Source organism: Cololabis saira, chromosome 14, assembly GCF_033807715.1.
Source record: "Cololabis saira isolate AMF1-May2022 chromosome 14, fColSai1.1, whole genome shotgun sequence".
Classification (NCBI taxonomy): domain Eukaryota; kingdom Metazoa; phylum Chordata; class Actinopteri; order Beloniformes; family Belonidae; genus Cololabis; species Cololabis saira.
In genome coordinates this window covers 14,814,539-15,061,649 of record NC_084600.1, presented here as the reverse complement: position 1 = coordinate 15,061,649, position 247,111 = coordinate 14,814,539, and the positions used below count along the sequence as shown (strand labels likewise).

The window sequence follows — 247,111 nt, the reverse complement described above, 5'->3', positions numbered from 1 at the left end:
CTTCTTTCCCGCTCCTCTGCTGGAAAATGCTGTTGTTAAGCCAAGAGCACACGTGTGGTTTGGCTTGAGTGCGAAGTTCATTGCCTGTACACCCCTCCCTCCCCCTAATAAAGACGATCACAGAGTTTATCACCATCATAGGCGATAATCCACCCGTCACCTCTGACTTCAGATGTCAATAGTAGCTTGAAATAATGCCATGCTTTTTTTTAAGGTCCAAATTGATTTACTGTCAGAATAAAGATCTTGTTAAAAGAAAAAGAAGAAATTAGATTTTATTTGTCTTTATTTTCAAAACCGATTGTTTTCTTTCCGTTGAGCTACATGTCTTTTGTATCTACAGTTAGATTAGCATGAATAAACACCTTTGCTCCCTGTCCAGCTTAGCTGAGATAAACTTCGTCATTCATTGACAGACATGGATTTGGTTTCAGATCCTTCTCTGTTCGCCGAAAGGGAGATCATGTTGACTCGGAGATTAATCAATGGAGAGGTTTGTTCTAGGTTGTCAGGACCTGACCGCAGTAGCCAGCTGATCCTGCCACACTCCCTCAAAGCTACAAAATGGTTTTCAGCACAGATCTAATGTGAGGGCGTCATCGGGGGACCCTTTATGGTGCGTCTGAATGAATTATAGAGAGACAGAGTGAGAGGAGGGAAAAGGGAGGAGGGAAAGAGGAAGAGGGGGAGAGAGAGGGAGTGGGAGGAGAGGCAGGGAAGCACGTGCTTACCCGAGCTGACCAAGAATAAAATGCATATACAGAAGATGAATCTGGAGGAGTGAAGTTACTGCCGGACAAGCTGCGTTGGCTCTTTATCAGCTATTGGCCGCGTTCAGATGATCTTTGGACTCCCAGATTGAGCAATGTGGCAAGAGACTGGCAGCTCTAAAACATCAGTCGAGGACAAAGGCAGGACAGAGGAAAAGACTCAGACTGAAGAGAGAGTGTGAGGAGGGGAAAAGCAGCATCTCAAACACGTTAAACCTCTTTCAAAGCTCTTGGAGGGAAAATGGGGATCAGAACTTTTCTTTCCAAGGTTTCGGGAAGGAGGAGTGTGATGGATCTGGGAGGACAGGAGGGGTAAAGGACAGGGGTCTGCTCAAGAGTAATGGTGGTGACAGCCAGGGCAAAGGGACAAGCATTCATGTGAGACACGGAGGAATAAACGACAAAGGAAGAGGAATTGAGGCTTTCAGGCAGGCGCCAAACTGGCCGTCAGAATGGGTGTGAAGAGAAAGGCGGCTGCTGCTATCTTGGTCTTGCTGCTGCTGCTGGGCACCCTGTGGCTGCGTGAGTATTTCCCTGTGGATGTGTGTGTGAGGGCTTGGTTTTGGTCCTGCCTTATGAATCCATGTAATCTCCGTTGTTTGGAATGCACCCGCTCCAGGTCAGGAATGTGTCACATGGTTGCAGCTCCAAGTACGGTGCTCCCGCCAAAGATTTCTTATTCCTCCTTTTTTTTTTTTTTATATTTTGAACATTTTAACATTTCGGCTTGTGATCTGACATTTCTTTCCTGTATTTATATATTCTACATGGGTTTTTTAATTTTATACACCCATTTTTCCTTTCAAGTAATAATGTTTAGGCTGTTGTCAGTTTGGAAAAGAAGCGCTCTTTTCCCTTCCCTCAAAGATCCTGCTCCATGGACAGGTATAACTTAGGAAAAACTCATTTTTGTAACTTAAAAATAACCTAGAAATTGCATAAATTTACCTACAAACAAACAACAATTAGTTTGAACAAAAGTTTGAAGTAATAATTTAGAAAGATGTTCTGACTGAGACCACGTGGTCTCGTTAGCATGATGCAGGACTGCTCCTGTTATTCAGATGAAAGGTTCAGCAGCCACATCTGCTTTCTCATAATCTCCCACTTAGGAAACATACTCCACCGGGGCAAGACGTCAATCAATCCATTCAGTTTATGGTCAAAATGGTAGCGTTTCCTTCACTGGCTACATGTTTGAGTTGAAACGAAGGAGTTTGATGGTTCAGCAGCTGTTCTGCAGGAGCAGGACCCCAGAGGGTCACCTAAAGGTTCCCAGATCTCCATGGCTCCGTTAGCTGATGATTTAGTGACTGAGGGGAAACAGTTGCTGTATTGATCTTAAATTAGTTTTTTCTCTCTCTCTCTCTATTTATGAGGTCCTACAGTATCAGCTGGTCCCTGTGTGGACTGAGGACCTTTGAGGGAGTGTTGAGGGGTCCCAGATACAGCTGCTGTCTTTTTGGGTTTCACTTCAACAGCTGAAGGAATGCTCTTTTTGTTTAGTTAAAAAAACTATATACAATTCCACTTTATCAAAAATGAGATACCTTGATATGAATTTAAAGATAAACTGCACATCGATTTCACGACTGAATTCTTGCTTGATTTCCTCACGGTGTATGGGTGGATCTTTTGGTGGTACAATAAGGACCATAAAGTTTTACAGCCTCCTACAGATCCCAGCAACTTAGACACATGATGTGTAACCTTTCCAATTAGTGTTAATGGATTTTCTTGGTCACAGGGTTGAAAACACGTGAGGAAGATTAAAACTCACCATCATGTTGTCAGATTGATGCTATTTCCCCCCCTAAGAATGCATCTCTGTGTATAGATGCAGTATAGTATAGTCTATGTATGAAAACAGATGTTCAGCCTGTCTGTGGCCAGTTAATAAATCCATAAAATGGCATTTCCTCACTAATGACTTAACATGAAATAAAGGATGTGACTTCTGTTATTTATTATAAAGATGTACCAAAAAAACTAAATTTGAAAGCTGTGTAGCCGTTGAACCTACAGGAAGGTCACCTGATCTGAAGGTTTGCTCTCAAATTCAAAAATATAAAATCATTGTTTGCGGTTCCAACTGGAGCATGTTTAGATCACTTGACGTTTTTAATGTTATCCTTTTTTTTCCCATTTCTTTTCTTTTTGGGGGGGTGCACACATCAGCAGACAAACACAGCTGGAGGCTAGCTGCTGAACACACTTGAAAAAGGCACTTGAAGCAGCTTTAATAGACTAACAACTGACAGCATAAACCACACCCCTCCATCAACACCCAGTTACAAATACATGATGAAGAAAAGTGATAAAATAAATAACTTGAGATGAAATAATCCTAGGACTGTGTGATTTAAACAAGAACAGAATGTCATTTCTTGATGGTTTCCAAATTATTTAGAATCTGAAATAAATAGAAAAGAATAAGACACATTTACTTTAATCTGAAAAACATGATTGTTTTGGGTTTTTTTTTTTTTTTTTTTTTTTTCAAATAATGTATTTTGGTTTGCTCAGACATGCTTGGAGAGGGTTTTAGATTAGATTAGATCTTTATTTTCATTGTTAAATAACAAGGAAATAAATAGATAAATACTATAGTATATAAAACATTTACACACAATATAAAATAAAACAAATAGCTGATTAAAACCAATAAAAATTAAAAAAAAAAATAGCCTACACATGCACGCAATCCTTCATATCAGTTTATAGTTTGTTTTTGAGTAGATTGAGTTTTTTCACAGCTGTGGGATAAAAACTGTCTCTGTTTGTTCCTGTTTTTGGTTGCTCTACCTGAGGGCAACAGTGCAAACAGAGAGTCCAGGGTGAGAAGTGACCTCTGTCATCTGTTTTGCCTTGTTAGTACAGTGGTCGCTGTTGTTTTGTTGAGGTGTGTAACCCTGTGAATCATCGCCTCTTCTTCTAACAACACTAAAAGTTTCTGGGAACAGAGGAGAAAGAATTCAAAATGAGCCTGTTTTAATCTATTTCAGTTTAACAGGGAAATTCAATCATGAGTGATTTACCGCACTCTGGATTCATTTCAGTTGAACACAGTGGGGTTTTAAAAGACTTGTAAATGGCAAAGTCATTGTGATCTATCAATAATCTAATAATATGTATTCCAGCCAAAACCTGCACGATTTCCTCTTGTTCATGCTTGTAATGTCTGCTTGCAGAGGGAGGTTTGGATTACCCCTGGGATTCGTGCATAAAAGGCTATAATCAGATAAATCAGGTAAGACCACGAGCGGTTTATGTAGAAATTATTGCCCCGCTTGCACATTACAAGGCCGAATTTGTGAAGCAGATGGGGAGAGAATGAATAAATCTAATCAGCTTTCTTCCACTCTTTGTCCCTTGTTGATTGCCCACTTGTGCCCCCCCCCCCATCCTGCCTCCGTCCCCCCTCTATCAGATCCAGCAGCAGCCTAACAGCAGTGAGGCAGACGCGTCTGAGCTTCCTCCCGTCCCCACGAGGTGCCCCGGCCAGACCTTCCAGGTGTCGGTGCTGCTCTCCCACCTGCTCGCCGCTTCCACCCCCCCATCTGATGTGGTGCTGCAGCCCTATTTGTCCAGCTGGGACGAGCTTGTGAAGTAAGGCCCTCTGAAAAAGCAGCAGTGCAGTGAGAGATATGCACTTTTTTTTTTCTTTTAACACCTACCAGAGACATTGCAGTCGTTGATGGTTTGAGGCTCACTCTGGCCCCTGTACGTTGATTCATCCTATACTGTGTTACTGTTCCAGGTTCATGGAAGCTCTAGGCCCAATGGTGGGGCTCATATCCTCGGAAATAAAATCTAAGACCTCTATAATCCGCCAACTGGCCCTGTTGTCTGACAAGAATCCCGAAGCAGAAGTTGGCGCCGACGAACTCTCAGTAAACTCTCTCAACACACAGACTGGGGATAAGAGGGATTCTGGGGCTTCACAGCAAACCGGCGCGTACCACTCGCTGCGCTCTATGATCAGGGTGGAAGTGAGCCGAGGCCTGGTGGACTTCAAGCGCCAGACGGAGTCTGGGTGCCGGACTATCCTGCGGCTGCACCGGGCGCTGCTCTGGCTGAAGCTCTTCCTGCAGAAGCTGGCCGAGATTCCTCCGGGCGGCCGCTTCAGGAGCCCCTCGGAGCTGTGCCGCGAGGCCTACCAGAACACCCTTGCCGTGCACCACACCTGGTTCGTCCGCAGGGCCGCCGAGATGGCCTTCATCGCCATGCCGGAGCGGAGCTTCTTCTTCAGGCTGGTGTGTGCGCAGAACCAGGAGGTGCTGAGCATCCTGCTGAACAGAGTGGTCAAGGCCATCGGGGTGGTGTATGACAGAACTCAGGAAGTCCTGGAAGAAAACGGCATGCTGGACCTGCCATAGCGGACGTGACGCTGCATATGCCACATCTGGAGCCACCACGTCTCGCCACAAATGAGTTTCAAATCTACCAAGGGTAGACACCAAACACGAAGTGACCAAGTTTCCAAACAAACATATTTTTTTCAAGCGTCTACTATCCAAAGTGCTGCGTCACCAATGACTAAGACTAGGAGTCAGTTTTATCCTGACATTCCTTCAGCCTCTCCTCTCCTTAGAGGTTGTTAAAGCAGCTGATAATATATTTAAAATGTTGATTATGTAAGCCTGCAGTGACGACTGCATGCACCTGTACTGTGACCCATGATGCAGGGGCGGCAGCGATATGCTGCAACAGATGTGTCCGCTAATGCCTCACTGTGATTAATAATATTTTGCCTTCCAGATTTAAAAAATTAGCTGCTTGTTTAAAAGCAGTTCATGCTCTATGATTTAGCATGCTACCTCCAGAGGCCTTAAAACGACCACAGGACCAATCAATCCTGGTTAAAGAAGCATTACACAATAACCTACGTGTTCTGAACAAAGGACGATATGGTGCTGACCACCAACTGTAATGTGGAGTCTTCATTTGTCGGTCTTAACTATTTTTTAAAGGTTTTGTATCATGTTCAAAATGATTAAATATTTGCTTGGATATAAACAAGAAAGATCCAGATTTCTTATTGATTGAAGACAGTCTGGTCCAGTGATGTGATGACATGATTTTAAAAGTCACTGAACTGCTGTAATCTACTTCAACATCTAGCCCAGGCTGCCAAGCTGTGCTGCTGACTAATCTTTATTCTCCTGACATCACGGTCGGTGTAATCTGCTCGGTGCAGCACTTTTACCTCAACTCACTTTGCAGGCTGTGGATTTTCTTTTTCATTGGAATTAAGAAACAAGCCTCAAACACAGAGCATTTCTTTAACCTGATAAAGTCTCAGTGTTATTGTTAAAATACTTGAAATAGCCTTTCAGTGAAAAGGAACAATCAGCTGTATAATATTTAGGGTCTTAATATGTACATATAGAGATATATCTATATATATATATACACACATAAATAATAGCATGCAAATATCAGTCACTTCATGAAAGTATTTTAAACCTACAGTTCCCATTAATGCTATCTAATCCTTTCTCTCCGCCTTTCCCTGCATTGCTCTTCTTCTTTCTGCGGATGAGAGAGAATAGAGGAAAGATCAAGTCAGAGCTTGAAGACACAGATTGTGTTAGTGACAGGATCAGGGAGAAGGTGAATGAGCGGACGCAAGACTTCACCATCAATCTCGTCAAGTCGTGGCTCCGAAACAGTCGCAAAGCAACACCTGGGGGTCAGTGTTAACAATTATTAACAATTACCTGTTAGTTAATCAAGCCGCTCCATGAACTTTGAAGGCATGCACTTCATCTTTAAGCTGTTTAAAAATGAAGTGCAGATATGTTTCCTGGTTCCCTTCACGTGCTGTTATCTAATCGTGTAGACGGCTGGAAGCTCGACCTCCTTGAAGGCATGGTCCCGGGTCGTGTGGAAGGCCAAACACCGTTTTCCACTGGTAATTCTGGCCGGGAGGCTTCTGGTGAATGGGATTACCCACTATATCCGTCGGAAGCCACTTCTCACACCGGCTGTTTCTTTTTCTGTCTATTGCAGGAACCTCGTTTTGAATCATAAGGAGCCGCGACGGCTTTGTCGTCACCCTGTTAGTAAAATCAGAGCTTGTCAGTGAGCAATAAATCCATCTGTCATCTAATGACATAAACCAGACTCTAAAGTAAGAGCAATAGAGAGGTCGATGCAAACTGAAGTTTGAGTTCCCTTAAATTATATTTATTAATTTCTCTATCTGGGTTTGCAGTAAACATGAGCAAAAATATACATACAGTTACAGCAAAAGATCCACAACATTTTCATTGATTTGGGCAACTCTTTGAGCAAATTTCACAAATTTTATGTTTTTACAATCCTTTCAAAACAATCTTAAGCATCAGTGCAGTTGAACATTGGGAGGATAAGTGCAAGAAATGAGGTGTTTTGCCTGTTTTTCCCCCTATTTTGAGACATGAAGAGGTGACTCTTCTGCATTTGTAAGGAGCAGCTTTGTCAGTTTGAAAGTGCTCGGAGGGTTACGTCCTACTAGGACTTTGATTGCAAGCTTTAAAAGCTCATTTTTAAAAATGCAAAACAGATTCAGATGATGGTAAAAACTTGAAAATAAAAAGAAAACTCTTTTACCTTCCAGTGAAATAGATTCAGAACATCTATAGATAGCTTTCACAGTACAATCCAGCTAATACATTCTCTCCTCTTTACAATAAAAATAGTATTTTATAAACAACGCAATTATTTCTAAATTGTCTTAATGCAATCGCTGTAATGGTCCTTGGTTCTTCCTCTTTGCTTTTGAGGATACTTTAATTACAACCTTTTGAGTGAACAATCATACACCGACAAAGGGAATAAATATATTGCTCTTTGAGGACATTTCCAAATGTTAACAGACAAATAAAGGGAAATGACAGAAACTAATGCGGCTCTGGGGAGCAACACTATCTGTCCACCAGGAGGCACTGATATCTTGTACTGAAGCATATTCTTTTTTGTGCGTTTGTTGTGTAACGCAGGAGTTTAAAATTCACCAACATGAATCCTATTGATGAATTAAAACCTGCCACTGAGGATTTGTTAGTGCAGTGCACACGAATATGTTTGAAACTGTCATGAAGATCTTTGGTTAAGACAGCAATCTTCAAGCACACATGGATAACATGACAATGCTGAATGAGACACTGGAGCCAAACATTTGATCAGAAGTGTAGCGTTTGGAGGAATGTGGTTGGAAAAGGACTGGAAGAATGATGAGAATGATGAGAATGACGCTTTAGAGGAACAGAGCAGGCGTTTCATGCGAGGAGAAGGACGAGGAAGAGCGACAAAGTAGGGTAAAGAAGTTCAGCGTGCCCGCTCGGGATTAGTAGAACAGATTAAGAGATTACAGTGAAATTAAGCAAGTGTTGCTAAAGGCCAGAGGAGAAAATGCCCGTGAACTGGTTAGTGGAGTCACAAAAGTGAATAATAATAATAATAATAATAATAAAAAAGAGAACTCTCTGAATGAGGCCCAGATTAAGATTAGATAATCGCATTACATCTCTTGTCTTTCTTTTATTCTCTATCAAATCAGGGTCGGATAATGTCGTCCCATTTGGACCACTGACTGTGAGGAAGATGCCGAACCGGCAGCAATTAAGCTGTGGAGTCCAGTCAGACCTCTGCTTGACATGCACGGTCGCTGCAGCGCGGCGTCGGGAGCGCGCTGAGCGGCTTTGGCTCTGCAGCGGTGCCAAATCTCCAAGTGTGACGCCACAGCTCCTCTAACCGACCTATGCAGGTGTGTTATTAAAAGATAAAGTCAAAAGAAACGCATCCGTCCTTGCACCATCTTAAATGTATGCGAGGTTTACAGTTTCAGCACCAAACTCAGCAAACTCCGTCATGTATGACTGAGTATGAACGATATCGGTCGTGTTGCCGTTGCGATGATGGTTTTTCTTCATACTAATCCGACAAAAAAGAGAGTGCCAATAAAGTAGATCTCCAGTTTTTTGTCTTTTCATGCCAACCCTAGTTATGCATATTTAGTCACACTGAGGTAAACTACAGGACAAATACTTTAAAGGCTGAAAAATGACCATGAGCGAATCATAGGAAACCCAAAACAAAATTTATACATGATCCTTTTCCAAAATTGTCAATATATTTATTAAACCAACTTGGATTAATAAAAGAAGAAGAAGAAGAAAACGAAGAAGAATGAAAAGAAGATGAAGAAGAAGCACACTTCCAGTGCCAAACATAAAAAAATATGACAATGGCATCTATTTTTATACAAACAAAATAGATGCAAAACACACACAAAAAAGCAACTCTAAATGTTCATGTTAAAATTAATTTAAAAAACTTAGACACAACAGAACAACTTTGGATTTCACTGTAGGAATAAACACACAGACACACTAATGTAAACTAAAGGTTCAATTTTGCTGTCCTCACATGACATTCAGATAGTGGATGACAAATAAAACTGTGGTTTCAGAGCCAAAATGCTAAAGATCTGTTTATCTTGCAAGGAACTAAAGTCTTGGTTGTTAAAAAAAAAAAGAAGTATCTATCTTCTATATCTGATCAATAATCATCTGGTCTTGCTGCAACCGTTCACAGAAACCGAAGTATTAATCTGTGTTACCAGCTGCTCTCAGATTAAACAACCGGTGTTGAGATTAAATTACCCCAAAATAATTACTATTTAATAAGAGTCATCTGATGAATGGACACAGTCATTCATAATGTATGCCAATTTATGAATATTGCACATTGCATGCAACTTCCCGACCTACAATATGAAATGGGAGCTGAAAATGGAGCACACACACAGAGAAAGACACAAACACCCTGGTATTCATTTCTTTTCTTCACCTCTATCGATTACTCTCCATATGTTGGAGATCTTACTCTCTCCTATTTTTTTAACTAACAACCTCAACAGTGCATGAAGGTTAAAGATTACAGTGTGGTCCCTCCTGGTGGCCAGTTGTTTAACTTCACCTTCTTTCAAACTGAGCAGAGGTGGGACGTTGCAGGCCTCCTGCCATCATAGCACACTTAGGACAATACATACATGCAAATGGCTTCATCTCTGCATCCATCCATCAAGACTTATGCAATGTTGGATTATTCTTTCAAGTGCAACGAAATAGACATACTGATATAAGGTTATGATGCTGTATAAATACTGTAGATATACACATGTAGTATTGTAATCTGTGTATATTCATATATAGAGGGACACTCCATAAGGAGGCAGCAGGAAGTGAGCAGCAATACCTTGATAATGTTGCTGATCCTTGCAAAAATGTTGAAAACACATCCTTTATATCCTCTAGTTTGTCATGCAGTATAAATAGATGTCACCTCAAATTAATTTACAGCAGAGAATTTGTCTGATTGCTCACAGACAGAAACAATGACAGGATTACCACCCTTTTATTTTAGCCTCCTCTCGCCCCACAACTGGAAAAACAATTCCCACCCCAAAGACATTTCGAGGGGGGTTGTAAACAAATCCCACAAAGGGTGTGAATGCTGTGATTTTTTTCTGTGTATGTGCACGGTTGCAGAGAATGAAGTAAGGAGTGTTCAGCGGTAAACCTATTTGTTGGTGTTGATCCTCAGCTTAAAAGAAACCTTCCCAGCGTACTTGTCCCTTTCACTTCCAATGGGAATGTTGTTGGCGTTGATCTTGCACTCGATGTTGACATCTTCGTTGACGGTAATGTTGAGGAACTTGACGGCAACCAGAGGCTGAGAGTAGTTCACCTGCAAGAACAGATGCGAGCGATGCAGATTTACTTCGCCTGGGAAACATGTCACAGACTCGCTACAAATGTAAAGAAGTTACTGAAGCTACGGGCAACTATTACTCTTATCAATTTCAACATTTCCTCTGTGCCTGAATTGAACTTACCTGAGCTTTCTTGCCATAGTAAGGGTAGTACATTAGGTTAAAAGTGCCATTTGGAGGGAAGTAGAGCATCTCTCCGATTTTGTCAGCGTCTTCTTTCTGAGGGGTTAAAACAACTCCATCTGTTATACTGCACCTTCATTAGTATCCATCTCTTCTCAGAATCAAATTTCCCCAAAATACAAACCATCTGCTACAGCAAAGTACACAAATGATAACCGCAACACACAAAATAAACAAATAAAAACAAAAAAAATGCAGAAATGTACATCTCATCTACATGTTTATACTGTGCTACATTTAATCCTACTTCTAACTATTATCTAAACTCTCCAAAATGCAACTCTATCCTTCTCTTACCCATTCATCTTTGCCAACTCTGTATTTCTTAGATGAGGTAAATTTAATGGATGCAACGGAGAAAGGAAGACACCAGCAGAGTAGACAGTGAATGACAGAGTAGCGTGCAGCACAGGTGGAATGGTTGAAACGAGACAAACATGAGCATGAAAGAAGATGGAGGAAAGCAATAAGTGGCATGTTGCTCACGAGAGTGAGGCACGCTAGTTAAAAAAGGGCTGCAACCCAAACTGTTAATCCTTTCATTGTGAATCGCAAAAAGAGATTACCTTTGGGCCACAGGTGACGGACGGAGCCTGTCCATCCTTTCCTGGCAGCATCCCAATCACCTGGTGAAAACGAGACACCGTTTATTTTTCAGTTTTCAAAGGGAGAGAAATAAGAACAAACGCCGCTATGAGCTGTAGTTGAAGTCGCTTTAGCAGCTGCTGTTTTATCATTGACTCTTTGCTGCACAGGGACCTTTTTCTGAATTTCTAGGCAAGTTTCATGATCTCAGTCACTCCATGTCTCCATAGCAACACCATCCCTCTCCCTTCCCTCATTTCTTTTCATACCCGATTCATCTTGATGATGATGCATGGCTTGCCGTCCTGGTATCCATAGTAACGGTCTATGAGTCCAGAGCAATCTTGAAGAACGGTACGGCTGAACTGACATGAGCGTTTCGGGTTGTTCTTCACATCGCCGCTGTCTCTCTGCTCGAAATACTTGTCTGGGACGCACTCGTCGTTTTTCTGGGTCTGGACGGATTCATTGTATGCTGTAGAGGACAGGAGAGTGGGGGTGGGGGGGTTAGACGGTTCCTAAGGGCTTATGGCTCAACTGCAACCTTGTTGCACTGCAACCTCCTACTCACCTACGGGAAAGGAATTATCTCTTTTTATGTCAAAATAATTAATTCTGGATCAAAGCAATAAGCCTTTTGAGCCACCGCAGGGGATGACCGGAGCAGACTTACGTGACAGGAACTTGTCCAGAGCCTGAGCGTACAGGTCCCAGCTCTCAGTGTTCTGGATGTTGTAAATAATGTCGTAGCTTTCCTCTGCATGAGGTCTAATCACCATGCCTGAGGATGACAGGGAAGACAGCCGGAGCGTCAGAGCACCTTTCACACACTGCGACACACAGTTTGAATCTGCAGCATACCCACCTGGTGTGGTGAGCCTGTCCTGCCAGGTTGGCTTGTGTTCATCCAGCGTCTGCATCATGACGTACATGGTGAGCGCAAAGAAACCAGCAAGGAAGATGTAGAAAACCAAATAGAAGAGAAGGATGAGACCTGAAAGAGAAGAGAGATGTGTGTTACTACAAATGTCCATTATACCTGCAATAGGTTCAAATGTGACATACATATTACCATATTTCACATTACCCATTAATGGGAATCATAGCTGTATTAATGGATCATGGCTACAGTGTACAATATATTTTTAAGGTGTATTAATGCAACTTAAATTGACCAATGGCGGGTTAATGATGCATTGTATATTTTGAAAACCTTATAGAAACTAATTTATCTCACAAATGTACATAGTGCACAGGTAGATAGTTACCTTATTGGCCACCTAATAAGCTGTCCCTGCAAAACGTAGGACGTTTTTCCCTTCATATGATGTTTTATACTTGATATCATTTTAAATGATGTTGTCACCCACAAATACAGGTGAGGTTGGTTTCTGTAACTCAAAGATAAAGCTTCCCTTTTTATGCATTCAGAAGTGATGCATGTGCCCTGAAAGCACCAAATGAACAGTTTCGACCAGTTCTTTGGTGTCATATGATTAATTAATGCAGACGCAGACTCAAGTTCAGCTTTCAAGCTATCTTTTTTTCTCTAAATATTTCTTGTATTCACACTCTTATACTTCACAGCTCGTCTGCCGAGCTGGGGGATGTGCATCCCTGTGAAAGGCTTTGGGAAAAAGCATGAAAGCTATATTAGATTAACATCTAAGGCACTTCAGTCTACTTCAAAACATTTGTATTGCGCAGACTCACATTATGTGTGAATAATTTTACTCATAGAGTGATGCTGTAATGGGTTTATGGCAGTGAAGTATTGGTGATTTGTCTGTGAAGTGACTGTTTGATCAAATTTAAAAAGGGCCTTCATTTCATTTGCAGCATCTGCCTATCTGTCTCTCTCTCACATGAATTAATGTCTTTTTGAAGCTGAAAATCCATTGCACTTCATGGTCTGAAACTGATTTATTGTGTCAGTGGATGGGGAAAACATAAACTGTGTATTAGTACTTACATTTTTCACCTAATATTATGCTAATTCACATCATTAAGAAGGGTTTGTGGCCCATTCCCCAGCTTGGAAGAAGGTTGGTATAAACAAGGTTGAATAGATAGATTGACAGATGGGGGATTTAGGAATGAGAAGAACAGTGGGACCACCAGGACACCCAACCATAGAATCAGGAAACTGTAGCATCAGATCGATAATGGTAAATGGAAGAGAAACCATCGCTGAGCTGAAAAATAATAACTAAACCAGTCAACCACTAATCCAAAAAAGCAAAATTTCCTCCTTAGGCTCTTCAGGTTATTTTGAGGCTGCTCTTTCCAATCTTCCCAGAGAGCAGGAAAACACAAATAGCATTTTTCTATGATGCATCAACACCTGAGGCCAGTGTTCAGAAGCAGCCGAGTGCCCTGACTCTGCGCCTCTGCTGGAAGGCCCCCAGTGTGGTGCTCCATCAGCAGGCTCAGTGTTGCAGCTGCCTCCCTACACAGCATCATTTGCAGGATCCATATCAAAATGTCAAGGGGAAGCTGATCCGAGGGGAGCAATTACAGAGCCGTCTTAATGATTTATAGCTTGTGTGTGTGTGTGTGTGTGTGTGTGTGTGTGTGTGTGTGTGTGTGTGTGTGTGTGTTTCATCCAATTGTTCCTAGAAATATTCATGCCTCAGTTCAAATGTAGCACAGGTCAGGAGAGATGCCAGTGAGCACTCCAATATTGGCATGTAAAGGACTCAGAGCGAGTTATCAAATATCTGGACCATGGATCATGGATCGTGGACGAGTGAAAGACATTTAAGGAAAGCTGTTATAGTACTAAGTGGTAAAGTGCCTTCCCGTGTCACCCAGGGGGGAAGTTGTGTTAAGCTAAAATGTGACACCACTCAGGGGAGGCTGGGTCTACACATGTGCACACAGGATCGGGTGTGCAGGCAGGGTGGCGTTTCCCCCTCGTAAAGAGGGTCTTGGGTTTACAGTTTTCCCTCTTGGTCCACTCTGATGATGGACATTGAAGCATCGATCCTTCAGCCTAGTTTTGTTTGCTGACGGCAGTTGAAAGCGAGGAATGAAAGGACCGGTTGCGATGGTTCAGCATCCTCGCCCCTCTTCAGTGTAAATGGCAGGAGGGTTCTCTATTCTTCCAGAATTAAGTGGAAAGACATGATGATTAATTGCTTTTCAACATGGTGATCAAAAAGACCTCTGAACACAAAATGAAAAGGTCTGGAGAGAGAATGGGCAGATCTGAGGTATCTATTGTACCTTTCAGTTTTAGTATCGTAATTATACTACATGCTAGACCCTTTAAAGTTATTTTTTAAGTTGCATTTTTGCAAAGAAGAAGGAGGTGCTGAACAGTTAATTAGTTTTAAATAAGCTACAGGTTCAAACATGTTTTATTATTTTGGTGATAGCATGTGTCATCAAAACCTTTCAAGACTATTTCCATATGATTGCAGGTCTTTACAAAAAGCAAAACACAAAAGGATGAGTGGAGTGTTTCATCCTCAGAGGCGTTTGATCAAATGCTCTGAAGCAATGTTACAAAGCATAAACCACACACGTGTGAACGTCGAACTAAAGAGTGTAAATTATGAACAACAACAAAAAACATCCTTTAAATGCTTAGAATTCAAAATGACACTAATGTCATTTAGTAGAGTGTGACCTTACAGTATGAGCAGTATCACGACCTTGTTCATAGAGGGCTGCTAGGAAATACCAAGTTTAGCAGACCTGCGTGTAGTAGCCAACTGCAGAAATAGCCTAATTAGCAGGCCTTAGAGAGCGCAGCTTAAAAAAGGCCACCAGACCTCAGAGCACTTGGGCCGACTTGAGCTGGATTAAGTTTACACTCTGGCAGGATTCCAAGAGAGGAAGCCACAATCAATGACTCTCAACTCTGCTCCATTGATGGAATAAAAAATATTATGGCAAGTGAAACCACTTTTTCTACATGAGTCCAGCCCAAAGCAATAACTTTAAAATATAGACGATGCTTCAATTGAAAAGATTAAAAATAACCATAGTTTCTCAAAGTGTTTCCTTTGACTAAACGTCCTTAAATGATACCTTCCTCATCAGCCAATGAAGTCATTAGATTAGGAATAAATCCCTCACTGATTTACACGCACTGGGAGGGGCCGGGTTGGAGGTGATACAAATAGCATTTGGCCCTCGGCTTTACCCAGATTAAAATGTTCCAATGTCATTAGAACACAGCCATATGCGCCATGTCATTTCATGAATCTGTTTTACAGTTGCAGGGTCTCAGGAGTGGTGGGTTGCTGAGCAGCCTATCAGAGCCTGCAAAAGGGATAACCCAAAAACAAATGACATCATGTAAGGCGCACATTTGACAGACAAAACAATTCCTGTGCAACATTAGGAAGACATTTTGTGGCTTATCTGCTGCTGAATTCAGTGCTACAGCACTTTCTCAACCGTAAAACGATGATAAGACACTTTGCAACAGTGTGGAACCTGTTTCAGTAGAGCCGCTGTAATCTGGCTAATTCAAATGTAAAATAATGTCACAGTTAGCTTTCACACCCATAACCGGCGCAATGCGCAAGGAAAAGCATCGGAGGGGCATGAACTATTAAAGAAACCTTGTCGGAATGGAAAAATGTGCCGGCTTCCAGGGGAAGTGTGCCGCAGTCAGATTTCAGCACCAGACTGAGGTGGACAGCGACACCTCATCACCTGAACACTGACAGAGGGAAAAATAAAATCACATTTCTATCACATATGTTTGTTCCTGAAGGCCTCCTTGTTTGAAATAATGATAAACCTTTCTGGGAAGGGCGTATGACAGCGACCTGTTACAGAGGAGTACGTTTGCTGCATTGCTGTTGGTGGACAGTACTCACCCCAGCTGCTCGCCGTTCTGCCCAGAAACTCCCTCGTCCTGGGGTTCCACACGTACTCCTTCCACTCGCCTTTGCCTTCATTTGCCATTTTGTCCTAAAACAAAGTTGTTTTTTTTTTACTCCAAGCCTCTAATGAAAGCGCCCCAATGGGTTGGTACAATTACCTAGACAGCAGAGTGATCGCTCTGCCGCACCGCCGTCGCTATATAAGGGGGAGCCCGGCAATTATAGAAGTCTATACTCAAACACTGCTCACATAAAGTAACGGTAAATAAAGCAAAAAAAGGAGCACTATGACCTAAGCTATGAGAGGAATTGTAAAAGCTGGAAGTCCAGCACCCAGAACAGACCTATAATAACTGCCCTCCCCCCAGCTCTTGTCTGCATGCCGCAGAGTTTTGATGAGTGGTGCAGAAATGTAGTGATACTGCGGTAAAGCGCTCCCTCCGCCTCTCTCTACCAGCACCCAGTTACCCTGCACGCGCGCACACACACACACACACACACACACACACACACACACACACACACACACACACACACACACACACACACACACACACACACACACACACACACACACACACACACACACACACACACACACACACACACACACACACACACACACACACACATGCACACACATGCACACACACACACTCACACACACACTCACACACACACAGTCTCACCCTCCTTTCCTTGCAAAGCCGTTCCCTCCCCCTTCTCCCACCTGGCCTATCATCTGTCCCGCACCTCGCTCTCCACCGCCCTGACGCATGAGAGACAATCACAGAAGCAAATGGAGAGAAGACTGAAGGTATGCAGTCACAGGCTCCGGGGACTTTAGCGTCACGGAGCGCACAAAAAAATCAGCTAGATATCAGATATTCCCACAGGGGCTATAACGTGTCTCTTTTAGGTAACTCAATTAATTTATTATCTGCTCATGGTACATCCATCATCTTAAGGATACATTTAATTAAGGTCTATTTTAATAATCAGACTGCCAGGAATTGCTTACTTAGATTATTACTTAGACAACTTCATAAACTCTTAAGACATACGATTTTTGCACAACCTATTTGTGGCAGATCTGTTTCCCGTCGTCATGTAACTTTTCAGTATGGTGGCACATTGAAACACTAAAAACATCAGTCCTGTATCCTGTACTTCTATTTCACGTTTCCCTAAGAAGGACTTGTCAAGGGGTTAACCGGTTCAAACAACGAGAGTGGTCTGGTGGGTGTGTTTTTTTTCTGATTGTGCTAGTTGCATTAAAGCAAGGACTGCATCATCATTTGCATGCAGCCGCAACAGGAGGGGGTGTGTGAATGTGGCGGCCTCACTCGGAGGCAGAAGCTACTGCAGAGGTCCAGCAGGAACACTGTGTCCACGTCCCTCTGGCTGATGTGCAAACCACACACTCTGAAAACCAACCAAATGCAAACCCGCGTGACGTGAAAACATGAAGCCAATCTGTTTGTTATGTAAAGTTCATTATATAAAATTTATTTTCAATGACAATATCAATGCAAATATAGCACTACAGTGATTTCCAAGGTACACCGTATACCATATCAATATAGTATGGCACTCATATAACGGCCACTGTTTTTAGAAGACACACAAAAACCAACAGCTTCTGTACGTTATTTTGGAAATAATGGCCTACCTTGGTTTCTTATCAGTCTGTGAAAAGGAATCATAGTAAGGTGATTAGTTGGTATTTGAAATCAAAACTGGGCACAATAGTAAGTATCATTGGAACATTTCAGTGTAAGGAATCTCTGCATGCATTGCACCTGCCCATTTCTTTCCACCTGACACGTGTTCGTTTAAAAAAACTCTTCTAACACCAGCAGGTGGAAAAAAAAAACAACCCCAAAGGCCAAGCAGTGACGCTCCAACAATTAAGATAGGTCTTCTTCTCACTGGGTGTACTGGACTGTACAGATTGGTACAAACTATTGTAAAACAACAACAACCAAGAGAGATTCAAGCGCCTTAATACTATTACAGGAGGGCTCACTTTTCAAGGTACATACTTCATTTCACATGGTTTTGAGAAAGGAAAAAAAACAAAAACAATAAGCACTATATTAATAACGTTCGCCATGGTAAGAGAATGTAGTAGAATGAACAACCGTAATTCAAAATAGCAGCAAAGTATTCAAAAAAGTCAAGACTGCGAGCTGTTGAATTCTGTACACAAATAAAAAATAAATGTAGAAAAAGGGCCTTAAATAAATCCGTAACAGAGATTAAAGGGAATCTTGCATAAATTTGATTAAACAACCGTTGGCCTGTGCCTTTCTTTAGAGAGCTCACTGTTTATTAGTAGAACTACAGGTAATTCATGGACTGGCTGCAGCAGATAAAGTACTTAATTCTTTTAGAAATAGAAAAACAAACAAACAAAGTGAACAAAGTTATGTTTATACAGTATATGCTACATAATATGTATTGATTACAAGTATGAAAATGGAAATAATTGCTACATTTTCAATACAGCTGTACATATTTATTTACAGTACATTAGGGTTTAATTTCTGATAAGCGTATACGATGTTTTGTGCAGATTGTTCCAGCATTCTGTTTGAGGTGATCGATACTCACAGTCTTATCAGTTGCATCGTATTGCGCAGTCTGTTTTGATGGGTGTCAGTGCTTGGGTTTCCCCGTGTCGTGGAACAATCACAAATGTGCAACTGTATAAGCATGAGGGATGAAGGTTCTGTACCACTGATCTGTGTCTATATTAGGCTGGACTGCACCGTACGTGCCTCTTCTTCTAATGATAGCCCCCAGCAACATCTTCATCTTTTCCTACAAACACACATGGTCATAGTGAAGATCAGCTGAAATGGAAAAGTCTGACGTGATCATCTCTACACATTTTCTTCTTCTTCTTTTGTACAACACTGTATGTCTATCGTGACATGCAGAGAATGACACAGTAAATATGACTTATTCAAGTCTTAGATATGTATGTTAGGCTAGTTGACACAAGTTTTAATTATATTGCTCCGGATTCTGGAGCATATTGCTATAAAATTGCAGAAACGTTGAGAAAGTAAATAGATTTACATTACAAATATGCAAACAGATACAGTAGGTAGCTTTTTACTTCTCAGTGATGAATATTTGCATCCACAATGACAATCTATTGATACCAAAACATCGCATATACATTCACTATTTCAAGAAACACTTCAATAACTTATCTATGAGTCCCACCTTTCCTCATCCACAGAATAGTTTCTATGCTTGTTGGGCATCTGTGAGCTGGAGAAATTATGTCTCAAGTAGTCAGGAGGGAATTTGGCAATACCAATCTCAGAAAACAACCCAACCTTTATTATTTAGTGGGCATCTTCTAATGTAGCAGTAATACTGGTGTCTTGTGGCAAAAATCATTGGCAATTGGAACACGTCAGTGTCGTACATAGTACAAAAGAAATACAAATCAGCTGGGTAAGAAATCAATTTTGTCTGATTGTAACACTTATTTCCTTAATCTTACGATCAGCCTTTTTTTAAAGTGTCCATTCCCCGTCATTCTAGGTTTCAACTCAGCCTTGAACAAAATCAGAGTAGTAACAAGTGTTTTCTTCTTCATCCATAGTCTCTCTTTCCTGCGGTCAACCTTTGAAAGAATTTGCCAGCGACTTTCTCCATTTTACCGTCGTTAATTCAACCATCTTCTGCTCGTCTGTGTGTTTTTTCAGAGGCTGTCTTTCCATTTCAAATAGCGGTGTCCCACACGACAGCTTGTGGCCTCTGGCAGGGTGGCGTGCCAGTCTTTCGAGGCTCAGGTGTCCGTCTCCAGCTAGGGAGGATGGGCATGCTGTCCTGTTTGCACAGGCTTTTGTCAGGGCGCCTGTGGGCCTTGATCTCCTTGCACAGACAGCGTTTACGCTCGATGACTTCCAGCAGCTTGCCGTCTCTCTGGGTCTGCGAGGTGGGCGGGTTTGTACCTCCAGTGACAGCAGACTGTCCCTGTGCCAGCTGGGCGAGCTGCTGGAACTGCAGCTGCAGGTGGTGCTGTTGCTGAAGCTGCTGGAGGTGCTGCTTCAGCTGCAGCTGCTGCTGCTGGAGCTGAGCCTGCTGCTGCTGCCGAGAAACGCTGGGACTGCTGGGACTGCAGGGCGGCTGAGGCGGGGCCAGGCCGTGCAACTGCGGGTGGGGAGAAACCAGTGAATTCGTGTACTTTTATGATATCAATGCATGTACATTTTCTAAACCTGTATCATCCCTGCAGTGCAATTAGTTGCGACAGACAGTTTTTGCGCATGCTGAAGTAAAAAAAACTGCAATTCCCATGGACAGCCTCCAGGATGCAGTGTTGTTACATTTATTACATTTGAAGGGAGGGTCAATGGACGCATTCAAACAGACTCTGCAGCACACTCAAACTGCGTCAGCACTTGCCGTGGAGCAGAAAGTGAGCAAAATGTACTGAGAGAAAACTGCAGTTTCCCCCTCCTGAACACAGTTCAGCATGGTTTCACATGCACACCAGTCTTTCGGATACAGAGTTATATTTAACCAGTGTCGTTCACTTTTATTTCCCTTAGAGGCAGCCAAGAACCCTATTCTGCTCTGTGGGCATATCTCTAGCTATAAATAGATCTGGCGGAGCACTGTCTCCAGCGGAAGGGGGAAGTAATAATGGGAACAATATTAATATTCACTTCAAAATTTACTGCATTTGAAGATATGACACTGCAGTCGTAAAGCTTTATGTTATATATTCACCTGATTCAGGGCTTCTCGTGCTGGTAGACTGCTCTGTCTCTGGACATCTCCACCCACTTGTCTCACTCCGGCAGCAGAGGAGGAGCGGCCCAGCCGCCCCACTTCTGCGAGGAGACAGAAATGACAATGTGAGGCTACTGTGGGATATTAAAAAAAGAAAACATATTTCAGCCTCGTGAACAAATGATACTTAGAGGTTAAAACGTGTTCATCCATTATGCAACAATTACTGTTCATCCACACTTGTCGGAAATAGCACATAAACGTGACTATCTTTGGCAGAGACATTTTGTGCAGATTCTTTTTTTTTATACTTTTTTTCTATGTGCCACACCATAGTGATGTTCAGTATAACAATAACAAAAAAAAACAACAACTAATATACATATATAGACATAAGACAGACACCAACCTCAACATATACACGAAAACAAAAAAAAAATATTAAAAGGACATATCGAAACAACAAACACAAACAAAGCAAAGAGAGGCCTAACATGCCTTTAAATACCTCCTAACCCCCCTGTTACCTCCCTCCCCTATACATCCCTTACACTTCACTATCCTTTATGTATTAGCCAAAATTCCTATTTTCACAAATCCTTATTTCCATTCTTATTTCATAAACACAACTAGAGGGAGAGAGACGCACCATGTGAGCAAGTCAAAAAACTAGTACATGACAATACCGCCAAAGATAATAATAAAAAAAAATAAAATAAAAAATAAATAAAATAAAATAAATAAAAATAATAATTTAAAAAAAGTAAATAAAAAAAAAAAAAAAAGCATTTTGTGCAGATTCACTAACGAGATGTAATTGTGAAAACACCCAGAGGAGTGGGTGTCAAACACCAACGACATCACGATGAGGAGCTCACCTCCGTTTCGACACGCAGGGAAGGTCTGGCAGGGAAGAGGCAGTCCTGCTCTGGGCAGAGCCCTGAATCCGGAGCTGCTGTCCACGCCGGCCAGGGAGTCGCTGTGACCGAGGGCCCGGCTGCTGAAGTGGGTGGGGATGCTCGACTGGCCTCCTCGAGACCCCATCCCCAGATCCTCCTTATCCACCCTCAACAGAGCGTCGGCGCTGCCGTTCCAGGCGCGTCCTTCATCCTCTGAGTCGGGGGAAAAGGAAGACGATGCATAACTGAGGCAACAACACAGCATTTCTGCCAGGGGCGTCAATTGGGTATGGCAAGGTACGGCAGCCGCCACACCTTGGCTTCAAGGGTTAAATGTAAATGTTTGTTTGAATAACTACAAATGCAAATCAGAACAACATGATCAATTTCACTAGTTATTATACACTGCAAAAACTCAAAATCTCAAGAATATTTGTCTTATTTCTAGTTAAAATGTCTCATTTTTAGTCAAAAAAAATCTCATTACATTTAAGACAAGACTAAAAAACAACCATTTTCACCTGTTTCAAGTAGATTTTCACTTAAAATAAGTGGAAAAATCTGCCAGTGGAACAAGATTGTTTTGCTTGTAATTAAAAGATAAATCTTGTTCCACTGGCAGATTTTTCTACTTATTTCAAGTGAAAATGTATTTGAAACAGGTGAAAATGGTCAAATAACAAGTTATTTCTCTGGTGATGACTCTTGTTTTAAGTGTAATGAGATTTTTCGATTAAAAATGAGACATTTTAACTAGAAATAAGACAAATATTCCTGGTAAGATTTTGAGTTTTTGCAGTGAGCGAGACTGCATTTGAAAAAGTTCAAATGTTCTTGACCACACAGATAAGCTACATAGCAGACTTCTGTGATGAGTATTTGCTGGACGTGTTGATTGATACTCTAGTTAAGTTCTGTGACTCTTAACCTTGCCATACCTTAGCTTCCACTGAATTGACGCCACTGATCTCTGCACTGAAAAGACTCGGGACTTACTCTCCGTCTCTCTGCTGCCGTGGCTGAAGGACAGCTTCCTCTGCATGGGCCAGTAAGACCTCTCGTCCGCGGACAGGTTGGCGCTGCTGTCCCAGGGCATGAAGCCCACTTTAGTCTGGAGCGACAGGGACCCGCCGTTGCTCTTGGACACGCCCTCGCCGACGCCCGTGAGGCTGGACGGCTGCTGCAGCGACGGCGTCTGGGTGCTGCCTCTCAAGCTCTCGTAGGCCGGCGGCCTGCGGAAGCCCCCCGAGGGGTAGGTCCAGAGCAGGGGGCTGTCCGAGGACGGGGGCTTGTACGCCGGCAGGCCGTGCGGGGTGTGAGAGCGGAGGTGAGGGCGAGAATGTGGACGCTGAGACGAGGACAAGGGCGTCGGCGTGGAGCTGGTGATGCTTTGAGATGATTGACTGCTGGATGTGGTGGAGCTTTCTATCGGTAGAGAGTGTGGTCCTCCTTCCCTGTCTCTATCTCTATCTCTTTCTCTTTCTCTATCTCTTTCTCTATCTCTTTCCCTGTCTCTGTCTCTGTCCCGGTCCCTTTCTTTATCTCTGTCCTTATCCCTTTCCCTTTCCCTGTCCTTGTCTCTGTCCTTCTCCTTGTCTCTTTCCCGATCCCTGTCTCTACCTCTGTTCCTCTCTCTGTCTCTGTCCCGATCCCGGTCCCGGTCTCTGTCTCTGTCTCGGTCTCGGTCCCGGTCTCTGTCCCGGTCTCGGTCTCGATCCCTGTCCTTGTCCCTGTCCCCCTTATCAGACTTGAGCAGGAAGCTCACGGACTTCCCCTCCTTGCCCGAGCCCGAGGTCTGCGTCTGCACCGTGGCCTGGTTGGAGCTCTGCGAGCCGCTCTTGGTGGGGACCGGGGAGTCCCCCCGGTCCGGTTTCCGGTAGTGGTGGTAGTGCGAGGGCCGGTGGTGCGGGTGGTGGTGGTGGTGGGAGAAAGGGGACGTGGATTTGGAGGAGGGGGGCAGCGGCGTGGAATGACTCCGTGCTCTCAGCCCGGGGGCGGGGCCGAACCCGGCCTCTCTGCTGTGCTTGTCCTGCTGCGACGCGCCTCCTCCCGACGGCTCCTTGGACCCCGACAGGGACGCCAGGACGCCGGACGAAGCCGAGGACGACGTGCCGGCTTGTGTCGCCGAGCCGGACGTCGGGGTTCCGGCCTTGGCGGAGGCAGACGACTTATTCTGCACCCCGACGCCGCTGGAGGCGGCCGCGGGCTGCGGGAAGGCGAGAAGCGGGGGCCGGTGCTGCAGGAGGTTGGGGAAGGGGGCCGGGATCTTTGTGTTGGACTCGGACTCGGACTTACCCCCCTGCAGCAGGTAGGGGGTCGGAGCTCGCGGCGTGTGCGGGCTGGTGGAGAGCAGCTGGGGTACGGGGGTGGAGGATGCCGAGGAGGGCAGAGGAGACGAGTGAGAAATGGACACTGTGGATTTAGGTTTGGAGTACGACGGGGAGGACGAGGAGGGACGCGGCAGGGAGGAGGAGCCGCAGGACGAGGAAGGCGTGACGTGGAAGTGCTTTGAGCTTTTCAGTTTTTCGTGTTTGTGTGGGAAGTGTCTCTGGGACTCTCTGTCGTCCTGCTGCGGGTACTTCATCTCCTCGTAGATGGCCTCGCTCTGGTCCGAGTCCGAGTCGGGCGTGGTGGCCACGGGGGTGACGGGGTGGGGCGTGGCGGTCTGGCTGTCCCTGGTGAACACCTGGCCCACCATCTCGATGTAGACCGGCTCGTCCTCCCCGTCTCCCGTCTGGATCTGAGAGTCCGCCGCCTGGAACGGCATGGAGGCGGGAGGAGGCACGCGAGGAGGCAGGGGGTCGAAGGTCAGCTGAGTGCTGGGACTTCTCTTAGGCTTTAGAGGAGGCACCTTCTTCCCTCCCATGTCCCCGGAGTCAGACTTCTTCATGGCTGTAAAACACAAAAAAATAATGTCAGAGACCAATTTAAATCCTCTTTGCAGAAACCTCAAACTGCATTTCCTACCATTTTTCTTGTCTGAGTGTTTGCCCTGGGAGTGAGAGGGCGGGGGGGGCGGGGGGGTCTCGGGGGGTCCTCTGCTGTCGGCGGAGGACGAGCTGAGGCGGGTGCTCGGGTGGCGTTTGGGTTTGGCCGGGGGGCAGCGGCCGCCGTGCTGAGACTGGGTGTCGGAGTAGTCGCCGTTCTCCAGGCCCGCGTCCCCGGCGCCGACAGCGTGGCAGGACTGCGAGCGCGGCGCCATGGCGGAGGCACAAGTGTGAGGGGACAGGTCCTGCGAGGCGGGCATGGTCATGAAACCCATCCGGAAGTGCCGTCGGAACGAAGCCAAGTCTCTGACTTTGCCGACGGTGGCTGAGGTGTCGTTTTGGGTGGAGCTGCAGCAAAGGATTGGGACGGACAAGTTGCAGATGGAGACAGAGGAAGAAAAAAAAAGGAATCAGAACAATAAATGTCGAAAACATCCGTGCACAAGGCTTTACATTGACCTCACTCTGTGCTGACTCTGTCTTTGGTCTACAAAAATTCTCTTTGCATTGAAGAAATGCCTGCAGGGCTTCTGCTGCAGAAGGAAAGCCCTGGCATTCACCTCCCTCTCCGTCTGCTCACACTTCACACACATTCAGCAGAGACGTGAATTCCCTCGTCTAAAGCAAAACAGAGGCGTGCACCGCCGCTGGAACCTGCTTTATCTTGAGATGTTTACATTCCTAACACACATCTGCGCCCTGCACGCAGGACCATCGGGAGAATTTAATCTGTTACCATGGGAACAGTTGTAAGTTTCTGGTGTTTGATAGTTAGTCTGAAATAATCAATGACAGAGGCTCCCAGAATGATAAGGAAAACCGACAAAGAGAAAAAATAAGACAAAATATCACCGTTTTTTTTTTTTTTTTTAATCAGTCCTCACCGAGGAGCAGCTGAGACGGCATTCCTTATGCTGAAACTAATCACGGCACCCGGATTTAGTGAAAAGCAGTGAATGCAGATTCACATTGCGATGAAACACTTCAGCGCACAAAGGTCTTGTTTTCATAACCCAAATAACTGATTTGAAAAGATGTTATTAAATGAACTATGCAAAGGCATTTTAAACAGATGTCAGATGCTCAGTTAGGTTTTTTTATTTTGATTAACAGCAAACAGTGAAGCTTAATGTCAGTGTCAGGTCAGCGGTTCATCTTAATGACCCAAAACTGTGCGGCTTGATGCCCCGCTGAGCTCGCCGAAGGCTTATAAGATGACTTCTGACAACCCTCCACTTGCCTCTCAGCTTCACAGACAGGTGAGAGCAGTTACGCTGTGTGCTCTTTAGCAGGGCGGTTCACTGCTTCACCCCCCGATGCAACATCAACGATATTCACAGGGCTTCTATTTATAACTGTGTAATAACACAGCTCCAATGCAAAATTAACGATTCTCATAGTATATGATGACAACATTTGAGGAGTCATGCAACACATTATTTTGAGCTCTCTGCAAAGCAGCGAAGCACAGAAGAAGACGACTGGAGCTTATAATTTGGATTCAGCAATGCAAGCAGCAACAGAAGGAGAGAACCGAGGCTGCTCATCACTGACAACACACACACATCCGTGAGCTGGTGTGTGTGTGTGTGTGTGTGTGTGGCATAACAAAGTGCATTTGTATATGTACAAGCATGCCTTCACCCTTGAATGTCCATGGAGATATATTAGTGACCCTACAGTCCACCAGGAAACTGGAGAGGGCTGAGTGAGTTCAGAGAGCTCCCTGTATCAGAAACCAGGACTCGCAACGTCTTCATTTCGCTTCTATTTCATGCTGCTTTATATTGAGCTCATAATCTGCAGTTTTAAATAAGACGCTCAATAGCGCACGCATATCTGCTTCTTAAACGTGTAGATACTATAACCAGCAGCTGGTTAGATTATAATGCCGTAAAGCCTGGAAAGGGGAGGCTGCTGTGAGCTCGACAAAATCTGCCTTCCAGCACTTCTGCATCTCCTCAGATGAAAGTATGTACAACACGATGAACTGAATCGTGTTCATTCAGTCCAGTTAATTACTGGAATGATCTGAATGCTGCATTAAAGCCGGTCATTATTCGTAAATAAAGCATTATCTGTGAAGACTGATCAGATACTCTAAATTGGGAATTTTTTTTTTGTCCATAAAAATTCTCAAAAATAATTTAAAACTAATTTTAAAAGACATTTTTAAGGAAGAAAATAAAATACAATGGTGTGCTAGTGCTCTGCCTTTGATTTCTTGAAGGTTTAAGGGGCATCACCGTAAGGTGGCGTTTCCTCTCTGGTCCCTCTGTGCTTATCCTTTTTTTTTTATTTTAACTTTACATTTTAATTATTATGATGTGTCTGTTGTGTGTATGGGGGTGGGGGTCCTGTTTTAACTTTTTAAATTGTACAATTTTTAAACATGTAAAGCACTTTTTTTATTTATATATATTTTTATCCCGGTTTTTCCCCCATTTTATCACTCAGTGCTCCTACCTAAACGGTCCTGGGCATTGCCAGCACTTTTTTCTACATATATATATATATATATATATATATATATATATATATATATATATATATATATATATATATATATATATATATATATATATATATATATACATACATATATATATATATATATTTATATATATACACACATATATATATATATATATATATATATATATATATATATATATATATATATATATATATATATATATATATATATATATATATATGAAAAGTGCTTTATAAGTAAAGTTTGATTGAATTGTTAGCACATGAGCTGTATATATGTGTCACTGCAACGCTCTACCTGGACAGAATACAGAAGAAATGCGTATTATGGTCTGCTGCTTCCACCTTTGGTGAATCCATCTTTGAACCACCTTCGAGTACAATAACTTCCAAAGAGCTTCTAAGACCGAGGTGAAGACGCTTTAGCAGAAGAAATCCAGTTTAGATGACGTCCTATTTCCTAATTTAATTTTTTTTGGGGTGGCAAAGTTAAGGAATGTTTAAGTAGTGAACATGATCAGTTAAAAAGAAAACCTCACATCACATTCATCACTTCAGATTTGGTTTGAGGGCAGATCAGAGGGGTTGAGGCCTCTCCTGTCAGGGCGGTGTGATTGAACACTGACGTGTGTCGCCGCCCTCCTTTCGCTGAACCTTACTGGCAGTTTTGACACTTTAATTGGTCGCCTTCAGTTATGAGTCGCCTCTAGTGTGGATTTCTCTTTTTAACTGCCTCGTCATCGCCTCGCAGCAAAAACACCGTTGCAGCGTTACAGCCTGGGTTATTACCGTGGGAGTGGCGGTCGTAGACGTCCCGAAGCGTCCTGAAACTAAAATGATCTTCCTTTTTAAGACTTCACACGGAAGAACCACATCGATGGGAACTTTTTTTGAAGACAATACGCGCCTTTGTCACTTTAAACGTTGACCTTTGCTTTGAGGTTTTTTCATTTATGTTAGGGCTGGGCGATATATCGAGATTTTAATATATATCGATATATTTTCAAACGCGATATGGTATGAGACAATATCGTTTATATCGATTTAAAAAAAAAATAATAATAATTTTTTATTTTTTTATGATTTTGATATAGCTTATTTTGTGACAAATTGACTTGAATGTTTTATTTGAGATTTGCACAAATGTTTTGTTATTTGCACAACTGTCAACCTCAGTGGAAAAGTCTGCCTGTTACTGTCTACATTGTATTAATTGCACAGTGTATTTTAATTGAATTGTTATGCAGGAAAGGGATATTTGTTTTATTTTATTCAAGAAGCATTTTTATTCTATATATGCAGGCAGTTTATTTTTATTTCATTTTATTTGTACATGTTGATATTGTGCAGACCTCTGTTAATAAAGGAACCTGTGTGACATTTGGCACGAGGCTTTGTATTAAAACTGACTGTTTTTTGAAGGGTTTGCCTCAGAAAAAAATGAAGCTAACAGAGATGCTATGCTATAATGCTTTGGGGGAAACCCCAATTATGGCACGGAAAAAATATCGATATATATCGAGTATCGCCATTCAGCTAGAAAATATCGAGATATGACTTTTGGTCCAAATCGCCCAGCCCTAATTTATGTGTTCGTAGCTTTTTTCCTCTGATCATAAGGCTCTGCTGACAACTTCAGTTAAGCAAAGTTAACTCAGACGAAGACACATTTGAACATTTTTAACTTTTAATATTTGAAAGCACTTGTCCTTTAAGAAAAATCTATATATTTTCTCAAATTGGTATACTCCGAGTGGTCCCGACCCGCCAGGAGACGGCCCTGGCCTGTCCCGGCACGGTGAAGCTAAGCAGTCACTCACTTTAATAACATTAGAGTAATTTACTCATCGTTGTTTAAAAGTGAAAGACTCTCAAGAAGAGGAAGCACTAATTACAGAAGGTCGTGTTCAGCTGCAAGTATCGCTATCAGAGTTCCCTTTTCTTCCGGCTTTTCTGGTGACTTCTCGCATCCCTGAGCATCCAGACTCGTTGCCTGAGTGCCGGCCTTGCGAGCGCGCCGCGTCTGTCACATGGCGGATCTTTCCTTGCTTCTGCTGTCACTTAGCTTCTGCTGAACCCTGCGCTAGTTTAACGTTTCCCTTCAACTCGTCGCTCAGAGTTCACGTACAGTAAAGCGGAAACCTAGAAGTTGTCAGAACTGGTCCAGAATTTCACACGGAACCGACGATGTGAACTCAGCTTTCTGAGACTGAACACGGATTTGATATGATATAACACGCAAAAAATGCCGCTTTATTAAGATTTAAAGCTTGAATTTTAGGCAGGAAAAGTCTGCAAGAGGAATTTTGAAAGGATAGAAACAAAAAAAAACCTCCAAACCATGAATCCTGAATCAGACCTGAAGAAAGAAACACAATTACCAGCTCCATTTAATCTGGTCTACAATAAATGTGCACAAGTGCCTGCAAGCCAGGGATTAACAGGCTTCCCTCATATCCCGTCTGAGTGATAAAGTATCAGACCATCTGAAGCACATATGGCATAAGTGAAAAGGTAAAAGGGTAATTACATGTCAAAGAGAAATACTGGCACTATGGCACTCTTGTTTTCCTTTTTATAAGTTGTCGTCTAGGAAACAGCACCAACGTGAAGTCTAGTTCTACGTGCGGCGGTACACAGTCTTTTTCATTTTTAATGACTGCAGCTTACTCTAATACAGACTTTATTATTTTTCAACCCACACTGCTTTTTTTTTTTGTGCATTTTCAGCCTTTGAGTTTGTTCACTATAACAACGAGCAGGCTTTCCCATTGACTGCTGACGGGAGCCGCACCTCGATCAGCCTCCTCTATACATAATAAGAAGATAAGTGGATGTAACTACCAGAGAAATGAGGAGGAAGGCTGGCCAGTTGGCAAAAGGTTGACAAAACCCTTCTCCCGGCCCAGGTAAAATAACTTGGTGGGTTTTTAGTTGTTTGCATACGACCAGAGGTGTCAAGTAACGAAGTACAAATACTTCGTTACCTTACTTAAGTAGAAATTTTGGTTATCTATACTTCAATGGAGTAATTATTTTTCAGACGACTTTTTACTTTTACTCCTTACATTTTCACGCAATTATCTGTACTTTTTACTCCTTACATTTTAAAAACAGCCTTGTTAATCTATTTCATTTCGGCCTTTAAAAAAAAACTATCCAGTTAAATTGCTCCATCCGGATAGAGTGAATTTGGTTGTGGTTGTTTCAGATGTTCTTGTCCAGTTTTGTTCTTACATCCGTTCCCTCAGATTCAATTAGTCATCATATCTTCTGCTCTCTGAAACACATGTTAATGCTCAATAGTACATATGGTTCTTTAATATATTTGCATTATACTAAGATACATTCATTTTCAATGGCTTTTGTCCTTAATGGCTTTTTCCCCCTTACATTTCGTTTACTTTTATACTTTAAGTAGTTTTGAAAACAGTACTTTTATACTTTTACTTGAGTAAAAAACTTGAGTTGATACAGTATTTATAAACTCTAGTATCTATACTTCTACCTGAGTAATGAATGTGAATACTTTTGACACCTCTGCATACGACAGGGTAGAATTTCCGAGTTCCTAGGTGGACGTCTTAACTGGAACGTCCTCTGAAGTTGGAATTCCAACCGAGTCCGACATAACAGTTATTTTATTGTGCGTGTTGCGCGTGAGAGTTTTTATTTATCTGAATTCCTCTAAAGGGATCAGCAGCGTTCATTTTGCATTACAGCTGTATGGTAATATCATAATTCTGTCAGCTGAGGTTAAATAAAATAAGGGTTTTCTCTCAAAGTCATCACTTCTGGGAGTAGTCTGTCTGCCTACATTAGCGTCACAAATACTTGAAAAACTAATATTCAAACTTCCTTATTTACTTCTCTGCACCTTTTCAGCCTCTCTCCTTTCGGCTATCACGGTCTGGGTCTGTGTACCGACTCCTGTTTGCCCTTCAGACTGTTAACTTCCCCCCATCTGCACCCCCTGCCTCCCTCACTCGCAGCAGCTCACATGCTGCTGTCCTGTCTGGAGTTCATTCAGTCCCTTAGTCCCTTTTCAGTTTCATCCCCGACCCTGGCCTGTTCGTAATCATCACTGGTCATGTTCTGCTTCCCACCTCTGCTGCTCTAGCCTCGCTGGAGCCCCCCTGCTTTCATCACTCATCGCATCCCGGTGTCCTACTTGCTGCTGCACACCTCCACTGGCTTGATGCTGCCACGATGTTGATTTCTGCTGCCAACACAAGGACCTCCAGTTACCCCTGTGAGTCAGAAAGCACTGGATGGGACTTCTAAACAGACTGCATTGTCGTCTTTGATGTGCTCCGTCTTTTCCATAAATAGCTGTTTTTGCACATTGGGGAATTTGGTGAATTATAGGTGACTCACATCTGAACAGTACATCTCTTCTTAGACAATTAGACACACAAGAGCCATTCAGTCGCTGCGATGCAAACACTTTTCCAGACTATATTACATGCAAACTGACGCCAGTGTGATGATGCTGCTGACAGCTTCTGTAAGCTTCTGGACTCGTTTGTGTAATAAGATAAGTAATCAGGTTATAATTAGCTGAGAAAAAGAAAAAAAATGCTAAAATATTTAATAAAAGGTCAATTTCCTCTTGTATTAGTTTATTTCATCATCGCACCACATTAACCTTACTCTGAACTACTGGTATGCAAATGTGTTCGTGACTTCCCCGAGCAAACCCCCTGACTTCATGAACTCCACTTGGAATTAAGATATTGAAATGAAACTCATTCACACTGGTTAAGAGGTTTATCCCCCCCCACCGAGCTGAATCCACTGTAATCCCGCGTCTGCAGAGCTGCTGCGAGCCGGTCCACTCACCTCTTTTTACTCCCCTCCTGGTCTCTCTGCCTCCAGTCCAAGCGGCTTTTACGATACAGCAGGTTCATGTCGCTGCGGGATCGCTCCTCCTCACAGCCAATCACAGCGCAGTGCAGCCACTTGCTTCGCCTCTCTATGTCACGCAGGAAATGCTCGACTGCCACATCCTGGGCCGAGCCAGAGCTCATGGTATAGGTGAGGACTCAGGAGGAGCGGATGTACGCCGCGGGCAGCCCTCCTCTGAACAAGAAACAAGAGAAATGTTTACATTAAAGCAACATGCTCATCAGCTTCTTGACTGACACGTGATGTGGAATCAGCAAACCCAGATAACTTGTTAAAACACGACGGGGGGGGGGTCATAGTTCACAACGCCAATTACGCCGTTTCCAACAGTCCTGCCCATTACTGCAACTGGCACCCATCAAAGTAAAGATACAGTCATGCATGATGATGGAGGTTGAAGTTGTGTTTACCCCGACTGCTAGTGTATTTATACTTTCATTATCCCGTTATGAATATTTGAGTAAGCATGGTAACTCAGCTGCGGAGCATCTCTGGCTGCGGGCCCTGGGATGGCCTATCTAAGCCTGTCTGCTCGGCAGACGGTAATGCGGTTTGTCATATGTAGCGCATGCACAGTCTCCCATTCACGCTCACCCCACGAGAAGTCAGGCTTGTTGTGGGGCAGATATCCGAGTCCGGCCGTGCATTCATGCCGGAGAATGTGAGTGTGCCACACAATTGGCTAAGAAAAGCGCAGCTGTCAGCTGATGCGTGATGCTAGTGTTTTTCCATCATAAATAGAAACAGAGTTTGAGTGTGTTTCTGGTGGAGGACACTCAAGTGTCACCACTGACGCTTGCCTGGCATCGGCTTGTCCAGCTGAGCGGCACTTTTTGGTTGCCGTAAACTGAATCTGTCACTTCATGTGGCGAGTTTGTAGGCGAGAGTCTTGACTTTTCATTTCAACGGTTCAAATTGCAGAAAAAAGAACTTAGAACTTTGAACTTTTCGATATTTTCACACCATGATAAGGAGATTATATTCACATTTACTGGTAGTGTAGTTCCTATTCTGACTTTGGAGCTCTTGCACCCCCCGAGTCCAGCATCCCCTTTTCTACTGTTCTAACAAGACCTCAACCAGGCCCTGCAGCAAAGACGGCGCCTGCTGCTCCCCCCACTTCCTGTCACCTGGGCCAGGTGGCGTGCTGATCCGTGGAGCTGTGTGTGATTCTTTTGTCGTGGCCCAGTGTGTTCACCCAGCTTGTCAGCGTGGTAACAGCTATTCTTGTATCCCACACCCCTGACCACAACCTCGACCGCCGCTGCCGCCGCCATGCTCGCTGGCTCCATGTTAATTAGATTTGCGGGAGCTGCAACTGTGAGTCGGGCTTTTGTCTGGCGGAGCTTTGATTTGGGTCTCTAGGATCCATCCGCCGAGCAGGCAAAGCCCTGCAATTGTCACATTATGTGCTGTGGGTTAGTGTACAATTAGCCGAGCCTAATGAACCAGGGGAACCTCAGCTGCATCTCTCTTCAACAGACAGGTTTATCTTATCCAGGCGTCATTTTCAACCGAACACACAACCCCGCCACGCGCTCGTCTGGGCCGGCAGGAACCGAGCTTTTCAGTCACTTTAAAACCCAAATAAAGTCAGAGTATTTCACGAGTTGTTTCAGGAGCATCTGCAAGGTCAGGAGTCCCCCCCGAATTCCTTTCTAGGATCAGCAGGCAGATGGAGCACTGATTCACGCACGTAAGCAACGACATCACACACTTATTTAAAGCCCGCATCTGACACTCACATTTACACATGTGCGTACTGGCCGTGAACCCGCGTGAACCCGATTTTCTAAAGAAAATTCATTGAAAATGATCATGTTTGCATGTAGGAAATCATTTATGTTCCTCAAAACTCGGCAAAGGAACTCACGGTAACGTCAGATTATTCAGCATATTAGCTATAAGTGTACTATTACTCTGTTTAATATTTCTGGGAGGTTTTGTGCAGACTCCACCACAGGGGTGCTGCTACGCTGCTGCGGGACAGTAGCACCTCTGAGTGGAGGGACACGTCAGAACACCAGTCCGCACTTTGATAACATATTGAAAATTAATTTTAATTAATTACTTTGGGGAGTCCTTTCCCTCTGCGTTTTAGCAGATGTCAACAAAACTCTAACTTGAAATAGTGAAATACTTTTTTCCCCCCATTCATAACATTTACAGATGTTGCTTTTGCAATTATATTCAAAGGTCAAGATGTTCACCACTTGTACCATCATCCTGCTTTTCTTCTTTTTTACAGAATCACTTCTTAAAGTGACAGTATTTTATTTATGAGATGTGTAGGTTTGCATCTATTCAAGTCTAAATTAAATCATAAGAATTTAAGGGTTTAATAGTCTCTCCTGCTAATTTCATCTGCAGTGGAAACACAAAATGCTTGAGGTTGTCTGGTTTCGTCCAAATAGTCATATCTGTTCGCCGCCGCGCAGCATCTTGACCTGTCAGTCAAAACGCTGCAGCTCAGCCAGAGAAACAAACGGGGAGAGAGGAAGAGGAGGAAGAAGAGGAGGAGGAGAGCATTTGGGAGAAGAATGAGCAGCTTTAAAACGCACACAACCAGGGAGGAGGAGAGATGGGGGCTGCAGGTCCAAGAGGGAGGGGCACGGTGAAGGGAAACAAAAAAAAGGAAAAGGAAAGCCGACAAATGGAGTGTCAGAGATCAACCCGAGAGGAAGATATAGCAGATATAATCATGCGGAGAAAAATACTGCAGACAGACTGATGGAGGGGAGGCTCCAGACTGGGAATGTGGGAGTGTAGGGAATAAGCAAATAGAGGAAAGTACGAGGAAAAGGGGATCGAGAACCGCTGAAATGATGCCAGACTACAAGAATGGGGGAGGGAGGTGAAACCAAGCCGCTCACACTAGTCGCTGTGTGTGGTCTCCTAGCAACACTGACAGCGTGCATCTCCTCCTTAGCCACTGAATATGCACGAAACAGGACGTCAGCCTCATCATACTTGATGATTCCGGGGTTAAACTTCACCCTGGCTTCATTTGTACCTGATCTGCAGGCACCAACACATCACATGCATCTTAAATGGCGAAAGCATCTGTATCCGTTAGCAACCACTTTGCTGCAGACAGTCATGGTGCACTGAGCTGCACAGTCCCCAGACATGCGATGGGCTGCTATTTAAACATGAGGGAAAATCTGACTAATACACTCAAATGATCAGCACTCCACTTCTCATAAATGCTTTAAAATGCACATTTGTAAAATCCCTATTCTCAGTTCATCTGAAGGTCTGAATAAAGGACGCAATCTTTCGCAGGTATTGATGCTGGAGTGGCATTTTATCACCAGGAGAAAAAGAGCAAAGAAGATAAACGGATGCTTGAAACTCAGATTTGGAAAGTGTTTGCATGAGTTCCTGACAACCAAGAGCTAAACACAACACGCCCTGCGATGTTACCTCCACAGATGATTTCATGGCTTCAATTTACTTTAGCTCATTAAAGGCCACCTAGAAGGTAGAAATGTATAAACATCTGCTTGATGGATTAAGATGCCAGGAAATAAAGAACAGTAAGTCTGGTGGCTTGTTTATATATTTCTGTGTTGGTGAATACATCTATTAAATTCAAAAAGTCCCCAGGCACTGCTGTTCTTCATACCTTTTATCAAAATGTGTCAAGAGAAGAGGCTTCTGTACACATTTATACCAAGAAAGAGATTCATTTCTTTGTTCTGGTTGAAATATTCAGTACTCTTGTACAAGTAAATGATGTAAAAACTTAAAAATAAGTAGTAGTTCATGGATTGTTTATGCCCAGCACCATAAATAAGGAAAATTAATAATTTGAAGTCTTGCTGAGGGTCAGAATTGAAGATGATCCACATAGCAGCATCCAGATAACCTGCTGCAGAGCATCATATTGTGTGAAGCTCAAAGCATGAAAATGGGGACAGAGCCAAACTGGGTCTGTCCAAAGGAGACAGATCCTGCCTACCAGCGTCGCTTATGATCACATATTAACACATTACATCACATGTACAGGGATGGCTGCAGACAGATGGAGTCAGGTCCTTTCCCTGTCTCAGCGCTCGCGCTAAACTAAGTTAACCATGGCAGTGGTTTTGATCTTAAACTCTGAGAAATCAACTCAAGGTGGTCAGGTACAGACACTTTATCAGGAACCCCCTGATGACACAAAAAAACTCAAAAAGAACCTGTGCACAACCCTCCTGGTGGTTAGATGTCCACTGGCAGACTTGGGTGGACGTCTGCAGTGATGCTGAATAATGAGGCTATGTCATAACTCAATCACATAAATGTGATGCCAAAAGCTTCACACCGGCATCTCTAATGGATGTTGTAAGAGTGAGAGATGGTTGGAGGAAAAAGATCCACCATTCCTTCTGTAAATGTTTAACGTAATTATCTTAATCGAGTATTTCAGCAGGATAAAACCATCAGACTGAGAAACTGATATCTTATCTTTGCAAGGTAGAAACAAACTTGAACAATACTGAAGGGCAGTTTTCTCACACTTTCTGCTCACGGAACATTTTGTTCTTAACAACTGATCAGTGGGATCATTCAAGCTCCATCAGATGCAAGAACTGTTCTGATGTGGACGGGATGTCCCCTTCAAAGACACTTAAACACAGACTAATATTCACTATAAAATCAGAGGATTTAAAATGATTAATTAATAATCGACACTTTGCACATCACATGCAGTTTCTCCAAAGGATAAGTCAGCTCTTCTGCAAGCTGGTGAGGGGATGAGATGGAATGTGTTCATATTTTAATCAGGCCCAGATCTGCTAACATCTTTAATAAGACATTGTGATCAGTTAACCAGAATTAAAGCCACTGCAGGAAATCAGGATTCATCTATAACTTATTTATGTTTGGAGGAGTGTCAACGCTCAAGGGGGTGAGAAAAAAAAAGCAGGAAAAAACTATTCCATTATTGTGCATCGCTAAGTTAGACATCATTAATTTCACCCGGAGCTACAGGGATTTGTGCTGCATGTGCATCTATGGTTTCTTTTTAGGTATCGGTGCTTCGTTCTCTGCAGATTTGTTCTGTGGAATGAGGTGAACGTGAAACTAATCAGGATGCATCAGTCCGGGCCACAAGTGACAGGAACACGCGCAAGAGCCAAGATTCTGTGTGTTCGTTGTTTTGTACAAGAAATAATAGTGAAAAACAAAAACATTTTAATTGTTCCATCATTATTTTTTAACGAGACAAAAAGAAGACCCAAATAAAGTCACTCAAATATACATGCACGGGACGCTTTGCTCCCTTTGCATTCTCCTCCTCGCTGTTGTACAAGTTGAGTGGCCTCTGAATCTTTCATGGACTGCTACCAAAAATATCGTACAGAAAGCTTTTCCTCATCCCGCCCCCCCCGCCCCGTGAAACCCCGGCACACACACTGGAGCCGCGGCAAACTTTCAGAGATCCTCAGAGTTTCCCTGAGCGATGCACCTCTGCCGTGGTGAGCAGCTGCATGCAGAAGCCAACACCTGCGTGATGTAAGGGGTCATGCATAATGTAAACCTGGAAGAGCAGCAGTAACCGGTTGTGTCCTGCAACAGATTTAAAAATAAATAAATGAATAAATTAAAAAATGTTACTGTAACCTGTGTGGTCAAGAAAAACAGAAGTTGCCGCGACCCCCTGATCTCCATCTCCCACCTTGGCTCGCCCTTCCCTTCACCGTCTTCTGCTGGAATCTGCAGTAACCAAGGTGACCTACTGCACTTAGCATACATGGAACACTTGGAAGACTGCAGATTCACAGGCCATTACAGAACACTCAGCTGCTGCTCGTCCAGCCGCTGCCGCTGTTGTCACAGGGGAAGGAGGGATTCGTGGCTGAATTTGCTTTGGGAGTGATGAAACAAGGAGAAGACATAAAGATCGAACAGCCAGGCTGGACGAGAGCCATGTGTCGCGATGCTCGGTAATAAGTGCAGCGTGCACGCTGAGTGCAGAACCGCCGGGAGTGCCTTCAAGATAGAAAACAAACAGAGATCACATGATATGGAACAACACAGCCTCTGTTTTGTTTGCTCTTCATCTGGCCACTGAAACCCAGCCTGAGATGTATGTAGCGCTGCGAGGAAAAGAGTCAGGGTTAAAAGAAAAAAAAAAAAACAACTCCTTAATGCTCATGTTTGTGCATGAGAGGAAGAGCTCCATCCTGCAGCTGGGCACGCTTCAGCGAGCCAGCATCCTTCTCCTGATCAAGATCCCACGGCTTTTAAACGTGAAATATCCTGAAATGTTTCCGGTCTACCTTAAAGTTTGTTATTTTTCTCAGGTAGAAGTCTTACTTTAAACATTTATATATATATATCTGTAAAAAAAACCTCACAAACGTCTCTGGTAGATAAAACTGAGGGTTCATTATCAAGAAGAGATGGAAGGTTAAGGTGATACTTTTACATGACATAACCTGGTTGATTCACCTCTAAGAAGCCCTAAATATTGTGGCTTGCAGCACTGGAGGCTGTCACTGTACCGACATGACAAACCTCATAAACTATTTAGCAACAATTAGGCAAGTCCAATAGCCCCAAGCGAAGCAGTGATCAGCTGAACATCACTGAACGCTTAACATATGATTTCCCTCACAGCGGTTCACGTCCTCCAGATCCTGCACATGCAAACGCAAAACAAAACAAAGATGCCTCAGATAGCTTTGTTTGCAGGGGAACAAATCAGCAACAGATGCTGTTGGATGAAGAATGGACACGGCACACTGAGATAATCGAAGTTACAAAATAAAAAATAAAGATTTCGGTAATTCTACACAGCAGAGCCGTCCCAATAAGCTGAAATAAATGTAACTGCCCTGCTGGGGGGGCTTGCAGAGCTAGCTTTTCTTCCGACTGACGGATGAAACAACTGCAGTGTTGGTGTGATTAGCGAAGGTAGGCCACAAGTGGTCTTCCAACGTTTGAGTCAGCCTACTCAAAATCCCCCAATAAGCGAGTCACGGCGTAGGCCGAGCAGGCCCACACACAGCTCTCCTACTCATTCATCTCCAGCACATTCACATCGTCTCTCAGCTGCCTGCTTATTTCAGCCGCACAAGTTTACCGGGGAGCTGGTAAGCTCGTTTGAATAGATTTGTCATTAGGACACGAGCAGGAGTACGTTTGAGAGGACAAAGACTTGATAAGAGCGGCCAAAGCACCGCCACCACGCCGCCACCTCGGGGGTTCGGGGTTCAGCTTGTATACGTGGACGAAAAGTCACATGAGGCGCTTTTGAGAGTCTTTTGAGCAGTGGCGTCAATTCAGTCGAAGCTAAGGTATGGCAAGGTTACGAGTGACAAAACTTAACTAGAGTATCAATCAACATGTCTAGCAAATACTCATCACAGAAGTCTGCTATGTACAGTAGCTTATCTGTGTGGTCAAGAAAATTGGAACTTTTTCAAATGCAGTCTCGCTCACTGCAAAAAATCTAAATCTTACCAGGAATATTTGTCTTATTTCTAGTTAAAATGTCTCATTTTTAGTCAAAAAATCTCATTACACTTAAAACAAGAGCAATTACCAGAAAAATAACTTGTTATTTGACCATTTTCACCTGTTTCAAGTAAATTTTCACTTGAAATAAGTGAAAATCTACTTGAAACAGGTGAAAATGGTTGTTTTTGAGTCTTGTCTTAAATGTAATGAGATTTCTTTTGACTAAAAATTAGACATTTTAACTAGAAATAAGACAAATATTCTTGTTAAGATTTTGAGTTTTTGAAGTGTAAAATAACTAGTGAAATCGATCATGTTGTTCTGATTTGCATTTGTAGTTATTCTATATGTATTAAGTAATAGAATAATCAATACAAAGAGACACAGAGTAATTCCATAAATGTATTTAAAAAAACAAACATTTACATTTAACCCTTGAAGCCAAGGTGTGGCGGCTGCCATACCTTGGCATACCCAATTGGCGCCCCTGCTTTTGAGAGTCTTTTGAGAGTCTTTACCGGCCTCCAGGTGGGACTGAGAGCTTTTCAGCCCCAGGTTTCACTTGGGAGCGTCTTTTCTCCAGCTGCTGTTGCTCTGACAGCGGCGGAGTAACAGGGACCAATAACAGGTGATGGCAGATCGGGAACAACAGAGCAGCTGATCCGGGCAGCGCCACCCAACGCTGCCCAGCCGTGGCACGACATCTGTTACGTCAGATGCAAGAACGTCTGGTCCCCTAACATTTGTCAATCAAATCAAATCATTGTAGCTGTTGTTCTGGTTAGATATTTAAAAAGTGACTGAAACATGGCCTTTAAAAACATTTAGAAACATTGCTTAACAGAAACAGAATCAGAAAGACATCCTTGCGTTTAAAATATTTCTTTTTGCTGACAAATAGTCGAGCCGGTGGGATTCCTTCCAGGGTGAAGGTAATTGCTCTGACATTTACGGGGCAGACTCGACGTACGCCGCGCATTTCTGAAGTCGCCGTATGCATTTGCTGATTTCACACAATGTTTCTGTTCTCTTGAATTTCTGCTGGTTTACTGTGACCTTTAGCAATGTCGCAGACGATAAATCATCTCTGAGAGATACTTCTCCAGCCATTATGCTGCAAATCACTTTCAGAACCGCAGCCGTGTTTATGGGACATGTTTTAAATTGTTTGTAACCTGTGCAGCCGTGATGGACAAGTAAACGTGTCCTCCAGCTTTGGGGAAGGATATCCAAGGTCTTTTGAAGGTTTCCGCATAAATAAAGGGCAACAATGAGAGAGGGGGCATTAACATAACAATAGCATCTATTTTGCATCTGTAAACATAAAAAACAAACAACGGCAACGTGCCTGTCCTCTGATTTCAGATGTGGCTGATTTAGGTTTTCACATAAAGATGCTAAAACCCTAAAACGCAGAGATAAACGCTGGGATGAATGTGGCATTACTGTTGTGGTCTGCGTGAGGTGAACAGGTGGTGACGGAGGCCGCGGCCCGGTGCCAACGAGGGGGGGGGGGGGGCTGTTAGCACCCAACTTTATTTATTTTGCATGGTGCCGTGTAAATGACTTTGAAAGGTTTAATGAGAAGAAAAACAGGGAAAATGAACAAAGATGAGTAGCCTCAAGGAAATCATTACCACACATCATTACTCTTGACTGCACACGGCAGCAAAAACTGGATGCTGTGAGACAGAGAGAAAAAAAAAAAGAAAAAGCATTTAAAGAGAGCTTTAAATTCAAAATTTCATTAGCTAATTTGGCTGTATACTGTCTGTCCAGCCATCCTGTCCTCAGACAGGAAACAGACAGTATGAGCTTTTAATAGGGGAGCATTTAGGGATGTTACACACACACACACGCAAACACACACACATACACTAACAATGTGGCTGCAGAAGGAGCTCCTATCTGAAGGAGCGAGTCGTCAGTGGTTATTTGTAAAGTAAAGCTAAGCCTCCTCCTCCTCCTCATCCCCCTCCTTCTCCTCCTCCTCCTCCTCCTCCTCCAGTCGGTGCAGGGGCTGTCTGTCCATTTAAAATTTGCCATTATTTTCTTTTCATCGGAAAATGCATTAAGTGCGCCAAAAAAAAAAAGAAAAGAAAACCATTATAATGAATTTAGAGCGAGAGTACAGTTATAAAAGTCTTATGAGGTTAATTCCCCCCCTTTCCTTTCAGTTACTGAACAGCGTGTGACTAAAAAGGCAGCGCAGAGAGAAGACAAAGGAAGCAAACATCTAAAAGTCTACGGCAGGATCTGCACCGGGAACATGGCTGGTCAAAACATACATGCCCGTTAATCAGGAACCCACCAGAGAACCATTACCTGCAGACGAATGTATAATGACAGTACGATTAACTCAAGGTAAAGAAAAGTGGACTTTCAGGAAGTTAAGTTTGATGTTGTTGTTGATGGAAGCAGGGAATATGATAAATATGAATCCCATTAAGTTGAATTTACCTTCAAACAACACACATATATTACTTAGATGATTAAATCAATTTTACCTGCAGGGTTGACGGAACGGACCATCAAAGATTTCTTTGTTTTTGGTCTGCAGACACAGCTTTGTATATTTACATCAACAGTTTCCTCATTAATGAGAACACACAGCTCATTAAGAGGTTATACATCAGCGGTGAAGCTGCAGGAGCCTTATTTTTGTTCCTATTCTTATTATTGTTTATTTTTTCTCCCCTTAACATGAATAAACTATGATTTAGAAACATAAAACTTCTTAACATGGTCCCAAAGACCTCTTCCCCCTACATCTTCTGCACACAGAGGTGGCGATGAAATCAATTATTCAGGTTTTGTAAAAACAATTTCATCATTTCAATTTGCTGTAAAATGATGGTTTTCACATGTTTTCTTGCTTTGGCTGATCCTGTTCAGGATGCAGAACGGTTGTCAAGCTCAAACCTCAGCTTATTCTTTCGTGCCCTTGGAAACCCCACTACCAATCCCCCCAACAGTTCACATGTCCAACAGACTGTGCTTTTTACAAAATATGAAAATGAATTGGCCAAAATTACCAACTAGATATCCCACGGTGATGAGTCGTGTCAAAGAGTGCATAATCACATCCATCATCTGCCACAGTGAGCGCAGCCTTATCTTTCCCATCAAATTTCTGATGAAACCTCATGAAATTAAGTTAAAACACACTCTAACTAACTAATTAAATAAATAAATAAGTTCTGGGAGGTTGTTTGGCCAGAAATATCCCCCCGGGGCAGGTTTTTCTTACCAAAAATGTTCAGTTTGGAGCTTTTCTGCCTGTAGGTTTGTTCACAGCTGATATAAACTCCTATCACAACATCACCAGGAGGGGAGGATCTAGGCAACGCGTACCACTGAGGTGCATTGTGGGATATGGAGTCTTACTCAAAGCTACTATGCAGGTTATGTCCACCTCTTCTGTTCCAGGTTTAACAACTTATTCTGAGTCTCTCGTAACTCTCTCAAGGTTGCACCAACAGTGGAATGAGCAGCAGCAGCAGCTGGTGTGTGAAGGAGAAACAGATTTGCAAGCTCACATAAGTTAGACGGTATTTTAAAGTTCCCCGGCCTTAGCACCTGCACTGCTCCGCATGTTTTAGCTGTTCTCCTGCTCACATTAACGGATCATTAACAGGCTTGAGCAGACCTCACTGGCAAGCTGATGGTGGTCCATCCTTTCAGTCAGGTAATTCATTTATCTAACAGCTTTAGAATTTTGTCAGTTTTCAAAATAAAATCTTGACTTTAAAGATATCTGAAGGTTGTGACTTTCTGCACAAAATCTTTAAGTTTAAATCTCAAATTGAATGAAAATGGAATTCGTCAAATTAAAAATATCCTTGATGATAATCTAAATAGTTTTTTTACCTCTAAAAAACAAAAACAAGCCCCCCAGTTTTAGTTTTGAATTTCAAAAGTGCATATATGTTGCCATTTCTGTTCTGTCATTGCATCTTGTCAGCTGCAGGTTTGAAAAGAGCAGAAACTGTGATGTGGATACTCTTCAAAGATTCCTTCCTGACCTTCTCAATCAATCACCTGAGAAAATAATCAGCAAATTAATGACAAGTCATAAGTTACAGCTGGACATGTTGAGCTTCACCTCCATCAATCACAACAGTGAAATAATTTCTCATTACATTTACATCAGCACATGCATAATGCAATGATGTAAAAGCAATATCTGAAGAGTCACAGGGGACGTATCACATTGCAGAAGAGTTGGTTTTGCTTTAGTATAATCTCTGAACACTTCTACGGCTGACAAATAAGACTTAAAACCATGAGACTGACCTGAGCAGTGCTGCCAAGAGCTTCGACTTACTGAGGCTCACAAAGACCGTGTGCAACTCTTCCTCCAACAAGAAGAAAATATTCCTTATAGCTGAGGGAGTATGGTCATGCAGAGATCATTACCCTTAACGTTTGTTTGCAATGTGCTCTTTATCACTGTAATCTCCCTCATTTTAATAACGCTGAAACAGTGGGAGCACGAGTTTCAGGTCCACAAACTGTCAATCAGTTTACCGATCACAAAAACAGATCACCCGATAGAAATAGCCATCCAAGAACAGAAGAAACAGCTTCAAGCCAGTAAATCTAATCATTTCTTGGGGCCAGTGGGCATTACTGGTAGTCTGTTTATTTGTACCAGACACAGAGTTTGAAGTCACTTCTTTCTGTTGTTGTTTCTGTTATCCCTTTTTTTTCTTCATGCATCCTCAGCAGCACTTTTTAAACAGATGAGCTGCCAATGTGGATAATGATATACCATTAAAAAACTTAAGAGGAGAAACTGATGACAAAGATCCAAAATGATATGAAACAAAAGGCTGAGTTTTTTTTCTGTTCAACACCAGATAATTAATGACAAAATAAATAAAAATGTTCTTCAAAGTTGTCCACTGTGTTTTCCTGCCTTGATCCTTCAAAAAAACGCCAACTTCTGGACTCTCTGAGGCTGATGTCACAAATGAGGATCCATTATCAAAATTGTTGCAGATTATTCCTCTGACATTCATCAAATCAATTAATCAACTAATCCTCTGAGCTGTAGTATTCTGTAGCTGTTCAGTCATAGCACGGGGGAAAGCCAGGCACGCCGATGGGGGATAAATGTGCAATCCAACCCAACGATGACCAGCCGGATAAAAACCTGAATATTTACAAAAAGCAGAGTGCATTTATGCTTATTTTTCTGACTGACTGCAGTCATTCACTTTGCTCACATGCTGCAGCAGAAACACCCTTCCTTCGTCATTTCTGATGCCACATCTCTCCAACAGCTGAGAGAATCAAAATGGTGAAACCACAGATGGAGGAAGCATGTGCTCTGTCCTTCATATAAAAATACTAACTGATCAAAGCTGCTGCTGTATTGATTTTGTAAATATGCACGCCACACTGGCCAGTGGAGGGTTCTTATATTGCTTTTACAACCTACTGCTGTTCAAACTCCAGGGAAACACTCTATTTGGGTGTTTCTGGAAATCTGGAAGAAGAGAGAAATCCATTAATGTTCACCCAGACAGGGTTATCCACTCCAGAGAAATGGGCTTAAAATGTCAGCATGTCCCCTCACTCACTGTCTCCCTCCCTGGCCATGCATGCCCCCCCTCTCCCCTCAGACTCAATGGCTCCAGTATTTTCATTTTTCCAAGATGCATTTCTCGTGTTATTGGAATCAGACATGATCCACACTGTCAGTTACAGCAAATGAATCATCCACGGCACAACCTCAGACTGGTGACTTTATTTTCATCCCTTTTACTGCAACCTATAAGCTATAATACATCTGCTCAAAGTCATTTAGTTAGTTTCACGTCCGAATCCTTGTATTTCAGAGGCTCTTCCATTTAAATGGATAAAGTATCCAGGTCTGGATAAGGTAAAGCAAAGCAGCCTGGTGCAACACTGGCAGAGCTGCTGCTCCCTGATTTAATCACATTTCTGGACTGGATTTTGGGAACACCAGGTGAGCACAACAGACAATGACAGGTGGTGCGAGCCCCAGTTTTCTCTGTGCGCCGAAGACACACTGCGCAGCGTGTGCAGCCGGCTGCCTGCACTCGATGACCCCGAAGTCCCAGCTGCTCGCACCCATCCCTGCTCCGGTGGCTCCGGCGCACGGCGCACGCACACATCCCGCCCGTGTGCATCTGTTAGCCTCGGAGAGATTTAAAGCCATGTATAGGAAGTTGTTTTTTTTTTTTTAACCATATGCTGTTCCAAGGTCAAGTGAGGCTCGCTGGTAATTAATTTTAGCCTCAGTTTCCTGCAGATAGACAGTCATGTGTCCGGCATGCCGGTGCGCCATCTTATTAAAGATATACATCATTAAAACCCTCAAACCTTATTGATGACTTCTTACAAACGCCAAAATAAAATACATCATTAAAATCAATAAAGCTTATTTACTTTCAAGTTAAGCAGACTTTAAGCCCCCCCGCCCTCCCCCACATATGAGATGCTGATAAACATATTTACTTTAGTGATTTGCAACTCTTTAACCCGTCAGTCTGCGTGTGTTTGGAGGAATCTCTCAAGGCTGATTTATGGTTCCGCGTTACACCAACGCAGAGCCTGCGTCGATTTAACGCGGAACCATAATTAAGGCTTCAGTATAGGTGTGATTGTCATTTGGAGTGGCTGTCACACTCGGGAAAATGGGGGAAAACCGGTGCGGAGGTCCACGTTTCATTCACAGCTCAGCTCGTGGAGGGTCTGAGATGGGAACCGCAGCCGCGGGGGGGTTTCCTCAAAAAGCCCGTCCAGACACCTGCCTCTCCCGCAGCGCAGAGACGCGCAGAGACGCGCCGACACATCCTCACCTGGCTGCGCACAAACACACGCGTCACCCGGGTCTGCACAGTCCTCACACACGCACAACCCCGCTGTGTTTACTGCCTCTCTTATTATGCCTTAATACGTCGGCCAGCATGATGACCGAGCCTTGTTTTTGGGGTGAAACGCGCACGGAGCGGGTTTGGATGCGGCGGCTGCGGCTTCACGCTCCCTCCCCGGTACACCTCTGGATGTCCCCCTTTTGTGTTTGTGGGCAGAACCGCGGGCCCTGTGTTCGGCAAAGGGGGGCTCAGAGTCCTCAAGGTTGAACACTTTGGCTCGGGAGCGCGTACGAGCTCGCTGTCAACCCCAGATTTCACCAAATTCACGCGTAAAAATCCAATTGAGGCCCATCAGCGTTGCCTCCGCAGTACAGCATCAGATCCCCCTCCGCGAACTACGCTGCGTTTGGACTCTGACAGCAAAACACGGGCCTGATCGTGCATGGTGAAGGTGTGATACCTACCTTGGCGACTGGAAAGCCTATGGTTGGCGCAGAGGTAGAGTATACGACGACAGGCGTATCCAGTTTGCCCAGACTCGTAAAAAAATCAGACAACAACAAAACCACGCCGGTTGTTGATGACACAGCTGTCTTGCTGCTAGACAAGAAGGGAGGGGGGTACAAAAAAATCCGTTCCCAGATGTGTCAATTGACGTGGAGATGAAAAATCGGTTATTCAGACGCACATCATCGGACTGACGCCTTTGCCTGACGTGAAAGGTCTTCCATTTTCATCCGAGCCAGCGCGCAGAGCCGCCGGGAGTCGGCACTGGCAGGGAGGCTGGCCGGCGCGACATGCGACGCAAAACCCGCGCAGCAAATACACTACACGACGGCAGAAAAGGCTCCAGTGAAAACACTATTTAAAGGCTCCGACGCGAAACGAAGCATGCTTTCCAGGTTATGGCAGAGGGAGAAAAAAAGAAAAACGTCAAAACAAAAAAAAAAGAAAAAAAAATGCGCAGACATCAGCGCGCATGCAGCGTTGGCTCAGGCTGGGCATCCTCACCGTGCATTTCCATCCATATTAATATTCATACGGTACTTCCTGATGGCAGAGGAGCGCTTGTTTTTGCTTGTTTTTTTTTTTTTTTTTTTGGAGGAGGAGGAGGAGGAATAAAAAGGGCAGCGAGCTCCAGCTGCGACGGGAGGACGGGATCTCCGAGCAGAAATGAAAGTCACCGAGGATTCCGCAGGAGATTCATCCAAGGTCCCGAAGCTGATGGGAACAATTTGTTTCTGCAGCTGTACCTAAGCTTTTTTTGTTACTAGAACACCAAGATACTAAAAAACCAAAACAGCCCCCGATAAAACTGTCATACTACCGTCACAGTGATGTCACGGGGATGAAAAAAATATATATAATTAAACATAACATAAGCTTGCCATAAACCCGCTGCTGAGTGCTACAAAGTAGGCTAAGCCCTCATAGGTATGATTGTATGAGTTTTCTGCATGAACTGTCCCATGGTGACCACTCACTTAAATGAAACCAGTAAAGGAGGTAACATATCCAGACCAGGATGCTAAAAAAAGATTTGATGGAAAAATGATTTATGCATCTACTCCTGAGAGCAGACTCAATGTAAAGTGAAACTATCTTAATGATGTGTTTCCCTTCACATATTCTTGTGGTGATTTGGGGAGGGGGGGTGTCACATGACCAGCTAGCCAACACATGGCCTGTGGAAGCTGACACGCCCCCTAAAAAAAATCCATTACAGGTGAACGTTTATAGTTTGAGCCTTTCTGATCAGATCATTAGTCTGGCACAGGTAAAAGTGAGCAGCAATCCAAAGCCCATCTTTTGTCTTCAGTCACATTTATTCAATGGTAAATACAAAAGTAGAGCATATACAGAGCCAGTACAGCAGTTTTCTTGTGTCAAATATGCAGTTGGAGCACATGGAGCACAAACAGTCTGTATCTCTCCTTTACCCCAGCGTCATGGTCAGAAAGGATTTGGTATTGCATTATAAAGGGCTGTAAAGGCGACTTTTTATTCCTTTTTTGGCAAAAAAAGGTCTGTGAACTTTTGGAGAAGAATTAAAACTATATATTGCTGAAATTTAGGGAAGGTAAGTGGCAGATGTCTGTTACTAAGTGCATATTTACGTAATGTAAATAGTGTGTCAGTCCCCCGTGTTGTGAGAGAAGGTTGGTGTAATACCTGCATCCGCCTGCAGGGGGCCGCAGGGGGCTGCATCTTAATACAGCTGGCATTTGGGTAGAGAAGTGGGGTGCACTCCCGACAGGTGGCCAGTCCATCACAGGGCTTACACAGGGAAGGAGACAGCCGTGCATGCTCCCACACACACGTATGCTGCACATTTGAATCACTAGTTAATCTAACACATGTGCCCTGTGGGCTGCAGGATGAAACCGGAGCAACGGGATAAAGTTACCACAGGGGGGAACATAGAAAATCCACACTAAAAGGCTTGTGATGAAGAGCAGCTTCTGCCTTTGTGGTCATTCTGCGTTAACCACAGCAACAAATCAACAAAGATGAAACGCAAGCTGCAAAAATAAGCAAGTCGAAGGAAATGGGAAGCTCAGGTTGGGTTGGTTAATAATTGAAATTTCAATCCCCTGCTTATCTGTGTCTGTCCCAAGATGCTCAGCTGTTTACAGATAACGTTACAGTAAATAATGGCATGGGTGGTATTCTCATTAGGACCTGTAGACTTCTCCGTCATGTAACCTCAGAGGTTTGGTGAGTGTGAGCAAAGGAAGCAGGCAAGTTTACTTCGCACAGAGCGTTTCTTGAACTCTTGAAATATATTACAGGAATAATTTGAGTATATTTTAACTTTTCAACCACCTCCAGTGTTCTCAGTCACTCTGGTCCTCAGGGTTTGCTTCACAAGTCCAATCAGTCAGTGTGATATGGGTACAGATCCTCACACAAAATGATCACAGCTGCACGGCAGTTAGAATCACGAGGTGACATTTATGTACCCTGCATTGAAGGAGGTGAATATCTCACTCAGACAACTCCTGTTTCTACTTCTAGAGCGCGCTATGAAAAGAAAACCCCTACGAGAGAGAACCACTGGATGAAGAAAGTCACCTTTAAAAAAGCTGACCCGGAGGGGTGGAAGAACTTTTGCTCTTTCTGGGGATTAGAGGAGCTCAGCGGTGACGATAACTGGGGGTTAGTGTTGGTGTCATGAGAGGCGCTGCGGCGTTACACTCCCATTACTGGAATTGCCTGCTCGTTGATACACGTAGTATTAATGCTGATTTATTCCCACAAGCGCTGAGAAATCCTGTGGTGTGTGGTTAAAATAACTCCCTTTATTTATATACCGTATACTGCAAAGATCCCACAAATTCAATACCTGTATCTGTCACGTGCACGCTAAACGCCTGAACTCCCCTGCCTCTTATTATTTGTGGCATCTACATGTAAATATTTGTTCCTAAATCCCTTTAATCAATAATGTGAATTCTCCTATGTTTTGTCCCCTGAGCCAATGCAATTTACAATATTTTATCCTCCACTATGTATTTGCATTTTAATTAAAAGGCCTTCAGTGAGCCAAACACTGATAGCAAAAAATATGTGTGAATCAGCGTTGAAATATGGCAGAAACATTGAATCCATGTTGAAGCCATGTCCACGACAAACAGGATACCTCGATTCAACATTGATTACACATTGGCATTAGAATTGGATGATTAATTGATGGTTGATCCACCATAAATCGTTGACCTTAACCAAAAATCAACCTTTTTGACCATAATTCAACATTGATTTAACATCTTTTGCTATCTGGGAAGCCTTTAACACAAATAAAGCATGTGGTTTGGCTTTGGTTGCAGTGAAGTCTACCTGTGAATCAAATCTGCATCTTTATAAGGAGCCAAAAACCCTATAATTGCAGCATTGAATAAGACGCCATTGACATGAATGGCGCCCAATGATGACAGCGAGCAGGTTAGAGGGACTCTGCACACGCTGCAGAGGCCTCTGATCATAAAACCCCTTGTGGGCTGCTCTGTCCATGCCGTAATGATTGCTTATGCAAAGCACCTCACTATAAAAATGTTGCAATATCTATCTCTGACACAGCATGTGTGTGTGTCAAAGTATCCTGTGGGAGTTGATTTTTTTTTCTTTTTATCAGTAACCTTGCTAAACATGATCTGGTCAAAGTGCACTGCGTCGAACCGCAGAAAGCCGTGTGTGCTCATCCATTCAAATTAGCCTCGGGATAAGCTCTGAGAAGGTAAAGTATTGTGTTTTATACTCTGCAGAACGACCACAAATGCAGTTTTATGTTTTTATAATGACGCGTCGCCAGAAGAGTTTTGTGGTCCTACTGGAACAACTGATTACATTTTTATTTGTGAGCAAATTAATCACTTAGTCCGAGCTTGCCCGTGCGCTTGTTTATAAGCGAGTCATTTGATCAGGCTGCTGAATACCAAACAAGTTTTTAAGTGTCTTTCATCCCCGAAGGAAGATTACGGGAACAAGCGAGAGCTACTGATAATCAAAACAATCTGTTCTTCCTCATAAAGACATCTATGGTCATTTTTACTAGCTCGGATTAATTGCTACAGGCATAAAACATATTATTTAAGTATCCATGAACTTTATTGAATGTTAGCAAAGTGTAAAATGTTATTGACTGCTGAAAACTGACGGTCTGGCCTGCAGATTCCAAGGATGACTAAAGAAAAAACTCCACTGAAGGAGTTTTTAGAGGCGTCAAGTGTTCTGCAATGGGTGCTAAGCTTTCTCTTCCTAGGTAAGATCCCGTCATGTGTTTATCTTGTAACTCTTCAGTGCATCTGACAAAAAAACACGGCATTATTAAGTCTGTCTGAGCTCTTTCTTGTATCCCCGACTCTGAACTCATCCACCTGCAGGAGTGGCCTGCATGATCTTGATGGTGTATCTTATGTTTACCTCTCTGTGGCCGCTGCCCACTCTGTACTTCGTGTGGCTGGTGTTGGACTGGCAAACCCCTGAGAAAGGTAAAGGAAATTAATCAGTTTAGCGTTCCATAAATGAAGGAATCATTCAAAGTTTATAGACCAGACAAAAGAACGCCACCCTGTGCAGTTGGGATGCTTTTTTTTTTTCTTAATGCTGCAAAAAGGTTATGAAGGGTTGGAGGTTGACGGGTGAGCCCCAAAAACCCTCTGCTGTCTGCTTAAAACAGATGCCAATGACTAAAACTGAACTGAAACAACATGAGAGCTTCTACAGAACAAAGCGGGGAAATTAAAGTGAACATTTCTAAAGATGCTTCGTGCTTTACAGGGGAACGTTATGCTTTCAGCCTTATTTCAAGTTTATTGTCAAATTAAGATTTTTGTGTACAAACCGCAAACATAAATGAGTAAAAACTGCAGTTTTGTTGCTTTTCAAAGATCTGTTTCATGTTTTCAAGCCAGTCTATGTAGCAGTACCACGTGTGACCAGATGGGGGCAGATACTGCTGTGTTGACTAAAAAGCCACACACAATACAGTGCAAATGCGTGGGGACAGTCCGGCATGGTCTTTGGACACCACTGGAGATGCGCTTCGTTGTCTGTAGCGCCTGGTGAAATGCTGCCCCCACGTGATCAAGAGTGGTATTGCAATTTAGAGTAGCTTTCAATCAAGGACACAAAATTTGGATTCCTAGGTTTTTAAACGCTTAAATCTACCCACACTTCTTACCTTAATGAGCCATTTGGCAACCGTGGGACATCACCGAATACTTGTAGCATCATCAGTTGAACACCAGGCTGGGGCGTCCCTGTGGGCGATGCAATATTTGAGAACAAGTGGAAAATATTAAAGCATGTGACCAGTTCCCAGTTTTAGCACTTAACGTGTGTATTGACTGTTTATCTTATTGTCTCAATGTTATTAACAATGTTAATAACTAACTGTTATTAACTAAGTTTGCAATAGCGATGGAAGTTGTGGATGATTTTTTTTCGTGTTTGTAACAAATGTGCCAAAAGCAATAAACTTTGATATACAACCTTGATAGTGATAGTCCACTTGGACACTTGATCTCACTCAGTGTCTTGAATGTCTCCATCAGGGGGCAGGAAAACTAGATTTGTGAGGACGTGGAGGGTATGGGAACACTTCCGAGACTTCTTCCCAGTTAAAGTAAGTCTATACCTTTCACCTTTTGTCTTTTTTTTTATATATAGACTTGACATTTTCTTTAATGAAAATGGTTAATTAATTAATTAAAAAATTTAAATAATAAAAAAAACCTTTGTGTAAAGAAACCAACTACCTTGCCTGCAGTTAATTGAGAGTGATTCCAGTTGTTTCAACATCCTTCATCAGTCTTGGAAAACGCAGAAAATAATAACAACAACATTCCAGTCCGGGTATTATCTGCGATCCCTCATCAAGGCAGATATGGCAATATATCTCTGACATAAAAGTCGTTGTAATGAGCATTTTATTTCGGAGGCCGTTAATCAGAAGCCTTTCATTACCTCCCCCTGTCAGGGTCTAATCAGCATCTGCTGTCAGATAACGTGCAGTGAGAGAGGGCTCGTCTCATTATACACAGCAGATGCTGATCATTACCCCCCCCCCCTCTGGTTTAGCTGGTGAAGACGGTGGAGCTGGACCCAAACCGGAACTACGTCCTGGGCAGCCACCCTCACGGCATCATGTGCATGGGGGCCTTCGCCTGCTTCAGCACCGACAGCTGCGGCTTCAGCGACACGTTTCCCGGGATGCGAGTCACGCTGGCCATCCTGGCCGGCCTCTTCAAGATCCCCATCTTCAGGGAATACTTACTGTGCGGAGGTATCTGTCACCTGTCCGGCAGGGAAACGGTCTGGATCTGAAGACTAGTGACTAGATCCATACCACCGATTTCTTTTCCGATCCGATATCAAGTAGAATTCAGGCTGGTATCGGCGATACCGATACATTGTCCAGATAAACCTAATGTGCCCGGTAAATCTAAAAAAATTGGTGTATTTTAGATAGTTTGTGAATACAAGACATCAGAGTCACTTATTTAGCTACCATATTTGTTTTAAAGTCAGAGGTAACTGAGGTAACAGAGCTGTTACAATAACAGAAAAACTAGTGTTTGAAAAAGTTGTTTCCATAGCTAAAAAAAGATCCTAAGTAAAATAATAAAACCATTAAAATAAATAATAGAATCATTAAAAAAAAAAAAAAGAACTTTAAAAACTCTAAAAATGAAAATGAAAAAAGTAGTACCAGCAGCGAGTCATTTAGATATAAATCTGAATAGTTTAGTTACTTTCCACCATATTCCTGTAATGATATGAGGTAGCGGCTTCGTCACAAATACAGCCGAGCTGTTACAACATCAGAAAAACCAGTGTTGAGTGTTTGAATAAGAGGTTTCGATCACTAAAAAAAGATCCCAAGTAAAATAATAAAACCATTAAAATAAACAAAAGAATAATAAACAAAAATAGGAACTACTATAAAAATTAAAAGTAGTTCCTACCAGCAGTGTCATTTAGACAAAGTCTGAATAGTTTAGTTACTTTCCACCGTATTCCTGTTAATGATATACATGACCACAAATGACTGAAGTATTAAACGTATCGATAATTTAGTTTGAGAATCGATTTTAGAGCATACAGATCTGGTATTGGAAGTATCGATATTTCAGTATTGATCCACACATCACTACTGAAGACCATCTGCCACTGCGCCAGCACCTTATTGATGACGCTATAATCACCACATGTAAGAATAATTTAACTTTGTTGGATAAGGAATATAAATATTGATGCCAGGACCACTTAGTAATATTATTACATAAAAACACAATAAATATTCACTGGGGAAAAGATTTGAACCAACAAGACAGATCCAGAGGGGCAATAACCTCTTAAATGTTCTGCATGTTTCCTTTAAAAAAGGGTTGCTGTGGTTTGTTTTTCTGCTCTTCAACAACATTGGTGTGGGTCAGCTGACGCACTAATGCTCTTACTTGGTGTGCGTGAGCAGGCATTTGTCCAGTCAGCAAGCCGAGCCTCGTCCACCTCCTGTCCAAGAGCGGCAGCGGCAATGCGGTGGTGATCGTGGTAGGGGGCGCTAAGGAGTCCCTGGCCTCCTCCCCCGGAGTCCACACGGTGGTCATGAAGCACAGGAAGGGCTTCGTCAGGGTGGCCCTCGAGTTTGGGTAAGAGACAACTGAGAAATAGAAATAAATCAAATACATCCCCACGGTTGCCGTTGCTGCTATGTGATTTTTGATTTAATTTGAAGATTTGATTTCGAACATGCCTGTTAAAAAAAAAAAAATACAAACATATATATATATATATTTTGGATAGACATTACATATAACAAACATATATACATATACATACATACATACATATATATATACACATACATACATATATACACATACATACATACACATATATATATATATATATATATATATATATATATATATATATATATATATATATTACATATAACAAGACGAGTTTCAATAAGCTTACTTATAAAACACCTATCCCTACTTTAATAACTGTTCTATACAGTGATATAATACTCAATTATATGTAGTCAAAATCAGAACAAATCAAAGCAAACAAAAGAAAAGAAAACAAACGCCCAGCATTTAGTTGTGCATACTATGTATGTATGTAAAAATAGAAGTAATTATAATGCATAGTATTACATTATCATTACTTTACTATAATAGTACAATATAATAGAGAATAGACAGCAATGGTATGATATACTTGAATATACTTGAATAACTATATAAGAGTAGATATGCTATACATACACTGGTTCATAGATTTACCTCCAATTATATACATAAAAATTACTATAAATGTATTCATCGACATAACTATAACTATAAATCAATATATATTAAGAGTTATAGATATACAAATACTGTACGTATAATACAACTCAATATATCCATATACATACCTACATATAACATGTCTATATCTGATCATCTCCCACAGAGCTGATCTGGTGCCCGTTTACACTTTCGGGGAGAATGAACTGTTCAGGCAGTTGATCTTCTCGGAGGGCAGTCTGGGTCGCAGGCTGCAGGACCTGTTCAAAAAGGTCATGGGCTTCGCCCCGTGTCTCTTTGTGGGGGAGCGATTCGGATTCCTCCCCTACAAGACGGCGGTCACGACTGTCGGTGAGGATTTCACGATTCCTTAAAAAGAAAAACACTAAAACACAGAGCCCCTGTTCATGTCATCTGCTCAACTGCTTGCAGTGGGGAGCCCGGTGTCGGTGAGGAAGTGCTCCAGCCCGACGGAGGACGAGGTCGACCACTACCACAGACTCTACATGGAGGCCTTGACCACATTATTCCACCAACACAAAGTCAGCTGTGGGCTTTCGGAAAGCCACCAGCTGAGGATCATTTAGACGCTCCTCTTTAACGTCAACGCCATTGATGTTTGGACTTTATGTTCAAAAGTGACTTCATATGGTTCCATGTATGTACCAACGAACAAACATCCTCTCATCAGGAGAACGCGATGACGAGGAGAGAACATTTTTGAGAAGTCATCACTGCTGCAGTGTTATATTGTTTCACCCCCAGTGTGTAAAGTATTATTGCTTTGTCTCTGATGAAAATGGCCACAAACGCTCCTGCAGAATCTAATCTGAAGTGTTTAATTAACAATAAGTATTGAAGAACATTTCCTACACCTGCTTCCCACATTTTTCTTTCTATGCTTTAGAGACTAAAGTCTGTTGTTTCTCAAACAGCTTAACCAAATCTTGATTAAGCTATAGGCTTTATTTCCTTCCATCATCATAAACACAAAGTGCATTTTCCCCAACACGTGGATGAAATACCTGGGTCAAAGACGACAGTACTGCTTGGATCAGTGTTTCATGCTTCCATTTCCTTTAGTTTACACCCGAAACCTAATCCCAGTGTGCACACGTCAACAAAAATACATTTCAGGCCCGTAAACACAACTATAATGAACATTCTTGCAAACATCTGATGTTGTACACGAGCTGGATCCTTGGAAGGAACAAAAACGGACAGAGAAGCTCTGGTTTGCCATCAAGAGCGTGAAAACATCCCTGAGAACAAGACAAGAGAAAGAAATGTTCGGCTGGACACGTCGACCACACTCTACTTCTACGGTGCACAATATCATTAAACGGTTTACAGGATCTGATATTGTTTCCAGCCAAAGCCGCTGACTGGGATCACCGTTCTCTCAGATACTAAATCAATACCCATCATTTATGAGAAACCGAGGCAACCACTCAAGCAAGTGGATTCTGGGGGATGCTCATGGTTACCCCGGTCCGGAGGTATCGCCCGCCTCTCTGGTCTCCCATCGTTGCGAATGGACCGCCACAGAGTACAAACACGTCCTGTGGTCAGACAAATCAGTATTCCAGATCTCTTCTGAGCAGACGTGGCTCTGTGTGCTCTGGACCAACAAAAACTACCGTCCAGTTATCAGAACCCTAAAACGAGGCCCTCTGCAATTCTGTGATTTCAGTATCGACCCAAAAATAGTACATTTATACTCAAGAAAACATGCTGCCTTCAGGGGGAGGTCTTTCCCACGGATGAGGAACTAGACGGTTGACTGGACTGCCGGTTGCCCTGATGTGTCCCCAGCAGAGGATGTCTGGGGAATGTTGAAATGAAAAACGAGACATCAACGACCCCAAACCCTGAGATAATTAACTTAAGAAAAAACAGCTACTGAAACTCTTTCCTGCTTCAACTCCACAACATCTAAGTCTGAAGGATGGCAGCATTATAAATGGTAACACAAATGGATAAATAAATATTTTTTCAGTTTGCTGCAGGCCTGAAACGCAGGAACGGATGAATTTCTACTAAAATGCAAGAAGGGTTGTTTTTTTCCTCCCAGTTTGCATTTTTCATACTTGAGGAGTCATATGATGCATGTAAAAGAATTTTGATCACAACTTTATTGAGGAATGAGTTTACAGCAGTACAGAAGCATGTTGTAGTTGCAGAATAATTACATGATGAAATATTTTTCAATATATCAATCTAACACCTACAAAAACAAAAAGAAGAAAAAAATCAGGCAGAACACAATACTGGTAAAGAGTGACGGTGGGAATCTAAAAGAAGTCCATATCATCTGGGGCATCCAGGTCACGGTACTCAATGATGTTGCGTGGATCACCTCGTGACATTCTGACATCGTTGAAGGTGCAACCAGAAAAAATAACCGGAGAAGAAGAATATAATTTCCCAACAGCAGAAAATAAACTACTTGTCGCAAAATAAAGGTGACACGTTTAGTGGTCTCACCTGATGTTGCGGGGCTTTCCCAGGTAGCCACCCTGTCCCCTGAAGTTGTCATAGTTGCCTCTGCCTCCCCCATACTGGTTGGGGGGGTATGGAGGTGCACCGGCTGTTAACAGGGATTCAAGATAAATGAATAAAAGTTATGGTCTGACGGGTCAGCACCTTTCCACCATCAGAACCAGCTAAACTAGTGACAACATACCACCATAGCCCATCAGTGGAGGACGCGGCTGGCCAAAGCCCATCGGACCTTGAGGAGGAAAAGGCAGGGTGGGAGAGAGTAAACCTGTACAACAAAACAAATAAAAACAATTTAAGTTAAAAAAAAAAAAAATTTGACACCCTTTTTGGTCTTTTTATTGCACATTTAATGGTGAAGAAGCAATATTGCTTCCTAAATTGATTAAAGAGTACTGTGCTGACCTTGCCCTGGACCTGGAAGAGGAGGAAGCTTCATCTCCGGCAGCGACGGCCTCTTAGCATCCATCAGGAAGTTGTTGAAGAAAGTAACCTCCTTTTTCACTTCTTCAATTTTGTCTCCGTGTTTGTTGAGGATGTGTTTTCTGACGAACTCTGGACCCTGGAATTTCATGCGTGATGGAAAATTAAGTCAGTCATTCGGTTCATGTTAGCAGCGCCGAAGCACAAAACAACTATTGACACTTTAGACCCTTTGAAGAAATGTGGGAAAAATCTCATTAGATTCAGTTTCTCCACTTTTCAAGCCCTCACCTTAAATTTCTTGCCACTCAGAGGACAGAGCCATTTGTCCTTCCCCAGCTCTTGAGTGTTGGCAGAAATAAACTTTTCCACTTCCTCCTCGGGATCTTTGCGGCCCATCTTGGAAGCCTCGTCTTCAGAAAGCACTTCTTTTAAACTGAACAATGGCATCAACTTCTCCTCCATCATCTTCTGCCACTGTTGCACTGTTAAAATAAATGTAAGAGGTGTAAAAAACATGTGATTAAGATTTTAAGATCCAGTATGTGGGATGTAGTGCCCTCTACTGGTGAAAAACTAACTCTACAGCCAGTGCAACACTCTCCCTACTCCTTAAAGGGCAAAGAAGCGATGAGGACGACCCGTTTTGTCTTTGGATATAAACTTTCTCGTCAAGTAATGAAAACACAACAATTAGGGTCTCACGAATTATTCAAGGAGGAATTACGGCATGATAACTTATCTGTGTGTGTGTGTTTTAAAAACTCTGGATAGTTCAGTACATGATTTACAACACGTCTTTGCCAAAAAGAAAGAGCACCAACTTTCTGTGGTCAAAATTTACACAAAGCAAATGTCTGTATTTGAGTATTAAGATCAAAAGGTGTCGTTCATGGCCACTGCTTCCCCGGCGTTGGCATACCGGTCCAGTTCTGGGGAAGCAGCAGCCATGAACTCGTCTCTTCAGTTTGCACTTCCATTGGTGCGGATTTAAGATAGTGATGAAGCAAATGGCAGGATATTCCTGTACAGTCAGTTTTTTACACTTTATATACATCCACAGAGACAGAATCGCCTTGGCTTGTCTGTATAAACCCTATCAACACTCCGACATGAGTAGAATTACATATTTTAGTCTCGTCAGAAGATTAAAATAGTAACATATTCTGACCTTGCTACTTGCCTCTAGGCTATCGTTAAATTAATTATGCTGCAAATGTGTATTTCCTTCTAACTCAAAACTGATTTGATTCGCTTTTTTTTTGGGGGGGGTCGCTAATACTTATTTTCCTGACACTCACAACCATCTAATAATAGATCTAACATTGATTTAAATACAGAATATTCCTTTAAAAAGAAATGCATTTACTATTAGGAGATAAGATGCACTGACCTTCTCCATGCGTGATGCGGTTGGGAGGAATGGGTCCTCGAACGTGGATCATGCCACAGCGATTAGGCATTTCATCTTCACTCGGGTATTCACACGTGTTGTAGTAATCCAGTGAATGCACAACCCGCAGATACAAGATCAAACGGTCCAAAACCTGGAACAACACACCAACAACGACACGTTACACAGATTTCATTTACTCAAATGGCTTCGGCTGGTGAGCTGATAAATGAAATATAATGTGTAATCCGCTCTGCTGAATATAAGTTCATAACTGCAAGATGAAAGTCGAACCTTGGCCAGCTTGTCATCCCTCTCCACAGTTGTTTCAGTAGGATTTCCCTCCTTAGTGCCCTCCTCAGGCTCCATACCGCTACCAGAGCCCAAGAGCTCTTCCTCCTCTGCACTCACTTCCTCTATCAGGTAGTCGGTGATGTTCTTCAGGATGGGGTTGTGAGCTGGCAACTTTTTGGAAGGAAAATAAATATAAGTACCCTAATGACAAGAACGTATGACAACTATGCTCTTAACTATGTATATAAGCATGAGAATCAGAACCAACCTCAGCACTCTGCACCTCGTCTGGTGCTTTAATGCTCCACAGCTCTCCTTTTTCATCCAAAGCATGAATGAGTTTGGCAGCCAGCTTGATGTCGTTGCGGAGTACCTGCTTGTGCTGAGTGATACCGTTCACATTACGCACCCGCCGAGCCAGATCCCTGTTCACCCCCGGCGCCAGTTCACAGTCTCGCAGCTGGGAAGAGCAGAACAAGATCATTTAGCAGACTTTCCCTGCTTTGATGGCTACCTGGGAGATTTTTAACTGGGACCAAATTAAACCAACACAATCAAAAAAATATGCCAATACCATTAGCTGGACTACACAGTTCAGCAGACATCTAATACTGATCAGATTTGTAGAGAAGACTCAAGCACAAAGGCTGACTTAAACATTACCTTCCAATCTTTGCAAAAACATGTACATTATTGAATAATATGTAATGGTAATGAATTGTTATTTATTATTAAAATAAATTGGAATGAAGAAGAATGTGTTTATTATCATGACCCAGATGAACACATTTTATGACAGATTTATTGCAGAAAAGTAGTCAATCAGATCAGCCTCGTGGCATTGAAAAAAACAAGAGGTCGTAGTTTAAGCAAATAAACACCTACACGTATGTTCTGGAGGTTCCAGCAGACTTCTTTGATATTGATGCTTCGGTCAAATGTCACCCAGCAACGTCTGAAAAACCTAAAAGACACAAGTTTCAGTTAAAAAATAAATACATTTCCAACTATTTTTAAATCCCCAATGTCCGCCTTAATAAATACAACATATGCTATACTAAAGTGGAAAAGTAACAAATTATTATTTCAACTAACCTGCGGTCTGGATGAGGGTCGGACAAGCAGACACGCAGAAACCCAGGGTATCGCCGACACAACTAATGGGAAAGAGAAGAAGTCAGAAAAGAAAAACTTTCCACATTTCTGAAACCATAAAAACTGCTCGCCCCAACTCACAGCAACAATCTCAGCTTTGGAGATGGTGGGAGCGATGCTCCTCATGAACAGAGAGCAGGTTTTGTGCAGAGGCCGGGGTCTGGGGGAGTCATCTTTGGGCTTCTTCTCCTCATTTTTGTCCTCCTCAGATATCTCCTTTGGTTTCTCTTCTAGACCACGAGACAAAGGATAATGGTGAGGCAAAATCTTTGAGTTATATGAAAACAAAACACAATGAAAACTTTCATTCTGCACCTTCACCCTCCTCTTCCTCCACATCTTTGTCTTCCTCTTCTTCTTTCTTCTCCGGTTTGTCAGAGCAGTTGGAGTTAGAATCAGAGTCCGACTCCGAGTCACTCTCTGAGGCGCTGGCTTCATCATCGCTGTCGCCACTGCGTTTCCTCTTTCTTCTTGCCTGACGAATGAACAAGAGCAATCACAGATATTTATTTAATGTAATTTCATCCTAAACTATAGTTTTAGTAATAGAAACAACAATAACCTTCTTAGGCTCAGGCATTTCTTCTTTGACAGCTTCCTTCTCTGCCTCCTCTTTCACGTCCTCTCCATCGGCTGCACTGATCTTGTCTGCGTTGACAGCGTCACCCTCCTCCTGCTGTACAGTTCACCATCAGTAACACCGCTGTGATAAGTTGTCAGCCTGACTAACGGAGGAAACAAAACCAACCTTGTTGGTTTTATCCTTCTCCACTGATGGTTTGCGATCTCCGAGCAAGGATTTGATATCTTCTTTCTTTAAAGGTTCAGGTCCTCCTGAAACAGATCCAGGTTTCTCTCGGTCTTCTTCTTCTTCAGGCGGCATGTCCAAGATGCGAAGATCGTGATCTGTCCCTCCTTCCATTTTTATCACCGCTGAGGGAAACAAGAAGGTGTGTGCTTCTGGTTACAAGGAAGGATGGCATCTGCTTTTGCAAATACAATTCAGTATTTATTATCACTATGATTAAACTCTAAGAAAAGAAAAAAAACGATCTGGTGTGGATAAAAGAATCCTACATCCGACTTCATCACTTCTGAGGCCTCACCTGCATCCAGAACCTTGATGATGGCCGGGGTCTGTTCGATGTCCAGTGAGACATTGTCAAACCAACTATTCTCCATCAGGAACACAAAGACATTCAGGCGATTGCGCAGGGCGCTCTGGGCCTCTGCCTGAAGCCGTTTGGCTTCATCAGGGTGGTATTTGGACCTGAACCTGTTTCCAAAATTGGGGACCAAAGAGGAGTGGAAAGGGAATGATGGGGGTCGGGATGAACGGGTTGCAGATGTTAGAGAACAAATAGATGTTATATGATCAAATATCACCTATGAAAACATAAAACTGCATTGACAAATTTGATTGATTTCCAGATTAAAATATCTTATCAAATTTTCAACCAGTCATTCAAATCAGTAGTGTTGGGCTGTTTGTTTAAAGTTTAAAAAAGTACATGAAAATAATTTTATGTTGCAGTTTTTGGTCTGAATATCCTAGTCATTGAACGTAATTAAAAATTACTGATTATTCAGCACCAGAAATGTTGAGATTAACTCACCACAACATAAGAAAAAAATATGACAGATTATAAAAATCAAACATACACATAATAATAATAGATTAAAAATATTTGTCATTGAGTGGACCACAGTTACCTTTTGTTCTGCCAGTTTAATAACAAATAAATAAAGAGGGAGAGTTTTCTTCTGTGAAAATGCGCTCCACTTCACCCAAATGGTGTGTCTGAATACACACAAATTCGGTTTTGGGATTCGGTTTGATCCAAATATAAAAAACAAAACAGGGTGGAAAAAGGACGAAACAATAAAAAAATCCTCCATATGTGGAGGAGTAGTTTGCTATCTATCTAAAATCCCTGGTACTGTGTATCTAAGAGCAACTGCATTGTGCGCAGTGCATGCCCTTGCTATCTAAGACCGACTGTTGCGAATGAGTTCCACTTTTGCTCATCTTGAAAAAAATCGCTGTCAACGTGGAAGTAGAAGTGAATGGAAGAAGAAATGGTTTAGTCAAACAGAAACATTTTGCATGATCACTGTGAAATAAGTGTATCAAGAATCAACAAACAATAAACAAATTAAACAAGAAAATCAACCCAAAGAACAAATGACTGAAAATATTGTAAAAATATGTCTACGTTATTGGTTACAGAATTTAGTCACAACTGTGAGGATCAACTACACGGCAGCACACGTGTCTAACTACTTTTAAATCTCTGGCTAAACACTCAGAATGTCTTTATAATCTACAAATGACATGCGGGTTATCACAAAATTGGGTTGATTTTCTTATTTCATGATCTACAAGCACAATAGCAAAGGTCATTCATAACAAAATAATTGTGTATGTTTGATCCTAAGACATGAGAGGGCCTACCCTAATGCCCTCTGTTCATTTGGTCCTCCCTGCTATTGGACTGTGTACATTAAGAGTTTTTAAGGCACTATATTCTCATGTCTTCACCTAAATGTCAATACTTGATATTTTTTGCCATTAAGTACTTATGTTAACATTAAAATGTGATGCATGACTAATATCCAAAGATAAATCTAATTTAGGATTCCACCCAACTTGTAAGACTCATAAAAAATAAGTTATTTCTAAAATAAAAAAGGTAATGAACCAGCCAAAGAGATTTAACAAAGACTGTTAACATAAAACATTAAAATTGGAAAACGATGACTGGAACTTATGGATTAAAGACAACTGAGGTCGTACCACTCTTCCTCTTTATGAGCCAAAAAGAACTCTTGCATCTGTTGCCGACGAAAGTCGATCTTGTACTCATTGTATCGCTTGACTGCTTCCGTCTCATCCACTGAATCATCTAAGGACAGCAGAAACTCCTTAAAGGTCTTCATTATTGGAGGGGGAGGACCCAAGTCCATGTCATGAATGTTACCAAGCCTAAATGAACAAGGAGACATTTGATGGAGTTTTGGTTGTGCAGACAAAAGTAGAAGACACTAGAAAAAGCTACTGACCAGTGTCTAAAAAAACATGTTGATCTTGACTGAGTTTTCAATCTGTTTCTCACCTTGCCTGGATGGGGATGCCCTGATGAGGCTGCATAAGGTGCAGGTCTGGATGACCCCAGTGTTGTGGTGGCCCATAACTAGGCCCTCCTCCACCGCCATATCCCAAGTCGTACCCCCCATGGTACGGGTCTCCACCATGGTCATCCCTGGCACAGCACATTAAGAGTTTACATAAAACAAGACACCAGTTGCAGAGCTCGTGTACCAATGTTACCGTTATTCTCACCAGTCTCTTCTCATGCGTTTCTGGTGGGGACTCATGTCATGCCTGGGAGGGGTAAATCTCTCCCTCCGACCTCGGTCATAATCCCGATATTCACCACGGCTGCGGCGTTCTCTGCCTCTGTCCCACTCCCTGAGGGATAATCAATCCACCATTAATCTGAGTGTAATATCATTTACATACAGTGACTGTATGTATATATATATATATATATATATATATATACACACACATACATACATACACACACACATAGTGTGACTGTAATGGCAATCTAACAACCAAAAAACTAAATGCCATTTTGAGGGAATTTTGAAGACATTTTATGAAAAACCTGTTTTCTCTTGCTTTAACATATATAAAGTGGTCTCCCCTCAGCCTGCCAACTCAGAGGAGGAGGAAAGCAACCAAATTCTGCAGTGTCTGTACAGCCGCCCGGAATGAGCCATCCAGTGTGATGTGGCTTCTATGAGCCGTTCACATTCTGCTCCTGTCGTAACGTAACGACGGGAGCGATGCGTGAAACCACGCCCACAACTAAATCCGCCGGCCGGAGCTTCCGCCATTTTTTTTTCAAGCCTTCCCATCCCATACTGGGTTTATTCAAAGCTGGTTTTTGTGCAGACTGAAATACATAGGTTTCAATGGCGAGGGGCGCCGGCCAAATGAGTGTGTATGTGCATGTTGTGACTTCATGCTGGTCTCTAATTGGTTACTCAAAGACTCTCCTCCGGGCGCAGCTCTCTGCGCCCGTGGCCAATCAGCGTGTTTTCTGTCATTCTTCATCCAATCTGATTGATTCATGAGCTGTCAATCAAAGTCACACCCCTGACAGTGTAGACGCGCGACTGCATCTGTCACTCGCTACAAACGGAGTCACAGCCATAGACATATATACGTATCCTTCCATGGAGCTGCTGCGATACGTCAACGACGCAGCCATATTGGATGTGGCAAGACTGCGCTGTAAACCAATACAAGTAAATTGACTTATTTTCATAAAGCGCCTTTCTACAAAGAAATGTACGTTTTACGTCTCAGTTATTGATTCACACACGCACTAATATACTTGGGAAACAGTTAGGCACCAAATATAATATATTTAATTTTCTGAGATGGCAAAAATAAGAACTTTATTGATCCCACATATGAGTAATTCATGTTATATCAGCTATAGAGAACAAGGCAGTGCCGAAAAACAATATATATCCCCTTCACAAAAATAAGAAAAATAGAGAAACATATTTTCTCATCAACAAAACAAATTTAAAAATTTTCAAATTACATATTTGAACCATTTTTCAGACAATATATGATCAATATCTCTATATAATAACTGAAAAGATCTGAAAATGGTTCAAATATGTTATTTTGTTACTTGAAAAATTAAAAATATGTTTATGTAAAATATGCTACATGTATATGTATATGTAGTGTTATGTAATAAAAAAATAACAAAAAAATGTATGTTCAAGTAGAGTTTATAGTTGTGTTGTAATCATAGACAGACAGACAGACAGACAGACAGACAGACAGACAGACAGACAGACAGACAGACTCACCTCTCATTCCAGTCGTCCCTGCGTCGATCTTCTCTTTCTCTTGACCGATCATAGTCACTCCTCTCTCGTCTAAACTTGTCCCTTCTCCTGCGATCATATTCATCATCACTGTCCCCCATCTCAAAGTAGGGAAACAAAAATAAATTTTATTAGTATAGATCAATAATACAAATCAATGATATCTGGCAAAAGAAGAGGAAAGACCCCGAGAGTGGAGGAAATGTGGCTTGTACAGAACCAACTCCACTGGCTCATCATGCTAAACGATGAAACCAGGGGTTATGAACCACTGCTAGTCAGCTAAACCACCAGAAAAGTTAACATGAAGAAGGAATGGTATATAAAGTAAGAAATAAGTTTCTACCGAGAACAAAGGAAAGAGTCCAATCAGTAATTATTATGTATTGTGTTTGTACCAACGCTGCTATCAACGTTAGCTAACACGCAGGGAACATGAGCGCCTAAAATATGGTTCTTTCTTCAGCCTCATTCAGCCTTCAGCCTCAATCGACCTTAATGCAAATAAAATACCACTTTTCTCTTTGGTGAGTTGATAAAATGTGCCAAAACGCGAAAGAACACGTTTATTACCTGGAAAAGTCCGCGCTGCTCTGCTTCTCCTCGGCGGCGGCGGCGACGCGGTGGCGCTTCTTCCTCCTGCGGCTGCGCAACAACAGGCCGCTGGGAAACAGCAACACGGAGACGCGGCAGCGCCACCACCTGGCGGGGAGTGGAAGTAGGAGAAACCCGTCACCACTGCAACCCTGGCCGAATTATTATTATTATTTTATTTTTTTGATGGATTAAAGAAACAAAATGTATTTAACCCAACTAAATTATATGCAAAAGTTAATTGATATATGTTCATCAGTAATATCAGTCATGTAGTGAGTGTATGGGCGTGATGGATATGGAACGCTGAAACAGTCAAAATAAATAAATAATTAATTCATTATGATTAAATCATTGAATAAATTTACAATAAAATAAATAAAATTGGAAATACATAAATATATAATTTATTTAATATACAATTTTATAATTAAATGTATCATTAAATAATTGAATGGTGAATATATTTAATTTGACATACGAAGGGACAGTTTAAATAAATTCATGATGTGCTTCAGCCCATGCAGGAACAATGAAATAATTAAATATGTAATGAAATATATATCCAATGAAAAATTCGAAATGTAATTATTTATAACTTTTAATCATTTACTGTAATTGTATATTAAATAAATTTATGTATTTCCAATGTTATTTATTTCCTTGTACATTTATCTAATGATTGAATTAGTTAATTATTTATTTAATTTTGACTGTTTCAGCAACCATGAAATAATTAAATATGTAATGAAATAATGAGATATATATCCAATGAAATATTCATCATGTAATTATTTAATTGTATATTAAATTGATAATATATGTATGTATTTCCAATTGTATCTATTTCATTGTACATTTATTTAATAATTGAATAATTTAATGATTTATTTAATTTTGACTGTTTCAGCCTTCCATAAATTGAGTTTTTGGAATGTGTAAAGTAAAATAACTAACTGAACCCAAAACACAACCAAACCAAAATCCTGTGCCTGGGAGGAGAGAGAGCCAGAACTGTCTTTTCTGGTCTTACGGCAGTAAGCAATACAGCAGCAACCAGCAGTAGGAGTCATCCCACCACAGTCTATCCAATAATTCTCCAGTCTAGTTTATATTTTTCTTCTTTTTTTTTTAATAGTCTACGATTGATTGCACAAGGCCATTTGCATGTATTTTGAACCGCACGCCCACAGACACATGGATCTGTTTAATAAAGGGATTTTTCAACCACTGTCCTAGTGTTAACGTTGTCATGCTCTCTATACAATAAATTTAATGAAATTAATGAAAAAAAGTTCCTATAAAAAATGTGTTGAGTGCATGTGCCTAAAGGTTAGTGAGTAGAAGAGTAATAAAATAACTGAATGTAATCATCTAATTCAATTTGAGACAATAGTGTCCTGACCTCCTAAGACCTGGCATACACATATGTCAACATCACATGTTTTACTGTCTTCTACGTCATAATATTCAATTTCTTAATGGGGGCCCAAAGCAACAAGAGAACAACAATCACACCAGGCCTTAGGAGGGTAAATAGTGCAAGAAGTGTCAATAACAAAAACAGGCATTAACGATGGACTTTTCTCTTTGTAAAAAATGTGCCATACCACAGAAAGGTTTGAAAAACCCTGGTCTAGTAGCCCATAAACCCACATTCAAAAATAATCTCACCATGAAAATAGAGGAGAAAATGTAAAATATATAAAGGAAATGTTACACATTTTTTGATTTGCACTTGACCAGCTTTAAAATTCCCTTTTAATTCATGAACATCCTTTTTTTGCAAGGAAGGAAGAAAGTAGTTGACTTAATTTCAGTTTGAGGGAAATCATTTATAAATTGAATAGTATGCTATCCCGCAGGACACCAATAACAGCTCTGATTTTGTGTTTACAGATAGTCATAATTACTAGTTATTAGAAGATGAATGATTTTGGAACAAGATTAAAATAAAATCAGAAAGATTTGACATTCATGACAAAGTTTAATATACAGGATATTATGTCACTACATAATTAATCATTATACAATAAACTTCTGAATGAATCCTCTCTTTGTGCTTTTCTTTGTCCTTCCTCTGAACCTGAGCTGCTGCCTCATGTAATCTAGAATCGTGCGTGGCCACACTCGAGTAGCCTGCTCCTCGTCCTCCAGCAGAAATGCAGAATCCATCTGTGGGGAGGCATTGCCATTCCTGAATCCAAAGGCTACGTCTTCTCCGGGTCTTCCATCGGCTTTCGACGGATCCACATGATCCTGGAAAACATGAGAAAACCAGTTAACAGTGCTATTCTGCCTTTACACTGCACACAATTTAAAACCTTAATTTTAGGTACATCTTATAAAATAAAGGCATAAAAATGATTTTGAACCTTTTCTTTTGGACAGCTTTATTGGTTTTAGTACATAAGAACACAAAACTGCATGTGGATATTTAATGATTGCAGGTTATTTCAAAGCAGATTTAAAAACTACATCCTTGTATATTAAGTTCATTGTGGAGATAGTGTTTTAACTACATTTGACATTCAGATTTAAGTTGATGGAAATTTAAGTTCATTCAGTAAATATTCCTTTATCATCTCTTAATGTTTTTCAATGACTTTAACCCTTTTAATGATTGTTGCAGAGATACAAATCCAGTTTTAAAGAAATGTGCAAAACGGTGCACGCTACACATTTCTTCTAAATATGAGGTCCAAAATCTAAAATCTGAGGGAAATATGAGTCAAATTCAAACAGAAAATTTCCATTAAAATGGTTTTTAAATGTACCATAACATCAGATGCCGGACTGAAACCAAAGCAACAACAAAAACAAATAAATAAATAAAATATTTAGTCCCATACCTCATTGTGGTCTTGATGGATCGCTCTGGAATCCAGCAGTAAAAATGACAAGACAGCAAAGAATACCAAAACAGAGCTTCTCAGCAAGGATGAGTACGGCGGCATCTTTCCCCTCACAGCTGCATGGGCTGGCATCCAAAACAAGTTAAATCAATATTTAATGTTTTCTAATCACTGCACAAACACGAGCTTGAGGTTTCCCATGAAGAATATCCCTTTATACTCTCCCTGGGTTCAGTGTGTAACACAACCATGACGTGTGCCACACGGCTGATTATTTCTCTCACAGCTCAAAACTTAGAAGAAACTAGTTTTATTTCCATGCATATAATACAGCCAAGGGCTCATCTGTGGTCGGCTACCAACTACCACAGGTATTAACAGGGTCATTCAGTCAAAATGTGAGTCATGGTTCCTTCAACACAGCAGGTGTGAGGATTAGAGGTGCATGAAAAGCTGAAACTGAAAGGAGTCAGAGGCCTGACTTCATCAGGCTTAATGAATAACTTTTACAGCCACTCGGAGCCAAGTACACATAGGTCTATAAAAGACAAACATAATAAGAGCATGCCATTGTACTCATACATGAAAGTAGACTGTAGGGTGCTTTATCTAAAATGACAAAAAAATCCTCATCAGGGCCATTGATAAAATCATACAAGCATAGTGTAGATGTATGATTGTATGACTGAACAAAAGTGTTTCGCCAGTTGAAGTATTTGAGCCTGAAATTTAGTCAGCAGGGAGTCTGAGCTCTAATTAGTTCGGTCTGTTAGAATAAAAAACGGTGAAGTAATTAGTTGAACTGTTTCTTGTGAGCTGAGCTTATCAGGACCGCTCGTAACGTGTTCTGGTTCGGCCCGCTCCGACTGCATTTACTCATCAGCAGACGTCGTTCTGTTGGACTTTGACCAAACCTGAAATTCTGAAAGATCCTCTGTGAGGTATCAGGAGGACGTTACGACTTCCTCGGCTTTAATCTGTGTAAATATTAGAAGATAAAACAACTGACAACAAAGTTATTTAGTAAAAACTTTATTTTCATTGTGGCTTTACTAGCAATGATTATGTGTCAGTAAGCCTTCATAAAAGAAAACCTTCATTATCTGAACAAATGGCAACAAAAAATCCCATTTTACTGTTTGTTTCATTTTCAACAAATAACACATTGCATGTAAATTTCCAGAGACTGTGTTTATACGTACATCCTATAGGTTTTTTTTAAACTCTGCATTAAACATCAAAATCATTCTTGACACTTACATGTATCTGTAGGTTATCTGGGCACATCCTAAAGAAGAGGGAAACTGTAACAATTGTGGATCATAGTGTACATATACTGTATTTATGTATATATATTTTTTTTTTCTTTGTGTCTGTCAACGATCTCTAAACCCTGGACGCAAAGAACAAAATAAAGCTACAGTACAAAAGATACTCATTGTAAATATTAAAACAACTGCTCTAATGTACAATACGGACTATTGCCAACAAGTCCCGATCAAATCTAAATGCTGTGGAATCAATCAGCAGTATAAGCTGGAATGTCACGATTTTACCGCTCTGTGTATTACTGCTCTACTCTCCGACTGAAATCTGATCGTCACACAGACAGGTTACGTCATATTCAGCGTTTCCTCTGCTGTCCGATTCAGAAGTGGCATTTGGGAGATTTATTTACCCTCCTGTTACACGTTTACTGTAAAAGAAAAGATCAAATAAACTCAAATGATGAAGTAATGATTCAAATATTGCAATAAATCTCACTTCAGAAAATGTAAAGTACAACTATGACAAGATTTTCCTGATCGTCATGGAGCAATAAAAGATGGTCAGAGGAAATCCTGATCGCCTTTGTACAGGTGAAGAGAGGAAGGAAATCGATTTGTACAGTAGATAAAAATCATCATCTAAACATTACCACATATAGATGTGCATTATTAGGAGCAGTGAAGCATCCCTGTCAACACAACTTATAAAGTTTTTATGTGTTCTACTCATGACATAAACCAGCAGCATGGACCACAGCTGGGTCGTCTCAGAAAAAAAGAAGAGCATCAACCTAAATCTTTCTCTCGACTGAGTTCGTTCAGATGTTCAAGTGCAAAATAAAGCACGATCATACTGTTTTTTGTTTTGTTTTTTTGCATTATTACTCATTCTAACAAACGCTATTTCCTTACTGCAAGGATGAAAAATAAAAAGTAGAGAAAATTCTCCGACAATGGAAACAAGATACAGCTGAAGATACAGAGGGAAAAACAGTGGAGTGTTAGTTTTGTCCCTTCCATGTTCAAACTATGTATGTACATATCTCATAACAACATCAAGGCCAATATAAAGCAATGCACTTTTTCAAAAAAACAAAAGTTTTACCTCAAGGGTCTCACAATTATCACATTATCATTATACTGTTGATATAAAAATGAAAAAAAAAGAATTCAGTTAAATAAGTATGAATTTAAAAATGACGAATTCCAAGATAAACAAAAGGCTTCAACAGTTTACGAGACCTAAACAAATTATTTTCCTATGTTTCTCATTTACAATACCAACTGACCTTTAATTTGTTATACCATATACCTGAGTTTGTTCAACTTAACAAACTGGATAAAGCTAAAAAGTGTTTTTCTGAAACTGTCCCAGTAAGATCAGGAACAATTTAAAAGCAGCAGAAAAGTGTAAAATCTTTGCAATATTCAATTACAGTATAATTTATTGTTAAATGAGAACCATTGGATACCAAAAAAAGAAAATAAGCTACAACTTTAAAATGCGTGAAATCCGAACTAAGCCAGTTAAAAATAAAATAAGGAGAAATATTGCCCTTCCATGTATACAAGATTGTTAAAAATATTCAAAACTTGGAGAGAAACAGGCTGGGAAGTAAAAATGATCATTATTAAGAAGACAAAGATCTTTCAATCCAACTTAAAACTTTCAGAGAAAACTCTGAAAAACCCTGTTAAGCACGACAGCTTTGGCTACACAGGCTTCATTTAGTTACACTGGTTAAAAAGATATTTTGATGGCTTGCTGATTTTGTGCAGCACTAGTGGTTAGGTCATGTGGCATTATAAAGTCACAAATACAACATGCAACAAAAGCTAGGGGCTACAGACAAGGGTTACTAGAGTAATTGCGTGTGTTGAAGTGGACTAATGCTCAGCAATGAACTTTGGTGAAATGTGATAAATGCAGGAACTGCTTTGACACTTCAAAGTAGAACTCTGGCTGTGGGATAAAAAAATCCTTCTTCCATCAGGAGATGTGGAAGTTATCAGAGTTCTAGCTGATCACCAGACTTCAATCTATTCCAAGGTTAACATGTCTTACAATTGCAGGCCCGGTAATGGAGAATAAAACCCTTGTTTAAACTTGGTAATCTTATTGCAGCTAAGTTCAGGTCACTATATCTGCACTTGATTCCTACCAAGAAGCTGAGCAGTGTCATCATCACTGTGGTGCGGGTCCCCTCCTGCGTCGTCACTTTCTGAGTCCGTGTCCTCCTGTGGGGAGTAGTAGCCTTCATAGCCCAGGATGGGGGAGTCGCAGTGTGCAGGGGAAGCCAGGCACTGGGCAGTCGTGGTGGTGGTGGTCGTGGCTGAGTAGGCTCCTGGACTCCCCGCAAGCGACCCCGGGTTAGAGGGCCGAAGCAAAGGAGTGCGCTCCGAGTCTCCGTCACCTTCTGTGGCTTCTTCCTCTCCACGTCCCCCGGTTTCCTCGTCAGAATCCGACTCGGAGTGCTCTGTGTTGTTCCGGGTGACGCGCTGTTTGCACACAGGACATGTCTTCTTGGTCTGTGTGAGCCACGGGTCGACACACTTGGAATGGTAGGCTGAAAAAGAAAGGAGAATTTCAAGATGCTTATGGAAAGACCTGGCAAAGAAAAATGAATCGACAAAAGAAGCGAGTGAAAGGCACGAGAGAGAAACATGTTAAAAGCAGTGATCCCTCTGCAGGGCACCGTCGCAGTCCATGGTTTGGTCATGCTGTGCATCATTAGGGCTGTTTGATTTTGCCCAAAAATAAAATCTGGATTTTTTTCTCTCAAAATCCGATTACGATTATTTTGTGAATTGACAAAAGGTAAAGAAATTATTTCAAATATGCTGTTTTTTTATTGAACATTTGCCCCATTGGGCTTTAAGTGCAAACTTTGCTCTTATTAAACAAAAAATGAATGAATAAAGTGCAAAGCTCTGTAAAATTAGTTGAAAAAAAGTTTTAAAAAATATAATAAAATATAAAGTTTTATCTCTGAAAAATAAATCAGCAAATCAGCACTTGCAAACATACAGTAAGTTATATTTCCAATTAAATAAAACAAGACATTTTCTAATTAAACTAAACTGGGTCTTTGCATGCTAAATAATAATGCAACCCATGAAGGAGGTAGAGGTGTGTAATGTCAGTCATTACATTTGCTATTCACATTTGCAAGTTTTTTGCAAGGAACACGAGCCGGTCTACCGCATCTGGCTTGAGGGATGCCCGGTGGCATGTTAGTATATCACCATGGTTACAACGGCCCCTCCTACACTAAAGAGCCTCTCCGATGGGGCACTTGTCGCAGGTATTGAGAGGTATTTCCATCAATCATTAATATGGTATCAATCATTAATATGTGTGCAGACAAGGTTTAAAAAAAAAAAAAAAAAGTGAAAAATCGATTTTAAGAGTTTCACGTTTTAACATCGTTCTAATTACATAATCACGATACAGCACTATGCATCATAGATAACAAACGCCATCTTTTCACCATTTTCATATGTCTAATATAAAACATCTACCATGTGAGCAAGGTAAAACCCTCAGCTTGTCTCCTTCTTCATATTCATCCAGACAGATGGCACATACATCATAGTCATCCCCTGAAATACAGAAAAAAAAGGTTTCCATTGTTCAGATTTGTAAATTAAATAACAAAAAGTAAATTATGATGTATTCGAAGATCTCAGCTATTTTTACTCTGTGAATGTTCGAGAAAAAGCTTTACACAAGAGACAGGAAGAAAATGACCACACCACTGCCAACTGGTTGTAAATAACACATTAGCAGAGTTCATCATGACGAGAGTGAAAAGGATGTTACCTTTGGTGAACTTGTGCGTTGGAATCCGTTTTAGTTGTTCCTTGGACAAACGATTTTTTCTCAGCCTTTTTCTGTACTGCACACATCTTACAACCTGAGACAAAAAACGTGTTTTTTATTTATTTGATAGGGACAATGCACATGAATTAATATTTCTGTAAATGTGCCAGAATTATCCAAAAAGCTATTTTTCATATGTTGTCTCTCAATGTAACTCATAACGAAGGACATTTAATAGTTAATTTTTCGTTTTTTTTAATGTTCACGATGAACCACTCCCAAGCGATTCAGATAAATAGTTTTTTTGTTCAACTAAACCCAAAAGACATGTGTCTAAAAGAATAAATATAGCATCTCAAGAGGAAATTTAGCTGGCTTCAAGCTTTGGTAAAACACAATAAGGTCATTGTTTGACTGTACAAAGAAGCAAAGCTTGTCCTCAGAGCTCAGGCTCCAAACAGAACATAAGGAAACAATTACATAATTGTCCTTATAAATCTGAAATATCGAATTCACATGCCCTGAGAGGATATAAAGTATGAGCTAAATACTGTGATACATACATACCAAGATCACACACATCACAAGAATGATCATGCCAACTACCCCAGTGAAGGGAATCAGGTAGTATGATAGCGGGAAAGAAAACTCTGGCTTGAGGATCACATAAACCCTGTAGATTGGAGGGAAAAACACAGAGCATAAAATGTTGCTATTGTTATTTGTTTGTTGGTTCAGAGCTAACACTTATGGTTTACATGGATTAATTGATTATTATACATTTTTAATATTTGGCAGAGGCCATAAAAAATCTCATATCAATCAACCTATAGATAACAAAACACACAAAATAAAACAATGTGCAGAGCAAAATGGTTCCACAAATTCACTATTTAGTGTGACCTTTAAATATGGTTTCTGTTTGTATCTTAAAGAGACAGGAAAATAAATGTCATAAAAACTTTGATAAAACAACAAGATTAGGGTGCCTAAGACTTTTTGCACAATACTGTAGGCTATATTATATCCTAAGTTGTATTTTTCCTTACCCATGGTCTGGAACTATGTAAGACTTGAGCCTTTCTGATGCATAGTAACTTGTGAATACAGAAGGGATGTCAATCTCATCGGCAATAGTGTCTGGGGTAAAAAACAGAAAGAAATAAAATAACACACATACAAAATAGTTAAATTAAAATGTTATGTCCCTGAATAAGAATTAAGAATGTGTTAGGTTTGCCATGGTACATATTTTATAAACACTAACCGTTACTGGAGTTCATGTTGAACAGAATGTCTGAGTACATGTTGTGGATAATTGCAGCGCTGTAGCCTGCTTGCTGCGCATGCAAAACCTAAAACAAGTCAGTTCCATTAGCAAAGTTTGATTGAGAAACATAATACATTATTCCATATTAAACACCACTAACCTTTATATCAAAATTGCAATCATAGCGTCTGATGAGAGCGACGAATTTGGTGGTGTTGGCATCAAAAGATGGTGGCAGTGAAGGAGGAGGGTCCATTACTGAACAGCCATTAAGTGGACGGGACACCACCAAAACTCCCTGTCATATAGAGAAAAACAAAGTCATTATAAAGAGTCTTGTTTGATGATTTGTAGTTTTGTATATGATCTTTCCCAAATACTATACACTCACCATAAATCCTTCCCTAGGAAGTGCAGGTCCAAACAAAGCAGGCAGGTCCTCAAACAACATTGAGGTCAAATTATTATAATACTGTCAAAAAAAAAAGCACATATTTTAAGTATGTAAGCTGAAACTGATAAAGCAATTAATGGATGAAACATACCAGTATTTAGGATTTAACACAACAATTTTACTTACAACATATATATATGCATTTGCAGGTGTGGGAACCAGTATGCTGCAAAAAAACAGTATGAGGACACTTAATTGAGTGCCCATGCACCATCCACCAGACTGTCCCATCCTTGGTGGCTTCAAGCTGCACTAAGATGAAGAGGATAAAAGATATGAGTGAAAACTAAATGACAATCAAACATACCTTTTGGAATTACTACATAATTATATGACTTTTTTTTTTTTTTTTTCCCCGGAGCTGCCCGGAATAACTGGCCCGGTGGTTAGAAACTACATCCCATCACCTGTAGGAAACTTACAAAAATGTATTTTTACATCATTATTTTGACATTGTTTGAAGTTATATTTTAATCACACCAACTCACTGTGGCTTATTCAACAGAGAAGTAAAAGAACTTTGGTGAGGGAAGCCACCAGTTAACAGAAATATTTTAGAGAATGGTAAGCCAGGCACTAAAACATGGCTGACTTGGTTTTAAAAGGACAAAAGAACTGAAATAAATAAATAAACAAACAAAAAAAAGAGTTCTGTTGATTGGATCAAAAGGTGTGTCTAAAAAAAATAGTTAATTTGAATTTTTATCTATACATAATCTACTTTGAAGATTTTGCATATTTATTTTTTTAAATAGTTCAGCGGTAATAAATTACTTCTCTTTTTGCTGAATATTTGTATTATTAGACAAATATAAGGTGCACACTGCAACAATGAACAGAACAGAACATTATTGATTATAATGTAATTGGTAACTCAAACTTCATGATCACAACAGCCTTTCAAAATAAAAACAACAACCCTCAGACTGAAGTTGTTCTTGCAGGATGACAATAACATCCTAATGCATATAAAAAAATGTAGATGGCAAACCAATGTTAATTGTCATGGTATGGCAAAGTAGCTCCAAGAAGAGCTATTTTTGGAAAATAAAAATGCATGCAAATTACTTCCCAAAACTTAAAAATAATAATAGTAATACAAAATACTACTATGACTCTGCATTCTGTCCAGGTCAGAGATCTTACTCACTCTGCTGAGAACAGCTGCACTATAAAACCCCAGGCTGGATTAGACAAGTTACAAGTTTCACTGGGTTTCACCGTGATGTCATCCTCAAATACTGACAAAACATATTGATTTATAGAATATGATTCAATACATTAGTGGCATGTGAACATAAGGTGACTAAGGGTTGAAGTGTAAACTGCTGAGTTTGGGTTAGTGGATATGAAGCCAAGTGACTTGTGTTTCTTGTTTTACTCTAGATTATGCGTTGGTTTGATGGATATAAACCTTGTGCTGTTGTTTATGATGGGTTGTTTATTATGGGCTGTTTGTGTCGCCATGACACATTTGGTAATGGCTGCATGAAGTTGCTGTTTTTCATTATGACTTGAAAAGTACTTTTAGTCCCTCTGCTTTCTGGTACGATGGGATTTGAACCCACTAATTTAAGATACTGTTCAGTTTTTATTTCAGATGTGAGAGAATAACATCCCAAAGTGATAAAACGTGTTGTTTTGTGGAGCTACTTACGTTCACGTCCCGCTAATGTAATTTTCGGTATTTCCGTCGTTTTACTTGAACTTCTCACATGAACTGTTAAAACTATTATGATTTTCCGTTTGCTATGTTTAGCTGTTTTCACCACAATCATGTAATTTCCGAGCGAAAGCGACATAAACGGGAGGATTAACTTCACCGCCAGCTACTGTTAGCTGACGGTAGATAACATTTAGATACATTTCTGGCGCGTTTTATACATACATTTTATACACCGTCGGGGAATCCTAATAAGTCCAACGTAAAGGAGATGCTATGGTCAACAAACCAAGTTAGCATCAGAAACTTCAGCTTCTGCAGCTACGTTTGTTTTGTTGTTGTTGCTTCTTTCTCCCACTTCCTCTTCATCTTGGAGCTGCGGCGTCTCAGACATGCGCACTTGAGCGCCACCTGTGGCCACAATAAGGTACAGCAAGGCATCTCTATTTATTTATTTATTTATTTATTTATTTATTTATTTATTTATTTATTTATTTATTTATTTATTTATTTAATACGTAACACTTTTTTAAATAATAAAAGCCTATAAGCCAGTCTTCTCATCATTTTATGAAGCTTTTTTTTTTTTTACATATATATGAGGTGGATAGGAGGGAAGCCTATGGAGGATTTTTTGTGCCAAAATTAAATAAATAAATACATCATTAATTAATTAAAATGGGAATTAAATATATCATTAATTAATTAAATGTGTCATTAATTAATTAAATGCTGAAATAATAAATATATATTTTTACTTAAAATGAATTGTATTTTAATTAATTAATGACATATTTCATTCTAATTTTAATTAATTAATGACACATTTAATTAATTAATGATATATTTCATTCCCATTTTAATTAATGAATTATGTATTTATTTATTTAATTTTGGCATACAAATATGGTTATTATTATTATTATTATTATTATTATTAGTATTATTATATTAGTATTATTATTATGTATAGTATTTCATATTATTATTAGTATAGATATCGGATAGTTGAATGGATGAATGAATGGGATGCCTGGGTCTGGGGCCCTCCGTTGTCGGGCCTGCACGGGTGTTGCCTTGTTGTGGGGTTCCCTCTCTCCGGGCCCATCTCCGGTCCCCCCCGCTGCCTCTGCGGCGGGGGGCCCCTCTGGTCTTGGAGGGCCACTTTCGTGGGGGGCGGGTGCAGGGCCGGACTGGGCCCCCAAATCAGGCCGGGAGACATACATCAGTCAGGCCACTCACTCAATGCGCGTGCACATTTTGCATTAGGAAACATTGACAAATATTGTAAAACTTACTCTAATTTACAACACGGTGGACCCCACCCCATTGTAAACAAGTGTAATGCTTTATGGTGTTATCCACAGTTAACATTTTTGTATTGAGTTGTACTTGAAATGTACTGTAATTCTCCAAATCTGTTAATAAAATTCATCAATCAATCAAACACACACACACACACACACACACACACACACACACACACACACACACACACACACACACACACACACACACACACACACACACACACACACACACACACACACACACACACACACACACACAGGCAGGCAGGGATATAAAACTGACTGCAACCAGCCAAATACAGCACTGAGCACAACCACACTGGCAAACACAATATTGACTAGGAGACAGCAGTATCACTTGTGTTTGATGTTGTTTTTAAATTTAAGTTTAATAAAATCTAATGTTGTTGTTGCTGAGGGTACAGTGGGGGTACATGGAACAACAAAACAATTTAACAAAAGTGTTCTATCAACATTCATTATCAATAATATCAAATTCATTTTTATATCTGGCCTGGCTCTCATGCTCCCATTTCCAAAACCACTCCAGTAATCAGTGTGACAGTTACCAGCCAGAAAGGAGAAAGCAGTGTGTGTTTTACTTTAAACTTACTTTTTGATTGCACTTGTATGACTTGTTCAGAAGATGACGACTGGCTGGCAGTGGGGCCCGGGCCACTGGGGGGGGCGGAGGGCCTGCCGAACATTTCTGTTAATTTTAGACATTTTGAGGCTTCCTCCTCGAGTGCCTTTTTTTTTTTGTCCCTCTCCCGTTCCGCGCCACCTTTCCTCTTATTTTTCCGATCCATAACGTCACATTAACAGTTATATTTAATTACATTCGCCTGATCGCCTATTCTCTCTTGACTGTCTCTCATTTTGACCAATCCGCTGCACTGCAGCAGAGGTAGGGGGTGTGCCCCAACCAGGCCAGCTGAGAGCGAGAGCCATGCAGTCCTGGGTAGAGTATCATGTTACGGTGCTCACTCACTGAGTCTCTGTAGCGCATAGAAACGCTGCCTGCCCTGAATGCCTGGCCTGCGCTGGATTTTTTTTAGAAACACTGCACCTGAATGTCTGGCCTATGCTGGATTTTTTTTTTTTTTTTTAAGAAACGCTGCGCCTGGATGCCCATTGCCTGGCCTGCGCTGGATTTTTTTTTTTTTTTTTTTTTTTTTTTTTTGCAGGCAGGCAGGCAGGCCACTAGGTGGCGGGCCACCGGGAAATGTCCCGGTTTTCCCGATGGTCAGTCCGGGCCTGGGCGGGTGCGCCTGCCCGCGTCGGCGGCCGGGGCGGCTCTGTCTCTCCGGGCAGGCTGGCCCCCTGCCGGGTGGGGGTCGTTGGCCTGAAGGGTGAGGGCCTCCTGGCCGCGTGTCCGGCCTGGACCGGGTGGCCGGGGATTGCCTGGGTCGCGGTCCGCCGGATCCCTGGCTGCTTCTTCCCGCGCCGTGGGGGCCCCGGCGGGGGGGGTACTCGCAGGCGGTGGGTTGCCTCCCTCCTGCTTCTCCCCTCTGTGGGGTTGCCGGTGGCCTGGGGTCCTGCGATCAGATCTCAAGATTTGGGTCGATTGCTGTTCATGTTTTGGTTGGCTCCGTGCCGGTTTCATGTTCTGTTTGTGGTTTTTTATTGCAGATTTCCAGTGCTTGACGTGTGTTTCCGTGTGTTCCTGCTTCCTGGATTGGCAGTGGATGTCGTCAACCAAAGGCATATATATGTGCATTATTACTATATTTAATATATATACATATATATACGCATACACATAAATATATATACACATACAAACCCAGTGAATGTTTTTTTTTTTTTTTGGGGGGGGGGGGACATCCACTGCCATCCAGGAAGCAAGAACACACGGAGGCACACGTCAAACTTTACTTGGGTTTTACTCTTTACCCCCTAGCCCACTTCCTTTTCCCCCAAGTGGTACTTGTCGCTTGCCAGGCCGTCATTGTAAATAAGAATGTGTTCTTAATGACCTGCCTGAATGAATATCAAATAAAGCGATAGAAATTGTTTTTTTTCTTTATCGTATAATGTTCACAAAGTGTCATGGGTAGTGTATTTTGTAGGATCAAATACTCAACATCCCATATTATCAATTTTACATCGTGCAAGAAATGATGGGCATGACAATCAAATTTTAAAAATCGACTGTGCGCGTGCGCAGAACCACAAAGTAGCATTTCTTGGCAGGGAGCAAGGATTGGCAGAACACCGGTTCGACTCCCTGGCTCAGCAGGGGTCTTTCTGTGTGGAGTTTGCATGTTCTCTCCGGGTACTCCGGCTTCCTCCCACAGTCCAAAAACATGCATGGTAGGTTAATTGATGATTCTAAATTGCCCGTAGGTGTGAGTGTGAGTGTGTCTGGTTGTTTGTCTGCATATGTGGCCCTGTGATGGACTGGCGACCTGTCCAGAGTGAACCCCTGCCTCTCGCCTGTAACGAGTTGGGGTAGGCTCCAGCAGACCCCGTGACCCTGCAAAGGATTAAGTGGGTATAGAAAATGGGGGGGGGGCACCCGGGGGGCACCCGCTGCAAGTTTGAAATGAGAGAAACACAGGAAAACACACAACGGGCACACAAGCCTTTGGAATCTGCAAAAGAGAAAACAAACAAACAGAAACTGGAACAGGCAGAGACACAAACAGCAACCATTCCAGGTCTCTAAGACTGAATCAAGACTCAAGCTACTGCGATTATCTGTTCCCCAAAACTGTGCGCGCGGTGTGTATGTCTGTGTAACTGTGTGTGTGCAAAGTGAAAACAAGGTATTTCTATATGAATTAATAGTAATCTTAACCAGTCAGGCCTGTATTTACAGGCAGACGGCTGCTCTTAAAATAAATTCCCTGTTTCACAGGCATGAAGTGTGAAAGAGCCCATCCTCTATTTTAAATCCTGAGGGTATTAAAATTTTAACTTAAATATAAATGGTTTTAAAATAATTGCCCGGCAGGATCCATTAACGATATGCCATCTATAAGAGAACAGCAGCTTTAAAGGCTATTTTTCTTTTTTAGTACTGCCCTCAAGTGGCAGGATCCCAGTAGGACCAAGGTTTCATGTGTAATTAATCTGTTGCAGTGTTTGTGTCTTACTGAAAGACAAATTCTGCTACAATCAAATAAGGTCCAAATAGATAAATGGAATAATGATAAATGCGGTATGATACTTACTTAAACAAGCATATACTTACATACCATATATGCCTGTTTTCAGATTCTTCACACACAAATGATAGAGTAAATTCAATACATTTTTTTTTCCCAGATCCATTATTTTTACATATTGAGAGCCATTTACAACAAAGTCCTCTCAAGGCACTTTACATCGGAAGCACTCAGATGACGTCTGGTTCCTGATCACCAACTGTGAGCTGGTTCCCCAAACGACATATTGCACAACTGGAAACTCTGTGAGCTGCAAGGAAGCCTGCATGCAGTTGGAGAGCAAAGTGCTCTGTTGGGGTAATATGGCTCTATAAGTTCTTTAGGATAAGAGGGAGCTAAAGGACCCTAAAGGCTTTGTATGTGAGAACAATATTAAATTATGTACTGAAATTAACAGGAAGCCATTCAGCTAATATACAATAAAAATATGTCAAATAAAAATATGATCTTCTGTGCTAATCCTCATCAGAAGTCTCATTTTGGATCAGATGAAGGCTGTTCAGAGTAACTTTAGGTCCGATCTTGAACTAACAATTGCATTTTTTCAGCATAAATCTGAATTAAGAATTTCTTTATTTTTTACAATATTACTGAGGCAGTTCTAGAAAATAATATTACGGTATGAGTGATTCAAGTATTTCTTATAGAAGTGGTTGTCTCTTGTGAAAACTGCGTATTGCTCTACAACACATACACACCAACAATCATGAGACCAGCTCACAGAGCTACAGGGAGCAGAGGCGAGTTAAGACTCAGGAAAGTAATGATGGAAGATACAATTAGAGACTCGCTAAACAAGAGACCAAACGGGTCTCAGACCATTGTCAAAGCGACCAAACTGAAACATCTATAGAGGGTTCCTCTGAAATATACATTTGCAAAGTTCCTTTGTGATACTTTAAATTATGCATGAACATAACATGTTTTGGTTTATTGAAGGCTAATACTCTATCAGAAAAATGTATTTTTCTCATTCCCTTCTTCCACAAAATCAACAATAACTTGACACCCTTTTATTGTATACAGTAGTGTTGGGTACATGTGGAATATTTATGTCAATATTTTACCTTTTTCTTCTTGGATGGTTCCCTTTAACAGTTTTTATTTTTAAGTCACTTCCAATCCCTCAATTTAATAGCCACATTTTCTATTCTTACATTTATTTATATCATTATATCATCATTATATCATTGTCTTCATTTCCTTTGTTTTCATGCCTTTTTCATTTAATCTGTCTTGTTTGGTTTTATTTCTCCTGGAACAACAATGTGAATACTGCAAAAAGATGTGCAGAAAAGTCTGAACCGTATTGATGAATTCATTATACAAACCAGCTTATTCTCTTAAGGGTTGCAGAATAAGAGCTGTTATTTCTGGTTCCTCATACCGAATCACTTTTATTCAAAACATAGTCATCTCTTGCTTTGTGAAGAAAACGTGGTGAGAAGCTGTGGGAAGTTGGCAGATTGATAATTATTGCACATTTTTCTGTAATAATAATTTAGTACTGCAGTGTACATAGCATCTAAATGATTGATCAGGGTGTTGGTTACTCGCAGTAAGCATCCCGGTGCACCATTCATCCTTGGAGACCATGTAGCCATGAAATTATAATAACCCTTTTAATAGTCTGTTATTTCTAAATGAAGAACTCTGAACTCAGTCCTCTTGTGTGTATGCATTTATGCTTGATATCAAGGCCCCACTGCTGGTTTCAGTTCAAATAAGGCAAATAATTAAACAGAATTTGACATTTTTGCGTAGGAAGATATGGATGCATGTTTTAACCATGACCGTATATGGATTTTAGTCCACTTGTTTGTTAAAATAAGCTGAGGCTGATTTGCCAGTTGGTAAAGAAGGAGACCTTGATACATAGAGAAAAAAAGAAAAACATCTTTTTCTAGATGCTTCTGAATGTAAAAGTCAGTCGGATTTTAATAAATGGAATATTAAAGTCTTTGTTCCCAAAGATAGTTCTCAAAAATGAAAAAGGAACCCCCGGATTAAGTCAGAAAGAGCTCAGCAACTGTGCACCAACAATGACAACTGCCCGGAGACACTGAAGGCAGTTTTGAAGTACAGTCAGTCTCCGTATCCACGTGAGAGGCACACAAGCAACATCATTGATTGGAAACATTTCTGTCGTTTCCTTTCTGTCTAAACTGGGGATTAGAGTTAATAACACCCATTAATCACAAGTGAAAGCTATTATTAATAAACTTGCAGAAATAGAGCATATCATCCAATTTATTCATAGTAACAAAGACTTGTGTCTTCTTCGGCCCAGTTGGAGAGTGATCATGGGACTAAACAATATCATCACGCTTCTGCAGACATATGAACTCACTATTTATGTTTGATATCAAGGCCCCACTGCTGTTTTCAGTTCAAATAAAGTCCACAATTAAACAGAATTTGACATTATTGCGTAGGAAGATATGGATGCAGGTTTAGACCAGATGCTCAGAGGCCTTTTCATCTGACCCAAGAAAACTGTCTGCCATGATATATTCAATATTTCCAGCGATGGTTTGTTCACTAGTCATGTTTGTCGTTGTAGTTGACTAAATCTGCTCCAGCTAATTACCTATTTTCTGTTGTAAAAGTATAAGATCTCTATCTTGCAGTCTGGTATAGTCACTTTCCCAAAAAATACTTAAAACTGTACAAAAAAATAAAGACATTTCATGTAGCACTCCAACATTTTTACTGCACTCACGTGAGAAAGTTACAAGCAGCAAATTAGTAGATCATTCAAGATTAGAAAGTCTGTTGTGTTACATCAAAGCTAAAAAGCCAAATACAATGTTCCAGCGCTCTCTGTGGCTCATCTTCCATTGTGTTGCCAGGTCTTTTAGTATGAAAGACTTCAGTGACAGTTCAGACCACCTTCTTCATAGAAAATGAGAAACACAGCACCTAAGAGTGAAATAAAAGAATAAATAAATAAATAAATAAATAAAAAATGAAAATACATGTTCTGTTTCATCAACACCATTCTCACAGAAAAATATACACAAATCATCCACATAGAAACACTTACAAGAAGCCCTTCCCGCAGCCGAGAGGTCCAAAGAACAGTTCTGTTGGGAGGCAAACTTTCCTACACACCCCACTGAGACTGGGACAGGACCAGGGGAAGGATGCCGCCTCATTTTCAGCAACTGCAATCACATACAGACAATGAAAATGTGGAAAAAGAAGCCAGAAAAAACATGCACCACACTGCACCAACACCATATATGACTCACCAGTTAGTAGTAAGACAACTAAAACAGATAAAAGAAGGATACGACAGGAAAACATTGTTGCGCCTGATCGTGTTGCTCCAAAATGAACGTTGGTTCCAGGTCTGCTTGTATTTTGGTCTGAAGGGAGGAGTGATGTTAATGTGAAGCAGCAGACTGGTCACTACGGTTTGTATTATAGAGTTATAAGTATCGCTAAGATGGCATGCCTTCCATAATTACATTTAAGAAAACGACATCTCTGTTGCAAACCCGTGAGTAAGTGTTGTCATGGGACAAGTAGCGGGCCGCTGTCAAGAAACTGCTTTTCCTATCTGGTTTAAAACCAAGCACATTCTCACATTTCTTCTGGTTCCATTCAGGACACAATGACCTATTTTAAATGTCAAATGTCTGAGAAAGCACAATCTCTTAAAATGTCAATAACCTGTATTTCTGCACGGTAGAGCCACTCGCTGAAGGGAGCAACCTCTAAACCAGTATTAGATTTAAAAATCAGTTTCCTCTCGCTTGTGCATCATGTGAATCTGTTGCAGAAAGAGTCAAAAAACACGTTAAAAAAATCATTTTTTTGTATAAATTATGGCCTTGAGTCACTGCTGTGATGATTTATGTGGGTTCAAGGGAATCTAGCCATGTCAAACATTGTTTGACAATTAATTAATTTCAGATTTTCTCTCCTCATAATTACATCTTGCAGAGGATTTTCTGGCCTAAGAAGCCGTGTTGTCAAGGATCAGAGCAGTAAACTCTGCGTCTTCAAGCAGGAATAAACTGAATTTCCTACTGAAATGACATTTTCTCCTTCTGTAGTTAAAGAGATTATGTTTGGCCAGCCTGATCATTAACTAGAATAAAATAAAAACACGATGTCACATGGTCAACTGTAAGACTTCAAGCAGCATCCTATCATCTTATCAGATGTGACTTTGTTAGAAGAAGACAAGATGGAGGAAATTTCCTTCCAGGCCACTGAAATGAAGACCCACCCCTGGAGAACAGCCAAAGGCACGCAGGGCTGCAGCACCCGACATTCCTCTGATGTTGGAAATGTGCGCCACAGAATCCTGTACTTGTCAATTTCTTTCCCAAGACTTATGTTCTACCAAAAAAGTTAAAGTTTGGATTTCAGTAGACTTCTGCAGTGTCCTTTTGTTTACTCAGTCTGAACCGTCATTGCACAAAGCTACAAGTAAGTTGTGCAACAAAAAGGTGAGCCCACTTGGCCCACTTGCCAACAGCATGAGAATCATGTACACACTGACATTGAGGATCGTAGTCGTTGGCTGATTGATGTTGGGAATCTTCTACAACGGGATCATCTCGACTTGTAACAGGCCACCATGTCCAGTGGAATGATTAAAAGCAAGTGCGTTACAAAGAACAGACCAGAGCCAGATGTTTGCAGCTGCTGATCATCTTTCATGCGGCATGTTTCCCTGCTTCAGTACACCCTAATACAAATGCTTATGTCATTAAAAGACTTCTGCAGACCTTCGTGACAAGCTGAGGACAACCAGTAATTTGAATCAGGTGTGTTGATGCAGGAAAATGTTTAAAACATACAGGACAGCAGGTCTCGAGGATCAGGGTTGTATACCGCTGCTCTAGGATATTGGATCATGGTATGATAATTAGCTTGGAAAGTTTCATGTTTGCATCTTGGGCAATGTAGCAATCTAATACTGGAGGCACATCTGTGCTCATCTATATGAGTGTTTACTGCTGAACTGCTCAGACCAAGCACAAGTCTCTGTCAGTCCTGTTTAGACAAAAGCAGAGCTTCTAGTATTCTAAACCTCGTCCCTTGCACACATGGTCGAGGGTAATTTAGTGCATATTGCCTTGATAAGATGCATTAAAGTTGCTTTGATTTACAGTAAGTAAGGGTCAAGAAGCTTCAGGAAACAGTAACGTCAGTGTTGCATCAGTGTTTTCCGTAGGGAAATCATCTCTGTTTTTCCTCTCAGGCCGCTCCTCTATTCTCCAGATGCTGTTTTGCCCAGTGGCAGAAGAGCGGCGTTAATTACTTTCTAGAGGAATGGCAACACAAAGAGCACTAATGGACACTAATATGTTTACTCATTTGTGAAAAGGACACTTGATTTAACATTTTAAAACCATTATTTGTTATATTTTGAAGCTCAACACTGTACTGTGGAACATTAATCAATTTACTATACGACTTGAGGACCTTAATAAAGAAAAGTTTAAAACCTTTAAAAGACAGTGAAAGTTTTAGACTCGAGCCCCTAACATTCAAGATGCTAGTGTAGCGCAACACTTACTGAGCCACCATCATCACTGGCAGGAACAAAGTTTTTTTAAATAAAAATAAAAGGAGGGATGAGAGAAAATGTTAAAGCGGTGCATGAAAACCATGTAGATCCCATGATTCACCTTGCAGTAGAAATCACCCGACGTAATCATGACTGGATCATAGCAAAGCCTTGATTCTTTGTTGTTTTAATTATTCTGTCTTAGATTTGCTGGTGACATTTGAATCGTTGTCCCGACTTAATTTCAGCCATCAGACAAACAACCTCATTTATGACTGTCAAATACTACACCAGAGTACTCAGATACTCACATTTTGAGTGTCGGTTGACCCAATGACCACAAGGTGCCTGGACATTTGGCTGCAAAACAAGCCCAAATCACCACCCTCCCACCACCATGCTTGACAGTCAGTATTTGCCGTGTTTGGTTTTTCATGCTTTAATCTTGTTGATGCCGAATTTTGACCTGAACACATGAATGTTGGAGCAGAAAAGGAGACACATCGTGCCAAGGTGTAGCATCTTTCCAATTTTCGGTTGTTCAATTTTGGTAAGTCTAAGCTGCTCTAAACTGACAGGGAGTGTTTCCCTGTGTGATTTTCCACATATCTTTGTAAAGGCAAACCCTATATGTGCTCAAAGATGTTTTTTTTTTTTTTTTTTGTTATTTTCGCCAAATGATCTGACCACTTTCCTCTGTCATCTGGCATCAACAAGGCATTTCCAGCCAGAGAGCTGGTGCTAGCTGGATGTTTTCTCCTCTGTGAGACCTTGAGGTTGCTGCTCATGGAAACCTGGTAGATCAGTAAGATAAGATAAGATAATAGTCCCACAGAGGGGAAATTTGCAGTTTACAGCAGCAAAGGGGATAGTGCAAAAACAAGAGGCATCAATAGAAATAGTAATAACATAATAATAATAACACACTATAAACAGATGGTATATACAATAATAATAATAAGAAGAAAAATAAATAATAAGAAATACTAGTATATAAAAAAATAACAGACGGATATTTACAGACGGATATTTACATAATTGCACAGTACTTTCTGAAATACTCAGACCACTCAGACCAGTCTATCTGGCACCAACGGTAGTACTCTGTAGTAGACGGGTAAGATGCTGGTCACAGAGCTAACTAACTCTAGCAGCTGCTCAGAATGACGATCACAGACGATCTAAAACTACTCAAACATTATGGATTTTCTAGTCGTTCAGTTTAATGCCCATATATTGATTTTTTAATATGCATCACTTTTACATCAGACAGATGCAAAGACTGTGACCAGGTTGCAAAATAGATATATTATAGTTAAAAAAATTTAATTCTTGCCAGGTATAAATGTTGCACAGTGTAAATACATCTAGTACAGCATTCACTTCAATCCCTATGACATTTATAACACTGTGGTTCACTTGTATAGTGAAGCTTGGATCATGTTAGGCCCAGAGTTGCCCATCAGAATTCCTCCCTGATTGTCCAGATTGACAACAATGCAACTGCTGTCTCTACGTATGAAGACATTTTTAGTTCAAAAGGTTACTTTAGTCAATTCTTTGATTGATGCATCAAACTATTCAATGTGCCGTTGAGCAGAAGTCTTTATCACTGTTTTCCGATGTGAGAGCCACGATGCGGCAAAATGGATAAACAGCTTCATTAGTGGTCAGCACATTACATCCCCTTGGAAGCAATTATGAGGTCCCTCTTGATGAGACTGAGGCCTAATTTATGAACAATACCCTGGGAACCGAACGACCTTTCTGCAACTGTGCTGCAGCAACAATAACACAACTTATTGACCAATAACATTTATTAGAGAGAGAGAAAAGTCTTAATTTTATTCTCATCCATAAAACAATAAAGTAATAAAACTTTGATTCACTTCTTTGTATTCAAAGGGACCTTTAATGATAAATGCTAAAAGAAGTTTTATTTACGCTACGTATTGGACTGTGATCCAGGCAAAAGAAAGAATCTAAACCACTAAACCCCTCCACTCCAGAAATTAATATTTAATTGTTGTTACACACTATATTTGAGGTAATATATCTTAAAGATCACAGGCCGCTGTAATATTGTTTCCTGTAAAGTTCAGCATTGAGTGCATGTGCACGACAGAGACATCAAGGAACACCAAAGGCCCATTCTGGAGTTAAAACAGCTCTAGGTCTGTTAATGAGATGGTACAAAATGTAAACTTTCATTAGGGACAAAAGCGTTGTGAATCAAACCAGTTCTCAGTTAGAATGACATATGTGTTTGCAGGAAAATGTCAATTAATGGAGACAATTCAATTAAATTCAATTCAATTTTATCTATATACAATACAAGTTGACTCTAGGAGCTTTCCAGAAACCCAGTACATGACCCCCAAGCAATTATTACATAAACAATGGCAGGTAAAAACCCCTTAGTGGGAGAAAAACCTTATCCCAAACAGTGGCAAGAAAAACTCCCCTTTAGGAGGGAAGAACCCTTGATATGTCTAGGATAAAGCTATATTTAAGACCACCTGCTCTAGTCTTGTTCTATAGGCAAGGCAAGGCAAGGCAAGTTTATTTGTATAGCACAATTCAACACAAGATAATTCAAAGTGCTTTACATCAACATATGTATAGCTGCAGTTATGAGTGCTGGCTCTAACATAGTAGAGTTTACACTAACTAGAAGTTTACTAACACTAACTAGAGGTTTACTAAACACTAACTATACGTTCTTGATAGCAAAGACCCGTCCTCCAAATCTACATTTGGATACTCTAGGAACTACGAGTAAACCTGCCCTCTGAGAACGGAGGGCTCTGTTAGGAACATACGGTACTATTAGGTCTTACAAATATTGCGGAGCTAGGCCGTTTTGGGTTTTATACGCAAATAATAACATTTTGAATTGGATTCTGAGTTTTACAGGGACCAATGGAGGGAGGCTAACATTGGACAGACTCTGATTCCTATCAGCATTCATGCTGCTTAATATTGGATCAGCTGGAGGATATTCAGCGAATTACTTGCTAATAATACATTACAGGAATCAAGTCTACAAGATACAAACACCTGAATTAGTTTTACAGCATCACTCTGCGAGAGGATGCTCCTAATGTTTGTGATATTACAGAGATGGAAAAACTCTGTTTTACAAACCTGATTAATATACGGTTTAAACGTCAAATCCCGATCAAAATAACCCTGAGGTTATTTACATGTTACAGTTGTACTGGACGCCATCGCAACACCATCTAATCCCTTACTATGGTTTTTTTTGGACAAAAAACAATAATCTCTGTTCTACCAGTATTTAGAAATAAAAAGTTAGTGGACATCCAGTCCTTGATGTCCCTAAGACATGCCTGAAGTTTAGCTAACGGTTCTGATTCATCTGGCTTCATAGACAAATAGAGCTGCATATCATCAGCATAGCAATGTACATTGATTTTGTGGTTCTGGATTACAGTATACAGTACTTCCCATGGTTTGCTTGTATAAACTGAACAAGATTGGCCCTAGCACTGAACCCTGCGGAACACCATAACAGACCCTTGACTGTTCTGAAGAAACCTCATGTACATGAACAAACTGGAATCTGACAAATAGATCTGATTTAAACCAACCTAGATTTGTCCCTTTAATCCCAACAAATGCTGATCTACACAGTCAAAAGCAGCACTGATGTCCAGTAAAACCAGTATGGACACTAATCCTTTATCTGAGGCCATAAGAAGGTCATTCGTGACTCAAACCAGTGCTGTTTCTGTGCTATGATGCACAATGAAATAAATAGCTATTTTTAGCCTCTGACAAGACTCAAAAATTACAATTTCACTTAAGTTATTAGTGCAAATAGGGTCAGTGCAGACAAACTGACGTCATTTTAAGTTTGCATGTGTACATTAAATGTACACAAAAGGATTTCATAGTACAGGCATCTCCATCCAGTGTGTGCTATCACAGTTACTGATGTTGCACAAACTCCTGTCAGATGGAAAAGGGGAGTTCATTTATGCATTTTTAACAAGAGGGCAGCAACCAGAGGAAGATGCCATCACAGTCCCTTTCAAACAATTTTAAACACTTACAGATTTAAAATGACTTTGATTTGTCTGAAGGGAGCATATCCTTTCTCCCGCTTAACATGTTTGAGTCTTATCAGGAGATTAAAACAACAATTTATTCTGACATAGGTCAACAGCCTCATTAATTTGTTTTTATTCATCTTATTTTTGTTCCCTAACGGACGTTTACGCTCCTCACCACCAAATAATAAGACCTGGGTTTGTTATGACATCAAATGTTCTTTTAAGCTGATGTGCAACAAATGCATATGTGAAACATTGAATACTGACAGTATTTACTTCACTTTGTGGGTTGGGAGAAGAGATTCAGCCTCTGATGCAAAAATATAAGGATGCAAATAAAATAAAGAAGATTAGATCATCTTGTCAGTCTGTTAGCTATTCTGTTTTTCAAATAAAAGTGTCATCTGACCTTGTAATTGATCAAGTAAGAAAATTATATATGTGTTCCAGAGGTGCTTTTTATGTCGGGATGGGATCAGAATGTTTCCATGCATCAAGTTCAAGTAATCTACAGCAGACAGAAACGTATTACCAGTAATCTTAATATCATTACTAGTATAGAGAGACCTTGACACTGATGCTGTTGTCCTCCCACCCCACTTGTGCCGTGACATCATTGGTGTACAGGTGAAAGCATGTGCCAGCCGTTCACTGGAGAAGAAATATAAAGTCGTTATGATACTCAGTCAGATGCAGGTGAGACACTGAGAGGTACACACTCATTTCATGTCATTTCTTTTGATGAACTTGTGTCACCATGAAAAACTTATCTGTTGTGACATCTTTTTATCTGTCTGAGTACTATGGGATGGAACAGCTGAAAGCAATGTACTTCTGCCTTTTCCTGATGATCTACATCACCATAATTGTTGAGAATGTCACGCTGATGGAGGTGATTCATCATGAAAAATCCCTGCATGAGCCAATGTACGTGCTGCTGTGTAACCTGGCTGTGAATGAGCTGTTGGGCAGCACCGCCCTGCTGCCGGCGCTGCTGGTCAACATGCTGTCTGAGTCACATGAGATATCTCTGCCATTCTGTCAGACGCAGGTTTACGCAATACACACCTACGCCATCACCGAATTCACAATTCTAGCAGTGATGAGCTACGACAGGTATGTGGCCGTTTGTTATCCTCTGTCTTATCATGCAATCATGTCACAAAGAAAAGTCAAACTGATGGTCTTCATGTGGGTTTATCCCATGCTGGCATTCCTGGTTGTTCTCATCTTCACTCTTCAGCTTCCCTTTTGTGGGAGAACCATAGAAAAAGTGTATTGTCTTAATTACTTGCTTGTAAAACTTGCATGCACAGATACATCTGTAGTTAATATTATTGGTTTACTATCCGTGGGTGTTTATACAGTCCCACAGTTAATCATGATATTTTACTCATATGCACACATCCTGAGGATTTGCATTTTGTCCTTCAGTAAGTCAAAGTTCAAGGCCTTCAGGACATGCACCCCTCACCTGCTTTCCATAATTAATTACGCTTTTGGATGCTTTTTTGAAATAGCACAAGGCCGATTTGACAGCAAACACCTGTCGTACCAAGCAAAGTTGTTTTTGTCTCTGTACTTTTTGATATTTCCACCTCTTCTGAATCCTGCAATCTACGGTTTGGGCACACGACTAATAAGGATACGACTCTTCAGGCTTCTCTGCAGGAAACGTGGGCAAGTAGAAATGATGTAGTCAAGAAATTAGATGTTGTTGTAAATGAAAACTCTAACCTGCACAGTGCTATGATGGCTGTGGAATAACATGTCTCCTCACCTGAGCAGCTACCTGTCTTACAAAGAGGACCAGACCAGTGAGGGCTGTGAAAAACTAACACAATATACACCATAAATATCTGTTTTTCTGCCATCATCCCAGTCCATGCGGTTTGTATCTGTTTGAAACATACAAACACACACATTTAAGCACAATTGGTGTTGAACACTAAAAAAGGAAATATGGAAAATTACATTTTAGGTTTTCATTATTTTGTTGAACATGATTTTACTTTTACGTATTGTCCCTGCTCATTTATTACCGTCAACTGTCATACTGTAAGACTTAAAGCTTGTATTTTATATTTTGTTTTCAGTACAAGGTGAAGATTTTTGTCTGCCCGAAAATGTTTTGCATAAATTGATAATAAACATGAACCATTCTATGCTTCAGATTCTACTTTTGGTTATTCCAGTCCAGATATTAAAGTATAATATATTAAAGTTGTTTTGTGTGAAAATTAGTGAAAGTGGGATAGAAAAGGAAGATATTTTGACATATTCTTCCTGTAGTTGCAGAGACGACAACATAAAAACAGATTTTTCTTTTTTTCATTTGCAATATAAAAAAAAAGATAGACGCAAACTATTAGTAGGAGCAATGTTTAAACCAACCTAGAGCAATGTAGGAGCAATGTTTAAACCCACTCTCTGTGGTCCCCGATTATTGGCCTCGTTACCTAGTGGGGGCGGGGGGGGGGTGATCTCGTAGCCCTTGGGGTTGGGGGTCGGCTTGGGGGGTCTGGGGCGCGGGCCTCTGGTGGCCCCTGGGGGGCGGTGGGTGGGGCCGCGGGGTCCTGTCCCTGGCCGGTGGGGGCCTTGGGGGCCTGTGGGGGGGGGGTACCTCATGGCGGTGGGGGGGGTGGCTGGGGAGGGCTCGGGCGGGGGGCGGTGGCTTGGGCGTCTCCGGGCCTCCTGGGGGGGGCTGGGCCGTGGACGTGGGGGTCCCGCCCGGAGGGCCCGGTCCTGCCTGGGTGGGGGGTGGCTGTCTGCGCTGGGGGGGCATTGCTGCCTTGGTCCTCCGTCGCTGGGCGGGGGCCAAGTGCCCCTGCGGATGTGGGGACTCCGTGACCCTTGGGGTGTCCGCCGGGGTGGCCTCGGGGGGGGGGTGGGGCCGGGTCCGGAGATCGGGCCTCCCCTGACCGGGGGGTGCACGGGCGGGCGCGGCGGCGGGGGTGGCGCCATTCCCAGGTATCTATGTCTTATGTTGTCAGTATGAATGGGAGGATGTTGGACCGTTTCCCCCTCCGTCTGGGGGCTCCGGCGGCTCCGGGGGCGCCCGTGGAGGTACGGTGGGGCCCTGGCCCGGCTCGGGGGGCCGGCCCCCGTCTACTGGATGGCCGGTGGGGGGACGCGGGTGTCTTATCAGGGCCAGCTTTGCTGGTCCTGCCTCCTGGCTTCGGCCTCCGCTCCCCCTCTTGCCCCCCCTACACGATTCATACGCACATAGGCGAAAGGCGGGGGGTCCGGGTCGTGGGGGGCACTGTCCCGCGTGGCCCGGCACTCCCCGCCTCACGGTTTTAACAGCAAATTAGACACTGCACATTCAACACTTTATAAATACACTTGACAAGGACACGTAGTTCGGGAGGGGGGGGGGTCGGTGTCAATCGATACTTGGCCCTCCCTCCTCCCTGTTTTTATGGCATTAATCACATGCACTCAACACAAGGGGCGGGAGGGGGTCCCACATCACCCGCGTTCCCTCACCGGCCTGGGCCTCGGACGGGTGGGTCGGGTTACCCGGGCCTGGCGGGGCCCGCCGTGCAGCCTGGGGTGCCTTCTGGCGGTGCTGGACCCCCCCGGGGAGGGGGAAACGGTGCGTGATTGTATGTCTGTGTCGGTGAGAATGCGGTATGGAAGGGTCCTGCCATGGAGGATTTGAGCCTCCATTGGCAGGACATCAAAAACTTAATAATTTATCAATATTATATTATACAAAGATGGTTATTATTATTATTATTATTATTATTATTATTAGTATTATTATTATTATTATTATGTATAGTATATTATATTATTATTAGTATAGGTATCGGATAGGTGAATGGATGAATGAATGGGATGCCTGGGTCTGGGGCCCTCCGTTGTCGGGCCTGCGCGGGTGTCGCCTTGTTGGGGGGTTCCCTCTCTCCGGGCCCGTCTCCGGTCCCCCCCGCTGCCTCTACGGCGGGGCGCCCCTCTGGTCTTGGAGGGCCACTTTCGTGGGGGACGGGTGCGCCTGCCCGCGTCGGCGGCCGGGGCGGCTCTGTCTCTCCGGGCAGGCTGGCCCCCTGCCGGGTGGGGGTCGTTGGCCTGAAGGGTGAGGGCCTCCCGGCCGCGTGTCCGGCCCGGACCGGGTGGCCGGGGATTGCCTGGGTCGCGGTCCGCCGCCGCGGGATCCCTGGCTGCTTCTTTCCGCGCCGTGGGGGCCCCGCCCGCGGGCCCCCTCGGCCGCCGCCGGGCGGGGGGGGGGCCTCGCAGGCGGTGGGTTGCCTCCCTCCTACTTCTCCCCTCTGTGGGGTTTGCCGGTGGCCTGGGTTCCGGGCTCTTCCTTGTCGGCCTCTGGTCTCGCGGGTGGCGGGGTCGCTCCCCCCCCTCCCCCACTATAGATACACTTCAGGTGGAGCTTTGTTTGGTTTATTACACACACACACACACACACACACACACATACACACATATAGTCATTTAGTCACATGCACACACACACACACACACACACACACACACACACGCATGATCATATACATACACACACACACACATAGACATACACACTGGCTTGTTCACCTGCATGCTGGCTCTCTAGTTTTTGGGTTTAGGTAGCGGTAGCGATAGCTTAGCTCAGACTGCGATCAGATCTCAAGATTTAGGTCGATTGCTGTTCGTGTTTTGGTTGGCTCCGTGCCGGTTTCGTGCTTTGTTTGTGGTTTTTTTGTTGCAGATTTCCAGTGCTTGACGTGTGTCTCCGTGTGTTCCTGCTTCCTGGATTGGCAGCGGATGTCGTCACCCCCCCCCCCCCACCCCCCCCCCCCCCCCAAAAAAAAAAAAAAAAAAACACTGGGTTTGTATGTGTATATTTATGTATGTGTACGCATATGTGTGCGTATATATATGTATATATTACATATAGTAATAATGCACATATATACACTTTTGGTTTCTACCGTCATGGTATAATTCAATAATATGTGTGCAGACAAGGTAAAAAAAAAAAAAAAAAAAAAAAAAAAGTAGGAGCAATGTTGATGCTTGTTCATTGCTGTAGAGGGGGGTGGACGAGGCACATGGAAGTTTTAAATTAAGATTTCCACCATAGTCCTGGCTTTTTAAATTAGCATATTTCGTAATTTGTGTGTGTCAACAGTTTGAGTCATGAAATTACAGATTTATGCACCTGGTTGCTGGTTTCATATCCAGTTTACAGCAACAAGAAACAAAAATAAATCCAGTTCCAGGTAATGCTGCACGTGTAAATCCCCTGAGGGTGAAATGCCCTGCACGACTCCTTTTCACTGTGCTATCTAGGTATTAAAATATCCCTTTGTGATATAAAAACCAACGTAGCCTTCATCCTACCACATAAACTTTTAACACTCCCAGAGAGTTCTGGTAAATTGCATCTGAATGTCATCCAAGTATTCACAGAACAATAGTTGCCCCCCAGTTTAACTAGTGGAATGAGACCCTCAGAAGTAAATACTGCAGTTGTCCGCTGGCCCTCCGCTGGGTTGTTGTTGGTTTATTTGATTAATATCTTATCTAGTCTTATGCCTGAGGCCTTTATGTGTATATTTGCCCATTATTATTATGATTTAGAGCTAAACTGTATCCAGATAACTTTCAATAACAGTAATCTTGAAGCTTTTAGCAGAGAAAACAGTGAGCCTTATGTACGCCTGTACGATTTATTTAATAAAAAAGTAATGTAGCTACAATATGGCACATGTGTGCAATGTGACTCGGTTTCAAACAGCGTGGTAATGTGTTTTAGTCTTACAAAGCATGCGTGTACATGTAACACTTAATAATAAATACAGTTAGTACTCTTTTTTTATGGCAAACACTTTAAAAAAAGAAAAATATTTCCATTTCAGAGGAACTAAAAATACGCCGTGGTGGTGGTGTGTGCACGTGTGCTTGTGGGTGGGAGGAGGTGGGACGGATAACACCAGTTTTCTCTCAACCAAATGCACTTAGAATTACAAAACTGTTTTACAAACAATCAGGTAGACAGCATGCATACAAAAATAGACAACTATTCTGGTCGTTCCTCTGTAAATGTACATTAGTTCATTATTGCCAAGCATGATATTGTTGTGTGCCTCTGCTCTGAGGAATACCGTGCTTCCCAAATCTTCTTCCATGTCTATTAAAAAGGTACAATGTACATTCACTATCACTGAGGCACAGCACTTGATGTACAATTTTAATAAGTACCCAAAAACATTGCGTAATCACCGTTGATGGAATGTAATATTAAATATATGTACTGCAGATATGTATATATGTTTGACACCCTGTACACTAAACAAACATACTCATGAATCAAATATCCATGCATGTTGAAATGCAGTTGTACACAACTCCAGTGTAATGTTTTAAAAAAGAAAACAAAATAAAACGTGGTGGCCATGCACGTGAGTGAGTATTTCAAAAGCTTCCAGGCAAATCTTTGACATGGACACAAAGTGCTTATTTTGCCATAAACCCTGTGAATCTTCATTTTATTTCATCGAGCAAAGAACATCTTTTATTTTTCTCGTGTCAGAGCAGTCGTCTTAAATTGAGAGATGAGGTAAAGAAGGGCATCAGTTCTTGGTGCTCCCGCACACGGAGAGAACAGAAAAGAGCGGTGAGAGGAAACGTGGAGCCGAAGGAGCTGAGAAACACTTTTTGGTGCCTTTTTGACTCCAGCAGGAGGAAGCCGGCAGCGTGAGGCACGGGCAGCGATGATCCCCTGGTGATCCTCAACAAGCTACCCCAAGAAGCCCAGCGAGCGATTTGTGTCTTGAAGAGGAACATTCTGTTGATGAGTGAAAGCGTGGATTATAAATCAGTGAATTTAACACATTTTGGATAAATAAATAACGATGTATTAACATGTTGCCCCACCTTCAGTGAGCTGTGGAGAATCCGCAAGCGGTGCAGCTTGTCGTTGAGCAGGGGGTCATTAACTCTGCGAACAAAAGAGCGCTTGTATTCCAGGCGGCCGGCCGACCTGTGGTCAGCAGAGCCGGACAGGCTGGTCTGTTCCAGAGCCCGGTACAAATCCACCAGTGAGTCTGTCTGCATTCTGCAGCTCCGTCCGTGACCTGGCAGGAAGGACAATCAACAAGGAGTTTACATCTCAAGACAATACCCAAGAATCTGTGTGTGCACTAGACTTGTACCGGTAGTTCGAGACCGGTCTTGGTCTCAAGACCACTTTTTTGTGGTCTTGGTCTCGTCTCGGTCTCTCCAGGTCTTGGACTCGGATAATTGAGATGCCGTTGCACACCAAGGTGACAGAATCTGGTGATCAGCGGTTCTTCCTCTTGTTAATACAGTTTTGTATTTTGCGTTTGATTTCATGTTTTGGTGCATCTGCATATGTGTCTGTATTTAATTACAGTTTTGTGTTTATAACGGCCTTGTTTGAATAAATATATGGATAATATTTGCATATCGTTGGGATTGATTAAGCATCAGGTCCATTTCAGTGATGCTGATATACGGTGTAATCTGATTACTATAATGGTAAATAATGCAAGTTCAAGTTGATAATTGTATCTTTAATATTTAAAATTCAGGTTTCATCTCCAAATTAAGTCCAATTTAAATCAGTAACATTTACTATTCATTTCTTTTCTGAGGTGGAGGGGGGTGTTGGAGCTGGTTATTCTGCTAGAGGACTTTGGGACTAGTTAGTAGTCGTGTCAATCCTTAAAAGCACTGGAGTCAATCCTCCAATAGTGTAGAAATAGCGGTAGTGCAGTCGCCACACATATCTGATCTCAGCTGATGGATGAAAACATTTATAGTGAGTTCAACATCATCATCCACTTCTCTGTGTTATTGTGCTGCAGTTGAATACAAGCTCATATGGAAACTAGCTGAACCAGGATGGAGCTGATGTTCTACAATCACGCAGGATCAGGAAAGGTCATTTTTTGGTCTCGTTTGGAGCTGAACTAGTCTCGGCCTTGGTCTTGATACTCTCTGGTCTTGGTAGTGTCTCGGTCTTGATACTCTCTGGTCTTGGTAGTGTCTCGGTCTACGCAGTCTTGACTACAAGTCTAGTGTGCACTTGTGTTGTTGGGTTTGTTGTGGGAACGAAGGAAAGTTCACTCTGAAGGCATTTGGATGAGCATGACCAGCTCACACCTTCAAATGCCAAGCTGGATTGTCTGTTCATAAATGAACTTTGCAGCACTGAAAAGTTTCCTCTAAGGTTCATTTTCTCTAAAACAGAAGGTAAAGCTGCTGTTTTGGTGGATGGAGTTCAGGAGCTTTGACGAAAAGGCCTTCGGTTGACATGTCGCTGTTGGGGAAGGCGGTTTCATACTGTAGGAACAACTCTGCTGCATAAAAACAACAAGGCAGTAAAGTCAATGTAAAAACAGCTGTCATGCTCTCGATACTTTGGTCATTTGTGACTGACGGAAGCAGCTGTTTAGTGACTACTATCTGTGTAATATCCCAGATAGTGGCACATCTACAGGATACATCAGTATCTTAATCAGAATAAATCTTATCTCCTGTCACATGTCTCATTATTGATTTGTTAAGTACATTTTCAGTACCTGCAGTATCTAGGATGGGTTCTTTAATGAAATCTAGGATAGTTCTGACGTAATCAGGTTTTCGATTATCACTGCTACTTAAAAACAGCTGAGGTCCGACTGTATTAAATACCAAATTGCATTTGTTGAACTATTCTAAATGTAATTTTAGCGGCCCCCATAAAGACATCTACTGTGTTATTTTGACAGTACTTCCTTTTTCTAGTTTTTATTTGTATCATTAGTGGTATTACTTGTCAACAACTTCAAGGGCCAGTTGCCCTGTTGGTCAGGACGTGGCTAACACAAAGCTTAAGTAAGGCTAGTTTATGTGTCAAAACATTGAAAAGTGCAAGAGTTTAAAAGCAGAATAAAAAGTTAAAGAGAGACAGGCATACGTTGTTTTTTTTAAAGAATAAAACGAATGAAATGCAAGAATTAAAGCTTATAGTGGCTTAAGTTTTTCAGTCGTCAGTCAGCTACAAAAACAGGAATCCATAAACAGGAAACCCGCTTCAGGATTATCAAGTACTTATGGTTATATTTGAATTTGTATTTCACAGATTTTCTGACTGCATCAGCCTTAATGAGGCTAAATATTAACAAAACTAGTGGTATGATCAGATCAAAATATCATTTTGTTAATTCCATTAATTAATTAAACTCTTTTTTAAACCTGCTTCAGGTTTAAGAAAAACCCCAGGCTCCAGTGGTTTAAGAGACGTTCTGACACCACTTGAGGTTTTAACCATAAACTGTTTTAGTTTTGATAAAATGTCAAATTTGGAGTTTGGAAATTGAGAACTTTCAGGTTAAAATGTGTTCATGTGATTCTTAAAAACAACCTTAAAGAAATAAATGAGCATAGAGGAGGATGGGAGTGGATGTGAGTGATGGGTTGAGGGGCAGAAGCACAAGGACCAAGGCTTCTTAACAAACTGAAGAGACACCTAAAGCTCTGGAGCAAACACACCGCAGAAAGTAAAGTAAACAGGAAGCAGGAAGCAGTAAGTAAAGTAAACTCCTGCAGAACAAGTCCTCCAAAATACCGAAGGCCACGAGTTGCATTTCTAGACTCAGAGATGAGTCCGCAGGTTCAGAGGGAAGAGACGCGGCTGGCCAAAGAGAAGCAGTGGATCCATCCAGACATAAATTTCATACAACAGAAACTTCAGGTAGACTACCGCAGAGACACTTCCTACGATGACTATGATCCATTGATCTTAAGATCTTTTTAAACTGAAATGTGATCATTTCGCTTTTTAAAAACTCATAATGTGAGAAAGTGAAGCAAGTTACCTGCAGTTTGTCTGCTCCTCAAACCTTAAAACAACCCCACTTCTCCTCCTTCTCACCCCTTTCTCCTCTACCCCCGCCTCCCGTCTTCCCATTTACCACAACTATTCCCACTCTTCTCCCATTTTCCCCCCATCCCAAACCTAGCATTCCTCCCATACCTCCAATAGCTTCTTATTCTAATGTTTCTTTCTTAAGATAAAACATCATGCATCTTCTTTCTTTCTGAATTGACACGTAACATTTTGTGTGACAGATTAAAGAAAAAAACGATATTGTCCTGATCAAACTGAACAAAATAAGGAGATTTGAAACCGGGCAGATGCTCCAGGAGGAAGGCATTTCATCTACAACTGCAAGTGGTGTAATTTTATTTATGGAGACATGTGTTGCTTATTATCTCAATTTAACAGTTAAGAAGTGTGGTGAGCAAAAACCTCAGAAATGTAGCATTAACGAGGTGGTAACAAGTGAAAAGGGCACGAATATGAAGCAGGAAAAAATAGTTCATGTACTGTACCTCAGAATGTTAATCAAAACACCGAAAAGCAAAAACTGAAGCAACAATAAACTGAATCTAGAACGTTTTCTAGAGTTTCATATTTGAGCCACACGGATACGTCAAACGCCACAAATAGCGCGAGCGGGAATTCCTGTCCCTTTTTTTTTCTTTTTTTTACTTTCCAAGTATTCTGCGAAAACTTGAAACCGCCAGTGACGACAGTGGTGCAGACATCTGGGGCCGAACTATTAAACCCTTTATGAATGTGTTTGTTGTCTCTAATCAGCTGCGTACATAAGGTCTCTTTTGTATATCAGTCATTGCGAAACTGGATTTTAAACTGCACAATTAAAATCCTGATTTGCTCTCCCACATGCAGATGATACCCTACGGAGTCACTTGCATATCAAAGCACCGTTTACGCCACGACTAAATAGGCATGCCAATCAAAGTACCATCAAAGATTAAACGATATTTTGTTTTTAACCATTTCTATCTGTGCCTTGGGAGCCCACGTCTTGGTCGACTGTGCCACCTGGTTCCCCTCAGCCCATGTGTATAAGCAGTGCCGCCCTTCCCTAAACGCAGAACATGCGTAGCGCCACATCTTCCAAGGGGGGCCACATTTTGCGGGAAGGGACGCATTTGCGCGTATGTGCTACCGTGAAGTGGAGGAGAGAGAAGAGACCTGTAATCTGATCGTGCAATGATTGACAGCACTCGACATCTGACCAATCAGAGCGGTGCGCCTGCAGGCAGGCACTTGCAGAGCTACAGAAGGTGAGGAGATGTCGACATGTAGTCCAAAAGACATCACGAGTCAGGAGCGAGCAAGAGAAAGAAAAAGGCAAAACACGAGGAAACTCGTGCTTCACTTGAAGGTAGGTATGTTGTTGAAATAAAACTTTGTGGCACAAACACCTAAGATGCCACTCATTAGATAGGAATCTTTGTCTCCAGTCTCTGTCTAGACTGGAGAATTTTTTTTTTCCAGCGGCCCTGATTAACATTTATTGAATACCTTGTTAACGCCCTATGCATTCACCTCTGTTGAAAAGGAGTGGTAAAATGACCAGTTAGTGGTCGTATATAAGCTATAAACTTTAGCCATTGATGACTTTGCATCCAGAAAATGCAGACGTGTGCATCTGTAAAAGGCACACGTGCATGTTTAGTTCTGCTTTCAAACCTGCTAGACCTGCTTTCATTTTTTTGTGGGGGATTGAGGAGGTGGAAGTTACTTTCTTTTGATGAGTAATTGATGGCTATTTGTGACTCAGATTTGTTAATTTGTTTATTTCAAGTTTTTTATTTAATATTTAATTATTTATTTCAGGTTGAAGTTTTTTATTTAATATTTAATTATTTATTTCAGGTTGAAACTTTTTATTTAATATTTAATTATTTATTTCAGGTTTAATTTTTTATTTTATTTGACTCATACAGCCAAACTACAGTATCTATACTTACAGTACAATTGTTACTATTAATAAAGGTTGTCAAGTTAAATGGCATGTTGTTATATGGTCATTTTGTACCTATGATCCATTTGGGATGGGGAGAGGTGCGGGGATGTGGGGCGGGGGTGTGGAGGGGCCTCCAAATAAAACTTGCTTAGGGCCCCAATTTGGTCCTGGCCCTGTGTATAAGTTAACCCGTTACTTCCTGGTCTGTCTGCGATGCTCAGCCACGTGCCTCGTCCCTGTTCTCCCGTTCAGCTCCAAAGATCCACTTTTAGATGATTCCACTGTTTTCAGATAATATGGATGTAGAAATATCACTTCTGACCACATGGGAAACAGAAACACACTTCTGTACTAATGAGCTTTGATGGTCCAGCATGTCTTCTAACACCACTTTGCGCCGCTAGAAGAGCTCTTGGTTTTGTCTTATGTTGGGATCTGACACATGAACGTTTTTGGATTTGCTGCCCTAATGTGGTCTGAAATACGTTGCTACATAGGGTGGCTTTAATAAAATCACTGTTCATTACTCCTGACACCCTGACTCCCCTGCACAACTCCCTTAAACAGCTTTGCACGGAAGAAACAAACAATCAAAAAAGAGCTGCACATTTAAAGATGGAGCATGTTATTTTGATTGTTTACTTAAACAGCTCTTGGAAACCTATACCGGAGTATGAACCCATGTGACGTGCCAGAAGTCAGGGTGATCTTTAAACAGTCATGCTCTCCTTTACTTTGCCCTGGCAAGGTCTTCCAAGAATACCAGAGCAGTCGGTTATGTAATGTAGGCCATACCCATAAATACTAATGAAAACTGACAAAATAAGAATCTAATCATGTTTGTTTTTTCACTTTTTCGTTCATCTCCAGCATCATCTTTGCATCAGGCTCCTGATGCATTTCCAGAAATTACAATTGCAATATAAAAGAAAAATATCTAGACTAATATCAGACTAATGTAGCATTAATTTCTGCCAAAACATATGTACGGTGGACATCAAGAATCAAGAAAAGGAAATGGTATTTAACTATTATCATTACTATTATTTATTTCTATAAAAGTTTAATTATATGTGAAGTGCTACTACCATTTCATTTTCTTCTCTTATTGCTGTTCATCATCACTCTTTTCTGCTCTACACCAAAGCAAGCACTCTCGTCTTGTACCTGTTTACATAAATGTATTTATCGCAGACTCAGGAGGAAAATGTTAATTATTTTAGTAAGTATTATTCTGTTGTACGCATCCTAATTATGGCATGTTTATCTGGGACTGAATCAAGGGGAAATGTGGCGTCAAATCTACCACTGATACGTCACCTCAGGCATCAATTTAATGAACTACCAGAAACCCTCGTCTCCTTCATAAAAACACTGCCCTCTGCTGGTACGACATGCGCACTGCAGTAAAGCGCCGACATCTGTTATTTGTTGCTATTTTGCATTTCAAGAGTAGGGAGGAACATTCAAAACCTTTGGGGCTATACATTGAAATGTGTCATGTTTTGTTTGCCGCCTGTTTTGTGCGTGTCTCATCTTCATAGGAAGTGACGGAGAGCAAGAACGGCGGAGCAACAGATAAACGAGGACAAGAAGAGAGCGGGCCCTCGGGCACGTTTCTTATCCTGTTCAAAATTCAACATTAACATAGGCTGAAAGGATTCCTCCTTGCTTTTCCATCCAAATTGTGCAAAGAAGCAGGATGACATCTCGATCGGGCACGAGAGAGAGAGAGAGAGAGCAAAAAGAAGGGAAGAGTGAGCATGTGCATGTGTGAGAGCAAAGGAGAGTGGGATGCCAAGACAAATCAGTATGAAATTAGACTCTAAATTTGATCTCACTTAGACAACTGCCCTGGAGGTCTTGGAGGGCCAGCGACTAGGGTAGATTCAAATCCAGTCCTATGAAGCAATAACAGAGAGTACGCTACCTCTGACATAGACTGGCTCTGACTCCCTGTTCGGGGCCGATAACGAGAGCGTTTGCTTGATCAGTGCAGACTGAACTGCATGTAACAATGGGGGCAAAATACTGCCGAGTGATTTCATTGATGATGCCCACACTGCAAGTCCTTGAACTAAAGATCGGGTGGTTAGTTTAGGCCACTGTTCCTTCATCTATTTTCATTTTTACCCCTGTCAACCCATAAAATTAGCCCAGACAGCCTGTTACTCGGACCAGTGACTCTGGGGTTGTTCATGGTCAGAGTTGGTTATGTTTTCAGTTTAAACTTCACGATATAAACCCGTAAAAATGGCAGCAGTTCATCTATCATTTCTGTCTGCTCTGATTGTTTCGTAAAGCCTCAGGTTTGAGGGACGCACGTCCTCTGCAGTCAGCATCAAAATGTACATTTTTAGATGCATCAGCTGATGAACTAGTAACTAGTAGAGCCGCCTGCAGGATTATGGGATTATAGTAATCAGAAATTCTCCTGTTTTAAATTAGCTGAAGTATTTACAGCTCGCCCTCAGATGATGGATGTAAACATGTATTCATAGCAAAGGGAAATAGCATGTAAATAAATAATAAATACCGTATTTTCTGGACTATAAGTCGCACCCACTCTATTTTTAAAAAAATAATTAAAAGAAGATATACAAGCCGCACCTGCATACAAGCCGCATCCGCTCTATTTAAAAGAAAAAAAGATATGCAAGCCGCAGATATTTATGTTGTTAGATTAGATATTTACTACATGTACAGAAGGATTTTGAACTGTAAATGATGTACATGTTTGTACCTAAATAGATCCTTTCCTAACAGTGTCTTTTAACACGGCAGCAACTTTGATGATTAAAACGGGACAGAACCAAGAGAAAATAACCGGTATTTATTCATCTATTTATCTGTTTGAAATCTGCTTCTACTTCTATCTGCTAAAGAAGAAGTAGCGTATTCTTCTTTGCATTTATTTTGTCTTGGTTTTGATTCTAATTCCGGTGAGAGCGCCCCGAGCGGTGGAAGAAAAATCCACAATAGCCGCACCTTTGTATAAGCTGCATGGTTGAAAACCTATGAAAAAGTAGCGGCTTATAGTCCAGAAAATACAGTACTATAAATATATGCAATGTTACAGTACAGCAATTAATGCTTTAATGATGTCTACTTCTTATAGAGATGGGATAGCACCTATAACTGTATTGGCTGGTGTCTAGAGACGAGCGGTCTGTGTGAAAGTGGTTCAGAGATGCTCCCAGTCTGACCTGCGTCTCTGGCCGGGTCCAGCTGGTAGTGCTGAGGCTCCCGCTGGTCTGCTGCAGCGGCGGTGGCAGCCAGGATGGCGTGGAGCCCGCTGTCCCTGGGAAGAGTGAAGCTGCGAGGCTTCCCTCCCGCGTCTGAATCGATGCTGGCCCTGAGAGGCAGGGGCAGAGCTCGGTACTGTTCCTGCAGCAGGCTGCGCTGCGCCGGCAGGGTGGACTGCCTGCGGTACTCCATCGCCAGCTGCCCTCTGTCCTCGGGCTGCAGGGATTCCTCCACGGGGAACGTCTGCAGGTAGTGCATCCTCGTGTTTCTCTCCATCTGGTCCTGCCACGAGTTCCGGTGGCTGCTCTTCTTCTGTCCGGGGGAAATGCTGTTGTTGCTTTCCGGAGGCTCGGAGCGGAACTCTTCGTGAGAGGATCGTGACTGGAACGTGTCCGAAGAGGAGAGATGGCCACGTTTCGGCTCCAAGTAGGGACTCACCTAGGTATGAACAGATAAAAATAAAATAAAAGCAACGTGCCAGGTAGTTTGCTTTCTGCTGCAGCTTTTAAGTCGACAGTGTTGAAACTCACTGATGATGCTCTTGGAAAAGTGTCATACGGTGGTGGTGGACTGTCCTGCTTAGGCATTGGAGGCATCTCCATGTCCTCATGATCACTCTCACTCCAATAATCTATCATGAAGGATAAGACCCAAGTTATTATTGCAGACAAAATCCAAATACAGCTTTTAAAACGCTTCACAGAGGAGACTTGTGTTGCAAGAAGACTCACTTTTACATACTAGTCTGAAGCCTCAAACTCTAAATAAATGTTCTGGCTGCAGCAGCACTGTTGAGGCTGAATGTGAAGAGGATAAATCTAAGATTCGTGAACTTCCTGTGACGTCTTCTGGGGGTGTTGTGAATCTAATTTAGGACCTTGCTTTTAATGGAGGAAGCCCCCTCTTCCTGGTACCAGTGACAAACCTGCTCTCACACATCCATCTTGGCACTGATAGACGCACTCTCCTCAAAATAGCAGAAGTATTAGTTACATTATATCCTGTTCATTTGTAGGACACCGAAGCCCACAAATATAGAAAAACAGCAAGAATCCCATTGTGCCTCAGGATAAAGCCGAGCTAATCTTCATGAGGTGAAACGCCTCTGCTGCTGACGCGGAAATGAGATCCGTTTACTGAATTGCCTGCGCCAGATCCCGTTTTTACCCATTACTGCATCAATGCCCAAGACTGAACAGGGTTATACTGGGTTGGTACAACAAAACATGCAATTTCTGGTCTGTTTTTTGCTATAACTCTCGCTAGGTTTGACTGAAACAGAAAAAAACAACTAAAATCTAGCGGTGTAAAGACTCAAATAGGAGTTAAAGACGGGTGTTATGGGGCCAGATTGGAGAATGTGACAAAGGGCCAACGGTTTTTCTGATAATTTTGAACCAGAAAAGTAAAATAAAAAATGTAATGTTCCATCAGGGATCATAAAAAAATCAATTTTCAATATTGACCTTGTACTGTTACTTCACTCAATAACGCCTGAGATATAAAATAATACACTATATACAATATATTGAATTTAAAACATCTCCAATTTTGTCTTGAACAGTTTCTAAATGATAATTTAGATAATAACATCATTATGAATATGTTGGGTAATTGTATTTATTTTTATACGTATAATGTGTTTATTGTATAAAACAATTTATTTATTATTCTTTTATTATGTGATTGTGCCGAGGTCCCAGAAATGATTGTATATAATAAGATACAACTGGGAATACAGCGTTAAAAAATAACAAGCAGCAATAACAAGTTCTATTCAATTCAATTCAATTTTATTTATATAGCGTCTAATACAACAGATGTTGTCTCTAGACGCTTTCCAGAGATCCAGAACATGAACATAAACATAAATATAATTATAAATATAATCCCCGAGCAATTATTACATAAACAATGGCAGGTAAAAACTCCCATAGTGGGAGAAAAGCCTTAAGCCAAACAGTGGCAAGGAAAAACTCCCCTTTAGGAGGAAGAAACCTGGACCAGGACCTGGATCATAAGGGGGGACCCTCCTGCCGAAGGCCAGAGTGGGGGAGTCGGGGACGTCAGCGTCTCAAGTGTGGGCATCAAAGACTGTTCTCTTTAGCTAAAATGTAATTTGGGCTTTATATTCAATAGTTTATTTATAATGTTTTTAAAGGTTGTATAATGCAATTAAAAGGGTTTTTGTTAGATTTGATACTCATGTATTAGTCATAATTAATGGAACAATGTTTTCTAAAGACCACTATCCTGAACTTTTTTAACTTTCAGACTTTCAGGTGATGAATTGTAGTAGTAGTAGTAGTAAAGTAGTAGTAGTTGTGTCTCTGATATGAAGCAAAAGCGGTGAAGCCATCTCAAACCACTGTCATTTCCACCTCCATGCACAGTCCTTGGTTTTGGTGATATGCACTAAATCTGTCTGTGGGTCAGGTGGACCAACTGCTCTGTCCAGATCACGTGGTTTCAAGAGGCCCGGTCTTTGCATCATTGGTTTTGACCAGACCAGATTCATGAACATCCACACCTTGTTCTGAACGCCAGAGAAAACGCTAAACCTCATGATGATGATGACAAATTAAAAATATTCATAAAAGGGTTTGCATCATGATGAGTAAGATGTTCAAGTCTCAATTTATTATTCCCAGGAGAGGTTTTTACAGGCATTGTTTCCAATCTTACTATTCCTGGCTGCAGCCGTGAAACTTGCAGCATCAAGCACCTTGTTTCCAGCATAAAGGGGTGAAAGCTGTGAAAAGTATTTATAAACGCACTTCTTCTAACGCATTTAAGGAAACTCTTCAGTGTAAAAGTGGCAGCAAGATGCCCTACCGCTCAGTTTCAACAGCTGCTGGCCTGCAAGAGATGTGGATAAGACTGATTCATCTCACCCTGGTCCTGGTGCATCTTTTCCTGCTCGGAGTAGCCGGCCACAGCCATGCTGAGACGACTCAGCCACCTGGGGGAGGGCAGAGCAACATCCATGACGCACAACTGCTCAGGATTCAATGCAACTGTGCGTATTTCCCTCCCTCGACCAATCATCTTGCACAAGCGAACCCCGTGGGGGTGTGAATTCAGGACCGTGGGAGCTGGCAGGCCAGCTATCGAGGTCTCGTAAAACTCACCGGGACATGTCATCCACATTTTCTGCAGCGAAGTAGAAAGTCTTTATCTTCGGATGGCAAGCTTTGAACGCGCTGAAAGGAAAGCAGACGCATCACATTTACATACGCAGACACGGAAACCAACACATGCCGGGACAAACAGCAGAACAGAACAGACATACAATTGTTCATCTATTTTTTTGATTCTTTGAAAAAGGACAAAAGCAAACTTTATCTTAATATGCACCATGAAATCTGATCTGATAGTTTTAAGAAAGTTATCTACCGACAGATTTAAAGCCAAGCTATAAACTACTGCCAAGTCTCAGAGTTTTGATGAACTTTTCCACTCACTATTTCCTTCTGCATTCAGTGGCACGATCGATGTTGAATTCTGGGAGGCTGACAAAGCCCTCTGCTTTCTCATCCTACGACAAGCAAAGACAGAGCTGAATCAAAGTTTCACATATGTAACGGGGTGTTAGCTGAAAGTGCTGTATTCACCTCCTCGTTCATGTACCAGTACAGACACGTGTCTTTCAGGATGAACCAGTACTTCTTCCACTTCTGCGAGAAATAGGTTTTAGCATCCTTCTTCTTCCACAGCCAGCCCTGACAGTCACCCTGCCCCAGGTCCCGGCAGGAGATCCGCCGCTTGCTGATGGAGGACATGGGACTCCCAGCTGCAGGTGGGAAAAAATACCTGCTTAGGATGGGATCTAGGAATTCATCATCAGCCAGAAAACATCAGTCCAAAATAGGGCTGGGCGATATGGACCAAAAGTCATATCTCGATATTTTCTAGCTAAATGGCGATATTCAATATATAGATATTTTTTCTGTGACATAATTGGGGTTTCCCCCAAAGCATTATAGCATAGCATCTCTGTTAGCTTCATTTTTTTCTGAGGCAAACCCTTAAAAAAACAGTCAGTTTTAATACAAAGCCTCGTGCCAAATGTCACACAGGTTCCTTTATTAACAGAGGTGTGCACAATATCAAAATGTATAAAACAAATGAAATAAAAATAAACTGCCTGCATATATAGAATAAAAATGCTTCTTGAATAAAATAAAACAAATATCCCTTTCCTGCATAACAATTAAATTAAAATACACTGTGCAATTAGTACAATGTAGACAGTAACAGGCAGTGTTTTCCACTGAGGTTGACAGTTGTGCAAATAACAAAACATTTGTGCAAATCTCAAATAAAACATTCAAGTCAATTTGTCACAAAATAAGCTATATCAAAATCATTAAAAAAAAAAAAAATTATTATTATTTTTTTTTAAATCGATATAAACGATATTGTCTCGTACCATATCGCGTTTGAAAATATATCGATATATATTAAAATCTTGATATATCGCCCAGCCCTAGTCCAAAATAGATTTCTACCTTTACTCTTTTTCTTAGACCTGGATAGCAGAGAGGAGCGTTCAAACACCTGCAAAAGAAATAGAAAAAAAACGCCTGAATGATGACATCTGGCAGCAATCGGCACAACTGTGAGGTCCCGCTGCTACTTCATACTTCTTAAAGGTATAAGGGACTGACATGATACAGCGACGCGGAGTCGGAGCTGGATGTGGACAGGGACACGTCCATCTGGAGGGCGGGGACGAGCGTGTAGTGGGTGGGGCTGCTTCCTCGCTCCATCTTCCTCCGGTTCTGGCTCAGGCTGCGGCCCAGTAGGAAGCTCTCCCCAGGCGGCTTGTCTTCACTCGCGTAACGCAGCAGGGAATTCTCTGCAGGGACCGACACATACACACACACACTCAGCGCTAAACACACTTCACAGGCATGTGATCACAAACGTAGAAAAAAAACTATAATAAAAGCGATAGTTGTAGCAAATTATATCAGTTCTTGTTAGTCTATAGTTACACACAAATCCCCCTCGAGCACAGCAGAGGTGACGCCAGCGTCTGCCTGCTCACACACATGTGGGGACTGCCAGCAGCACTGCAGATGCTGTCTCGCAGAATATTAATAGCAGCTTTGAAAAACATTAATTAATCTCAGATTCAGTCGAGTTTGTCTGTGTATTTCTTAGACTCATGACAGGATCCATCATGCAATGCTGCACGTGTGTGGCCATAAATGACCCGATACCCATCATGCATGGACAGCTTGGACAGGTTTGAGATGAGATGGTGGCTGATGAGAACAGTTCAGATTCAGTGGATTATTAGTTGTTTGGGAGCCTGTGGATGGAAACGGACAACCTATGATCATATTCTCCACCTGCGCTGTCTTCAAACTCCTAATTGCTTCATGGCAACCGTCTCCTCAGGTGCTCAGGTGGATGACTCACTGTCTGTAATTGCTTCCCATTTTACATTTTTTTTGCCCTGGTTTGCTAGAATGAATCATCTAAAAAGTTCCCTGTAGAAACATTTTAAAAAGGCAAAAGGGAGAAGGCTAACACGACAAACAGGTGGTTGATTGGACGCAGCATCCGTCCGTCACCCACAGGACTGGAAACTACAACCCACCGCCGGTCAAATGCAAGTTATTTGATTTTCAAGCACATCTTTTTTTAAATACTATAAATTTTCACTCCCTTATCGCAGATTTCCTCCTTGGTTTTCCTCCGGCTCCACACATCTTTCCTGCCTGTCTACCTACAGTATCTATCTATCTATCTATCTATCTATCTATCTATCTATCTATCTATCTATCTATCTATCTATCTATCTATCTATTGTTTAATTTATCATTATTTGATCTACCTGACCTAGTGGCAGCTCGTCTGAGCAAAGCGGCTGCTGCTACTACTACTACTACCACCACTGCTACTACTACTACTGTCATTTAGCAGATGCTTTTATCTAAAGCAACTTCTGAGAACAACACAAGCAAGAAATCCCACAGGAAGGTCCATCATGGATCAGTGCTGGTCAGACTGCTGAGAGTCCAGTTGGACACAGGTGCTGCCATGCAATAGTCCCTTTATGCAAGAAAGCTCCGTCTAAAAAGACACCATCATGCGATAAATCTTGTCATACAGTAAGTGCAGCTTTCTCAGTGTCCTGCAAAGAGCTGGACAAATCTCCTAACTCACCCTGATGAGCAGAGAAGTTAAACTAAATACAGAAATGTTCCATGAAGAGCTGAGTCTTTATCTTGCTATGATTTCATGACAGGGAAGGTTGTAAATGGTATGACTTAAGAGGAAAACTTAAATTGCAACAACAAAGTGTAAGTTCAACTCTCAAAAGTATGTGTGTTTCTGTTGGAGGGGTTATTCTGTGGAACAGCCTTGAAGATGAAATTAAACTTAGTCAAAGTGTCGGCCAATTTAAAAGCAAGTACAGAAAAGCAGTCTTTGAAATGTATAAAAGGGGAAGGGGAGATAAACTGATGTAAAGAACTGAAATGATTGAGGGGAAGAGGGGCTTAAGGGAGTAACTTTGTGTTGTGGTTGTCTTTGTTATATGTGTATTGGCGGGGGATGGAAATTAATAAGCTTTGCTTCTGCCATCCCCTTTTCAAACAGTGTTTGTTTTGTTTTGTTATAGTGTCTGTTGTTGGTATTGTTGTTTGTTCTGTTCAATGGTGTCCTGTAACTTTCTGTTCTTGTTTTGTAGTACGAGAGTTGTGGTTTTGTTGGTTTGAAATAAATAAAATGATTGATTGATTTATTGATTGATTGCTCTTAAAAGTAGGTATGGGTCCTGCAGGTCTGACAGAGTTTGGCAGGTCGTTCCACCATCAGGGAACAATAAAAGACAAGTCTGGCTACTGAGTCTAGTTACCTGAAAGCCTTCTCCCTTTTTCATACTTTTAAGATGATTCTGTGTAACAAACCGTCTGCTGCATGAAGTCTGACAATTTTGTCACAAAGTGAAAAAGTCCCCAAAGTGTCAGAAAAGCTGATATACATTATAGATACATTATACTGATATACATTATAGATACATTATACTGATATACGCTATAGATACATTATACTGATATACGCTATAGATACATTATACTGATATACGCTATAGATACATTATACTGATATACGCTATGCTGCACACGGCTTATTGCTCACCTACAGCTGACTCTGTTAAAGAGACGGGTCCCGTGTGTTGTGTTAGACGCTACTAAAGTCCGTGTAACAACACTCATCAGCCTTCTGAGGAATCTGCTGACACGTCTGTCGGCTGTGATCAGTGAAGTCTGCTTCTTCAAACGGCCGCTATTACAATATTTGAAAAGCATTAAACATCTACAGAAGGAGCCATTGTTATGCAGGCGCCCCTCAAAATCTCCATGTACTGTCTCTTGTACTGTAGATAAATATAGCGCCGTCACTCTTTATGAAAAGCCCAAGGAGCAACCAACACCCTCCCCACGCACCACTCAAGTCTCTCTCTGATATGAATCGATGCAGCCTCCTCCGAATGCATCTACCACCCAGCTCAGCTGAGGCCAAGGATATGTGAACATCACAAGAAAGCATATTTATACAGTTGCCAAAGCAACAATGTACTTTTTATATCCAAACACAGAGAAACGGCCGAGCTGACACCAGCAGGGAGAGAGGGAGAGACGGAGCAGTGATAGATTATGAACGTATGGAGGAGATACGGGCAGGAGCTGATATCCAGCATGTTATCAGTTCTGACAGGCCAGCTCACGCTTCTGTTTCTTGGCTCCGAGATCTGAGAAGCCTAGGATATTATGAGATACCCCCACCTCCCCTCAGCCGGCATCATTCTGTCCTTCTCTCCCTCCCTTTTTCTTTTTCTCCATCTCCCACTGCCTCCCACTCACCTCTCCGGCTCTCTCTCCTGAGCTTCGCCAGGTCCTCGTTGTCTCCCACCCAGTTATATTCCACTGGCATTGAGATGGGCCTGAGCCTGCCTGGAGCAAGGAGGCACAGGGAACGTCAATATTTCACAGCTGCCCACACACACACACACACACACACACACACACACACACACACACAAACATCTGCAGATATCTAAAAAAAAAGGTGACATTTGAAGGACTTCTTAGCTCTCACGACTACAGCGATGCATCCTCAGACGAGGCCAAGGTCTTACCATAAGTGGGAGTGCTCCCCCTGGGGACCGATGACACCTCTTGGTTCTGGTCGTACTCGTAGCAGTACAGTATAGCATCCTCCTCCACCATGGGAAACCTGCGCCGACACTCCTGGTCCAGGTAGGAGTTCGGTGACTCAGATCCTTCTGCAGCTCGGACATCCGCCTGAGGATCCTCATCTGGCAGATCCTCCTTATCATCCCTTTAGTGACAGAAAAGAACATGCCAATCAAAGAAAAGAAGGACAGCGCGGATGCTGAAGACAATCACTGCAAAAGTAAAAGAAAAGCCTTGTTTCGAGAAAGTTAGAAGACTATTTTAGACTATCTTGCTAGTTTTAACAATTCTAGTCAAGAAAATGTTTCTCACCCCACGGGCAAAACATTTTTGCTTAAACTAAGACAATTTTTAACTAGACTTATGGAACATAAAGCTTATTTCCAGAGGGGGTGTTTTTGGACTGTATATTTTATTTATTTATTTTTATTTAGCCTTTATTTAGCCAGGTTAGTCCCATTGAGATTGGGGGTCCCTTTTACAAACAAATAAATGAATTACGTAAAGACATAATTAAAACACTTGTATACAGACAGTCTGAACTCTGTTTTCATCAGAGCTTTAAATTCAGTCACAGGTATGAGGTTTCGTAAATGCAGTATGGATTGAAGTTTATTCCAAGCATCTGGTGCTGAAAACCTAAAAGCTTTCTTCCCAAACTCTGTTCATGTTTAGGGAAAATAATGAAACGTGCATCCCAGTGGAGCTCGCCGAGTCACGTGTCTATTTAGGAAAGCTTTTTCTTAGAAAAAAACCCAAAGTAATAATCAGGCTTCGGCTGATTGCTACAAGGTTTAATTCATTATTCTGTTGATGGGATTTGGGCTTCATAAAGACAGGAAGTCATTAAGCTTGTCCTTTATGTTGGAGCTTTAATTCCTTTACAAAAATATGCACATTATAATGCAACACAGGTTAAAAAGGGGATTTACACAAAATCTGGTTGTTAATATGCTACCATAGCAACAATAACCTTGAGTTATGCCTTAAAATTAACATTATTTATACTTCATATTTTCGAATGAGCACAGAGTGGGGTACAGCTGAGGCTCAAAACTGTGGAAACCTCCATGACAATGTTTTCTACAGTCTTATTTCAAATATCCTCTCCTTAATTCTGCATTTGAAGTTGTTTTTCTGTACCTCGTTAAAGAGATAAAGCTTTAAAAGGCGTGAGGATGTGCTGCATGGTGCTGCCGGCCGCTAATGAGTCCTTACACAAATACAACAGGAATAAACTAATATGTAAACAACTCTCCATCATTCTGCCAGTGTTGTTAGACTTAATATCGGACAAGACAAGTTTTATTTGCACTTGACTTGCCTGGGGGTGTAGGGCTCCTCTGGAGGAGGTGGGATGTAGAGATCCTGCAGGGCACAGCTACTCCTCCTGGACGGAGTGCTTAAAGTGCTGGTGGGCGTAGCGACGCTGCTGCCGGGGCTCTGAGGGAAGATGGGCTGTGTGTGAGCGTTCGGGTGAGCATGTGTGAAGGACAGCGAGACGGCCAGACAGAGAGAGAACAGGGAGAGAAACAGTTACAAGGATTGACACAAGGAAAACTCGGACTTCACAACAGCTGAGTCGGGCGGGGGCTGTTTGTTCCATTCGCACAGAAAAGTGGAGCGTCTCATCAGTAAAATGAGACGCTCCAGTTCTGACTGGTGCGCTGACGGAGGCAGGCTGGGCTGCCGTCTCCATCGGGGTCAAGGAAAATGTGGTCTTAGCCTACATAAGCCACTAAACTAAGCACGTGAATGTTAAAGACTCTACCTAACGTAATAGGAGGCTGTACTGTATACTTACTTATGCAGCGAGGAAGAATATTTTATGGATCAATGAAAAAGTACCAACTGTTAAAGGCTGGTAAAGAATGGTGTTTGATCTGGAGACATTAGAGTACCTTACATGTATATTACATTAAAAAACAGACTATTTCTATAAAGTTTTGGAGCCCTACTTGAACTATGTAGAGCCTGATGTCTCTAATATCATGTTGCAGGGATTTTCTTGACTGGTCATACTGTACATTTTTAATGTAACCCAGGGTATTATTTATATGGATCTGAGCTGGTTTTTTTTGCCTGTTTTGCTTGTTATTTCTGTGGATCATATTATGTATCCATCCTTTACTTGTAAAAGTGAAAAATGTATAAAAAAAATATTGTTTTTAAAGACCTTACCTGCTGTTATTTGCATTTTTTAAACCGTATCCCTTATTTTTTCCACTACATAAAATTATCTTCTCACTTTATTTGTACCAAAAGATGCAGCTGCACTTAAAAGATGCCTGTTCTGCTATTTCAACAAAATTAATGTAATTAACTAAAGCTAAACTTGCAGGTGATTACTATCTGGGATGTCTTAATATTAATATAAAAGGATTTTTAAAGGGTTTACGCAGAACAAGGTTCTTCTTAATAATTTATCCAACTGAGTTCTCAATAACAAACATATTTAAAAATCACAATATGTACATATATATGTATTTACTCCTTCGCTTTTGTCCATAAAACTGTCAGCTGGGGAGAAAATCGAAAATCTGATTTCAGTGGACAGGAAAAATGTAAGGGCATGTAAGTGGGGGTGGGGGGGCTGAGCAAGACTGCCCTCCAGAGCCTCGGGGGGGAGAAAACATTTTCTCTGGAATGGGACTGAAAGAAAGCCAGGAGTGCTTTCATACCCGTCCACCGTCCCGATAACGTAGCCGCTCTGGCTGAAGTGGGACAACCGGTGCCACGAATAGATGGGACGCTAATATCCGTCTGAATGATGCTGGGACCTTCAAATTCAGCACCCGGCGGTTTTGTAAAGAAACCTTTAGTGCACGCTTAATCCAGGGCTTATAGGTATTAAACCCAGAGACAGATTCAGTTTATTCAACATTTGCAGTTCCACCGTTTATAACAGGTAACATGTTCATCCTAAGGTGTTTGGTTTGGTGCAGATGTATTTTGTGGACAAGGACAAGGACACAGAAACAAACACAAATAAATGACACATAAGCAGGTACGATAGCAGCCGTCGTACCTGCAGAGCTAACGGTTTCCATCTCATGTTCTTGAGCAACGCGGGGGTTGACGTGAGCGTGCTCTGTGGGCGCTTCTTTAGCGTTAAGGTGACACCCGCAGGGTCCCCTCGCAAGAGGTTCACCAGGTTCTTCAGCTGCCAGCCCACCTAACGAACAAAGACAGAGTGCTTAAGAGTCCTCCAACACACACACACACACACACACACACACACACACACACACACACACACACATTTGCATGCTTCAGGCTCAAAAAAAAAAAAAAAGGGATTTTTCAATCCCAGCATCCAGCTCGTGGATGAAGCAGGGATTTAATTCAGTTTATAAAAACGGTAGGTTTGTTCTGCTTAATACTGGGACGTCTAATCCACTTTAGCCAGAGTTTCTGCTTGGAAGGCAGCCGTTGTAGTTTAGGTTATGTTGTAATTGCAATATTACATGTGGATTCTTGCAGCAGAGCCTGAGAGCCGCGGCGGTGAGGATGGTAATTGCAGGGCTGGAGGCAAAAGGGCATCTTGTACAGTTCCCGTCTCGTTGTGGGGAAGCCTGATGCAGTGTGTTGTGAACAGCTGCCTGCCTCGTAAATAGTCTTTAACCCAGTTAAAATTATATTTGGCACAAAAACAACATCCGCCTAGAGAAACACTGACTGTCGCTGAACCAAATATGTCAGGTCCAGTTTGGGGCGGGGGGTGGACCTGCTTGGGTGACTCCACTGAATTTGTGTACAGCCCTCTGTAATCAGGCATTTCTTTAAGCACTCACTTTATTGTTGGTCGCCTACGAGTAATATGCCCACTTTACTGAAGTTACTTAAAGGAAGGTCGATGGTGATGATACAGACCAACCTAAAGGGGACCTATTATGGTATATAATACCTATTTTAAACAGGCCTTGAATGTCTTAAAAACAAGCTTTTGATTGTTTTTGCTAAATAAATTAGAAATTCAGCCTCTGAGCCATGTCTTTATCTTCCCAGTCTCTAACTTCTTTATCTATCGAAAAAATGGCGGAAGCTCCGGCCGGCGGAGTTAGTTGTGGGCGTGGTTTCACGCATCGGCTAACCCATGTAAATCGCGCCCGTCGTTACGTAACGACGGGAGCAGAATCTGAACGGCTCGTAGAAGCCACATCACACTGGACCGATCATCCAGGCGGCTGTACAGACACTGCAGAATCTGGTTGCTTTCCTCCTTCTCTGAGTTGGCAGGCTGAGGGGAGACCACTTTATATATGTTTAAGCAAGAAAAAATGTGTTTTTCATAATAGGTTCTCTTTAAGCAAATTAGAATCAAAGTTTGCTTTATTCTGTCACTGAACAGATTGTTTTATCATGCCTAGCTCCAAAAATGTGTTAATTTATTTGTTTATTTTCCTTTTTCTGGGCATCTATTGTTGAGATTTTTTTGTCTCCTTTTGAGAAAACGCTGGATTCAGTCACTGGTGCCTCTTTTTTATTTTCAATAGGGGGTCCCGATCAAACCCTTTGGTGTTTTAATACACTGTTCAGTGTGTGGTGCTGTAAAGGTGTTTCACTGATTCATGGACATCCCTGCACCAGGAACTCAACCCATCACTGCCACAACCAGCTAAGAGCTGCTGGTCTCCTGAGCTCACATCGCTGCAGCCAAATGGGGGGGGGTTGATGCTCAGTCAGTGTGTGCATGGGGCGTGGGGTGAAAAGGCTTTGGTAGAGCTCAAACCGGGGGAATATTGTTTCTAATAGAAATAGGGGATGAGCTACCACCCCGTGTGTTGCTGATGTTTCAAATAACAACAGGTGTGACATCATCCAGAAAGATCTAACCCTGCCTTTAATTTCTGTCTCAATACAACCAGATACTGTAAACTCAACGATTATTAATCTTTGTCCACTTCTTATAAGCAGTGTTTCTCCATGTGTGCTACCTATTGCAAGCCTCAAGTAAGTAAGATTTGCTGTGTATCTCATCATCCGGACGGTTGTATTAATTATACATCTTTGAACTATTTCAAGTCTTCTTCCCCTGTTGGTGATTTTATTGAAACCTTGTGGTTCATTTTATGGCTTTTCAGCTTTTACATCTTTTTATCATTCTGGTTGGTTTTCTCGTCCTCTTGTGTGCCGGCGTGGTTCCAGGATTCAAGGCCAACCCGAACACATGTAGATCGATGCAGCTTCATGTTTCTTGGATCAACAAAAGAGATCCTTGAGATCAATCAGCAGCGCGTTAATTTGCTCTTGACTATGCGCCACGCTAAACTGGAAGTATTAACTGCACCAAAGCGGGTCATAGCAGCCACGTTTACGTACAGCACTGATTATTAAACCTGTCTAACTCAGTTGGCCGTTGCTCACTCAGCCAGAGTAGCAGCAAGGCAGCTCCAACACCCATCTAAAAACAGGAGCTCCAACACCTACGCCACACACTAACACTGGCGAGCAAAATAATAAATCGAGACGTTTGTACTCATCCCCATTTAATTTACCAAAAACAATGGACAACCCTGCAGCGAATCAAAGGGCAAAAACTCAATTTATAAAACAAATTATGGCAATTTTCCAGTTAAGGCGTTTCACCACTACAATACAGATGAGCCACAAACCATAATGAATATCTTTAATTACACTGTTGTGAGGTTTAAATAGTTGTCTCAAAAGGCCTATTTGGATAGTTAAGATTCTTGAAGTCAAGCGAAGGCACGGCCACCTCTCTGTTCTTATTGCTGAATGCCCTTAAACTCTGTATGACTGAAATGGGCTGTAGTATAATTATAACACGACTTGTTGCAGACACAGGAAGCAATTATTTTTAAGGGTGCTATATTTAAATTCTGCACCACTGGAAACTTTTCTTTTGTACAAACACTAATTTATGTGCACTTCTGGAACAGAAAACTTTTGAAACCATGTTTCAGTGGCAAATAATATTATCAGTATTATTATTATTATTATTATTATTAATAATAATAATAATAGTACTACTACTACTACTACTACTACTACTACTACTACTACTAATAATAATAATAATGGCATGCAGTCGACTTTAAGATTAGGAAGAACATCTGCGCCGCTGCTGTCGTAGCACATAGCAGTCTGCTGTAATAGTTGTCCGTTGCTTTGATTTGCGCTCAAGTTGAGGCGGTTGCTTCGAAAGTTGTGGTATTAACAGGCCCTCGTGTCTAAGAGGTCTAAGTATTTTGTAGGAATCCCAATTTGCCTTGAGAAATCATGTTTGGCCGTAATCTCTGATGGACACTAACAGATCCTCGGACATGACTTTGATATAAGGTGTTGAGCCACGGCCCATCCTTGCTTTGAAAGGATCTGGTGTTGCTTCTTTTCTATCCACCCCGACACCCTCACCTGTCACCAATTTATCTGTTACCATTAAATTCAACAGCCTTTGGTCAGTGAAGACGATGAAAATACATTTCTTATGTACTTCCTCTGCAGACACAATTAATATTGCCAATTAAGATTTTGTTGAATTCTAGTAAACATGTCAACTTCTATGGAAATTGATTTGTTGTCTAAAGTGTAAGGGTGTCCAGCAGGGTCCAGATAGAAATACCATTAAATAAACTGGTTTCACCAACAGACATCGGGCCGTTTAGGTGACCCGCGGATGTGCAAAGTGATGTAACCATCTGGCAGAGCACATCCATGTCCTCAGAAACTAATTGCAGGAGACACTGAGAGTAAGCAAATGACATAATAACGGTCATGTCACAGCGCCTTAGTGAGGATGTGATGAACTAGAAATATGTGTCACTGCATCCTGCACACCTCGAACACAATCTGAGGCACAAAATGGTGTGCAAACACTGTGAAAAAGACATGAAAGAAGCCAGCAATGAATGGACATGCCCTTACCACTGTCTGATGATTGACCTGAATGACTTCATCTCCAGCGTGGATTTTCTTACAGCGGTCAGCCAGGGACTGGTGGAGAGGCAGAGATTATTGTGACGCATCTGTAACCCTTTCATTAAACTTCCTCATCCTCAAATGCGGTGAGTGGCGGTTGCACAACCCTTTCTACACCTGAACAGCCCTAAATATGTGGTGGTAAGCAACACAGGAAACACAGTGAGACGTCTTAACTGTATCACCACAGAGTGCAAGAATGAACAAAAGTACAAGTTTATCCTCCAAAAAAATGAACCACTGGTATAAAATGTGCACATCCATCCACAAAAATCAATGTACAATGTACGCTTTAAACGTGTACATCCATTTGTGTCGATGCAGTTCCAGGCAGCTTGTAGTGCAACGTGGTACAATCATCGTGTTTTTGCAGTAAGTGCAGGCAGAGCCCATCTGAGGTGCTCCAGGGAGGGAGAGTTGCCCTCTTCACTCCACACATTACATTCAGAGTGAATGAACAGAGCCACAAACATCTACGAAGGTAAACACTGAGAGGTACTTACTCCTTCTGTGGTCCCGGTGATTACGTGCAAACCATCATATGTAGATTTGATATACATGCCCTGGAGGAACACAGCAGTAGTGTAAATAGTCAGGTTTCAAAGCAAACACAACCAGTAAAAGCATGCAAATTCAATATATCTCAGCACGACCACACAAACAGTTGCAGGACTGACTGGGGTCACTGCATATTTGCAAATCTGCCTTAATCTGCTTGAAGTGCAAAATGGTAGAAATCGGGATTTATCTCACAAAGCTCCGATTTGCACCACAAATTTCTTAAATAACCACACGAATTGGTGCAAAACATCCTATCGGTGTGGTTTTCAAATGCACCGGCCAAAGAGTTTATTTCATCTCGTTGGACCCACTCGAATATGCCTCCAAGCAGATTAAACGGAACATGGATTATTTGCAAATACCGCTGGTCTGTTGCAAAATAAGTGAAACTCTCGCTAAAAAGACATCGAACATCAATGAACAAACACACAGAGGCGCATGAGAGCGGGTGCACAACTGTGTGGCGGTCACGGACACACAGAAGCAACATGCCGGTCTTGGAGATGAGTGGAGGAAGTTTATTTTTAGGCCATTTGGCCCACTGTTGTGTTTAGGGTTCACTGAGCAGATGAGAGAACTTTCAAGCCCAATACGAGCATTAGAGAGGGGGCGGGGTATTTATTGTGGCCTCAAGGAGGACGCCAGTGTCTTTGAATAGGTCAGTGCAGTTGTGGGAACGCAATCTCTAAAGTGTATTTGTATTTCACTAATTTCATCTGGAGCAGGTGAAATGAAACGCATTAGAGTCTGGACAGAACAGCAGTCAGTATTTTCTACTGTCATCTGTCTTCTGTCTAAATAAATGCTCTGGAGCGGAGAGGAACAAATATATGCCAAGTAATAGGCTCAGTCTGTTAGGACATGTGCCTTTATTTAGTGTTAGGAGACGCGCTGCAAGAGAATCTGCACGTGCTAAAAGTGGATCAAGCATCCTACGCCATCGAGAGTCACGCTTTTATGTTTATCTTATTTTGAAATCAGTAAGCATCATCATGTAGCATCAGTGATAGTCACATACTTCACTTTTTTGGCAGTTTTTTTTTTCCTGCATCAATTTAATGAAACCTGAAAAACAATTTGACGCCTTCGTATTTTAAATCGATCAGAATTATATTTTAGTTTAATGAAAGCGGTGTATTGCAAGTCTGTTTTATGAGCAGATGTGCAGCGTAGTGCAAGGATACTATCTGGGTATGAAGTCTTGCAGATTGATGTGCGATTGGTATTCATGTCAACCTGGGACTGAGTCCGCAGTCTTAACTCATCGTGTCAGCCTTCAAAATTGTTATCAGTCCGTTAGATTTATATCTATCTAAGCTATATATCTCCTGACTGCTGACTTACATACGTGCTTTAAGGCTCACAGAGGGAATATGCAATCCATTTGAAGTGTTTATTTATTAATTTAATGTCAGGAAACTAGCCATCCATTAATTCTAGTGCAAGGGTTGCGTAACATCAGTCATATTTGTCTTGTTTCACTCCTCAGTTTGATAATGCCCCCATGTTATCCCATAATGGTGGGGGGAGGGGTTTGAATATTTGCTGACCATTCAGCTGAAGGCCAGCGTGTCCACTTGACGCCAGCATCATTAGTCCCATCCACGGGGCTGATTGGTTACTCGATAGTCCGCAGGTAATGCCCACTGAAGCGTTTGCTTGTTCAGATGAAAAGCTGCTCCAATACTGCCAGATGAATTAGTCAACGCGGTGGAGTGGACGGTTTCAAAGATCTGGACCCCGGCGAGCGCATGAGGCCACTCCACGTTGAAAGAGAGCACAACACCGATAATTGCAATGAAAGTGCCGAGATAGCCCTCAAAGGTGCTTCAAGTGAAGCTTTTAAGTTTGTCTTCTGTAGAAAACAACATCCTGGCTGTCAGAGACTGAGCGCAGGTATCTTATATAATCTTATCTACTGCATCAAAAATCACAAGAATATTTCTAAGAAGAGGAGCAGAACAAACTTTTACGGGTCACCGAACATCAAGCTGTTAACGCTGACATGCAGTCACGTGACAAAGTACCAAACACCCATCTTTGCTGTTCAGGGACATTCGTGCTGAAACTGTGTTTTACTTAAAAAAACAAAGCTCTGGTGACATAACCAATTATCCCAATTATGCTGTTTTCATTTGCTCTGATGCATTTACAGCGTTTCTACGTGGTGTTCATGTGTGTAGACATGAACTGCAGACCGTCTTTACACTGCAAAAAAATGAATTTCTTAGACCTTAAAAAGCTTTGTTTCAAGAAAAAATAATAGTGTTTTCAGACTATTTTGCTGGTTTTAAGAGTTCTAGTCAAGAAAATGTTTCTTACTCCGTCCATTGGCTGAGATATTTTTGCTCATAATAAGACAAATTTGCCTAGATTTAGGAATATTAGCCTCTATATTTCTAGCAGGGCTGTTTTTGCAGTGCATAAGAATGCAGTGGCCGTTTCCGTGTACGACTGCATGTGACGACCAATGAGGGAGAGTCTTACCAAGCCTTCAGTGGATTTGATATTGGCGAGCTGCACGACCTCCAAGTGTGCAGACTGGGACACCATGGGATCCGAGGACAGGGAAATGATTTGGTCGCACACTTCAGACAGAGTTTTGCACTGAGGAAGACACATTGCGGGTGATTAGAGAGTAAAAGTGCGAACATAACAGCTTCATTTGTCGTCGGTCCGGCGGAGCAAGGTCAGCGACTCACCACGTGCAGGATCTTGTTTTCTGTTTCGTACACAGAGCAGTCCTGGGGAACATTCAGAGAGCAGCGTTAGCTCAAGCCGATTCGTCTAAAATGGAGTTATTATTGACATTTCTTCTGTAGGTGGATATGACAAAAATCGAGCAGCTTGGCACCTATAGCCCCCAACACTCCCACACAGGCAGGCACAAACACAAAACAAATGAGTCACCATGCGGAGGCATGCCTCTCTCTCACTTTCTGACAGTCTTGGTTTCAGCCTTCAGCTCTCTCTCCGGTGCCCTCTTTCATTCCCACCTTTAATTGTTCCCACTTTAATCTTTCTCTTAACGCCATAAAAACCCAATCATCCGCAGAGGCTGAGCTCATCGCTATCGTTTCCTTCACATAAGTCACATAAAAAGACAAATATATCGACATCAAGATCTCATCTGTGATGAGCTTAGAACATCAGAAAAGTTTAACAATCATAACCAAATACAAAGTAAATGTGTAACTCTTGAAATTGCTTGTACGTAACCCAGCTGGACAGAATAGTTGGTTTAAAGGGGACAGGTCATGATAAACTATATTTAGAGTGCACATTTATAGCTGTCTGGGGTGACTACCAAATAAAATAACTCCAACAAACCTGTCACCTAGTTTTGAGCAGCCTGAGGCTGAAAACATGTCATTTCCAGGGTTCTGTGACATCACAGACCCGGTTCTGAATATCTTCACCTCCACACAACTTCACATTGAGGAACAACTCTTCAGACAGAAGATGGACAAAGCTGCAACGCTGATGTTCAAAACATGGATACCCCACCTGGGGTGCCAAAAAGGATGGTTAAAGGATTCTAGGGGCCCATGATTGAGGGGGGGGGGGGGGGGGGAGGGGGGGCAGATCGGCTCCTAATGATGATGAGATTAAAGTACAGTAAAAATAATGACACTAAATAATTAACTAACATATATTTGTGTATAATGGTTCAGTCCAACTGGATCAGGTAGTCCACCGGCAGTTTTTTACAGACTTCAGAGGGCTCAGTTCCTCCTCTACTGTACATCTTAACTGTCATATTGTTCTTCTTTCACAAATATGGTAATAAAAGTCAAAAAAATACCATGTAAATGCATCATTTTATGTAAAATAGCATCCAAAAATTTGTCAAGTTGAGTGGCTGAATTTACAATCTCTGTGCTATTTGGACCAAAGAACTCAACATTTTCAAGAGATCTCAAGAAATCGTCTCAACTTGTGACCATCGGGAACTTGAGTTGTCTGAAAACACTGATAACACTATCCACTAACTCTGTATTTGTATTTTGGCTTAATTAGTTTTATAATTAATCCATTAGGAGATGGATTCATTATCCATCTCCTCCAGCAGCACGTCACGACCCACACCTGCGACGATGACTCCCGCTCACCGTGCAAGCACCGCCCTCCCATCCTCCGGTGCCAGATGTTTAGTGATAACTGAACTTAAACCTGCCATCTGACCTGCTAGTTAGTGTTAATCTGAATTCTCCGAGCCCGCTGGATTTGTCATCTCTGTTCTGGCAAACCTTTCATCCTCCTGCTGTCTTTTTCTCTACAGTTCATTCACCTGTTGCACAATCGTCGTGAGCTCAAGACACAGCTGGATCACGTTGTTTCGGGTCATGGAGTAATCCGCCACCGCGGCGAATGGAGACCTAGAAAAGAAGGAACACCTGGAATGAACCATAAGACCAATCTTTCCTTCAGATTAAATCGCTTGTAAATTTGTAGGGGCGGTCCTAAACATAAAAACTGTACAATGATTTAAACCAAAGCGTCCACTTTTCATTACATGAGCCCATAACAAGCTGAGCAAAGGTCAGTTTTCTAATCGTGACCTCAGCATCACTTATTATCCACAAACCAACAATCTCCCTTGTAACTTTAATTCCCATGTTGCTTTTGTTTCTGAAAAACAAATCCCCAATTTTAATTAGGAGGAATGATGCAAACTATGAAGAGGTTTATGGGGAGAATGCAACGTTGAATCGTTTCCTTTCTGCTGAATGATGTCAGCTTTGAACTTCTGAATTTATCAACCACACACACACACACACACACACTGAATGCACTGGCACATACACACCTACTGGCTGCTATTGTACTGGCACACACACACTCAGGCACAATCCCATAGAGGACAAAAAAAAAACTAAAATGACTTATAAATAGACCTCTTCAATTACTTTTTGGCTGTGCTGTCAGAATCTAATTATATAAGGCATTTAGCCATCTCTTCTTGCTGCCTGATTGATTGTGGAGATTACAAAAAAACCTAAGTGGTCTGCACATGGTTAAAAAGAAAGAAAGACAGTAGCTTATGAGCAGGTATTAAGGAGAGCCTTATTCTTCTCTGCAGCCGGTTTTATATTGATGCTATTTATATCTTTGAATATACGAGAACTTCAGAATGAAGCTTCATGTCTTGCTTGAAAATGCAAAATACAATAATAATCCAAGTCTTGTGCATAAAGGGAGTAATTCTAAGGTGAAGCAGTGTTTGTGCAGGAATGCAGGCAAAGATGCAAGAATCTGCACATGCCAGCTTTTTGGTATTTAGAGTATTTGAATCAACCGCCGGGGCGCCTTTTAGCAAATCTTACCGGTCTAGCCAAGCCAGGAGGCTCTTGGCGGCGGCGATGAGGTCCACCACAGATGTGAGGAAGTCGTTGGGAAGCTTGCGAGTGGCACGGCCGTCGTAATGGCCGCTGCGCCGCCGGCCTGTGATGAAGTTCTGCAGGTTCTTGGCCGACGCATTAAGCTTGTGAGAGAGCGTCTTCAGGTTCTCCGTCTCCAGCCCATAATTCTGGAGGACAGAGCCACACACATAATTAATAATAATAATAATAATAATAATAATAATAATAATAATAATAATAATAATAATAATAATAATAATACATTTTATTTGGTGGCGCCTTTCAAGTCACCCAAGGTCACCTTACAAAGAATAAAAGCATAAAATAAAAGCATACAATAACAACATGAAGCATTATTAAAACCAAACAACATCAACCAATATTATAGCCACAGAGACAGTGTGCAGTCAGAGGGAGTATGCCAGTTTGAAAAGGTGCGTTTTGAGTTTGGATTTGAAAGTTAAGATGGAGTCTGAAAGTCTTATGTGTGGGGGAAGGGAGTTCCTTAGTCTGGGTGCCGAGCAGCTGAAGGCCCGGGCACCCATGGGGCACCCATGGGCCACCCATGGTACTGAGGCTCGGGCACCCATGGTGCACCCATGGGGCACCCATGGTACTAAGCCGTGATGTGGGGATGGTAAGTAGTCCAGCAGAGGTTGAGCGGAAGGTGCGGGGGAGGGCGGGGGGGGGGGCTGTATTCTTGGAGGAGGTCGGAGAGGTAAATGGGGGCAAGATGGTGGAGAGCTTTGTAAGTGAGGAGAAGGTTTTCACAGAGTTGGATCAGAGTGTCTGTATTTATGTTAAACGTAATGCTTTCCAAGAATCTATCCACATCAGTGAAGCCCAACGGTAACGCTGCGGATGTCAACAAGCATGTGACGCCGCCGCCGTCAGGCTGAAGCCTGAATTATGGTTCTGCGTCAAATCGACGCCGTGCACAAGCCGTCACCGTGACGCCGTCGTGAACCCTTCGGACTTCTCCGTCACTCCATTTCGCAGCGGTGCCCCCCCCCGTGACCGCTAATTCGCGATCTTTTCCTGAATGGTTTATCCAACTTTTTCCGGTCACAGTGAATCAAAGAGATAAGGACAACTATTGTGCAAAAGAACTAAACAAAAAAAAAAAAAAAAAAATCACACATACACGAAGAAAAGAGCGCTGAGAGTTCACGACTGCTTCAAACCGGAAATGCGTTGCTACCAAGCGAACCAATCACAGCCCTCTCGTCTGCGTTTGGTTTGCGTCACCTCGACGCGTAGTTACAATTTTTGGGAAATACGCGTCAGCGACGGCGTCAGCAACGGCGTCAGCGACGGTGTGTGGTACGCGTCGACGCGTACCACATGGCTTTGTTTTGACGCAGAACCAGAACTCAGCCTTGAGCGGTCACAGAGCCGCACACGCCGGCTTCTGGTGTTGGTCATGTTTTATTCCCTTGGGAGGAGCGAGCACAGCAGGAGGACCACTAATCATATTTAATACAGGGGGGGCTGACAGACTTAAAACCAAATCCCAGTTACGTAAGAAGCTTTGGGGCTGAAGCAGGGCCCCCCGTGCTGGGATGAGAAGAGTTAAGACTCAGATTGGATCCGCGACATCGGCCCATTAAATCTCCCTTCAGTTTTTCTTCAGGTGTTTTTGGGGTTAACACAAACCTCCGATCTCCATCTCTCTTCCAGCCAAACTCCATCAGATCATCTTCACGTTCATCTACGTGTAAAAGTTAAACTGCTGCTCTGAAAAAAAAGCTGCTCTGAATCTGCATGTTCTCAAGAGATGGTTTAGCTGAGGGCTGCAAGAGGACGACACTCCAATTAGAAGAAAAATCCTTGAATTTTAAATCAAGCCTGATTTACATTTTTACTTCCTTAACCAAGAAATGAATCATGTTTTACTACCAAAAATAAAAAGCATGACTGAAGAGAGAGGGTGACCATTAAATACAAAAGGTTTGACGTCTAAGTAATGAGACTGTTGCCTGAAGCGGTTTTTGCTTCTTAAAAGGAGCCATCTGTAAGAAATGGCCAAAACTGGTACTGCAGTCACTTTCAAAATATTGTTGAGCGGCGTGTACCCTCCCCCTCCTCCCCCCGACCAGAGGTTGCCAGGTAGGCTGCAGAATGCAGCAGGAACGTAGGCTGCCATGGCTGCGATAATTAGAGCTGAGCTGGCAACCCGGATGCCGAAACAATACTGACTTGGTGATTGGGAGATAGGTGGAGGGTGGAGCTTCAGAAACAATACTGACTTGGTGATTGGGAGATAGGTGGAGGGTGGAGCTTCAACATAAACATCAGTTGAGGGCTGCAACTCCTCTTTTTAAACTGGAATATCCTGGCTTGAGTGGTGTTGTCAGTGACATAAGTATTTGAAATGAACATGATTTTTAAATGTCTGTTGACATATCGGGGTCATTTTATGATTCGTTTTATTATTGCTCTTACATACAGCTCCTTTAAGTTTAAGTTGCATTGTGAACTCTCACCTGTCCATTACCACGCCCACCCTGATATGGCCACGCCCACCCACTATAACCACGCCCACTTCATACCTGTTCATTTGAATCAAAATTACATTTGAATCTGTACTTTAGTTTTTAATCAACTATCAGTTATCGCAAGCTTCAACTCCAATGAGAAAAAAACAGGAGAAAAATAAATATACCTGCAATTGAAAATTTCCGCCTGATGATTCTTTTGAAAAGTTGAAAAAAAATAATTGAAAATATTTTGTTTATGTTGGATAAATTACCCACACTTCCCCTCTGTCTTACAGATGTTGCTCGTTTAAAAAGCTTTCTCATCATTGAAGCGAGGAAAACCCAAGCAGATCCATCTCGATCACCGGTCCCTGTCAGCGCTGCACGAGTCTCCGCTCCGTAGGATTATTACATCTGTACACGTTTCCAGCTGACTTCATTTATCTTTTATGACCTTTTTATTAACCCCAGTATGCAACACCTGACACAGGCGGCCGCTACGGCACGACTCCTCTGCTGAGCAGGAAACCAGAGGAAGGTGTTACTCCTCATCTGTTCTGATCTTGCCGGCGCTCATCACCACGTATCACAGGACGCTGTGGTGACACCGGCTGAATGAATGTTTTTCTCAAGATACTTTAGCAGTACATTAAGTCTAATCGGCAGAGCGGCACTCTGTCACGCTGACACACAGAAAACTGGTGTCTGTGAGACGAAGAGCAGAAACCACTTCAAAAGGAGGCTGTAATCCGTGTCAGCTCTAACGATGGCTGACAGATTTGCCTGTTTGAGGAGGACATTTCGGCTGGATTGCTAACTCTAACAGATCTGATGTGGTATTTCAGTCCTAAAGCAGCCGTGTCTACATTAACTTACTCCTGTGATGAGTTAATTGATTACCTGAAACAAAAACACGGCTGCCTATCATCACCATCATATTAAATATAATGTATTTTCAATCAGGGGCGTCAATTGGGTATGGCAAGGTATGGCAGCTGCCACACCTTGGCTTCAAGGGTTAAATGTAAATGTTTGTTTTTTCAAATACATTTATGGAATTACTCTGTGTCTATTTGTATTGCTTATTCTATTACTTAATACATATAAAATAACTACAAATGCAAATCAGAACATGATCGATTTCACTAGTTATTATACACTGCAAAAACTCATCTTAACAAGAATATTTGTCTTATTTCTAGTTAAAATGTCTAATTTTTAGTCAAAAAAAATCTCATTACATTTAAGACAAGACTCAAAAACAACCGTTTTCACCTATTTCAAGTAGATTTTCACTTAAAATAAGTAGAAAAATCTGCCAGTGGAACAAGATTTTTTTGCTTGTAATGAGAAGATAAATCTTGTCCCATTGGCAGATTTTTCTACTTATTTCAAGTGAAAATGTACTTGAAACAGGTGAAAATGGTCAAATAACAAGTTATTTTTCTGATGATGACTCTTGTTTTAAGTGTAATGAGATTTTTTGACTAAAAATGAGACATTTTAAATAGAAATAAGACAAATATTCCTGGTAAGATTTTTAGTTTTTGCAGTGAGTGAGACTGCATTTGAAAAAGTTCCAATTTTCTTGACCACACAGATAAGCTACATAGCAGACTTCTGTGATGAGTATTTGCTGGACGTGTTGATTGATACTCTAGTTAAGTTCTGTGATCGTAACCTTGCCATACCTTAGCTTCGACTGAATTGACGCCACTGTTTTCAATGTCAGCTGAGAAACCCATTCTCCAAATGTGTTTACACACTCACATTTGTCATGACATCATAAACTGATAAGATCCCTGCTTGAGTCCGTGACTCCGGGGTGACACCGCGGAGTAGTGGGAAGACGTTGTGGGAAGCTTGGACTCACCAGAGCACAGAGTAAGTCCACAGCCTCCAGTATGAGCTCCTGGTGACCGATTCTGGACACTCCTAAGTCCTCCAGCTCCTGGTGGGTGATGCGCAGCAGCTGGTCCCCCCCGACTTTCTCCTTCTCAAAGGTCTTGATGTACTGTTGCAGGCAGTCATCCAGGCCTGAGGGAAGCACACAGCAAAACCTTCAGCCAAAACCTGAACATTCACAGTCCAAATGAGTCTGATTTCTACCATACTGTCTGTTCTAATATCATTATTATTATTATTGCCGTCCTTGTCAGAATATGCTCTGTAAATCTGTTTGTATGACTGTATTCGGGCGTGAAAACACGAGCAATCTGACACATCCTCCCCTCCTCAATATTCGGCAGCTGCATTTTTCAGCTTTTATCTAGAAAAGCCTTTTAATTAAACACGGCTTGCGCTCAGCTTGCTTTACATATTTCAGCGCTGCAGCAGGTGTGAAGTCGTCTGGAAAGAAACGGCTAATGAAGTGCGGCAGACTAAAACAAACTGGCTCCGCGCCTTCCGCCTGCATCAGTGGGTCCATGTTTTACATTATGACACTTAGAGCAGGAAAGTGTGCAAATAGATGCACCGATGTGCCGCGGACCATACATTCAATAGATGAGCAGGGATGGTTGTGTGAAGGATCCAGTCCACTGTTGCAGCTTTATCAAATCTAGGACTGCAGGAACCTTTTGCAGGGATCTTCAGGGACAAGTTTCACTCGGTGTGGTAACATGCACATCTACATAAAACTATAGCAACAATCTAGCTCAGGATTAAACTGGAGTTTCAGAGAAATCCAAGCAAACATGCACAAAAAGACAATCTATATTATTCCCGCTCCCGTGGTGTCGTCACCTCCAGAAGGGGGACGGTCAGTAGCTCGGCTAAACGTGGGTTGGTATACATGCCGGAATAACTCGGATTAGGACGAATTATCTTGTACTAAAAGCTTGATCTCAAGAGCTTCAGTTCGGTTCGACCAGAGCCCAGCTACGGTGTAAACATGGCTTTAAACTTTGATATCGGTCAGATTAAGGAAACAATTTCTGTTAGTGCATGTAAACGTACTGACAGACCACTTCCACTGCAGGAACCAGGGACTTTACAGAGTTCCCGGTGTGGTGGAGTATGACCAGAGCTTTATATCTTGATATTTTAGGACCAGAATGGTCATATTAGGCTATACGGGGTATTTCACTTTATTATTGGATGGTTTTCTGTTATTATACTGGTGAATATTTCCAGTCTGGATATCAAAATGGGTTTTAGTTCTCATCAGCAGCAGTAGTTTGTCCAATAAACCAACTCATTTAAAGCTATGTGCTTTTTGGGCGGGAGAATGTAACAAGAACAACAAGAATTTTAGAAGATTACAAATGTTTTTCTGCAGCTAATTTGTAAAAGCACCAGTTTAAATGATAAAGATGGTTAATTCCCCAACTCTCGGCCCTGGCAGAGATATTTGACCAGCAAACAAGTGTCTGGCAGGGATGAATGTTTTTCTGATTACCCAGAATTCTCAGGGGTGACAGCGCTGAACCTTCTGACTGGTTTCTGACAACTTATCTCAGCGTTTCTGTCATTTGCCTCCTCCACAACTCATCAACTTTGTAAACGTTAAAGTTGGGCCTCATTGAATGGGTATGTTTATTTACATCAGTTTATTTAACTTCCAGACCGCAGGATGTCACACTAACGGGGTTACCATGCTGTTACCAGCGGAGACGGCCTGGCATACTGTGTACATAGGACCGCTTTCTCCTTTTGTGTCCCTCAGTCTCTTTCTCTCTCACATACACACACACACACACACACTGACAGTTCTTCCTCATCCTGTCTTTTTATCACCGTGGACCAATCATACACATGGGACTAAGCGCCCAAACCCCCATCAGGCATTCTGCTCAGGTCTCGCTGGCCGCTAAGCGGTGGAGAGGAAGCAGAGGGAAGCTCCATGGTTCTGCACAACACTTAAAGGCTTAACTAATCAGCCTCTTTACCAAGTTAATTGAGACTCATTATGTCAAAGAAGTATACCCGCGTTGCCGTGGAAACCACAAAGGAGGGTTTTCTGGCCGGGATTCTCTGTGACCGCGAGATGGAATAAAGAAATAAAGTGAAGGGGGGACATGACACTTGAGACATGCTGACATCACTGGGAATAACAATAATAATAATAATAATCTTTATCATATTAGTGAGCTTTGTAATGATATAAGAGTGGCACACAAGATTTTCCTAATAAATGTTTACTTTAAATCTACATTCTGCTGTTCAAAGCTGTGGTAGAAGCAGACGGAGTGCACTGAGTAACTTGCGCTCCATCAGTCTTCCATGTCGTGTAGGGGTCAGATTATCAGGAAGGAGGAGGAGGAATTAAAAGCCTGCTGACGGCATCCCCCGACCCATCTCCATCCCAGATACGCCACTTCTAAGTGGGAGGAAGGAGAGCTACTCAAAGCTGCAGGGCAGGAGGGGAATAAAGATGCAACTGATTTAAAAGATGAGTTAAACTCATGTTAAGATTAAAAATTACTGCTCTCGGTCTGGAAAAGAGAAATAAAAGAAGCAATGAAATGCACATAGCGGGTGTTTGCCCAGATGCCACTCACTCGGCACGTCAAGGACAAATTTCAACTCAAAGCTCGAATTGGTTTCTCTTTGGAGACGAGTCTCCTGTTTAAACAGCTTTGTCACAGCTGGGAACAGAGCGGCTGGCTCTCACACAGCCCCTGCACTGAGGGGGTGGGGGGGGGGGACTGTGGGAAGGTCACTGGGAGCGCCTCTTTGGCCCCCGGTGACATCACAGGGCAGCATGCTAATAATGAAACCTGCAAATGCTAAAGAGAAAACGCTGCCAGTCCCCAGGGCTTCAGGATTGATGTGACCCCCCATAACCCCCCTCCTCCCCGTCCATATTCTACCTCCAACCACTGTTCCTCCGCCTCAGTGCCACTCACTTCGGATTACCATTAGTGGGCACCGGGCGCCGGGCGCAGGAACTCTCTCTGCTCCACTCGTCAGATGTGGGACACCGAGGGAGTCGGAGCTCCACGTCTTCCCCTCGGTTGCACTTCCAGCTTATTTACAGCTGGATCTCATCTGGGCTGCGTTGGTGCTGTTCCTGCCTGTCCCTCCATCACATAGACCCTCTAGAAAAGCTGTGCACTCATAACATCCCTCTATGATGAGACAGGAGCCTGTTTACGAGGCGGCATCAGACCCAGGTACAGCCAGCAACGCATAAGTCACGCTAAGAGAGGTCACATCCTTGTCACAGCGATGAATCAGAGGCAGCGCGGAGGCCCGCCAGGCCGAGGCCCGCCGCGGCGTATGTGTGTTGAGGCAGTAAACATGTATGGATGTGATGGCTTCATGTGCAGGCCTGCGGCCGGACACGTGAGCGCACTCATCGCCCGGAACAATTACTGCATTATAGACAAACACAAAGATCTAAATAGCACCCGCTTGCTGGGATTAACATTCCCCCCTTTTCTTTACGTTTTCTAACACATTTGCTTGCGGTAATAACTTTGTCATGCGAAATAAGAATAGTGGCAGAGGAATCTGCGCGCAGTGAGTGGGATGTGCCGGGGATGTAAATCCTTCACAGATGTTGGAGGCATTTACAGATTTCTGGATCAAAAGGAGACTAATCTGCAGCACTGAACACTGACGAGTGACAACGTTGAAGAATTCACTGCAACAACTTTCACAATGTTTATTTCAGTCGACAGTTGGGGGGTCAGGTCCAGCATCCCTGCGACGTGGACCACAAACGCCTCAGGAGGAGGCTTCGTGGCCCACAAACGCCTCAGGAGGAGGCTTTGTGGACCACAAACGCCTCAGGAGGAGGCTTCGTGGACCACAAACGCCTCAGGAGGAGGCTTCGTGACCAGTCTGAGTGAGAAGATGCTCTGCACCTCACGGGCCTCTGGGCTCCTATTAGGAGGTTCACAAACTCAGCCAAGCGTGACCCTCCTCTATGTCAGCCATGACTTCTTGGAGACTTTTGAGCATCCCCTGGCTCCACATTTGGCTCTAGTGGGGGGGGTACGACACCCTCACCCCCCACCCCCCTTTCATTCTGGTCCATCACTTCACCCTGCTTCTCTGTAAACACCCATTCTGACCCGGAGCCAGCGAGCGCGGTAATTATTACTGGATCCCCATGTTCCCAGCAGCCTCCTCTCAGGCTGGCAGCCCCCCCACCCCCACCCCCACCCCCCCTTTAACAATGACCACCACCGACACAAAAGGTTTTAACCCGTTTGGGGGCTGGCTGGATGCACAGGGCTCCTGGGAACCGCTAGAAAAGGGCAAGTCGCCCCCCCCACCTCGGTCTGCTCGGGAAAACCCTGCAACTGAATTTCAGGGTAAGACAAAAACATTCAGGTTCAGCAGGTGTTTTGTTTTCTTCTGCGTTGACATGCATTTGGTAACACTATTCATCAAACACAACAGTTTGGAATATCATCAATTATCAGTTATTATTATTATTATTATTATTAGGTGTTGGATCAAATAAATTAAAATAAGATGAAATACAATAACAACCCACCTTTCATCCAGTCAACCACTTGATTGAAGCTCCACTTGCTCACGGGCTCCATGATCAGAGCCATGGTAGAAGTTTGTGTTGAAGCTTCACAAAAGGAAAACACACCCACGCACGCAGCTCCTGTGCGCGCACGGATCGAAACGAATAAATAAAATCAATTCAAAGAGTCTCGGGCTTGTTTTTTGCGCTGGATCCGGATCCGAGGCGTCGTGGATGGGGAGCTCGGGTGAAGCACATTCCGACGCGCCTCTCGCTCCTTTTCAGGGCTCTTTCACTTGTCATGCGTGTCAGGCTCGAGCGGAGGATGCTGGAGGTCCCTGGTGCCCGAGCCCGCTCCCCGCGCACATCCCAGGCAGGCGCGTCCACAGCGGCGAACAACGGGCGGACTGTTACTCACATCCTCCTGCCGTCTGAGGAGCATCCTCCCTCCCTCCATCCATCCTCCCTCCCTCCCTCCCTCCCCAGACACGGATCCGGCCCTCAAGGCGATTTATGGTTCCGCGTTACACCAACGCAGAGCCTACGGCGTAGGGTCTGCGTCGATTTAACGCAGAACCGTAATTCAGGCTTCAGCCTCCCCACGCACAGCCTGTATGGGGGGTGATTCGTGCCGCAGCAGCGGATCGAGCTGCAAACCTGAACCGCTCTTTGTGTGGGGTCCAATTCTTTTATTTATAAAGCGTTTTTAATTGAATGTGTATTAATGTCCTTAATATCTAAAAAACCGGGGGCGTGGTCATCATAAAATATAATTTGGTTAGTCTGTTGTCCTTCAGCTAAGCAAGTAAACGGTCCTAGTCTGACTAAAATATACAGGACTGTTTCAGAAAATTTGAATATTGTGATAAAGTTCTTTATTTTCTGTAATGCAAAAATGTCATACATTCTGGATTCATTACAAATCAACTGAAATATTGCAAGCCTTTTATTATTTTAATATTGCTGATCATGGCTTACAGTTTAAGAAAACTCAAATATCCTATCTAAAAAAATTAGAATATTCTGGGAATCTTAAAGCCATGTAAACCATAATCAGCAATATTAAAAATAATAAAAGGCATGCAATATTTCATTTGATTTGTAATGAATCCAGGATGTATGACATTTTAGTTTTTTTATTGCATTACAGAAAATAAAGAACTTTATACAATATTCTAATTTTCTGAGACAGTCCTGTAAATGGAGCTGCAAGTTGTTTTTATTTTCTTCAACGATAATTTATATATATATATATATATATATATATATATATATAGGTCAAAGGATCAGTTTGGTACACTATTATTCACATTTCATCAACAGTGCGGTTCAAAATAGGCCAAAAGGCTCAAAATGTATTACTTTAATGAAAGACTAGCTAAAGTACCACCCTGAAAAAACAAAAACGACTAAACATTTTGCATTTTTCCTCAAATATTTTAATACATTGTTTAATAGGATTTCTGTGGAAAGACTTAGTAATTACTCAGTTATTATATAATTGTTCAGTTAATCAGTTAGTTGCATGTGTAATTGGGTTTATCCCTAGGACAAGTGGGCAAAGTTTAATGATCATAATAATAATAATCACCAAACAAGCACTTAAAGACTGTTTCCGAAGTTATCACATAATACACACACACACACACACACACACACACACACACACACACACACACACACACACACACACACACACACACACACACACACACACACACACACACACACACACACACACACACACACACACACACACACACACATTATAGGAGCCAAATATGTTGTTGATCGATCTGGGTGTGTATGGGTGTTGTTACCCGAGCCACAGGTATAAAGGTGGTTACATCATGTTTGTTTGACAGGTGATTGAGCAAAAGGTTTTTGAACATGATGTAACTACCTTTATACCTGTGGCTCAGCTAACAACACATCGCCACCCATACTCACACAGAGTGAACAACAACATATTTGGCTCCTATATACATATACATATACATATATATCACTATATGGTACTTTTCATAAACCACTGGAATAGGCTGAAATAAAAACCAGTGCCACATTCTCGCCTGCGTTTCCACTGACAGCTTTGCTGGTCAGATGGCCGTAGCTGCAACAATGAAACAGCAGGACCATAAACCCATGCAACACAGGGTTTCCAGTCGTTAAAGTCAAAAGGAAGATGAACAGAGCTCAGTTAAGAAAGGACAACGGCACATTGTATTCTTCCCTCTTGGCAGGAAGAAGTTCGGCTTTGTTTGAAGGAGGACTTAAAAATGCTGCATTATGTGTTTATCTCCATCTCACATGGAGGAGATTAATCAACCAACCAACCAACTGACTGCAGTGTTATAGCTCCACCTTTAGTTAATCGCACTGTTTATGAAATGTGAATAATGGTACCAAACTGATCCATTATAAACCTGAACGACGGTAGCGGACACAACAAACTCTTTTGTTTACTATTAGTGTCATATTAACCCCTCGCTAGTCAGTTCATGATGATGATTGTGGTTTTTTCTCAATTCAGAATAAAATGTAGTTACAAAGCTTTCCGAAAGCTTTTTAAGGCCTGGTGTATTAATTATTATACTGCTAAAAATGATACAAATATCTTCTTAAAAAGTATTCTTTTTTTTTTCAGACTTCTAATTTATATGTTAAAATATTTCTGCATTCTTACATATGAACAAAAACAACAACAAGAGGGTTGGTTTTGGTCTTTTATACTCAAGGTGAGGCGGGGAAGTGGGGGACTGAGCAGGACTCTGGTACCATCTGGAACCCGGTTACACGTCCAAATAAATCCCCACCCCTCCCTCCCCGGCAACCTTTCATGGACTCTCACTCATGGACATCTGAAGTCACATGTGCGGCACGCCGGTCCTCGAGGGCCGCTGTCCTCCATGTTTTAGACGTTTCCTTCCTGATTCAGATTAATGGCTGTCATCAGCATGTCATCAAGGTCTGCCCACGTCTGTGGGTGTGCTCAAGCAGGGAAACATCTATAACATCAATTCTTTATTTTTTAAAACGACCTATTTTATTTACACGAGGCAAATTTACTTCAAGGCCAAGATTTGTCTAATTCATAAAAGGCAGCGTGGACGACGACGGGGGGGGGCTTTCAAAAAGAAAGATGACAAAGGTCACTCATAAATTCAATCAGCACAAAGGGTGCTCCAACAATGACTCCTTCACATCTTCTCACGTGCCTTGGGGGGTGAAGGGGGTTGAAGGGGGGCACTAATCACCCTTCATACAGCTAGTGCCCCCCCCCCTGCCTCTTTGTCGCTGCTCATGCCTCCGTCACACAAAGCGCAGTGTAGTGGAACGATGATCACCAAGAAACAAGGATGCTGACATGCGCCTGTATTTTATTTATGTGTATTTAAACAGCTCAATGGGGGGGGGGGGATGAGGCTATATTCACCACACGGATGCCCAACATGCAGCTAAAGCAACAGAGACCTCACATATGACAGATACGAACAGCACAGACTGATTATGACTGCATGCATCTAAAGATATTTGTCTCCCCTGATTGTTTCGTTATTTCTGTTATGAGGTGAATATCTATAATTAGGTGTTAGGGAGGGTGTTAGAAGGGGGGGTTGGGTGTTATGCTGATGTGTAGCACTGTGGATTTACAGTAAGAGGCTTTCAATTTGGATCTTCTCTGGAATCCGTCTGCATGGAGTTGGCGTCTTTCTTGGTCCTTTCTCTCATCGGGACCCGTGATGAACTGGTGACCTCCATTTACCTTAAATTTTGGAGGCTGGGCAATAAAGAAAAAGGGGGAAAAAGCAGATTATGCAGATAAATTGGGTTTCCACATCCGCTAGAGTACTGAAATACGGTATTTGGAGAGAAACCTAAACCAAAACATCTAAGTATTTCATTTTAAAGAACGTAAACTATTCCTGTCACTGTGGGTTTTTCTCAAAAACGTTTAAGTTCATAAAGTCAGACATTCTGATATTATTCTTGAAAAATCTATAGGTTTTCTGAGTTATGTTTTGGGGAAATATGAGGTTTATTAGGGTTAAATTTTCATATTTGTGAGTTCATTCAGATTCAGCCGGTTTTTTCTCAGGTTTTTATTTACAGGGTCAGAATTTCTGTGTATTTATTAAGTTTATTAAGTCACAATTTCAGAATTTTCCCTTAAATATGTGTAGATTTAGAAAGTCAAAGGTCGGCAATTATGAGATTTTTTTTTTGCTTTGTTGTTTTTTATTCAGTTTAGCTTATGAGGGTTTGAACTCCTGCATCACTCTGCAGTTTTATAAAATAGAGGTGCGGATAGAGCCCCCAAAAAGCAACAAACAGCTCTGGCGTGTTTATATTTAGCTCTTCGTCGCCTTCCTCCTGTCAGTCCATCTGTTTGCCTACTCTTTGTTTGCCTCATTGCGGTTTTCTCAGGCTTCTTGATCTTTTACATTGAAATGCTATGGAAGCGTTTTTTAATGGCAGATCAATCATCAATATTGATGATAATTTTAACTACGATAATTATATTATGATAATCCATTAATTATGTTCTATACCTGATTCAGTACCAAGTTCCTAGTTGTACATTGGAACCAGAATAAACCTGAGATGTCGTTACTCCACCTCTCAGAGAAACCTCACCTGAGCATCACGATCCAACCGTTCTGCCTGCATCGGGAAGTGGAAACTCCAGTAGGAACAACATTAATACTCATATCGACATGTGCTTTTAGTTGTGGGTAAACGCATCTATATTTGTGCAGAAAGAAAAACAAATGTCCTGCATTTCTTAGATACAAAATGCTGCTTTAAGGACAGGTCGGGGGTTTTCTCTCAATGCTGCTCAAAGTCAGGAGGTGAAAGGTTCTCATCCCCAGAGCGGCATTCACATCTGATGACACGCAGCCAGCCACGACGTGCAGCTATAAGATCTCTCAATGCAAATGAAAGATTTCAAAAGCAAAACAAATCAAGACTGATACATTCTGAGAGGGATAAAAAAAAAAACGGTGGTGGATATATATGGGATTCTCTCCCTAAAAATTGGTAAATATACCCAAAATGCATTGACTTGAAGTGCTGATTTGAGGCCATTCCGGAATTTCTTGCCTATATTATATTGATAGAGAGAAAGAGATGATATATAAGGAGTTTATAAGGGAATAACCTCAAATTAGGGCTGAAATGTACAGAAAGTTCATGTTTTTTACTCGAAAGAAAATGTTAAGGTCCAAATTCATAAAGTCCAAATAGTGCATGGATGATTGATTATATATATATATATATATATATATATATATATATATATATATATATATATATATACATACATACATACACACACATATACATACACACATACATATATAAATACATTTAAAAAAAACCTTAACCATATCATATAATGAGATAATTAGTGAGATAATTCATGAGATAATATTTTTTTAATTATTATTAAAAAGCAGCTATGTTTCCAGTGCAGCAGATCCATCACTAACATTCAATATGATCAATAAATAAATAAATAAATAAATAAAGCAGAGAGAAGCAGAGTGTGGAAGTCGTCAATGTGACTGGATTCATGCTTTTACAAATTAATCTGGTGAATCATATTTTTTGCAGCCAGAGGGAAGTTCCTGCACTCGTGCACAGTCGCAGGCAGAGGTTCGGTCTTATGTAATCAAAGAGTCACGATACATCTGACAGTCTGCTGATGTTTGTCTTGTAAACATGTCATCGAGCCTTCCAGAATTAAATGACTGACTCTAAAACATCCCCTAAATTACTGAGGAAAACATGGGTAAACAAAATAAGCAAAAATAACGACAGTTGAGAAGTAACCTTCATCATTAATGGTGCTGCATGTTTACACAATCTATATCCATAATCTAAACTCACTCATTCCCATGCAGAGCCTCTCCCTGGCCACATGTAGACAAGCAGCCCACGGGTCCATCCCAACATGCATGTTTGTGGACTGTGGGAGGAAGCCAGAGCACCCTGGGAAAACCTACGAGTGCAGGGAGAACACACAAACATGACACACAAAGACGCTCGCCAGGAGTCAAGCCAGAAAAATTCCAGCTGTAAAGCAACAGTGCTGTATAGACATCACCACACATCTCTATCCGTCTACAATATATAGGCGTAAAAAGCACAAGAGGGATATAATTAGATGGTGATGAACTGGAGGGGAACAAGAAGTTACGGGCAAGTTAAGGATCATGATAAGGTCAAAAAGCACAATACAGATACAGTGATAATAAAACATCCAGTTGTTTATTTGGAGGATTGTGAGAAACTGTGGAAAATTTAAAGATTTATTGTGGCAATTATGAGGCAGAAAACGATATAAACAGGGGAAATGGAAAAGCTGGGCTTGAAAGAAATAGGCTGAACAATTACTTGACCAGGAGCTTGGTGGTTACCTGGGTAACAGGACTGAATTGGACAAACAAGAAACTGTAGAGTCGCTACTTCCAGGCAATAACGGTAATACAACAAATATTGAAATCAGGATGTGCCGAAGACAAAAGTTGTTTATTTCCTTCCGATACGTTGGGATTTTACAACAGATTTGCGTTGTACCAACTGTAACAAAGCTCAACGTAACGTGTACAACCTTAATTTAGTCGATATGCAATAAAATGCATCTAAAAAAAAAAAGTAAGAGAGCTGAAATAAAATACAGAAATAACATACATATACATATATATATATATATATATATATATATATATATATATATATATATATATATATATATATATTTCATTTCATTTCATTTCATATTTATTTATTTCGAGCAATAAACATAACATAAGTTACCTGCGTGCAACATAAAATTAAACAAATACCTTTTATCAGGTTTATCAGGTGCAGGTTCAAAATACAAATTAATTCGTCAACACTCGAAAGGGAGTGGGAAGAAGAAAACTTATTTAATCCCACCCCTGTTTCTCATTAACAACTTGACAGATTTTTTTTTAAGGCTTCCTCCTGTCTCAACATTTGAACCAAAAAAATGAAGAAAAAAAAGACCTATATCAAATTATAATAAAAAGTTTTCTACAGTTCACCTCACCTAAATTCACACACATTGTGGCTACGAAATGCAGATGCATTTCATGGCCACAATGCCTGCAAATCCAGGAACAATGTATATAGTAATATTCATAGTTAACCGTTAACTTATATTTATAATAAACCGTTAACTTATATTTATAATAAATACCAGCAATGGTAAGAGTAACAATACCAGAAGGTAATGGACATAATGGACATGGACATATAGTACATACATATAGTACATACATACACGTCAGTGATGGTCAGAACAACAGTACCAGAAGGTAATGGACAATACAAACTTACTAAATGAGGAACAACAATTACACAAACATTTCAAGACCGAAGTTCATTAATCAAAGTGTTACCACCCGCTCTCTTTATAATTTGACCAGACCATGTGTTTATATAGCAATTTAAATCTGTGGATGTTTTGGCATTGCTTGTGTTGGATATCCAGCCTGTTCCAAAGTCTCACACCACATACAGACACACAAAAACTTTTACGAGTAGTTCGAACTTTAGGTATTTTAAAATATATAAACCAAAATGCACAGAAAAAGAAAGATATGAAGTACTTATAAATATGTATAAATAAAACTCAGTAAATAAACATTTGGTTGTCAAATTGGGTTCATGTTTTATAATTTTGCTGGTGTGAATATGGAATTTAAGTAGAAGGGAAAGTAGGTTGATCCGTTTTCTTTTTAGGCGTTTCATCTCTGAAAATTACCATAAAAATGCATTCAACTGGATTATTTATTTTACTACTACTACTACTACTACTACTACTACTACTACTACTACTACTACTACTACTACTACTACTACTACTACTACTACGACTGTCATTTAGCAGGCGCTTTTATCCAAAGTGACTTACATCTGAGAGAACAGCAAAAGCACAAAATTACATAGGAGGTCCAGCTGCATCAGTGCTGGTCAGACTGCTGTGAGTCCAGTTGGACACAGTTGATGCAATGCTAGAATATAATTATATACATATACACACACACACACACACACACACACACACACACACACACACACACACACACACACACACACACACACACACACACACATGGGGGGGGGGGGGGTCACTTACGTCTAAAAAGAAATCATCTTGCTGCCTCATTTTATATTTAAAAATTGTTTAAAGGTCATTCCCAAATACATCTGACCAAATGTGTATTCCGAAAAAAGATTTGTAGTCGTTTCAACACGCTGGTACAGTATTAATCTTATACTTTTTTTTACAATAACAGAGTTTTGGTGTAAAGTACTGCCACAAGGGGGCAGTGTGGCAGCCTTAAAATACCAAAGAAGAAGACGTCAATGATGACGACAATAGTAACGACGAAGAAGAAGAAAGAAACTTCCTGCTGTGGAAGCAGAGTCCTCCCAAAGTGAGGTGAGTTAAGCACTTATTTAAGTTATTACTAATATCACATTAACATATCTGACCTATAGTTTATACATTTAGTGTAAATAGGTTTTGAAAGCGTAAACACTTACCTGACTTGGCCGCAGCTACTTAAATCATCCAAACTTCATTAAAATCGTCCTGGAAGCTCAGACACGTGACAGTGATGTTTATAATCACCAAATCTCCGTGGGAGAGTGAATCCACGCTTTACAAACGTGGGTTATTATGACATGTACCATCGCACAGGTGCTAAAGCTCCGCCATGATGCCATGATGACAGGTGGCAGGTCACGTGGTGCTGCTGTGACTCAGGTACTCTGGGAGTCACAATTATATGTTTAAAAGTTCAAAATTACCCCAACATTTCTGTATTAGCTATTTATTACCTCTTTCACCGTGCAGAACTTTAAGAAACATGGTTTCTTGAGTTTTTTTTTCTTGTTACCTGGCAGTAATCAACTAAGAAAATACAGAATCAGGAAGAATTTAATGGTCCAATTCTACACCACCATAATTCAAAATATTCTGTGTTTATCAATCACCATATGGTACGGCAATACAACCAAACATACACTACACAGTAGGGATGGGCGGTATGGACTAAAAAATGTATCACTATAATTTCTGGCAATTATCCCGATAACGATAAAAATAAAGAAAAATACCAATTCAACTCCATCTTTGTAACTATAAATCTATCAACACATTCAGTCTTTGGAGCCAAATCACTGCTCTAAAAGAATATTAAATGCTACTAAACTACACCAATTATTACACCAATCTGGTGGAGACCTCAGCAGCAGCTGTTGTATATAATAATATGTTATATATAATAATATATAATGTAAAATATATAATAAATTACTTGTATTGCCATCCTTTGCACTCACTGTTTTTTTGCAGACTGTGCATATAATAGATGATGTTTGCTCCTCGTCACTCTTTTTAAATCCAAACCAGTTCCAGAGCTGGAGCTGGAGCCTCGTTTCACAACGAGCTCCTCGCTCTCAGATCCGCCTTCCGCCATGTTTGTTACACAAAAACGTCATCAACGGGAATTGATCATTTTTACCGCGAGACGACAAATTCTTACCGGTATATCGTGAACGGTAAAATATCGCCCATTCCTACTACACAGACTGGACAGGAATTAAAAGGGCTTCAAAAATCACTAAACATGAACCCCCCACACTGGACTCCCTTTACAAACACCACACCATCACACGGGCAACTAAAATAATTGAGGACCCCTCACACCCTGCTAACTATCTGTTTAAGCGCCTTTCGCTCCCAGAGGAGGATTATTTATAAGTCACAGGGTAAAAGGAACAAGAGATACGATGACTCTTTCTTTCCCTCGGCCGTGCGACTACTTCACGCTTAATTCCTTGTCCTATTTCGGTGGTCTTGTCTGATATGTGCTGTTGTGTGCCTTGTCCAGTTTTGTCTGCAATTGTTATTACTCTGTCTTTTTCCTCTGGAAAACATTCTGTCTTTTTGTACTGATGTGGTGTATTGTTGCAGCTACCACCTGCACCGTGAAACTAATTCCACCGGCCTAGCCGTGTGGCGATAAAAGGAAGTTGAGTTGAGTTTAGTTAATCAATTAGTCCCGGAGCAGTTTTTTATCCCCAGCATCAACCATCATACCAGGTTTTCCTCCTAAAATGTTTAAAATCTAATACCAAACAGACCAAATGTCAGTTAGTATCTATTTAAATTAATGGGAGTATATTATGCAAAGGAAAAAAAACAGTTCTCGTGAGCTCCATAACATTTATTTATGAATAAAGTAGCTGTTACTTAATTGGGAGCTGCTTAGTTTTGATAACATTATATTTAGTGGGTAGAAAGAGAGACCTTGAAAGGAGGGTATCCTGCAGAAGAGGAGGGTGACATGAAGTTAGGAGCCTCTGAAGTTTCAGACATGGTGGAAAAGGGTGCTTTTGTTCTGTATCCCTGTGGAGTTTTGACCAAAGCTAATCCTTGTTACTACATCACTGAAGTCGCTTATTACGAAAAGAAAAAAAAAACGTTTGTAACTATTAATCATCAAATGGCTGTAGTTTTCTTTTGCTAGAAAGTGAATGCAGCTTCTCGTTACTTCACATCTGTGACATAAATATAAATGTTGGTCTTTGTAACTAAATTTGTTTAATTTATTAAATCTATTTACTGTGATGTAATATCGAGTTTTTCAGATTTTAATCACGTAATAGGGTAATGAAAGGCACAGATAACCTGTGATGTAATGATGAAAGTACAAAACTGCAACAGAAGTTAATTTGTTTTCTTTTTCAAACACTTATTGATCTGATTTGAATATAATATTTTGTGTCTTTTTATGCTCGGTAACTAAAATTGTGACAAATATAAAGCTAACGTGAGGAAGCGGAGCACTTAATTGAGCTTAATTTAAGTTTTTGTCTGTTATTGTTAGACAAGATTTTTAACATAGTTGAGCAAATACAGTCATTTAATGCTATTGTTCTTGTGTAAGATGAGACGGCAGCATGAAGCAGTCAGAAACCTGACTATTTAATCTCGTCTGTTGCTCTGCAGGTTCAGACAGGCGACCGTATCGTTATACCGGAACATCAAGCTTCTGCGTTAGTGTTTGTGGAGGCGGTGGTCGACCCGCCTTCTTGATGAAAGAATGGAGGATCAAGAGATGTCGGACGACTCCTCCATCGGGGAGGCAGTGTCCGGTAGGGGGGAGCCCGTCTCTGAGGAAGATGAAAATCTGTTCTATATTCCCGAGAGAAGAGCGTCTCTGGATCTGGGACAAAGTACGATGGACACCAGTAACTGGTACGGTGAGATGTCTGAGCTCTTTCTCTTTCCCTTTAGAGGTCTAACATTTCATTAAGGGTCATTCTTCCATCCTCCTCCTCCTCCTTTTCAGGACTTTCGTGGAGCAGGCGTTGACCCCTGCTCAGAGCTACGGGTCCATGAGTAGTGGGGAAGACAAAATGGCGGATGAAGTTGAGTCTGATACGAGGTAAAATGCACACTAAAGTCTCCACAGAAGTCTGTTTGGGTTTTTGTCTTCTGACGTCCGAGCGTCTTTGTCTCTCCGGTTTCAGGGTCCACCTGGGCAGAGTAGGTTCGTTCTCCAGCTGCTACTCCGTTGACAGCAACGACTGTGAAAAGAAAACACTCAAGTGAGAAATATCACCTTTGCTGTAGCTGCACGTTGGTGTGACGGTTTAAGCGATTAGCACTGAAACTTACCCGTGCTCCGTGGTTCCCACCAGGGATAAAGGCGAGGAGGATGTCTCGGCGCCCCCTGACGTACCTCAGTTTGACCTGGACCTCCATGCAGTCGGTCATCCATCCCTGACGATATCGTTCACTTTCCAGGTCAGAGATCACAGCACGTGCGTATCCGTACCCTTGTTGATGTGGCAGCTCTGACTTTGAATGTTCTCTTGGATTCAGGCCATAAGTGGGACGCTGGGGAAGCTGTCGCCCGGAGAACTCGACGCGTTCAAGAGGATGCTCTGGCTCCGTTTCCCACAGTGGTTCACCGCTGCGCCCCAGAGCGTTGACAGGGTGGATCTGGTGGACAGACTGCTCGAGTGTTTCAGCCTTGAAGCGTCTGTGACGATGACCAAAGCCCTTCTCATCGAAATGGACAAAAACAGGGTGGCTGAATTCCTCGAGACCATGTGTATCAGAAGTGAGTACATTTATTCTGCTGTGGTTTAAAAACTTCAAATGAATACACACCTCGGTAAGCATATGCTTGTCTCCTCTCTTTCAGATGAAGTGCGTTATGAGCTAAGTGAGGTGCTGCGAAAGGAATACAGTGAAATATGTGAGTCGTCGCCTGCGAGGGGAGAGAAGAGGGCCTTCGATGAAATCTACACCGATCTCTTCATCTCATCCATCAGTGATAATGGCCCAAATATTGAACATGAGATCATCAAGGTTGAAAAGCTGAACACGAATCAGAAAGCCGGAGCGCGGATTCCCACCCAAAACGTTTTTCACAGCGAGGATAAGATGAATGTGAAACTGCTGTTGCTCAGTGGGAGTGCGGGGTCGGGGAAGTCCATGACCGTGCAGAAGGTCATCCTCGACTGGACCGAGGGGCGGTCGTACACCAAATTTAACCTTCTGATTCCTCTGCCGCTCAGGCGGCTGAAACCGTTCGAAAGTCGTCCTAAATTGTCCCTGGTGGATATAATAACAGAACTCTACCCCGTAACCACGAAACTAAAACCTGGGGATTTCAGGGGCGAAGACTGCGAGCTGATGTTCGTCATGGACGGTATGGATGAGTACTCGGAGGAGCTGGACTTCTGGAACACGGAGCTCCTCTCAGACCCCGAGCATCACACCACCCTGCCGGTCATCCTGGTCAACATGCTGCGGGGGCGGCTGGTGTACCCCGCCCACATCCTGGTCACCTCTAGGCCCAGACTAAATCCCTGCATCCCCTGGGACACGATGCACGACCACGGAGATATCCTTGGTTTCAGTGACCCAGAGAAGGAGGAGTACTTTCAAAAGAGGTTCAAAGATGGAGGTCAGGCAGCACGAGCAATCGAGTTCATCAAGTCCTGCAAAACCCTCCACATCATGTGCCACCTGCCGTTGTTCTGCTCCCTGGTGGGCGACGAGTGCCAGCGCGTGTTCACAGAGCAGGCGGCGGGGCGCGACACTGCCGAGAGGCATCACGTACATGTACACCAAGCTGCTGCTGGAGCTCCTTCGTCGGCGCCGTCCACTCGGAGGACCAGTTTTCAGCCCGGAGGAAGAGAGAGAGTTTCTCTTGAAATGGGGAAAGTTGGCCTGGACCTTGCTGGAAAAGGGCGAGTTCAAGATGAACAGGATTGAGTGGACGGAGCAGGAGACCACCGACGTGGAGGCAGTTCTCAAAACTGGCCTGTGCGTGCAGTACATCACCACGCCATTTCTTTTCCACACCGAGAAGGTCCTGAGCTTCCTCCACCCAACCATGCAAGAGTACCTGGCTGCCCTCTACGTGTATCTATCCTTCGCGTGCACAGAGATTAACGTTCTGGGGCCGAAAGACATCAAAGCCAAGTTCAAGGTGCTCAAGGGAAAGAAAATACTGGATCTGTACAAGTGCGCCGTGGACAGAAGCCAGCAGTGTGAGGACGGCCGGCTGGACGTTTTCCTGCGTTTCCTGTGTGGACTGACACACAGAGCCAATCAGGAACTTCTGCAGCCGCTCTGCTCCTCGGTAAAGCTTGGAAACGTCGCTGATGAGGCGGCGGCTCTCATCAGGAAGCGGATTAAGGACCGCCGGCACCCCGACAGGAACAGCAACCTGCAGCGCTGCCTGGAGGAGCTGGGTGTGTGAGCCTCCATGCTAAGGTGGCCTTACACTAGACATGATGACATTTTCTGTTGTTTTACCAACATAAACACTACTGGGGCTTCTCTTTAGTCTAGGTTTGCTTCACGGCGGGTGTTTGTGGTTATTTCAGCTTCCATGTTGGCCTGCAGACTTGCTGCACCATTCATCCGTCTCAGGTCAGGTGTTTATTTCTTTTTCATGTGAGACTCAAGTGCCGGGGGACGGGTGTTTCAGCCCAGAAACACCCGTTCTTCATCATGCTGACTAGTTCTCATCATGTCTTTCAACTCAGTTCCAGTGTGACGTGATTGTTAGCAAAAAGGCAGTATTTAATATCCATTACCTACTTTCAAGATAACTGAGCAGACGACAGGCTCAGGACTAAATCTACTCATTATACTTTATAACATTCAGATGTGAGTTTTTTAAATGAATTGCTGCAATCACAATTAGAGAGTGATGGTCTTTTTATTTATATGGTTCTCCACCGGGAAAGGGTGGCGTGTCTTCTCCGGGTGGGTGGAGAAGTGTGCAGCGTCCGCAGTTATGCGGCCGATGTACTGGACCGTCGTGGTGAAGAAGGAGCTGAGTCGAAAGGCGAAGCTCTCGATTTACCGGTCAATCTACGTCCCTACCCTCACCTATGGTCATGAACTTTGGGTAGTGACCGAAAGGACAAGATCGCGGATACAAGCGGCCGAGATGAGTTTCCTCCGCAGGGTGGCTGGACGCTCCCTTAGAGATAGGGTGAGGAGTTCGGTCACCCGGGAGGAGCTCGGAGTCGAGCCGCTGCTCCTTCACATTGAGAGGAGTCAGCTGAGGTGGCTTGGACATCTGTATCGGATCCTCCTGGATCCTCCTTATGGGAGGTGTTCCAGGCATGTCCCTCCTCCCTAGGGAGGTGTTCCAGGCATGTCCCTCCGGGAGGAGACCCCGGGGAAGACCCAGGACACGCTGGAGAGACTATGTCTCTCGGCTGGCCTGGGAACGCCTCGGACTCCCCTGGAAGAACTGGAGGAAGAGCTGGAGGAAGTGTCTGGGGTGAAGGAAGTCTGGGCATCTCTGCTGAGACTGCTGCCCCTGCGACCCGGTTCCGGATAAGCGGTGGAAAATAGATGGATGGATGGGTCTTTTTATTTGTACAGAGGATTTGCACTCTAATTGAAATCACAGTTTTTTTTGGGGGGGGGGGGGGGGGGGGGGGGGGGATTTAATATTTTGAGTCAGAATGTTTCAAATCTGCCACCTGTGGTAAAGAACATCCAATAAACGGGACTTGTGATGTCTGATTGTCACGAAGTTGCTAAGTCAAACAAGACGACTGGTGTTGTTTATCACACTGAATGCTCTTTTATTCAAGTATTAAAGGAAATTTTAAATGAATACCACCATAATAAAACATCTTCAACCTCAAGTAAACGCATGGAAGCTTTTTTGTAAATGTAAAAGTATTTTCATCAGCTGGGAAGTCAAACAGGCTGAGTGAATATTTAAATAGTACCTCTTAATCCATTTCAATAACAATAAAAGAATACCAGCATCAGACAGTGATTTTAAAACGCTGGCTCTGTTCTGGAGCCAATTGTGCAAAAAAAGATGCATCATAAAATAAAAAATACGGACAACCCCGGGCATCTTCACAAGACTGATTCAACGAGAGTTCACGGAGGGTTCTGCAGATGTGCAGCAGGAGATCTTCATGAGCAGCAATAACCAGCCACAACAATTTCAAGAAACTTAGAGAATAAAAAACGGGGTTTCCTAAAGGAGCTCATCTTTTCCTTTGCTGGTGATGATTCCCTCGGCCACAAGGTACTTGATTGGCCAATATGTCGTCTTGAAAAAAATCCATCACTTGATGTTGAAATGTAAAAAGGAGCAATATGAGTAATTGCTTTAGAGGAAGCAGTTAGGAACTGACTCCGAAGCCGGGATTTATTTTAGTTTCCAGTCAGTGTCCGGGGTCAAAAAATCCTCTGACACGATAATGAACTCAGGACGTCAGATTCAAAGTCAGCTTTACCGTCACAACGTTCAAAAAAGTACATACAGAGGAACCGAAACGGTTCGAAGAACATTATATAATCATGATGTACATATATTTACGGAAAGTGAAGTTAATGAGAAGATGTTGGGATCACGGTTTGGAAGCAGGTACTGTACCAAGTAGATAATGTGGTGAGATTTCTGCTGAAAGCGCTGCGCTGATGTGAACATGGGTTTTGGGGCTGCTCTATTCTTACGGGGACGCGTTTTCATGGTTTCATGTCAGTTCAGCCCAGTTCTGGTCAACTTTGACCCCGCTGACAACCAGAACCTCTCACTTCCTCTCACACAAGCAAGAGGTCATCCCCTTCTGACGCTTTACTGTTTCCCAATAAAGGCTGTCGGCTTTATTTGACCCTTTTCCCTTTTTTAAAATCAACCCACAATCAATTTTGATGATATTCAAACAAAAAGTTCTCGATTATACACATGAATTTTATCATCAAGCTCAGATAACTACATCCAGGTTTCAAAATGCATTTTGAATACAAATCTTTTAGAAAGTCATAATTATAGTTAATTTAATCACAAACAGGGTAAGGTTCCTTAAAGAAAAAAGCAACAAAACTATGAGCTTGTGACAGAAACACTTAATTTGTCCCTAAGGAGCAATTAAAAAGGCACTTAGAGCATGACGTAGGACACAGATAAGGCATTCAAACAAACATGAAACAGAGTCAAGTGTATTCACAAGTGCACGGCTTCCACACTTGAGAAGGACTTTACAGACTCTGGACTTCACTCGTTCTCCAATTTTATTTGACATAAACAGGGTGAGGGAGGATGAAAAGGTAAAAAAAAAACAACTAAATACACAAAACAATCCTAATGTAAATAAAACTCAGCATTTAACAAAGATTCAGCATCAAGTATAAAGGTAGGTATATTTTACACATGCAAACTTATTTCACACCTACATTTTACTGCAAATAAAGAAAATAACCAACTGCTGTAGTTAAAATGCAGCACACAGGATATCAATAATTTAATTGAACAGAAATCTAGTTCTATTTATTTACTTTTAAATTAAGTTTAACCTAAATTATTTTATCCAAACTTTAGCTTAATATGTGTCTTTTAACTCAGATGAAATCAAACATCTTAACCCAATTTTACTGTAGTTGACAAAATTTAGCATTTTAACAGAAATACTCATGTGAAACATGTCATGACTTATATTTTAATAAAGCAAATATTATGAGAATTATATTTAAACAATCAACGATCTTAACAAGTCCAAAGAAAGGATGTTCAGCTCACCAGCAGCCCCGTTTCCTTTTCCCTCGTTTCAGTCTTCTTTAAGTTTGGGGGCTCCAACAGGAGATCCAGTCGGTTTAGAGCAGTTTCCCATCCCTGGTCCTCGGTCCTGCATGGGTCAGATGTTTCCCTGCATCAACACACCTGATTCTAATTAATGGGCCTCATCAGTTTGTTATCAAGGTCTGGACATCTATGTTGGTGACACAGCTACTTGTATCAGGGTGCTGAAGCAGGGGGACATCTAAGACATGCAGGACAGGGGGCCCTTGAGGACCAGGGTTGGGAAACACTGTTTCAGAGGACTCTGGAGGTTACACCTGAACTCCTCTACCACCTTCACCGGTGATGACATCATCCGCCGGCTGCCTCATAGAGCATCCAACAATGACCTCTTTAGTCTTCTTGAATGAATGAATGAATTAATTTTTATTTCGAACATGCATATAAAATGAAAGCAAAAATAATAATAAAAAGATAAACATTTACATCTTCATATAAACATATGGTCGAAAAAAAAGGAGTAGGAAGAAGTGTACACTTTTTCCTAGTTCCTACCCCTTTATAACACTATGGATTTACATTATTGCTATTGCAGTATTATATCTACATAATATCCATATAAATATAATCTATATAAATACTTTGTAAAAATGCCTATTATTACATAATTATCCATATAAGTATATAGACAATATAAATATTACATAAATGTTATATCAATATCTAGAAAATACAACTATATACATATATATACATCTATATAAATATACACTATATAAACTACATAAATATCCCTACAAATATATATGTGCTACATACCCAATAAATATATAACATACATTACATAATTTCAACTATCCCTCTCAACGGATAATATATACTACATAAATATCTAAACATATCTTAAGCAAGTATAATATACAATTTTTCCCCACCTTGTTTGTTTCTCACACTCCCCGTCAACCCATTTCCTCTTCCATATACCTGTTTATAAATATTTTTTTGTATTTCTTTTTAAACAGATTTATGTTATTACTTTGTTTCATTTCCTGCTCCAAACTGTTCCACAGAGTCACTCCACAGTTCGATATGCACATGCTTTTCATGCTTTCATGCTTTTCTTTAATTTAGTTCAAGACAGGAAGTCTCACATCAAGTGACTGTGGTGGAATGTCGGGGTGGAGAGCAGAGGACAGGGCTGTGTGGAGAGCATCCAGGTAGGAGTTCCCCACAAGCCTCCTCAGTGTCCCATTAGTGAGAAAATCAATAATCCATCAAACGAGCTGATGGGCGAGATGAACACGGACTAAACTTCTCAGCAAGGATGTGGAGGATGAGCCCAGCAAAGGTTTCATTCCTCATTATTTAATCCACAGGAGACAAGTTAAAAATCAAGCACGGGAGCCAAACTTAGAAAAATATAAAACAAGAATTTATTGCATTAATATTCAGTTTATTTTCCATAAAAAGTCTCTTTGGCATTAGATTTACAGTTGTCAGCAGTTACATCAAAAATTATTTTCACATAAAAACAAAACAACTCTGGAGGTTCATTGAAGAGAAGAGGGGCGTCTTCAGACCGAGGGGGGGTCTTCAACATCCAGGAGTCGCTGTTTGCTTTCATCTCAAGCTGCTTCTTTTTTTTCCTACATGGTGATGAATGAGAGTAGTTTTAAACATTTATATCATCAAGGACTAATAATATATATTTGAATAAAACGCTTGTGGTATCAAGTTTGGTTATTTCTTGTCTCTCTAGTATAAATCCTGCCAGTGGTTCCTAACTAACAGTACAATATATTACAGTAAGTTCATTCATACCGTGCCTGCTCTTAAAAAGATGAAGCAGAAACCTATTTCTTTTTTCTCTTTTGACAGTAAGATGAATGAAGTGATTTAATAAAGTTCACTCTGAGGAAGGCGAAAGGAATCGCCGAAACGTGTCAGGTACTTAAAAATCTAAATGATGTGCCTGAAAAAAAGAGCCAGCAAAATAACAGTAAGATGAAGTGTTTCGTAGTCACTCACCTTTAATAGGACTAGTTGTTTTTACTAGCTTTATGGACTTCTGGGCCATTCCTCCCGCAGTGCTCACGATGCAGCTGAAGGTGGACTTGAGGTCCTCAGACGTCACTTTCTTCAGCAGCAAACTCTTCTGCAGGATCAAACCTTCCTCCAGACTTGATCTGGAACAGGAATCACTCTTTCAGTAATGATGGAGGCGAGTTTGAGGTGAAGGGAGCGAGGTTTAGGCTTCCTGCGTGGATCATCTCCATCAAAGCATTCAAACACTACTCACTCATTGGACTCCACAATCCTGCCTTGGTTCTGAGCATCTTCGGGGAAAAGGTCATTGACGAGCCAGTAGATGAGAGTCTCATCGTTGCTGGAGGTGGTAAACGCATCGCAGTGAAGAACCAGCGGCTTACCTGGAAACATGAACACCTCTTCAACCTCTGTACGTGAAACACTTGAAGAAAACACCTTTGTCTAAAGCCTGTAAGCATGCGATGCCTTACCTGGACAGGCCTTTATGCAGACGTGCTTTGGTCCAATAATCTCTGGAAACTCTTCCATTGAAACTTTTAAAAAAAGAAAAGAAAAGAAAAATGGGTAAGCCGAAGAAGATAAAGTACTATCAAAGACATATTTATGTCTCTTAGAGTAGATCTGTACCTGGAGATCCATCAACAATCAGCAGACACAGAGATCCTAAAGCTGTAAGAGAGAAACAGGTCAGTAACACAGACGAGGACCGGGTCCTGGTCCGGGTCTGGATCACCATGTGCCCTTACCTTTGACGACGGATGACAGCTTCATTCTGATTCCTCCAGCGAGTGACACTTCCTGCTGACTGCCCTTTCAGATGACTATATATACACATAAACTCACTTCCCCTACACCCACTCACTGAAAATATGTGATATCATACTTTGGCCTTAAACATTTAAAACAAACACTGCAACAACAACAAAACAAAACAAACCCCTGGACACAACCTGAACCGTGTGATCTTTATTAACGGGTCTTAGTGATGAGACGTTTTAGTCGTCTTATGAGATTATGAGCAGGTTAAAGGCCTCGAGGTCAAGAATCTGCCCGTCAAAGCTGACCTTAGTATAGAAAGAGCTCGTTAAAATTCACCAACCAGAACCAAGTCCCATAAGAAAGTTAACTTAAGCCTCGTGTTATGGAGCGGGCCATCTGGCATGGACAGCGTTGACGGCTGCAGGCTCCTGACTTTGAGCAGCTTGACACTTTAATCGTCTCGTTACAAACTTCTTGTTACTTACAAACACCAGGAAACTGGACCGCATTACACCGGTCATGAAATCACTACACTGGCTTCCAGTGAGTCAAAGGATAGAGTTTAAAATCTTACTGCTGGTCTACAAAGACCTGAATGGTCTTGGACCAAAATACATGAGGCAGCGTTCAGTTATTCTGCTCCTCACCGGTGGAACAAACTTCCTGTAGACCTGAGGTCTGCTCCAACTGTAGATCCTAAATCAGGCCTAAAAACATTAGTTTACTGAAGCGTACTCTTAAATTAAATACTTACCTGCTGTACTCTACTGCCCTTATTTTTTAACAACTGTTGCTTTTTATTATTTTACCTCTTTTCTTATCATTTTATTTGTTATTTACTGTTTAATTGTGTCTTGCTGCTTTTAATGTTGATGGAATTACCTTGTGTTGAATTGTGCTATACAAATAAACTTGCTTTGCCTTGTTGGGACCGAGCTGAAGCATAACCTTCATACACAGGTGTGTTGTTGCTTGAGGCTGCAAGATTGTTTTTCATTGTTTATAACTCGTCCTCTAACAAATCCAACTGATCTTACGCTACTTCCCCCTTTTTCTGGCTGAGCTAAATATTACCACATGTAGCAGGGTTTCCCTTGGTGACAAAAACCCCGTCAAACGCATGGTGCTCGACTGGATGACAAACTGAAGTCACCTGCCCTGGAAAGTGTGTCAACGGCGATGAGAAATTGGCTTAAAAAAATAACTAAGTAAAAAAAAATTTTCATGGATATTTGTGGTCTCTACTTAAAAGGAAGCAATGATTTGTGCCAGTTTCCATTCAGTGTTTATTACTCATGTGTGAAAACCCTCAAACATGAGAATGACCAACTCCAGCGTCATCCTTAAACTACGTCTTGACTAACACTTAAGACAAATTAGTAGAAAGCACCCTAATGATTTTGAGAAGTGCTTTACACGTCCAGTAAACACAAACCAATCACCGGGGTGCGTCACCAGCTATGTACCAATCGGGGGCTGCATCCTTCAGAGAAACGGGGTCTACAAGGCGTTTCTCTCAAAGACTGGAAAGGCCGAACGAATGTTGGTGAAATGAGTTGGTCTGGCCTCCGTCTTTGTCATCGGCGCTGGTCCGGTCACCTGACGAGGCCGGCGGCACCAAGACAGGGCCAGAAATTCACATTTCACTTAAATCTCTATTATATAGTGTATAATTAAAGGTAATTCCAGCACTTCAATGTCAGTGGCAATGTTTTATTTATCAAAGCAATGAATCTTAGGTTATGCGAGACCTAAAAAATAACATTTATTTTAAATCAATCTGATGGAGCCTTCTCAGTTTGAGAGAAACATGCACTTGTAGACTGCATCCGGAGGAGTTTATGACATGGGACAGCCTACATGTGACACCGCTGTGACCTTGCCGGCCTGTAAATGCAGCATTCAGAGGACGCAGCCCCTGACTTCACACATAGCTGCTCTGAGAATGGAATCCTGGGACATTGACAGACATCCAGAATCAAAATTACTAACAATCCAAATAGCTGTAAATACAGATATGTGTGTTTAAAAATATTTACAAAAAGAGTATAGACACTTTTATTGGTCTTTTAGTTCAGTTTCAGGCCCTCGGTCATCGGAGCCAGTGCACACGTTTCCTGCTCGACATCGATGTCCGTTTCAGTCCGTCACGGGTCACTCCAGACCGAGGATGTAGTTGATACCCTGCACAAAGCCGATGATAACGGGCTGCCAGGCGACAAGGTATCGAAGCCAGTCTAAAAGCTGTCCGTACATGACATGCGGCCTCTCCCAGCTAAAGAAGATTCATGAAGGAAAATAATACATCTCAAACTGTATGCAGTCTTTATCACACATGTCCAATACACGGCTTTATATGAGCTACCTGAAAACTGTCAACTAATCTTTACTGTTAAAGCCCTCGCTGGGGGTGTCGAGGTCACCGGGGAGCGAGCCCCGTTCAGATTTGGGTGAGTCTGCATTTTTTTCATCCTCGGTATTTCTCTGCCTTCTATTAATGTAGAACAAGATCGTGAAGAGGAAGAATACCCTCGTTCAACTACTTGTTTTTATACATCAAGATATTATTTAAAAATATACATACATACATACATATATATATATATATATAAAAAAAATGATCTGGTCTTACAAGTGGGGGAAACCTCACATGAACAACAAAATATACTTTACTGGTTTTAAAACCCACAAAAAGTAGGCAAATGAAGAAGCAAAAAGCCTCTAAAGGTTCCACCGGAGTTTGGACGTCCGGACATCAGACCGACTCTCTCAACTCTTTGATTCATGTCTTTTTCAGCCACTCTGTTGTCCTTAAGAGAAGTGTCCTGTTGCATGAACTAAGCTTTAGCTTCAGCTTCAGCTGTCTGACAAAATGGACTCACGCTTGACTCCAGAAAATGTTGATATACAGAGGGGTTCATGATTAAGATGCTCAACCTCTGTGGCTGCAAACCACACCCCATCAAAGCTCCACCATCATACCTGATACAGTAGATGGTATGATGCTTCTGAGCTGACATTAATTATGTTTCCCTCCAAAAATGGAGGAGTGCATTCTAATTCATCTTCACTTGGGTTCTGCCCGTCTAAAAGAAGACTCCAGATTTACAAATCTACAATAACAACCTGTGCTGCCATATAATTATTAGAGATCTCATCCATCTCCTCCTTTGACATATAACCATCATATAACCCTTTTCAAACGAAACGTAAATATGCAGCCTTTTTCAAAGTGTGGTGTCATGAACTGTGCGGTTGAACATGCTCGGTAAGGCCTGGAGAGATGTTGCTCTGGGAGTTTCTTTTTTCCTCTTGTTCCTCTGAACATCGTTTTGGGGGAGGGGGCTTCTGAGATCTCCACTCTGAGAAGATTAGTAACCTACTTAAAAGTTTCCCACTTGTGAGTAAATTTATAGAACGAAAGGTCCACATCGTTTAACAATGGCTGTGTAACCCTAAACTCAAATTGCTTCACTCAGACCACTTGCTCATCTCTTTCCACATCTGAATTCTGCACACTCCCCAAACCTCTTTCACCAATGATCAACTAATCAGTGCAATTCTCTAGCATTTAAAGCACCTGGCTGCATTTTCCTCTGTTTAACAGAACCATTAATGGTGTGCTTGGCTTCTCCACAAAGGCTTAGTTTTGATTTAATACATAAAGAACTTGTAAGGACCAGTTGATTGTTTTTATTACATTTTGACGCGTAAAACTTTAGAATTGAAAAGGCCAAACTTTCTTCTTCATACGACTGCAGATCACTCACCGTGATTGATACACTAAAGATCCCTGAATATCAATAATAATCAGGAATCTTCAGTACTTTACCAAACAAACATCACAGAAACACCATGAAAGGATACGGGTTACTGAACATCCTCTTCAGATCCACCTTCTCTTTACAGTAAGGGCACATCTGCTTCTTTCCCACGATGCACCATCCTCTTATGCAGAACTCATGGAACCTGGATGTGGAGTTAAGGCTCGGTTTCGCTTAAGCTCGAACTCCTAACTACGATGGAAATGACATTAACGTGCACCAACATGAACATTCGGTTGTAATTTCCTTGGTCAATCTGATCAGTAGAAGACAAGCTGAGGTGCTTCGTCATACCTTCCCGTCAAAAGTTGCAGTCGTCATGGTTCTTTTTAAACTACAAAATGTACATAGCAACCTGAAGAGGAAGTGATGGTTAACCTGACCTTTTTCGCCAGACAGTTGATGTCCTTCCATGTAAACACCATGACTTCCCCCATGATGTGTGCACGCTGTGCCCGAGCTTCCAGTGCCATCGAGCACGGTTAACACAGAGCATCCCCTGCCTCACCGAACACAGGAGACACTCAGATGGTCACAGTATAAAAATTAAACCTTTTTCAGAGCCTGTGTTTACTCGAGGCTCCCGTATAACGTGGACGATGGAAGACGAGGACCGTTTCCATCTTTAAATAGAAATGTGTCTGTCTAAGGTCAAGATGTTTTTTTCCACATGCTCTTATTTTAATGAATACAATTATGAAAACTATATTAAATTGATCATTAATCTAAGGCAAAGGGACAACATTTCAAGCTCTAATTATTTTAGTCCTGGACTTGTGGTGGTTCTTTTATTGCTTGAGTTTATCTGGGTCAATGCTACTGTTCTGTCTATGAGGCTTTATATTATTTTCAGATTCAAAAGTTCATATACAGGACTGTCTCAGAAAATTAGAATATTGTGATAAAGTTCTTTATTTTCTGTAATGCAATTAAGATTAAGATTCCCAGAATATTCTATTTTTTTTAGATAGGATATTTGAGTTTTCTTAAGCTGTTAGCCATGATCAGCAATATTAAAATAATAAAAGGCTTGCAATATTTCAGTTGATTTGTAATGAATCCAGAATGTATGACATTTTTTTTTTTTTATTGCATTACAGAAAATCACAATATTCTAATTATCTGAGACAGTCCTGTAGAGGGGATTAAACTCGAGTACTTTAAAAATAAAAAAAAAAGGATTCGAATTTAATTCAATAAAAACAGGACACGAGATCTGAATGCAAAGTAAATTTCAACGACAAAGAAATCATATGTAAAATCAAAGAAAACCTAACAACTGTTCAGATTTGCAGCCTACAAAAGTGTAATATAATACGCTAAAATAAAAGCTAATTGTTTAAGCAGATCTGATAAACGAACTGAAGTTCAACCAAGTAAACATCACTAACAACTGATTATTTACACCATCATGGGGGAAGTAAGTTACGGTAATGTCATATAAAAAGACATCAAGAGTCCGGCCCTGAAGGTTAATTCCTATTCCTCAATCTGGGCTGATAATTGCATTGTTTAGTTCCTAGGACAAACTCACGAAGACCATATCTGAAACCTATGACAAGGCATTTCAACTTCTCCTTTACCGAGCAGCCTGACGCAGAAACACTTGAGTATTGATGGCAAGGATACACATGGTTGCAGGATAATCTGTATGTGTTCTCAATAATCCCTTCCTCGCTGACATCCACCAGTATGGGCTGACCGCACACAGCACAGATATTGTCAGAGAGGTGCTTTGTTGGCATGCCAGATGCACTGTAGTACTGAAAATTAAAGAAAAGAAAAATGTTGTCCACAGTTATCACTTGTAAGAAGTGAAGCGACGTACGACGAGTCTGCAATCTGTCCACTAACCCCAACAGTTGAAGCCATGAAGTCTGCACACATCTCTGCAAAGTCCCTCCCGAGGACCCCGTAGTACAGTCCGTAGAAGAGCAGCGAAACACCAAAGTCCATCGCATCTTCGGGCTTTATCCTGCAGAGACAAACACGGTAATGTGTCAAGTTCATTGCTATGAACAATGTTTCAGAGACTTTTTGATATCAGACAAAGCCAAACAAGCAAACATGATCGAGTAAACAAAACTGACAGTTTGTAATCAAACCTCATCTCACTTTAAGTGACATCTGGGCAGATGCCCACATATGAACCGATTAGAGCAGTGGTCCTCAACCTTTTCTCAGTGATGTACCCCCTGTGAAATATTTTTTCAGCCAAGTACCCCCTAACCAGCGCAAAGCACTTTTGGTTGTAAAAAAAAAAAAAAAAGAGCTAAAACAGAGCACTGTGCCATCAGTAACTGATTTATTAAACATAAAAATATTCCTGCTACGCTTCAACCACGACTCCATCGTTGGTCCAAGTGATTGACAGGTGAAGCCATGTGGCATTTGACAGGTTAGGTGGAACCATCCTGGTGTGGGGGATACTCTGCGGTTTTAGGATAATAAGTTGAATAGCCTACTCCTGAATATAAAATTCATTTTATGAATTTAGACTTATATTTTCCTCAATTATTTATGAAATATTTATTTTTAAAGGATTTTTGCATGGATGCTACTTTTTAAATATATGTATATTTTAAAATTTCACGTACCCCCAGGGGTACGCGTACCCCCATTTGAGAACCACTGGATTAGAGGGTCTGTCATTAAAGCAGCTTCATCAAACTAATGTACAGTAAACATGACAGGCACGTTGATGGATCCATGTCACTAAAATAATAAACTTCTCTGTACTCACATGCTTTATAATCCCCTTGCTCTTTGAGTCAATTCAGTAAATTGACTTCCTTAGCCTTCAACTCTGCTGACGACATTAACAGCTAATGTTACCACGGAGCAGGTCTGAAGCCGAACTATCTGATAACCAACTGACTGGAAAAATTATGTGTCCAGATTTATAAGTATATAAAATAAAATAAATCAGTGGCACCCTGGATGGATGTTGAGATATGCACTAGTTCAAGTTAAGACATTTGTGTTGCCTGAAGGAATATTTCCAGCTACTGCCGCCCAAAACAATTTTATCAAACACAATGCGCTGCATTTTGCAGCTACATCTGAATTATTAATAGAAAATATTATATCATGAAAAAACTAACTCCTGAGGGACTTCAGAGGTTTGTGGGAAGTGTGACTTCGAGGACAGGAAAAGATCTGGGTTTTAATAATACTTCACTGATGTACCTACTACTTTTTTTTTAACTTCTTCCTACTCCTTTTTCGAGCTTAACACATTTGCTATTATATTTATTAATCCTCGTCTACTTTGTTTACGATGGTTCATTCATTATTGAGTGATTATTATTGTTCTTTTTTGTTATTGATTTATTGTTCTGCTGTTTATTTTTTAGTGCTTATGTTCGAAATAAAAGATGTCAAATAAAAAAAATAAATATCAGATGTACTCGTCAGCTGTGCTGGAATTAACATTGGACAGACGTGACTTCTCTCTCGCTCTCAACTTCACAGGAAAGTCTCAATGAAGCCATGAAGATCAGGAAAGTGACCAATGACTGATTGTTATAATTTTAACAGATTAATTAAGCCATATAGTACATTATATACTTACGATTTAATAATACTTTATAATCGATAAGGAAATGTCATAACTGATTGCTAAAAAGGGCTATAGTGTCACAAAAACATGAGTGTAAAGACTGTATAGAGTAATATTTGATTGAGAAGATGAAGGTTCGGAAAAAAGACTAACTGAGTAATTAAATTAATAAAACATGAAAGTGATGAGGGTCATGATGATATTTGAGGGCTTTGGGTGGCAAACGTTTGGTAATCAAAGTGCCCACATGCCCAAGACTGAGGAACAGAAAGTGAGAGAGCTCATTCACATGGGCACTCTTTCGAGGGAGACTCTGGAAAACCTCCTGGCAAATGAAGCCGTTTGGATTTTTCACATGTCCTGCCGTTGATTACCCATCAGACAAAGATGACCAATCAAAAGAGAAGAACAGAGCAGCAGCTGTGTGCATGTGTTGGCTGTGGAGGCTGCAAGGCAGTGATCAGGATGTGTAAACAGCATCATCTACAGTCTGTCTGGTGCAACGCATCAGGAGGAAACCAGGAAGCTGGAGATATGACTATTCTTGTTAAAAGGAACCTCTTCAGGGTTCGACCATAAGCAGCTTAACAACCCGCTACTATAAAAATGACCACAACAAAAAGGTAAATAAGGGTAATAATAATTACCTGAATATTAGGTTAAGATTAAAAAGTGTAAACATGACGACGGTGTAGCCAACTATTCCTGTGGCATAGCTGATCTTGTAAAGGAGGAGGAACCACTTGTACACCAACCTACAAACACAAACGGAGAAGGAAATTGTTTAAGTAATCCTTTATGTTACCCATAAGATCGTTACAAAATAAAGGAGGGGAAAAAGATCCAACTCTACAAGATGGGGTAAAGTTGTGTACATTTTGGGGGTATAAGCGACGTTTTTACCTCGGTGTGGTGCAGGCCAGTGGCTTACGAGTGGCCCGGTAGGAAATGTACGCTGTGATGACAGAGAAGATAAACCATGTGGTCAGGAACCTCCACCAGTGAAGTTTCGTAGTAAAGTAGAGAGGTACTACCCACATCTGGAACAAAGTCACCAGCTAAAAAGACAGCACACAGTAAATGTGGGTTAGAAGGAGCACGTGAACGAGGGATGGAAAAAAGAAAATCATCACCATGAGACATGATGGAAACACAAAATCATCAACAAATGTGATACAATGAACAAAATTGTGAATGTTGTTTCCCTTTTTTTTAAGAAAAAAGCTTTGCTATAATCATGTGTTTTGCCACATGGGCAGAAGATTTTAAATAAATATCTATTCAAAAAGTGATCTCCTTTAGACCTTACATTGTATGACTTTGGATGTCTCTGTTTCCACTGGACCAGGACTAGCTGTGCAATGACCAGCGTGACGATGAGGATCAGCACCATCTCTGCGTGCATGGCCTCGTGGCCTTTGTGTTTGGCATGCATTCTCGCATGTTCCAGCCTGTAGAAAAAGACACACATATCCAGTTAAAGTTACATAGAGACATGATTTTAATAACCAAGTCAGACAGGTGTGTCCTTAAAGCATCATAAACAGAACTTTTTTGAGGACCTATGGTACTTTTATGGTGAAAGGAGAGAGGGAGTCCTTTCATCTACCCCTTTTATTTCCACTATAAGAACAAGTTAGCAGGGCTGTACAGATGAGTTCAAGTGAGACGCAGGAACTCACCTCCATTTCTCTTCTGGTGAGAGTTTAGACACATCAAACTAAAGAAAAAATAGAAAGAAGGAAATGGAAAAGAAGAATATTACTGATGACATAATTAGAAACAGTCAAAGAAAATTATGACAATGAACAGCTTGTAAAAGTTCTTTAAATGGCTCTAAAAAGTCAAGAAAAGCTTATCATCAAGGCACAAAGGAGTATTAAGCATCTTGTTTCCTGCCGCTACTTTAAACTACCTCAATCTTATGTTGTGCACGAGTTATGCCACATTAAAAAAGATACTTGGATTAAAACAATTATGCACCAAAATGTAAAGTATGTCTGCCAAAGCTGGGTGGAAGAACTCCAGAACATGATCATCTTAGTTATCATTAATGAATGTTTTCTATGAAGACTGAAAGTATCAAAAACTAAATGATTAAAATAAAAGTGATACAAATGTACGTGAAGTGAAAAGTTTAGTTGATAAATGGATGTGCTTTGAAAAAAGGTGATAAATTGACATGCGATTTGATTAAAATACAAGCGATGTGCTAAAAACAAATCCATGTTTTTATCAGTCACACATAAGTTACCATTTATCATTTCAAGGAAGACGTGCAAAAGTGAAGGTAACAGAAGAATGGTAGTAAAGTGGAAATGATGAAAATGCTTGCATTTAGAAACAATGAAAGGATACTAGAATTGGAAAAAAAAAATGATTGATAAATTGTTGATTTGGTGAATTAGTTACATATGAAACTGCTGTTCTGATAACTGTCACTCATTTTATTGTTCAAACTTTAATGTCTCATTTTAATTTTATTGCAGCCTGTGATTTGTTACTTCCACTTTAAGAACACACAAAGCACAAAACTATGCATATTCAGCATAAATTGGTCAGTGATGGGTTTCATGGCGACGTCTACTTTGCTGACAAACAAATGCAAGGGACATGACAAAAATCACAACTACCTCATTAAGAAAGAAAAAAATATTTATTTTGCCACATATTCTGTCTCGGAGTTTGAATGATGTGTCAAGTTGTCCGTAGATGAATGATTTCTTTTTGTGTACAACAAAGTTATTTAGTTAAGTAATCTTAAGGTAATGCTGGTGTTTTCTGACCAATCATTGAAAGCATTATTTGAACAGCTCTACCAGCATTTGCTCTGTTGGCCTGAATACATAAACCAAGTAGTGAATGTTGTCATAATAAAACAAAATAGCTTCTGACGATATGAGCAGTGATTAACAGAGAAACACCATGTCGAATGTTCATTAGATTATCTGACATTTTATTATGACATTTTTCAAGTCAAATATTGTATTGTATCTTCTTCACTTACCCGTCAGGCCTCTTTCTTGAAGTGATAAAAGATAACTTTGCGTTGTGAATGATGATGATGTAAATGTGAAAGCTTTGATTTTATAACATCACTTAAAATGTATCAAATGATGATTATTTATTGCTCCTGTTTTCAGTTCACTTCAATTTACTTTCATCCCTCATAGGTTCCCTAAAGTTTGTCACTTTAAATATAAATTTCACAGTATTTGAGATGACGTAACCCCCCATAAACATGAGATAGGGGTAATATTGAACTTAAGTCTGCTGTTGAAACAGAAAAGTTTAATGTTAACACAAGGTGAGTTTATTGGTTAGAGCACAACTCAACAACAAGGTGAGTCAAAACACACAACTCACAAAGCTAATAAGCATTATTTTCTCTTTTTAAATGTATTTACTGAAATTTATAAACTATTTAGACCTTTATTAATTTAATTTTAAGGTTCTTTCATTTGACTCCTAAAAAAATTAAATTTTTCCAACTGAAACTACCACGTTTCCCTGGATGTTCTAAACAGTTGTTATCCTTCACAGCATATTTGGAGGTCATAAAACAACTTTACAACAAATTCAATGAAAGCTGAGAGGAACACTTGGTACAAAATGATCCAATTTTAACAGCTTCTTGTCTAAGTTTAAAATAAATGTTTTAAAACATATGTAAACAGTAAAGAGTTAAAGATTGGGTCTGGAGGACCCAGGTTCAATCCCAGAGGATGGCAACTAAAAATATACCACTTTGGGCCCCTGAACAAGGCCCTTAACCCTGATTGCTCCCCGGGAGCCAGAATAAGATAAGATAAAATAAATAAACATTTAAGATAAATTATAAGTATGAAAAATAAAAAATACAGTAAAAAAAGAAACTGAACAAGCATACTGGAAACTGAATAAATGTACTATAAACATAGTAAGGTAAAGGCTCCTAGTCTAACTACTGATGGGTTAGAAAAAGCTAATTTAAGTGTGTTTCCATGTATACTGACGACTAAGTGATGATGATGATTATTATTATTATTATTATTATTATTATTTGCATCAATTTAAAAATCTCCTGTCAAGTGTGCTTTATTATACTTGGACAATAAATACCTGATTAATCCATCTAATTTGTGCATCAGCCAATATTGTTGTTAATTGTACAACTTTTATTTTACACACTTTGTGATGAAGGATAAATAGTCTATTGAGACACTTAAGACTCTTCTGATTTTTAACTTTCATTTAACAATTTGTGATGAAGGATAAATAGTCTTTTGAGACACTTAATACTCTTCTGATTTTTTTGATTTTGGGGGGGTAGTAATGCAAGTTTCTATAATGTCCCTGCTGTACATTTAGTTGAGCACCTCACATGTTTGTCTTGTGCATTGTATCTTCCCGAGTTTAAAATTAGCTGGATTAGTTGGGGCTTGGCTGGAGGAGAAAGCAGCCTGACAGGAAGAGAAACACCAGAACTTTGCACCCATCGGCCACATCATCTAGACTTAATTAACCTGCATTAACTTTCATTGCAACATGGGACATAGAGAAGTTACAGCATTTCCTAATAATGAAAACTGAATAAAACTAAACAAAAGCAGGATCTGAGTTACTTTGACCAAATGACAGCAACTGGCTACTTGAGCATTGGTTAGCATTTTTTATTCTCCTTCTTGTCTTTATTTCCATTGCATGTAGCAAATTGGGGATTCACTTTTTAATTTGATCACTAATGTTTGGCACTGGGCCGCCTGGCGAGGAGCTCTCACCTGGCTCGCTTCCTTGTGGTGCTCCAGCCCGTGGTCGTGCTCCACACCGTCAACCTCCACCTCGAACACCCCGGCCATCTTCGGAGTGCTGCTTTACCTTTCCGGGGCCATCTGCATCAGCAGAGCAGCCGCACCACGTCACTTCCGCCGTCGTGTCGGTTTCAGCACTTTCAAAATAAAGTGCCAAACGTATGTAAAGGAAATGGTAAAATAATGACTTCCTGTTTATGTTGGTAGCTGTGTTTTGTGTTGTATTTTTTGTTTGTTTTGTTTTTTTTTTTTTGTGCTTTGAGGTTTATTTGTTTTACTTCATTGACCAAATGTGTGTTTTTAACCATGAATGTGTGAGTTTTTCTATGTTAAATGTTGATTTTATTATGTAGCACTTTGCCTTGCTATTGTATGAAAAGTGCTATATAAATAAAGTTTGATTTGATTTGATTCATTTAAACAAATAGCAAGTATGCAAACAAGAGAATTAAGTATACTACTACTACTGCTACTACCTCTACTACTACTACTACCTCTACTACTGCTACTACTACTACTACTACCTCTACTATTACTACTACCTCTACTACTGCTACTGCTACTGCTACTACTACTACTACTACTACTACTACAACAATAATAATAATACTGTTACTACTACTGCCATTTAAGGTGCTTTTATCCAAAGCGACATAGCCTACATGTAAGAGAACAACAAAAGCAAGAAAGTATACCATGTATAGTATACACAGTATATACAAGGATACAGAAGAACACAACACTTATATGAATTACTTATACGAACAGGCAACTAGGGTTGCTAATTAAATAAACAGATGCAAAATATTACATATAGAAATTGTTTTCAGGGCCTTTTGCTTCTGCTTTTGCTTTAACATAGTTCCACATCCTTAAGAAAGTGAACAAAATATGCAGTTTAATTGATAAATGTACCTGTATGAATATAAGATTATCCAAAATTATATGCAAATGTGTAATAAAAAAATAAACATTTAGCATCGTTTTTGGGGATTCTAAAAAATAAAATAAAACATATTCCCATCGTAAGGACGTGTGTTTTTACTCTCCACCTCCTTCCATCAAGACTCTCCATTACCGAGGGTTCAGGGTAAACCCACCAGACAGGAACCTCACTTCCTCAGCCTCTTTTGGATGTTCCCAAATGGTGAACAACATAAAATGAGCCTAAAAAGAAGAATGCAGTAAAGGAAGGAGGAGAAGAAGAAACACGTAAACAAGTTTTCCATTTTTGTTTGCTGTTTAGCAAACACAATGGTAGTAGTGATTGAGATTAAAAGAAAACCCCCTGCCGGGCCTTTATGTTGGCGTAATAAACTGACAAGGCCTAAACTGACTTGCCGGTTTTTGCTAGTTTTTTTTCTTCTTCTTGTAATATCCAACTTTAAACTTTAAACTTTATTTATTTATATAGCACTTTTCATGCAGCTGGAGTGCAACACAAAGTGCTTTACATTAATACATAAAAAAATAATCTCCCTTGACCCCCCCACTCCCCGTACCCTTATTCATACGACATACACACACATACACACAGCATACTATTCAGATGCATACACACCCGGCACCCCCCACCCCCACCCTTGTGATAAAAATAGAGTATGGCTGAGCTGATAGACCAGGTGAGGAAACACCATCCTATGGGAGCCATCCACACCGAGAGCTGTCCAAGCCCACGACTACAGGGGCCGCCGCTGCAGAGACCACCCCGACCCAGATAGAGAGGGGCCCACACCACGGCTATAACACTATATTTTTATATTAGCCATCATTTGTTTCAAGTGATGGTGACATAAGATGTAGGAATGTAGCCTTCGTCTCCATTGTTCCTTCGAACGCGAAAATCAATTACAGAGAAATTTAAATATGAACAGCTCATAGATAGACCCACTCGAATTACTAGAAACAGTGAAACTCTTTTAGATTTGATTTTTACAAATAGGCCAGAAAGAATAACAAAAACATATAATCTTATTACTGGACTTTCAGACCATAATATGACACTGATTGTAAGAAAGCTAACTAAAAAACGTCTAGTTCATCATAACAAAATGGAAAATTCCATTTTAACAACAGGAATTCCCAAATCAAAAATAGCTAACTTTGAACATGATCTGAAGAAAATCAACTGGGAAAAAGTAACTAAAGAGCCAGATCTAAATTATAGTGTCAAAAGCTTTACCTCTACTTTAAGCAATCTAATAAATAAATACACAAAAACCTGGAGAAGTAAACCCAAAAAATACTCTCTTCCATGGTTTAATAATGATATACTTCAAATCATTAAAAAACGAGATCTTGCTCTGAAAAGATCCTTAATAACAAAAAACAACACTGACCATCTCATGTATACTAGCTTGAGGAATAAAGTGGTGTCTGAGTTGCGGAAGGCCAAGACTAATTATTTCTCCAAACTCATTGAAGAGGCCAATGGCTGTAGCTCTAAACTATGGCAACACATAAACAGATTAACCAATTCCAGTACGCAAAAGCATCCTAAAATAAACTGTCTTAAGGTTTGTAATGAGCCCATTTACAGTAATGAGACCATTGCAAATGTTTTTAACCACTTTTTTATTGAGTCTGTAACAGAACTGGCAAGTCATTTTAAAACTATTGAGTCAAACTCTAAAGAAGTGAATCAGATTCATTCTGAGTCTTTTCATATCAAAGAAGTGTCTCAGGATAAAGTTAAAAAAGTGATTGTGAACATGAGTAACTCCATGTCAAAGGACATTCATAATCTACATGCTGTCTTAATCAAGAAGTATCTGAATTGTCTGCTGGAGCCAATTACTTATTTAGTAAACCTGTCAATAAAAACAAAATCATTTCCAGACAGATGGAAAACTGCAATAATTACTCCGGTCTATAAATCAGGAGACAAGGAGATAGCAAGTAACTATAGGCCTATTGCTATCCTCCCTGTAATATCAAAAGTCCTGGAGAAAATTGTAGCTGAGCAATTGATGGAACATTTAGAGTCTAACCAATTGCTTTACTCACAGCAATTTGGATTTAGACAAAAATACTCCACAGAAACAGCTAATTGCTATTTGCTTGAAAGAGTCAAAGGTCTACTGGATAAAGGACTTGTTGTGGGGGCAGTGTTCTTGGATCTAAAAAAGGCCTTTGATACTGTTAACCATAGCATCCTACTGAGTAAGTTAAATCAATTCAAAATGTCACCAGAAGCTCTGCAGTGGTTTAAGTCTTACCTGGAGGGGAGACAACAATGTGTCAGGGTCAATGGGGTGAAGTCAAGCCTGCATACCAACAGCATGGGAGTACCACAAGGGTCTGTACTCGGACCACTGTTATTTTCCATGTATATTAATGACTTACCAAACTGCTGTCCGCGTGTCAACTGCCAGATGTATGCTGATGACACTGTCATCTACGGGTCCGCAAAAACACCAAGCTTGGCAGGCGAGCAGCTGACACAGGCACTACTAAATATTCATAAATGGCTTGAGCTGTCATATTTAACTCTTAATGTAAAGAAAACTGTCTCCATGTGTTTCTCTATACGTGATAGGGCTGCTAATGACATATTTGAGGTATGGATCGACCAGGAAAAAATTGATGTAGTGACCGAAGTCAGGTACCTAGGCATTATTCTGGACAAGAATTTAAAATTCAACAGTCAGGTTAAGCAAATTTCCAAGAAGGTCAAACCAAATCTAAATTTATTTCGTTATATTCGAAGGAATTTGTCATGTCAAACTGCTCGATTATACATGCATGCAATGATCTTTTCACATCTGTCATATTGCATCACATCATGGTCATTTGCCTCTCAAACAACTCTAAAACCTATAACATCATTATACAAGCAGGCAATAAAAATTATGGATCAGAAACCTATGAGATGGCACCACTGTGAAATTTTAAGAAAACACAACCTTTTAACTTTTGAAAACTTTGTGAATTTTAGTAGTCTTAAACTGGTTTTTAAATGTTTATATAATCATGTTTCACCCCTGTTCTCTGAAGTTGTTATTAGGCATCAGAGCTCTGGTAGAGTAACCACACGGGCCTGCACCAATGGTGATTGTCGTATCCCAAAATATAAGACCTCTTTTGGTGAGTCGGTTTTTTCTGTGAAGGGTGCAAAACTCTGGAATTCTTTACCGACTAATTTAAAATTAGAAACGTGTGGCAATATTTTTAACAGAGGACTCAAACTATGGCTCAAGTCAAAACAACAGTGCCTACATGAATAGGTCAGGTCTGGTTCTGCTCTTGAATGTTGTCTTTGCTTTAGATCTTATGTCATCCTCTAATTTTATTGTATATCTTATTGTATTGTATTTATATTATTTTTTTAAAAAGCCTCCTGTGGACAAGTGTTGCAAATTAGCATGTATGCTAAAACACTCAAACAGTGCATTTGGTTTGTCCTATGTTATTGTGATGTCCATACCAAATAAAGAAATATAATAATAATATAATAATAATAATAAAAAAGCCCTGGAGCAGGACCCCAAACTATCCAGGCCAGGACAGCCCCCCGTAGGCAGACCAAGCTCCCGACGTGGAGGGCCCCCATGAGGAGAACATTGGAGCTGAGAACTAATAAACAATCAACAAGATATGAACAGAACTAAAAGGAGTGTAAAACATACTTAAAACAGCATAAATGAATGTTAATATAAAAGATAACTTAATCACATGTACTTGCAACAAAGTGTTTCTGGTCCAAATGGTTCAAATACATTGTTTTGACATGAATTATGTTGACATGAGAGTGCTGATTAGAAGAGACGCCCCACCACATAGTTCCTTCTAGCCAACTCTCATACTACAGGAACGCTTTTCGCCACATAAAAGTTCCTGAAGGCTACATGTGCACGGCATTCCTGGTAATGGAAACAGGCATCAAGCCCTGAAAATTCTTCCCAGAACTCCTGCAAGTGGAAACGCACCTATGCTTTTGTTTGTATTTTTCAAAGTATACCATAATTTTACCATGACTCAAAATGTTTGGGATTGGATGCAGTAAAACTGAAATTCAGCCTTTGATAACATAGTTAAATCATAAGGTGCAACTCCCTGCTTCATTCATACCTTATAAAATAACTTGTTTTAGAATCGGAAGAACCTCTAAAAACCAAAATCGACTTCATAAGAACATATTTGGAATATTAGGCTAGGCAAGGCAAGTTTATTGGTATAGCACAATTCAACATAAGGTAATTCAAAGTGCTTTACATCAACATTAAAAGGTGCAAAACACAATTAAACAGTAAATAACAAATAAAATGAAATGAAATGATAAAAAAGAGGCAAAATAATAAAAAGCATAAGTTGTTAAAAAGTAAGGGCAGTAGAGTGCAGCAGGTAAGTATTTACCGGTAATTTAAGAGTACGCTTCAGTAAACAGTAATGTTTTTATCCTGATTTAAAGGAGCTGACAGTTGGAGCAGACCTCAGGTCTACAGGAAGTTTGTTCCACTGGTGAGGAGCAGAATAACTGAACGCTGCCTCACCTTGCTTGGTTCTGGTTCTGGAACCACAACAAACCAGATCCAGATGAACCTCAGGGGTCTGGGAGCTTCATAGGAACTAACAGATGCAGCATGTATTTTGGTCCAAGACCATTCAGGTCTTTGTAGACCAGCAGTAAGATTTTAAACTCTATCCTTTGACTCACTGGAAGCCAGTGTAGTAATTTCATGACCGGTGTAATGTGGTCCAGTTTCCTGGTGTTTGTAAGGACTCTCAGCGTTCTGGATCAGCTGCAGCTGCCTGATAGATTTCTTGTTAAGGCCTGTAAAGATGCCATTGCAATAATCCAGCCTACTGAAAATTAATGCATGAATACATTTTCCCATGTCTTGTTTAGACAGAAACCCTATTAATTATAATTCTAATAAAATATAATATTAATATAATTCTAGCAATATTTTTCAGGTGCTAATAGGCAGATTTAGTGAAAAACTTTAAATGGCTGTTGAAATTCAGGTCTGAGTCAATAATTACACCAAGATTTCTGGCTTGATTTGTAGCTGTCAATGACATGGAGCCAAGGTGAGCGCTGATCTTTTCCCTTTAATTGTTATAATTTTTTTAATTTAATTACACAAATAAAAGCACGTTTGTCAATTAATAGGATAGAAAAATGCATAAAAAAGAGACTAGAAAATGTTATGCCTCAAATGTTTATAATTAATATATATATATACATTATATACATAAATATATATAATATAAATTAATATAAGATAGGATAGGATAGGATTCAACTTTAATAATCCCCAAAGGGGAAACTTCATTGCCACCACGGCCACAACAATACAACATAAAACAATCAACAATACACATTAACATGTCTCCACTTAGGGACAGCAATGGATCAATACAACAAAAAAATTACCAGAAAATGACCCCCCAAAAAAGGGAAATAAAAGAAAAAGAATACAAATCCATTTAAAAGTGCAATGTGCAAGACAAGTATAGCAGCAAATTAAACAGCTAAGAATATAGCTGCAAATAAAAGTGCACTGTACCAGAGAAATATGGCAGCAAGTTATGGCAGTCTAAGAGAGTGGCTGCAGTTTAAAGTGCAATTTGAAGTACAAGGGTTAATATAGCAGCAAGACATGACATCAGCATTCCAATTTAAAAAATCTGGTTGCTGCAGGAACAAAGGACGTCCTAAATCTCTCTGTGGAGCATCTGGGCAAAAGGATCCGTCTACTTCTGCTACTTCTTGAAAAAAAGCTGTACAGGGGATGATCATCTTGGGACAGGATAACTCTGAGCTTCCTCCTGGTTTGTTAATCCTGTTCCTGTCCTCCAATGTCAGGCTGCCACCCCAACAAACAACCGCATATAAAAGGACACTTGCTAAAATGCCATTATAAAAAACATTTAAAAGGGATCTGCTGATGATATACTGCGATGGACTGGCGACCTGTCCAGGGTGTAACCCCTGCCTCTCGCCTGTAATGAGCTGGCATAGGCTCCAGCAGACCCCCGTGACCCTGCAAAGGATAAAACGGGTATAGATAATAGATGGATGGATAATATATATAAAATCATATATTCTAATATAATATCAGACAGACAGACGGGCACTTTATTAATTCAAATAATATCATATAAATATAAATATAAATATATATATATATATATATATATATATATATATATATATATATATATATAATTTGTATTAATTATATATTTCTTATATTATAATTTGTGATAAAAACTAATAACACATGAAGGCACTATCTTGCTGCAATAACAGTAACATCTGACAAGCCCTGCTGCTCTTTGTAAACATCCCGCCAGAAACCACCAGGAAGAAGAGGCCAGTGGTGTCAATGGGCAGCGCGCCGCCTCTGATTGGCTGAGACGTCAGAGCAAGTCTTCGCTGATTGGCTGAGAGGAGGAGACGAGCCGGTGTCACTGGCTTGTGGTTCGTTGGCGCTCAATTCAATGTTGCAGAGAAGTGACTGCAGTTTCCTCAGTCATAACTTACAATAACCGCTTTGTGACACAAACTGTGTCCATTTGAGAAGATACCACCAGCACCTGCTGTCCGAGACGAGCGGCAACTTCTCTGCAAACATGCACGTCGTTAAGAGAGGTAATGCGGTTAACTTTGACGTGTGTTTCTGTTTGTTACTGTCAATTAAGTAATGTAGTTTACTCCCTATCTGACTGATGCTGTCCTAGAAACGGCTTAAAATGTAAATAAATCGCTATTTATTTTACTACGAGACACATATCACATATTTTAGTTTGCAGCCCAGTTTGAATAATTTGAAAAAAATCAGAATAAAATATGTTTTTTTGTCTTTGTGTGCTGTGTCAGCTGAGAACAAAGAGTTACAAACTACAGCTTACTGGGTTTCCATGTTTTACTTTATATAAATACATAAAGTATAAAGTAATATACGAAGGAATACATTTCCCACGTCGAGAGTAACAGCTTTACTTGACCTAACAGGAGACTTTTTTACGACGAATGAGTTCCCTCTTTTGTTATTTCCGCATTGATTATTGTTTTTTGCTAAATATTTTAATAACAAACGTCTTTCGTGTATATAAATGTCCAAACAGAAGCGTGTTTTGTTTAGACATACTTGAACAGATGTTTCATGGCGCGCTAACACAGCTGTGTCAGCAACAGCTGATTGCTGCAGACTTCCTGTTCATTCACTCAGGAACTGAAGGACGCAACAACACAACCAGGATCTTGTATTCATGGGGCACAAAAACCAAATATTGAGAGAATTCAGTGAGGAAATGAAGCATTTACATTTACAAAAATCCCCTTTGTCCTTTTATACGTTTCAGATGGACGCGAGGAGACTGTCAGTTTTGATAAGATCACATCTCGCATCCAGAAGTTGTGCAGCGGACTCAACTCCGACTTTGTGGACCCTGTAAGTTCAAGCAAGAAAAGAAGAAACGAAACCGATATTAATGTGGTGATTGTTGACAGATGGCGGCTCAGTGATTGTGTGTTAAGATAAGATAAGATAAGATAAGATATTCCTTTATTAGTCCCACAGCGGGGAAATTCGCAGTGTACAGCAGCAAAGGGGATACTGCAAAACAAGAGGCATCAATAGAAATAATAATAATACAATAATAATATCAGAGTACGACACACTATAAACAGTACTGGTATATACAATAATAATAATAATAAAAAATACTGGTATATAAAATAAGATAACAGACGGATATTTACATAATTGCACGTTGCAGTGAATGTTACTTTACTTTTCCTTTCTGTTTCTGAAGACCCAGATTACGATGAAGGTGATCCAGGGCATCTACAGCGGAGTCACCACCGTGGAGCTGGACACCCTGGCAGCAGAGACCACCGCCACCCTCACCACCAGACACCCCGACTACGCAATCCTCGCGGCCCGGATCGCCGTCTCCAACCTGCACAAAGAGACCAAGAAAGTCTTCAGTGGTAAGAAGTCTTACATCAAATCAAACTTTATAAACTAGTAATGCAAAGTGCTTTAGATAATAAAATCAACATTTAACATAGAAAAACTCACACAGTCATGGTTAAAAACACACATCTGGTCATATTCACACACATCCTCACATTAATACACATTATAGACATTAAAACATAATCATGAACATCATAAAAATAAAAAACAAACAAAAAAAGAACAAAACATCATACATAAATAAATACCTGGCTTGACGCTGAGGGGAGAAACGATATCTTATGTTACTATAAAGGTATTGCTGCTGCACCGTAAGTTATTTATGAAAAAAAAAAACGGAAATATTGAAATAATATGCCAAAGTTTAGGTCAACATGTCCTTAGGATTTAGTTTGTCTCTGACACACCTGCGTCTGACCCGCAGATGTGATGGAGGACCTGTACACTTATGTAAATCCCTTAAATCAACGCCACTCACCTATGATCTCCCAGGAGACGCTCAACGTTGTCCTTGAAAACAAAGACGTGAGTCACATTTGATATGTTTTCTTCATATTTTCAAATATCGCTCTCCTGATTAAGTTTTTAAGATCATAATCTTGTTTCTTGCAGCGCCTGAACTCAGCGATCAGTCACGACAGAGACTTCTCTTACAACTTCTTTGGCTTTAAGGTAGTGTTTGTTTTTAAATTTCATTTATTTATTTATTCTTTTCCTGTAGGATTATCAACCTAATTAGTCCTTTTGCTTTTTATAGACTCTGGAGCGGTCGTATTTGTTGAAAATCAATGGCAAAGGTGGGTTTCCTAACAGCTTTCTGAGAACCAGGTGGTAGCTTTTAAGTTTAGATTCCTAATTGTTTGGTCGCATGTTTTCATGTAGTTGCTGAGAGGCCGCAGCACATGCTAATGAGAGTTGCAGTTGGGATCCATAAACGAGACATCGATGCAGCCATTGAGACTTACAACCTACTCTCGGAAAAGTGGTTCACCCACGCCTCCCCGACCCTGTTCAACGCCGGAACCAACAAGCCCCAGCTGTCCAGGTAAGGAGAGAGAAATCAGTGTCCATGTTTATTTTCAGAAATAAAAGATGCTCACCTTCCAGCTTAATCCTTATTCGCCGAACTAACGTGTCTGGTTTCAGTTGTTTCTTGCTGGACATGAAAGAGGACAGCATCGAGGGCATATACGACACCCTGAAGCAGACTGCCCTCATCTCCAAATCGGCCGGGGGCATCGGCGTGGCAGTGAGCTGCATCAGAGCGACGGGCAGTTATATCGCAGGCGTGAGGGAAATTCAAAATGCTCGGAGGAAAATACACTCCTGACACCGAGGAGCTTTAAATCTTAAAATGATGTGGTGCTTTTCAGACTAACGGTGGCTCCAACGGGCTGGTTCCCATGCTGCGGGTGTTCAACAACACAGCACGCTACGTGGACCAGGGTGGCAACAAGGTAAGGGGGAACCTTTTGGTAAAATTCACCCAAAAAATGCTCATAAGAAGTTGCATGACGCTCTTATTGCGAGTTGAGTCACGTGGGTTTCTGCGTTGGCCCGTGCAGAGACCTGGAGCCTTCGCCATGTACCTGGAGCCGTGGCACGCCGACGTGTTTGAATATCTGGAGCTGAAGAAGAACACAGGCAAAGAAGAGCAGCGGGCCAGAGACCTGTTCTTCGGCCTGTGGATCCCAGATCTCTTCATGAGACGAGTGGAAAGCAACCAGGTGAATACTGAGGGGTGGGGGGGTCCAGCACACTGTAGCTCGATGAATTGTAATCAGTGAATGAAAACCTTGAGTGAAGACCAACCTCGACCCTCTGCTGCTCTTGTAGGACTGGTCTCTGATGTGTCCCGCTGAGTGTCCGGGGCTGAACGAGTGCTGGGGAGAAGAGTTCGAGGAGCTGTATACGCGGTGAGAGCAGCACATTTAACCGTTTTATTTATTTTTTATGAATTTTTTTATTGGAAGTAGTTTCACAAAATATAACAGTAGTACAGCAATATAACATCCTTCCATTTTGCCCATCTTTTTATATCCCTCCCACATTCCCATCCCCACCCCAGCACTCTCAACAGACCCATAGACAAGAAAAACAACCAAGTATGAAGAAAAAGAAAAAAAAACATAAATAAAAAGAAAAGGGGGGGAATTAATAATTAAAATAAAATACATGGGGGGGGGGTCAGAGATGTCAAAGACTCAATATGACTTAGCACAGGTCCCCAGGTCCTTTCAAATGAATGTGAGGAGGGAAAATCTAAGCTTTACAAGACTCATGACCAGTAAAACTTCTTCCACCCACCTACTATGAGATGGAGTGTTTCCATTTAAGGAGTATAAGGCGTCTGGTTAACAGGGTGGCTCATCTGTCCTGTTGGTCCCAAGGTATGAGAAGGAGGGCAGAGCCAGGCGGGTAGTGAAGGCTCAGCAGGTGTGGTACGCCGTCATCGAGTCACAGACTGAGACGGGAACGCCGTACATGCTCTACAAGGACACCTGCAACCGGAAGAGCAACCAGCAGAATCTGGGCACCATTAAATGCAGCAATCTGTGCACGGAGATCGTGGAGTACACGAGCAAAGACGAGGTAAGGGGCAGCATTGTCCTCACCCTGGTGTTTAAATATTACCTTCGGATGTTCTAAGTGAACCTTTCCACGCAGGTGGCGGTGTGTAACCTGGCCTCCATCGCCCTCAACATGTACGTCACCCCAGAAAGGACGTTCGACTTCAACAAGCTTGTATCTGTCACCAAAGTTATCGTCAGGAACCTGAACAAGATCATCGACACCAATTACTACCCGGTACCCGAGGTACGACGTCCCGTTGTCGTCCCAAACCTCTGCAGCACTCGTGAGGCGTTCTGCTGACCAATCCTTCCTCCATCCTGCTTCCTAGGCTGAACGGTCCAACAGGCGCCATAGGCCGGTCGGGATCGGCGTGCAGGGTTTGGCCGATGCCTTCATCCTGATGCGCTATCCATTTGAGAGCCCCGAGGCCCAGTTGCTGAATGTTCAGATCTTCGAGACCATCTACTACGCTGCCCTGGAGGCCAGCAGCGAGCTGGCGGCCGAATACGGCCCCTACGAGACCTACGCCGGCTCTCCCATCAGCAAGGGAGTGAGTGGCTTCCACCAATATCTCAGTTCTGTCCTGAAGTAAAAACGATGGATTTAATGTGCCAACTGTTCTGCTTTGCCAGATCCTCCAGTACGACATGTGGGGGAAAACCCCGACAGATTTATGGGATTGGGAAGCACTGAAGGAGAAAATCGCTAGGTGGGTCCCCCTTGGTGTTTGTGGTTGTACATCTCAGTTTGTCTTGTACCTAACTCCTCCCACGTGTCCCATCAGGCACGGCGTGAGGAACAGCCTGCTCCTGGCCCCGATGCCCACCGCCTCCACGGCCCAGATCCTGGGCAACAACGAGTCCATCGAGGCGTACACCAGCAACATCTACACTCGCAGGGTGCTCTCCGGGGAGTTTCAGGTCAGCAGCGGAGCGTCTCGGGGGGGTTCTGTGCAGCCAGGAGGCACAAAAGGAAAAGCTTTTTATCTTGTTTCTACCTGTCCTGCAGATCGTGAATCCTCATCTTCTGAAAGACCTCACAGAAAGAGGACTGTGGGATGAGGACATGAAGAACCAGCTGATTGCTCAGAACGGCTCAATCCAGGTAAAGATAAATTATTCACTCGTACTTCCCTCAAGGCCTCTTTATTTAGTAGTTAAATGTTTTATAACATTTACTCAGGATATCGAAGGGATCCCTGATGACCTGAAGCAGCTGTATAAAACCGTGTGGGAGATCTCCCAGAAGACCGTCCTGAAGATGGCAGCAGACCGCGGCGCCTACATCGACCAGAGCCAGTCTCTGAACATCCACATCGCCGAGCCCAACTACGGCAAACTCACCAGCATGCACTTCTACGGCTGGAGGCTGGTAGGTCGGGCGGGGCGACGGGGCCACATGTGCTGCGTAGGGAACGGCACCTAAACGTGTTTTTATCTCCTCTGCAGGGCCTGAAGACGGGGATGTACTACCTGCGGACCAAACCCGCCGCCAACCCCATCCAGTTCACTCTGAACAAGGAAAAGCTGAAGGAGTCGGCGAAGAGTAACGAGGAGACGAAGGAGAGCAACGCGGCAGCCATCGTCTGCTCCCTAGCGAACCGGGACGAGTGCCTGATGTGTGGCTCCTGATGCAGCTCTCTCCTCCTCCTTCACCGCCTCCTCCCAGAGAAATTCTAGGGAATATTTGGTGCTCATTTTGTAAATGATTTTCTGAACTAATGTTCAAAAGTGGCACTGTCAAAAAAACCAAAATCACAAATCTTGACAGTTTTTATTTAATTTCTACTTGGTTTTATTATGAAGTTTTGTTGTATTTAGTCTTGTTTTGTATAGAATTTAATGAATTATTTGTCCTTTGTGGGGTTTTTTGTGACATGCAGTTTATATTATTATATATGGATTTCTTTTTAAATCAGTGTTTTGGTAAAATAAGACAATAAATCTGACAATGACTTCAGGTTAAAACAGATTATTATTAGCGATATGGAGTTTTTGTGTGTGATACCTCAGAATAATCTAACAGGAGGTCAACTGAGGCACGACGTCCTTCTGCTCTTGAACTATATTAAAGTACAACTTAGTTGCAGGATTCAAAAACACCCAAATTAAAAGAAACTTACGCAACATGAAAATGTCGGGGTGTTTTTCCAGCGGAGTCGGTGCTGTGCCCTGGGACCGATGATGCTGCACGTTATAAATTAATGACTTGGTGTGTTCGCGTTCGAGACCTCGGGAGGGCAGAATCCGTTGAGCAAGTCGAGACCTGCACGATACTGTTGCAACACACGCCGTGGATTCGCTGGAGAGCGAATACAAACGTCAGCTCAGAGGATCATAAGAGTTGCAAAAACCAGATTCATTTTCAAATGATTTAATTGATTTACAATGAAAATGTAATGTACAACAGCTTACCTAAACACAAGCCTTTTTTTCTCTTAAGGTGTTAAAACTTCACAAGAAACCAGAAGAAAACAAAGCATTGAAATACACTAAAAAAAGAGCTGCTTTGGCTTTTAACCTGAAGATGATGCGTTTTTAAATGACTACAATTTACTGGTTACATTTAGTTTTTTGCAGAAATGATGTAAATTGTAAAAAAAAAAAAAAAATCCCTCTCCAAATATAAGTGCACTTGCTAACATTCATACCTGTACCAATTTTGGTAGAACTTATCGTTAAGGTGAGTTATGAGTAATTATGTTAAAGGCACCAGTGCACCTCTAAGGTCCAACAGTTTTTCTGTCGTTCATGGACGACGGTCGTCAGTGACTGTCTACGTTTGGGTTGTAAACCCAGAGAACGTCCCGGTGCTTATGTTTTCATCGATGGACTGTTCCCCCTCTCGAGAACCAAACCCGGTGTCCTGTGAGCTGCTGCTCCCCGTTGGAGACGGGATCACTTTGCTGTTTCCAGGCGCTTCGTTGTTCTTGCCGACGGGAGACTTCTCCGCCACACTTCTCTCTAACTTTCTGCCCTTCGTCCATCTCGCCTCCACCTTCCTTTCTTCCAGCTCGATGTCTTTGAACCTGATCGTAGTTTTCTTTGTGTCTGTCGTTTCACGGCCGACTTCGCCCACCCCTGATTGGTCAGACATCTTCATGGGGTTTTCTGTCACCTTTGACCCTGCATCCCTTTCTCCTTCCCTTCTTTTATCGGCTTCATCCTGGGTGGTGTTCACCTTTTCTTCATCACTATTAAAACTGGTCCCTTCTGTTACTTCCTGTTTCTCTTCACTGACATCATGTTCACTTTGGTCCGACTCTTTTCTCTCCGGCTCCTTCTCGTCCCTCTGCTCTTCGTTTGCTCGCCCTTCCTCCATGTTCACCACCTCACAGTCTTTTACCTGCTTCGCTCCTTCAGATCCACATTCCTCCATCTGTGATGTGCTTGTGTCTGGCTGAGTATCCGCCTCCCGCTGCAGCTCCGGATCAGCCTTTTCTTGTCCGTGGTGCACCGTCACCTTAAGCGTGGCGTTTTTGTCGTCCTGATAGCTGTTGAAGCCTCTGAAGTTATTCTTTGCACCGATGATGTATTTTCCCAGCACAGACGAGCCATCCTTGGTCAGCGCGTCGTCTACCCCCGAACGGTCAGTCGACAGGAGTTGCTGGACAGCTTTCACATCGGTGTGTATCCTGGACACGGCTTTACTCAGCTCAGTGATGCGGTTACCAATATCTGATGGAAGAAAACATCCAAATAAAACCACAGAAGTTATTATTTTTGTCAACAACCACCTCCAGCGGTACAGTTGAGAGAAACTGTTCTCTTACAGAGAACGAAGGGCCATATCAATATTAAAGCCAGTTCCCAGAAATAACCTGCGATATTTCAGTTTTTCTTTTTTAATAAATTTGCAAAAATCTCTACATTTCAGTTTTTTTCCCGTCAGGATGGGGTGCTGAGTGGACGTGTAAAATGACAAATATACCTTCATCTTGAATTTCAAGTCAATGAAGCTTAAAAAAAAGTTGGGATTATTTCATTTAAACAGCAATCAAAACAAAACAAAGGAACTGTGTGAAAAAATAAAAAGTAATAAGGATTCACATGATGAAGTGAGTGTGTGCAGCACTGCCGTCCTGTCTTGGCTGCACCTCTGGGTTTTAGCACCTAGCTGGGATGGGCTCCATCATCCTCGTGATCCAAAATAGCAATAAGCTGGTACAGATCATAAATGAAGGATAAAACCTCACAAAACTGGCAGGTTTCACAGCACAGAAATATAATTAAAAGAATCCAGAGAAGTCTGTGCAAACAAATAGCGAGGCGGACAACCAATTCTGTCTGGTTGTGACGTTTGAGGCTCTTTGTTGCCCTGATAGCAAAATACGAGTGAATCAACTTTGAAATATGATTAGACAGAAACATTGAAGCCATGTTGAACCCTGGTCCAGGACAAACAGAATACCTTGATTCAACATTGATTACACGTTGGGATTAGAATTGGATGATTGATTGATGGTTGATCCATAATCAATCATCAAACCAACCAAAAATCAACCTTTTTGTCCATAATTCAACATTGATTTAACATCTTTTGCTATCTGGGACTGTGTTGACAAAATAAACTGCTCAGCAAAAGCTGTGTGTGAGATGTGAGATCCATACTGTATATGAGGCCGCTGTCATGTCATGTGACAAGAAATAAAGTGCTGGAAGGGAATAATGTAGTATGAGCAGATTAATTGATTATTATTATTATTATTATTAATATATATATATATATATATATATATATATATATATATATAAATTATATATATATATATATGTTCCTTTGAATGTTGGACATCACATCCTTTAATCCAAAGAGGAGTGGGACCACCACTTGCTATAAACTGTGTTTTATATTGACTACAACAGCTTGGTGTCTGAGTCTACACATGTCAGCCATGGAAGTCATGTGACACCACGGAGAGAATTCATGACAGGATGTGTTTTCTCAGAATTTTCAAATATCTGCAGATGTGAAGAAGTAGACAGAATGGTGTGGTGTGTGCAAGGCCAAGCCAACAAAACTAAAAAGATGCATGAATGCATGAGAGCACCAGGAGGCGGTTACCTTTCCTCTTGGCCTCTTCGAACTCCCTGCGAGCTGAATCGATGTAGCGCTGCACCAGGGCCCGGATCACCTGCTGCTGGTACGGTAACTGGCTTTCCTCTGATCCCTTTTCGCTGGACTTTTTACCACAACACAATTCATGTAGAGCACTGTTAATGTTTCACAATACGTTTTAAGTAGTTTTCAAGAACATGTGATTGTTTCATTAACTCAGTCACTAACTGATGTGATCGGGGGGTACTTCTGCTCGGATGTGCAGTTGCAGCAGCAGCAGATGCGTCTGAAAACACCCCTGAAGCCGTGTTTGAAACAAATGTTAACAAAACAAAACACGAGAATAAAGCATTTCACGCTCTGTGTAACACTGGAGCTCACCGTAAAACGTAAAACACGGCTTTGGGAGACGGGATGATGTTGAAGGGCACCGGCATGGTGAGGCCTTCTCTGAAGTAGCTGAGGTACAGCTTGGACCTGGCAAACTTCCACTCCACGTCGGCGTCGTCCTGAGATTAAAAATAAGGACGTCAGTGGGCGTCGCTGGTCTTTGAGGAGCCGCGTTTCTTTACCTCGATCTTCTGGAAGGAGTTGGTGATCATAGCGATGAGCATGTTGAGGAGCACGATGACGATGACCAGCGTGAAGATGCCGTACAGGATCCGTCCCACAAACTCTGCCAGCGCGAACTGAGGCATGTCCACGTAGTCCTGGTTCGCCACGCCGAACATGGTCCAGAACAGGAAGTGGAAGGTCTCGTTGAACCTGCAACGGCACAAAGGAGAGGAAAGGAGCCGCAGCTAGAAGCACATTTTTCTCCTCTTTTGTGTCGTTTGTCTTTCATGCCTCATGAGCAGGGATCACTGAACTATCCTCAGCACTTGTTTCTGTCCTCTCTGACCCTCCAAGACGGGAGGAAACCTCCAGTCCGACTCTGCTGGGGGTTTCCTCTGTTGTTTATTCAAACTCAACATATTCCCTCGTTCCTACCTGCCGAGATGTGGAGAGATGACGTACGGCACATAGACGTTGTTGATCCCACACAGGAAGGCTGTCCCGATGATCATCAGTATAAACATGAACCTATAAAAGAAACATGACGTGTTTTCTCTGCAGGGTCCGTCGTGTACCCCGACCCCCCGTTTAAGCAGAGGTGTCAAGTAACAAAGTACAAATACTTTGTTACCTTACTTAAGTAAAAATTTTGGTTATCTATACTTCACTGGAGTAATTATTTTTCAGACGACTTTTTACTTTTACTCCTTACATTTTCACACAATTATCTGTACTTTTTAGTCCTTACATTTTAAAAACAGCCTCGTTACTCTATTTCATTTCGGCCTTTAAAAAAAAACTATCCAGTTAAATTTCTCCATCCGGATAGAGTGAATTTGGTTGTGGTTGTTTCAGATGTTCTTGTCCAGTTTTGTTCTTACATCCGTTCCCTCAGATTCCTGCAACTAAACTTGGATGTACATTCCAATAAAGGTTAGGACAAATGATAACATGCCTCTGAAGTTTGACTTTTTGCACCATTACAATACTTATAGGCAACTAGTCATCATATCTCCTGCTCTCTGAAACACATGTTAATGCTCAATAGTACACATATATGGTTCTTTAATATATTAGCATTATACTAAGATTCATTCATTTTCAATGGCTTTTGTCCTTAATGGCTTTTTTCCCCCTTACATTACGTTTACTTTTATACTTTAAGTAGTTTTGAAACCAGTACTTTTATACTTTTACTTGAGTAAAAAACTTGAGTTGATACTTCAACTTCTTCTACAGGAGTATTTTTAAACTCTAGTATCTATACTTCTACCTGAGTAATGAATGTGAATACTTTTGACACCTCTGCGTTTAAGAACCGGTGCAGGTCCAGGTGGGGTGTTACCTCATCATGTCGTCTATCATCTTCCCGATGGAGATCTGCAGGGTCCCCAGAGACTCGTGGGCTGGCAGGATGTAGGCCAGCCGGGTGAAGCTGAGCATGCTGGTCACGGCAAACAGCACCTCTGAGATCAGCTGCGGGTCTTCCTGATGCCAGTCGTCACGCACTTCCACACCACAACGCAGCACTTAAGCATCCTGAACCAGAAAGGTTCTGGACGAATGCTCCGACATCATTCACTCCTTTATTGTATATATATATATATATATATATATATATATATATATATATATATATATATATATATATATATATATATATATAACCTTGGACAGAACATTCCAAATTCAACTCTTCATTTCTATGCTGATGACACTGTCACATACTGCTCTGCACCCACTCCTGCAAAGGCTTTTGAATATTTACATTATGCTTTTGACCGGGTACAAGCACAGCTTTGTCACCTGCAACTTGTTTTAAATGCAGAGAAAACTAAACTTCACCACTTCAAAAACAGCGAGATCAACACTGACTGATAAAATATTAACAAGAAATGGTCAACAAATAGAGTTGGTATCTACTTTTAAATATTTAGGATTTTTAATAGATAACCACTTGTCTTTTAAGGAGCACATTCAGTATGTTGTAAAAAACCTGAGGCTTTTGTTAGGATTCTATTATAGAAACAAGTATTGCTTTTCTTTTGATGTAAAACAGAGACTAGTGAAAGCAACGTTTTAACCTGTAATTGACTAGGGAGATGTGCTGTATGTGATGCATCTGCTCATTGTCTTCGCATGTTGGATAGTGTGTATCATGCCATAGTGAGATTTATAACAAACTGTGGTTCTCTTACCCATCACTGTCTTCTCTACACTAAAGTAAATTGGTCATCGTTACATGCTCGTCGCTTCAGTCATTGGTATATGTTCATTTATAAAGCCATTCTGGGTAAAATTCCTTCTTATTTATCTTCTCTTTTAACATGGAAACAAGGAGGTTACAATCTCTGCTCAATGGACATTTTGCATTTGGTTGTTCCAAAAATAAGAACAGAATTTGGGAAGCTTTTAGGTTTTCAGCACCAGATGCTTGGAATAAACTTCAATCTGAACTGCATTTATGAAACCTCATACCTGTGACTGAATTTATGCAAGTGTTTTAATTAATTATGTCTTTATGTAATTAATTTATTTGTTAGTTTGTTTTTTATCTTTTAATTCTGTAACTATGTTGCTGCTATCTTGGCCAGGTCTCCCTTGTTAAAGAGACCCCCGATCTCAATGGGACTAACCTGGTTAACTAAAGGCTAAATAAAAAAAATAAATAAAAAAAATAAAAAAACCTCACCGGTCTGGGTGAAGTAGATGCACTCGTCCCCGCTGGTCTGCTCCTGACAGAGAAGGTGCGCCTTGAGCATGATGAGTATGCGCAGCGTGAAGGACGCCAGGTACATGCTGAGCACCATCACGTCCAAGCAGTTCCACCAGTCCAGGAAGTAGCTCCGCAGGCCCTCGATCCACACCTCCTTACACTCGTACCAGAAGAAACCTGCACGAGAGGCACCATCATCCTGACATGCTCTCTGTCCAGACGGGAGATCTGTGTTTACGTCGCTACAGAAAGACGAGAGGGAAACGCCTACCGACCACCCACACCATGTGGAAGGAGCTGTGCAGGATGTTCTGCTCTCGGGATGCAAACTTGTCCCGATACAGCTCCATGGTGATGGATTCTCCGAGCAAAGTGATGAGAAACCAGAGGTAGGACGCTGAGTGGAGGAGGAACTTGATCACAGGGATCTTTATGATCTTTCCTGCCTAGAGGACATGAAACGGTTCGGTGAAACCTTGATGGCTTCTTATTTTCTCAACTGAATCTCTTGTGTGAGTCTGTGAGGTCTGAAAACATTGTTCAGTTTTTATTAGTTTATCAGTGATCGTAATCATATAGAGGAAAAGGATAAGGGTCAATGAAGACATATTTTTTTTTAATTCTGATAAAAAGGTTATAATTCTGACTTAAATCTCAGCATTCTGACATTTTTCAGAAGCCTAAAAAAACATTTGTAAAAAAAAAAAGAAAAAAATCTAACTTTTTTTAGAAATTAAAAAAAAAAATCCTCCTTTTTTTGTTCGAGGATTTTAATCTTTAATCTCAGGATACTGAGAAAAAATTTGGAATTCAGACTTTTTTGTAGAAATGGAAAAAAAAAATCCTCCCTAAATATTTTGTTGTCTTAGGTTTCTGAAAAAAATCGGAATTCTGATAAAGTCAAAATTCAGAGTTTTCTTTTAGAAATGAAAATAAAATCCTCCCTAAAGCCTTTTTTTTGTTTTAGGTTTCTGAAAAAAGTCCGAATTCTGAGATTAAGGTCAGAATTATGACTTTAATCGCAGAATACTGAGAAAAAAGAAAAAAAAATTGTTTTTTTTATAAAGGAAAAAAACATCCTCCCAAAGATATTTTGTTTGTTTTAATTTTCTGAAAAAAGTCAGAATTCTGAGAAAAAAGTCAAAATTCAGACTTTTTTTTTTAGAATTAAAAAAAAAATCATCCTCACATCTTTTTTTTGTTTTAGGTTTCTGAAAAGTCAGAATTCTAACTTTTTTCTCAGAATTCAATTTTCTTTCTTCTCCTAGGCCCTAATCTTTTTCTGTAATATGGCGAATTGCACGTGACCTTAGATTTTGGTGCGATCCAGTAGACGAGGCAAAGCAGCGGCATGGTGAGAAAGATTCCCACAGACACCAACAGCTTCCAAGCCGTCCTGCTGCCTCGCCAACCTGCCAGGTGTCCACACCAGATGGACGACAGGACTTGCTGGCAGATCGGGTGCGTTACGAACTGGAACGACAGGAAGAGGCGAGGTATTGATCAAGTCGGCGTCTTTTTGCCCCTTGTTTCCGGCCTACGGCAACGTCTGGGCCCAGATACCTGCTTCTGGTTGTAGTTGACGGCCAGCCTCAGCCGCGACAGGTTGGGGATCCCGTCCTCGAAGGCCTGCTCGTCCAGGGAGTCCTGGCTCTGGTCCCCGCAGCTGTTCAGGATAGTAGTCACCTCGCTCTGGTTGCGACACATGCCCAGCAGCTCCACGGCGAACTCCTGGCAAATCTGCTCCAGGCTCAAGTACTGAGGCTGCAGAGGAGAAGACGCACCGTTGAGTGATGAACACATACACATACCTGCCCAGGACTTCCCACCTTGAACTCCGGCTCCTTCTGCGACAGCTTGCGGAGCTCCCGGCTGAGGCAGAACGCGCTGAGCATGGCGTCGTCGGAGGTGATGGACAGGTAGGCCCGGCTGGCGATGCCTCGGTACGTATTGATGCGAGACAGGGAGAACTTCAGCAGGTCGTACTGGCGGCCGTTGCGACACTCCAGGCAGGCGCAGGATATCTTGTGTGGATATGGGATGACGTGGCCCTTCTGGGTGAGCATGGTGACTATTTCGTACAGGTCTTTCTGGCAGGCCAACGTCAAGGGAGTTACACCGGGAGCGAACCGCGAGTTGTCGATGGAGCGGTCAAAGATGGCCTGGGAGAAGGAGCGCACGTCCATCTTGTTGCCTTTCTCCTGGTCCAGGCGGTCCAGCAGGCGCTGCACCACCCGGGGCTGGTTGGTGTCCACAGCCACCAGCAGGGCCTCGTGAATCTGCCGGAAGTCGAACTTGACGCCCTGCAGCAGGGCGTCCATGCAGTCCTCGTTGCCCAGGCGGATGGAGAGGTTGAGGGCCTCCCTCCACTGGCGGTCTTCAGACTCGTCCAGCTGGCGGATGATGCCGTCGCCCGTCTTCAGCAGCCCACTCAGCAGCTCCGTCTTCCCTTCCTGGATGGCGCACAGGAGCTCCGGAGCGAAGTGCATCTTCTTGTTCATGATCTCGCGCCATTGCTCCGGCTGAGGAGCGAAGTTCACAGTTTAAAGTCGGAAAATTAAAACCTCATCAGCATTTTGTTTGAGAAGAAACGCAAGTAACTAAGTAAAAACTGAACGTGGGAAACAAGGTACCGGTAAACACAAGTCATAATTATGAAGGAATTTGGACTCAATAATCACTTTTAGGAGCTTTTCTGAGAACATTAGGCTTAAATATAGTCTGCATCTTGGTATAAAACTTTGCTTACCGTGAGGTTCTCCATTCCTGGAGAGAAAAAAGCCCCGTTTGGAGTCGAGATCCCAAAGTGAAAGCAGAATCCCGGTCTCCGGAGACACAACGCAGGTTTTTTCCAGCTATTTTGAGCTTTACAGACGGAGGTGAAAGACACCAGCAGATTGTACAAGCAGCTTCAGCGAGGCAACTGAGCCCTTTAGTGATCATATGCTACCGCCTGACTAGATGGATTCATCAGCACCCACAAACTCAAAAACAGACATCCATGCCCCAAGGGGGCAGGGCCAATTAAAACGCAACCTGTTAAAAGCGCTTCACGCTCGGCTGGGCTGAAACTGTTTCTGCATTCAAACAGGAGTTATCTCTGGTCTCCCCATTGGCTCCGGTGCCACAGTACAATTAAAACTGCCGTTACTGGCATCCAGCAGCTGTCATCCCCAAGACCTCGAGGGAGTTCATGGCAAGCGGGGGAAAAACAAGCAGCTCAAAGTAAAAAGAAAAACTAATTATTTTGTCTACTTTCATGTAATTTTTTTGAAGAAGTCAATATTTGGCAAACCGCAACGGCAACACGGTTTTATTTATTTGAACATCTGTAATGTTTTTTTTTGTCGTCTGGGCTAAATCGATTCATTCAAGTCTCTGTCGCCTTGAGAGGCTTCTCTGCTACTATTAATGGGTTTGATCTCGATCTCAATAAAAGAGTATTTTAATTGCATTTTTTCAAACAAGCTTTTCAAATCAGACCCTCTATTAAACGGCCAATGACACCAGACACTAAGATTGTATTAAAAGACGGTCAAAAACATTTTAATCGGAGCAACAAGAGCTTTATTTACACTTCTGGACAATCTTAAATTGGCATCTTATTTGGAAGTGAAGCCTGAGCGGCTGCAGCTTCATGTTAACGGGATTCAGCCCAGCAGCCGCAGACTCAGAGGTCGGCGGGTCGCTGCCCTCTTCGGCTCACAATTACTTCCGTTTTGGTCTTAAAATCAGACAATTGATTAAACTGTGAGTAGTTATGAGAATGATTGTATAAGTGAAAAGTGAGTGTCTTTATTTCAATCTGACGTGGTGTTAAAAAAAAAAAAAAGGTGGGTTAGTTAATAAGCTTTGTCACCGTAACTTTAAGTAAAAGAGGCTGAAAAACCAAACAAATAAAAATGTATGGATATGGGAAGCCATTCATGAATTAAAGAGACTACGATGGTGTATTTGAACCCGAATAAGAAATAAAACCAGGAAACAGAATAATAATCTACAGTCTATTGGGCGATTGATCCCTTTGCAAAACAATAGCAAACATTAGAGTCATGAGGTTAAAATACAAAATCTGCATGTACTTGAGTACCAAACCACAGGCATATTTTCCAAAGAAATTTTATCTACATTTCCAAGAACCTACTTGAATAGATAACATTATAATATAAACACTATACGTCACTGTAAACGGTGATACCTGGTACATCTGAGAACATTTTACATGGTGTGCTTCTGTACAGTCGATCCTCGTCATACATCTGCTGTGAGTGGCGTATACTAACGTATTCCTTGTCCTATTTCAAACGCACAGCAGCCCCGTATAAAAGTATGCCATATGTTAGTATTTAACACAATCTGAATCCAATACAAAATAAAAACAAAAGCCACTGCAAAACTATACAGGTTATACCTAAAGAAACACTACCAGTTACCAGATCTACTGGATGATTTTCTCAGTTTAGGACAAACTTTCAAAGTAAAAGCACCCCAGGAAAACATGTACCCATGTGAAGCCGTCATTTACTTCCTTTTGCAGAATCATGATTTAACACTTCAAATATTCCATCATGACTGCGACTTGTGAAATGAGAGTCCAAGTTTGAAAGCAAGGGTTTCTTCTAAGATCAAACAAGTTAACAACACTTTTAAAACTTACATCATCTCAAAACAAGTCAAACTGAAAAGAAATTCGCTAAAAGAAATTGTAAATACTCTCAAAACATGAACACAAAGAGAAGAACTCGATATTCTCACATTACTTCTCAGTTAAAGTTAAATAAACATCTAAAAAACAGAAACGTCCATGTACAGGGAAGCACGTGTGAACGGTGGCGCTCACGTCCGGACTGACGTCAGTCCGGTGGGGTTCAGAGGGACTCCTTCCTCGATTCAGCGTCCTCTTTCATCTTCTGCTCCTGCATGCGACTCCGAGTGGAGCCTGTTGGAAACAAACACCATCATGAACACAAACAGAAGTAAACTTAAACTTAATTATTTATATAGCACCAAATCATACAATATGAATGCAACACATGGTGCTTTACACACAGAATAAAATAACAATCAGAAAACACAATTTAAAACATCCCATACGACCCCTACCCCCACCCATACATACACACTCACTCACACTCATACACATGTGCACACACATGTGCGCACACACACACACACACACACACACACACACACACACACACACACACACACACACAATAAGTGGACTGGTGACATGGCTTAGCCCTAACGATCCAGGTGAGGAAAACCTACCTATGGGTGGCCTTCCACACAGAGAGGCATCACCGACCATGACCACAAGGAGCATCGCCACATAGACCCCCCCCAACCCGGACAGACCAGGGCAGACCCCACACAGAAAGTGGAGTCCCACCCCCAGCTACCCAGGCCTGAGGGATCCCCATGACGACACCCCCATGGGCAGAGCAGGCACCCCTCCCAGTGTGGACGACCCCCCTGAGGAAACACTGGAGCTAAAAACTAAAAGATGAAAAGAAAGTAAAAAATGCCTAAAAGTGTAAAATTTTAGAGAAATCTATACAAAACTTAAAGATGAATAATAAATAACATAAAATAGAATAAAAGTAATTAAAAATTGATTAAAGGTTTAAAGATAATAAAAGAGCTAAATAAATCAACACAATAGATGAAAAGACTAGGTAAATGAGATCAGATAAAAGCCAAACTAAAAAGCTGTGTCTTGAGCCTCCTTTTAAAAATATCAACGTTCTCTGCGGTCCTGAGGTTCTCTGGCAGGCTGTTCCATAAATAAGGGCCATAATGGCTGAATGCAGCCTCACCGTGGGTTTTGGTCCCGGTTCGGGGAATGGTTAAAAGGCCGGTGCCAGAGGACCTCAGGGTCCGTGAGGGTTGATACGGTAAAAGCAGGTCAGATAAATAAGATGGCCCAAGACCGTTAAGACATTTAAAAACCAGTAAAAGAACCTTAGTAAGAAGGTGACATGGAAAAAGGGGAAAGTTGTGTTTTAGTTGGTTAACTTACTCATCTCTGCCAACTTCTGGATCAGCGTAGAATCTCCTCCAGATTTACTGCAGATGAGAGAATAATTAGTTTAACTAAAAATCACAAGCTGGTGGAGGAGGAGGAGAGGAAGAGGAGGAGAGGAAGGAGAAGGAGGAGGAGAGGAAGGAGAAGGAGGAGGAGAGGAAGGAGGATAAGGAGGAAAATAAAAGGAGGAAGATGAGGAGGAGGAAAGGAAGGAGTAGGAAGGAAGAGGAGAGTAAGGAGGAGGAGGAGGAGGAGGAGGAAGAGGAGGAGAGAAAGAGGAGGGGAAGGAGAGGAAGGAGAAGAAGGAGGAAGATGAGGAGGAAAGGGAGGATGAGAATAAGGAGGAAGATGAGGAGGAGGAGGAGGAGGAAGAGGAGGAGAAGAAGGAGAAGAACAAGATGGAGGAGAAAGAGGAGGAGAAGAACAAGACGGAGGAAAAGGAGGAGAAAAAGAATAAGAAATAGAAGAAAAAGGAGGAGAAGAACAAGAAGAACAAGGAGGAGGACAAGAAGAAGAAGAACAAGAAGGAGGACGAGGAAGATCTCCCCAACACTTGATTGAATAAATAAACCTGAATCACCAGTTTGCAGGTTAATAAACAGTAAATATCTGTTTGCAGCGTAAAGACAGGTTTCTTCCAGGTGATAAAACTGAAACTACATGTTTCTACCTGTGGTTTCCTAACCCTAACCGTCTGTACTGAACTACACCGCGATGTTTGAGCACGTGTTCACCGACCTGCCGTCAGCCTCGTCCTGGCCGTCCACGTCGAAGCGCAGCCTCTTCAGGGGCTTCAGCGTGGAGCCGCGCTCCAGGCTCCGCTTCACCGAGCGCTCGCCGCTGTTCACCATCTGGTTGATTTTCTGGAAGCGGTTGCTGAACTGCAGACGAGGAGGACAGAGCGGGTCAGGGAAACGTGACGGCACCGCAGTAACCAAGCAGGAGGCCGAAGCAGCGGTGAACTTACCCCAAACGATTCCCCGATGGAGACCAGCATTCTGCAGAGGACAAGTTGTGTTATAGAACAAGTTGTGTTATAAAATACCTTTTTATTATATTTATGGGATCACGAACATGAAAGTTCAGGACTGACCGGGAGCGAGGCGTCATCATGATGCCCGGCGACATGCGCGAGCTCTTCATGGGAGAGATGTACACGTTGTTGCTCCCGGGGACACGCAGCGGGGAGTTGGGGAACTTGTAGGGGCTCTGGGGGATTTGTGGGATCGGAGAGAGGGTGGGCGGCTGGAACGAGAGAACAGCAGCACCGCTGAGCACATTTCTGAGCAGACACGTCTTCAAACCACACTGCTGCTCCTGACACGAGTGTCTCACCCTGGGGGACGCGTACTGCAGGATGTTGGTCTTCAGCTTCTGCATGAACACTTGGTTATAGAAGACAATGATGGAGTCGTACTGGCCCTCTGCGATCAACACGTGCTTGAAAGTCTGCAGCATGTGGAAAGACACGTCAGTATGAATTTACAACAGAAACTGTTTCCCCTAAAAGGAAGAGCTCATACTGGAGTATTTACAGTTTGCTTTACCTCCTGGTTTGTGTTGGGCATGTTCTTGTACGCAGAGACGATGGACTTGAAGCGCAGATCCACGCTCTTCACTTTGCATATGGCGTACATGGCCGACATCATCAACTGCAAGAACAGGCATTCGGTGGATGTGAAGAAAAACATGAGAAGAGACGACGAGAAAAACAAGAGATATTTCTCGTATGGAGCCTTCAAATGATGCAGCTTCTGACACAAACTAAAGCAAAGGTTAATAAACACTTTTTCCTGTGTCGGTCAGGAGTATGTTCAGAATCACGAACACAGGAAAAGTCCGAAATCAATCGATTTATTGGAATGGATTATTGAGGTGAAAAACAGTCGTCAGGTTAGTGCACAGCAAGACTCACAAGCAAGTATAACTATTTACAGTGTAAACTCATGACTGTACAAGGGTGGGACATGTACAGATTAAGTTGCTTTCAAAGTAAAATATGGCTCCACTTCAGATTTTAAAGTCTTGCAAAGTGCAGAGACATCCATGCAGCTAGTAAAGGAACATATGTGTTTTGTGTTTTCTCCCAAGTGATGTGCAAAGTTCTGCAGCAACCTTTAGTTCGGGTCTGCTCTGTTTGTTTGAGGTATGAAGTGATAAATCCGTCAAGAAAAGCCAGCAGCGCTGCAGAACTTCCATGAAGTTTGCTATTTTGTAGAATAAGTGTGGATGGGCTGCAAATCAATGAAAAACCTCCGGGGTACCTGGTCGAGGTGGCGCTCCCTCATCAGCTCGTACTCGTGCTGCAGAGTGTGCTGGAACAGAGTCCATATTATGGGCTCCAGTTCAGGGTGGGACATCAGCAGGTAGGAGCAGAGCGTCTTCAGCCTCGTGTAGGCCAGGCGGTACACTAGACAGGGAAAAAACAAGAAAAAAAATGTTGGGGAAGAGGCAGCAGAAATTATTCTTATTCCTTATTATGCAAAGAAGAAGTGAAACCAAATAGAGGAAAAATATGATTTCCATCTTCACTTTGGGGCAACTGATGTCGTTAGTTTAGCAGCTAGTCTGGTCAGATCTGGTGCTCAATTATTAGGAGTCAAAATAAGTAATAAAACAATTACAAAATGGACCCAATACTCTTTTACATGCCGTTGTTTGTGTAATAACAGCCTTGGGGTCAAGTTCTGCGTCTCTGGAAACAACCTGTGTTGTAATAGACGCTATATAAATAAGTGCTTTGTTTTGTTTTGAAAATACATACATAGCCGCTAAAATAAACTGTTCAAATCCTTCCCCAAGACCAGTGAGAATATGTTAAACCTCAGTGTGCTGGGATTGAAGCAGAACTGGAGTAATCCAGTCAGCTAATTACCCTCTATCTCTCCGGACAAGGCTGCAGGCTGCAGCAGCACACGAGGATGGCCGAACGCTGTTTCCTGGAGGGCGTGGCGGGCCACAGTTTCTGATAAGCCAGACTTTCTGAGATAACGAGGTTTGTTTGATAGTCTTGACTAAAAAAAGAGACGTCCCAAAAAGCTGGGCTCAGAGTCCATATGAAACGTCACGGTTGGTTGGTACAAGTGAGTTTGGGACCGTGAAGGTCGTGTTGTCTGGAGCCGCTGGATATCTGCGACTTCCACAGAAACAGAATGTGTGGAGCTGAGAGCAGATTAAACCCTTTCCTGTTGCAACCAAAAGCCGGATATTAGTGTGTTTTCTGAGCAGCGAGGCTGCAGAGGGGAACACTGCTCGCTTAAACACATGAGGCTGTGACACTATTCGTGGTTGTGGTTGCTGTACACCACTCTGCATAAACAGCAGCCTTGGTTTTTGTGGGGGGGGGGGGGGGGGGGGGGGGGGCACTGCGGTACAGAGCGACAGGCCGGGACTCAAACCTGCGCTGCCTGCTCAACCCAGTGAGCTATCCAGGGCCCCAGCCTGGACCGTACTAAAGTAAAATGATTTTGATTAAGGATATTTCAACTAGAGTATTCAGTGATATATTTCAGCTAGAAAAAGGGTTTGGAGAAGCTTTTGCATGCATCCTTGTAATGTTGAGTGACAGAGTTTTGCACCTTTCTTGATCCTCAACACTTTCTATAATTCCCTCTGTTTCAGAGTCCGACTTGTATATTTGTCTCATTCAAATCAGATAGAGTTTAGCATAAATTAAAATAATCAGATTTTAACCATTTCCCCTTTTTAGTCAGTGGCAGGATTGTTTTACGGTATCACTGAAGCAGAAGTACTAAAACAACACAAACCTCTTCCTCACTGTCATGAATAAATAATCCGTTCTGAATCCCACGCGGACATTTTAAATCATGATGCCTGTTATGATTTAAATGTAGTGAAAATGTGTAACTTTTCAGGTTGTAATCAATGGAGCTCAACATGTTTGTCTGTAATTTGGCAGATTAATGTCTTTTTTTAAATAATTTTAGGTCATATAATAGTAATAACTTATTTTCAATTAAAAGCAGTTTAGATAATTATCAAAAATAGTTGTCATAAAGTGAAAGGACATCAAGAAATTCAGCTCTCCATATATAATAAATAATAAAAATGTCCCTGAAAATGATTTCCCATAATTCATGGGAATCTTACACAATGGGAATCACTTAAAGGCTGATTTAATAAAAAAAAAGAAAAGAAAAAAGTTTATTCTGTAAAAGACAGTCATGGCAGACTTTTCCAGTGATTATGAGTTCTCACTAGTATGTTTAACACTTTCCTCTGACTACTAGCCGTCACCATGGCAGCAACACCAAAATATTTCTCTCCACATCAGCAATTAAAAGCTAAAATCACCCAGGTACGGCTCTGAGCAAATAAACACAGTATCTCACGTTTTTTATAGAAGAGGCTGAGCGAGTTGGACTTTGGGTGGCGTGGAGCTTGGCCGGCAGCCTGGCAGCTGGGCTGAGGCGAGGCCTGGGAGGTGGGCGTGGCCGGGGACTCTGGAGGCAAGATACGATGGCCTGGTCGCACTGGGGACAAATAACTGCACACACCAGAGGGATGTCGGTTAAGTACTCACCATTACAAAAGAAAACACATGTTTACACAGAACTTAAAAGCTGCATGAGGCCGTGACTCATGGAATATTACAGTCGCTCTTCAACTCATGATTCACAGTAGTTTCACAAGCTTTTATGTTTAATATGATCGTTAGGTTTCATCACACCAGCACTGGCAGACAGACTGACGGTTGGATGACTTACAGGTCAGCTGCCGTGTGGTTGTGCTGTAGTGGTTGACTGAAGCTGGCTGGCGTCTCCACCTGCTCCGCGACGCCGCTCTCATGCTCCTGTCTCAGCAGCTCAAACAGCGTGGAGCCCTGCGAAGACGGAAACATCATTACCACATTTAATCCTGCTCTTGAGCTTCTAAATCACCCTGAGAGCCCTGACATATATATATATATATATATATATATATATATATATATATATATATATATATATATATATATACACATACATACATACATACATACATACATACATACATACATACATATACACACATACATATATATATACATATATATATACATACACACACATACATATATATATACATACATTGTACAAAATCACTTCTATAGACCAAAATTCAAAAAACCAAACATGATTGAACTAACATAAATATATAATTGGGAAATAGCTTACGTGTGAAAATATTTATTACAGAATTTGGCATTTTATTTGCCCCGACAGCGCTGGTTCTCACTCAAATCCCTGCCGCCCATCAGTCGTTTCTAATGCTGCACCCAAATAGACGCCCACAAGAGGGGCACTAATACAGCACCATTGGTTTGATGAGGATATCATTTAATTTGCACGTGAACCTTTTCTTGCAGAAGCAAATCCCTCCCCCAACTGATAAATTACTAACCAGTTGTCAAACTAAATTTAAATCAAGATATAAAACCACGCCAGTCCGTGTGTATGCAAATGCCAAACCAGCAGAGAAAAGCCCTCAGATGATCTCATAACAGGAAGTGTGGGGATGGTGCTTTACTACTCAGCCCTTAACTCCGTCTCTGCAGGTATGGGCTTGTCGTTAGAGCATTCTTCATTTCATGTTTGCTACACCCTGCTGACGCCACCAACTTTGTAAAAGTACACAGAGTATTTTATTGCTCAACAGAATTAGTGACGTGCGATGACACCAGCACGACTGAATTTGATCAGATTTCATTATTCACATCTTCATCTTTACTCACCGGCACCTTCAGGTTTGTTTAATTCAAGGTCTCATTTACTTAAAAACTTAATTATATAATAATAAACATATAAAAACACACTGGTAGAACAATGAAAATACACATTTGTTAGAAAGTATCCAAATTCGTGACGTTTAAAATTCAAGTTTGCAACTGAAAGAGGTTTTAATGCAAATATGGTGTAGGAGCCACGCTGGGAGGACTCTGGACCCAGCGCAGGCTCCTCCCCCATCTCAGCGATCCAGTCACTCCTCTGTGACTTCGTCTCCGGCAGGCAGGCAGCTGAGAGGTGTCTGCTGCACGTTCCCCTCAGGGCTGCTGCAGGAACACGCTGAAGAACAGGGGAGGGGACGGTCCGCACAGCTTTCTACCGAGTTGAGGACAAACACGCAGCCGAAAGACTCTGCTCCAACTACTCCACTTAAATGAGGATGACTGGACATGCTGGGCAGCTTTCACTGAAGGAAAGTTCACCTAAAGGACTTTGGATGCCAATAAAAGGTATATTGTGGAGGCCTTCTACACTTCTCTTTTGTGGATTTCGTTATAAAGCAAACCAACTGGGCTTTCAACATTTGTTGTGATGACTGAACCGACGAGCTGAAGGCGAGAGACTTTCACCGTTTCCCAGCAGATGTTTTAATCCGATCTAAAGATGGACAAATCAAATAACTCGTGTGATAAAAGTGATGACTTCAAGTACCCTCTGTACAGCGCCGTTTTCAGCCTGGTGTTTGTTGTTGGACTTTTATTCAACGTGGTGGCAGTTTATATTTTCGGCTGCACGCTGAAGCTGAGGAACGAGACCACGACATACATGATAAACCTCGTCGCCTCAGACCTGCTCTTCGTCTGTAGTCTGCCTTTTCGGATCGTGTACTTCATTAAGCGCGACTGGATGTTTGGGAGCGTGCTCTGCAAGATCTCCGTGGCCCTCTTCTACACCAACATGTACGGCAGCATTCTCTTCCTCACCTGCATCAGCGTCGACCGCTTTCTGGCCATCGTGCATCCGTTCCGCTCCCAGATCATCCGGACAAAGAGGAATGCAAAGCTAGCCTGCCTGACGGTGTGGGTGATGATCCTCTCTGGAAGTATACCCACAGGATTCCTGCTGGACACCACCTCACCAAACAACACCAACTCCTCCTCAAACTTCTGCTTTGAGAACTACTCCAAAAAACAGTGGAAGTCCGAGTTGTCCAAAGTGGTGGTGTTCATCGAGACTGTGGGGTTCATCCTGCCACTTCTGATCAATGTTTTCTGCTCGATTATGGTGCTATGGACGCTGAGAAGACCCCAAACCATCAGCCGTGGGGGGAGCCTCAAAAAGGCAAAGGTGTTACGGATGATCATCGTGCATCTCCTCATCTTCTGTTTCTGCTTCATTCCATACAATGTCAATCTCATCTTCTACGCCATGGTTCGCTCTAACGTCCTACGGGGATGTCATATAGAGGATGTGGTCAGGACGATCTACCCCATCGCTCTCTGCATAGCGGTTACCAACTGCTGCTTTGATCCAGTCATCTACTACTTCACCTCAGAGACGATTCAGAGCTCCATCAAACGAAAGACTACGGTGTGGTACAACGGCGCCAAACTATTTGACAGACTACAGGGAGACAGCTCGCAAAGCAGCCCCAATGTATCAAAAAAGAACCTCATGCTGAGGTCGCAGAAACTTAGAATGAATGAGTCAACAATCTGATGACGACCCTATTGTGTGGCCCGATAAATAATTCAAAGTGAGCTTCTCCGGAAACTTGTTTGAATGAAAAGAGAGTTGAAAGCAGTTGTTTAGATATGCAAACAACGTGGTTACTAAGGAGCAACTCCCAAATACTGGACGCCACTGAGACTTTGGGCTGAGACTGAAGACGGAGGAAATAAGTGTGTAGCAACATAAACACCTTTATCAAGTTATAAAACTCTTCACTCAGTGGAGATATGGATATATAATGTTCGTTAGCAAAATCACGTTATGCTATAGATGTTTTTCAGCTTTTGCACAGAGGACTTTGTAATTAGAGCAAACACTCCCTCGGCAACTGTGAACCAGTATTACAGCTTGTTTTTTTGTTTCAATGTGCAGTAGTTTACTGTCCAGGACTTTCGTAAAATGAATAAAATGATAGATTCTTTTAAGGTCTGAGTATTCAATTCACGTTAAGTCTGAGTGAATGGAGCGTTGGGGATTATCTGGCACCAACACAGCCGTTGTGGCCCGGCCTTTTCCACTGAAGGCACTTTAGTCCTTTATTTAAACTGATTAGTCATACAAGAACCAACACTATAGATGCAAGCACTGTCTTTGTGTGTTGCCAGGCTGCATCTAAATGCATTGCTGTCAGGGGGTTTAAAAAAACTAAATAAATGGACCTCACAATGCAAATTGAAAGCGGTGACACTTTAATGCATGTGGAATATTCTATCCTTCCAATAAAAGTTTTGCACTGCAAGACCGAGCATTCCTGCATTCCTGTTGCAAGGTTGAGCCCAGAGGGCTGTGCTGACAAGGCCAGACTCATCGCTGCCACTAACAGAGAAACCACTGGAGGCGAGCGAGAACATGCCTCTCGAGAGGGAGAAAACTTTCACAAACCCAGAGTAGAGGTGAACGGTGCAGACATCACCGATGTATGGGGTATTCATCTATTATGGGGCTGTAGTGGGTCAGGGCTCAGTGGGGGGGAGTGTTACTTCTCCAGTCCCCCCCAACATGATGTGTGTGAGGACCCCCCAGCAATGCCTCACTGGGATACGGTTTTAGAAACTCAGCCCTGGTGTATCTAGAGAGCACATACACGTGTGATTGTGAAACAGGGTAATGAGAAACAAACTTTTAAGTGCTTTATAAAACCTAGAAAAAGATTTTTTTAAAAAAGGTGCTAATGAATTCCATCCTAATAACAGCTAACTTTTAAGGTTTAAACTGAGAAAACTGAGAGAGAATGGAGATGAAATGCTACTACATGTTTACAAATGCCATAAAAACTTGACTGACTGAAAATAAAAAGTTGTATCAATAGAAAAGCTTATAGAATTAGATTATTAGCACACTGACTGCTAAATGTGTTTAAAGTAAAGTTATATTGTGGAAAGAGAAAATACATGATGGGGTTTTTCCGGCGCTCAGATCTACGCAGTCACCAGAGAGCGCCCATCCCAACGCTGCCTGACTTACAAAACAACTGTTTTATGATTACAGCCCTTTCTGTTGGTGGGAGTTACTGCTGTTGGAAATGTGGTTAATAATCAACCTCAATCATTTGTATGAGTTTTGGTCTTTTGTTGTAAATATGACTTGGCCATAAAGATAATAAAATAACCTTGACCTAATTGCAGGACTGATCAGATCACTGCCCGACAACTTTCGGTCAGAGATAACGTGCCAAACATCAGAGCTTAAGATTTATTTCTAGGAAACAATAAACAACAACGGTGTAAGAGTGTGTAGGGGAGGAGGGGTCCTGGAGCAAAGAGGGAGAGAGGCAGCGAGCGATCTTGATCCGTTCAAATCTGATAAGAAGCATTTCCACCACCACAGCAGACTGGAACAGATGCTGAACTGACTGGAACATTTACATCAACACACTGAAACATCATTGATCCACTTTCTGGTAAGTTGTCTTTATCCGTTTCAATGCTGCAAAAACTACTCAAATACCAAAAGAAATGTGACTTTTCTAATTGACTGCATCAATTAATCATGCCTTTTTTTTATTTTATTTGAAATGTAAAGGTTTTTATGCCCTTGAAAATAAAAAGTAATGGCAAAAAATGTAATGGGATACTCTTGTTCACCTCAGGTACAACTCTGCATCAGTTATAATTTAATCTTAAAATAAATTGATATCAATGTGTCAACATGCAGTTATTTCACACATATTTAATATTTCATAACTTCATTTGCAGGATGATAGCTTAGTTGGGAAAATTAGTAAGACAAGAATTTCGTTTGTGTCACTGGTATTAATTTTTCAGCCGGCGATAGTCATCAGGTCTAAACTCATTTAAAGACTAGAGTGAAGCTGATTAATGGCTTAAATTATCAGTAAACTTAAAACAAAACTGAACACCAAACATGATAGCGCTTGCAATCAAATGCTGCCTGAAAGACGTTCGATCTTGCAGAGCTACCACAAATCTATATTACAACCTCTGTGTATCCCAGTAAAAGGTGTTTTTTTTAAGCTTCACTATTTGTGCATCTAGAGTGTAAATATAAGCCAATTTTAGAAAAGTTTTTAACCCAAGATTTTTCAAGTTTTTGTTCCTGTTAACTCTATTTAATTTGTTTGAATGCATCATTTTTTGAATTTCATGTCTGCAACACACATACTATCAGGTGAAAGAAAAGGACAATAATATGGTTACTGTCAATGTTTGGTACAAAAGCAGCACTGAGGTTATCCTTAAAGAGTGACTGTGGGCTCAGGGTGTCCAGTCTGTGAAAAGGAAAGTAAAGGACGAGGTTGCAAGTCCAAGCTGGACACCTGTGATCTCAACTCCTCAGATGACACCAGATCAGCAGGAGTGGATTCAGCCACATGCACAAGAGATCACTCTGGGAAACCTTTGTGAAGTGCTACGATACTTCACAAACGCAGTTTTGCAAATACGTTAACTGTGAGTTAACCGTGTCCAAAGTGTCAGCATCTCTAGTCCGGGCTCAGAGGTACAGTGAAAAAAGTGCTTATAAACTTAGCAAAAAAGTGAATCAATTTGTATTTGGTATATTATTTCTTTGTTGCAACACTGCTTTTTGGCAGTACATCTTACACCGTTGGAAAGCCTGTTTATTTCCCTTTAAAATGCCGCCACATTTGTAAGGAACATGCACTGGTGGGAGGAGCAGCAGAGCTGAGGATGTGGGTTGTGTCCATGAAAGATTTTCCAAATCTTCCCCATCAATGCCAAACAACATTGACACTTGTTGGTGATTGGTGGATCAGATGATTAAAGTTTGAAGTAACAACACATATTGGCAATTTAACAAACAGGAGCCTCAGTAGGGTGAAGTAGAACCGTACACAGCCACACCAGCCTGGCACCTCCTCCTCATGCTGGTCCCACACTGCTGTGGGGTGGCATCACATTCCTTAACCAGCGTTTGTTGAAAGTCAGCCAACGTGGTTGTGTTGGTTGCTCTGGCAAGAACAGCACGCCCACGCTGATCCCAAGAGTGTTCAGTGGCGTTAGGACTCCTGGCAGCCATCCATCCTCTACTCCCAGATTCTGAAGGTGGTCTCTGATAAACCCACATCCTCAGCTCTGCCTCTCGTCCCACCAGTCCCTGGTCCTAACAAATGTGGCGCCATTTAAAAAGGGAAATAAACAGGCTTTCCAACGTTATAAGATTTATTTTCAAGAAGCATTGTTACAACAAAGACATAAAAATGCAAATTTCCTTACTTTTTGTGTTAAGTTTAATAAGTAATCTTGATTTTTTTTCCAGACCAAAAGACACGATGAGACTGTTTTTAGCAACAAGTCCAAGAAGCAGGATTTGTGTTTGTGTGAGGTTGTATCAGAGCACTTGGCGACGGTCATCAATCCAGAAAAGCACATTAAGACGTGTGGCGGCTTCAGAACCACATATTTCTCAGGGCCATTTATGCCATTTTTAAACAGAATGATGCAAAACTACATTTTGGACACATTGCAGACATGACTGAGGAAGAAGAGGGAACAGGAACTGGACAGGCCCCAACAGTGATTGTAGAGAATTTATACATGAATAGTGTGATTAAAAAAAACAAACTCATACGACTGCACATCTTAAGATCTACTTGAAATAAAAATGGGACACCCCCCACCAAAAAAAAAAAAAAACTCGGACTCTATCATGTCAGGAAGTGTTGTGAAAAGGGTTTTCAACATTTATAAGAGGCAAAAACCTCTTCATGTGGTGCAGCCTGAAGTTCACGATCCATATTAAAATTTAAATGAATTTAAAGACCAAAAAAATGACTATTTTTGGTTATTTTCAGAAGAAAAAATAAATTCAAAGTCAGGTTAACGATCCCTGCATGATTATATTTGTATTTTCCATATGGTCCCATCGTTTACTTATTATGGGCTGTAGTATAACAGTGATATGTCCTTTTTTGTTTTTTGCAGTCTTGACTGTAATGAAAACCATGTTTGCTAGTTTTATGATCCATCTAAAATTGTATTTGAAGAATCCATCTGATTATTTCAGTTTTAGTAGTGTATTCAAGTCACCTCAGCAAATTTACATTCCATAAAGTGTCACACATTTGAAGTTAATTAAATCTGAACTTGCCCCAGATGTAATTGCTTCAGCACACGTAATGTGCTCACTCCAACCACCCTTATCTCCTCCAGAAATGGCAGCAGCGCCGTGATTTAATCCACTGGAGCTACAAATCATGGAACTGTGGAATATTACTGACCTGCAGGCCGAGCCAAACTCGGCTTTGTCCAACTGCACAGTGGACACCAGCTACCGCTTCACCTTTTACCAAGTGTCCTATAGTGTCATCTTTCTGCTGGGACTGGCCACCAACGGCATGGCTCTGCGCAGGCTTTGTTCCACGCTCCGCACCATGAACTCCACAGCCATCTACTTAGCCAGTCTGTCCACCGCCGACCTGTTTTTCGTCATCTCTCTGCCGATGAGAATCTATTACTACCACCAAAAGTCTCGGGCCGTCTCTCACAAGACCGGAGATCTCTCCAGCTGGAACCCCGGAGCCGGTTACTGCCAGGTCACGTTCATCCTGAAGTACATCAGCTTATATGGGGGCATCTTCTTCCTCGTGTGCATCGCGGTGGACCGGTACTGGGCCGTGGTGCATCCTCTGGCATCTCCACACCGCAGGATGCGCATTGCACAGGTGGTAAGTGGGGGGATCTGGTGCCTGGTGCTGGGACTCAGTGTGTGTCTGCCTTTGCTGTACTTGGCAGCGTCCCACCAACACCAGCCGTGTCTGTTTGACCCCTCCTCATATCGCCACCGAACTATCATCCTGGTAGCCCTCGGCTTAGTGATGGGGTCGTTTCTACTGCCGACGCTGACGCTCTGCTACAGTTACTGCAGAGTGATGACTGTGCTCCGTAACTCAAGACGCCGCAGCCACCGCCGCAACCATCGGTACACCCTCAGAGTTATCTACCTGGTGCTGGGGGTCCACCTGCTGTGCTTCCTGCCCTATCACGTCAATCTGCTGGGATACACGCTCACGCAGGTGAAGCTGGTGCCCCACTGCGGCCTGGCCAAGGTGACCATGGCTGCGCATCCCGTGGTGCTTTCTCTAGCCAGTTTCAACTGCTGCCTTAATCCACTCGTCTACTATTTCTCCAGCAGCCTGCTTCACAGAGAAGCTCCCAGGGGTCGAGTTAGAGGCAGCAAATGACCCACGATTACTGAGAAATGCTCCAATCACTGGAACGGCTTTGCTGTATTAGTGTATGTTAAGAACTCTATTACCAATGCAGTTTGCTTTTACAGTAGGAAACTTGTCAAACTCCATAGAGCCCCGTTCAGACATGTGAGACGTGCCATTAATCTGGTGGGAATTGAATGAGTTTGAATGACCCAGCCCCCAATGCTTTTCCACATTATTTCTCAATGGAAATCTTGTTAAATCAGACATAATGACATTTGCTTTTCTTTAGTCAATAACACCTACGGTTGTACAGTAAGGTCATTGGTGGTTAATGTAATTGGCATATAAGATGTAAATCAGACTAATTTCCTCTCTGTCACATCACAGGGAGGTCTGATGCACCCATGAGGAATATTAATAAAACCGTGATTAATGTCAAAATGATTGAATATAGTCCCTTTAACAGATTTATACACATATGCTATCCTATATGCTTAATATCTTACGTGCAAAAACATGTCATATGTATTTTAGCAGGAACTGGAATACGCTGAACAGCGTTTTTGTTTTTAAGACAAACTTTTGCATTAAAAAATGTGATTTATATTTCCACACCAGGTTTACTCAGAGGTCAGGGTGTCCCCCAGTGTTCTGCAGGGGCCCCCACGCTGCATGTTTTAGATGTTTCTCTCTGAAACACACCTGATTGGGTGGCTGATAGAGTGTTCTCTGTCCTCTGGACTGAAGAACATTGCAGTCTATCGAAGAGACCTAAATTATTATAATTATTATTATTATATATATTTACCTCTGTGTTACTTTATATTGTCAAAACAATGTCAGTCTGCTTTGAAATACTCAAAATAAGATATTTAACATGAATTTATTAGAAACCAGCAACTCCTACCAAAAATGGTCAGAAGACATGATGGAGTAGTTCATACGATGAAATTACGCTGTTATGATTATTGTTCTATTGTTATTATTGCAATGCGTCCATGCCCCCCCCCTCAATAAACCAATAAATGCTATCAAAGTACCTTTACTGAAGTTTGATCTGTCTCGTATTTTATGTCGTGTTGTGTGAATCTTGTTAAGACAATGCGACACTAGCAGAAGCATGCTTTAGTAAAGATGTGAGATGATACTGACCGTCTTCCAGGCGATCTTCTCCATGATGAGGTTCTCACAGGTCTCCAGATGTTTGATGATATCTTTGCTCAGGGTGGGTTCGGCCTTGATGAAGCTCTCAATCACTTTGTAGAAGTCAAAGGCAGCAAGGTTGAACACATTCAGGATCCAGGGGAAGCGCACGTCGGTTTCAGCTTGGTCACCTCCTCCGGGATTTTTGAAACTGCTCTCTGATAATTCACCAGAAACATGGCAAGAGTTTATCATGCATTCAAGATATGAAAATAGGTACGTAGGCTACGTATATAAATGTTTTTTTGTTTTTTAAAAAAAAAAAGGAAAATCTAACATGGCTCTTATTTTTTTTTTTTTTTTTTTTTTTTTTTTTTTTTTTTTTTTTTTTTTTTTTACCTTGTCTGCACACATATTATTGATTGATACCATGACGGTAGAAACCAAAAGTGTATATATGTGCATTATTACTATATGTAATATATACATATATATACGCACACATATGCGTACACATACATAAATATACACATACAAACCCAGTGTTTTTTTTTTTTTTTTTTTTTTTTTTGGGGGGGGGAGGGAGTGGGGGGGGGGGGTGACGACATCCACTGCCAATCCAGGAAGCAGGAACACACGGAGACACACGTCAAGCACTGGAAATCTGCAACAAAAAACCACAAACAAAGCACGAAACCGGCACGGAGCCAACCAAAACACGAACAGCAATCGACCCAAATCTTGAGATCTGATCGCAGTCTGAGCTAAGCTATCGCTACCGCTACCTAAACCCAAAAACCAGAGTCAGCATGCAGGTGAACAAGCCAGTGTGTATGTCTATGCGTGTGTGTGTGTATGTATATGATCATGCGTGTGTGCGTGTGTGTGTGTGTGTGTGTGTGTGTGTGTGTGTGTGTGTGTGTGTGTGCATGTGACTAAATGACTATATGTGTGTGTGTGTGTGTGTGTGTGTGTGTGTGTGTGTGTGTGTGTGTGTGTGTGTGTGTGTAATAAACCAAACAAAGCTCCACCTGAAGTGTATCTATAGTGGGGGAGGGGGGGGGAGCGACCCCGCCACCCGCGAGACCAGAGGCCGACAAGGAAGAGCCCGGAACCCAGGCCACCGGCAAACCCCACAGAGGGGAGAAGTAGGAGGGAGGCAACCCACCGCCTGCGAGGCCCCCCCCCCGCCCGGCGGCGGCCGAGGGGGCCCGCGGGCGGGGCCCCCACGGCGCGGAAAGAAGCAGCCAGGGATCCCGCGGCGGCGGACCGCGACCCAGGCAATCCCCGGCCACCCGGTCCGGGCCGGACACGCGGCCAGGAGGCCCTCACCCTTCAGGCCAACGACCCCCACCCGGCAGGGGGCCAGCCTGCCCGGAGAGACAGAGCCGCCCCGGCCGCCGACGCGGGCAGGCGCACCCGTCCCCCACGAAAGTGGCCCTCCAAGACCAGAGGGGCGCCCCGCCGTAGAGGCAGCGGGGGGGACCGGAGACGGGCCCGGAGAGAGGGAACCCCCCAACAAGGGGACACCCGCGCAGGCCCGACAACGGAGGGCCCCAGACCCAGGCATCCCATTCATTCATCCATTCACCTATCCGATACCTATACTAATAATAATATAATATACTATACATAATAATAATAATAATAATAATACTAATAATAATAATAATAATAACCATCTTTGTATAATATAATATTGATAAATTATTAAGTTTTTGATGTCCTGCCAATGGAGGCTCAAATCCTCCATGGCAGGACCCTTCCATACCGCATTCTCACCGACACAGACATACAATCACGCACCGTTTCCCCCTCCCCGGGGGGGTCCAGCACCGCCAGAAGGCACCCCAGGCTGCACGGCGGGCCCCGCCAGGCCCGGGTAACCCGACCCACCCGTCCGAGGCCCAGGCCGGTGAGGGAACGCGGGTGATGTGGGACCCCCTCCCGCCCCTTGTGTTGAGTGCATGTGATTAATGCCATAAAAACAGGGAGGAGGGAGGGCCAAGTATCGATTGACACCGACCCCCCCCCCTCCCGAACTACGTGTCCTTGTCAAGTGTATTTATAAAGTGTTGAATGTGCAGTGTCTAGTTTGCTGTTAAAACCGTGAGGCGGGGAGTGCCGGGCCACGCGGGACAGTGCCCCCCACGACCCGGACCCCCCGCCTTTCGCCTATGTGCGTATGAATCGTGTAGGGGGGACAAGAGGGGGAGCGGAGGCCGAAGCCAGGAGGCAGGACCAGCAAAGCTGGCCCTGATAAGACACCCGCGTCCCCCCACCGGCCATCCAGTAGACGGGGGCCGGCCCCCCGAGCCGGGCCAGGGCCCCACCGTACCTCCACGAGCGCCCCCGGAGCCGCCGGAGCCCCCAGACGGAGGGGGAAACGGTCCAACATCCTCCCATTCATACTGACAACATAAGACATAGATACCTGGGAATGGCGCCACCCCGCCGCCGCGCCCGCCCGTGCACCCCCCGGTCAGGGGAGGCCCGATCTCCGGACCCGGCCCCACCCCCCCCCCGAGGCCACCCCGGCGGACACCCCAAGGGTCACGGAGTCCCCACATCCGCAGGGGCACTTGGCCCCCGCCCAGCGACGGAGGACCAAGGCAGCAATGCCCCCCCAGCGCAGACAGCCACCCCCCACCCAGGCAGGACCGGGCCCTCCGGGTGGGACCCCCACGTCCACGGCCCAGCCCCCCCCAGGAGGCCCGGAGACGCCCAAGCCACCGCCCCCCGCCCGAGCCCTCCCCAGCCACCCCCCCCACCGCCATGAGGCACCCCCCCCCCACAGGCCCCCAAGGCCCCCACCGGCCAGGGACAGGACCCCGCGGCCCCACCCACCGCCCCCCAGGGGCCACCAGAGGCCCGCGCCCCAGACCCCCCAAGCCGACCCCCAACCCCAAGGGCTACGAGATCACCCCCCCCCCGCCCCCACTAGGTAACGAGGCCAACAATCGGGGACCACAGAGAGTGCAATTCAGCCGAGTGTTGTTCAGTGGAGGCAGACATTATCTCACTACTAATATGATCTGATAAAAGATTCCTAAAATGGTTAATACATAAACTGGATTTTTGTTTCCAATTTACTAGAATGGTTTTCTTTGCGATACATAAGGCAGTGAGAACCCGGTGTGTCCAATTAGGATCTATTTGAGTGTCTCCCAGGTGACCTAATATACACACCGTGGGGCACACTGGGATTCTGTGGTCGATCCATGTGGATAAATCCTCACAAATCTCCTTCCAGAACCTCTGTACCGGTGTACAGAACCATAAAGCATGCATATAATTATCTGGGGTGTTCTCTGTGCACTGTGAACAGATATTAGAGGTGACAAAGCCCATCTGGAACATCCTTTGTCCAGTATAATGTATTCTATGAAGAACTTTGTACTGTATAAGTTGTAAGTTTGGGTTTTTAGTCATAGTAAACGTATTTAAGCATATTTGTGACCAAGAAAGCTGGTCGGTATTCAGAGAGAGATCCGCCTCCCACTTGGAGATCGGGAGAGAGACTGACTCGTCCAGTTTAGACACTAACCTGTAAAGTTTTGATAACAACTTTAAATTGCTTAGATTTAATAAATCTATTATCTTAGCGGGAAGTTGTAAGTCTAATTGTCTAATTTTGTATGTTTTATTTATTATGGCCTTGAGTTGTTGATACTCTAAAAATTTACTCCTGCTAACTCCGTATTGAACCATAAGTGTATTGAAAGGTACAAACTGTCCCCCTACAATTACGTGCTGTAAATACCGTATTCCTTGATCTCTCCATTGAACGAAGTTAACCATCTTTTTATCATTTTTCACGATGTCTGGGTTGTTCCATATGGGTGTACGGTCACATGGAAAAAGTGAAATTTTAGCTACTTTAAGAAATTCCCACCAAGCTGATAAAGTTGTGCTAATATTAATGCTTTTGAAACATTGATGACGTTTGATACTTTGACTAATAAATGGTAACTCTGAGATTTCTAGTTCGTTGCAAAACACTTGCTCTGAGTCCAGCCATTGACTATCTAAAGGATGATCCTTTGACCATTTTACAATATACTGTAATTTATTGGCAAGGAAGTAATACTGAAAATTAGGTAGCTCTAAACCTCCATATTCTTTAGATTTCTGCAATGTCTTTAAACTAATGCGTGGAGTTTTATTTTTCCACAGAAATTTTGAAACACCTGAGTCCAGCGATTTAAACCAGGAAATAGGGGGTTTGAATGGTATCATTGAGAAAAAATAATTTACTTTTGGTAAAACCATCATTTTAATGGTGGCTATTCTACCCATGAGTGAAATGGGGAGAGAGCTCCATCTAGCAAGATCATCTTCTATTTTCTTTATAAGCTGAACATAATTTAATTTTATTAACTCTGACAGCCTAGGGGAGATGTTTATGCCTAAATATCTAATGTTCCCTGATTGTAATTGAGTATTGGATATATTCCTAAAATTGCAGTTCACGCACAAAACGGTGGATTTAGACCAATTAATAGAATAATCAGACAGAGATGAAAATCCCTCTATAAGTGCAATTGTCTGTGATAGTGAAGATCGTGAGTTCTGGAGGAAGAGGAGTACGTCATCCGCATAAAGACTTATTTTGTGCTCTAACATGGCTCTTATTGACAACAAAAGAAAAAGAGAGGATTCACCTTCATATGTTGCCATGACAACCTCCAAAGCACATGCCAAAAGGGAAGTGTGGAACGTGGAGTCATTGAGGAGTTTACTGGAAAGTAAACCACATAACTTTGGTCAAGGGCAACAGTTTCTGCACACATCAGGACAGGAACGTGGAAACATTTCTAATATTCACAACAAACGTGAGAGAATAGAAATACCTGAAATTCTGCACCGACAGCCTCTTCTCTTCCTAATAAAATAAAAATAAATACAATTATGAGTCTCACATATAAATAATGCCTAAAATATACAGAATGGTGCATCACTTCATATAAATTAATGTTGCCTACAAATAAATCAAATAAGTTACAGTACCGATTTCAGCATTGCCTCCATTACTTTGTAATAAAGTCTGACACCGAGGACAAATCTCTGAAAGATGGAAGAAAATAAAAAAATAGAAGAAAATTACATAAGAAATTGAATAATCAGAGACATGGCGTGTTAGTACTATTGTTCCCAACCCTTCGGGGGGGTAGTTCATACCTGCCGGCCATATGCAACACAATGTGGGCCGACTGCCTCACCAAACTTCTGACTGAACACCTGTCCGAGCATCTCCAAGCGCTTCTGCACATCCTGTGTCGGGTCCACAGTGCAATTCTGATCCAGAGAAGAAAAAAAAAAAAGAAAAGAAAATGAGGAATATGTCAAATTAATCAAGCTGAAAGCTCATGGGATGTTTTAAATTGTGCTAATGTGTTCAGAGACCCACTTTAAAATATGTGGCGAGGGTAACAGATGGGTGGTCGCCACTCGAGGGGAGATCGCCCCTCAGGAGTTGGATTGAGGTCATGGCAGCTCTGGGAATAAAATATAAAAATGATATAGTGGTAGAAGCTAAACTCAGGCATTAAATAAGACAAAACCTCATAATAATAAGTGTTTATTAACATATTGCAACTAAATACAATAGGAGGACTCTCTTAAGCTTAGTTTTGAATTCGCACATACATACACTTACTAACAACTGCTGTTTTCTTTCAGATATTTCATATCAAAACAAATATTTCAAGATCTAATTGTCTCTAATTTCATACCTGCTATTAAATAGCATATGGAGTAGGAAGGAAATAAATGTTCAAAGTTTGTGCTTCACATAATATAAAGATATGCGTCTTAAATCTGTCAACTTGTTTTTTTTAACAAAATCATCTTATAATATGTAACATAAGTCATTAAATGTTTTGAATAAACACAAAGAACGCAGAACAAGTGAGTGACAGGTCACCTGATTGGCGTCTGAGGAGGGATGAGTGGCCCGTCTTCATCCGGCTGGTTCTTCTTTGGTGTTCTCTCCACTTGAGATCTGAACGCAGGAGATGAATGTCAATCACTTTGCTTTCAACTATTTCAATAATCAAACACTGAAGGCGGGAAAGAAAAAAAGGATTTACATCTCGACTTTAGGTGGAAGAACGGTCTCATCTCCGTCAAAAAACAGCCGTCCATCGATGTCTCTGCTCTTGAGGTAGTGTTCTTCATACTGCTGGTTTACATCCGTTACCTGTGGTGAAAATCACACTGAACGGCTGCCGACTAATGAAATGAAGTTTCAATGTGAACACCGTACAACTTTACATTATCAGAAGGAATCAAACCCGCAAACACACTGAAAAATGCGTAGTACATGACCATCAAGGTCACAGCTTCTGAAGCTGATAGATCAAAACTCAGATCTACTGTTAAAAGAGTTGGTCACATAAATGCACCAACTCTATTCTTCATACTCCTATAATTAACCTGCACACCGGCCAACTCACATCATCAAACAGATCTTGAGTCTTGTTACGCTTATGCAGGAATAACAAAGACTGTTTTAATGCAGCTAAAGTCTGTATCCGTTCAAATGTCAGGTTCAAAACCATAAACACGATGAAACTGTCACAACCTCCAGCAACCAGGTGACAGACAAAGCCCCTTTGAGTGCTTTATATGTTTTTGACAGTTCATTTGTACCCCTCAGTGGTAGCTAGAATGACTAAGATGAGAGTTGGACATATGTCTTCTTCATATGACACACTAATCTATAAAAAATGCACACCATCTGGCTGCAGAGTAAAATAAACACGTCCAGCAGACTTCCTCAGAGCAGCGGGCCGGTTTCTGCAAACATTAGCATCCTGTCTCTGGAGTGTTCATAGCTGCCACTGCAATAAACAACCCCGGTGCGCTACGAGGAATCCCCTGCTTGAGCACACATCTCACTGACACGGCATATGTGTGAATAAACACATATACGCAGGAAAAAGAGCAGGCGACATCTGTGAGACACTCAACACTCTACAGAATAGCAGAGATAAGTCTGGAAACACTAAGAGAAGAGGAGCTGGGCTGAAACCAGACGGTAGAGCAGCTGATCTGTCAGGTGATACCTACCTGAGGAAAATCTGGGAATCTTGAAAGATCCAGCAAGTCCAGAAAAGCTGAAAAACTGGTCTGGTATACGTTTTTCACCTGGAAATGCGGATGACACAGAGGAGAGATGATGAGGTCACAAACAAAAATAAACAATAAAAACAACACACACACACGGGAAACATTTTTCATACCTCTTCCACGCTGCACTCGTTCTCTTTGCACAAGGTTTCAAGTAGCTGCGCATCAAGCTCTGGGTCCACGGGTCGGGATTTGACTTTGCTCTGGTTGCGACGAGATGTTCGCGTCGGGGGGCTCTGAACCTTGCTGATGGCTGATACTAAATGAAAAGCGTAAAAGGAAACACAAAAATATCATGATCATAAATAATATAACAGCTGAAAAACCAATGTCATACCTTCCGCTGCTGGCATTGTGACTACAACGTATATCTAAGCTTTAATTATAGACGTTGACTTCACATTTACTAGTTTCATAACAAACATTTGTCATATTTAAAACCAAGATGGTAGTTAAAGTAAACAATGCTGAAGATTACTGTAAAGAGGCTGCAGAAGGTCTGGGGAGCAGCGCTTGATGAATAACTCGAATGTGCAGAGCAGCAGTTGGAAAGAAATGACCAGGTCATCCTCCATCTGCAAGGTCCTTCCTGCAGAGATCGGACACGTAGGCACATTAGAAACACTGATACTGGGGATGACCACAAATAACGGAACTGTTAACAAAGAGAGAAACATTTTCTACTAAATCTGATATCGACAGCTGAGACACGGACGGCTGAGAGGAAGAAGAGGCAGAAATATGAAAACAGCAAGTGTAATAACAGCTTGCTTCTGCTCGTTTTAGTTGCTGTTATTATAGAGTTTCAGGCTGAACGCTTATTTTGATTTGTTTTACCCACAATTTAATCTTATTTTCTTGTAATTTTTATCAACAAGTTCACTTCAATTACTTGTATTCCACAGCCTTTTAGTTACATTTTGTTTTTTAATGTGTTTTATGACTAAATTTGACACTGAAAAAGCTTAATCTACCTTTTGCCAGGAGGAACATTGTCCAGCAGGAGCGAATGGTCTCCCTCTCCCTTGAAAATGAAAGAGTGAACCATTGAATCATCTTGCATCATATCTTTTATAACAAACATGTTTTTAATGATTTAATAAAGTTAATTTTGTCCCTGGATCATAATTTCATTTGCTAGTTTCTTTTGTCAGACAAATAATTTAGTTTTTTTTAATTACCTCCCTTTCAACATCCGCTGATATATGATGGGTCACACACACCATCTTGTGACTCTGATGAAGGCGAAAGGATCGCCGAAACATGTCAGGCAATTAAAAAAAACTAAATTATTTGTCTGACAAAAAGAACTAGCAAATGAAAACTGTGGTAGACAACTTTTAAACTCAACTTACCTGCCATCAGGAGCTGAAACAAAGATTCTTTTGCATGTTCTGAAACAAAAAAGGTTTTTTGGTTATTTTCCAACTTTGGCACTGGTTGTGTCACTTCGATGACGAATTTGTTATGTACTGATGTGGCGACTCACTTTTCAAATCTCTGGTAAAGAGCCAACATCACGTCGTACTTCTTCTCCAGTCGTGTCAGCGCTGAATTCACCTTGGTGCTAATCGTGTCCAAGTTTACATCCAATTTCCGCACCAGATCCATAAACTGCTTTACACTGTAAATGAGAAATCTGGGAGTGAGATCACTTACACATCAAAAATACCATAAAATAAAAATAAAAAATGCATATTTAAGACAACAATCAAGTAGCAGGGAAATCTCAATCTTCTTTTAAAGTCATGTTTTTTCTAAGGATGAAATGATGCTGAAGGTAATTTCCTGAGGCACAAAAAACATTATCTGTATCTTATGGTTGCTTTTAAAAAATGAAAATGAAAATAAATAAGAAACAATTTACAAAGAAAACAAAAACAACCTTCAATATCTGTGTTTAGCAACAATGCTCAAATGTGTTATCCTAGTTCAAGGCTATTTAAATAAGTGATGCAAGAAAATGCAATGTGAAGTGACTTTACTTCAGATTAACTGCTTTCAGGACTTGAGTCATAGTGAAACAGGCCTCATCCATGTCTGTTACAATCACAAACAGACAAGCACCCCACAGCCTTTTCTGACTGTCCTGGAAAAAAAGAGGAAAAAAAGAAAGATGTAATAAGAACAATGTAAGAAAAGGGTATCAATGTCACATGCTTAATGGTCAGCACTTATATTTGGCCTTTTTAACTTTATCTAGACCCTACAAAACACTTCTAAATTGATATTTCTATTTTTCACAAGGAGTGATGCAGTGCTTGTTTTAACATCTCGTTGTTTTTGCCAACAGGAAGCTCACAGATCAAACCCCAGCCCCGTCTCCTGCCAAAGTGATGACAATGGACCCTGCAATGATCCCATCACCCCAGCCACCTATAGCGCCAATCCCAAGCCCAGATACATTTTTAATTCAATTCAATTCAATTCAATTCAATTCAATTCAGTTTTATTTATATAGCGTCTATTACAACAGAAGTTTCTACGATCTTTCCAGAGACCCAGAACATGATTATTATTCCATAACATAACATAAACAATGGCAGGTAAAAAACTCCCCCTGGGGGAGAAAAACCTTAAGCCAAACAGTGGCAAGAAAAACGCCCCTTTAGGAGGGAAGAAACTTGGATCAGGACCTGGATCATAAGGGGGGAAGCTCCGGGCCTAAATGAAGGGGGTTGATTCAATAAGGGCATCTGATGTAAACAGATGACAAATTAATATGTGGAGGGGGAAAAACAAACAGTATTTGTGTATTTTATACGGATCGTGCATAAATACTGTTTGTTTTACTATCACACATCACTGAACCCACAAGGGCAATGTGGGGGAGGGGTTCAGTCTCCTGCCCAGCATCACTTTGGCAGGTTGGGGTGATCACAACACTGAGCTTCCAGTTGGAGGACGACCTGCTCTGCTTGCTGAACCACAGTCGAACAGGTGACACAGTTTATCATCTACAACTGAGTCTCTGGTACTTTGCCTTTGTTTCGATTTAGGATGCAAACGCAGTCCAAGATCTAAGATGTCTCACACCACTTTTCTTTCGTTGTAAGGTGAATATAGCAAATATACTTGACTTAAAATCATAGACTGTATAAAACAGTCATATTTAATTGAATTTCCAATTTAATTAAATTTATCTGTATGGCGTCAAATCATAACAATGGTCAAATCATAACAACAAACATAACAACATCATTAACAGCCCCCCCCCCTCCCCAGCAGGGGCTGGAGCATCTTCACCACTTCACACCCCAGAGGCCCCATCCTCCACCCCCCACACCACTGCGACGCCCCTCTCTATCCTGGAGAGGGACGTTAATAAAATATTCAAAAAACTGAACCCCCGCAAAGCAGCAGGACCGGACTCTGTCTCCCCATCCACCCTGAAGCACTGTGCCGATCAGCTGTCTCCGGTGTTCACGGACATCTTTAACACCTCCCTGGAGACATGCCATGTGCCAGCCTGCTTCAAAACCTCCACCATCATACCTGTCCCCAAAAAACCAAGGACCACAGGACTTAACGACTACAGACCCGTCGCCCTGACCTCTGTGGCCATGAAGTCTTTTGAGCGCCTTGTGCTGCCACACCTCAAAAAAACCACCGACCCACTACTGGATCCCCTGCAGTTCGCCTACAGAGCCAACAGGTCTGTAGACGATGCTGTAAACATGGCCCTGCACTTCATCCTCCAGCACCTGGACTCCACAGGAACCTACGCCAGGATCCTGTTCGTGGATTTCAGCTCTGCCTTTAATACGATCATCCCATCTCTGCTCCAGAACAAGCTCTCCCAGCTGAACGTGCCTGACTCCACCTGCAGGTGGATCACTGACTTCCTGTCTGACAGGAAGCAGTGGGTGAAGCTGGGGAAACATGTCTCTGACCCGCGGACCATCAGCACCGGATCCCCTCAAGGCTGCGTTCTCTCTCCTCTACTCTTCTCCCTGTACACAAACAGCTGCACCTCCAGTCATCAGTCCGTCAAGCTCCTGAAGTTTGCGGACGACACCACCCTAATTGGACTCATCTCTGATGGTGATGAGTCCGCCTACAGGTGGGAGGTGGACCAGCTGGTGACCTGGTGCGGTCAGAACAATCTAGAGCTCAACGCTCTAAAGACAGTGGAGATGATAGTGGACTACCGGAGGAACGCAGCCCCACTGGCCCCCCTCACCCTGTGTGACTCCCCAGCAGACTCTGTGGAGTCCCACCGCTTCCTGGGGACCATCATATCCCAGGACCTCAAGTGGGAGCTGAACATCACCTCCCTTACCAAAAAAGCACAGCAGAGGATGTACTTCCTGCGGCAGCTGAAGAAATTCAACCTGCCAAAGACAATGATGGTGCAGTTTTACACGGCCATCATTGAGTCCATCCTCACCTCCTCCATCACCGTCTGGTACGCTGCTGCCACTGTGAAAGACAGGAGCAGGCTGCAGCGTATCATCCGCTCTGCAGAGAAGGTGATTGGCTGCAATCTCCCATCTCTCCAGGACCTGCACGCCTCCAGGACCCTGAAGCGTGCAGGAAAGATTGCAGCAGACCCCTCCCACCCCGGACACAAACTGTTTCAGACTCTTCCCTCTGGCAGGAGGCTGCGGTCCATCAGGACCAAAACCTCACGCCACAAGAACAGTTTTTTCCCGTCTGCAGCTGTCCTCATCAACAAGGCCCCGGTCCCCCCTCCCCCCCCCCCCGACTACCAAGGACTGCCCCCCCCATCCCACTCTACGTTACATTAACGTAAAAACTCCAATCCTGTAACTCTTGCACAGACTCATATCCGGCACTTTACAAACCTCATTGTACATTTCTGTTTATACTTTTTACCTATCCTAAGTTCCTAAGTCACTTTTGTACAGACTCACCCGGCACTTTAAAACCTCATTTTGTACATTTCCGGTCTACATTTTATTTTACTGTCTATACTTTTTATTGTGTATACATTTCATTCTATTTTATTTTATTTTATCTCTTATATATTTGTTTTTATATTTGTATTGTGTTGCACCAATCCCCATAACAAATTCCTCGTGTGAAAACTTGGCAATAAACCCCTTTCTGATTCTGATTCTGATTCTGACAAAGGTCATCTCATAATGCGATAAGATAAAAGTGATCAGATATAACACATCATAAAATAATGTATAAAAACATAAGCATCAGAAAAAGATCAGCATCAGTGATAAAAGTGATGAGATATCACACATCATAAAATGAAACACAAGCATCAGAAAACATCAGCATTGGAGAAACAAAAGAACAGCCATCCCAAAAACACAGTAACATCAGGCTAGCTGAGTCTAAGCATAGGATTTTTTATAAAGGAAGGTTGTAAGACTACTCTTAACCACATATGGAAATACATACTGTATTAAACAGTCATATTCAACCACATATGGAAACAAATACTGTATAAAACAGTCATCTTTAACTCTGTGTGGCAATAAAATACTGTATAAAACGCAGTCCTAGAACCAAGATGCCACTTCTCTTTCACTGTAAGGTGAATATAGCAAATATACTTGACTTAAAATCATCCCCCGTGACGTAAACTTGATGAAGCTTTCAAAAAGCAGTAGATAGATGATCTGGTTCAGTTGACTTGTTTAACAACAATTGTCCAGTGGCTATTTTATTATACAAATACATAACAATTTCTGAGCTTTTTTCACCTGGGAAGAATGCAGAATCATTAAACATTTACATATTTACGTACAGAAACGTCATCCATGGATTCCTGCACGGTTTTCCACAGGGTCCAGGCTCGATCACAGACCAGATCTGTGATATGAAGCATCTTGCACAAAGTCACAAAGTCAGCATCCTTGTCTCTGTGTCTACAGGAAAACATAACATGAAAGCGTGCAACACGGTGAACAACACCTCCATGTGCAGGACTGGGTGAACACCTCATTATGAGCCATGTTAGTGTGTTACTACAATGTTATAATACATAATACAGTTGTATGGGGTTATAAAACATTTAAGAAATACTGGTATTAGCTCTAAATAAAAGCCTGACTTCATTCACAGTCTGCCAAGCTGAAAAAAATATGGTGTAAATACTAAAGAAAAACCACCTAAGTATTAAATTACAGTCTTAAATGAGCTAATTTGTGTCTTAAATGACAGAAATGCCTTACTTGTTCCCAGATAACTCTGGACTCTCCTTCTTCTCGGGACAGAAACTGTCAGCTCTCAGCTCTTTGCTCCCGGAGTTGCGCTTTTTGGGTGGCATGTTGGTATCTGGTAACCTGGCAGGCGGATTTTATCAGTTATACGGATTTAAGTGTGTTTGAAAGCGATAGCTAAGGTGAATAGTATTTAAACTCCACTGAGTAATTTCTGTGGCAACAATACAACCAAACTAATCTACTTCCTGGAGCTGTTTAATACTAGATGTTCGATTTGGTTACACGGACTGCACGGCGACGGGCGGGTTACACACTCTCCCAAGTGAATAAGTATAACTTTGTTTGTTTGTTTTTTCGTTTTTTAGTTTTTAGCACAAATGGTTCAATAGGGCTGTAACTGATAGTACATATCTCAGTTATAGCGCCATTATTATTGTGAGCTCTCGTTTATAGTTAACGTCCATCGCCCGAGTTCACCGGGAGGGCCAGCTAGATGAACAAAAACGAACATACCCAAACTGAGCGCATGAAAACGCGGGAAAAAATCTACGTCACATCCGCTTATAGGCATCATCCAATAGACTGTATAAAACACTCATATTTAACCACATATGGAGATAAATACTGTATAAAACAGTCTTATTTAACCACATATTGAGAGAAATACTGTATAAAATAGTCACACATAACCCCATAAGGAATAAATATAGTATAAAAGTCATATTTAAATCCGTGTGGAAAGAAATACTGTATAAAACAGTTATATTTAACCACAAATGGAAAGAAATACTGTAAAACAGTGTGTGGAAATAAAAGGCTGTATAAAACATATTTCGATCCAGTGTGGAGAGAAATACTGGATAAAACAGTCTTATTTAACCACATATTGAGAGAAATACAGTATAAGGGTCATATTTAACTATGTGTGGAAAGAAATACTGTAGTCACACATAACCCCAAAAGGAAATAAATATAGTATAAAAGTCATATTTAAATCCGTGTGGAAAGAAATACTGTATACAACAGTTATATTTAACCATATATGGAAACAAATACTGTATAAAACAGTCTCCGTGTGGAAATAAAATGCTGTATAAAACATATTTAACCCAGTGTGGAGACAAATACTGGATTAAACAGTCATATTTCAGTGTGGAGAAAAATACTGTATAAAACAGTCATATTTAACCACATATGGAAAGAAATACTGTATTTAACAGTCATATTTATCTCCGTGTGGAAAGAAATACTGTATAAATAGGTCAGAGGGTAGGAAGAGTTCAACGTGTCTGTGCTGCCCCCTTGAGGCAAGACTCGTACAAGTCCCCCCACATACACACCTGGACGGATACAACTTCCAAACAGATTCAAGGTGAACTCCAAGGTCAGTGTACGTCATTGTCAGATCAGATCAGCTAAACAGTGACCTGGCCGAAAAGAAAACATTTTTGCAAATACACAAATGTGATTTTTTCATTTGGCTACAGAAGTTTAATACTCGGGCGGTGGACATCTCGTGAATTTCCTTTGCCACCGTTCAACAATGTTCTTCAAAAGATGCCTTTTTTTATCCGTGACATCAAACTGAATGTTTGGATATAGAAGATAAGATAAATAGTGCAACTGTGAAATAAATCTGGTAATAAATCTGTGATAGTCATCTTATTTTAGCTTCTACTTAGGACACAAAACACAGTCTTGTTGTCACATGTAATTAAGTCCTTATATCGTTCTTTTTTATGTTATAATACCTAATGATCCCATTTTCCAATAACCTTTAACTGTTTAAAATTAAAAATTGTGAACAGAAAACATTGCATAAATCAGGCCTTTCAACAATGTCAACAATACTGCTGCATAATTACAGTCATGTGAATAAGACAGAAACACTTGTAAGGTTTTATTATCATTATTGATCATCATTAAAAATCTGATCTTCAACGGGTCTTAAAATTAGGCACATGCAACCTTAAATTAAAAGCAAATAACAAAGTACAGAGTATCATTATTTAAATAAATAATTTGTGTGAAAAACACTTGATGATGCAACATCTTGTAGAACCATCATGTGTAGAAACAGTTTGAAGTAATCGCTTATCCGTGTCTCACATCACTGAGGTTGAAATGTCTCAGTCTTCTTTTACAGTGTTGCGTCAGTTCATTTTGCAGACATTTGTTCAAGCACAGCTTTTAAGGTGCTGCCACAGGACAGGATGAACCATAACCACTTTTAAAAGACCTTGGTTCTTTGTTTTCAGCTTTTATTTTGTAGGGGTCCTTGTCCTGTTGCATCACACAGCTTTAGTCAAGCTTTAGCTGTTACAGACGTCCTCACATTCAACTTTAAAACACAGAACTCTGCAGAACAAGCCCAGAGCATATTTCTGTTACACAATGTTTCTGCTGATGTGTTTGGTTTCTGATAAACGCTGAGCCTCCTGGAAACGCTCTTCCTCCTTGTACTCTTTCGTCCAGTGGACATTATTTCAGGAACCTCCAAGTTCTTTTTAGGGAGGAAAGTCTTTCCCACGGCAATCTCTACTAACAAGTCCCACTTATGTAAACTTTAACATCCACCATGCTGAGACCTGACAAGTCTGAGATGCACCTCATGAGTTTTCATGAGCTCACCCGTTTTCATTTGGGTGTCCCCCCCCCCCCCAATCGTTGCACATTGTGACACTCACTCCCGGGACAACTGGCTTGAATATTTCTGCACTCGTGAAAAAATCGAACTGTAGAACGACAGACTCCAAATTCTGCAGAGATGAACTTCCAGACCGATGGGCAGCAACAACAGCTCCTCTGTGATCTCTGCTTATGTCTTTACTCGGTGGTGTTAACACATAGCTGAGTGCTCCGGACCGGCCAAGCGGGGAAATGGTTTTATAGAATTTGCTAACAATCAGTTAATCAAGTTAATTTAATAATCAGTGCCTGGCTGTTGCTTGCCCTTATTTCTACTGAAGCAGAAGCTTTTAACTTGCTGTTTTTGCATTTTGGCTGAGTTTTCTTAAACCACTAATGGGCAGATATAACATATGACACGTCTTGTTATTTATCTAAGTTTGCATTAACCTCATTTCACACATGTAGAAATGAAAAGAAGTGAATATCTGTCCTCAAAAGTGCGGACAGCCCCTTGAAAACAGTTCACTCGGTCGGTCGCTTTGGCATTTATTTATTCTTGCAATAATTTAAGCAGTTCTTTTAAAAAGGAAAACAACCTGAAGGTGTTTGCCACCTTGTCATCAGAACCATGTAGTCCAGCAGACGGGTGCTTGGGGTCACGTTTCCAGGTTCATCGTGACGTGTCGGGGAACAGTGTTGAGGATTGAATCCTTCCTTCTTGATTTTGTGATTTAAAATCTCATCGTTCAGGACATTTTCAGATGCCGTTCTGTCCTTCTGTGCTTCTAAAACATGATCATCGGGATGGTACCTTTGAGATGTCCATCACCTTTGCAACATTGCAATCTAGACAACATAACCCCCCCCCCCCTTATAAACACAAGAGTATAAATAAAGCCGTCCTCCTCCGCTGCCCTGCAGGACTCCGTCTGACACGATGCAGAGCCTCGCTGGGACGAGTAACGAATAATAAACTCAGTTTGTTCATCACGGTGAGTCCATCGCTGCGTCCTTAGGCCTCGCTGCCCATCTCCCACGTCATGGCCGTGAAGTCTGCGTCGGTAAGCGTGACGGTGAACGGAGCCTCCACTCTCTCGGGCTCCATGCGCTCCTCCGCTCGGCCGGTGCTGTTCAGGTTATTCACCCTCCAGGAATTCAGGGGTCGGATGGCTTTCCGGAAACGCTGCAGGAGAGAAGAAAGTCACACCCGTCACAGGCATGTGAACACTTCAGGAGGACAACAGCGGAGCTGTAACCCGACCTCCCGCGGTGATACTGACGTCTTTCAGGGTTCCGGTTTCTCTGCTGATGGCGACGATGGCCCAGACGGGGATCTGCAGGCAGCAGGTCGCGCCCATGCACACGCCCAGGGCCTTCCCCCACCGCGGGTACACGTAGGAGCCGTAGCGCAGCGGCGTGTTGTACATCTCAATGAAGATGTAGGTCAGGATGAACTACAGACAGACAGACAGACAGAGAGAGAAGAGGAGAGTTTCATGTAAACAGAAAGTCTCACTTGTGACTGAAGAAGAAGAAGCGAGAGAGTGAGAGAGCAAGTGTAGAAATCAGTGCCTTTGGGATCATTTTTAGCTCCTCCGGTCGGCACAGAGTGAAACCTGGAGATATTACCTCTATAATTGGCCTGAATGGAAATGGTAACACGGCTTCAGGCAACGCAAAGGACCAGAGATAAAAGAGGAGCTGATGGCACGGGACGGGGGCGTAGAATGATACGGATCAGCAAAGTTCACAACACAGGATTTAACTCAAGGTGACTCAAGGTCATCAGGGGGTTAGTCTTTGTCTGGATCCTGTCATTTCAGGAAGTAGAGGGTGGAGTCCTTGTGGGAGATGTAACAGATCCAGGCGGGCGGTGCTCAGCAGGATATAAATTACACCTGAACATTCCTGTCAAGAGTTGTTTATCTCTCCCTGTTCTTCCTCCTCGCTGCCGTTTTCGCCCTCGCACATGTATAACTCATCCAAAAACATCCCTCACACTGATCTACTTCCCCTCTTCTCTTTGTGAGAAGAGAGGAAGTAGTGTGCTGGGGCTAATTTGAATTAAGCATACATTTAGTCAGATTCAGATTCAGATTCAGACGACTTTATTAATCCCTTTGGGAGGTTCCCTTGGAGAAATTGACATCCCCATCTCACTCACACAGCACTGTCATGTACAAATAAAACACCCCAAAAACCAAACACACATTTAAAGATAAAAAATTAAAAACAAAGATAAAAATAAAAATAAAAATAGAAATAAAAATAAGATTAAAAATAAAGAGTGCAGTGCCACAAATAGAATTATATGGATAGAAGAGAAATAAGTGTTATGTAATATTGCACAAAGTTATTGCACTGTCCTGGTTATTGCACACAAAGTGCAGTTATGAGAAGAACGTGCAAAATCATTGCACCGCTTCGGTGCAAAGTTTGTCTCTGAATAAAGATGAATAGATATTGGTGTTGGCGGAAGTACTCACCAGCAGCAGAAACGGGGTGCAGAAAACCCAGCAGGCTTTGAAGTAAATCAGCACCTTGCTGCACCAGGGGGGGCAGTGGCAGATCATGTCAATGATATCTTGGCAAAACTGGTTTACTCCTGTTAACAAGAAAATAAAGTACTTTATTTACAGCCGTGGAAAACCCTGGACAGAGTCGGGATTAACGGTTGATGAATAACAATGAAAACCAAAGAGTGACGTGTAGCTGGGAAAACAGAACAATGTGCAGGGTGGGGGTGTGAGTTGGGGTACCATAGAAGAAGGAGATGCCAATGCACATGAACAAGGTGATGATGATGAGGCCGAAACTAGTGCTGAAGGAGTCAATGAGGGTAAACCAGTAAATTCCTCCCTACAAAGACACAAACAGGGCGGGAGGTGTGAAAACGATGCGGACACAACCCGAGTCGTCACATGCTGGGATTCATGAAAACCTCACGCACGTTCGTCACCAGCAGCAGGCCCATCACGTAGAAACCGAAGCACAGGGCGCCCAGGAACAAGGACTTGTGCAGCGTGTTGGTCCTGAGGTGTGGAAACTCATCCAGCACCGCCGTGGTGATGCCCTCCATGTTGCCGAACTGGGGACGGGGGGAGAACAGGGGACGTCAGGCATTCGGAGGTGTATGGACAGAAAATCAACTCAGAACATTTGTGTGTGCGTATTATCTGATTTGTGCGTATTATTAGATTTGTGCGTAACTTGCTTGAAGTTACGGACAAAATGATAATTACAAATTTAAAAAGCCTCCTACAAATCGTTAAATATTTGTGCACGAAATGCCTGATACACAGGCACAAATGGTTTTGAAACTCTTTTCACGCCTCCAACAAGCCTCACAGATTAGTCCTACATGGTGCATTTAAGGACTGGTGGAAAGCTGGGTCATCTGAGATTCATCTGAGTCCAGCGTCATTTCCCTCGATACTTAGTTCCCTCCCCCAAGAAGGTAAACCTTCTTCAGACCACCTTAGACCACTGTGATGCCGTCATTACCGTCTTCTTGCTTCCCCATTTCCCAGCCAAAGAACATTTCCACCACCGAGCGGTCGTTGCTTTAAAAAAATCAAATTACCTTTGTATGGCCCATAAATGCATATCTGTCCATGTAAGGAATTATAGACTATTACAAAGTAAAGGTTGTTATAACCACGGGGTTCTGAGATATAGGTGACTAAGTATTGAGGGAAATAAAACTGGACTCAGATGAAAACTCAGATGACCCATCTTTCCACCAGTCCCTAAATGCACCATGTATGGACCAATCTGTGAGGTTTCTTGGAGGCGTGAAAAGAGTCTCAAAACCATTTGTGTGTATCTATAGTTTTGACCGTGTGTACCAGGCGATTAGTTCACATGAATTTAACGATGTGTGTGTGCAGGAGGATTTTTGAATACATATTGATCGTTTAGTCCGCAACTTCCAGAAAGTTACACACAAATCAGAAAATATGCACACACAAATGTTTTGAGTCCATTTTCTCTCCATAGAGTTGAACCTGGAGATTTATGTCCGTGCGAACCGCCGTCTCACCAGTGTGTCGATCCCCAGCATGAAGAGCATGAGGAAGAACAGAATGGACCAAAACACTGATCCTGGCAGCAGCGCAAGGGCTTCTGGGTAAGCAACAAAAGCCAAGCCGGGACCTGAAGAGTGAAGGTTGTATGATTGAAGTGATAATATGTCCACAGACTCTCCAACTGCATGGTGCATGGATTGAAATGAGACTGAAAGCTACCTGTATCGGCCACCTCCGCCACGGGGACGCCTTTCCTCCAGGCCATGTGACCCAAGATCGAGAATATGGCAAATCCTGCAAAGAAACTGGTGGTGCAGTTTCCTGTGGTTATGATTATAGTGTCCCTGAAATCACAAAAAAGGAAAGATGACTTAGACCAGTGGTTCTCAAATGGGGGTACGCGTACCCCTGGGGGTACGTGAAGGCACTACAGGGGGTACGTGAGATTTTAAAATATACATATATTTAAAAAGTAGCATCCATGCAAAAATCCTTTAAAAATAAATATTTCATAAATAATTGAGGAAAATATAAGTCTAAATTCATAAAATGAATTTTATTTTCAGGAGTAGGCTATTCAATTTATTATCCTAAAACCGCAGAGTATCCCCCACACCAGGATGGTTCCACCTAACCTCTCAAATGCCACCTGGCTTCACCTGTCAATCACTTGGACCAACGATGGAGTCGTGGTTGAAGCATAGCAGCAATATTTTTATGTTTAATAAATCAGTTACTGATGGCACAGTGCTCTGTTTTAGGTCTTTTTTTTTTTACAACCAAAAGTGCTTTGCGCTGGTTAGGGGGTACTTGGCTGAAAAAATATTTCACAGGGGGTACATCACTGAAAAAAGGTTGAGGACCACTGACTTAGACAATAAAGCCTGAAATACTCCAATGACAGAATAAACAAAGCGCCGGAAACTCACCTGATGACATTGTTGTCAAACTTGTTGTAAGAGGCCATGGAGAGCAGCCCTCCGACTCCGATACCCAGCGAGTAGAAGATCTGCGAGGCCGCGTCATTCCAGACCTGCAGCCAAATACTGTACATTTGAATCGTGGAAACAACCGCAGGTGCGTTCGTCCCTTCCGGCCTCATGTGTTCCCGTCAGCCGGGAGAACTACCTGTGCGTTGGCCAGGCGGCTCCAGTCGGGTGTGAGGTAGAAAGCGACGCCCTGGATAGAGCCCTCCAGCGTGGCCCCTCTGATGATCAGCACGATGAGCACAAAGTACGGGAAGGTGGCCGTGACGTACACCACCTGAGAAAACGCAGAGCGGAATGAGTTAGGCGTGCTTCTTCTTCTGCTGCCAGGTCGATGAACGCGGCTCGGGGCTGCTTCACCTTGCCAGAGCTGTGGATGCCCTTCAGCATGCAGAAGAAGATGATGATCCAGGCGGCCAGCAGGCACAGCGCCAGGGGCCAGCGCACAGGGCCCGGATCATGCAGGCCGTCACTGTTCACGACACCCAGCACGTTCTCACTGCAAGACACGAGCAAACAGGACATGTGACCAACCAGGTCTGGATTAGTAGGTGATGGATTTATCTATTATTGTTATTATTGTCAGGCACTTTGTGACTGCTGTCTGTCAAAGGTGCTTCATAAATGATATTAACTTACTTATTTACTTCAAGAGTGAAACAACCCGAGGTCTATATCAGTGATTCTCAACCGGGGGTTTGTGATAATAAAATGGATGTTTTTAAAAAAGATCCTCCGACACGTATAGAAATAGATTATTATTTTACTCAAATGTGATCAAGACTTTTATTTACCTAAACTACAGAAGGTAACATGACCTTCTTCTTCACTTTCACAATCATCATTCATTGTATTTTAATAAGAAATCTTGCACCTGTTTGCATTGTTGAGGTTACAGCATCACACAGTTAACACAAACTTAACACGATCTCCATCCTTTTCAAATTATGAGTCCCCTACCATTTCAGTGGGCATTCAGTTTTCAAAAAATGCAGAGTTGACCAAAAAACTGAGGGGGTCCAGGAGACCAAAAAGGTTGAAAATCACTGGTGTAGAGGATAACGAGTGTGAGCTTTCAAACAAAGGTATTAATCTCTGTTATAATGTGCCGATAAAGCTTTTCTCTTTGTCTGAGAAATAGATTAGAAACATTTAAAGTGTCCTAATATGGTAAAAACAGGTTTCTGAACAAGGCTTCTGCCTGGATACTTATAAAAGCATTCTGAACAGAGTATTTAGTACACAAGACTGTTTTGAAGTAACGAACGATTCTGGCTAGAAACCACCTACTTCCAGAAGATCTCTGAGGGGCTGTGGGCTTTGGAGCCGTTTCCAAAGGTGCCGTTGCCACAGATGGCTGCGTTGGCTATGGCGTCACATGACCAGGGCAGAGGGCTCTGGAACGAGCTGCCCAGGTAGTAAAACGTCCAGGCGATGATGACGTTATAGTAGAGGCACACCAGCGTGGACACACACAGCATCCCAATCCCAATGCCTGCATCAAGAAAAACAATTAAAGTGTGATACACTCTATAAAGTATGCATTTATTTTACAAGTTTATATGCAGTTTAGAAAAAAGACATGAACTGCTGCGTACAGAGCCGTCTGGGAGATTTGCGAGGCCCTGTGCAAAATGGCTGGGGGGGGGGGGGGCTCACGTGCGCAAATTTTTTGGGTTTTTCGGGTCGGATCGGGTGTCTATATGCACAATTTTAACTCTCCAATTAGCAAAATACTGGATACCTTCCCCTGCCTCATCATCATTTGGCTTGCCTCGACGCGGGGCCCCGGGGCTGCTTGAGAACCGGTCGGATCAGTTTTAAATTGATCAAACTCAATTCAAATTTATCAAACAAGCCTTTCAGAGAGCACGCGCAGCTGCAGAGACATCAATCAGCAAGCACATCATTGCACATATATTTATTGATGCGCACAGACTAGAACACATTTAAGTCTGTAATGGAATGTGACTGTTGATATTTATGAGGGAAAAAAGGAAAAAAAACGGAAAAAAAAAATTAAAAAATTGGAAAAAAATAAATAAAAAAAACGGCCCATAGCGCGAGGCCCCGTGCGGTCGCACGATTCGCACACCCCTTGCGGGGGCCCTGGCTGCGTATAATGAGAGAGAATTTCTTTATAACGCTCTTCTCATTGGACCACGGCCTTCAACAGCTAAAATAATGCCATACGATGATGTGTGATATCCTTGGGCAAGACACTGAATCCCTGGTTGCTCCCGGTTGTCAGGCCAGCGCCGTTGTATGGCAGCTCCGCCGACAACCGGTGTGTGAATGTGTGGGTGAATGTCTACAGTGTAAAGCGCTTTGGGGCTGTAGGAGTACAGCTGGAAAGCGCTATATAAGTGTAAGCCATTTACCATTTACCATTTATATCATCTGATCACACCCGTTGACACACTTTAAAGACACCGATCAAACACATGGGCCTCGTTGCCTGACATCATGGGAAAATCAAAATAAACATGAGTGGAGGACACAGCCTTCACACCGGGGAGACAAGAGACAGCTTTTATTTCAGAGACGAATATGTTTTGTTGTGATATGTGCAAAAACCCAAACGTGAACCTCAGAACCAAAAGACTTTGTAAAAGATGGAAAAAGAGTTTCATAATCAACAGTAAAACTTTCTTTGTAATGCAACCAGATGAAAGGCAGAGAGAAAGCTGCTGCTCCAAAATAACCATAAAAAGAGCCAGATTACAGTTTGAACACAAACCGTAACCTCTACAGACGTGTCCTGTGGCTTGATGAGACAACGTTTAACCGTTTGATCAAAAGGTTTATTATTATATTTGAGAGAATAAGAGGAAACCTTGACGTTTTCAAAGCATCATCTCAACCCTGAAGGATAGGTGTGGCAACATCACATTACAGAGATGACATCACCAGGAAAGAATAGTATTAGCTTTACTGGAGGAACATCTCACGACATCGAGCTCAAAGGCTCAATCATTCATTCACGGCTCTGTAGAAATGTGTAAAACTCAACCACCTCGTTGTTTCATCCTGTTAACGGCTGCTTCTACTTTGACACACAAAATCTGCATGTTGTTGGTCCACATACTTGACACAGAAACAGTCTGATCGTAGCCTCCGGTCCCTGGATTACATCACATCTGCCCCTCAGTCCTGTAACCTGGAACTGAAAGCTGAAGCTGTCCAGTTTTATGTCGCTACAGGACTTCAAATTACTTGTAGAAGCTGGTGAGACAGTCAGTGGGGGTCTACACATGGGCTGTATTTAACTAGTTCCTTTTTTACTTAATTTAATTATTATTACTTATCCTATGTTCCTGTTTTGTTTTTGTCCCTTGTACGTTCAGTTTGTCTGTAACTCTGTGTTTTGCTGCTGCTGCCTGAAACAGGTCTCTCTTGTGAATGTGACCCTGGGTCTCAATGAGATTTTACCAGTAAAAAATGCCAGTAAAAAATAAATACATAAAAAAAAAGACTGGTGATAAAGCTTTCTATTGTTGGATCTAATATTAGGTCTCCTTATCACATATGAATCTGAATCCACCGAGCATCGACGCACAGCTGGCAGGAATTTCGAGGGAGAGCCACATGACGTATAGTCTTATTGCGCACGTGTTAAAATGAGTCAGCAGGCTTTTCCTGGACTGTGATGTTATTCTGGACTAACTGGTGACACAGGCCTTCTGACGGCAGCTCGCTTTTCTCCCCAGGGGAAGCTTCCTGCACACAGTGATGCTGAAATGTCATCACATGCTTTCATGCTCCCTGATTGACCTGATTATGATTTAGTAAAAAAAAAAAAAAAAGCCACAGTGAGATTATGTATCTGACGGTTCACAGGGTTGAGTTTTGGGGAGTCTGTGATTGCTGGAGGTCTTTACCTTTGAGCAGAGGGCAGCATTTCCACACGGTGATGGGACCCGCTGCACCGTACTGGCCGAGACTCAGCTCCATGAGGAAGAGGGGAACCCCCGTGATGAAGAGCATGATGAAGTAGGGGATGAGAAACACACCTGTGGAGATTAGAGACACACATGCCTGAGGAAGGGTGCTGCTATTAGGTGCTTATGGGCGGCCTGCAGAGGCGGGGTAACTCGTCAGACGGCAGCTGCACACACAGATGTTAAATTATCTTTAGCCACGTTTCAACACGTTTTAGTTCAGATGGAGATGCATATTTCAAAAGGTCAGGACACAGAAGCAGACTCTGTAATGAAGGTAGAACACGGTCTTTGGTAGCAATGGACGTCTGCAAAACAAATCTCACACTTTCACACACACACCCGAGGCATTCAAAGGCATCTGAAACTTCAGCTTGCAGCATGTTTGTAAGTGGCTGACCTCCGCCATTGCGATAGCAGAGGTACGGGAACCTCCACACGTTCCCCAGGCCGACGCAGTATCCGATACAGGAGAGCAGGAACTCGTGCTTGCCGCCCCACTGCCCCCTCTCGACCTCCGGCGTCGGGTCGGGCGTGGGACTCGGGGCTCGGGATTCAAACGGTGGCTCTGGAGATGACGCCGGGTTGTGACCATTTTTAATCACTCCATGCCCGTTCAAGTGTAGTGAATTCTGAAATACACAGAATTGGATTGTTAGGAAAAGTGAGAGGAAATCAACAATCGAGGAGCTTCTGCATCAAGCTGCCACCATCAGCGCCGCTAATCCACATGCACAAGTAGGAGAACTTTAGTTATTGTTTTAATAAAGTTAATGTTGTCCGTGGCTTTACAATTTAATTTGCTGATTGTTTTCATCGGATATTTAGAGTCACCCTACTCTGACTCTAATGAAGGCGAAAGGAATCAGCAAATTAAATTGTAAAGCCATGGACAAAATGAACTTTATTAAATCATCAGTTATTGTTGTTACGCAGTGCATCAAGCAGAAGCTGACCTCTCTTCTTCAGCGTCTTGTAATCAGCACATGTCACAGTGAACACGTCACAGCTGAGCAGACCGCGATGCAGCAATATATTGATATGTGTTAAAACAACTTATTGAACATCATTGTGACACATTATCAAGCATTTGCTAGTAATAACCCAGAGTTACTATGTACATAAACACACTGTCTACATATTGTAGTCAGCTCCAGTTTTTAAACCATCAACGGGACTATTTCAGGCCTGTTTCTGCCTCTAAACAAGAGCAGAACTACTTTATTGTGTCCTGTCACAATGAGGAACTGATTGAGGTGACGGTGGCTCTTCTGCTTTTATTTGCTGTGACTACAATTGTAAGGGCTTAAAATGAAATAACAATAGTTTTTCCACTGAAGTGAAAACAATACCTAAACATTAACTAAAACCCTTTTTGAACAACTTTGGGTAAAATCTAATTACACCAGGCTTTATTCACTTAATTAGTAGTGAATCAGATAAATAAGGATGCAATGGCATGGAGAGTCAAAAGTGGACCTGGAAGAGGCACATAATGGAGGTAAGTTAGCGACTATGGAGGAACTAATACCAGCATCTACCAGATAATCCTAATAAACATCTTTAAAAGTAAAACGGAAAGAGGTCTAGAAAGGATCTCCGTCATCTGGTCCATTACTATAAACAGGAACAGCAATAGGCGTTTATTAAATTAAGCATCCTTTTTTATAATACTTATTATACTTATACTTATATACACTTATTCAGTTTCTATTTTACTGTATGTTTTTTTAATTTTTCATACTTATAATTTATCTTTATCCTTTATTTAGTCTGAGTTCATGTTGCCCTGAACATGAATCTGACTTTGAGCTGCTGTAACACCCGAATTTCCTCTCTGGGGATCAATAAAGGACTATCTTATTTTATCTTGTTATTTATAATTAGGTCATAATTAGGTCATAATTAGGTCGTCTCAGCCCTGACTTAATAAATTGGTATAGGCAACAGAAAAAACTGTCAACCTTTACTTTTAACATCTAAAGTGAAGATGAAGACAAATTAAAAATACTGACATAAAGCTGCACATTTGTGGATATTAAGTCATATTTTATTTACACTTTCTTGAATAGCCTATTCTGAATAACATGATATAATAGTCTATCAGACCAGTGAAGTAAATCTATCTGGAGTTTAACAGCCCGAGACATTAATGTAAACACACGCCTCCCTGCGCGCAGACAGCGGGACGTCTGATCCAGTTATGCGGCAAAACTGGTTCAACTGCTTCACCTGAACACATCCTCCCATCGAGAGCCGGCAGGTCACTCAAGGGGCTTTTAATGGGTTTCTATCTCTTCCTCAGATACTAACACTGAATTAACTGAGGGGTGTTTTGAGTGTGAAGCCAAAGACAGAGTTCCGCTCTCACCTGGTGGGCGCTGCTTCCCCCGGCGGGGCTGCCGGCTGCAGCCGCGGCGGTGAGGTCCTGCATTTCCCCCCGGGACGGAGGTGAGGGTGGGGGGGTGGAGGGTTCAGGGTGTAGGGGTGGGGGTCACTCTTCAAGGCGATGTCGTCCCTCCGCGGGTCACATTGCGCAGCGGTCACCGGAGCACATCTCGAGATGCTGCTGGACGAAGTGAAGTCGAGGGAAGCGGACAGTCGGAGGCAGCAGGGCGACGTCAGCGATGACGACACGGAAGCTGAGAGAGAGGGGCGGGGCTTCGCGCAGGTGGAAAACACCTCCCCGCGGGGAGGACAGGTAACCTACCTACCTAACAGGTAGGGGAAAAAACACTGTTTTACTGAAGAGAAAGTAACATTAAAAAGGTTAAATATTTTTATTCCGAAAATATTAGTTTCTTGATGCAGCATTTTCACTAAAAAGTGCTTCATTAGCATATTAACAAGCATAATGATATTAAAATAAATAGCACATCCTCTAAAACATAAAGATAAAGATACTCTGATGAACTCTTATCACTCATAGAATCTCAGAGTAATCAATCACTGTGCAATAATAATAATAATAATAATAATAATAATAATAATAATAATAACCACAACCATATGCTGTAACAATGCACCTTTCAATAAGCATGTCTACCTCATACTGCTGCACCTTACACTTTTACCTTTCACTTAAAAGAAAAGGTATAATTGTAGGGAAAACTTAAGGCATTAACAAGGTTCAATATTTTCATTCCAAAAATATTAGTATATTGATGAAGCATTTTTACTAAAAAGTGCTTCAAAAAACATATTAACAAGCATAATAATAATAAAATAAACAGCACATCATCTAAAACATGAAGATAAAGATGCTCCGATGAACTCTCCTCAATCATAGAGTCTAAAAGTAATCAATTACTGTGCAATAATACGGTAATAATACTACTAATAATAATAATAACCACAATCATATGCTGTAACAATGCAGCTTTCAATTACCATGTCTAACTCATATTACGGCGTGGTAGCCTAGTGGTTACAGAGGAGGGCTCGAGTCTGGAGGTTGCAATTCAGGTCCGTTCAAGCCCCTGAAGTGCAACTGAGGTCAACCACCTTGGGCCCCTGAGCTTAACCCTTACTGCTCCCCGGGCGCCGTGCCACTGCATGGCAGACCACTGCTACTAGTTTATAGAAAATGGGTTAAATGCAGAGAATACAATTTCCCCATTGTGGGATTACTAATGAAAAATGTCTTTTTTTTATTATAAGAGCTGTCATTTGTCTATTTACTGTACAGTGAGCAAAAATTCCCTCAAATTCCCTGTCTTGTCTGACCTTACTTGGCCAATAAACCTGATTCTGATTCTGATATAACATCATAAAAACCCTTGTCTGTATATAAAAAAAGGTTTCCAGCTGATAAATCATGCTTCCAGTGCAGCATAAATAAATAAATTAATGAATAAACAAACCAATAAATAAAACATATTTGTACCTAATATTTATCTGACAAGAATAGGTAACATTACTCGACAGGCTACCAGTGATGTTCTGAAGTCTCTTTTTTGGCACCACGACTCAAATGCTCCACACAAACAGGTAGTGGAGGCTGGCTGGATCAGACCCAGTGCACGTCATCCATCAACCTGGCTGCCGTCACAGTCTTCCTTCCTCTGATTGGTTGAATCCAGTGGAGTCAAGAAGTGGTTTCTTCTGCATCTGTTGACAACACCGTCTGGAGATCACAGTTAGGCCCTGAGGAGCCAGACTAAAGTGTGATATCAAGAATTAGGATGGCAGGTCCCGCTACCACAAATAGGTATTCACATTATTATATTGATTTGCATTTCCACCACCACAAATGACTGGAACTTTTAGTGCTAATACTTTTTGTGCTCACCTTTTTCATCAGCTGTTTCTGTAACTGAAGATCACATGATCACGCCATTATATCATACTAACCAAAATGTATAACAATGTTATATTACATTGTTGTTACGATACTATTGATGTTTATTTATTATATACACTTTATAATAAGTATTTCGTCAAGATAAACATATCCATTAAAGCTGCCTATCATATACAATATTACGGTATCCTTTAAAATTGTTTTAATCAGATGCAGCTTTAGGTGATGCTATGACCTAAAAGTGTGACTTATTACCTTTAGTTATTAGAGAACTTCAATTTTTACTCGTAAAATCAAACCAATTTACAGTCCCTCAGGTTAACATATTGTGCAATTTAAGTCACAGTGGACTCAGTTTTAGGGAAGTGCACAGCCAAAAAAATCACTACAAACTAAAGCCTGATATAAAGCCGTTGATACCACCATAGAGGTCTGAATAAAAGATCCAATGAATGTGATGTTCAGTGCATTACCATAAGGGGCTGGCTCTAAAAGTGAGCTAGTTTTCAGTAACCCACATTGTTAAAATCAAGCGTCAACGTTCCAACTTCAGGGGTGAAGGTGGGAAGCAAACCCAGCGTCATTTCTGATGTTGCCACCAAAACGGCATCTGAATTCTGAGCCACTGAGAATGTTCCCCAGCAGCTCCACGGCTCCTGCAGGCCGGCTCGGTCCAACCACTTGAAACATGGCGCCGCACAGTACCAAGAAAATCAAGCTTCAACAGTTCCACAGAAGACCTATCTGTGATGTCAGAGGGGGGTCGTCCCGTTCTTCTTACTCAAGATTCTTTATTGTCATTGTTCATATTTCATAACAACATATAAAGTCTGATTAAAGTGTCCATTGTTGCAGAAGACACAAACATACCTTCAGTTTAGTCCAAAACGCAACTTTGAATTCACATTCTTGATCGCTGTCTGAGGGTACATTTTTATGTCCCTCATCCGGCACTTATTTATGTGCTTGTCATGCATTTCTTACACATTGAATCCAACATGGTCAAATGTCATCTCGAGGCTTCGGAAGTTATCATATGCAGTGGGCTATGCCATGGTGGCTATCACCTTTGTTTTTAGATATAAGATGTGGACATATACCCTTTTGTAAGTAATTTTGTTTGAATAAAGAGTTTAAAAGGCTGACTCAACAAAATGTTGACTGAACAAAACTGACTCAACGAGTTAAACAGTTAAACAATGTCAACAAACTGTCTCAAGTCTTTAAAGAAGGTTAGGTTTATCTTGGCTGATCCAAGCCCTCCATCCTCTTTTGAATTACTTTATATAACTGCCATTCGGTTGGTTACCTAATGCATACAGAAAGACAAAATGCAGGACAGAAAATCACGTCATGGCTGTCATTAGCTTTTTAAATGAGTACTTATTATCTTATTATTGTTTTTATGTGGTGTGTAGACTATGTCTTTTTGCTTGCTGTACATCAAATTGCCCCTCAGGGATAATAAAGACATGTAAGACCTAAAAAGACTTTTTATCAGCAAGAAAGTGGGAGAAATGTGACCATTTCTTTCTCTGTTTCTGGTACAACTCCAGCGTCTGGGTGCAGCACCAGAAGAAGAAAGAGGAGCGGAAAAATTCCTCCCACAAAGATGTGAGAGACTGATGACATCATACAGTAAACCATTACATAAAGTTACTGCTGCCAAAGGTGGAACTGCAAACTACTGAATCTAGAAAAGTACTTTTTAACCACACACATAGCTTTCACTTCATTTCTGTGAAATTAATTAAAACACATTGTGATGTGTAATGAGGCATTGTTCATCACAGTTTGCATTCATCTCCTTTTAATACTTGCGTTGGGCTTTTTTTTTACATTTTTTATAAGACTGTTTGTCTAACAGATTTGCATAGTTACTAACTAGGGTTACTGTTCCTTTAGTGCAGATTTGAGTCAGGACGCTTTGCTCCTCGGCCTCAGCTCAAAGTTCAAAACCATCCCTGCAGCCTCCACAGGCCGATGTGTTTCTTTTCGTTGGATTGATCTGTACAAATACAGAATAACAACAATCCTTGTGGGAGCAACACACTGGAATTTCCTCTGTAAATAAACAATGCTTTTGTGCTGCGCCTTCCCCACTGACGCGCTCCGTCCACGCCTAACCACACCCAGATGTGGTCGAAGGTTCAACAGACGCTCTGCCTTTCCACACCTGCAGGTCACGGCAGCACATTTTCCTCCTGCATGATGCAGCACTTAAAATACGTGTAACTCAGCATATTTACTTACTTTTGTGTTGCATTAAATTAAAATGTGTTACTTTAATTTACTTTGATTAAATGTAGGTTTCTATTTTCACGCAACTCTCTTCTGTACTCCTTATATTCCATTCATCTAATTGACTTACTCCCCTTTGCTTCCTTGGGGTTTTGCTTCACTCGTCCGACTTTAGTTCTATGAGCGGTAACTTAAAATAAGCTTCAGTCTAAACAAACACGCCACTGAACTGTTTCAATAATAATTAATAGCACTTACTGTATATAGCCTATCAGGATTTTTCACCGTACTGTCAATATTTATCAGTCTATCAAGAAATTGAGAAACAATTGATAGAAGACTCCATAAAAGATTTAACAATTGGCTGCTTTTACATAAATGCATAAGATATACAGATATACTGTATGAATTCATGTATGAACACAGCACAGTTTGTGGGTTGTGTTTACCCAGCTGGTCCGCAGCAAAGGAGCACCACAGGGTACTGAACTTTCACCACCCATACTACTCAGACTCTTGAAGTGTTTGGATGACTGCTGTTGTTAGGTGTATCAGTGAGCATGGTATGATGTACTGAGAAAATGATTGCGGATTTTTTGGAGGAGTAGCAATCAGATAAAAACTGTTTCCACCATGGGAGAGGAACTGGAGGATTATAACTGTCGGCAGGAAGAGCAGAAAGGACTTCTTGAGCAAGTTTAGGCCTTTAGCGTGTTCAGCATCTTCATCGTGCTTTACAATAAAAGTCTCACCACTGTTTTAGTCCCTAAAAGCTTAACCAGTCATTCCTTGCTTATTATCTGCATAGACGGCTGACTGTAATATATATTAAAAGCAATGTACTCCTTATTTACTGGGGATTTTGGTTGGATCTTAATTTTAAATCGACAGAATGCAAAGCTGTAAAGGTTTTTTGTTAATCTGGCTGTGCATGCAGGAGTGAGAAACGGGCAGTACACGGCAGAGGTGTCAAGTAACGAAGTACAAATACTTCGTTACCTTACTTAAGTAGAAATTTTGGTTATCTATACTTCACTGGAGTAATTATTTTTCAGACGACTTTTTACTTTTACTCCTTACATTTTCACAAAATTATCTGTACTTTTTACCCATTACATTTTAAAAACAGCCTTGTTACTCTATTTCATTTCGGCCTTTAAAAAAAAACTATCCAGTTAAATTGCTCCATCCAGATAGAGTGAATTTGGTTGTGGTTGTTTCAGATGTTCTTGTCCAGTTTTGTTCTTACATCCGTTCCCTCAGATTCCTGCAACTAAACTTGGATGTACATTCCAATAAAGGTTAGGATAAATGATAACATGCCTCTGAAGTTTGACTTTTTGCACCATTACAATACTTATAGGCAACTAGTCATCATATCTGCTGCTCTCTGAAACACATGTTAATGCTCAATAGTACACATATATGGTTCTTTAATATATTTGCATTATACTAAGATACATTCATTTTCAATGGCTTTTGTCCTTAATGGCTTTTTTCCCCCTTACATTACTTTTACTTTTATACTTTAAGTAGTTTTGAAACCAGTACTTTTATACTTTTACTTGAGTAAAACACTTGAGTTGATACTTCAACTTCTACAGGAGTATTTTTAAACTCTAGTATCTATACTTCTACCTGAGTAATGAATGTGAATACTTTTGACACCTCTGGTTCACGGACACGTTTCTCAGAACGACTTCCTCTGCAGGGACGTGTGAGCTGTCAACCCCAGACAGTCAGAAGTAGCATTTGATGTGCCACAAAAAAATAAATAGAAAAAGATTCAGGGGTAACAGTGGTTCAGAGAGAAAGCAGCTCTGAGAATCTAACCGACCTTTACCCCTGACATGACTAACCTAAGCAAATATTTTCAAAAAGCTAATGACCTCATCAGCCACCAGCACTGGCTCTGACCGTGTGATGTTGGGTGGCTCTTTGCTTCTTCTTAGGAGCAACCTGTGGAGTCTTTAATCCACATAAGCTCTTGATGCTTCTCTAAAGCCATCCAATCTGTCGAGTGCCCCTACTTACCAGCCCAACTGCATAAATCTGGGTCAGTCGAAAGTAGACCGAAGCCGTAGCTGTTATGTGTGACACGCTCAAGTGTGGGACTATCGGGGCAATTTTAAAGTCAGGATCCAGCCAGACTTTGTCAGGAGACAGCGGGGCAGAAGCGTGCAGCCATGAGGAGGATTGAGGATTTCAAACAGAAGCTGGAGCTCCAGGACCACGTGAAAATCGACTGGTGTCAGTATTTCTACAATCAGGTAGAATTTGAATCAAAGGTGCACCAAGACCTTCACAGCAGCGAGTTAAAGGTCAGCTGTGGTCAGCTGAAGGGGCGTCCAGATCCACTCTGCACCGCCTGGACCGAGTGTGAAGGGGCAACGGTCATGACCTGCAAAGGCCGGTCGTTTGCCATGGACGCCAGACTCAGACTGGATAGTCTGAAGTCTGGTTGCAGTGCACCCATACCCCGCATGGGTAGCCCGCTGCACAGAAAGAGCTGTGATGAAGATGCGTGGGATGGCGAGGAGACCGAAAATGAAGAATCTGCTCTGGATCTGGTGGAGATTCTTCACATCGAGGACGATGGCCAGGACGAAGAGAGCTGGTAGGCAGAGCTGGTTTTGTGCGTTCACTTGAGTGGGAGTGGGATGAATCTTGTTAATTTGGTCTCACAGGTTATACGAGCCTGCAAGGAAGCAGTTGATTGTGGAGAAGGAGCCTGCTCTCAGATGGTGTCGGCGTGTCCTCGACAACCCCACTCCCGACATGGAGGCTGCGTGTCGTATGCTGGTGAAGAAGCTGGACCAAAGTAAGGCAGAAGAGCAGACGCATGTTATGCACGTGGTCTTTATTTGACTCGTTGTCTTCATTCGTGCTCTCACTTCTTCGCCAGGATCAAGACACCTCTTCTACACACGTGCAGCAGCTTCCCGTGTGTCTGAGGGCTCCTCTGAGGACAAAACACCAGACAGCACAGCGTTCAACGACCCTGACGGTGACAGTAATGTCATAACGAGAGCCCAAATAACTTCTGTTTATACAAAATGTACATAAACTTGTAACGGCTCAAAGCTGAAAATGAATCCAAATCATTGACCTACAGAAATATCACAACTTGAGGGAAATGTTTTCGCAGCAGTCAGGTCCGATATTCCAGCTACTAAACAGTTCTTCTTAATGTCAGTTTTAGTTTTGGACCAAAATAACTCGCAGGTGAAAATGAGATTTTAAAATCCAAGTGAATGATCTGGTGTGCAGAAATAAACAGCTGGGTCAATCTGATACCCAAAACAAGAGCTAGCAGGGAAAGGACAGTAGAACATGCAGGCTGGTGCACACAGGTCAAAGGTGGCCTCCGGGACGCACCATTGGTGAATAAGATCCGTTCTTAACAATAAAGAGAGGACTTAACAGGCGTCACGTCAAGCATCTCATCATGACGCTCAAACACCCCGCTAGAACCTCAAGAACTAGTCCAAAAATCGAGTCCAAGATAAAAGCTGGAGAAACAAACAAAGGTCATGGATCGAAGAAACGACAAAATAGCTTTTATCCATCAAGAAGAAAAGGGAAGAGAACAGTCGGGATAAAACAACGAACTGTTCACGACTCAGAGGCGTTAACTTTATCCACGAGACGAAACAGAGACGGGAGGAGTGAATCCTCTTATCAGAATAAGACTGATTTATGCTGAATTTGCTGCAGACCAGACTGAAGCCAGAAATGGCTGCAGAAAGATGTTTGTTTGTTTGTTTGAAGGTTGTGCTGCTCAACTATAAAGGTTATTTATCTAATAATGATGAGTATTAGTCTCATGACTAATGAATGCTTCTGTAAAGTCTTCTATAAAGGTTGCATACTCTTGAAAACTAATTCAGGTCAAAGTTCAGGTTTGGCACCTTTTATATCAGACTGGATATTATTCCATAAAAGATAGGGAAAAATATAATGATTATTATAATTCATGAATTTTAACTTTGTGTATTTAATTATGAATCTGCACAGATCGCAAGGAGCCGAACATCTCCGATGATCCAACCACGACACCCTGCAGGCTGCACGACATCACAGACATCCACATCATGGCCCAAATACAGGAAGCCAGTAAGTTTAAAATAGTATATCTTTACTTTTTTTTGGTTAAATTCTACCATCAACACTCAAAAGTAAAGCTGAGATCATTTTGTTCCATGTTTCCCAGGTTTGAGGCAGGACTTTGTTTCCACCCCGCCTGCCCCCTCGTTCAAGACAAACCCGGAGCCTCAGCTTTCAAACCCCTCGGCCGAGAGTCTGGATGAGTTTTCCGCAGGAAACAACGTCGCAGCGTCGTCCTCTTCTCGCTGGCAGCCTGGGTCATCGTTATCCACGTCTCCACGCTTACAGCCACCAACATTAATACCCAAACCGGGATGCCAAAGTCCCAAAATGACCCGGCTTCATCAACAGGTCACCCAGTTCAAGCTGCTCAAACTCGCTCAGAACCAAGGTTTGGACTTGTGCTATTATAAAATCCTAGTAGCAGGCAGAGGTGTCAAAAGTATTCACATTCATTACTCAGGTAGAAGTATAGATACTAGAGTTTAAAAATACTCCTGTAGAAGTTGAGGTGTCAACTCAAGTTTTTTACTCAAGTAAAAGTATAAAAGTACTGGTTTCAAAACTACTTAAAGTAAAAGTAAAAGTAATGTAAGGGGGAAAAAAGCCATTAAGGACAAAAGCCATTGAAAAGGAATGCATCTTAGTATAATGCAAATATATTAAAGAAGCATATATGTGTACTATTGAGCATTAACATGTGTTTCAGAGAGCAGCAGATATGATGACTAGTTGCCTATAAGTATTGTAATGGTGCAAAAAGTCAAACTTCAGAGGCATGTTATCATTTATCCTAACCTTTATTGGAATGTACATCCAAGTTTAGTTGCAGGAATCTGAGGGAACGGATGTAAGAACAAAACTGGACAAGAACATCTGAAACAACCACAACCAAATTCACTCTATCCGGATGGAGCAATTTAACTGGATAGTTTTTGTTTAAAGGCCGAAATGAAATAGAGTAACAAGGCTGTTTTTAAAATGTAAGGAGTAAAAAGTACAGATAATTGCGTGAAAATGTAAGGAGTAAAAGTAAAAAGTCGTCTGAAAAATAATTACTCCAGTGAAGTATAGATAACCAAAATTTTTACTTAAGTAAGGTAACGAAGTATTTGTACTTTGTTACTTGACACCTCTGGTAGCAGGATTGGATTAGATTTTTCTTGATCCGAGTTAAGATCCTGTTTTTAACATCCCATGTTGCTGCAGCATCACCAGGCAGGACCAGGTCTCCTCTGCAGACCAGCCTCCGCTCCCTCCAGGCCGTCAGGAACAGCCGAAGTTTAGAGACAGAGTCCTCCCCTCTATCAGGTCTGCATCTGTTTCATCACATCAAAATAATTCACAGTTGAGGGAATGTAACACTGATTTATAATCTTTCTGTTTCTTTTTCTCGCTTCTGATGAATTAAAACAAACTTTCCCAGGTGGGTCATCTACCAGCCTCAGGTCCTGCTGCGGGTCCTCGTCCCTCTCGCCAGCATCTCTCAACTCCAGCGGCTTCATGCACCCGATGAAGGACTCGTCAGTTCGGATAACAGCCATGAAGGGAGTGCAGAGGTCTCAGTCTCTGAGCCCGTGCAGGATCCCTCACCCTGCCAAGGGCTACCTGTCTGTTCACGGCCGTGTCTTTGCCTCACCTGAGAGGCCGGCCACCGCGGCTTGGGGCAGACTTTTACCTTCCCTTCAACACTGAAGAGCTTCACCTGAGAATCACTGCTTATCAGCTAAAGCACAAAGAAACTCAGCAACGGTCCTAACTAGCTTGCACGGTCACTGATCGTGCATTTATGTAAATATATATAATTTAATGATGTCTGTCAGATTCCCCTGTGGTGGGATAAATATGTATGAAGTTTGTAATAAACAACATGGGCTTTCTTCCTCTGAAACGGCGTATGTGCTTGTTGTTGACTCAAGGTGGTTTGGAGGCATCCTGCAGTATTTACCTACACAAACATGAAGCTTAAATACTAAGTTACCTGCTTAGCTCCATATCAAGCCGCGTGCAAATGAGGAAGTGAAGTAAACCGTGTACAGAAAGGACGGGCTTTTACAGAGTTGCTTGCAATAGGAAGTCTGCAGTTCACCATCGTGCAAGACGAGTAAGTGTCATTAACAGGAAACGAAGGTGTGAGTTCAGGGTGGCTCCTTCCTAGTCGCTGCTGGTGGCGGTTGGCTGACAGCAGGTCCAGCGTCATTTACTTCAGTCCTGCAGCCTCTAGTCAGAGAGCACAGGTCTGAATGTTGCACTTATTACAGTTGTTACAAGTTGGCTCATGCTTGCAACAAAGGAGGAAGCCCACACAAACATAAATTTAACATTTTATTTGCCCATAAACCAAAT

General features: G+C 41.8%; 18 protein-coding genes across 29 annotated transcripts; 8 read left to right on the top strand and 10 right to left on the bottom strand.

The window, feature by feature from the left end:
* The first annotated feature begins 741 nt into the window (after positions 1 to 741).
* On the top strand, positions 742 to 5,804 carry gltpd2b (glycolipid transfer protein domain containing 2b). Its single transcript, XM_061739856.1, has 4 exons — positions 742 to 1,292; positions 3,962 to 4,020; positions 4,201 to 4,379; positions 4,531 to 5,804. The coding sequence occupies exons 1-4, from the start codon at positions 1,223 to 1,225 to the stop codon at positions 5,147 to 5,149; spliced, it is 927 nt and encodes a 308-aa protein (XP_061595840.1). The 5' UTR covers positions 742 to 1,222; the 3' UTR covers positions 5,150 to 5,804.
* A 1,129-nt stretch (positions 5,805 to 6,933) lies between these two features.
* Positions 6,934 to 16,565, bottom strand: atp1b2b (ATPase Na+/K+ transporting subunit beta 2b). Of its 2 annotated transcripts, XM_061739857.1 has the most exons (9): positions 16,304 to 16,564; positions 16,140 to 16,233; positions 12,167 to 12,295; positions 11,975 to 12,082; positions 11,571 to 11,776; positions 11,283 to 11,342; positions 11,014 to 11,040; positions 10,657 to 10,752; positions 6,934 to 10,508 (listed from the first exon to the last, which is right to left on the bottom strand). In XM_061739857.1, exons 2-9 carry the CDS (start codon positions 16,225 to 16,227, stop codon positions 10,341 to 10,343), a joined length of 882 nt encoding a protein of 293 aa, XP_061595841.1. In that variant the 5' UTR covers positions 16,228 to 16,233; positions 16,304 to 16,564; the 3' UTR covers positions 6,934 to 10,340. The 2 variants fall into 2 exon arrangements, with proteins under 2 accessions (XP_061595841.1, XP_061595842.1); XM_061739858.1 differs by lacking the exon at positions 11,014 to 11,040 and having other exon boundaries at positions 16,140 to 16,565.
* A 1,112-nt stretch (positions 16,566 to 17,677) lies between these two features.
* On the bottom strand, positions 17,678 to 47,547 carry LOC133459673 (neuronal tyrosine-phosphorylated phosphoinositide-3-kinase adapter 1). Of its 4 annotated transcripts, none has more exons than XM_061739852.1 (7): positions 46,964 to 47,547; positions 32,131 to 32,370; positions 24,773 to 25,140; positions 22,802 to 24,697; positions 21,785 to 22,018; positions 20,904 to 21,007; positions 17,678 to 20,321 (listed from the first exon to the last, which is right to left on the bottom strand). In XM_061739852.1, exons 2-7 carry the CDS (start codon positions 32,316 to 32,318, stop codon positions 19,890 to 19,892), a joined length of 3,222 nt encoding a protein of 1,073 aa, XP_061595836.1. In that variant the 5' UTR covers positions 32,319 to 32,370; positions 46,964 to 47,547; the 3' UTR covers positions 17,678 to 19,889. The 4 variants fall into 4 exon arrangements, with proteins under 4 accessions (XP_061595836.1, XP_061595838.1, XP_061595839.1 ...); XM_061739854.1 differs by lacking the exon at positions 46,964 to 47,547 and adding an exon at positions 31,460 to 31,538 and having other exon boundaries at positions 32,131 to 32,266; XM_061739855.1 differs by lacking the exons at positions 32,131 to 32,370; positions 46,964 to 47,547 and adding an exon at positions 31,474 to 31,641.
* A 3,057-nt stretch (positions 47,548 to 50,604) lies between these two features.
* Positions 50,605 to 56,176, top strand: mogat3b (monoacylglycerol O-acyltransferase 3b). Its single transcript, XM_061739851.1, has 8 exons — positions 50,605 to 50,736; positions 51,171 to 51,261; positions 51,383 to 51,490; positions 52,556 to 52,626; positions 53,082 to 53,286; positions 54,478 to 54,652; positions 55,467 to 55,651; positions 55,733 to 56,176. The coding sequence occupies exons 2-8, from the start codon at positions 51,180 to 51,182 to the stop codon at positions 55,885 to 55,887; spliced, it is 981 nt and encodes a 326-aa protein (XP_061595835.1). The 5' UTR covers positions 50,605 to 50,736; positions 51,171 to 51,179; the 3' UTR covers positions 55,888 to 56,176.
* Positions 56,177 to 56,354: 178 nt separating this feature from the next.
* Positions 56,355 to 66,669, bottom strand: srrt (serrate RNA effector molecule homolog (Arabidopsis)). Its single transcript, XM_061739849.1, has 20 exons — positions 66,561 to 66,669; positions 65,970 to 66,088; positions 64,411 to 64,539; positions 64,184 to 64,330; positions 63,865 to 64,053; positions 62,174 to 62,343; positions 61,816 to 62,000; positions 61,630 to 61,743; positions 61,383 to 61,542; positions 61,149 to 61,297; positions 61,008 to 61,069; positions 60,798 to 60,876; positions 60,181 to 60,372; positions 59,913 to 60,083; positions 59,619 to 59,772; positions 58,517 to 58,710; positions 58,208 to 58,364; positions 57,987 to 58,070; positions 57,788 to 57,890; positions 56,355 to 57,670 (listed from the first exon to the last, which is right to left on the bottom strand). The coding sequence occupies exons 2-20, from the start codon at positions 66,086 to 66,088 to the stop codon at positions 57,595 to 57,597; spliced, it is 2,634 nt and encodes an 877-aa protein (XP_061595833.1). The 5' UTR covers positions 66,561 to 66,669; the 3' UTR covers positions 56,355 to 57,594.
* A 3,783-nt stretch (positions 66,670 to 70,452) lies between these two features.
* On the bottom strand, positions 70,453 to 78,294 carry rnf167 (ring finger protein 167). 3 transcript variants are annotated; one of them, XM_061739846.1, is made up of 10 exons: positions 78,140 to 78,294; positions 76,378 to 76,503; positions 76,189 to 76,269; positions 75,958 to 76,095; positions 75,795 to 75,882; positions 75,577 to 75,667; positions 75,095 to 75,200; positions 74,528 to 74,621; positions 74,227 to 74,307; positions 70,453 to 73,271 (listed from the first exon to the last, which is right to left on the bottom strand). In XM_061739846.1, the coding sequence occupies exons 2-10, from the start codon at positions 76,480 to 76,482 to the stop codon at positions 72,844 to 72,846; spliced, it is 1,212 nt and encodes a 403-aa protein (XP_061595830.1). In that variant the 5' UTR covers positions 76,483 to 76,503; positions 78,140 to 78,294; the 3' UTR covers positions 70,453 to 72,843. The 3 variants fall into 3 exon arrangements, with proteins under 3 accessions (XP_061595830.1, XP_061595831.1, XP_061595832.1); XM_061739847.1 differs by having other exon boundaries at positions 76,378 to 76,498; positions 78,140 to 78,290; XM_061739848.1 differs by lacking the exon at positions 78,140 to 78,294 and adding an exon at positions 77,909 to 78,112.
* Positions 78,295 to 92,763: 14,469 nt separating this feature from the next.
* LOC133460176 (olfactory receptor 4E1-like) lies at positions 92,764 to 93,705 on the top strand. The gene has a single exon (XM_061740739.1). The coding sequence runs from the start codon at positions 92,764 to 92,766 to the stop codon at positions 93,703 to 93,705; it is 942 nt and encodes a 313-aa protein (XP_061596723.1).
* Positions 93,706 to 97,669: 3,964 nt separating this feature from the next.
* Positions 97,670 to 137,468, bottom strand: cnksr2b (connector enhancer of kinase suppressor of Ras 2b). Of its 3 annotated transcripts, none has more exons than XM_061739843.1 (22): positions 137,055 to 137,468; positions 132,477 to 132,640; positions 128,088 to 128,290; positions 127,052 to 127,157; positions 125,463 to 125,504; positions 125,248 to 125,367; positions 122,703 to 122,762; positions 122,146 to 122,214; positions 118,286 to 118,432; positions 116,582 to 116,715; positions 115,200 to 115,402; positions 114,925 to 115,014; positions 111,712 to 111,902; positions 111,553 to 111,601; positions 110,656 to 110,834; positions 110,506 to 110,579; positions 110,173 to 110,244; positions 109,936 to 110,003; positions 107,572 to 107,672; positions 107,002 to 107,479; positions 98,883 to 99,082; positions 97,670 to 98,793 (listed from the first exon to the last, which is right to left on the bottom strand). In XM_061739843.1, exons 1-22 carry the CDS (start codon positions 137,116 to 137,118, stop codon positions 98,746 to 98,748), a joined length of 2,862 nt encoding a protein of 953 aa, XP_061595827.1. In that variant the 5' UTR covers positions 137,119 to 137,468; the 3' UTR covers positions 97,670 to 98,745. The 3 variants fall into 3 exon arrangements, with proteins under 3 accessions (XP_061595827.1, XP_061595828.1, XP_061595829.1); XM_061739844.1 differs by having other exon boundaries at positions 116,582 to 116,700; XM_061739845.1 differs by having other exon boundaries at positions 127,052 to 127,139.
* Positions 137,469 to 145,393: 7,925 nt separating this feature from the next.
* nlrc3l1 (NLR family, CARD domain containing 3-like 1) lies at positions 145,394 to 152,037 on the top strand. Its single transcript, XM_061739842.1, is given in 8 exon segments — positions 145,394 to 145,512; positions 148,090 to 148,338; positions 148,433 to 148,528; positions 148,614 to 148,691; positions 148,785 to 148,890; positions 148,969 to 149,209; positions 149,294 to 150,186; positions 150,188 to 152,037. Coding segments are annotated over 7 exon segments (2,244 nt in total). The 5' UTR covers positions 145,394 to 145,512; positions 148,090 to 148,183; the 3' UTR covers positions 150,863 to 152,037.
* Positions 152,038 to 155,607: 3,570 nt separating this feature from the next.
* Positions 155,608 to 158,108, bottom strand: LOC133459667 (interleukin-18 receptor accessory protein-like). Of its 2 annotated transcripts, XM_061739840.1 has the most exons (6): positions 156,961 to 158,108; positions 156,842 to 156,883; positions 156,685 to 156,747; positions 156,465 to 156,594; positions 156,194 to 156,351; positions 155,608 to 155,811 (listed from the first exon to the last, which is right to left on the bottom strand). In XM_061739840.1, exons 1-6 carry the CDS (start codon positions 156,983 to 156,985, stop codon positions 155,786 to 155,788), a joined length of 444 nt encoding a protein of 147 aa, XP_061595824.1. In that variant the 5' UTR covers positions 156,986 to 158,108; the 3' UTR covers positions 155,608 to 155,785. The 2 variants fall into 2 exon arrangements, with proteins under 2 accessions (XP_061595824.1, XP_061595823.1); XM_061739839.1 differs by having other exon boundaries at positions 156,842 to 158,108.
* A 564-nt stretch (positions 158,109 to 158,672) lies between these two features.
* Positions 158,673 to 169,266, bottom strand: rnf121 (ring finger protein 121). The gene is made up of 9 exons (XM_061739838.1): positions 169,120 to 169,266; positions 166,042 to 166,079; positions 165,669 to 165,810; positions 165,263 to 165,417; positions 165,007 to 165,114; positions 162,652 to 162,772; positions 162,427 to 162,560; positions 160,841 to 160,942; positions 158,673 to 159,248 (listed from the first exon to the last, which is right to left on the bottom strand). The coding sequence occupies exons 1-9, from the start codon at positions 169,195 to 169,197 to the stop codon at positions 159,128 to 159,130; spliced, it is 999 nt and encodes a 332-aa protein (XP_061595822.1). The 5' UTR covers positions 169,198 to 169,266; the 3' UTR covers positions 158,673 to 159,127.
* Positions 169,267 to 176,607: 7,341 nt separating this feature from the next.
* Positions 176,608 to 182,775, top strand: LOC133460293 (ribonucleoside-diphosphate reductase large subunit-like). Its single transcript, XM_061740906.1, has 19 exons — positions 176,608 to 176,749; positions 177,463 to 177,551; positions 177,916 to 178,093; positions 178,507 to 178,607; positions 178,695 to 178,754; positions 178,840 to 178,879; positions 178,965 to 179,127; positions 179,229 to 179,370; positions 179,456 to 179,539; positions 179,648 to 179,809; positions 179,919 to 179,998; positions 180,473 to 180,674; positions 180,750 to 180,899; positions 180,985 to 181,206; positions 181,289 to 181,365; positions 181,441 to 181,576; positions 181,665 to 181,760; positions 181,839 to 182,027; positions 182,105 to 182,775. The coding sequence occupies exons 1-19, from the start codon at positions 176,731 to 176,733 to the stop codon at positions 182,285 to 182,287; spliced, it is 2,373 nt and encodes a 790-aa protein (XP_061596890.1). The 5' UTR covers positions 176,608 to 176,730; the 3' UTR covers positions 182,288 to 182,775.
* Positions 182,776 to 183,012: 237 nt separating this feature from the next.
* On the bottom strand, positions 183,013 to 191,749 carry LOC133460292 (short transient receptor potential channel 2-like). Its single transcript, XM_061740905.1, is given in 13 exon segments — positions 183,013 to 184,333; positions 185,721 to 185,838; positions 185,931 to 186,012; positions 186,096 to 186,223; positions 186,287 to 186,479; positions 186,705 to 186,797; positions 187,615 to 187,777; positions 188,962 to 189,162; positions 189,257 to 189,431; positions 190,294 to 190,458; positions 190,549 to 190,749; positions 190,815 to 191,507; positions 191,735 to 191,749. Coding segments are annotated over 13 exon segments (3,129 nt in total). The 3' UTR covers positions 183,013 to 183,431.
* Positions 191,750 to 192,529: 780 nt separating this feature from the next.
* On the bottom strand, positions 192,530 to 222,768 carry rb1 (retinoblastoma 1). The gene is made up of 27 exons (XM_061739836.1): positions 222,538 to 222,768; positions 222,111 to 222,231; positions 218,368 to 218,471; positions 217,872 to 218,006; positions 217,738 to 217,776; positions 217,357 to 217,406; positions 216,861 to 216,971; positions 216,496 to 216,641; positions 216,323 to 216,400; positions 215,341 to 215,450; positions 215,175 to 215,252; positions 214,659 to 214,746; positions 214,430 to 214,546; positions 214,259 to 214,315; positions 214,102 to 214,133; positions 213,913 to 213,989; positions 209,258 to 209,466; positions 199,741 to 199,856; positions 199,366 to 199,520; positions 197,278 to 197,423; positions 196,561 to 196,665; positions 196,349 to 196,462; positions 196,107 to 196,258; positions 195,981 to 196,011; positions 195,752 to 195,894; positions 195,008 to 195,054; positions 192,530 to 193,924 (listed from the first exon to the last, which is right to left on the bottom strand). Exons 1-27 carry the CDS (start codon positions 222,630 to 222,632, stop codon positions 193,854 to 193,856), a joined length of 2,727 nt encoding a protein of 908 aa, XP_061595820.1. The 5' UTR covers positions 222,633 to 222,768; the 3' UTR covers positions 192,530 to 193,853.
* LOC133459664 (lysophosphatidic acid receptor 6-like) lies at positions 200,970 to 204,195 on the top strand. The gene has a single exon (XM_061739837.1). The coding sequence runs from the start codon at positions 201,403 to 201,405 to the stop codon at positions 202,456 to 202,458; it is 1,056 nt and encodes a 351-aa protein (XP_061595821.1). The 5' UTR covers positions 200,970 to 201,402; the 3' UTR covers positions 202,459 to 204,195.
* On the top strand, positions 207,029 to 208,451 carry LOC133460291 (lysophosphatidic acid receptor 6-like). Its single transcript, XM_061740904.1, has one exon. It carries the CDS (start codon positions 207,146 to 207,148, stop codon positions 208,130 to 208,132), a length of 987 nt encoding a protein of 328 aa, XP_061596888.1. The 5' UTR covers positions 207,029 to 207,145; the 3' UTR covers positions 208,133 to 208,451.
* Positions 222,769 to 224,429: 1,661 nt separating the features above from the next.
* slc6a7 (solute carrier family 6 member 7) lies at positions 224,430 to 236,753 on the bottom strand. Its single transcript, XM_061739835.1, has 14 exons — positions 236,486 to 236,753; positions 234,515 to 234,746; positions 234,055 to 234,186; positions 231,464 to 231,668; positions 230,534 to 230,672; positions 230,316 to 230,450; positions 230,117 to 230,220; positions 229,407 to 229,531; positions 229,202 to 229,314; positions 228,110 to 228,247; positions 227,919 to 228,018; positions 227,646 to 227,764; positions 226,440 to 226,613; positions 224,430 to 226,342 (listed from the first exon to the last, which is right to left on the bottom strand). The coding sequence occupies exons 1-14, from the start codon at positions 236,546 to 236,548 to the stop codon at positions 226,172 to 226,174; spliced, it is 1,950 nt and encodes a 649-aa protein (XP_061595819.1). The 5' UTR covers positions 236,549 to 236,753; the 3' UTR covers positions 224,430 to 226,171.
* Positions 236,754 to 242,601: 5,848 nt separating this feature from the next.
* LOC133460290 (SLAIN motif-containing protein-like) lies at positions 242,602 to 246,656 on the top strand. Of its 3 annotated transcripts, none has more exons than XM_061740901.1 (7): positions 242,602 to 243,275; positions 243,346 to 243,479; positions 243,564 to 243,716; positions 244,676 to 244,774; positions 244,872 to 245,156; positions 245,975 to 246,076; positions 246,192 to 246,656. In XM_061740901.1, exons 1-7 carry the CDS (start codon positions 242,845 to 242,847, stop codon positions 246,458 to 246,460), a joined length of 1,473 nt encoding a protein of 490 aa, XP_061596885.1. In that variant the 5' UTR covers positions 242,602 to 242,844; the 3' UTR covers positions 246,461 to 246,656. The 3 variants fall into 3 exon arrangements, with proteins under 3 accessions (XP_061596885.1, XP_061596886.1, XP_061596887.1); XM_061740902.1 differs by having other exon boundaries at positions 242,603 to 243,275; positions 243,564 to 243,671; XM_061740903.1 differs by having other exon boundaries at positions 242,607 to 243,275; positions 243,564 to 243,665.
* Positions 246,657 to 247,111: the final 455 nt, after the last annotated feature.

Coding starts and splice junctions, on each gene's coding strand:
- gltpd2b (XM_061739856.1), top strand. CDS start 1,223: ATGGGTGTGAAGAGAAAGGCGGCTGCTGCTATCTTGGTCTTGCTGCTG. Junction 1,293..3,961: donor GCTGGGCACCCTGTGGCTGC/GTGAGTATTTCC, acceptor GTCTGCTTGCAG/AGGGAGGTTTGGATTACCCC. Junction 4,021..4,200: donor GCTATAATCAGATAAATCAG/GTAAGACCACGA, acceptor CCCCTCTATCAG/ATCCAGCAGCAGCCTAACAG.
- atp1b2b (XM_061739857.1), bottom strand. CDS start 16,227: ATGGCAAATGAAGGCAAAGGCGAGTGGAAGGAGTACGTGTGGAACCCC. Junction 11,777..11,974: donor TCTGGACAAGTTCCTGTCAC/GTAAGTCTGCTC, acceptor TGTCCTCTACAG/CATACAATGAATCCGTCCAG. Junction 11,041..11,282: donor CCGTCACCTGTGGCCCAAAG/GTAATCTCTTTT, acceptor ACCTCATCTAAG/AAATACAGAGTTGGCAAAGA.
- LOC133459673 (XM_061739852.1), bottom strand. CDS start 32,318: ATGAGCTCTGGCTCGGCCCAGGATGTGGCAGTCGAGCATTTCCTGCGT. Junction 25,141..32,130: donor CAGGAGGGGAGTAAAAAGAG/GTGAGTGGACCG, acceptor CCTTTGCTGCAG/CTCCACCCAAAACGACACCT. Junction 21,008..21,784: donor CCCTGCGTGTCGAAACGGAG/GTGAGCTCCTCA, acceptor GTCTCCTCGCAG/AAGTGGGGCGGCTGGGCCGC.
- mogat3b (XM_061739851.1), top strand. CDS start 51,180: ATGACTAAAGAAAAAACTCCACTGAAGGAGTTTTTAGAGGCGTCAAGT. Junction 51,491..52,555: donor CTGGCAAACCCCTGAGAAAG/GTAAAGGAAATT, acceptor TGTCTCCATCAG/GGGGCAGGAAAACTAGATTT. Junction 54,653..55,466: donor AGGGTGGCCCTCGAGTTTGG/GTAAGAGACAAC, acceptor CATCTCCCACAG/AGCTGATCTGGTGCCCGTTT.
- srrt (XM_061739849.1), bottom strand. CDS start 66,088: ATGGGGGACAGTGATGATGAATATGATCGCAGGAGAAGGGACAAGTTT. Junction 61,070..61,148: donor CCAAAGCTGAGATTGTTGCT/GTGAGTTGGGGC, acceptor CTTTCCCATTAG/TTGTGTCGGCGATACCCTGG. Junction 58,711..59,618: donor CCGCATCACGCATGGAGAAG/GTCAGTGCATCT, acceptor TTATTTTAACAG/TGCAACAGTGGCAGAAGATG.
- rnf167 (XM_061739846.1), bottom strand. CDS start 76,482: ATGGGACAGTCTGGTGGATGGTGCATGGGCACTCAATTAAGTGTCCTC. Junction 75,201..75,576: donor TACATAGTTCCAGACCATGG/GTAAGGAAAAAT, acceptor TCCAATCTACAG/GGTTTATGTGATCCTCAAGC. Junction 73,272..74,226: donor GGTTTTACCTTGCTCACATG/GTAGATGTTTTA, acceptor TTTCTTTTTCAG/CCTACCATTCCAAGTGTGTC.
- LOC133460176 (XM_061740739.1), top strand. CDS start 92,764: ATGAAAAACTTATCTGTTGTGACATCTTTTTATCTGTCTGAGTACTAT.
- cnksr2b (XM_061739843.1), bottom strand. CDS start 137,118: ATGGCTCTGATCATGGAGCCCGTGAGCAAGTGGAGCTTCAATCAAGTG. Junction 128,291..132,476: donor TGGACTTACTCTGTGCTCTG/GTGAGTCCAAGC, acceptor TCTGTCCTCCAG/AATTATGGGCTGGAGACGGA. Junction 110,245..110,505: donor ACTGAATGCAGAAGGAAATA/GTGAGTGGAAAA, acceptor CTTTCCTTTCAG/CGCGTTCAAAGCTTGCCATC.
- LOC133459667 (XM_061739839.1), bottom strand. CDS start 156,950: ATGGTGATCCAGACCCGGACCAGGACCCGGTCCTCGTCTGTGTTACTG. Junction 156,748..156,841: donor GATTGTTGATGGATCTCCAG/GTACAGATCTAC, acceptor TTTTTTTAAAAG/TTTCAATGGAAGAGTTTCCA. Junction 155,812..156,193: donor AACAACTAGTCCTATTAAAG/GTGAGTGACTAC, acceptor ATCACCATGTAG/GAAAAAAAAGAAGCAGCTTG.
- rnf121 (XM_061739838.1), bottom strand. CDS start 169,197: ATGGCCGGGGTGTTCGAGGTGGAGGTTGACGGTGTGGAGCACGACCAC. Junction 166,080..169,119: donor ACCACAAGGAAGCGAGCCAG/GTGAGAGCTCCT, acceptor TTTTTTCTTTAG/TTTGATGTGTCTAAACTCTC. Junction 165,115..165,262: donor CTGGCCTGCACCACACCGAG/GTAAAAACGTCG, acceptor TTGTGTTTGTAG/GTTGGTGTACAAGTGGTTCC.
- LOC133460293 (XM_061740906.1), top strand. Junction 178,880..178,964: donor GTTGAAAATCAATGGCAAAG/GTGGGTTTCCTA, acceptor GTTTTCATGTAG/TTGCTGAGAGGCCGCAGCAC. Junction 179,810..179,918: donor GACGAGTGGAAAGCAACCAG/GTGAATACTGAG, acceptor CTGCTCTTGTAG/GACTGGTCTCTGATGTGTCC.
- LOC133459664 (XM_061739837.1), top strand. CDS start 201,403: ATGGACAAATCAAATAACTCGTGTGATAAAAGTGATGACTTCAAGTAC.
- LOC133460291 (XM_061740904.1), top strand. CDS start 207,146: ATGGAACTGTGGAATATTACTGACCTGCAGGCCGAGCCAAACTCGGCT.
- rb1 (XM_061739836.1), bottom strand. CDS start 222,632: ATGCCACCCAAAAAGCGCAACTCCGGGAGCAAAGAGCTGAGAGCTGAC. Junction 217,777..217,871: donor CTTTACCAGAGATTTGAAAA/GTGAGTCGCCAC, acceptor TTTTTGTTTCAG/AACATGCAAAAGAATCTTTG. Junction 216,972..217,356: donor AATGTTCCTCCTGGCAAAAG/GTAGATTAAGCT, acceptor CGATCTCTGCAG/GAAGGACCTTGCAGATGGAG.
- slc6a7 (XM_061739835.1), bottom strand. CDS start 236,548: ATGCAGGACCTCACCGCCGCGGCTGCAGCCGGCAGCCCCGCCGGGGGA. Junction 228,248..229,201: donor TGCTGGGGATCGACACACTG/GTGAGACGGCGG, acceptor CCCCGTCCCCAG/TTCGGCAACATGGAGGGCAT. Junction 226,614..227,645: donor GCACCCCGTTTCTGCTGCTG/GTGAGTACTTCC, acceptor GTCTGTCTGTAG/TTCATCCTGACCTACATCTT.
- LOC133460290 (XM_061740901.1), top strand. CDS start 242,845: ATGAGGAGGATTGAGGATTTCAAACAGAAGCTGGAGCTCCAGGACCAC. Junction 243,276..243,345: donor GGCCAGGACGAAGAGAGCTG/GTAGGCAGAGCT, acceptor TTGGTCTCACAG/GTTATACGAGCCTGCAAGGA. Junction 244,775..244,871: donor GGCCCAAATACAGGAAGCCA/GTAAGTTTAAAA, acceptor CATGTTTCCCAG/GTTTGAGGCAGGACTTTGTT.